The 242,498-nt window shown below is 39.3% G+C and overlaps 7 protein-coding genes and 1 long non-coding RNA gene across 15 annotated transcripts; 4 read left to right on the top strand and 4 right to left on the bottom strand.

The window, feature by feature from the left end:
- Positions 1-10,926: 10,926 nt before the first annotated feature.
- SF3B1 (splicing factor 3b subunit 1) lies at positions 10,927-75,359 on the bottom strand. Its single transcript, XM_032637806.1, is given in 28 exon segments — positions 10,927-13,367; positions 13,647-13,863; positions 15,280-15,552; positions 16,719-16,850; positions 17,171-17,291; positions 18,772-18,883; positions 18,971-19,153; positions 19,440-19,661; positions 20,120-20,245; positions 20,386-20,532; positions 20,641-20,786; positions 21,077-21,347; positions 21,708-21,794; positions 22,463-22,642; positions 24,151-24,252; positions 24,345-24,542; positions 26,240-26,361; positions 26,617-26,718; positions 26,721-26,828; positions 27,953-28,141; positions 28,144-28,189; positions 32,342-32,512; positions 33,484-33,563; positions 35,399-35,513; positions 35,886-35,990; positions 37,328-37,494; positions 49,009-49,185; positions 75,238-75,359. Coding segments are annotated over 27 exon segments (3,909 nt in total). The 5' UTR covers positions 49,037-49,185; positions 75,238-75,359; the 3' UTR covers positions 10,927-13,208.
- Positions 75,360-75,534: 175 nt separating this feature from the next.
- COQ10B (coenzyme Q10B) lies at positions 75,535-93,674 on the top strand. 3 transcript variants are annotated; one of them, XM_032637808.1, is made up of 5 exons: positions 75,535-75,834; positions 80,823-80,972; positions 85,751-85,943; positions 90,590-90,691; positions 92,572-93,674. In XM_032637808.1, exons 1-5 carry the CDS (start codon positions 75,713-75,715, stop codon positions 92,737-92,739), a joined length of 735 nt encoding a protein of 244 aa, XP_032493699.1. In that variant the 5' UTR covers positions 75,535-75,712; the 3' UTR covers positions 92,740-93,674. The 3 variants fall into 3 exon arrangements, with proteins under 3 accessions (XP_032493699.1, XP_032493698.1, XP_032493700.1); XM_032637807.1 differs by having other exon boundaries at positions 91,839-93,674; XM_032637809.1 differs by lacking the exon at positions 80,823-80,972 and having other exon boundaries at positions 75,649-75,834.
- LOC116756827 lies at positions 81,762-94,109 on the bottom strand. Its single transcript, XR_004350762.1, has 2 exons — positions 94,066-94,109; positions 81,762-82,148 (listed from the first exon to the last, which is right to left on the bottom strand). It is a non-coding gene; the product is annotated as an uncharacterized LOC116756827 (long non-coding RNA).
- A 6,018-nt stretch (positions 94,110-100,127) lies between these two features.
- On the bottom strand, positions 100,128-125,452 carry HSPD1 (heat shock protein family D (Hsp60) member 1). Of its 3 annotated transcripts, XM_032636769.1 has the most exons (13): positions 125,266-125,452; positions 117,588-117,747; positions 110,262-110,437; positions 108,967-109,219; positions 108,247-108,329; positions 107,329-107,424; positions 106,833-106,926; positions 105,571-105,739; positions 103,928-104,027; positions 103,108-103,353; positions 102,545-102,719; positions 102,121-102,299; positions 100,128-101,736 (listed from the first exon to the last, which is right to left on the bottom strand). In XM_032636769.1, the coding sequence occupies exons 2-13, from the start codon at positions 117,631-117,633 to the stop codon at positions 101,584-101,586; spliced, it is 1,770 nt and encodes a 589-aa protein (XP_032492660.1). In that variant the 5' UTR covers positions 117,634-117,747; positions 125,266-125,452; the 3' UTR covers positions 100,128-101,583. The 3 variants fall into 3 exon arrangements, with proteins under 3 accessions (XP_032492660.1, XP_032492662.1, XP_032492661.1); XM_032636771.1 differs by lacking the exons at positions 117,588-117,747; positions 125,266-125,452 and adding an exon at positions 111,750-111,908; XM_032636770.1 differs by lacking the exons at positions 117,588-117,747; positions 125,266-125,452 and adding an exon at positions 111,368-111,476.
- On the top strand, positions 111,705-159,776 carry LOC116756443 (MOB-like protein phocein). 4 transcript variants are annotated; one of them, XM_032636776.1, is made up of 9 exons: positions 111,905-112,036; positions 112,631-112,795; positions 129,132-129,194; positions 138,295-138,395; positions 142,115-142,157; positions 142,345-142,431; positions 147,682-147,761; positions 149,124-149,235; positions 149,366-159,776. In XM_032636776.1, exons 1-9 carry the CDS (start codon positions 112,034-112,036, stop codon positions 149,495-149,497), a joined length of 786 nt encoding a protein of 261 aa, XP_032492667.1. In that variant the 5' UTR covers positions 111,905-112,033; the 3' UTR covers positions 149,498-159,776. The 4 variants fall into 4 exon arrangements, with proteins under 4 accessions (XP_032492666.1, XP_032492667.1, XP_032492664.1 ...); XM_032636773.1 differs by lacking the exons at positions 111,905-112,036; positions 112,631-112,795 and adding an exon at positions 125,566-125,670 and having other exon boundaries at positions 149,366-152,924; XM_032636774.1 differs by lacking the exons at positions 111,905-112,036; positions 112,631-112,795; positions 129,132-129,194 and adding an exon at positions 125,579-125,670.
- Positions 159,777-163,073: 3,297 nt separating this feature from the next.
- On the bottom strand, positions 163,074-224,454 carry RFTN2 (raftlin family member 2). The gene is made up of 9 exons (XM_032638449.1): positions 223,867-224,454; positions 210,961-211,144; positions 209,276-209,390; positions 205,295-205,574; positions 202,102-202,305; positions 193,270-193,391; positions 191,148-191,251; positions 177,395-177,473; positions 163,074-164,547 (listed from the first exon to the last, which is right to left on the bottom strand). Exons 1-9 carry the CDS (start codon positions 224,003-224,005, stop codon positions 164,275-164,277), a joined length of 1,500 nt encoding a protein of 499 aa, XP_032494340.1. The 5' UTR covers positions 224,006-224,454; the 3' UTR covers positions 163,074-164,274.
- On the top strand, positions 165,314-166,161 carry LOC116757104 (40S ribosomal protein S3a-like). The gene is given in 2 exon segments (XM_032638450.1): positions 165,314-165,498; positions 165,501-166,161. Coding segments are annotated over 2 exon segments (795 nt in total). The 5' UTR covers positions 165,314-165,332; the 3' UTR covers positions 166,130-166,161.
- Positions 224,455-234,500: 10,046 nt separating the features above from the next.
- MARS2 (methionyl-tRNA synthetase 2, mitochondrial) lies at positions 234,501-236,779 on the top strand. Its single transcript, XM_032638448.1, has one exon. It carries the CDS (start codon positions 234,531-234,533, stop codon positions 236,310-236,312), a length of 1,782 nt encoding a protein of 593 aa, XP_032494339.1. The 5' UTR covers positions 234,501-234,530; the 3' UTR covers positions 236,313-236,779.
- Positions 236,780-242,498: the final 5,719 nt, after the last annotated feature.

Raw genomic sequence — 242,498 nt, 5'->3', positions numbered from 1 at the left:
ACACTGTCTACTGCTTCCATGGCTGGGCCACCCCATGATCCCCATCATAGCAGTCTACCATGTACTGAAGACAGCACTGAGCCAGACACTGTGCTAAACCTGAATACGCATGCCCTCCCTTAATCCCATGTTTCAGGATCTCCCCTGTCCCATCACTAAACTAGGCCCCACTGATGAATGAGCATGATGAGCTGTTCCAGGGGAGGCTGGATGAGATGATTCTCATCCAGGTTCTGCCAGTAATAATCTAGGTGACCAACAGGACCAGGATTTCCCCTCTCTGAGTCTCATCTAACTCTTCTAGTAGGAGAGGTTTCCTAATACCTGTCCTGTCCCTTAAGAGAATGGCTGTCTTCTACAAACATGAAAGCCAATGTAAAAGCCTCTGAGTTATTATGAAAAGAAATGGCCAGGCAGGCTTCCCTGGTGGCGCAGTGGTTGAGAGTCTGCCTGCCGATGCAGGGGACACGGGTTCGTGCTCCTGTCTGGGAGGATCCCACATGCCGCGGAGCGGCTGGGCCCGTGAGCCATGGCCGCTGAGCCTGCGCGTCCGGAGCCTGTGCTCCACAGCGGGAGAGGCCACAACAGTGAGAGGCCCGCATACCATAAAAAAAAAAAAAAAAAGGCCAGGCTCTTATTACTTGCCAAGAGCCCAGCTTTCAAATCTGCCTCCAAGAAGTACAAACAGAACTTAGCAGACAGGGATGGGGAAGAGGTCTAACTACCAACATAATAAAAAATTGGGAAGCTCCAATTAACAAAGGTACTACAGCAATGCTGGAAAGAGGGACATGAGGGAATTAGAGCTGAACTACCCAGGATTTCTAGACTAAAAGGGAGAAGGACAGCACAGAACCTTAGGGTACACGGCCAATTTCTTTTGTGTTCCTAGTTTCAAGCTGACCATGTGGACTGAGCATCAACTTTCTGACAACCAGACCCAGCCCACCTCCATGTTTCTTACCTGTGCACACCCATCTGGCAACCACATGGAATCTCGCTCCTTTTATTTCCCCCACTCTGCTTTTCATGATTTTAAATAACAGAACATTAACAGAGTCCCTGAATTTAGACCTAGGGTGATCACGTTTCTGAATGCAAATTCCTCACCTTGTGTATTTATGGGACAACTAGATGTGAGATACAACTCAAAAACTCCCCTGGAGAACTTACATGTGATCAGGCCAGAGATGCTTGTTCAGTTCCACACGTTTGCTGGGCAACTGCCTGGCCCTGTACTGGGCACTAGACATAAAAAGGCCCTGTACCGGGCACTAGACTTAAAAAGTACGTGAGGCATGAGACTGGCCCCCATGCCATGATGGGTGGGGGAGGGATGATTTAGGCTCCGGCTATTTGCTTTAGTTATTACTTCAATTGCTTTCATTGTTTGTTTTCTTCTTTACTTTATGTCTTTTTTTCCCAAGGCAGGGAAAGGGAAGGTAACCCCAGCATCTGGTAATAATTTGCAAATCTTGACACTCTCCCTAAGACCAACTGGAAATATCTCATGCTCTAGCATCATTTTACAAGTCACTAGCAAAAAATAAGCACCTATCTTTTTAAAAATTTTGTAATTATGAAATAATAGAAAATAAATATATTGACCTTTGCCCCCAGATCCTGACACAGAATCCTAAATCTCTTGGAATTTCCTGGGTGAAAGAAGGCAAAGCTTGGAGGGCTCCTGGATGGGTGATGGTCACACCAGAAAAGTCAGCCATGGTTAGAAGCTTGGAAATTTCAGCTGCATCCCTCTCTAGGAATGGGAGAGAGACTAGAAATGCAGTTAATGGTTGATCATGCCTGTGTGATGGAACCTCCATAAAAATCCCAAATGTAAGTGGGGTTTGGGAAGCTTCCAGGCTGGTGACACATGGTGTTAGGAGAGTGGTGCACTCAGAGGGAGCATGGTAGCTCTGCATCTCTTCCACCTGGATGTTCATCTAGATCCTCTATCATACCCTTTTATAACAAACCAGTAAATGTAATTGTTTCCCTGAATTCTGTGAGCCATTCTACCAAATTATCAAACCCAAGGAGGGGGTCATGGGAACAAAAATTTATAGCCAGTCGGTCAGAAATACAGGTGACAACATGGGACTTGAGATTGGCACCTGAAGTTGGGAGCATGCCATCAGTCTTGTGGGGACTGAGCTCTTAATCTCCAGGTAGACAGCGTCAGCATTGAATTTATAGGACACCCAGCTGGTGTCAGAGAATTGCTTGGGGGGAGGGAAAAAAACGCACACACATTTGGTGACCAAAAGTATCAGAAGTGAAGTGCTCTGTGTGAGTGGTAAAAGGGAAACACATGAGGAAGAGAGTTTTTCCTACTCAGTAATAAAACGAGGGAGATGATTATTTGCATTAAAAATAAATTATTTTTTCTTTTAAAAAAAAACCCTGTACGGCTTCCCTGGTGGCGCAGTGGTTGGGAGTCCGCCTGCCGATGCAGGGCACGCGGGTTCGTGCCCCGGTCCGGGAGGATCCCACATGCCGCGGAGCGTCTGGGCCCATGAGCCATGGCCACTGAGCCTGCGCGTCCGGTTGCCGCAGCGGTGAGAGGCCCGAGTACAGCCTAAAGAAAAAAAAAACCTGTAAATTATTTATATTGCCTTCAAGGAATATTATTAATAAAAGCCAGTCTTTACCTTAAAGTGTTTATTCCACAGTGAGGTTTGTCCGCTATCATGGGCTAGTTCCTGCTGAAAGTTGTTAAAAGGTCTGGCTCCAAAATTTTGTAAGCTACCAGTTGAAGGGCCAACCTTTGTTTTCATGGTCTCTGCTGCCCCCTATCAGAAGCTAAGGATGTTACAGGAAATAGAATTTTTTGAACAAAGGTTTTCTCAATCACATGATAAAATATGATATGCCCTTGCCTTGTGAATTAAGACCAAAGAATTATTTGCTTTAAAATGCACCTGCTTGCTTTGCTGTCTAGAAGTTCTTGCACAACAGTAATAATAATCACAGCAGTAATAATCTGTCTGAAATAATTTGGGGTGGCTGTCACTAATGGAGTCCCTCAGCCTGTGGGCACTGAGTAGCAGACAGGTGCTGGGCCCAGTCCACAGGCTCATGCCTTTCACAGACCACTGGGGAAGACACACGAGTGAATGGACAACTTCAACACGGAGTGAGGAGAGGTGTGTGGGTACCAGGTGCTGAGGAAGCACACCGAGGCAGCACCTTAGCCAGTGAGTTCCAAACAAAGTAAAAGGACCCATTCTCAAAGAAAGAGCAGGAGCCAGCCAAGAGAAGAAGAAAGCAAAGGGCTTTTCCAGATAGTGGCAACTGTGTCTGCCAGGGCAGGGAAGCCTAGAAGAGGGTGGCGAGTTCAGGCCATAGCAAGAAAGGAACTGAATTATGTGATGAGCTTACTCCCAGCAGCCCAGCTGTCACTCCTCTGCCTGATGACTGCTGGCTGCGAAGCCACTTTATCTCATTGCCTCAGAGTATGGCTGGGTCAGAGCTCAAGACAAAGGAGAGCAAGAGGGATTCCCAAGGAGGTCAGTTGAGCAGGATATCCAACCAGCATCTGCCTTGTGTTCTGCATGCGTTTGATTTACATCCACAAGAGGTGAAATATTCTGTTAGCTAGCTAAGGACAGTCTCAAGACCTGAGTCGGGAAAGGAAGCCATTAAATTGTCAATAAAGACTTGCACATGATCAGAGATACTGTTCGCAAGACAACCGAAAGCAAAACCAAGGGAAAAAAAAAAAAACAGTGATCATCTATGGGATTTGAAAACAACCTATGGGAGACACTTACAATTTAATGCTCATTTCCGCTATTTCCTTTCAGTGCTGGGCATATTGCTTCACCTCGTGAAAGCAGTTTTGTCTTTGTCAGAATACACACGTACCAAGGCATTAATCATTTACAGTTTTCCATTATTTTTCTCATTTCCATTTAGTGCATCATCTTTCAGTGAGTCATATGTTTTCCCTTTGAGAAGTCTTTTGGCAAAATTTTTCCATTATTCTTTCCTTCTCCTTTAGTTTACTCTCTATCAAATATTAAATATACATTTATTTCTATACTCTTTAATGATGTTTTCCATTCTCCTGGTCTTCTAGTGACTTATTTGACTTTATTGGTCCTAAAGGATTTTGGTGAAAAAAATGATACCCTTCCAAAAAAAAAATGTATTTCTCATTAGTCTAAAAGAACAGGGTCAAAAACTAATTTCAATAGTTAAAATCATTAAAAATAACACTGAATGGGAATGTAAAATGTAAAACAGCATGGACGTTTCTAAAAATAGAAATACCATATGACCCCACAATTCCACTCCTGGGTATATATCGGAAAAATAACAAAAACACTAATTCAAAAAGATAAATGCACCCCAATGTTCATAGCAGCATTATTTACAATAGCCAAGACATAGAAGCAACCTAAGTGTCCAACAACAAATGAATGGATAAAGATGTGAGATGTACACACACGCACACGTGCACATAAACACACAGTGGAATACTATTCAGCTATAAAAAATAACAAAATTTTGCCATTAGCAGCAACATGGATGGACTTAGAGGGCATTATGCTAAGTGAAGTAAGTCAAACAGAGAAAGACAAATACTGTTTGATATCACTTATATGTGGAATCTAAAAAATACAACAAACTAGTGAATATAACAAAAAAGAAGCAGACTCACAGATATAGAGAACCAACTAGTGGTTACCAGTGGTGGGTGGAGAGAAGAAATATAGGGGTGGGGGAGTGGGAGGTACAAACTATTGGGTGTTAGATAGGCTCAAGGATGTACTGCACAACACGGGGAATACAGCCAATAACTGTATTTAAAATTTTTAAATTAAAAAGAAAACAAACACTGAATACATGCACCAGTGGAGAGAGCACTGGCTTGGGGTCAGACCAGCCATGGTTCAAATGATAGCACTACCACTAAACCTCTCTGACCTTTAATTTTCTCCTCTGAACAACTGGCATAATAAATACCTACTTCATAAGGCTGTTGTGAGAAACAAATGAAGAAACTGATGCTAAAGCACTTTGGAAATTATGAAATATTAATCAAATGTAAGGCTTGTATAATTGTTTATTCAATAAATGCAGGTTTCATAATTTTTCCTTTGAACACCAAGGTTCTAATCATGACAACATTCTTTATTTACCCATATCTCACTGTTTTAGAACCTTGCCAAGATCAGGAATGATTTCCTTCTCTCTTCTAGGCCCCAGTTAATTAATTCTTGTTAAAACTAGCACAACAAAAATTTCAGCACATAAGAAAACAGCATTGCATTCAAAAAGGATTTTCCTTCATGTTTTATTTAATCCAAAGTAATATTAAGTAGTAATTACTATCCATCCCTTTTCAGGCCACTTTTTTGTTTTGCAGAAGTCCAAATTGTTTGGGACTCTTTAAGACAGATAACTCTGGTAGGCCATGGCAAACATCCATGGACTAGACTCAGTAACTGCAATAAAGGGATTAAGTAGCTTGATCCCCTTTAATAACATTTCTTGGGCAGAGATGACTGATACCATTAACAGCTAATTACAAACTTATTTTTCTTATTAGAGCAAGAAGAGGCTATTTTTTTCCTCTAAGAAAAATACTAAAAAGTAGGATCCATGTATAATTTCAAGGTGGAGACAGAGAAATATTAAAATTTGCAGAGCATTAACTGCTTCTGTTTCCTTACCCTGTTATGACATGTGTACATGATCTTGTGGGGTGGCTGGCTAGAGCACCTCAGTGCCCCGCTCCAGGAATAACAGTGACAGCTCATCAATCCCAACTCTCCTGTGGAAAATGTCCAGGAAGCCGCTCAACATGCAAGTCAAATTAGCCACAGTCTTTCGGAAGGTTCACTATTAATCCTTTCTGCCTGAAAGATACAGAATATTCTAGATATTTTGTGGTATAAAAAAATCATTTTTCTAACACCCTCCAGACCCCTAAAGATTGGACATCTAGAGAAAGTAGCAAGCAAGTAAGCAACTGAAAAACATGAAACCAGCTTGTATCAATTCCTTCCACAACCGGCCAATTTCTTCTGCTGTGGTTGGCTAGCGATGAGACAGCGACCTGCAGGGCCACAGTGTCACAGTAAAGGAGGTGGGAGAAAGGTGTTGGGTGGGGTCTTTGATTTAATCAGTCTAAGTGTCTTCATTGAACTAACTCTGCCCTGAGAATGTTTCTTGGACAAACTCTTTATATACATCTATGCTGTAGATCCAGGAAGTGAACCAGGAATATCGATCTTCCTGCAGCAGAGTTCAAATTTATGCCATTTCCCTACATGAAAACCTTCAGTAAATATTTGTTGAATAAATGAATGTTGAATAGTCAGTTGTTACCCACTGCCTATAAAGTTTAAAGAACGGCCTTGGAAGTTCTCCCTAAACTGAAATAAAATTCACCTCATTCATTCATCTGTTCAATAAATATGTACTGGGTACCTGGTAAGGAAGGAACTATACTTGGTGCTGCAGACATTATCAGATACTGGCCCAAACCTCTTGGGGCTACATCTGATCTTCCACTATTTCGTATCACTAGAGCCGTCCAATGGCCCACACTTTCTTCAACACAACCCAGACTTCCACTACTTTGTTAAACCTTTTCATCCTTCCTTCCAACACCATATGTGCAATTCTAACTTCTCCTCAAATTTAAGGTCAAGCACTCCTCTCTCTCCCACATGAAGGAAGCTCTGTCCTCTGAACCCACTGAGAACTTGATGGGCAGCTTTGTTTTGGCATTATCTTCTCTATTACCATTATATCAATATTTTCTTCACCATCTTTAAGGGAAGGACCTTTTCAACTAGAGCAGCTGGCCTTGTAATAGTTGGCACTTAGTAAATGTTTGTCAAATGAATGAATGAATGAATGAACTCGTGACTTAAGTTACAGATACTTCTTTTACACCGCTGAGAATACATTTCTCAAATCCCCTTAAATCCATGCTTTCATAAACTTAAAAACCAAATAGGTCATTTGTTCAAGGTTATTTAATGCAATGAATATATAAAAATGCCCATCAGAAAATGAAAACGTATTGCACTGCATATCTCATCAGTTAAGTATCTGAGGCAGAAGCATGTCACCGTCTCCAAAGAATTAAAATTTGATAAGTGGAGTGTGATTCTAACCACTGAGTGACACCAGTTCCTTCTAAAATGATTTGAAGATTTGAACAGTAAACCTATGCTTTCAGGTCTTCAACTGCACTCAGGCCAATACCCTAATCCTCTCGCTTTTTCTGCCGCACCTGAGATCAATCCAACCAAATACCTTCGCCATCCACCTGGGCTGTTGAGCAATGCTAGAGAACATTCTGCAATTCCGTGGGACTATCAGTTAAATCCTAAAGGTCTCCATTCTCCCTCAAGTGTTCTCCAAAGTCTTCTCCTCAAGACACCTACCAATCTCCATCCCCTCCAATTTTAGCAATGACAAAAGAGGTCTCCTCCCTCGTGATAATAAAAATAATAAATTATATCAACATCAACAGCTGTTACATTTATTAAGCACTATGCTTAGGCATTTTACCTTAAAGGCATTATCTCAGTTAATTTTCACAAAGTCCACCACTTATTGAACAGGTACTATTATCATCCCCTTTCTACAAATTAGGAAACTGAATTTGGGAAACTGAAGCATAGAGAGGTCAAATAACTTGCCCAAAGTCATAGAGCCACTAAGTATCATATCCAGGTTATAAATCCAAGTCCCAGTATAAACTCCAGAGCCAACTGTAAATCTGTACTATGTTGATCCCCTGTTCTACTTTTCCCATAGAATATGGTAAAGGTAGCAAGAGGATTCTCAACAGGCTGTCTGGCTCTTGTGCCAGTCCAGCTCATATGGGCCTCTAGAGAGTGAGCCTCCATCTCTTCAGGTCAAGATTCTCCTACAATGTCAACCAGAAAGTAGGAGAAGCAATATGGGTATACACCTATTACATTGACCTAACCGGCTTGTCTTAGTCAGTTTATGTCGTTCTAGCAGAATATCATAGACTGGGTGGCTTAAACAACCAACATTTGTTCCTCACAGTTCTAGAGACTAGGAAGTTCAAGATCAAGGTGCGAGCAAGGTTCAGTGTCTGGTGAGGGCATGCCTGCTTCCTGGTTTACAGATAACCATTTTCTCATTGCATCCTGACAAGACAGAGAGAGGGTCAGCTCTCATATCCCTTATTTTTTATTTTTTAATTTATTTTATTGAAGTAGTTTATTTACAATGTTAATTTCTACCGTACAGCAAAGTGATTCAGATATATATATACCCATACACACATATTCTTTTCCATTACAGTTTATCACAGGATATTGAATATAGTTCCCTGTGCTACACAGTAGGACCTTGTTGTTTATCCATTTTGTATATAATAGTTTGCATCTGCTAAACCCAAACTCCCAATCCATCCCTCCCCGCCTCCTCCCGCTTGGCAAGAAGTCTGTTGTCTGTGTCTGTAAGTCTGTCTCTGTTTCGTAGATAAGTTCATTTGTGTCATCATATCCCTTCTTATAAGAACACTAATCCCATTGATGAGGGCTCCACCCTCATGACCTACTTACCTCCCAAAGGCCCATCTTCTAATACCATCACATTAGGGATCAGGGTTTTAACACATGAATTTGGGGGGACACATTCAGTCCATAGCACAGCCTTATTAGAAAAAGCAATTCTCTACCATAAAAAACAAACATTTCTCCTTCTTTCTTTCCCTCCCTTTTGATTTCACCCACGTTTCAGCAAGGTACCATCGTGGGGTTGTTCTGACCACCTCTTGGCTATCTGTGTCTATAGGCCAACTTGCTTTCATACCTATAATAGGAACTTTGGCCCTTATTTCCATATCATTACCACATCAGGAATGGAGTGGTACCCTAGACTATGGCTTCTCAAACTTTAATGTACATGTAAGTCACCTCAGGATCTTACTAAAATGCAGATCCTTTCAGGAGGTCTGGGGTAGAGTCTGTATTTCTAAAAAACTCCAAGGGACACTGATACTTCTGATCTCCAGACTACAATTTCAGTAGCAATGACCTAGACATCTGGCATCCGAAGTCTTCCCTTGGTGACCATATTGGAGCTGATTTTCTTCCCAAGTGTGTAGATTATGCTTCGGTGATCAAAAACTATACAGAGCATCCAGTTGCATATTACACAGTATACACATTATATACTACAGACACCAGTTGTTAAACTTCACCAGGTTTTAAAATTTGGGGGGCTTTGAATTTTTTGTAAGTCTGATTTTCCTTACTATGTCTACTTGTTTCTAAAATAGCAGTAAAACTTCTTCTATATTTCAATGCTCTCTGATACGCCATGGACAAACTTTTCATGCCTACATCCCACCACATCGCTGTCTTCCTTATGGACTCAGGGAAAGATGTTTCTCTTCCTGTCCAAGAAAATTCCTCCATCTGTGCTCTGACTTCCAACTCATCAGAAACTCATTCAGTTACCTGTTTTCTTTTGCCAACCAGCCTCCTTTTTATCTGGTCCCAAATTTCTCTGCAGTAATACTGACAGAAAATTGTTTCATGAAATTACATTACTTAAAAAAGGAGAGCAAATGCAGCAAAATTTTAACTACTGAATTTACATGGATATACAGGTGTTCATTGTACTATTCTTTCAACTTTTCTCAATACTTGAAAATTTTTAAGCTTGGCAGGGAGTTAGATACAGGAACAATTAACAATTTCTCCTATTTGTTTTTTCCTAGCACAAAGATACTCCACGATAACACAAATTCCCTCCAGAGCCTGTTGCCCGTTAAAAATTTCCTTCCACAAAAAAACAAAAAAATTTCCTTCCAAAAAAATTTAACAAGTCTATTGTCTAACCTGACATGCAAGCTGTCCTTTTATGATCTTTTTGTATTATAAAATGATAAAACCATTAAGAATAAATTTTTAAAACTTAGCTTTTCTAGCACGAACACTAGAAATGTCATTGACCTACTCTCTCGCATTTACTAAATCTTCATGACCGCACTGCAAATCTAAGTTCACCATGCGTCACCTTACATTCCACAGCTTCCTATCCATTTTCTTAACAAGCAGAGCCAAGGGTCTCCGTTTCCTGCCTGCCCTCCTCCTCCAGCCATACCACACACCCCACCTCTCACAGGTGATAACCAGTGCGCTGAACAACTGCATTCAAAGTAGAGCACCGAGAAGCTGACGCTCATGCCCCAGTGCTGTGCGCCTGGCTCCAACTCAGCCACAAGATGCTCTGAGGATCAGAAAGCAGTCAACATTTTACATGTTTTCAGCTCCTTGGTCCCAGGTCTGATGCGGAGATTTGCCCAAGGTAGGTGTTTAAGTATTTGTGAAATACTAAATCTAGTTCCTTCCTAGGTAACTGCTGCCGAAAATGAAACACCTTTTACATTATGCTTTGTTGTTTACCAGACATATTTGAGTCCTGCTTAAACAAATTTCAAAATGGTTTTCAAGCTAGGGAGATTTTGTCCTCCCAGAGTACATGAGACAATATCTGGAGGCATTTTGGGTCATCACTACTGGGGTGGGAGTGCTATTAGCATCTACTGGGTAGTCAGGGATGCTACTCAACATCCTACAATGCCCAGGACAGTGACCCACGATGAAGATGTGTCTGGCCCAAAATGTCAATAATGCCAAGGTTGAAAAACCCTGTGACAGCTGTAGTTCCTGCTTTATGTAACCTTGTGGGATTTAAAAAGCACTGAACACCAAAGAACCCAACAACTGAGCCTACATGACTGCAATTGTCTTTTTCAGTTTCTTTTAAAGTTCTTCGGTTTTTCCATACTAAGTTCCCATATTTGGAAAACAACCCAAAGAGCTCAATATTATTAAAATGGCACAACCACAACAGAGTGTAGTACAGGAACAATACAAAGTCAACTAAGATTAAAAACTGCTCTAAGACTTTAGATATAAGAAGTTTTATTCATCTGGTGGTACTTGATGCTCACAGGGCACCATACAACAAATTTAAAAAATACAATAAGAAAAAAATTGAACAGCCAAAGAGATCATTTCCATTAGAGGGCCCACAGAAAAACCAGCAAAAGCCCACAGAAAGACCCACCTACTGTCCCCTTAAGAACATGAATTTCTTCCTGCTTAAGTTTGGCTTTAAGAAACACCAAAGGAAAGTGCGAAAGAAAAAGTCTTTGAAAGATAGTTAAAACTTCACATAGCGTCTTTCACATGAGTATCTCACAAAATGCTTTCCTTATTCAAATAAGTATGTAAAATAATCCAAACATTTGTGAGCCTCGATTTGGTCCCAACTTTCAAGATCGTAGGCCTCAGTATTTGCCTCACCTCTCTGTCCTCAAATTTGTATCAGTAAAAAGTCACTTACAGGTAAAGCCTCCTTTGCTCCACACTGCCACTACAAAGCACAGATGTTTTACATAAAGAGCAAGGGCCCAAGCAAATTCAAGTTATACAAGTACCTGAAGCGAAAATGTAACTAAATTTCCCCAAGACTGGTTTAAAACCAAATTTTCCCTTTGAAATCCATTGTATTCAATTTTCATGATTAGTAATTACTGAAGGTCATCTGACATCGGATACAGAGAAAAGCAAGATTTAAAGTTGTATGGGGGCTATTATTACAAAAACTTCTAAAAAGATAATTTTGGAAATTTAGTACACATTACCATGTTGTCACAAAGTTATGTCACACAAGAAACGAGTTACAAATTCTGCCTGGAGGGTCAGCTAACGCTCAACATCAATTCTGTACAAGTCAGCCAATTATAAGCTGTTTCTCAAGTAAGCCTCCACAACAGGGAGCCCTAAGTATTAACAGTTCAATCAATAAACCTCCTAGTCTCAGTATATTGGTTTTACTTACTGTGGCAGTCATCCTATGCTCAGGCTGCTGCAGAAGCTCATTTCCCATTAGACTGCACAGAAGTATTCAATACTATTACAAAAGGAGACAAAATAAAATAGCTATGGGAAGTGAAGGACTAAAAAATTTTTAGTGAAGGACTAAGAAATTTTTGACCAGAAAATTAGGGAAAACTGAAGATATACTTTATTATATATAAAAAATTACTGCCTTAATGCTCGGTTCCTCTAGATTTAAATGGCATTTCAGTTTATGCTTGACACCTACAGATCAATTCATTATCTGATTACTAAATGCAAAACTAAGCAAACCTAGACATTTCAGCTACTACCACTGTATAATATCAGTACATAACTAATCTGTAACTAGATGTCTCCCCTTTTCCATTATACTGCATTTCTTAAGGGCAAGGGGCATGTCAAAAGCACCTTTGCATCCCTACAACTAGGCACAGTGGCTGGTATACAGTAGGTGCTTAACAGGTATTTACTAAATATATTGTTGAATAGTGGCTTATGACATGGGAAAAGAGCCCAAAGATTGTCTTATTCTAACTAGCATTACTTAGGTAGTAGCCTCACTCCCAATAGGTACAAGGCAGTTTTAAAGTAAAGACACTTTCCCCACGTTCTACACAGAATCGTCAAGAGTTGGATATGACTTGAATCACTTCCCTTAAGCATGTTCATAAAGCATTTTGAGAAATCAAGAGATGAAAGGCGCTATGTAAGTGCAAAATAATATTATTCAAGACAGTTCAGCAAAGATGCTATAGTTTCTATGGTAATGGAAGGGTTGTGCTAGTTTGAGGTGAACACCCCCAAAGCTACTCTTCTCAATGTCATTATCAACAGAACAATGGAATTTTGACAAAGATGCCATCACTTTATATCACTTGTATTCTGCTACTTTCTATAAACCAGGTGACAGAAAATGATATAAAGCCACGTATTCTACACAAACCAGTACTTTATCAAAGTTCCGTATTTTACAAGTCATGTTCAAAAAACACACACAAGTTAGCATTTTGTACACAAATGTTTATTTCTCAATTAAACATTCCCTTTAAACACAAGGAATGAATTCTAAATCTTCATAAAGATGAATTAAAAATGAAAGTCCTCCAGAATAGTGTGTGCAATCACTGTGTTCTTGGTCACTACTGGCGTTTACTGTTTAACATCAAAAACAAAGACAGGTTATTTAAAAATCATGCTACTGGATTTCTAGCTCTTCCTCTATGACCAGTTCTATGCTGATCTGCAATGTTTAAAAGTTTACATCACCAAATCGAAGCAAGTTTAAGGTGTGAAACAGCTGTGCATTAAACACAAACAATAAAGTTACAAGATATAGTCAAGTTCATAACGAATATAGGTGTTCTTATCATCATTGTAGATTCTTGGGTAATGTGCTATGAGAGCATCCTGTGAACCAATGTAGATGGAGTTGTAAATTTTCCAATACACATCTCTGACTTTCCGGGCTGGGTGAAACAAACCCTAGAATAATTAAAAGGCTACATTACTTCAAGAAATACACAACCTTAACACAACTAACAAACCATAAAGAAATGGTTGCAAGCATTTCCCTTTGAGAGAGAAAACAAGATGGCAATTGCACAAAACTGCAGTGGGCAAAGACAAAATCTAATCCTCCCTCCCCTCACAACTGTTCTCCCATATGGCACAAATACACCCTACTGATAATTAGGAACAGTGACTTAATTCAACTAAAATTACTTTTTTCAATGAGTACTCTTTTAAAAATCTTTGACCTACCTGTAAACAATACTGCAGCATTCTACATGGTCCAATAGCAACTCTCAGACCCTCCAGGGCCCCCATAACTGCCTGAATTACATGGGGAGATGTCTCAAACACATTGGGCCATACATAGTTCAACAAGTGATTCAGTGAATCTTCACAACCAAATCCATAAACCCCAAGTGACATGTGTTGCACCACTGCACTAGCCGTCTGTCTGTGTACAAGGTCCCTGTAACAGAGGGAGAGAAAGCTCTTTGTTAAGATACAATCTTAGTTTCACAGAAGATACGTGCCTGCCCGTTAGAAACTAAATCACAAATTCAGTGCATGGAATGGATGCAGAGTCATCCCCACACCTTATGTATCTGATTCAGAATGCTTTTAGAGTGACTAATGATTCTACTTGAGAACTTTGCTTTAACGACTCAAACCTCACTCTGGCTCAAAAATAAACCATATTTTTCTTTGAAAGTAATATAAGCAAGAAAGCCGAGCACAGTGTACATTTTATATGCTACTAAAAATGAGAGAGAATACATGATTCTTACATACGAATGATTAACAGTAATATCTCATTTTAAACTCTGTAAACTTAAAACCTTTGAAAGTAATTCAATACAATAGATAACTAAATTGAGACTAAATCTCTTCCCTTGTCAATTTTTTTTAAAGGTTCATTCAAGAACTCAATTTAGGGAAAGGAAGAGAAGGACCAATAATTTTTTCAAACCCAGAAATAAGAACTCTTATCACCTCCCATGTTTTAAATGAACTTATGTTTATGACAAGTCATTATTTATTCCACAATTATTCAACTGACTACAAGCATCAGATAACGTGTCTATGAAGGGTATAAAAACAAGTTCACACTCTTTACCCTCAAAGGCAGGAAGAGTACCTTAAAGGTATAAGAGAAAAAAAATCTGAACTTAGTTACTAGCATCCTTATTTCTCTTATTTATTGTAATAATCTATTAGGCATAGACTGAAGTGAAGCTGTATTCCCCCTTAGTAAATTTCCCAACTAAAGTAATGTTTCTTGGTATCAGGACTCTATCAATCACTTCAAGCAGTACTTTATCGGTGGTCACCACCTGAATAACTGGGGGCCTGCAGTGGGAACAGTGTGCCTCTGGCAGGCTATGTTCAGTAGTTCAAAAGCCTTACAGAAACCTCTGCTTCATCTGCCATAACAACAAGCTAAAAAGATCAGGTCTCTTTGCCATACCGATAAGCTCATGCTCAACATTTCCTCTAATTATATTTGACTTTAATTTTTAAAACAAAAGTTGATCAGGAATTCCCTGGTGGTCCAGGGGTTAGGACTCAGCACTTTCACTGCCGGGGCCCGGGTTCAATCCCTGGTCAGGGAACTAAGATCCTGTGAGCCGCGCGCATGGCCAAAAGGCGGGGGGCTGTTAAAACAGGGAGGGGGCACTTGGAAAAAAAATTGGGGGAACCACTATAGCATCTATCTTATTTAGAGATAATAGTCATATTTATTTATAGTTTCATAAAAATCCAGGCTAGTAGTCCCTTCTTTAACTACATCACAACAAATAGGTCATGTAATAATTACTTCCATAAGTTCTAAAATAAAAGAAGAATTATAACTATTTTCTTGCATTTAGTTCAAGTCACTTACCTATCCATTAAAGCATCTTCAAGGAGTGGTGTTACAGCATAAATGTAGTCCTTTCCCATCTCACCAATATATTCAAACAAGAAGGAAAGTGATTTTAACACTCCATTTTGAACATTCAGTTCAGGAACTCTGTATTCATTCATTAAGGCAGGTAGTACTGTGAAGGGTGAACATGTTTCAGCGACAATAGCTATTGCTACAGTGGTACAAACTCTGTTCTGCCTTTCCTGAACTTTGAGGTTGTTTAAAAGTGTAGCCAATACATCATGAGGGCTGGAAAAAAATAAATGTGTCAGCAAACTGTTAGTTTACAAGTCAAATTTTTTTTGGAGGGAAGAAAAATAAAGGAATGGAACTTCATGCTAAGTAATTACTGGAAACTTAGTAATTTTATGCTAAAATGCAATACTTTCAAGTCACTGGCATTACGGTTTCTACTTAAGAACTTCATTTAAATTAAAGTGTTCATTTTAATGAAAAAATTCAAACGGCTTCATTTTCAAATATAATTTACAGTCTTTAGTATATTTCCTGAAACAAAAAGAAATTTCATTAAATGTTTAGACTGAATAATTCTTTGAGTGGTCAGAACATGGCCACCAGAGCAGGCAACCTTACAGTAGTATATAAACTGTGGTCTCCCATGCCACAACACACAAAATCTGTTTTCCAAAATCTTCCCTCCCACACACCTTTACCACATTTATTCTCCTTCTTTAAGCATTTATTCTACCACAAATTTAAAGGGACACAGGAACTAAAAAGTTAACAACAGCTATTCATTGCCAACTTCTTAACTACATCACAGATGAAAAAATATTATTGCTACCAAAAGGCAGGTGGGGAGACTCTAATTAAATAATCCAACTTTTGTTATGTTTTATTGCTTGAAAATATTTAGTTATTAAGCCACATATACATAAGTATCTCATTTTCTACAACGACTGTTTCTTCTAGTTTGGTTCTGGTGGAGCAGAAGCAAATAACCATAGGTTATCTAATAAAATAGCTATCATTTAGTTGTCTGTGGATTAATTTTAGAAAAATATGTTTAAAACACATAAAGCATTAACATGAAAACTGAATTATGTTAATTGTTTTACTAAGAACTGGCCTTAATATTTTAAGCAATATCCTAAAAGGACCAACAAAATTTGAAATTATTCTGAAATGGTACTGTTTCCCTCTTCTGAAAATAGTGAAGTGTGACTAAATGAAATTTTAAACTGTTCCATCTATTTTAATTCAATTTAACATTTAAGAAAACATTTCAAAAATTGAAGGTCAGTGGTTGAAGTCTATTCTAAAAAACATAAGTCTATTCTAACTGCATTACTCATACCTTGCCTTAAAAGAGATTCTACAGAAATAGAAGCACCTTTTAACACTACAATGGGTCTATTACAAAGTAAAAAAAAAAAACACAGAATAATACTCACCCAATGGCCTTTGCAATATAACCAAATGTGTTGACTGTGGCTCTACGAATAGCTTTTTTGTGAGCTTTTAAGAGCTCTAAAAGCTCAAAGCAAATCCTCATCCATTCTCTTGCAGACACATATTCAGCTCCCCTAGTTTAAAAAAAAAAAGTTAAATTTTTTGTAACAATAAGTTTTAAAAGGTAAATCTGCAAATTCAGTTCTCAAAACATGATTACCAATTCATTTTAAGCATTAAATAAAATTATTATTACTGCTCAGAAAGGATGGTTTAGTTTTAAAAATATACTGCCACTCCCTCATTACCATTCAAATTTGAAAATATTACTGAAATATTAGCCTGACCATATATACTTACATTAGAAACAATAAGCTAATTTGCAAAGTGAATAAAAAGTGGTTAAATGTGAAAAACAATACTGCTTATTAAATTGTTTAGGTAATCTGCTTACCTATCAGCAATACGTCCAACAAGATCAATACAATTCTCTTGTACTTTTTCATGCCTATTCTTTAAGATGGGGGTGAGTCTAGGCAGTAGATCTTTAATTGGTGGAGTCATCTTATGCATACCTATTTAACAGAAGTCAAACACACTATCAATTAACACATGAACTGCAACCTTTGTTCATTTTACCCTTTTATTTAACAATGTAATATACGTGACTAGGCATAAATACAAACTTACAGCTGCCTATGAAAGAAAAAGCCCCAGCTTCAGATCAAACGCAGAATTTTTAATTTTATTAACGACTTCTGATTATGCATAAAAATGAAAGAAATTAGTGAAGTGATTTAAAGAATGATGGATACTCAACAACAAAAAAAAGTTTTATTCGGTTCTGAAATGTATTTGTACACTGACATTTAAATATGGGGACAGCTTATGTTCCGGCCATACACAACAATATAAGCCAGAGGTAGACATGTAAATTAAAGCAAAATTTTCCAGAAAGGGCCCCCTTACCCTTTAACTGCAAAACAAACAGATCTCCAGTCTCCCTGCAATGCAGGGCATACTTGGATGGTATTTACACCTATGAAGAGAGAAAAAAGGAGGCAGCTGGCAGGGGCTCTTGCTCTAACTAGAACTGCTTGCTCTGATTCTCTCTCCATTGCTTTTCCCATGTTTCTCTGACCAACAATATGGTTTACAATTCCCTGCAAACCAAAGCCCCACAAGTGGCCAAGTAACTGATTTTTGGCAAGTATCTCCAAGTAGAGAGAGAGGAAAGGGCTGAGCTGGGGATTATATGTAAATGCGATGGTTTGAAGACCTCCTATACTGTATAAAAACCCCTTACTAAAATGAGAAAAATAGTGGCTATCACAGCCAGCTATTTCAACTCTTGATAGGTTATTTCTGTCCCTCTAAACTCTGTAAAAGTTACTTTTGCAATAGTCACATTCACTTATAATGAAGGATAATACAGGAGACCATTTGTTTGTTCCATCATAATGCCCTTAAAGAGGAAAAGCTTTGTTCTCCACACCCAAGAGTGTTTGTAATACACCTCTGTTTTAACTTTGGATAAAGAACTGAAAGGATAGTTTAAAAGAATTGGATTTAAATAAAAATGAGGTCACTTGATCAATTCACTTTTCTCTCTGGTTATTGTTCCTTGAACTTAATAGCAAGCAGGAAAACCTAACATAACCATTTACTAATTCAAGGTTGAATAAATATATAATATAAAACTTTAGAGTCCTCTCCACCCACCACCTCCTCTCCCATGTATTTCAGGTGACACACAATTTTTTTAGGGCCCTCTATCCCATGACTTCAAAGTTTTTTGAGTGTGACTACTTCCTCCTCTCTTGCAGGTCCTAAACTTGCCCTCTTTCTCTCTTTTAAAGTAAAATATAAATAGATTTTGGGAGATAAGATTCTTGTGACATCCCAACTTAACTGTAATTTTCAGTGGTTAAAAAAAAAAGTATCAGACATTCATTAGTCAACTCCTAAATAGGATTCTCTATTTTACTTTCAAAATACCAAAGAAACTTTAAAATACAAACCAAAAAATTCTTACATGACCAACAAATTCCATACCTATTACATTTACAATGGCCTTCAGTGCTCCAAGAATGCTGCCCAATACTTCAGGGTACTCTTCGCCCAAATACTCATACAAAACAACACCCAAGTGCCCCATCAATTTTTCCTGTAATAAAAAAATAATGATGATGAAATGTTACTGTTTACATTACTCCTTTTGGTGAAGAAATAAGAATCTGATATAAAAGTTTACCTCTTGACAAGTCTTCATGACAACAGCCGTTCGAGAGATCAAGTCAGCTGCCTGTTGCCTAACTTTTGCTGATTTGTTATTTAAACGCCACAAAACTGTACCGCAGATCTGAGGCAAGTACGGTTTGACTCGTTTGCCAAGAGCATTGACCACTGTGCCAAAGCCGTTCAACATTACTGAGTCCTTAAAAAAAAAAAAAAAAAGCCAAGTTAAATTTAAAACCTACATTCAATGTGAACAAGAATTTAGTTTGTGACTAAACAGTTGAAATATACTTATATTCCGTTTCCAAAAATCTAACCTAAAAATTTGAGGTAGAAGAGTATTTCTTTGTAGCCAACTGCATGAGAACATGAGCATTTAAAAATTATTTCAAATTTAATTACTCTTTGGTGATAATATTTACTTGAAAATATGTTTTACAAATATGAAAGTCAGTGGCAACTTGCCTAATAATTAGTATCATTACCTCTGTAGTCTGTTCTTGAAAAGCATAAAGAATACCATCAATCAGTTGTTCTTCAAGTTTATGATCAATGTCTGCTGCTCCCAAGTTGCCCATAATTTTCTCAATTGTCTCCATCACCATTTTTCTGTACTGTTCAGCTTCATCTTTCAGATCATCCACAATCCTGGATATAATTTCTGCTGCACCTACTTTGTTTGCCAACTCCACAGTAGTATCAACTAACTAAAAAGAGGAGGAAAAATCATTTAATTTACTGCTTTTCCAAGGAAATAAAGAGACATCATGAAAATGGAATATTCTAAAGATACTATTTAGCTAGTAAGCATGCTGAGGAGAGATGGCTCCTACTATTAAAACTTTAAGAAAAAGGTGGCCAAAAACATTTAAATATGAGTCTAAGTCAAGGAGATTTAAGGTTAAGATTGTATTCATGCTTCACCTAGCCAGATTAAGCAGTTCATTTACTAGACAAAAATGTCAGTTCATAGTTGGCTATCTATCCTAGAATACAAAAGCAAAATGGAAGTTAACTGGCTAACTAAAATGCATCTCCTTTCACAATCAAACACAAACAACCTATGAGGTTCTCAAGGCAAAAAATAACTTATGTAATATGCATTCAAACTGACTAAAGGATCAGTTGAAAGAATTTCTGAAACTATTTTATGATAAAAGCTTACCTGCCGGTAATTTCTTCTATCCAAAGCCATTCTGTGTTGCCAGAAGTGTTTAAAAAAAGGAGGAAGGATCTCTGTTTTAATGTAGTTTGCTTCTACACCATCTGTTCCACAACACTGCTTTACCACCTAAAATGTTAAAAAATAATAATAGTAATCACAGTCCTGGTTTAATACACAAATTTTTTTAAATGATATAAAATTCTCTTTGAACCATGAAACACATTTAGATTAACAAATCTGGAACAGCAACAATTTGGAACAATTACCTTCAGCACAATTTTCTTCATTTCTTCATCAGGAGATTGGAATTCTCGAATAAGAATTAGCATCACTTCTCTAGTATAGTAGTTGGCATATTCTGCATCCATGAGAGGAATAAGATACCCAATAGCCTTTAAGAAAGCAGCCAGGCCCTATTTTAAAATAAAAAATATATATATACTTAGTAAATTAGCTTTAAGTCACTTGAACTTCAATGAGTAGAAATAAAAAGAAAAATGAAATCAAACTGGTAAATCTACCTTTCCTCTGTGTTGGCGGATACCCTTCCATAGAGGCTTTAACACAGAATCAAAAGATTCGATACCATAAGGAGTTGCTGCTTCAGCCAAGGCAGCAATGGCCAAAGCACTAATGGTCCGAACTTTCTGCTGCTCATCCACAAGACCTATAAAAAACCAAACACAGGTTTCAACTAAGCAACATTACCTAACTTCCATAGCATCATGCAGATTCTAGAAACATATCTAACCATTTAGTCAAATTGCAGAATCTGTTCCCATTAGACAAAATTAGGCAAAAGCCAGTATGAACCACAGCCTATTAGCAGCTAATATTACAAATCCAATCATAAACTATATGGTGTTTATGTAGTTTACCTTCCATTTCTCTCTCCAAAAATCAGTAGCCTAAATTTCAGGAAACTGTCTTACAAAAGACAGTTATACTACAACTTACCATGTTCAATGATTTCAACTAAACTTCTGAGATGTGGCAAGATGGCACAGCCCATGAGAATAGCTATTTGCTGTACAATTTTTATACCAGTGTGTCTTGCTTGCCAGGACTTCTTGCTTTTGCACACAGCTTTTAAGAAAGGCAATAATGAAGGAATGCCCAGGGCAGAGGCTACAACAGCAAAAGCTCTAGCTGTTGTGTTACGGACATACTCATCCATGTTATCTATATCAGGTCTCATGGTAGAGATCATAGTAGCCAGACCAGCAGCCTAAAAGTTTAAGAAAAAAGCAACAGTCATGAGTTGATAACATTAACCCTCAATCATTCTATTCTAAAATCAAATAATCCGGGCTTCCCTGGTGGCGCAGTGGTTGGGAGTCTGCCTGCCGATGCAGGGGACACAGGTTCGTGCCCCAGTCCAGGAGGATCCCACATGCCGCGGAGCGGCTGGGCCCGTGGGCCATGGCCGCTGGGCCTGCGCGTCCGGAGCCTGTGCTCCGCAGCGAGAGAGGCCGCAGCGCTGAGAGGCCCGCGTACCGCAAAAAAAAATAATAAATTAAAAAAAAATAATAAAATCAAATAATCCTATCAACATATATAAAACTTTCTTCTCCAGAAACATAAATACCTTTGCCAAATTAGAAATAATCTCTCGGCCTTCCACTCTAGCATAGTAATCCTCATCAATCAACAATGGTTCAATGACCACTAGGATCTGAAAAAAGAAGGAGCTACATTTTCACAGCAATTACTGATGCAATGCTCAAGTAACAGTACATGTAAGGGAATTTATAATTACCAGGACTTTGTTAATCAAGGGACAAATTAAGAATTTTAATCACACAAGTTTAAACCCCACATAAAGATGAGTATTTGGGAGCACTGTTAACTAAACAGACTATAAAATACACACAACACACACACACACACACGCCCATCTGCATTTTATAATTCTAAACCATAATTACCATCAGCAAAAAGATGCTTCTTAGTAGTAAATGGCATGGTATAGAAACATACATTTTCTCATTCTAGTATCAGTAAAAGCAAATTTTAAAATATGAATAATATGAACCCACTATATAAGATGGCAAAAAGTTACATCTATTTACACATGTATTTGTGTATGTATGCTTGTGCAAAGAAAAAGGTCTGGGAGGGCATGTAAATTTAACATTGGTTAACTGAATATCTTTAAAGGGGTTGAAATTTCCCTTTTTAGAATGTGTAACATCAGCTGTTACTTTTTTAGAATTTTTAAATTTCACAAATACACCTAATATAAGCTGGTCAAAAAAATCCACTAACTCCTTTTATTTAAAAAATATCAAACCAAAAAAACAAATAAAATCAAACCATTAGAAACACAAATTGAGAACAAACCTTGTGTACATATGGTCGAACTAAGTCATCAAGTTTGTATAATATTCTATCAATAACTTTTACAAGTAAATGACGCTCTTGATCCTCAAGTGTAGGCGACATCAGCAGAGGAAGAATTTGATTAAACAAAGGACCAGCTCCAAATTCACGAGCTTTATCAGTAATCTGACGCAATGCAGCCTGGAAGAAAAAAGAGCAATAGGCATATTTCTTTATTATAAGCATGAGCCAATTAATTACTCCACGGTTTTCTGTAACTGAATATTTTAGTGTAAACTTCAGATACCTTACAGAGAATAGCATGAGTTCATTCCCATCAGAATTACTCTGAAGTCTGAACTCTTGCGATAAAGGCTCAATGTTTTCAGTTAATTCAAAAAGGGTAACTGAATGCTGGAGAGGGTGTGGAGAAAAGAGAACCCTCCTACACTGTTGGTGGGAATGTAAGTTGGTGCAGCCACTGTGGAAAACAGTATGGAGGTTCCTCAGAAAAGTAAAAATAGAGTTACCACATGACCTAGCAATCCCACTCCTGGGCATGTATCTGGACAAAAATATAATTCAAAAAGATACATGCACCCCTCCCCATGTTCATGGCAGCACTATTTACAATAGCCAAGATATGGAAAACACCTAAATGACCATCGAGAGATGAATGGATAAAGAAGATGTGGTGCATATATACAACAGAATACTACTCATCCATAAACAAGAATAAAATACAGTAAGTCCTCTACATACAAACCTTCAAGTTGTGAACTTTCAAAGATGCAAACATGCCCCTGTATGCCAGGTATTGTACTGTACTACTGTACTTTTCAAGGTACTATACTGTAAGATTGAAACTGCTTTATTTTTTGTTTTTTATGTATTATTTGTGTGAAAAGTATTATAAACCTATTACAGTACAGTACTATATAACTAGCCAATTGTGTTAGTTGGGTTACCTAGGCTAACTCTGTTGGACTTAAGAACAAACTGGACTTATGAATACACCCTCAGAACGGAACTCATTAGTATGTAGGGGACTTACTGTAATGCCATTTGCAGCAACATGGATGCAACTAGAGATTATCATACTAAGTGAAGTCAGAAAGAGAAAGACAAATATCATATGATATCACTTGCATGTGGAATCTAAAATATGACACAAATGAACCTATATATGAAACAGAAACAGAATCAGGGACATAGAGAATAGACTGGTGGTTGCCAATGGGGAGAGGGGTGGGAGAGGGTTGAACTGGGAGTCTGGGATTAGCAGATGCAAACCGGTATATATAGAGCGGATAAACAACAAGGTCCTACTGTATAGCACAGGGAACTATATTCAATATCCTGTGATAAACCATAATGGAAAAGAATATGAAAAAGAATGTATATATATGTATAACTGAGTCACTTTGCTGTACAGCAGTAATTAACACAACATTGTAAGTCAACTATACTTCAATAAAAAATTTTAAAAAAGGGTAATTTAATAGAAAGAGTCACAGAGTATAATATAAAACTCCTTAACTTCTCCTAAAGGATCAACCATCTTCAAGCCACATATGATACTAATACAATACCCCACATAATTCCACTAATTGCATTAGAATCTTCAGCATATTTTAAAGGCTCTGATGATTAAATGGAGAATCTCTAAAATTATAATGAACATGATGATTTAATAAACTGGTACTTACTTTTCTCATTGGAGGTGTCCCATTCTTAATTTTTAAAAGCAACTTCATTATTTTTCTCTCTTTTTGCTCTTCTGGACTAAGTGTTGATTCATCAACATCAACCTAACAGTAAAAAGTAAAAAGTTTAAAGGTTAGTGGAGATACTGTAACTTCTAAATAAAAAGTAATACTTTATTTCTGGTACTATCACTTACCAAAAGTTTATCAAAGTACTGAATATCATCAGGTTTTAAAAATGGAAGATTTCCAGATGGTTGGTCATTAACACTTTTCATAGTTCTATCTTCAGTTTGCATGTGGAAACCTGTCATACCACCCAAAGGTGTTGGAGTTGCTGTCAGCTTTCGAGCTGGAGTTCGAATAGGAACATATCCAGCTGGAGGGGGAAGTACCTAATACAGTTAAAAGACAGTTTAGGATTTTCTTAACTTTACATAGTAAATAAAAACAAAAATGAATAATATTTGCAGTTAAGATTCTTTTTGCTTAGAGGCAAGAATTAACAATCCCATTTTTCTATCTTATTTATAAGTTTAAAATATACAAGCATTACTATTTCTCATCAAATTTAAATTAAGTGTATTACAAGTGTGGGGAAATGAGGATACACGAAGTGGGCTTACAAATTCTGATCACTTTCAAACATTAGTCTATATAAACATGTTGGTGAATCAATGTCATATAAATGGAAATAAGCTCAAAGTGCACATAATGTATAAAATATTATATTTTAGTAATAAATTAAAAATTCATGTAAATCTCTACAAAAACAAATCTTAATATTTAAGTCGTTCTACAAAAATGAGTGACTGCATAAAAACAAAACAAAAAAACAAAAACCAAATATTCACCAAAGCCCTGTAAATACACAACATTTGACTAAACCCAAAAAATTCACTCAAGAGTCACAAAGGAGGGCTTCCCTGGTGGCGCAGTGGTTGGAATCCACCTGCCACTGCAGGGGACATGGGTTCGAGCCCTGGTCTGGGAAGATCCCACATGCCGCGGAGCAGCTGGGCCCCTGCGCCACGGCTGCTGAGCCTGTGCTCTAGGGCCCGCGAGCCACAGCTGCTGAGCCCACGTGCTGCAGCTGCTGAAGCCTGCGTACCTGGGGCCCATGCTCCGCAACAGGAGAAGCCACTGCAGTGAGAGGCCCACATGCTGCAACGAAGAGTGGCCCCTGCTCCCGCAACTAGAGAAAGCCCACGCGCAGCAATGAAGACCCAATGCAGCCAAAAATAAATAAATTTTAAAAAGAAAAAAGATGTAATGACTATCCTCTTAGGAAAAAAAAAGAAAAAAACTTGTATTAGAAAAAAAAAAGATTCACAAGGAGGATTTTCCCCCTCCTATTGATACACCAATCAATGAATGTAATTGTGACAGACACTTAGCCAGTCAATAGTAGGCTGGAGAGTGACTATACCCACAGCATTACACGGAGGGTACGAGAAGTTATAAAGCAGTAAGGTCATGCATACTTGAAACAAATACTCTAATACAAACCTAATGAGGGGTAGGGGGAAATACATACATAAAAACTGTTAAAAAAGCAACAGGCATTGCAGAAAAGGCTCTGTAAAGGCCATCAAAATGACTTAGGTTCCAGCCCTGGTTATAACATCAGCTATATGACCACTTTTAGACCAGCAAAAGGTCCTTGAATAACAGGTACCTAGAAGATTTTATAGTTCAAAATGAACTTCAAGTTGCTATGGTAAGAGAGAACATAACATTCTTCGTGTCCACTGGCAACCCATGAACTAAATACACAAGATTTTGTGAGACACCAAGTAAAATAACCATGATCTAATTGGAAATGAAATATACCTGGAAACAGCTAAAGAATGAAACGGCAGTAGTAAATCTGAGCAAGGCCAATGCAAACTTGACCAGTTAGTATTTTCAAAGAATATTTAAAATAAAATCCAGGGAATTCCCTGGCAGTCTAGTGGTTAGGACTCGGAAATTTCACTGCCGGGGCCCGGGTTCGATCCCTGGTTGGTGAACTCAGATCCTGCAAGCCACGCAGCGTGGCCAAAAAAAAATCCCTATCCTAAAAACCACCACACTCATTCACTGTTTTTACCTTATATCCTTCTGGGAACATAGCATCTAATTCTTCATCAGACAATGGGCGATTTCTCTCATCAATTTCTCTCTCCCACCGCCAAGCCTGAAGCTGTTCAGGAGTCATACTCATTATGTGACCTACCAAAAAAGCAAATTTCTATAACAATCTATGTAGTGCAAGACTTTTATCATTACACAGATCCTTGGGATATAAGATAGTTAAAATCCATTCTAACATTTAATTGTTTACATTATAAACTCAAACCAAGACTTCTTTTTACATCCTGTTATTCTTGCTAAAAATATGCATTAATGGCACACAAAAAAACCACAAAGAAAAAATTCAAAATACTAACAAGGGGAAAAAATTATTTCCAATGATAAAGTTTCTACCTGGAGTAGGGGTAGCCATGTTCATGGCTGGCGTGCCAATTGGTGTCTTTCCAGGAGTCAGAACAGGAGTGCTTCCACCCATCTGACTAGCTGGTGTTTCATCCAACGTGACTTTCTTTTACTGGCTCCAGGAGTTGGTGTTTCACCAATGGAATCTCCACCTCGATCTGTTCGAGGAGTCTCAGCCCATCCACTTCCATGTCCAGGAGTATCTTTAAAGAAAAGGAGTGAATAAGCCTAAAATTTTAACCACTGTCAAAAAATGACTATTTTCAGACAACTAATATACTTAAACTGATCAACTTCAGAAACAACAGGATATTCCTAAAGTGGAGACCCATTTAAGTTTTAATGTTTCATTTCATATTTATTCTCCTTGACTGTATCTTTCCCACGGATTACAAAAACAATAAATGATAACCATCGAGGAACAGGAAAACAGAGCAAAGGATTTTTCAACTACCCACAACATCACAAGCCATAGACAGCCACTTTATGTATCTTGGGCCACCTTTCATTTCTCCATGGAGTGAGATTACTCTGCATGTACAATTCTATACTGCCTCTCTCATCCATTGTATTTTTTTCCGGGTTTTTTTGGGCTGTGCCGTGCAGCCTGTGGGATCTTAGTTTTAGTTCCCCGACCAGGGATGGAACCCAGGCCCCTTCAGTGAAAGCACCGAGTCCTAACCACTGGACCATCAGGGAATTCCCTACATTACATGTTAAGCACTCTGCCCAATCATCAAAAATTCTTTATAAAATTTTAATATAGCAGATGTAATGTTAAATCTTAACTTCCCAACGCTAATCTCATGAACAGTTAATGAAATACAGCTTTAGAGAGTTTACACAAAAACAAGGTATTTAAGCAAATTTACACAGACAGAAAGTAAATGAGAGGTAACCAAAGGCTGGAGAAGTAAGAATGGAAAGTTATTGCTTAATGGGTACAGTTTTTGTTTGGGATGATAACAAAGTTCTAGAAATGAATAAAGGTAATGGTTGCACAACACTGTGAATATACTTAATGCCACTGAATTGTACACTTATAATCGTTAAAATGGTAAATTTTATGTTATATATATTATACTACAATAAAAAAGAGGTTATGGCCTACAAACTTTACTTTCTTCTAATGTTCTTCCTAAAATAAATCTTAAACCTCTTCAAGAAGGAAAAGAATTAGGTATCATCTGCTCAGTTCTTTACCTGTCCCAAAAGCACCTGTTTATCTGTCTTCCTAGGACCAGAGAGAACAGATTTTGGCCATAAACATACCACTCATCAAATCAACATTTTACCCAAGCACACACCCAAACTCCACTAGAAGTACCTCTTTCTGTTTTGGGGGTCTCATCCCATCTGTTTTTACGAGCACTGGAAGTTGCACCTCCATGGCCTGGTGTCGCGTGGCCTGGTGTATCGCCTCGTCCAGGGGTAGCAGCTCCCGCAGGTGTGTGACTAGGTGTAGGATCCCATATTTTTGAGCCTGGGGTTGCTCCAGGAGTCTCACTTCCTTTGCACGACCTGGTGTCTCATCCCATCTTAAGGAAGGGGTATGTCCAGGGGTCTTAACAGAGCAAAAAAAAATTTATTTCATACACCCACATAAAAATTAGAAAACCTGCTAAGCAAACAAAAAAAATGTTTTAGTTCATGATTAAGAGAATAGATTATCCTTCTGCTTAAAAGATACCTACTTTCTAGCAAATATGTTTATGACAAAAAATAACTTAAAGATTTAATTTGGAGCAATGAAAAAAGCCCTAATTTAAAAAACAATGTATTTTGGTTATGCCACTAATAGCTCCGTAACTTTGGGAAAACATTAAGGTTTCTCTGTCAAGATCTCAAGAATTTCACCTTTAATTATACCAGCACATCTCAAAACTGGGCTTAGAGACAGAGACTCATGAGTTCCCACTAAGAATATTTTTGTTTTTGTTCAATTTTGTGTGTGTTTAATTAATTTAAGCATGTTTTGGATCACCTAGGTAATTATAACTAGATACTGCGACATTATTTCAAATCCCTGAGAAGAGGTTATATTTATAATCACATCTATAATACTCTTGCTCTGATGCTGGCAAGATTAGTGAAAAAAGATTAGAAGTTGACTTAAATGACTGAAGGTTCCATGGTAGTTGAATAGAGACAAGTAGTGAGCAATGTAGGACATCAGACAGTATGAAAGCAAAAGAACCTGCCGAGTGCAGATAATATCATATGAAAAACAGCAGGTGAATTAGTGAAGCAAAACAAAATCTGTATTTAAATAATTCTGTAAGTTTTGTAGTATACTTTTACATATTTCTTTTAAAGTTAGATGCTCTATCCAACCCAAGAGTTCTATTTCGCTTTATGTTTGCAAATAAGACTCAGTATTTTTTCCTTTCAAAAGATTCTATATAGGGCTTCCTTGGTGGCACAGTGGTTGAAAGTCCGTCTGCCGATGCAGGGGACACGGGTTCGTGCCCCGGTCCGGGAAGATCCCACGTGCGGCGGAGCGGGGCCCGTGAGCCATGGCCACTGAGCCTGCGCGTCCGGAGCCTGTGCTCCGCAACGGGAGAGGCCACAACAGTGAGAGGTCTGCGTACCGCAAAAGAAAAAAAAAAAAAAAAAGATTCTATATATTACCCAGGGTTGAGAAATTCTCAATTAGATGAGTAAAGAACATAAATTGTTCAAAAGTCTCATTTTCAGCAACTGCTCTTCCTGCTCAATCAGGGAGGAAAAGATGCTTCCTAGTATCCGCTGTAATTCCCACAATCATAATTAAGATGGAGTTGTGTTAAATGAGAAGTGTGAAAGAAAACATGGTCTGAATCTCTACAGCTTTTATGAGATAGACATCAACTCTTGGGTCTCCTTTTCAGTTAAACAGATACCAAAAGGACAAGTTTCTCTTTCTCTATTTTTAAAATTTGCACTGAATGTCAGTTTTTAAAATTTGCACTGAATGTCAACCACAGAATTTAAGTTAGTAATAACATATTATACAGAACCAAATCCTCTCATATATCAGCAAGCAAATGGAGAGTCCTCAAGATCTAAAACTAAACTGTTTGGAAATTATGTGCTAGGTTTAGTGTATCTCAAGTCTGGGTTTGGGAAAACAATGCCATGGCCTGACACATTTTTCCTTATTTGTAAATAAATCTGCAGTAGCCTATGCTAGAGTCAACAGTGACTTAGACTAGGGTGGTGGGGTCATGAAAAGTGGGTAGATCCTGAATATATTTAAAGGTCGGGCCAACAAAATGCATTTGTGGATAGGATGCCAGGGAAGAGAATAAGAGGAGTATAGGATGATCCTGAAATGATTTCTAAGGGTTTGGTTTGAGCCAATAGACATGGGAGCAGGCTGGAGGGAGTGAGTACAGAAAATCAATTATAAATACTGATTCTGAAATGCCTATCAAATACACATCAAAGTAAATGTGTCAGGTCTGAGGAACAGAGAAGTATGGATGGATTTGTAAATTTGGGAGTTGTCTTATAAAGATAGTATGTAAAGATATGAGTGAGAACCTAGGGAGTTGGTTTAGATGCAAAAGAGACCTGAGGACTTAGCATTAGAGTACCCCAAATTTTAGGAAGCTGAGAAAGATCCAGCAAACAAGACTAAAAAGTAGCAGTCACTGAGGTGAGTATTACAAGAATCAAGAGAGACTGAAGCTCAGAGGCTAGGAAAGAAAAGGGTACCAAGGGACTTCCCTGGTGGTCCAGTGGTTAAGACTGTACTTTCAAAGCAGGGGGCGTGGGTTCAATCCCTGGTTGGGAAACTAAGATCCCACATGCCATGAGGCGCGGCCAATAAATAAATAAATAAATAATTTTTTTTTTTTTTTGGGTTTAAGAGGGTATCAAAGAATGTCGAATGCTACTGATATGCTGCGTAATATGAGGGTTGAGACTTATCTTTGGATTTATCAACGAGGAGGCTAAGTCATCTTGACAAAAGAGGATTTGGTGGAGCAGTGCAGGCAAAAGCAACAGAGCACAAGTACAGATACACAACTCATTCAAAGCATTCTGTGGTAAAAAGAGCAAGAAATGGGATGGTAGCTGGAAGGGGAAATTATGGTCAAGAGATTTCTTGTGGTATTTTGTTTTTAAAGATGAAGATCAGTAAAATGTGTTTGCTCATGATAATAACCTAGAGTACAGAGAAAAAAACTGATGTTACATGAGAGTCCTTGAGTAATAAGAGATGGGAAATGGCACATAAGCAGATGGGTTAGCTTTAGATGGTCAACCTGTACCAATAGTTCACATTATAAGAGAAGGAAAAGCAAAGATGAGAATATAATACAGGCATACCAGTAGATTTCACAGTGGGAATATGTATACTTTTTTCCTTTTAATTGTTCTTACTTGGGGTAAGAGGGAAAGAGAGAGCAAAGTCATAAACTAAAAAAGAAGCAGCTGGGCTTCCCTGGTGGCGTAGTGGTTGAGAGTCCGCCTGCCGATGCAGAGGACACGGCTTTGTGCCCTGGTCCAGGAGGATCCCACATGCCGCGGAGCGGCTGTGCCCGTGAGCCATGGCCGCTGAGCCTGCGCGTCCGGAGCCTGTGCTCCACAACAGGAGAGGCCACAACTGTGAGAGGCCCGCGAACCACCCCACCCCACACCCCCCAAAAAAGCAGCAGCTAAGGAGGTACTACAGGTTTTACAGAGAAAAGCATAAAAAAGTCATCTGAAGGGGAGGGGGACAGAGTTATTGCTTAATGATCACAGAGTTTCCTTGAAGTGATGAAAAAGTTTTGAAAATAAATCATGGTGGTAGTTGACACACACTGTCATCAATACCACCGAATTGTACACTTAAAAATGGTTAAAAATGGTAAATTTTTGGGCTTCCCTGGTGGCGCAGTGGTTGAGAGTCCGCCTGCCGATGCAGGGGACACGGGTTCGTGCCCCGGTCTGGGAGGATCCCACATGCCGCGGAGCGGCTGGGCCCGTGAGCCATGGCCGCTGAGCCTGCGCGTCCGGAGCCTGTCCTCCGCAACGGGAGAGGCCACAACAGTGAGAGGCCCGCGTAACGCATAAAAAAAAAAAAAAAAAAAAAAAAAAAATGGTAAATTTTATATACATTTTACCACCAAAAAAAAAGTTTCTAGGAAAATCAACTGACGAAGGAAACGTGGTAGCATTATGTATCTGACACCTGTGGTCAGAGACTTAACTAATCCATCTAAAAAATGAGGAAGACCACTGTTATACTCAACCTCCACATAACGTGACATACTTACATATGTATAATTAATATTCCAAAAGGAACATTCCTTTACCCCATGTTATGAACTAAACTATGTCTCCACCAAAAGTCATGTCGAAGCCCTTATCCTCACTGTAAGTGTACTTGGAGATTGGACCTTTAGTGAGGTAATGAGGCTAAATGAGGTCACAAGGTTGGACATGAATCTGATAGGACTGGTGTCCTTATAGGAAAAGAGACACCAGAGCTCCCTCGCTCTTTCCACGTGTGCAAAGGCCTCTTGAGGACACAGCAAGAAGGCAGATGTGTGCAAGCCGGAAAGAGAGCTCTCACCAGACACTAACCCTGTTGGCACCTTGATCCAGAACTGTGAGAAAATGTCTTCTGTTTAAGCTACCCAGTCTGTGGTTATCTTGTTGTGTCAACAAAAGCAGACTAATATATTCCATGAGAAAAATAAATTTAAAATAGTAATAATAAAAAATAAAAAAAAGAAATTACCTCTGCTTGATCCCAACTTGATAGCTTTTTTGGAGTGGCACCAGGAGTCTGATCAGCTGTTTGATCCCAACGCCGTTTTCGTTTTGAGGGAGGCTGGGATGCTGCTGCTCCATTGACGACTTTTAGTTCTCCAGCTTTAGCTTTTTCTGCTAGCTGTTGCCTAATTTCTCTCTGAAAAATATTTGAATAAACAGTGAGCATCTTTAAAACATTTTCAATATATTCTTATATCATTAGCAGAGTCATTTCTATATAATGCCATTTTATTTTTCACTCATTCTCCTTTCTATGCTACTGGTGGACCCATTCCTTATTTTCCCTCTCTTTCCTGTATTTTCAAGTTTTATATACTGTCTTTCCGCACAATAGATGAGCAAATACAGAATTTATTACGTAGAGCGCACTGCTTTATATACAGTTAATGAAGTTAAAATCTTCAGTCAATGGTCGTGAACCAAAATGCTTCCAGTGAAAAACAGTTTTACATAAAACTCATATAAATAGTAATTAAGACTATGTAATAAGTTAGAAAAGTAATAAAAGTGAAATTTTCAAAATTTTGTTATAAGTATGAAATATTATATATAAAATATAGTCACAAAAAATACACATTTATTTAGCCTATGATTTTAAAGTAGGGTTCCATTACCGCATTTAATTCATCCAACAAACAAATCTATTATATATTTATAATAAAGTTATGAAAATTAACTATTAAAACAAAACACCGCAATCTCTGCAGGCCAGCAGGAATTCGTTAGAATTCTCCACCCATATTCAAACTAAATTTTATGGAAGAATTACAGGCTTTTCAAAAAATGATTTTACTCTTTGACTTTTCCCTTACACACTGACTTCAGGCACACACCATCAATCCACCCCCAGATATATCCACTGTAAGATATATATGCATATACATGTGGCCAAGGGGCCAGGCACTAGAAAAGGATAGTATAGAAACATGAAAAGCTTAATTTGGGAGGTGTTAGAATTTTGAATAAGGTTCTTTCTCAACTTAATTTTTATTAATAATGTTAAAATATTACTTGTGCAGCAAATAAAAAGGAAACATGAAAGTCTCTTAATCTCAACTTTCTTTACATACTTTCAAGACCATTAAAATAAAAAGCAGGTTCACAGACCTCTTCTTTAGTTAAATGTTGTTCTCGCATTACATCCATGTAAGTCCTAGCATTCATTTTAGGATCAGGGGTCTTCCCTCCTGCAGAAAAGAACAGCAACAGGACAAGAGTACAATAAATAAAAGATAATTAGGTTCAACTGATTTATCTGCCCTGCTCTAATATTACATTATTCCATAATCATTTAATTTATATTTTGATGGAAAACTTTAATAATTACACATCTTACTTTTTATTGAGTTTGCTGATCAATTTAACCTGTTTGAACACAAACATATCTACAGCAGTTTAAAACAAATATTTTAATGCATATAAAAACAAAATGACAGCACAGTTTAGAGTCTTCAGAAGTGATGGGTTCCTGGGTTGCTAATCCGGAATACGTACACTTTCGTGCCTTTGTCTCCATCAGCAGTTCTGACTTCAAGCAGCAGAATAGAAGCCTAGAAAATTATCTCTTTACCATTAGTAACACTTTGGAAAGATATTTATATTCAAAACATTACCTGTTGCAAGCTGTTAAAATCCTGACTACAAGTAACTATGACTAGATAGTTCTTCATACAATGTTCTAAACAGTTATAGTTTAGAAAATCTGATTTTTAAAAATATACCTCTAATCTTATTCTGATGTCATGTTACTAAAAAGGGCTTCATGATTTTTACTTTTGTTGACCCAGAAACATATTTTTATTTTCTTAGAAAGTATAAATAACAACTGGAAACATATTACTTGAAATATATTACTTCTACCAGTTATTATGATGCATACAGAAAAAAAGTGGTGTACAAAGAGATGTGTTAGTCTCTTGGCTAAAGTTTCAGTATTTGCTTTTCAAACTTCAAAATATCTTAAAGAAGCCCAAACAATATATAACAAGATTCACAGAGGCACACTACGTTTTAGAAATGTGATAATTAGCTATACAAGTAGTATAGCATCACAATTTAGGAAAAACTAATAAAGGTCTAAGACATTTCCTATGCTGAAGATCATGCCCAATTGGTAGTGTCATTCTTTCTGACACTATCTCTGATAAGACTTCCTTTGGAATACTTTTTCACCATAATCTAGAGAGGATGTGTTGAACTGCACCCTTAAGAATGCAGACAGGACTGGCATATAGCAGTACTGCTGTAGGAAAGAAATTAAGGACAGTTAGTATGGGCCTGTGAATTCTGACATACATGTTTAAATCAATTACAATTATGCAAGTAAAAAAAAGAATATCCCTAATAATTCATGCAGGCTGAAAGTCTAATTTGTAAACCTGCAGCAGAATCTAATTTTAAGAAACAGGCACCTAACTTTGATCTTGAAACTCACTCACCTGAGGAAAGCTTCCATCAGGCTCACTATGCCCCTTGTGCTGACCTGCACACTAAAATTAGCAAAACAGACTCCAACTATTAAAAATATCAAAGTCTTTGTATACATACTTTTGTTTTAACTTTAAGTATGCTTAGAGCAAAGTAGGTGCATTTACTAAACTATATTTAGAGCAATATGAGGGGAGCTCTAATGTGGAAACAGTTTCTCAAAAGTAACAATCCTAAAAATCTAAGACTTGGAATGAAAACTTTCAATAATTTGAAAGTATTTTGAGCAGAAAAACACATTTGTTCAAAGTAAAGAAAGCGTACCCAAAACAAAAGTAAAAGAAAAACCTTTAACCCTTTGCGTTTCTATGGCATTGGCTCATTAGTTTCTTGTCCTTCTACCTGGAAAGAAAACTGGCATTATAAAGATGAAGAATATGGCATCTGTGACTTCAACCAAATCTATACAAATCTATAAGGGGGATTTTTAAAAAGAAAAGCAAATTCATAAGCATGCCAAAAAAAATCAAAGGGCTAAAGACAACTTAACACAAATAAATTTCTGAATACTTATAGAAAAGTGGGAAAGAATTACCATCTGCAAAAGGATCAAGACGCTCTGGGGAAATTATCATGGTCCGCCTGTGCTTTTTGTATTCATCTTCCCGATCTGCAATCTTCGGAGGTCGGTGCTCAGCAAATGGATCATACTGAAAAGAGTATGTCTCACTTAACACTCACTTATTAAATAACCAAAGAGAATGTCACAAACAAAAATCAGAACATTATAAAACATGTAAAAATGTTTAATAAATACCTAATATTATGTATCATTTTTCAGATAAATGCTAATGTGAAAAAATAAGGCATATGGAAATGAGACAATTTCCATAGTTCAATCCTTCATGAAATGATCACCTTTTTGAAATAAACTACTATTTCTAATTCTCCCAAATCAACTCTCCTCAGACACTGTAATAACTTGATTCCTAAAATATGTGACTTTCCATTGGAATTGAGACGTTCAGTTTTCTTTAGCTGAATAAACTTTGGTTTTAACTTAAAAAAGAAAAAAAAGTCACCTGTTCTGTTGACTGTGGTATATCATTAAGCAATGCCACAGGGGCATGATATCCTGGCTTCTTCTGACCAAGCAAACTTGTAGATGATGAGTAGTCATCGTCATCCTGCAACGAATGCCCCCAGAAAGCCACAAACAAAAACGTCAGAACTTAAAAACTAGAAAGAACACACAAAGATTCAATATGAAATCAAAAGACAACGTGATGAAACTTGTTAACACTTAGGGTTTTTTTTCAACTCAAAAAGTTAATAAAGAAATTTAGTTCTCTATATTCTTTTAAAAATACAAAACAAGGAATCCTTTCTGTAAATAAAGTAGGTATGGACTAGAAAAACCTGAGCATTTCATCTTCTCACAGAGCGCATGATGAAATTTGTTTTCAAATTTGGAAAATACAAACAGCTTATTTAGAACTCTCCAGTTTCCTTGTCTTTTTAACTCTTTTTTAAAAAACATGATTTAACCACAGAAACAAGTAAAATGTAATTAATTGTAAACGTATTTATTTCCCTAATAGTAGGTTTAAACAGAACAATGTTATACTATTATTTTACTAAGGTAAGAAGTACAACAATGGATGGATCTCAAGAAGATCTTAACACCTCATTAATTTTATTCAAAAATGAAATGACAACTTCCCGCTCAGCGTCTAGAACACAGAGCCATCACTGCCTCTTACCATTAAGGTACGATAATGCAAATATAAGACTGATCAGCTTCTAGAAATTTTGCCTTTGGAACTTTAAAATTTTTCTTAAAAAAAAAGTTCTAACCATAAAATTAAATATGGCTTGAATTTCATAAAAATAACAAGTTTCATAATCTATGTACATAGATTACTGAACCACACGAAAATGATCAGCTATTTCACCAAATTTGGATGTTTGAAAATGGTGTGACAAAGTATAAGCTATGTGGAATATATGAAAACACTTTAAGAGATGTATTTCAAAATGAGAGGCAAGTCCCCCTTCAGAGTAACTAAACTAGGCATGAAAAGCCCATTAATATGAGTAACAAGAAACAGTCCACTCATGTTAAGATGTCAAGGGGGGAAAAAACAGCACCAAGTTTTTTGGAAACAAGTCAGAAATCAAAAGTCACAAGCACAGACGGTTGTTTAAAATGAAGTCACTTCTCACTGGGCTACTCTAGATAGAGCTCAGTAGGTAACAATAAGGATTTACTTTACAATGGTTAATGATTTCCAGGTGTTTTGCTGGATAAACTAGTTTTAATAAAGATTCAGAACTGAGCACTTCCAGAAGTTTCTTAGAAGAGAAGGACGCTTTCGACAGTTTTATCCTCCCAAAGGAAGATCTCCCAATCTCCAAGATGTCTCCCCAGATTAAACCAGATGACTCAAAACGGAAGATTCCTTTATATTTCTTGCTCTCCTTCAAAATAATGCTTGGACTGTTTATATACTTTGTAACTTACATCTTCAAGTTCAGTTGCAGCAATAGATGTCACGTATCCAGCAAACCTGCTATCACTTCCACCATAAATTTCCTGGTCATAATAACCTGTAGAATCAAGGCCCACTCCTTGAGCTTCATCAAGAGCTGCCTTCTTTCCTTGAATTTCTCGAATCTGTGCTTCAATATCTATAACAAAATTAATAAAATCTTCTTAATCTCATTTTCCAAAGAGCACTCAACACAATGCATTTTTCTACTGAGTATTATCAAAACTCTTCTAAACACAGAAACTTCAAAATAATCATTCCATAAGGGGTTAGAGTAACTATACAAAGTATTGATTTTTAATAAATTTAATACATCTCCACCCAACAGACAATACTTATGCACACAGAGGAGATGCTTACTACTTCACCAACTACAAGTTACTCTCACCTTAAGAATGGGTTACCAAAGTTCATTATACTACCGCTGAATTCTAAGCTTTTCCTGCTTGAAAAAATAATACTGTTAATGTTGATTAAGGGACCAAGTACAACACTCAAGATTATTTAAACTCAACACTACCAGAAAGGTAAAAACAGTACTGTGGAGAGTGGTTCGCAAACTTAAACGGGCAACAAATCATCTACACGTTCTGATTTTGTTAGAATGCAGTAGGCCTATATCATATCAGACCCAAGTTTCTGCATTCCTAACAAGCTCCTAGGTGATGTCCTAAACATCTTCAACAGCAAAACAATAAAGGATAAAATCTAAATTCTTAAACACGTAATACAGAGCCCTACACAGTTTGGCTGCAACCACCATCACATTAGATTTATGATTAAGAGTCTGAGCTTTAGACTCAAAATGTATGCCTTCAAAGGCTCTTTCTCTGCTAATTAATACGTTATTTAACCTATGTATCTCAGTTTCCTACAACATAAAGTTTTGTTTTAAGGACTGAAGGACATAATGAGCATGAAACACTTAAGCATTCAATGAATGAATTAACTCTTGCCATGTCTCACTCCCCAAACACCGTGTCTAGCCATAGGTCTGACATTCAGAAGATGCACGTGGTTGACTTCCCTGGTGGCGCAGTGGTTAAGAATCCGCCTGCAATGCAGGGGACACGGGTTCGACCTCTGGTTTGGGAAGATCCCACATGCCGTGGAGCAACTAAGCCCATGAGCCATGACTGCTGAGCCTGAGCTCTGGAGCCCGGGAGCCACAACTACTGAGCCCATGTGCTACAACTACTGAAGCCCACACGCCTAGAGCCCATGTGCTGCAATGAGAAGCCACCCCAACGAGAAGCCTGCGCACTGCAACAAAGAATAAGCCCCGCTCGCCGCAACTAGAGAAAGCCCATGCACAGCAATGAAGACCCAAAGCAGCCAAAAAAAAAAAAAAAAGATGCAAATGTGGTGAATGAAGTATCAACTCTTTTCAACTGCTTTTTTAATTTTTCAAGACTGAAAAAAATTAAAGCAGTACAATGAACACCCACTCTCTTCACTTACATTCATCAACTGTTTATGTATATAAGACATAAAACAAATAACGTGTGTACATGCAACTTTTCTAAACCATTTAAAACCCCTAATATTTCAGCATGTATTTCCAGATCTAGAACATTCTCCTACATAACCACAATAGTATTAACAGCTCAAGAAATTAAACCTAGATATGACATCATCTAAAATACAATCCAGTTTCATATCTCCCCAATGGTCCTAGTAACATCCTTCATAGATGGTCCCTTCTTTGATCCATGATCCTATCAAGAACCACACATTGCATTTAGTTGTCATGTCTCTTCAGTCTCCTTTGAATACTGACTAGTCTTCCAACCTTTTTTTAAGTCTTTCCAGACAACAGATACTTTAAATTACAAACTAACGTTTCATTTAATAATATGAATAACATATACATGTGTAAAGAAAAGTTTCTACTGCCAGTGATCTGTGCCTAACAAATCGATGTTTCAATTTGTGCTAGCTTGCGCTAGCTCATTACCTTCAACTGAATTAAGTCATTTAAAAAGCTTTTAAAAGCTCATTTACTAGTTTGCAAGGACCAAAAGGAAAAATTCAAGTGGCACAAATGCCCAACCCCCTCCCCCAGCTAAGGGAGAAAACCTTCTCTAGTTCCTCAAGATGGGGTGTGGTTTAAAGTAGAAAATGTAATAACATTATCTAGTCGGAGCACAGCTTGTGGGAGCAAGTCTCAGAAACTCAATATAATGCAATAGGGTTAACACTGAAATTAGCAGTCCCAGTTTGTAAACACATCTCAAAATTTTATACTGTGTCACAGCACTGCCAGCACCACGCATTTTTCCTGCATTTCTCCCTTCAAAACTGTTACAGCAGCACAGGCAGCCAGGGACCTCCACCACGATTAATCACAAACAGAAATATCCTCACTTGAGCTGGCTGATTCCATTTTACTATTCTCTCTACTGTTGCTTCTGTTTTAAGTATTTATACAATATATATATATGTAAGTTTTAACCCGTATTTGCTCCCTTCCCTCACCCCCCTAGGAACACTTTTTCCCCGGTATAATACAAGGAAACCTCTCAGGGATTAGTAGATTGGCTAAAGGGTGAGTGGAGATCTACCCTTCATTTTTTCCTTTTTTTGAGCATTTCCATTTCAGCAATGTATGAAGCTTTTTTTTTTTTTTCCAACCACTAGGTACATGTATCACTTTTAAGTAAATAGGTTCTTTTTAAGAACCACAAATGCTACCGCCATCAGGATCCAGGCAAGAAACATAAACGGGTCAATCAGGCCAGCCAAATAGTATGCCATCTCCCCTCTACAGCATCAGTGTGGTCTACTGACCACTTACATCGAAATCACCTGGGGCACCTGTTACAAGGACAGACTCCTAAGCCTCAGACACACTAAATCAGAACCTCCAATGTATGAGCCCAGGCTTCCACATTATTAATAAACGCCCAGGAAACTCATACCTAGCCCATCATCCTCCATTTCCAGCCCCAGCCCACTCTCACCAGAATCACCAATTTTATACTTTCTTCTAGGTCACATACAACTAAAAAACCAGGAAGGGGAACTGTTTCATAAAAACTGCATCACACCACACCTATCATTGTGCAGTGTTCTGCCCCACCAACACATCACAGTTTTATTTTCCTTCTAAAGAACTTTTCCATTATAAGTTTTCAATAGCTATTATCCTTTCTTGGATAATATATTTATTCAGAACTACTTTCATCTACTGAATTTTACCTACTGATTTTATGTCCTTACTGATTAGCAACAGTTTTCTTACAAAGGTACACAAATATTGAATTAGCATTTGTATAAAGCCTGTATGAATTGTGACTGGATACTTATTGAATCAATGGGGCTAGGCAGCTGTTCATGGTTAAATTCTGAGGGCGAGGTTCATTACTAAATTTCAACAGGTTATGTATATGGTTCAACCAGTTACTATTTCTGTATCTTTATCTGTATGGATTAAAGTCCAAAAAGTTAGTGGATTTTGTTTTGCATTGTAAACTGCAGCACATTTACAAAAATCTTGTTATCCACAAAATTACAATAGATTCCACAAAACTCAGCAGTTACACAAGTGACAGAATTAAAAACTAGAAAACCCTGTAATTATTTCTTAATAAAACTTGTGCCAAAATACCAAACATAATACAATCAAATATTTATGAGCAAACAAATGTATCAATATGTTCATAAATAAGGTAACTTTGTTTTGTTTCCAAAATAAATTAAAATTTGTGGAATACAGCAAAATATTAAGGAATTGGTAAAGCTGGGCAATGGGTTACACTATGTTCACAACATTTTTTCCTACACTTCCCTGTATTATATGTCATAATAAAAATGTAACTTTCAATCTGTAGAAGTCCATTAAAAGTAATTTTTCTGGGCTTCCTTGGTGGCACAGTGGTTGAAAGTCCACCTGCCGATGCAGGGGACATGGGTTCGTGCCCCGGTCCAGGAGGGTCCCACATGCCGCGGAGCGGCTGGGCCCATGAGCCATGGCCGCTGAGCCTGTGCGTCCGGAGCCTGTGCTCCGCGGCGGGAGGGGTCCCAGCAGTGAGAGGCCCGCGTGCCGCAAAAAAAAAAAAAAAAAGTAAATTTTCTAATTTTTCTCCCAGCAAGGGTTTATAAAAAACTGGGAAAGAGAAAAAAGTTGTCTTTAACTCCTTACTTTCAAAGCTAAACACTAAATTACAGCTACTGATATGCAGGTATTCCTGTACTTTCTTAAAATACGAACTAAAAATAATCAAATAGATAATTTCTGACAGCAAACGATGAACGCATAAGACTTGATACCAAGTATGAAAAAAAAATGAGGTGGAATATATTCAAAAGAATAACCAGAGGTCTAAGATATTAAATTAAAAACTTGGACTTCCCTGGTGGCACAGTGGTTAAGAATCCCCTGCCAGTGCAAGGGACACGGGTTCGAGCCCTGGTCCGGGAAGATCCCACATGCCACGGAGCAACTAAGCCCATGCGCCACAACTACTGAGCCTGCACTCTAAAGCCTGCAAGCCACAACTACTGAACCCAAGTGCCACAACTACTGAAGCTCGAGTGCCTAGAGCCCGTGCTCCACAACAAACAGAAGCCACCACAACGAAGAGCAGCCCCCACTCCCACTCGCTGCAACTAGAGAAAGCCCGCACAAAGCAAGAAGACCCAACACAGCCAAAGGAAAAAAAAAATTTAAATAAAAGACTTGAGGAGGCAAACAAAGAAGGAAATGTTTATGCTAATCTGTTCCCACCTAATCCCTTTCCAATTTAGCATCTCTGTAATTCAAGACATTCAGATGTGAAAATAAAAAAAATGGACAGTCTGCTAGACACCATAGACTAGGACCTCCTAGTGGCCACACATATGATTGCCAAGAGCTGGCACTGTAATCCACCCAAACCCATAAATATTCCAGGCTTCATGTTGTGCACATCAAGTTTGTGCTTTTTATTACCAAGTAGCATTCCATTGTACTACAGTGTGTTTACCCCATTCTCTATGGGGCATTCAAGTTGTTTGAGTTTGTAGAGGCTGCTGTAAACATCAGTGTACAGGTTTTTGTGTGAACACAGTTTTTAATACCACTTGGGTAATACCTATGAGCAGGATTGCCGGGTCTTATAACAAGTATTTGTTTCATTTATCACAAACTCTTGTTTACTTAAGCAAGTTTAAGGACAGAGGAGAACTGAATTATTCTGTACAACAGAAGAATTTTGAGAAATGAAATGGAGAAGAGGAATTAAGAGAACAAGTAAAATGAAGAAAAGCTGGGTAAGTGAAATTATAAAATTCCACAGTTTTATGGTGTTAAAGAAAGGGTAACAGAAGGTAGAAACATCTAATACGGATTTCTAAATTATCTGATTATCTGAATGAAAGCCTCACTTCTGTTCTCCACCCAACCCTACCCCCATCTTCAGTAAAGTCCACTGAGGGGGAAGGAGGCTTCTATAGTAGGACTCTTGGTTACTAATGCTGAACACTTAAAAAGAAAGCAGGGATTCCTTATCTTAACAGCAGACTTGGAATCCTAAAATTAAAATTATGCATAGTCCTTCAAATACCCAGAGTTGAAGTGGTTAAAAAAAAAAAGCCTTAGACAAGAAATCAAGTACTAGTTAAGTATTAGACTTGTATTTACCAAAGAGCCTGAAAGAGCCTCACTAAAGGAGGATCCTTGAGGGTAAACGGTCAAGGGGTTTTGACCGGGGTCAAAACGGGGTTTTTCTTAAGTTGGTATTCGTATTTTAAGGCATGTCTATCACTGGGAGTCCAGAAAAAAATGACACACACACAAAAACTATTTCAGGTAGCAGGTAAGCTTATTAGAAAATTTTGAGATTATATTCATTGCCATTAAAATTATAGTGGGACGGGCACCTGAGTTTCCAAGTCCTTTGTTAGAGCTCCTTGCCATGGCTAGTCCAACCTAAAGCTGAAGTATGATTTCAGAACTGTGCTCACTTCAAAACCCAATAATATTCTTGGAGCTTCCCTTGCTTGTGGGCCTACTGACACCTTGACTGCAGCAGTAGTGGTGGGAGAGTCTAAGAGAAAGTTGTGTTTTTTATTGCCATCTTCTCTTTTCCCTCTAGACTGTGGGAAACTCTACAGGACAAAGATACTGCAACAAATTAATGGCAAGAAAAAGAGATGGAGGAACAAAGATTTTAAGACTAATCACAATGTATGAACTTTATTTGGAACTTGATTCCCAACACTGATGGATATTTTATTATATTAATTTTAGGTGCAATAATGGTTTTTTTTTTCTTATTTGGCCACGCCACACAGCTTGTGGGATCTCAGTTCCCGACCAGAGACTGAACCTGGGCCACAGCAGTGAAAGCACAGAATTTTAACCACTAGACCACCAGGGAACTCCCAACAATGGTATTTTTTAAAGTTGTTACATTTTAGAGATACACACTGAAAAATGTATGGATAAAATGATACATCTTGGATTTGCTTCAAAATAATGGGAAAGGTGGAAAAGACCAGTGAAGAGATTAAACAAAAGTGGCCTTGCCTTTACAACTGTTCAAGCAAGATGATTAGATGATGGGCACAACGTGGGGATTTATTTTATTATTCTATTTTTGTATATGTTTTCAATTTTCAATAAAAAGTTAAAATTTTTTAAAAGCATAGTTTTAAGTTTCTCCCTTTTTCCTCATTCTTGGTTCTCCTTTCTTCTAACCCTTTGAAACCACACCCTCTGACCCCATGCAACAGAAAATAAAAGCTCTCTCTTCTCTGAAATGGAGTCCTCTGCTACACATAAACAGAGTTTTTTTAAGTTCTTTTACGTAATAACTTTAATCTTAAAAGTTCCAATTCTTGGGCTTCCCTGGTGGCGCAGTGGTTGGGAGTCCGCCTGCCGATGCAGGGGACACGGGTTCGTGCCCGGTCCAGGAAGATCCCACATGCCGCGGAGCAGCTGGGCCTGTGAGCCATGGCCGCTGAGCCTGCGCGTCCGGAGCCTGTGCTCCGCAACGGGAGAGGCCACGACAGTGAGAGGCCTGCGTACCAAAAAAAGAAAAAAAAAAAAAAAAAAAACTCTGACAAAAGTTCCAATTCTTTTTCTTTGTCATTGCCTTTCTTTCCAGCCTTACTGATCTTGCAAATGATGGTAACGTAAAATCTTCTAAATGTTAATATATATTTTAAAAACTAAATTTGCTCCAATGATCTACAAAAAATAAATGTCATTATTCAATTGAAACCCCTCTTTTGGAGAGGAATTCTGATCCTAGGAATATTTTCAACTATCAGAGAACAAATCCTTCCCTAGGAGATAAAAATTAATTGTGAATTAATGAATAAATTTATGAACTGCCCATTTGAAATCTCAATTCATTCAATAAATAAATTTCCATTTTTCATTTACTTAAAAATTACTGTATTACTTTTATAATCCAAAAAATGTGATAACTTAAAATTTTAAATTATAGACATTTTTCTGACATAAATACATCAAATGTTTTATCTGGGAACTGAGTTTGACATCAAAAGACAGTACTGCTGGAACTAGGGGTCTTTTAAAAGATGGGCAACATCTAACCTACTGTTTGTATTTTAAACTAAGACCTAAATATCAAACTCTGAGATAAACCACCACTGGTCACATCTTATACACCTGTTTAACTGCTCCCCACCAATTCCATTCTACTGGTTTCCCTTTCTGTGCCTTTTCTTTCTTCTATGTCTCACACATTGCTAAGTCCAGCTTGCAGCACTTCCTCCTCCTTGATACATCTTTATTCCTCATTTTTAATCTGTATTATTTGCAACGTTCTAATTACTGTTCATTATGTGTTACACAGACACAGCCTTTGGATGTTAATCACTCACTGACACCTTTCAGTCTGGCCCGTAAGTGACATCTAATCTCCACCAATCAGAAGCAGGTGGTGAGCAAGGATTTCTCAAATATGAGACTTCCAAAAGACATCCAGAAAAATAGAAAGTATATTCTGTATACCAACACTCAATCTTTTCCTTCAACAAAACCCCACTAGGACAACTAACTATACGGTAAATTATTTTACTAAACACTACAGATAACAGTTCCTAAATGATTAATTCCTAACTAATATCAATGAAATTAATTCTTAAATAATTCTACAGGAAAAATTTTTTTCAAAATCTTTAAGCAATTTCTTTTCCTTTTATTTTGACTAGCAACATTCATCCTGAATATCTACAAAACCAAAACAGTAACTATTCTGGACACAGGAAAATAAAAATCTCAGAAGATTCAGAGTAACAAAATGATTATTCCAAGCCATTCTGCAAGCAAGAGACTAAGGGAGAAAACTTTTTCAGCCTTGTGATGCCCCCCAAAATCCATTCAAGGGATAGAGTGGCAAAACAGCCAATATATGGGATTTTTGGATAATCCATCTATTTTCCTTTCCGAACAGAAAACTGTGTATTCTCTCATGGGCCAAAATCACCAACAGCTGAAGAACTGCTGAATGGCAAGATTATGCACATTAATAACTATATACACTTGACACAATTTAACATGCAGAAAGGGATTATATTCGACTTGAATAAGTCCAGCTCTTTTTATATTTCAACACTGGAAAGCATAAGCCACACTGACCCAGGATAAAAAAATAATTGGGTTGGTTAAAGAGGATGTTCAGGCTTGATCTTAACAGAAATATTTGAAAGGAACATGACAACACGAAAAAAAAAGTTATCAGTTTGGTTCAATGATGGGAAGTAATAGTCTGTGAAAAGAACCACATTGGAAGGTACAACAATAACCTACTGCAGTTTGAAGACAATATTACTTACTTCACAAGACTCAATTACAAAGTACTGATGCAGCCATTAATTTAACAATAAATTATAAGGTACAACAGAGCAATGTCTTTACCAGCAACATTATTTAGAAAAGATTATATAATCTTTATTTAAAAAGGCAACATGATAGACAACTCTAAGACAAAAATTAAACAAGTATTACACATTGTAAAAAGTTTCTCCAGGGAGTTCTCCAGCAGTCCAGTGGTTAGGACTCGGCACTTTTACTGACGTGGCCCGTGTTCAACCTCTGGTGCAATAACTAAGATCCCGCAAGTTGAGCAGCACAGCCCAAAAAAAAAAAAAAAAGTTGCTCCACTGAGGTTCACATTCAAGACCTCCTCTCAACTGCTTCAATAACCTAAAAAGTTGCCCTTACTCCCTTTAGGTCATCCTTCACTCTGCAACCAATGACTTTCCTAAATCACGTAAGTAATCTGTTACCTGGGAGGATGAGGAGAGCACTTTATCCTGTAGATATCCGAAGGCCAAAGCGAAACCTAGCTCAGCGTCCAAAGCCTTCCCTAATCTGATGTTAACCTAACATTTCCTCCTCTGAGCTCAGGAGGTTCCCAAAATATAAGTCCTACTTCCCACCTATCTTAGCCAAACAGATGTATCCAAACCTACCCAATCGTTCAAGTTTGTGTCCCCTTTCTGTGACACCCTTAATACTTACGGTATAAATTAATCTCTCAATAGTGTTGATAAAATATTCAGCACTCATCACGCACGAGGTACTGTCGATACCAAAGTACACTTTCTGTACACAGCTTCAAAGTGGAAGAGAAAACCTTAACACAATAGAATATTCTAAGTAATAACGATTTATAGAGTGCTGCAGTAGCAGCACAAAAAACAAACACCAAGAAACTAATTCTGCTCCAGGTTATCAGAGATGGCTTAACAAGTGAAAACAGAGATGGACCTTGAAGGACTAGCATTCTCCAGGAAAATGTCATGAGGAAGGAGCAAGAAACTATGTAACATTCATCACTAACATTCATCCCACTGTATTATACTCCTAAGTGATGGACAATATCTTGTATACAGACGGTATTCAGATGTGAAACTGAACGCTCCAATACTTTCTTTATGGCCTCAGCTAATTCATATTGATAGGAAGCATAATCCCAAATAAGAGAGCAATTTTGGTAAATGAATTGCAATCTTCCGTAGACCAAAACTTTCAATTGGGTTTCTAAAACGCAGGAAAACTAATCGTAACTTTGATTTTCCTATCCAAAAGTATCTTATGATAAAGATACCAATAAACAAGTAATCAAAGACACAAAATGCCCCAAATAAATAATCTACTCCTGAATAAACAAGAATAGCCAACATCCTTACTTTTTCTAATTATTTTGCAAAAAGTATGTTTGAGATAGTCTAAAGACAGAAATGCCTAAAAAACACTTCAGGGTTAAAACAGTGTTTAAATCCCAAATACCTAACAAGAATAATAAAAATATTGAAGTTATTGCCACTTCATTAGCCTGTTTCTTAAGTTGCAGAAAGCTAGACTTCAGTTCCCATAGGTGATACAATTATTAATAGCCCCAACCAACATTTCCAGATGCATCTACTTTTTCCCTCCTTGCACTCTCTTTTCCTGCTACAGCCAACCACTCAAACACATCTTTCACGACTCACTGCCTAGGTACAAGATGGTCTCTCGGGCTCAAATGTCCTCCCCTAATTTAAAACCGATTGATCCTTTTAGACCAGGGACACCTCACCTCCTCTATGAAACAGCCCTAAGTATAAATTAATTACTCCGTTCGTTACCCAGGTTCCCAGAACATGTTGCTTATACTTTTTTTAAGCATTCATTTGCCTCATATAATAATGAAGATGTATACATATCTGTTTCCCCACTAGGCTGTAAAACTTGATGGCCTTAGTCTTTATTACCTCTCACAGACTAACCCCGAGCCAGGAACCTAGAAACGATGTGTGAAATAGTGACTCTTGGAAGCTCGTGTTTGATGAAAATTTCAGATTCCAAGTCAGAAATCAAGGAATGCAGCTCCAACTTCCCATGCCTCATCTTTTCTCAACAGTGACCCTACTTCCTGTCATTTCTGGATACTCCCTGACGGGGGACTCCAGCCTATTCCCAACATTTTCCTAATGCATACTCTGTATTCCACAAAACGACCAACTACTTCAAATGCTTTGGCCATTAATGTGCCTTTCTCTCTTCCACCAATAATATGGTGGGAAGAAAAAGACCTTTGCTTTCTTTGGAGGAAGAAAACGACCCATATTACACTAAAAGTGATCCAGGGAGGGAAAAACTACCAGATTTTATTCCCAAATTATTTCGAACAACAACAACAAAAAACCTAGATAAGTATCTTGGACGCATGAAGTCATGCAGATTAACCAAGGTTAAGAGTAATGGGCCTCAGTCTGACTAAACTCGACTGAAGGCTGCCCGGAAAGCGGCTGCCGTATTTCAGTGCTTTTCTGGCTCTCCCATGCACAAACTATGCCAACGGCAGTTCCGAGAGGCGAGGAAGACTTTGTTCCCACGCGCTCTTCCCCGCTCCCTTGCCCAAGAATCTTCCTCAGAGGGCCGTTTAACGAGGCCCCCGGGTCAGAGAAGAATGCAACGCTGAAGCAGCAGCTCCCGAACACTGAACAAAGCGCCTGTCGGGGGTGTACGAGTACGACGCCATTACGCGGGGCAGTGGCCTGCGCCGCTGGCGCCGAGTAGACGACGCGGGCCCTGAAGAGCGGGTTCGGGCCCCCAGAAAAGGAACCACAGGAAGAGGCAAAAACCTAGGAAGCCAAAGTCTTAGCAGGTTGGGCAGCGGAGAACCTACGTAACAAGGAAAAGACCGCTTACCTTCGTGGGTTTTCGCGATCTTCGCCATTTTGTCCACTCGAACACACAGACGGAACTGGCGCTCCCAAGAACTTCCGCTCGTCGCCGCTGCCACGGAGAAAAACAGCTGGGGGCCGCTCTCCACGCAAGCGCCAAGCGGGAGCGCGCTCCGTCGATGACACGTGACAGAACAGCCACCTAGATAGAACAGAGAGGTGCATTGTGGGTGGAGGGAGGAGCCAGGGTGGGGCCCGGAGGCGGTTTTCCCGGTAAACCAGAAAAGGGCTAGGTGAGCCTTGGTGCCTTAAAGTGGGTATACTCTGCCCTGGAGTAAAGTGGATTACACCAGAGTATACCAGGGCAGTTAAAAACAGTCACTGAAAGAAACATTACGGTTTCAGGGCTGGGAGAAACCTCAGGCCTCAATCCCCTTCCTCCAAATTCACCGGACCGGCGTTCTGGAGCCAAACAAAAGCTTTCTTTAGCATGTCTCAGATGTTGCAGTGCTTAGTTGCAGAAACAGTTACAACAGTCTCATCCCTCGCGCTGTAATTCAAGGTCATTTTTCTTTCTTTCTAAATACCATTTGGATAGGAGTTTCGTCTACAATATACGTTCCCAAACACTACTGTAATTCACATAAAGTTGGTAAATTGTTGCTAATCCCATAAATCCCATAAAGTGGAAAACTGTGGCTAATCCCATTTAAGAAATGAGAGAAAAAACTGGGGCGGGGGGTATATATAAATTGTGCAATATCACACAGTTATTAAGTTACACAGCAGGAACTCTGCCAGTCTTTTAAAGCCTTTTTAAACTTTCTGAGTTCTTAGAAAAGCCCTGATCGTCAGCATTAACACTAATGAAATGCCTCTCTTAATCCTAAACGTCATTCCTAAATCAGGAATTTTTAAAAGATAAAAATACAGCGGTGGGGTGGATAGGGAGGGTGGGAGGGGGACACAAGAGGGAGGAGATACGGGGATATATGTATTTGTATAGCTGATTCACTTTCTTATGAAGCAGAAACTAACACCATTGTAAAGCAATTATACTCCAATAAAGATGTGAAAAATAAATAAATAAAATATATGCTAAAAAAAATACAGTGGTCTTTTTTCTTCTAAGCATCAGCTATACGAGCAGAGCAAAAGCTTGTATTGTCACACTGGCCTTGGACTCTGAAGAACAAAAGAACTTAAGAGGGAAGTTGGTACTGGAAGCAACCTTGTAAAGCAGGTAAGGGTCAGGTTATAGCTATCACAAAGAAAACAGTTTACCTTGCTGTGTGACTGATTCAATACAAATATGTAGTAGAAACTTTAGTAACAAAAAAGTGAGATTTTTTTATTAGCATCAACGAAAAAATCAATTTGATGGGTTAAAGTTTTCATTTGTTTGATTTAATTGTTTTAATTTAGGTTAACAGTAGCCGGAGGAAGAAGTGGGATGAGATAAGAGAGGAACATGTAGATTATGCCTATTGTTGATAAGTTCTACTTCTTGGATTGTCAGAGGGTCCACAGACATTCCTTAAATGGTTTATAACCTACACATAGATTACGTATATTCTTTATAGATACAAAATAGCATATTTTAAATAATAAAAGAAAATGAATAAGAAATAATGAATTAGAAAAGGGTGTTATATGTCCATCAATAACCAACAAGCTAAAAGAATTCATCCATGTTGGCAAAAGATTGCAGGTATGTTGCATTTCTTGATTCATGATTTTTTATCTTAAATTTCGTTTATACAAGACAATCACAGTCATGTAAAAATATACGAAAAGGAAATTCACCAAAATGTTAATAGTGGATATTTGTGAATGATGGAATTTTTGAGTGTTTTTTTCTTTATATTTTTAGTATTTCCAGATACTCTGCTATGAGCATGTACTATCTTTATGAACAGAAAAAAATAAATGAAATGAAAAGCATTGTAACACTATGTTTGTCACATGTCCTTTGTCTTTCCAAGATAAAAGCTGGGCCTGCTGGCCACTTTGTATTATGTGCATATTTCTCTAGGTTCCTAGTATTAAGTTACTTTTGTAGGGCAAGGACATATATTGGGTAGTGAGGTATGAGAGACTTTGCCAAGATCAAGTGAACTCCCTTCTCTTAATCTTCTAAAAGATGAATTGTCTTTAATAAAAGAATGATTTGGATTTTTACACAGTAAGAAACAAGAGTTTTTTAATAAGTACCCTTTACTTTCCATTCCCAAAATTAATAAATAATAATCAGATATTATTTAAAATGGATTTCCTACCCTTTTCTGGTGAGGTTTCTTAATTTCAAAGTCAGAAGGGGTGATCTCTCCCTCCCTTTTATAACCTAAACCATTGAGAGTGATGACACCCCAATTAAAAGGAAAGTCCCATTCCTTTTCTTATCAAGGACACTTGGAGGCTTGCTTTTCCTAATCTTCAAAAAAATATTGGACTTCCCTAGTGGCACAGTGGTTAAGGATACACCTGCCGGGCTTCCCTGGTGGCGCAGTAGTTGAAGAGTCCGCCTGCCAATGCAGGGGACACAGGTTCGTGCCCCGGTCTGGGAGGATCCCACATGCCCGCGGAGTGGCTGGGCCCGTGAGCCATGGCCGCTGAGCCTGCGTGTCCGGAGCCTATGCTCCGCAATGGGAGAGGCCACAACAGTGAGAGACCCCGCGAACCCACAAAAAAAAAAAAAAAAAGAATCCACCTGCCAATGCAGGGGACATGGGTTCAATCCCTGGCCTGGGAAGATCCCCACATGCCACGGAGCAACTAACCCCATGCGCCACAACTACTGAGCCTGGGCTCTAGAGCCCACGAGCCACAACTACTGAAGCCTGCGCGTCTAACAGCCCCTGCTCCTCAACAAAGAGAAGCCTGCGCACTGCATCAAAGATAGCCCCTGCTCGCCACAACTAGAGAAAGCCCGTGCACAGCAACAAAGACCCAACACAGCCAAAAATAAATAAATTTATTTTTTAAAAATATTGCAAAGGTAAAAAAAAAAAAAAAAAAAAAAATATTGCAAAAGTAGCAAGTATACATAAATTTTTCTGGACAAAAACCAAGATATAATAATTTTTTTCAGAATGTTTAAACTGCTAGCTGTAACTGCACAAATTACCTTTGGTAGATAAGCTATAAAGGCCTGAAGCGCCATGCTATTGGAAAACCAGTGACAATTTATCAAGCCCATCTTTTCAGAGATAAAGGGACTGTCACAGGATAAATGGACCACAATCTTGATGTGTAATGTTGAACTTTCCAGAAATCTATATCAGAGGGACATCAGTCTCTACCTACCCCAGGCCAAAACTCTACTTCCATTTGCCTTTCTGTTATGTCTAAACTTCCAAAACTATAGTTTTATTTCTGAATATGCCAAATTCTGAATATACCAGTCAATGTGCCTGTCATGCCTGACTTTCCCTTCTAGCTTCAACTGACCTGACCAAACTCTCTATTTAGGGAACAGCACTGGGTTGTTCTGGAAGAGACAGGCACCTGGCCAGCTACCTAGAACCTGGCCTGGAATACAGTGTGTACACCCTGTCCATAAACAAAGGAAATTATTGGCTAAGCCAAGATTCCTTCTCCTGGAAACTTTAACTTGAAGTATGAAATGAACTTGCTAGTTGCTATTGAAACAGAAAGAATCAGAGGAAATTGTCACTTCCTCTGAAGAATCATGAACTCCTGTTGCTTGAGTCCCCACCACTACCTTGAATCCAGAGATCACCTCCAGCTCCAAGCTTCCAAAGGCTCATTCTTTAAATAATACTGCTCTTCTTGAACTAGCTTGGGTGATTTCTCTTCCTTTCAGCTATACCAGGCCTAACTAGAACAGAAGAGCATATATTAATATATGTGTGCCAACCTCCTAGAGAAATAGAAATAAAACAAAAATAAACAAATGGGACCTAATGAAACTTCAAAGCTTTTGCACAGCAAAGGAAACCATAAACAAGACAAAAGACAACCCTCAGAATGGGAGAAAATATTTGCAAATGAAGCAACTGACAAAGGATTAATCTCCAAAATTTATAAGCAGCTCATGCAGCTTAATAAAAAAACAAACAACCAAATCCAAAAATGGGCAGAAGACCTAAATAGACATTTCTCCAAAGAAGATATACAGACTGCCAACAAACTCATGAAAGAATGCTCAATATGGGCTTCCCTGGTGGTGCAGTGGTTGAGAGTTCCGCCTGCCAATGCAGGCGACACGGGTTCGTGCCCCAGTCCGGGAAGATCCCACATGCCGCATAGCGGCTGTGCCTGTGGGCCGTGGCCACTGAGCCTGCGCGTCCTGAGCCTGTTGCTCCGCAACGGGAGAGGCCACAACAGTGAGAGGCCCGCATACCACAAAAAAAAAAAAAAGAATGCTCAACATCACTAATCATTAGAGAAATGCAAATCAAAACTACAATGAGATACCATTCACACCAGTCAGAATGGCCATCATCAAAAAATCTAGAAACAATAAATGCTGAGGAGGATGTGGAGAAAAGGGAACCCTCTTGCACTGTTGGTGGGAATGTAAATTGATACAGCCACTGTGGAGAACAGTATGGAGGTTCCTTAAAAAAACTACAAATAGAACTACCATATGACCCAGCAATCCCACTACTGGGCATATACCCTGAGAAAACCATAATTCAAAAAGAGTCATGTACCAAAATGTTCATTGCAGCTCTATTTACAATAGCCCGGAGATGGAAACAACCTAAGTGTCCATCATCGGATGAATGGATAAAGAAGATGTGGCACATATATACAATGGAATATTACTCAGCCATAAAAAGAAACGAAATTGAGCTATTTGTAATGAGGTGGATAGACCTAGAGTCTGTCATACAGAGTGAAGTAAGTCCAAAAAGAGAGAGACAAATACCATATGCTAACACATATATATGGAATTTAAGAAAAAAAAAATGTCATGAAGAACCTAGGGGTAAGACAGGAATAAAGACACAGACCTACTAGAGAACGGACTTGAGGATATGGGGAGGGGGAAGGGTAAGCTGTGATAAAGCGAGAGAGAGGCATGGACATATATACACTACCAAACGTAAGGTATATAGCTAGTGGGAAGCAGCCACATAGCACAGGGAGATCAGCTCGGTTTTTGTGACCGCCTGCAGGGTGGGATAGGGAGGGTGGGAGGGAGGGAGACGCAAGAGGGAAGAGATAGGGGAACATATGTATATATGTAACTGATTCATTTTGTTGTAAAGCAGAAACTAACACACCATTGTAAAGCAATTATACTCCAATAAAGATGTTTTTTTAAAAAAAGCAAAAAAACCCCAAAAAATATGTGTGAATTCATTAACTAGCTTCTGTTTCTAGCTAAAAGTCAGCTGAGAGCTGTCTTTGATTCATAGTAGTGAAATACCTAGATTCAGAGCACACATAAGTCAAGTATGTGTTCCAGATAGCTAAGAGGATTGTGTCTCAGAAGCATCAGATACCTAGAATGCTGTGATGGTCTTCTAATGTGTCAACTTGACTAAGCTACAGTCCCGTTATTCATACAGATACTAACATAGGTGTTGCTATGAAGGCCTTGTGGGTATGCTTTAAGTCCATAATAACTGACTTTAAGTAAAGGAGATTGTCCTAGATAATCTGGGTGGGTCCTAATTCAATCGGTTGAAAGGTCTGAGAGCAGAAACTGAGGTTTCCCTGAATAAGAAATTCCATCCGTGGATGGCAACTTCAGCCTATGCCAGAGAGTTCCAGCCTGCCCTTACTGATGGCCTGCCCTATAGATTTTGGACTTATTAGCCAGTGCCCACAATTGTGTAAACCAATTCCTTGCAATAAATGTCTTAATATGTATCTCCTACTGGTCTGTTTATCCAGTTGAACCCTCATTAAAACAAATGCTAAAGGTAAATTTCACCATTCATTCATTCAAAAAATATTTGAAGACCTATCAATAAATATTCAGCAAGAACCCATCATATATCAGACATTACTTTAGATGCTGGGAATACAATGTTGAACAAGATACTGTCCTCACTGGGACTTCCCTGGCGCTCCAGTGGTTAAGACTCCACACTTCCAGTGCTTCCACTGTAGAGGGCGCGGGTTCCATCCCTAGTGGGGGACTAGGATCCCACACGCCACACAGCACAGCTAAATAAATAAATAAATAAAAAGATACTCTCCTCACGGAGATCAGATTCTTTGAGGGAGAGGGATTAAAAATCTATGTGTGAATTATATAATTTCAGATACTATCAAGTGCTATGAAGAAAAATAAGGGCAAAGTAATGGGGGAGTGGGCAGGGTGGGCAGGATAGACAGGAAAGGCAAGATGTCTGTGAGGATGACATCCGAGCAGATACCTAAATGAAGTATGGGAATGAGTATGCCAGACATAGCAAGTGCCAATGTTCCAAGGTGAGAGTGAACTTGGGTGTTCCAAGAACAGCAAGAAGGCTGGTGTGTCTAGAGTGGTGTAAGGGGGAGAAGAGTAGCATGAGATGAGGCCAGGTACCTGTGGTACCTGGCAGTACTACATTGCTGAATGGTTAAATTAATATTGAATGAAGGAATCTGCCAAACTTTCCTGTTCTGTACTGTCTCTGCTAGCTTACAAAGAGACCTGCTGCATAATTTTTGCTACTGGATTCTCAATGATAGATGTACCATACAAGGGCAGGAAACACTGTCACTAATGACTCAGCTTAGGATGGCTGTTTTCACTAGCTGAACTAAGAAACTGGCTGAGGTGGGAGGTCAGGACCAGAGAAACAGGATTTGTTTAAGAGGGTAAGGGATGTTGGACAGACTAGGGTCCTTAGGTCAATGACAGGTGATCTGCTGTAGGCAGGTACCAGAGTCAACCTAGATATGTTGGCAGTAATAACAACAATAGTAGTACAAAGCTGGCAGGTTTTGATGTCACCCCAAACCCAAAGAGACCTACTAGGCAGAGTATTCTTTCCTAATGATGGGAGGTACAAGATGCAATCGTTTGTCCTTTACTTTGGAGGGGATGTCCAGGGATGCCCCAGACCACTATGCCCCTAACACAGTGGTTCTCAACTGGGAGTGATTTTGTCTTCCAGGGATACTTGTCAATGTCTTCAGATATTTTGGTTGTCACAACCTAATCCTCTTTTCCTAGAAGGTCCTCCTTCCTATTCCCACCCCCATCTCCTGTACTCTCTTTCACCTGGCTTACTCCTCATCCCATAAAACTGACCAGTGTCGCCCCACCCAGGAAATCTCACCCGAGGAGTGAGATATAGATAGCATGCTTTGATACTGCCCTCCTCCTTAAATACCACAAACATCTCTAACTACTCTAGCCATTTTGTATTATAATTGTTTCTATGTGTCTTTCTTCCCTGAACTGGCTTGTAACACCTAAAGCAACGTAAAGTGAGCAATTACTGGCATCTAGAGCAGAGGATACTGCTCAGTATCATAAGTTCCACAGGAAAGCTCCCCACAACAGAAGTTTCTGGCTCAGAATGTCAATAGTGCCACCCTGGGAAATCCTGCCCTAAAAATATCACTAACGAAGCAGACCTAATTTTCACTGGGTTTATCTCCTACCCTCTGGAATATATATGTCTTTCCAAGGCCTCCAATGTACCTACCATTTCCTGGTCATTTAGTCTGATTAACATGATTAACACAATGCCATCCATATGACGGACTGATATGACGTTCTGCTGTCCAGGTCCTTTAAGACTATATTATGATAGGGACTTCCCTGGTGGTCCGGTGGTTAAGACTCTGTGCTCCCAATGCAGGGGGCCTGGGTTCGATCCCTGTCAGGGAACTAGATCCAGCATGCCACAGCTAAAAGATCCCACATGCCACAACTAAAGATCCCACATGCAGCGACTAAATATCCCGCATGCTGCAACTAAAACCCCACATGCTGCAACTAAAGATCCCGCAATCAACAACTAAATATCTCGCATATGGCAATGAAGATCCCGCGTGCTGCAACTAAGACCCGGCACAGCCAAATAAATAAATTAATATCTTTTAAAAAAAGAAAAACTTTTAAAAAAAGGACTATATTATAATAGAGTTATTATGATAGACCATATTATGGGAGAGTTAACATAATCCAGGAGTAAAACTTAAAATGTATACTCCTGTGCAGTTCAAGAAAATGATACTGTTATAAATCCTTATTGTTAGGGATGGAAAACAACTCTTTCATCAAATCAGTACCTGCTTACCATGTACTTGAAGTCACATTAATCTGCTCTAGCTACCACCTCTAGCACAGCAGCTGCAACTGAGGCTACTACTTGGCTGAATTTGTGATACTTTACTGCCATCCTCCAGGGTCTGTGCAGCCTTTGTAAGGGCCAGACTTCAGTTTAGACATGATGAGGACCACGACCCTTGCATTCTGCAGGTCTTTAAGGCACTGATCTCTGCCATACTTCCTAGAGTAATGACAATGTTTTCTATCTACTATCATGGCAGAGTGTGAGGGAAGCTGTTCACTAGCCTTCCCTACTATGTTCTTATTCCAGGAACCAATACGACAGTTTAGCCAACTTCTAACTATATTCATTCCAATTAAACATTGGGAACTTGGGAAATGACACTTGGCACTATGAACCAAACCTGGGCCCGGACTCCATTTATAACCCTAGATTCCCACTCTAACAGGGACTATTATGACTCTTTGGGTATCAATGTCAACTTGTACAGGGTCCAACAGCACTCAAACATTTAGTGATTCCACTTTTCCCAATGAACAGTTACCAGAGCAAATGATAGGTGCCTTTGGAGAAGTACAAGGGGATTCATTAACACATCCTTACCATAGTGTTACATGGTCCTGCTTCCTGCGGACCTAGCTTCTCTTTCAATCAAATGGTCTAAAATCAGAGTTCTACATCTGAAAAACTAGCTCAGGCATGGAAAACTATTAAGGATCAGTTTTTGAAAAATTTTTACTGGAATAGCTGCCTCCAGCCTCCTGAACATCCAACCTTGATTTCTCTTGGTTGTATAGATTGAGCAACATCGTTGTGGGGCTGCCCATCAATCTTGCCTCTAAGGACACCTGTTGCATTAACAATCTCTGTATCTTTCTCCAGGTCAGGACACCCGACGCAGCCATTTCGACCTTGTGCTAATTATAATTGTACCCCACCTTGCTTCTGAGGATGAAGCATCAACCACTTGGCCTCTATTTTGGGATCCCATCATCCCCACTGCTTTCATGGAGCCAAGTTATGTAACTTTTTCTGCTACTATCACCTGGGGCCTGTAAAGGACAGTCACCATGAGTAACAGTGCTGTGCTGAGCCATGTTGCAGTCTGAGGCAGAAGGAAAAATCAGTAATATTGATCCTGTCTTTAAAATTTTGACATTTGTTCATCATGGACTTTTCTGCATTAGTATTATTGTTTAAATACCATATTAAAATATTATTTATCTTGGTTACTGAGATTTTTGGCAACCCCCTTAAATTCTGAACCTGAGGCCTCAGTCCTGTTCAGTGATGCTGGTGCCTGCCCCTTTCACATTTCTTATTGCTTTAGGAAAAGAGTATCCTCTGAGCCTTCCCATGGAGTACAGTCACCTCCTAAGTTTTCTAGCCTTAGTGTAGAATACCTACTCTAGCATACCCACCTCTCTGAGCCTTTTGATCCCTTCTTCCACAATCTTCCACAGTAGTTATGCCATTTCTACACCACTTAATGTGAGCCATCCCAGTAGAGTGTTAGCACTGCCTCCCCTGATCCTTGTCAGCATATTCCATATAATGGGATAGTACTCCCATATTGATAAATCCTCCCTTTTCATTACCTTCTGCTACCCAGCCCTACCCCTTGATCTGAGACCCTCAGAAGTTAGTTCCTTATGTCATCCTCCAGCTCCTGCTGGTACATATTAGCTAGGTCCTTTGACTCCTTTGAGGTGTCCCTCTCCTCCCTTAGCAGGCCCAGCATTTCTTTGGCCAGGTGATGTGTGACTTAACCGCAGTTATTGGTCTGTTGTCCAGGAAGGAAAATTCTTGAGTGGAGCACCTGTCTTCTAGTAAGTCAAGGCTTCTGTATCTTCTTCAAGCAAAGAGGGAGCACTAGCTTTTTCACAGAGAGGATTAGGCCACATCTGTAGGCCCAGAGGATTCAGGGGAACCTAGGATTTCAAGTTGCCTGGGTGCACTGACCCCGATGCCCTGATCCTATTTCTCCTGATTGAAATCCTTCCCAATCAGTGCCCTCACTTTGTATAAAAGGAATGCTGAGGCTGAAAATTTTGTCCACTTTTGGAGCTCTGCTTTTTTTAAAATTATTATTAGTTTGCAGAAATGGCTGAGTTTTTCTCTTTTTCTTTTAATATTTATTTATTGGTTGCGCTGGGTCTTACTTGCTGCATGCAGCCTCCTTAGTTGTGGCATGTGAACTCTTAGTTGCAGCATACATGTGGGATCTAGTTCCCTGACCAGGGATTAAACCCAGGCCCCCTGCACTGGGAGCGTGGAGTCTTATCCACTGCGCCACCAAGGAAGTTCCTGGAGTTCTGCCACTCTTTTTTTTTTTAATAAATTTATTTATTTTAAAAATTTATTTATTACTTTTGGCTGTGTTGTGTCTTCATTGCCGCATGCAGGCTTTCTCTAGTTGTGGCGAGCGAGAGCTACTCTTCATTGTGGTGCTCGGGCTTCTCATTGCGGTGGCTTCTCTTGTTGAGGAGCACAGGCTCTAGGCACATGGGCTTCAGTAGTTCCAACATGTGGGCTGCAGTAGTTGTGTCTTGCGGGCTCTAGAGTGCAGGCTCAGTAGTTGTGGCACATGGGCTCAGTTGCTCCGCGGCATGTGGGAATCTTCCCAGACCAGGGCTCGAACCCATGTCCCCTACATTGGCAGGTGGATTCTTAACCACTGCGTCACCAGGGAAGTCCTGCCACTCTTAAGTCCTGGATCTGACCATCAGCCTTTTTTGCTCCCTGGCTGGAGACAGAGACAATGAGACTCTCCTTATATACTACCAATGATGCCCTCCAGCTTTAACACTTAACAATTTCTTAGTGATTAATCACTCTCAGCCTTTCAGTGTCTGTCTCCCAATATCTCAATAGGAGCTATTAGCGCTTCACCTACCACCAGTAAGAGGGTCCTCAATGCCAGCCAGACTGCAGGTGATCCAGATCTAAAAAATCCCATTTTAGAGTCTCCTTTCTTGGATCACAGGTTGGGTTCCTATGAAGCAGAACTCTGAGATGGAGATTTGCATGCAGAGGGAATCAGAATCGAGCAGAAGCAGCAGCTGAACTGCCACTCAGTTGCAACAAAGACCTCAATTCTATGGGGAACTCTGTAGATGTTTTGGCCCTTTAGAGTTGTCCCAAATTGGGGCAAGGGAGTTGAGGCTTTATACTCCCATATCAACATGATTTTGGATGTGAGCTTCCCCGGGCAGAGGGCATGACCTTGGGAGAGGCAGCTTTCTTTTAACTACGAGCAATACCCAGAGAGGGATGCATCAGAGGGCTGTCACCCAAAGAACTTCCAACAGCTCTAGTTATGAGAGGAGAGAGAAAGGAATCTGGGCAGCCTATAGCATCCACTACAAGTAAAACAAACGTGTCTTCCATGAGATGACAATGATGCAGCCAGATAGAGGATGACACTATCCCCTAAGGATATGAACCTCAAAGAAGCTTGGGCTTTCACAAAAAGTGGATAAATAATAGTCTGAAAGCAGTAGTGAGAAGTGATGGACACAAGGGTCCTGCTCTCTTGAACTTGAGGTACACAGGTAGTGCACAGGTAGTAGATGGTTGGCAAATGCCCCTTCCCAAAGTTCTCAAAAACCATTTTCTTTCTTGGAATGGTGATTAATTGAAAATAATTTTTAAAATCATTTTTCTTTCTTCATGGCAATTTATCAAGTTATGCCTCTCCAGGAGTCTCTACATGTGGAAATTGGAGGAGTGAGAACATGCACGTGCTCTCAGTTCTGAAACCTTCTTTCTCTCCCACTAATGCAGTGATTCTCAAACTCTAAGAGCACTCAAGTCCCTGAGGAGTTTCTTTTTTAAAAAAATATTTATTTGGCTGCACTGGGTCTTAGTTGCAGCACACACCATCTCTGTTGGGGCATGCGAGATCTTTAGTTGCAAGCACATGGACTTCTTAGTTGCGGCATGTGGACTTTTAGTTGAGGCATGTGGACTTCTTAGTTGGGGCGTGCATGCAGGATCTAGTTCCCTAGCCAAGGATCAAACGCGGCCCCCTTGCATTGGGAGCTTGGAGTCTTACCCACTGGACCACCAGGGAAGTCCCCCTGAGGAGCTTCTTAAAAGTGTAGGTTATAAACCAAAATTCCAGAGAGTGATTCAGTGAGTTTGAGATGAAGCCCAAGAGTTGATCAGCTTTACAGGTGGCCTACTACCATGCATTGAGAAACACTGCATATCAAAGCCTCTTTTCTCATCTATATCTGAATTCTGGGTGAAGGCAGACAGATCTCCCATGTTCCATGGTCAGAAAGAGAAATAAATGTACCCAGTGTTCAGCAGCCACCCACCCCACCCACTTTTAGATAAAATGTGCCTTTGGGTGAGAAAGAATGAGCAGCATCGATATGAGAGAAAAAGCACAGAAGAGCTTTACAGGGAGCCAAACTTCAGCCAATGCAATTGTTCTCAACGCCACAGGGTGCAACACCTCCTTTATTCTCCTGAAATAAAAATCATAGAGAATATAACCTGATCATTCTGAAATATCAATACCCTAACTGAAATATAAATAAAAGAAAAATGCTTATGATAAAAAGATATATTGAGGAGTAGGAGATTTTATGAATCACAGGTTAGAGTTTCCAGAGGCATAAAGGAAAGGTTTAAGAGTGAAAATCAGGAACGAGGAAGCACTCAATTGTATAATAATGAGGCTAAAGGAGAGAATGACTATTAGAGGGACTCTTAACTTAGACATTGAGCAAGGATAACAAGCAGAGGTATCTTGCTATTAGATTGTCAACATAAATGGTCCTGGGAATCCTCAGGTGGGTGGAGCTAAAGCAGGGTTAAACGGACTTTCATGCCACAATCTTCTATGGCAACGGACAGCAAACTCTGGCCCATCAGCCATATTTGGCTGCCATCTTTATTTTTATATTTGGTGGTAAAATATATATAACATAAAATATACCATTTTAATCATTTTTAAGTATACCATTCAGTGCATTAAGTACATTCAATGCATTTCTACATTAAGTACAAACTATTGTACAACTATCACAACTATATATATCCAAACTTTTTTATCACCCCAAGCAGAAACTCTGTAACTATTAAGCAACAATTTCCTATTCCCCCTTCCCCTGAGTCCCTGGCAATGTCTAATCTTTCTGTCTATACAAACTTGCCTTTTCAAGATATTTCATGTAAAGTGGAACCATACAATATTTGTCCTTTTGTGTCTGGCTTATTTCACTTAGCATATTTTCAAGGTTCATCCATGTTGTAGCATATGTCAGAACTTTTTTTTTAATAGACCGTTATTGGAGTATAATTGCTTCACAATACTGTGTTAGTTTCTGTTGCACAACAAAGTGAATCATCCATATGCATACACCTGTCCCCATACCCTCTCTCTCTTAAGCCTCCCTCCCATCCTCCCTATCCCAGCCCTCTAGGGCATCGCAAAGCACCAAGACGATCTCCCTGTTCTATGTTGCTGCTTCCCACCATCCAACTATCTTACATTTGGTAGTGTGTATATGTTGATGCTACTATCACTTCGCCCCAGCTTCCCCCTCCCACTTCATGTCCTCAAGTCCATTCTCTATGTCTACCTCTTTATTCCTGCCCTGAAACTAGGTTCATCAGTACCTTTTTTTTTTTTTTTTAGATTCCATATATATGCGTTAGCATACGGTATTTGTTTTCCTCCTTCTGACTTACTTCACTCTGTATGACAGACTCTGCCTCACTACAAATAACTCAATTTTGTTCCTTTTTATGGCTGAGTAATATTCCATTGTATATATGTGCCACATCTTCTTTATCCATTCATTTATGGATGGACATTTAAGTTGGTTCCATGTCTGGCTATTGTAAATAGTGCTGCAATGAAATTGTGGTACATGACTCTTTTTGAATTATGGTTTTTTCAGGGTATATGCCCAGTAGTGGGATTGCTGGGTCATATGGTAGTTCTATTTTTTAGTTTTTTAAGGAACCTCCATACTGTTTTCCATAGTGGTTGTATCAATTTACATTCCCACCAACTGTGCAGGAGGGTTCCCTTTCACCACACCCTTTCCAGCGTTTATCGTTTCTAGATTTTTTGATAATGGCCATTCTAACCAGTGTGAGGTGATACCTCACTGTAGTTTTGATTTGCATTTCTCTAATAATTAGTGATGTTGAGCATCTTTTCATGTGCCTCTTGGCCATCTGTATGTCTTCCTTGGTGAAATGTCTATTTAGGTCTTCCACCCATTCTTTAACTGGATTGTTTGTTTTTTTGATATTGAGCTGTTTGTATATTTTGGAGATTAATCCTTTGTCTGTTGTTTCATTTGCAAATATTTTCTCTCTCTGAGGGTTGTCTTTTTGTCTTGTTTATGGTTTCCTTTGCTGTGCAAAAGCTTTTAATTTAATTAAGTCCCATTTGTTTATTTTTGTTTTTATTTACATTACTCTAGGAGGTGGGTCAAAAAAGATTTTGCTATGGTTTATGTCAAAGAGTGTTTTTCCTGTGTTTTCCTCTAAGAGTTTTATAGTGTCTGGTCTTACATTTAAGTCTTTAATCCATTTGGAGTTTATTTTTGTGTATGGTGTTAGGTAGTGTTCCAATTTCATTCTTTTACACATAGCTGTCCAGTTTTCCCAGTACCATTTATTGAAGAGGCTGTCTTTTCTCCATTGTATGTTCTTGCCTCCTTTGTCGTAAATTAGGTGCCCATATGTGCGTGGGTTTATCTCTTGGCATTCTAACCTGTACCATTGATCTATATTTCTGTTTTTGTGCCAGTACCATACTGTCTTGATTACTGTAGCTTTGTGGTATAGTTTGAAGTTGGGGAGCCTGATTCCTCCAACTCCATTTTTCTTTCTCAAGATTGCTTTGGCTATTTGGGATCTTTTGTGTTTCCATATGAATTGTAAAATTTTTTGTTCTAATTCTGTGAAGAATCCCATTTGTAGTTTGATAGGGATTGCATTGAACCTGTAGATTGCTTTGGGTAGTATAGTCATTTTCACAACATTGATTCTTCCAATTCAAGAACATGGAGAACTTCATTCTTTTTAAGGCTGAGAAATGTTTCATTTTATATATATATAAATGTCACATTTTGTTTATCCATTCTTCTCATTCTTCTATTGATCGACATGGGTTATTTCCACCTTTCGGCTATCATAAATAATGCTGCAATGAACACTGTTGTACAAATACCTGCTGAGTCTTTGTTTTCAATTCTTTTGGGTGTATATATACCTGGGAATTGAATTGCTGAGTCATAATTCTATGTTTAGTTTTTTGAGGAACTACCAAACTGTTTTCCAAAGCAGCTACACCATTTTACATTCCCACTAGCAATGCATGAAGAATCCAATTTCTCCACATCCTCACTAACACTTTTTTTTTATAGCTATTCTAATAGGTGTGAAGTGGTATTTCATTGTAGTTTTTATTTTATTTTATTTTTTTTTGTGGTACGCGGGCCTCTCACTGTTGTGGCCTCTCCCGTTGCGGAGCACAGGCTCCGGACGTGCAGGCTCAGCGGCCATGGCTCATGGGCCCAGCCGCTCCGCGGCATGTGGGATCTTCCCGGACCAGGGCACGAACCCATGTCCCCTGCATTGGCAGGTGGACTCGCAACCACTACGCCACCAGGGAAGCCCCTCATTGTAGTTTTAATTTGCATTTGCCTATTGGCTAAGGATGTTTAGCATCTTTTCATATGCTTATTGGCCACGTGTGTATCTCCTTTGGAGAAATGTCTATTCAAGTCTTTCGCCCATTTATTAATTGAGTTGGGTTTGGGTTTTTTTGTGTGTGTGTGGTTATTGCTAACCACAGATACATATATATATATATATATATATATATATATATATATATATATATATATATATATATATAAATCTGCCTCCAGTTCCTAGCACAGAGCTTCTAAAACCCCTGAACCACTGTAAAACCCTGAGTGATAAAAGCACTAGGAGCATCTCCTGTTCAAATATTTGGTCTTTGAGTGTCCTTGAAACAGAACTACTAAAACCTTTAGTGAATTCCTAAGGGAGAAGAGCACTAGGAGCATCTTTTATTCTATTGAGGCAACTCTGAGTGGGCTCCTGGATGGCTACTAGATTGGGGTTTGTCACCAGAAAGACCAAGTCATAATTAGAAGCTTGGAATTTCCAGTCATCCACTCCTCACTTCTCCAAAGAGGCGGGGCTGGAAATGGAGTAAATAATTGATCATGTCTATGTGATGAAGCCTCCATAAAATTCCAATAGTATGGGGTTCAGAGAGCTTCCAGGTTGGCAAACACATGCATGCTGGGAAGGTGACACACACCAACTCCATGAGGACAGAATCTCCTGCACTCAGGACCCTCCAGGACCTCACCCTATGTATCTCTTCATCTGGCTGTTCATCTGTATCCTTTATCACATCTTTAATAAACTAGTTAACATAAGTGTTTTCCTGAGTTCTGTGAGCCTCTCAAAAAAATTAATCAAACTTGGACTTCCCTGGTGGTCCACTGGTTAAGACTCCATGCTTCCAATGCAGGGGGCAAGGGTTTGCTCCCTGGTCAGGGAAGTTCTACATGCCATGGGATGTGGCCGAAAATAAAGAAAATAATTTTAAAAAATTAATTGAACCTGAGTAGAGGGTTATGGGAACCTCTGATATGTAGCCAAACCAGACAGAAGTTGTGGGTAACCTGGGAACCTACTACTTGTGATTGGCATATGAAGTAGGGCGGGTGCAGTCATGTGGGACTAAGCCCTTAGCCTGTGAGATCTGACACTATCTCCGGGTACACAGTGTTAGAATTGAGTTAAACTGTAAGACACCCAGCTGGTGTCAAAGAGAATTACTTGGTGTGGGACAAACCTCCACACATTTGGTGACAAAAAGTGAATTGTTTTGTATGAGTAGCAAAGGAGACACACAGGAGAAATACATAGGTGGGAAACTGAGGTTTTCTAATTCACTATGTGTTGACTTTCACCCTGTTGACAGTGTCTTTTGATTCTCCACCTTTTAATTTTGATGAAGTCCAACTTATCTTTTTTTTTCTTCTGTTGCTTGAGCATTTGGTGTCATATCCAAGAAATCATTGCCAAATCCAATGTCATGAATAATTTAGTTTTGATTCCAAAAAACAATGTACATTATAAATTATTCAAATAGTACCCCCAAAAAATATATAAAATTAAAAGTAAAAGCCTTACCTCACATGTCTCATTCCCCAATGGTTAAGTGTATTTTATGTATTCATTAATTAATGTTATACATATACAAACACATTCAGTATATATATTATTTAATTTTTACACCAGATTCTTAAAAGGAAGACTGTTTAAGAAGGGGGATGTTGGCAGAAATTACATACTATAAAATCACAAATTATTCCAAAAAGGAAAGAGTTCAAACACAAAGATGCTAGTATGAATAAATAAGAAGCATCTTGATAAAATCAGACTTTAAAAAAGGTCAAAAGATGATAGGAGGCCTACATAAGAAAAATAATCAGTAGCTTCTGGGTCAGTGAATACATGGAGATTGGGGAGAGTGGCACACTCAGAGATGGAAGCTTAGGGCTTCCCTGGTGGCACATTGGTTAGGAATCTGCCTGCCAATGCAGGGGACATGGGTTCAAGCCCTGGTCTGGGAAGATCCCACATTCCGTGGAGCAACTAAGCCTGTGCACCACAACTACTGTGCCTGCGCTCTAGAGGCCGCGAGCCACAACTACTGAGCCCGTGTACCACAGTTACTGAAGCCCGCGCGCCTAGAGCCTGTGCTCTGCAACAAGAGAAGCCACCACAATGAGAAGCCTGTGCACTGCCAACGAAGAGTAGCCCCTGCTCGCCACACTAGATAAAGCCCGTGCGCAGCAACAAAGACCCAATGCAGGCATAAATAAATAAATATATATATATATATAAAAAGAGATGGACGCTTCAAGTCCTTCCCACATAACCTTGCCCTAAGCATTTCTTCCATCTGACTCCATATTCCTGAGTAATATTCTTCTATAATCAACTGGTAATCTAAGGATATACTGAGTAAAGATGCAGGGGAATGTGGAATATGCCTTGAAGACCTGTAGCAGAGAGATACTATAGCACAACTGCCTTGTCTATGCATATATCATAAAGGCTGCATCAGTGAATGGTTTGAAGTACAGTTGATCCTTGAACAACATGAGTTTGAACTGCAAGGGTCTGCTTACAGGTGCGTTTTTTTCTTTCTTTTTTTTTAAATAAACATTTATTTATTTATGGCTGCTTTGGGTCTTCGTTGCTGCGTGCGGGCTTTCTCTAGTTGCGGTGAGCGGGGGCTCCTCTTCGTTGCGGTGCGCGGGCTGCTCATTGCAGTGTCTTCTCTTGTTGCAGAGCACAGGCTCTAGGCGCACGGGCTTCAGTAGTTGTGGCACGTGGGCTCAGTAGTTGTGGCTCGCAGGCTCTAGAGCACAGGCTCAGTAGTCGTGGCACATGGGCTTAGTTGCTCCGCGGCATGTGGGATCTTCCCGGACCAGGGCTCGAACCTGTGTCCCCTGCATTGGCAGGCAGATTCTTAACCGCTGTGCCACCAGGGAAGCCCTGGGTTTTTTTCAATAGTAAATACTACAGTGCTACACAATCCACATCCACAGTTGCTCGAACCTCAGGATGCAGAAGCATGGATATAGAGGAGCCAAGTGTAGGGAGGGCCGACTGTAAGTTATACTCGGAGTTTAGACTATGAGGGTCAGCACCCCTAACCCCCGAGGTGTTCAAGGGTCAAGAGTCAATAGATCTTGGCCTGAGCACCCTTCAGATTAAGCATCAGATTCCTGTCTTATAGGTTTTCTTGTCTTTTGAAGGTGCTTGAAAAACAGAGAGGATGTGAAGATCTGTCTCTGGTAAAACAAAAACAAAAATGAAGACATACTCAGCCAGAAATCTGAGTTCTCTGAGACTCAAGAACATGGAGACAAACAATCATACAGGAAAAAATATATTGCTGAAAAGAGTACAATTACCACAGAACTCAGTGTAACAAACTTGCATATAAAGGACACACAGGGATTTTGAAAATGCTGCATATCTCTTAAAAGTCATCTATATAGGGCTTCCCTGGTGGCGCAGTGGTTGAGAGTCCGCCTGCCGATGCAGGGGACGCGGGTTCGTGCCCCGGTCCGGGAAGATCCCACATGCCGCGAAGCGGCTAGGCCCGTGAGCCATGGCCGCTGAGCCTGCGCGTCCGGAGCCTGTGCTCCGCAACGGGAGAGGCCACAGCAGTGAGAGGCCCGCGTACCTCAAAAAAAAGAGGCCCGCGTACCGCAAAAAAAAAAAAAAAAAAAAAAAAAAAAAGTCATCTATATAGGTAATACTGATAAACATTTTGCATTCAGATGTCAGAGTTAACTGATTTAAAAGTTGATTTACTATTAAATTCTCAGAGCTGTGCAACTAGTTGTGTTTTTTTAGTTTGGGATCTCTATTTTTCCCAACATGATGTTTCTGCATTCATCTATTCTTAAGTTGAAGACTACATAATTTACTTCTTATAAATAAGTCTTAAATGTGAACCAAGAAATGTAATCAAGCAGTAAAACATTCTCTGAATGTATACCATGATCTCAATTCTTCTATTTTCCTCCCAAGAGTGGAAAATAGACTTCTACATAAGAAAGCTAAAAGATATTAATAGTTTTAAAGTTTTAACAATATCAGGATGCAGTCCAAAGAGTAAATCAAGTGCATAATTACATTTTAATTAATCAAATCTAGGATTGTCTACTGAATTGCAATTTATTAAATCTATTGTGTCCTCTTAAATAAAACTTCTAAACAGTTAATCAACAATGAATCATCGTGTAGCTATGTAACTTTTCTTTTAAGCTATGCACTTAAAAAAAAATACCAATTACCAATTTTAAGTGCTGCTACCTACAGCAACTTTAACAGGTATTTTCATTTATTCTTTTCATGTAATTATTTTACTGTGCTTTGCATCTCCAGGCAGTTTTCCCATACTTGGGTAAAATGTTTAGCAGGTTATAAACTTAGTAACTTATAAAGAGGATAAAATAAAATTTTCTTGAGTGGAAAAAAAAGAAACTTAGAAGTGTCAGAAACCTATAACAGGGCTTCCCTCGTGGCGCAGTGGCTGAGAGTCTGCCTGCCGATGCAGGGGACACCGGTTCATGCCCGGTCTGGGAAGATCCCACATGCCGCGGAGCGGCTAGGCCCGTGAGCCATAGCCGCTGAGCCTGCACGTCCGGAGCTTGTGCTCCGCAATGGGAGAGGCCACAACAGTGAGAGGCCCGTGTACCGCAAAAAAAAAAAAAGAAAAACACCTATAACAATAGTGTAAGAAAGGCTAAAACTCTCAGTGAGCTGAGGCTTATAATGAAATACTAAGATAAATAAAAAAGCTCTTGTTTGGAGCAAGAATAATAAAACCAATTCTGAGGTGGATGGTTCAATCTAACAGAAGACAAAGTGAACTCCCCAATTCATTTGTTTCTTTGTTTTCTATTAAGAAAAATAATCCCAAAACTAAAAGGAAAAAAATATGAGTAAAACAGAAATGGGCTTAATTTAAATGAGGCAAGGTAACAGTAAGAGAGTACCTGACAGCTTTAAGTGAGGGCAGGTGTCCTGGCCTCAACCAACCACATCCCACATCCCAAAAGAACTTCCTGACGTACCAAAAGCACTTTTAAAAGCAATCTCAACAAAATGTATTATTTGTGATGGAGGACACAAGATATGAAAGATCTGAAACCCACATTAGGCAAACTGACTAAAGAAATAATGTTTCACACCAAAAAGAGGAGACAGGAGAATAGACATTATGTCTCAGATTTTTAAAATGGTAATCCTAATATAAAATATTTATTCTATTGGCTTCATGTATTATAGAAACGCCATAGAAACCCCAGTATTTCAGTTGCTTTGTAGTCCAGTGCACATAGACACAATTATAATTCTAACTGTAATTAATTACAATTCTAATTGTATTAGAAACAATTCTAATACAAAATGGTTAGAGTAGTTAGATACGTTTGTGGTATTTTAGGAGGATAGTACAGAAATATCAAACCATGCTATCTATAGATGTATCTAATTCCTAAGGTGAGGCTTCCTAGGTGGGGTGACACTGGGTCAGTCTCACAGGATGAAAAGGAGTAAGCCAGATGAAAGGGAATAGAGGAGATGGGGTGGGAATAGGAAGGAGGACCTTTAGGAAAAGAGGGCAGTGTAGGCAAAAACACACCACCGTGTCTGTAGAGGATCTAGAAGCAGTTCTATGTGGCTAGATGCTACAGTATGTGGCAGGGAGCAGCAAAAGGGGAATTTTAGGGTCAGATCAGAAGGTTGGTCATATAACCAGGAAGAAACTGCTTTCTTGATAAACTCTGAATGCCCTGAACTAAAACTTTCTGGATCTGGAAAGCTGAGAAGAGCCCCTAAACTAGGCTGTCACCCTTTGTGGCCCCCCCGGTTGTCAATTATCCTCTTTTCTCTTGCTCAAATTTCTAGCTTTGACTCAGTCTAATTCACCTGTTTTAAAAAACAGTTCTATGGGAATTCCTTGGCGGTCCAGTGGTTAGGACTCCACACTTCCACTGCAGGAGGCATAGGTTCAATCCCTGGTCATGGAACTAAGATCCTGCAACCTGCACGGAGCGACCAAAACAAACAGATCTAAAATTTTAGTATTACAAGGTTGTTGCTACATCTTTCACAAAGTCATGCAGGATAAAACAGCTCTCTGACTCAAGTCAAAGACAAGGGTTTACTTGCTGGCTATGCTGCTTTCTAGTGTGTGCAAGTTACTTAACATCCCTAAACCTGTTTCCTAAGGTCTTAGTCAATGTGCTGAAGGACTGGATCAAAAAGGCCTCATTGCACCAACACAGATACACCAATATCAACTAGTGCTTCCTCCTCAGAGATCTGAGTCCTAGTTCGTGGGGTTTGGGAGTAGCGAGTGTGTCTCCTTTATGCTTCTTAGGCACTGGCACCAGCCAAGCAGTGCCTTCCCCCTTAGAGATTGGGGTTCCTGCATTTTGGTACCCCTCCACCAAGTTTCTAAGTTCTAATAACACCAACTTCTTCCTTGTTCCCCCAGCCCTAGAGCAGCAAAGAGTCAGGCCTGCCTGCTATCCTTTGAAAGACCTGCCTACAAGGCTGGCCCTTCACTGGCATTTGGGAACTTGGATTTCAGGTGAGTTTCCAACATTCCCAGAAATGATCAGGCTGTCTCACTGTGCCTAAACTGTGCAAGCAATATGGCTTATGCCAAACAACAGCTTTCCTTGGAGAGTCTGAAATTTAGCACCCAGGTAGAGGGTACCTATGTGATCAGCCCCCAGTAAAAACCCTGGTACTGCACTGAGTCTCTTTTTATTTTTTAATCTAAGATGGTCTTTTTTTTTTTTTGGCTGCACTCGGTCTTCGTTGCTTGTGTGCAGGCTTTCTCTAGTTGCAGTGAACAGGGGCTACTCTTCATGGCGGTGTGCTGGCTTATTGTGGTGGCTTCTCTTGCTGCACAGCACGGGCTCTAGGCGCACGGGCTTCAGTAGTTGTGGCACACTGGCTCTAGAGCACAGGCACAGTAGTCGTGGCGCACGGACTTAGCTGCTCCATGGCATGTGGGATCTTCTGGACCAGGGATCGAACCCGTGTCCCCTGCGTTAGCAGGCAGATTCTTAACCACTGTGCCACCAGGGACGTCCCTGCACAGAATCTCTTGATTCTCAGCTTCTCTGGCTGGCAACATTTCACACATGTTGTCAGAATTTGTGTCAGAAGACTTAAGCATGTCACCTTAGTTCTCCAATCACTATTTAACAATGTCTTTATATTAAATTTTGTTTAAAATAACTGGTATAATTTCCCTGATCGGTCCCTAACTGACACAGCCAATCAGTAAGGACAAACTGTCTAGTTAATACCCTTTGATAGCTGATTCTTATTAGAAACTAACATCTGTAATTACAATAATCTCTCGTAATTCAGTTCCTGATTCAGTCAAGGAAGGTGTTCTTTCAACCAAACACTTCACAAAGATAATCCCTGTAAGAGATCGTTGAGCATGCTGGGAAGATTATTCTATTGATCAAAAAGGTGCCAGTAATGAGATTATGTTAACTTTGAAAGCTTGCTTTATTTCAGGAGAGAAATATAAGTGATGTTTAAAGGTCTAATTCTGTGGTTAAAATTCATCCTATACTTGTTTTTACCAGAGGCTTGATTAAAAGCTGTATTAATACAAAGTCATAGCCATCTCTATTTACCTGAAGACTTTCTGGTTCTGTTCAGTCTGTATTCAGGGTTCCGAAGTGAGCAAAAGGTCAAAGCATATTTCTACGTGGAAGTCAATCAGGAAAATTTCATTTGTAAAGATCACATGAAAGGCAGAAATTAAATATACACATTATATATATGTGTATATATACACATAGATAGAAGAAATATATATATAGATTTCAAACATCCACAAAAATAAGATACAATACTATTATAAACTCCCAATTATCCATATCCAGTTCAGTAATTATCAACAAATGATCAATTTTGTTTCATACACTCTATTCCTCTACCCCCACTGGATCATTTTAAAGTAAATCACAAACATATTTCACCTGTAATCTTCAGTACAAATCTTTACTGAAGTAAAGATTTCAGTTGAATTTCCCAGTCTTGTATATGTCTTTTAACATTTGGTTTGTTCAAAACAAAATCTAAACAATGCCTCCTAAATCTTATAAATCTACAACAATCCCCCCCACCCCCAATCCTCCTTCTCTACTTGACATTTATTTGTTGAAGAAATTGGATCATTTGTCCTACAGAATTTCCCATATTCTGTATTTGGCAGATTATATCCCCTTGGTGTCATTTAACATGCTCTTCTATCTCCTGTTTAAACTGGCATACCTAAAAGCTTGACTAGATTCAGATTCAATTATTTTGGCAAGAATATTTAATAGGTGGCATTGTGTCAGATATATTTTTGGAGCATAACTGGTCTGGACTCTAAGGTACTGCTTCCCACAGGTCTCTGCTGAATTTTAATTTACTACCAATCTTTTCCTATTATATAAACAGATTTTTAGCCCACAATTTATGGAAGCACTGTCATCTACTAAAACTGAACCAGAATTTATCACTTTTAAGCTTCTGACATATTACTCTTTGCTGAGAAGTCCAGTGAGTACCATACATTGTCATCTACTGCAAAGATGCCTTTATCTGCCTTAAAAAATTTTCTTTTAGTGGGGGGGAACTATTCAATTGGGTGACCCAATTCAGTAGATATTTTCTTATGTCTTGGAAGAGTTCAATAAGAAAATGTTTGGTAAATTTAATAAAAGAAGGCCTTCTATTAAGTTCACAAGTACATCATGTATTGTATTGAAAAATATGTTTAACAGGCTTTCTAGTTAACAATACCAATAGTTTGAAATAGAACTTCGTAGTTTGTGGAAGTGTAATGCCTATATTTTGTAGGCAACTTGTAACCACTGTGATGTTGAGTGGGGGAGTAATATAGTAAAAATGTGTTTTAAAGGAAGATATTACTGGTAATATTTAAGCTTTAAGGCAAGAAAAGCAGGGATTGTGTATTTGAAGGTAATCTGATATAGAATTGTCTGGATGCAGCTACAGAACGACCTCAATCAACAAGTACATCCTGTGTTGTATTAAAAAGTGCTTTACAGGGTTTCCCTGGTGGTGCAGTGGTTAAGAATCCACCTGCCAATGCAGGGGACACGGGTTCGAGCCCTGGTCCGGGAGGATCCCACATGCCATGAAGCAACTAAGCCCATGTGCCACAACTACTGAAGCCCGCCCGCCTAGAGCCCGTGCTCCGCAACAAGCCCATGCACCACAACGGAGAGTAGCCCCTGCTCTCTGCAACTAGAGAAAGCCCGCGCGCAGCAACGAAGACCCAAGGCAGCCAAAAATAAATAAATAAATACATAACTGTATTTAAAAAAAAAAAGTGCTTGACGTTCTTTGTAGCTGGTGGTTTCAACTCACTCCACAAAGCATCTAGTAAGGGATGACTGCAATGAACAAAGCAAGAGTAGAAAATAATAATCATACATACACACAGAAGCTAGAATATTTATGTAAATGTAAATCAGATCAAGTCACCTCAATGACTTCCCTTCACACATAGAGTAAAATCCAAAGTTGGTACCACGGCCTCCCAAGTACTTATGAAAAAGCCCTCACTACCTCTGATCTCATTTCCTACCACTCTCTTCACTCACTGTGATCCAAAGGCCTTGCTCCTCATAAAACAAGGCAAGAATGTTTCTGTCTGGGGCCTTTGCACTTGCTGTTCCCTCCACCTGAAGATACTTTCCCCCTCAAACAGTCATATCGTTCACCTCCTCACTTCATTTAGGCCTCTGTTCATTATCACTTCCTCAGAGGCCCATCTGACCACCTTGTATAAAACAGCACCCCACCTTACCCCTCTCCATCTCCTTTCCCTGCTTTACTTTTTTCTACAGCATACAATTATCTGACATTGTATTATATTAATTGATTTCCCCCACTCTAGAATATAAGCTCTATGATAGTAAAGACTTTTGGTCACTTATCCAGCACCTAAAACAGCGAACAGTGAGTGCTCCATAAATATTTGTTGACTACATTTAAGCAGCAGAATGCAGAAAGCAGTATTGCTATTCTCACTTTACGGTTTACAGGAAACTATGACATATAAAGATTAAATAAGTACCTGGGAACAAACAAAGGGAAAAAAAAGGTCAAGACTTGATGAATGATTCCTGAAATGGGTAAATCGAAGCAAAGTCTGGTTTGTATGGAGAAAGGGAAACCCAAACCATACACGGACACCAATTAAAATGTTGGCCACACAGGAAGAAGGCAAATAGAACCGAGTCTCTTCCCTAAGGCCGTGACCATATGGTGCCCTCACAACAACCTCACAGGGTAAGCACGTCAGGTAGTCATTAACAGCAAGACTGACGGCTAGACTTCGCAGCCGGCAAGCATGGCGAGTCCCGCCCAGCACTCACCGGTTTGGACAGTTACATAATCAACAGCCAGAACCTCGGGCTTCCTCCCGCCCCGGGGCTGGCATCACGGGGCAGGCCTCGCGACCGGAAGCCGCACCCAAGAGAACCGCGGCAGTTGGCGAATCCGGGGAAGAGTTCCAGCGCGGGAGGTGAGGTGAGAGGTCACGGTGGTTCTTACGTAAGGGGCCAGAGCGCGCGGCGGGAACTGGAGACCCGCCGGCGGAGAGGGGTGCGTCTAGGCGGCCCTGCGCTCCCTTTGATTGGCCGGCAGGATGACGAACGCATTTACAGTCGGCCCTGCGGTAGTGGGAGCGTGCGTCAGCTTTGCACAATCGGGGAAAGAGAAGGGGCGTGTCTGACCGCTCAGGGGGCCCGCCGATTGGCTGGATGGCGGCGGCGCCGGGTGGCCAGGGCCGCCGGAGGAGGGCGGTGCCGTGGGCCTGGTCCCGGCTTACTGGCGACCGGTGTTAGTCAGATGATAATGGCAGCTCGGACCGGTCAGAGGGCCCTAAAAAAGGTGATCTCGCGATGCCGTCCGAAGTCGGCGGCAGCGGCCGGAGCCCCGGTTCCTGCGCAGGGGCCTGCGCGGAACGTCAGGTAATGAACAACTGGGGCGCAGCGGCGAGGGTAGTTTTCAGCCCAGGCCTGCTGAGCAAGGGGACTGGGGGCATTTGGGGTGAGGCAGGCGGACCGGATGCGTTTCCGCGTCTCTGGAGAGAAAGGGTCTCCTGCCTTCTCAGGGCCGCGCGTTTCCCCCCACCCCCTTGGCCGGAGGCTCGCCGGCCTGTCACGGGCTCCCAGTCTTGTGTTTGTGATTCGCTGCCCCCGCGAGAGGCGGTGAATCATCCGCTGAGCGACTTTGAAGCAGCTGATAAAGCAACTCGGTGGGGGTGCCTTTGGCTCTTCCGGCCTCCTCCCCATGGCCTACGGCTGCTGCTCTCGGAAAGTGATAACTTGGCGGCGCAGGATTTGCGGATTGATGGGCGTGTGGGAGTTTGTGGCCTGGCAGTAAGGCCCCCTTTGTTCCCCCAGCGTATCCGATGGCCAGACGTGCTTTCCCAGTTTTTGGTAGCGGTCTTTGCCCCCGCCCTTTGGTGCTTGCTAAACTAAACCGAAGCCGGGGACTTGGATTTTTTTCCATGCCATTGTAACTTAGAAGTCCTGTAACCTTGAACCAGAGTCTGCCTTCGATTTTCCTGGTTGGTTCTTTTTCGGTAGGTGATGGAGGTGGAGACACGAAAGATTCCATACTTCTATCACTTAGTCTCCTTTTATTACTGCCATTTTAATAAACTATGCTCGAAAATTAAAGTTAACGTTTAAAATTAATTTAGTTGTAAACTACGGGGTGGAGGGAGAAAGCACAAATCTGGTTGAGCTCCAGGACATTTAGATTCAGTGAAGAATTTTTTTAAATACCAACAACCCAACCAACTCCAAATCCTTTTAGACATTTATTGGTTGAAAAAGTTTTAAGCAGAACATACTGTATCATGCTTTAGATCTGCTTGTATTATTCTTATAAAATGCTGGCTTGCAAATAAACAAAACTAAAAATTGCTTTAGTGATCAAATTAAGGCTTAAATTCCAGGATAAAATATTTACTGTTTATGATAATGAAGAGGGAGAGAGTTTACGAGTTCATTGCAAGGCTGAAGCATTAACATAGATTCTGGGCTTTATTGTAGTAGAGTATTTGGGATGTAGTATTGGAAGATTAGTGACCAAAAAACTGTCCTTCATCTGGTCCAGTTTTTATTTCATGGTTTAACCATATATACGATTGTATGGTTCTCGTATTGCAGTTGAAGATATATTGTTCTTGATAATATGTGAAAATAGATGGGCAGTCCAGGGCATTGTAACCATAGTATGCAGACCGATCAGAAAACGCCTGTTAACTTGCTTTAAACACAGGCATTTCCCTTATGATTGTACTCAGATTGTGTGTTTCTTTTTCGGGGGATAGGGGGACCGTATTACATGAACCTGGTACAAAATTCAAAACCATATACAGTGAAAAGTAAGTTTCCAAAACACCCAGTTTATCTCTTCAGAAGCAAGGGTCTTTTTTTTTTTAATAAATGTTTATCTCAGATGCTGCTTTTTCTGGTCTGATTTATCAGAAAATTGTTCATAATTGTGCATAGTATCTGCCACGTAAGTGGCTTCCAATAATAGATAAGAAGGTATCTATACGAAAAGTAAGCGAAATAGAGAAAACTGTTAAAACAGTTAAAGACATCTAAAGAATGTCTTAGAAGGGAAATGGGTGATTAGGCATTTTGAACACCAAGCTTGGTTTTTATAATCTGTGTGGCTACCAGAGATTCTAAATTATATTTTGTGTCCTTTTTTTTTTAAGGGGGAAGCTAAATTAACTGCCTAATTATTATTATTAATTTTTAAATTTTATTTATTTTTGGCTGTGTTGCGTCTTCATTGCTGCGCGCGGGCTTTCTCTAGTTGCGGCGAGCGGGGGCTACTCATCGTTGTGGTGTGTGGGCTTCTCCTTGTGGTGGCTTCTCTTGTTGTGGAGCACGGGCTCTAGGCGTGCGGACTTCAGTAGTTGTGGCACATGGGCTCAGTAGTTGTGGCAGTCGGGCTGTAGAGCGCAGGCTCAGTAGTTGTGGCGCACAGGCTTAGTTGCTCCACGGCATGTGGGATCATCCTGGACCAGGGCTCGAACCCGTGTCCCTTGCACTGGCAGGGGGATTATTATTATTTTTTTTTTTGCGGTACGCGGGCCTCTCACTGTTGTGGCCTCTCCTGTTGCGGAGCACAGGCTCCGGACGCGTAGGCTCAGTGGTCATGGCTCACGGGCTCAGCCATTCCGCGGCATGTGGGATCTTCCTGAACCAGGGCACGAACCCATGTCCCCTGCATCGGCAGGCGGACTCTCAGACACTGCGCCACCAGGGAAGCCCGGCAGGGGGATTCTTAACTACTGCGCCACCAGGGAAGTCCCTGCCTACCTATTTTATTTCCACTGTTTTGCTTCATTCAGCAGAATAACTGTCAGTCACTTTTATTGGCATAATTCCACTTTAAAGCAAACTTTATAGCTTTACTCAAAAAAATTACAGTAGGCTTTTAAAAATATTATCACTGCCTTTAAAATTCACATAACATCATATTTTTAAAGATCTTTAGGAACACATGACACGCTTATTCTCTCTAGGAGATGAATCTATCTTAAAAGAGACTTAAGTTCATTCATACAGTTCATATGCTTGATTCTTTTCCATAGTCATGAAGCATTTAGCTTAACTATTTTCATTGACCTTTCTTTCATTACCTTTGGAATGAGTCTACCCAATTTTTATAAACAGCTTTAATTGTTCAAAAGTTTTTTCTTGTATTTTTGGAGCCATAGTCTCAAGTATCACCTCTTATCTTCTGGCTGAATATCGCCAATTTCTTCAATCATTCTTTAACTCGATTTTCTCTTCCAGCCAAACTGTAGGGTCTCAGTGTCCTTAAAGAAATTTTATTTATATGTAAATCATATCTTATATAAATCAAATTTCATATATGATAAATGAGATTTCACCAGGCCACTCCATTACACTTTTAAAAAGTAACATGAAGATGCAATTTAATGAAATGTTGCTCTCTTACTTGGAACACTTCAAGAACATCTCAATGAGAATAAATTCCAAATTGCTTTATCCTCACCAATAATCCCCAGTATGATCCAGCTCCAACCTGTCTCTCTAACATTATTTCATGGTGCTCTCCCCCGGCTTGCTATAGTGCTGTTACACTGTTAGTCTTTTTTAGTGTCTGGATGCTGCCACGCTCTTCCCCTAGTACCTGAAATGCTCTGTATCTACCTCTCCTCCCACGTACATACACACATGTATGTGTGAGAGAGATTTTATATATATGTGCACACGTATTTATTATGTACATACATATCTATTAGCATGGCTAATGACTCCTTATCCATTATTTCTCAGATGAAATACAACCTCAGAGGACTTCCTGGACCACCCTGTCTAAAGAAGGTCCTAATTACATCTCCCCACACCCATTTCTATTTTAGTGATTTTTTTTTGAATCCCCAACTAGAATGTAATCTTCATGTTTGTTTTATTCACCATTATATCCCTAGTGCCTAGCTCAGAATAGGCGCTCAATAAGTATGTGAACTAATAATGCACGAATAGTAGTGTAAAACAGTTATGCAATAATCTTATTAGAATAAAGGCTGAAAACATTTAGGTGAACAGAAGCATATCAGGCATCTGTATTACAAAGCACCCAAACAGTTAACATGCTAGTTACCTTGACATATGTTTTCACATATACACATGGAAATGGAGATTGGAAGGTAAAAGATAACTGAGCAGCAGGTCTGACAGGGCCACCAGATATCCAGTGGGAGAGCAAGACCTAATTTCAAATCTCATAGAGCAGATCAGAAATTAAGGAAACCCCTGTGGATCCAGCTGGGAAAACAAGCTGAGTAGATGAGTTGAAAAATGGATGATGAATATCCTAGAAAGCCTAGGGTAAGAATACGTTGTAAAACATGACTGCAGACTAAAAGCCAACTTCTGGGAGAGATACCTTTTCTGTTAGAAGCTTCTAACCATAACTGTAAGATGGTATTTTTAGTTTCTTTTTTTTAAATAAAATTTATTTATTTTATTTATTTTTGGCTGCGTTGGGTCTTAGTTGCAGCGCGTGGGCTTCCTCTAGTTGCAGCAAGAGGGGGCTACTCTTCGTTGAGGTGTGTGGACTTCTCATGGCGGTGGCTTCTCTTGTTGTGGAGCACAGGCTCTAGGCGCATGGGCTTCAGTAGTTGTGGCATGTGGGCTCAGTAGTTGTAGCTCACGGGCTCTAGAGTGCAGGCTCAGTAGTTGTGGTGCACAGACTTAGTTGCTTCACAGCATGTGGGATCTTCCCGGACCAAGGCTTAAACCCATGTCCCCTGCATTGGCAGGCAGATTCTTTTTTTATTAACATCTTCATTGGAGTATAATTGCTTTACAATGGTGTGTTAGTTTCTGCTGTATAACAGTGAATCAGCTATATGTATACATATGTCCCCATATCCCCTCCCTCTTGTATCTCCCTCCCTCCCACACTCCCTATCCCACCCTTCTAGCTGGTCACAAAGCACTGAGCTGATCTCCCTGTGCTATGCGGCTGCTTCTCACTAGCTATCTATTTTACATTTGGTACTGTATATATATGTCTGTGCCACTCTCTCACTTCGACCCAGCTTACCCTCCCCCTTCCCCCTGTCCTCAAGTCCATTCTCTACTGCGTCTTTATTCCTGTCCTGCCCCTAGGTTCTTCAGAACTTTTTTTTTTTTTTTAGATTCCATATATATGGCAGGCAGATTCTTAACCACTGCGCCACCAGGGAAGTCCCTTTTTAGTTTCTTTATGGTGCTTTAGAAGCTTTCGTGTGTGTGTGTGTGTGTGTGTGTGTGTGTGTGTGTGTATTTTTTCAGGACTATTCTAAGGTTGCACAGTCTTCTAAAGTATGATTGTTATTTTACAATCTCTATAGTTTGTGTTTTCTCTTAATTGTCAGTGTTACTCAATCAGGTACTTTTTGTCTTTTTAGATATTTAGCTTCCTGTGGTATACTGATGAGCAGAACTCTTCCACTACATACCTCAGTTTTGCCTAAGGAGATATATGCAAGAACTTTCTTCAGAATTGCTGCACCATTAATAAACAAAAGAAAAGAATATTCAGAGAGGAGAATTATAGGGTTTGTATAAAATAATAGTTGTACTAAAAGAGCGTGTTCACAATTTTCTATGGAACATCATGCCTCTTTTTTTCTAGATTCTCTTCTTACAGACTAAGCTCTAATTTTCTAGCCCTTGCCGTTTTATAAATATTTGTTGAATGTAGTCATGTGGTAACTCTATAGGATAGATTTAAATCTTGACATTTAAAGGAAATAATTAGACTGTTTATGACCTGCATTTTTTGTACACTGTTCTTTTTTATAGTGGCAACATTACTGATATGTTGAGCCAGATATGTCTGTATAGCTCCCTCACATACACACATACCTAGGTAAGTACATATAAACATGCTAAGAGGCCCCTACCATCTAGAGCAGAGGTTGGCAAGCTTTTCTGTAAAGGGCCAGTTAGTAAATAGGTTTGTGGACCATACTGTCTCTGTTGCAACTACTCAACTCTGTCACTGTACCCCAAAAATAGCGATAGACAATATGTAATAAATGGGCCTGGCTGTGTTTTAATAAAATTTTATTTACAGAGCCATGCAGCAGGCCAGGTTTGGCCCCTCCTCTAGGGGTATATACAGCAGAGTATAGAGAGTCTGCAGATCTGCTAAACCAGAAATCAAGCAGTCCTTCATATGGGAATTTCTACAAGGGGGTCTTAATTCCCAACAGGCCATTAAATATTACATGAATTCTTCTAAAAGTACTTTTCATTCATTTTATTTAGTTGCTTTTTCCCTTCTAATTTTTCTGCAGTAAAGAACTTTGGGCATACTCATAACTTTTGTCACATAATTGACCGTTATTAGTGGATAGTCACTGTATTAGTTAAGGTAATGCTAGCAACCATACAGGTAAAACCCAAAAGTTTATTTCTTTCTCATGTAAAGTTGAAGTGCGTATTCCCAATCTATGGGCAGCAATCCTCGAGTAGTGATTCAGGAAGCCAGGCTCCATCCAACTTGTGACTTTTGTAATTCCTTAGTCTTCAGAGTCTCTTAAAAAGATACACGTGGTTCTTAATCATATTGGTCTGGAAGTGACACCCAGTGCTTACTCTCAGATATTATTCGCAAGAACTAGTCATGTTACAGCTATGTAATTGTAGCCTCCAGGTGGCCAGCAGTTATGCCACATAAAGCAAGTGTAAATACTTGGATAGGTAGACATCTTTGCATCAGCTGGTATCTGTTGAAAAGAGACATGGCAACAAAAGGATGAGAAATCAAATAGTGAATTGGTCTGCTTTCCTTTTGAATCAGAAATATAACATCTTCCTTTTACTGTGTACTTGCCATTTGACAGGCACTGCTGGGGGCTCTATATTTATTGTTTCATTTAATTCTCACAATAGCCATGTGAACTAGGTATTATTCCCATTTTAGAGATGAGGAAACTGAAGCTCAGAGAGATTATGTTGTGTCATGACTCCTAAGCTTATTTTTCCCACCATATTTACTTATTCTTTCTTGCTTCCTTATTCTTTCTCGTGTTAAAATTCTTTTTATTACAAATTGGTCTTATCTAATGATCTCTGTCTTCCCCCATATTTGACATAAACACATAATAGCTACCATTTATTAAGTGCCTAGTAAGCATTGTGCATTATGCTAAAACTATTTCACTTAACCCTTAAAAGAACCCTGTAGGGACTTCCCTGGTGGTCCAGTGGTAAATAATCCACCTTCCAATGTAGGGGATATGGGTTCGATCCCTGGTCAGGGAACTAAGATCCTACATGTGGCAGGGCAATTAAGCCCGCCACCACAACTACTGAGCTCGCGCGCCTCAACCACAAACTACAGAGCCCACACACTCTGGAGTCCGCACCACAACTAGAGAAGAGAAAACCCATATGCCACAGTAGAGAGAAACCCGCACGCCACAAGGGAGCACCGCAGTGAAAGATCCTGCATGCCGCAATGAAGATTGGACAGCGAAATAAATATTAAAAAAAAAAAAAAACCACCTGTACAGGTATTTTTCAATTATGAATGAAGAAAATGAAGTTGAGAGGTTAAGCAGCCTAGCCAGGGTCACATGACTTACTATGTTTTAGAGTTGATATTTGAACACAGTACTTTCTGACTACAAAGTCCATCCCCTTGACTGCTATGCTATACTGCTTTCTTAGTCAGTGCAGACTACTTTTATGACAATTAGCTTCCAGGCTACCAGGTTTCATACTTCATGGGACTTATTTTGGCATTTATTTCCAAATGTCTGAAAACATGGGGAGGGTAGGTTTATTTCCCCCCCTCTGCTGTGGGCCTCATTTCATGATCATAAAGATTAAATATGTATAAACACTCATTCTGTCATATTCCAAAAATACCCTTTTAAACTTTAGAATGTGGTTGTTTACTATATCATTTTGAGGTGAATTATGTTTTAACAGTATGAGTCTTTATAACCAAGAATTATATGTGTCTGGTTCTCATTCAGTTGTCTTTTACTTGTATCCACAATGTTTTTGTTGTTTGGTTTTTCATTTAAACCCTGATGGTTTTTTGTTGTATTTCTATGTATTTTGCATTTCTATGCTACTGTTTTCTACTTGTTAGTATAGGAACGATATTAATTTTTATATATTTCTCAACAGGCTACATAACTAAATTCTGAATTGACTAGCTTCTGATTTGATAGTCATATCACCTGCCAATTTATAATTTTGCCTAATTCTTTTCCACACATGTGCCTCATATTTCATGCTCTGATTTAATTATTTTGACATACTTTCAGAAAAATGTCAGATAACAATGAAGATATACAGCACCTTTGTCTTATTTCTAACTCTAATAGGAATGCTTCTGGTATTTAACTATCTATGGAGGGAATCATATAATATTTTTGTTTTGACTAATTAATATGGTTATAATAATATAATTCTTAGTATTAAACCATCCAAACATCCTTAAATGAGTTGCATTTGATTGTTGTATTTTTTAAAAAATATATTGCTCTATTATATCTGCTGATATGTAGAAGTTTTGCCACAGGTGATGAGGGTTTATAGATTTTGGTTTTTATTGCTTTGTGAGGCTTGGGTTCGCAGATGTTATGCTGGCTCATAAAAAGAATGAGAGGTTTCCTTTTTTTGTGGTATAGAATAGATGCTTTTCTTAATTACAAAATCATCACATACTTGTATAAAAACTTAACAATTTAGAAATATGTATACTAAAAGACTTAGTCTATTTTTACTCCTACTTCTTTTTCCTGAATTAACAACTGGTAATTGTTTAATCTGTATCCTTCTAGGACTTTTTCAATGTGTTTTCATTACAGACAGTCTATTAACATAATTATTTTCAGGAAAAAAATCCCGAATGTTTAAAATTGAGGAAATATAGTATACACTTAAAATATTTCTCAAATAGATAATAGAATCATATATATCCTGTCTGCTTTAGTGTGCCTTTTTTCACATAGCAATATATTGTAAACCTCTTTGCTCTAAAGTATACGGTTGACCCTTGAAAAGTGGGGTGTTTAGGGGGTGCAGACCCCCACACAGTAAAAAAAATCTGCATACTGCTATTTCTGTCTCCAAACGAGGAATTGTTAAATGACTCACCCAAAGGCAGGAAGCTGATGAAACAGTTTGGATAAAATCAAGACTCAAAAAATAAAATAAAGGGCTTCCCTGGTGGCGCAGTGGTTGAGAATCTGCCTGCCAATGCAGGGGACACGGGTTCAAGCCCTGGTCTGGGAAGATCCCACATGCCGTGGAGCAACTGGGCCCATGAGCCACAACTACTGAGCCTGTGCGTCTGGAGCCTGTGCTCCACAACGAGAGGCCACGATAGTGAGAGGCCTGCGCACCGCGATGAAGAGTGGCCCCTGCTCGCCGCAACTAGAGAAAGCCCTCACACAGAAATGAAGACCCAACACAGCCAAAAATAAATAAATAAATAAATAAATTTATTAAAAAAAAATAAAATAAAATAAAATAAAATCAAGACTCAAACCCTAGTTTTTTTGATTCCACATATTGTGATCTCTAATTGAACACAAACTTTCCCTCACATTTAATTTAAAGATCGGCAAAATGAAAATACAGGTACTAAATTTACTGAAAAAACTTTGTGTATAAGTGGACCCACACAATTCAAACCTGTGTTGCTCAAGGGTCAACTGTACATCTGATCTTAATCCCTTTAGATAACTGATAGAGTCCCACAGTATGAGTGTACCATAATTCATCAACCATTTATTATTAAGCAATTATTAATGTTTATCAACCAAATAAACATTTAGGTTGCTTCTAGTTTTTTTCTCTCAAAGTCTCAGTTTTTAAATGCTGGTTACTAATTAAAATTTTAAAAACCATATCTGCAAGCCAGATTCAACCTGTGGTCTGCCACATTGTAAGCTCTGCCATAGACATATGTTTAGCTCCCTTTTTTTTTTTTTGCGGTACGCGGGCCTCTCACTGTTGTGGCCTCTCCCATTGTGGGGCACAGGCTCCAGACGCACAGGCTCAGCGGCCATGGCTCACGGGCCCAGCCGCTCCGCGGCATGTGGGATCTTCCCTGACCGGGGCACGAACCTGCGTCCCCTGCATTGGCAGGCAGACGCTCAACCACTGCGCCACCAGGGAAGCCCTAGCTCCCTTTTATCCTTTTATTTTCTGTGTTTTAAAGACATTCATCCCAGAGTGTGGTTCTATGAGTGTGTGCCAAATGATTTATTGCCTCATACATAGTAAACCTTATTCATATTCAACTTAAAGTGTACATATACCATATAAATAGATGCAGTTAACACCTCTCCTTTTTTTTTTAAAGATATTCTATGCAGGAAATGTATGATGTAGTATCAGGAATGGAGGATTACAAGCATTTTGTTCCTTGGTGCAAAAAATCAGATGTAATATCAAGGAGATCTGGATACTGCAAAACACGATTAGAAATTGGGTTTCCACCTGTATTGGAGCGCTATACATCAGTGGTAACCTTGGTGAAACCACATTTGGTAAAGGTAATGGTTTTGTTTTTTGTTGTTTTTAAATATTCCTCAAATATTATGTTAAATGGGTTAAAGTATAATAGCATTAAGAAGACCTCCCTAAACTAATAGGAGGAGGGAAAAAACAAACTATTATATCTCTTAAGTCATGTTATTTTACACAATATTAGCATTATTCTTTCCAAATAGAAATTTAACTAGAACATGGAAATTAGAAGCTTTTTCTTTTGTCCTTCTGTTGAGGACTATTGACCCACAGGAAGGATTTGGCCGCACAAGTGAGAAATGTTTTAATACTTGCACTACTTTTTCTTAAGTTAAGGAAGGGAAAGTGGTGAGAGGATGCAGAAAGGTAGAAAAGATATAAATGTGGAGAACGTAAACATTATTGAAGTCATCCTGCCATGTACCAGGTACTGAAATGCCAAGTGTTGTTGCCTGCATATATTAAGCATCTTACTCTTCTCAGAGGAGGGTACACATTTAGAAAAGAATTCCATAGAGTAATGCCCATTTCTTTTGAATTTCTAGATGTGATGACCAAAGACTTTCAAAGCTGAATTGTTTTGTGCTCACAGGATTTAGTGGTGGTATCATTTCTTGGTAATTGGCCAGAGCTAAATTCCTTCGTCACCTCTTTGTCAGGCATTGAGGAGGAGCAACTCTCATACCAGAAACAGTATACTGTCCAGTGAAGCTAAGACCTTGGAGTCCATCCTAGTCGCAATCTCAAAACTTCAACTCCACTTAAAAGACTGTGCCCCACTGTGGGACTCTGTCGTTATTACGACTGTTTTCACCTGTTTGCCTCATAGTTTTGGAGTTTTCACCTACTATGCTACACTTAAAATAGCTAACATATTGAGCTCTTTATAGTGCTTTACTTGAATTACTCTTCACAACAGCCCTTTGAGATGCAAATTATATTCTTCATCTTATAGTTGAGTACACTAAGGCCTAGAAGAGTTAGATGAGGTTACACAGCCAAGACTCTAGTCTGTCTGACAGCAGCAAATATCTCTGTAATCTTAAAATTGAGTCCCCTGACCTCAGTCTCTTACCATTCATACTCTCATAACTTAGATCTTAACATATCCTGCATCTAACTAAAAGAACTCTAAAGTCTCATTTTCTCCTCCTGGCTTTCTTCCCTTCCCTGGCTTCCATGAATGAACCATATAGTGCTTATTCCACAGCCCTGTGCCTTTGCATATTGTTCCCTCTTTTACCTATAATGGAAATTCCTTGCCTGTTAATCTTTCAAATTCCAACCTGCTTTCTCCCTTTCCTTTCATATAGATGACTAGTTCTACCTCGGTGATTCCTCTGGGCTTTGCACGTGCTTTATTTATTTCTCTTATCACTCTGTAGTGTAATTTCTTTCTTCATTTGTATTTCTGCTTGACAAAATCGAGCTACTTGAGAGAATGGGAGATCCTCTTTTTCATCTCTGTATCCTCAGCACCAGTACTACAATGACAGGAGTCATGAGGCCTCTTTGTTTATGAAGTTCTCACTACTGTGTTCTTGGGTTATTGTAGATCCACAGATGTTCATAATAATTTCAGTAACTTTTAACACTGCCAAGGAGGGAGGAAACTATTTTTTTTTATTATAATAATATGTATTAGATAGTCATTGCTATCTCAATTTTATGAGGCTTAGGGAAATTAAGAGCCCTACACAAATTCATACTGTGTGTGTCTGATTCCAAAACTATTTTTCCATTAAAATAAGCTGTCTCACTTAGTGTGCTAGTTTATTGTTTAAAGACATATTTGAGAATAACACACAACTCTCTATGTTCAGCTTTCAATTTTCCCTGGGTTCAGGTTCTGGATTTTAATACCTGATACACATATGTGACATATAATAAAAATTATTATAACTGAGGAAGCAGCAGAAGCCATGTGACATTTTCTGTGAATTATTAGCTGCCCCAAATGTGCCTGTGACTTAACATGTCAGTGATTCTAGTCTACCTGAATCTGTAATGGCCAGAAACCTTCTTACTATGTTCAGTATCTCTGTTAGGAATGAGATCTTTGGCAGTATTGTCCCTATCAAAACGTACCAATAGTCTGGGAGGATCCCACATGCCGCGGAGCAACTAGGCCCGTTAGCCACAACTGCTGAGCCTGCGCATCTGGAGCCTGTGCTCCGCAATGTGAGAGGCCCGCGCACCGCAATGAAGAGTGGCCCCCGCTTGCCACAACTAGAGAAAGCCCTCGCACAGAAACGAAGACCCAACACAGCAAAAATAAATAAATTAATTAATAAACTCCTACCCCCAACATCAAAAAAAACCAGTAAAAATCCATGGGTCCTTGAGCTGGATTATTGATATGAGTATAGCACTGCCACATTTTGTGAAAAAGTGGTCAGAGGAAGGTGCTATATTATAGTGATTATTCCTAACAGCTGTTTCTCCTTCACTATTAAATTTCCTATAAGCTGCTTATGTGGTTGTAAAGAAAGGTGGAATGCATTATCTTACAGTTGGGTAATTTAAAAAGTTTAAAAAAATTAAAAATAAAAGTAAATAAACAGGGGCTTCCCTGGTGGTCCAATGGTTAAGACTCCAGGCTTCCACCGCAGGGGGCATGGGTTTGATCCCTGGTTGGGGAACTAAGATCTCACAAGCTGTGAGGCATGGCCAAAAACAAAAAAAGTAAATAAACGAAGTTGGATAACTGAAACAATACGGTTTTATTATAGACTTTTGATGGTTTTAAAAATTGGATGGCCATTATTGAACTATATATAAAGCCAAAGTCTTTGAAGAAAATTTTTACTTCTCCCCAGTGACTTAGCATATCAGCTATTAAAGTAGTATTTTAATGACTTATTTTATCGTGTCTAAATAAGTTTTAAAACATTCACTGGTTTCCATATTAAAAATTAAAATAATATGTTCTTTTTATAAATGTGTAAATAGAGCATATCTTTTTAAACGCATTTTAGTATGGATGCAGTTTATAATGATTCTACCGTGTTACCATCTGATAATTAATTCAAAAGGGTTTAGATGAAGAGGAAGTGAGGAATAAACTGCAAATGGATTTTTAGCTCTTTAGCCCCCAGTTTGAACCATCTTTAGAGACATCCAGATATAGTCAGAGAAATAATCCTATATTCTGTGTTTAGGTAGGCTATAGCTATGGGAGAAAAAATGACTGTTTACTTGGGGGAAACAGAGTTTACCTACGCAGGTCCTTATTTTGCAATATATTTTGTAGTGTATAGCCTCAGGAGAGGGACAGTCTAAATTCTTGAGGGGGATAACTTACCCAAAAGAAAGGGGGTAGAGGGGCTTGATCATTTATCGGCCCCAGGATTTGCCAGAATTGCTGAAAACTTAAGGCTTAATTGAGGAGGGGAGTGTAGACTGAAACAAGAATTTGAAAAAACAGCCTGCTTCTGAGGGAAGGTGATAGATATTCTTGAGGTCAATTGTCTACTAGTATAATAAGGCCCAGATGGCATCTTAGGATAGTAAATAAAGAAACTGAACTTCTTTAAAGTTTTTTTGTTTGTTTGTTTTGCGGTATGCGGGCCTCTCACTGTGTGGCCTCTCCCGTTGCGGAGCACTGGCTCCGGACGTGCAGGCTCAGCGGCCATGGCTCACGGGCCCAACCGCTCCGCAGCGTGTGGGATCTTCCCAGACCGGGGCACGAACTCGTGTCCCCTGCATCGGCAGGCGGACTCTCAACCACCGCGCCACCAGGGAAGCCCTGAAACTGAACTTCATTCAAGGTCATAACATGTTCTAACAATGGACTAGTAACTATGGTTCTGGCCACCGTTTTTCACACTGCAGGAGGCAACTCTTTAATGGGTCTCAACCAACATTTTTTAATGATATAGAATGGGAAATGTCAGGATGCACTGCACACAGTATTACTGTGTATTATGTTTCAGTGTGTACACACACATGTAAAATAAACATGAGCACAGAAGAGAGGTCAGAAAGCAGTGGGTCAGGGACAAGGGTCAGGGCCACACTTTCAGGAAAACTGGAACCATAGAGGCCTCTAGAAATAAAGAATAATGAGTTAGGGAAAGACTGAATGTGATTGATAGAAAATCTTTGAGTTGCAAAGAAGAATTATAGAATTGTTCTAGGGATCTGTGCCAAATGCCTTACAAATGTTAAATTTAGCCATCTCGTACTGATGGTATAAGACAGGCATTATACTCATTTTACAGATTAAGGAAATACAGTACAGGGAATTAACTTGTTCAGGATCACTTATAAGTGGCAGAGCTGGAAATAAACTTCCAGGTAGTCACTCCCTGTTTTGTTGTGGGAGGAGAACTCTAAGTAGCACAGTGGGTGACAGCAGTGGAAGAGAACAAGTGGCAATCTTGGGGATCCCAGGAGAAAGGAAAATGGCTTATATTGGCCAGAGATCACTTCCTAGTACCAAGCTAACAATGAGATGTACCAAGTGGCAATCTTGGGGATCCCAGGAGAAAGGAAAATGGCTTATATTGGCCAGAGATCACTTCCTAGTACCAAGCTAACAATGAGACCACACCTGTGGTCTGACCTATAAAAATATTTACTTCTCAAAGAAATCATCTTCAGTTGTAGATTCTGGACACAATCCAAATGGTATTTTAACTGTGGTTTTATTTTTTTCATTTTGTTCTAGGCATCCTGTACTGATGGGAAGCTCTTCAATCATTTGGAGACTGTATGGCGTTTTAGCCCAGGTCTTCCTGGCTACCCAAGAACTTGTACTTTGGATTTTTCAGTAAGTCTCTCATAAAGCCCTCTATTTGTTCCAAACATCAGGTGAAGTTGGTAAAGAAGGAGTAATCCATTTTTATTAGAACCCAGATGTCATAATTAATAACCTACGTGCATAGCAATTACTGAAAGACATTTTTTAAAAAATCTCAAATTCCTGAGTATTGAATACCTTTTTCTGCACTTTTTTTTTTTTTTGCACTAATTTTTTTTTTTTTTTTTTTTTTTTTTTTTTTTTTTTTTTTTATGCGTTACGCGGGCCTCTCACTGTTGTGGCCTCTCCCGTTGCGGAGGACAGGCTCCGGACGCGCAGGCTCAGCGGCCATGGCTCACGGGCCCAGCCGCTCCGCGGCATGTGGGATCCTCCCAGACCGGGGCACGAACCCGTGTCCCCTGCATCGGCAGGCGGACTCTCAACCACTGCGCCACCAGGGAAGCCCTGCACTAATTTTATAAGAAAAAATGCTAGGGGAATTCCCTAGCAGTCCAGTAGTTAGGACTCTGTGCTTCTACTGCAGGGAACACAGGCTCGATCCCTGGTTGGGGAACTGAGATCCTTCATGCTGTGCGACGTGGCCAAAAAAAAGAAAAGAATGCTAATGACCCTTTCTCTTTTTCTATTTCATTCCTTGAAACCTTGAATAGTCATCCCTTCTCTATTTTCTAATTTTTACAAGTCCATAGATTATAAGACACACGCAACTAAGGGTTCACGTGCCACAACTAACGAGCCTGCAAGCCTCAGCTAACACCCAGCACAACCAACCAACCAAATAAATATTTTAAGAAGAAATGGTTATAATTTTGAGTAAATTACTGTATGCTATTCTCAGCTCTTAAGTTGCTTTCATTGCAAAATTGAAAATGCGACAGTTGGGGAAATTTGAATGAAACCTCTCTAGATTAGATAATAGCATTATTATCTAGTAATATTAACTCCCTCTGTTAATTTCTTGGTTTTAATTGTACTGTGATTATATAAGACATTGGAATAGGAGAATCTGGGTGATGGGTGTATGAGAAATCTTAGTACTGTTTTTGCAACTTTTTTATAAATCAAATTATTTTAAAATTAAAACATTCAGAAGTTAATGGATATTTAAGGTCCTTAAGATATTATTTCTTTTTTTTTTTTTTTTTTTTTTTTGTAGTACGCGGGCCTCTCACTGTCGTGGCCTCTCCCGTCGCGGAGCACAGGCTCCGGACGCGCAGGCTCGGCGGCCATGGCTCACGGGCCCAGCCGCTCCGCGGCATGTGGGATCTTCCCGGACCGGGGCACGAACCCGTGTCCCCTGCATCGGCAGGCGGACTCTCAACCACTGCGCCACCAGGGGAGCCCAAGATATTATTTCTTAAACTGGGTTGCCTTGAATTCTGTCTTGAGGGGATATAAAGTTAGTTCTAAATCATTGTCTACTTTAAGATTGAACCACCTTCACCATCTATTTTGTGGGTTAATCTCATCTTTCTGCTACTACTTCTCATGGGAATACCATATCAAAAGGATCACTTCCCTTATTTACTTTTGGGAAGTAAGGTAGCTCGAAAAGGGGCATATTAATAAGAAGGCAAAGTGATAAACATGGTATTTAGCAAAGCTTTCTTCCAGGTTTTTTTAACTTAATAAAAGCAGACTCTTTGCCCCAAAATGAGATTCATTGGCCTTGTTTACTTAAGCTTATTGTTTAGCCGTTGTTGTGCTTACTGCAGTAAACAAATCTCCCTCTTCTGAGGGATGTTAAAATCTCATCTAGATAGACCCATAGAGCTCTGCCTTAGGTACTGGGCCAAGTAACACATTTCACAGTGTGAACACCATTACCCTAAGTGGAGATTTAGTAAAAGAAAGATCTTTCTAAAATAATTATTAACATTTTCCTACAGATTTCTTTTGAATTTCGCTCACTTCTACACTCTCAGCTTGCCACATTGTTTTTCGATGAAGTTGTAAAGCAGATGGTAGCTGCCTTTGAAAGAAGAGCATGTAAGCTGTATGGTCCAGAAACAAATATACCTCGGGAATTAATGCTTCATGAAGTTCATCACACGTAAAGAGAAAAAGGAAATGGTCACCTACTTGTAACTAGTTTATTCACTTTTAGGAAGTACTTTCATCATTTGCTTTCAGAAGTCAGAAAGCAGTTGTCAAACCGGCTTTGATTATAAACCCGTACCACTGAAAATTTGCACTTGGAATATGGAACCACGTGTACATAGAATTCAATCAAGTGTAATTCAGAGTAATATGTATATTAGCATATTTACAGTAATGGGATGTCATCACTATTGCTAGAATACTGACATCACTCTTCTGAACAGAAATTGAAACTGTAAATTTAAACCTTTTAGTTATCACCTCACCTGAAAGAGGTTGGTTGAGATACTCATGCAGTGTGTATTATATTAACCATATCACTTTTAAGTTATTAAATTCAGACTATTTATAACTTATTGTCTTAGGGTCTGCCTCATGGCTTAGAATATTTGAGTAATCATCAGATGTTTAAAGTAAAAACTTTGACTTAAAAATACTGTTAATGAAGGTTCCCTGGCACTTTTCTTATTTTTAAATTGTTCTTGTGGGTAGTAGTAGATAATTCGCTGTTATACTGAGGTTAGCTTCCAGATAGTGATTTTTTTTTTTTTTTTGGTGAGTGGTCCAGAGTTTTAAGCTACTTTTCTCATAGTTTGCAGCCCTCTCCTCGGTACTTCTACTGCTCTTTCAAAAATGCTGTTTGCGTGTCAAATTTTGTCTACAGCAGTGGGCAGTACATGAGGATAATAAGTTGGTGTCCAATTTTGTCTACAGCAGTGGGCAGTAGATGAAGATAAGTTGGTTGAGATGTCTCCAGCACCATGCATCCTTATTTTCTATTTATTGTGTGTACTCACTTTCAGTAATGCATTTCAAACTGATATTTTTGTAAACAAATCAATGTAAGGACTGAAGTGGTAACTTAATAAAGTTAATTTGTTTATTTTTTGTACAGTTATTTTGGTTATTGAAATGTCTTAAAATACTTTCACAGAAAAAAATCTGGGCAAAATTCAGTCTTCCTTTAATCAATATTGATTCCCTTCCCTTCCTTCATTCCATACCCAACAACCCTCTGGCATTAATTACCCTTCCCTTGTTTCCTCAGATCAGCAAGGGAACTTACTAGTTCGTTCCCTACACGAATGCGTGTTTGCATCAATTTGTTCAGTAAATCTGTTGTGAGTAGCTGCTCTCTGCCACATGGTGGGTATACAGTGGTGAAGGATTCTTACAGTCTACTCACATGGAGCTTGATTATGCCTTCACACAGGTAAAGTATTTTTCCACGTATAAATGAGGTATCTTCCCAGAGCATAAGTAGTTTGTATATAATTATGTACCTTTGGGGACTTCCCTGGCGGTCCAGTGGTTGAGACTCCGCGCTTCCACTGCAAGGGGGCGTGGGTTTGGTCCCCGGTCAGGGAATTAAGATCCCGTGTGCTGAGCGGCACAGCCAAAAAAAGAAAAAAAAAATTATGCACCTTTTAAAAAACAAAGTTTTTTTTTTAAGTGGCAAAGATAAGACCCCAGATATTTTCTCTTTTTCCCTGTACAGTATTACTACACTTTTAATGGAAATAAGAATTTGTACTTTACCACTATTCTTAAAGTGCCATAAGTAGACTTAGGTTTAGAATCTAACTTAGTGGTTGGGTGTAACTGGACTGGTATGATAGTATGTACATGGTATTTTTGGTTAGGGAACCCAGGAATGCCCAAATATTGCCTTGACCTAGCCATCCCTTTGACCCATGAGGTTCCCCAAGTATTGTCAGAACACAAGTCTTGGTAAGTGGTAGAGACAAACCCATGCATTCTGGCTCAAATATGTATGCCCTTGTGTTTGCTCTGAAGTCTGTGACCTGTGGACTTAAAATTTGGCATCTGTGCTTTCCATATCTTAAGAGGGAAAACACCACCACCTTTATAAACCTCTTGAATTGGCATCTGGTCAGTGAAATCTGAGGGGAAGACTGATGGGATAGGACTTGATAGATAAGATTTTTATCTCTGTGGAAAGAAACTTGGAAGAGAAACTTCTCTTCCTTGGTTTTTGCCTGGTTGCGTGAGGATGTGAAGTTTGCAGCTACATCTGCCATCTTTTCACAAAAAGGGAAGAGGCAATGATTCCAGAAAAGCCAATTCAGAACCCTAACATCAAGGGTTGAATGAACCAACCTTGTAGTGGGCACTTCTGGTTACATGAGATAACAGACCTCGAGTGTCTAAGTCACTTAGAGTTAGGTATTCAGTTACTTGCAGCCGCCCTTTCATCCTTCTCCAATCTGAACTGGTTGCTCTCCACGCTGTTGCTTTTGTGCAAGTGTAATTCCCTAATCATCCTAGGATTTCCCTTCACCTCTCTCTTCTTGGGGTTCCTATTTCCTGGATCTTTGGCTTCCTTTTTATTTTTTAACTCTCAAAATGCTGAGGAAATCCTCTAGTGGCTTCCTAAGAAAGGGCGAATGGGAGCTAAATTTTTAGAATCCCTGAGTATCTGAAGATGTCATTGTTTTATATTCACACTTGATTGAGTATAGAACGCCACATTAAAAATAATCCCTCCCATCCCCCATAATTTGAAAATCTGACTTCATTGTATTCTGGCATCTGGTGCTGCTCTTGAGAAGTCTGATGCCATTCTTATAACCAGTACTTCGTTTTAGCATCCTTTTTTTGGTCTCTAGAAGCTTTTAAAATCTACTCTTTAACTTGGGTAGTCTGGAAATGCATGCTGATCAGTCGTGTTGCCCTGTCTTTTATTAATTGTCCAGGGCAACTTACAGATCCTTTCAGTCACAGGCTCATTTCTTTGAGTCCTGGGGAATTTCCTTCAATTATTTGTTTGATAATTTCCTCCTATCCATATTCTCTGGTTCTTTAATTCAGGAATTCCTGAGTATTTAGACATTTTATTTCTTGTATTAAATCTGTATCTTCTTTCCTCCTATTTTCCATCTGTTTTTCTTCTGCCTTTTAGATTTCTTCAATTCTGTCTTTCAGACCTTTCAGTTAATTTTATATTTGCCATAGTTTTAATTTCCAAGATTTTTTTGGTTTGTTTTCTAATTGTTCCTTTATTTCATAGCTTTCTTCTTTTAAGGAAACAAGCTCTCATCTTTCTTAAGATACTAAGTTTCCCTTAGGCCCCTTCTGGGTTTTGCTATTCTCACATTGAAGGCTTCCTCAACTGTCTAATGGTTCTTGTTTGTCCGTTAATATTTGAAGGCAAGTTACTATACGGTTTACTGGAATTAAGAGGGGGCATATTGACTGGTGAGTTTCACTGTGAGGTGACCGGGTGAGCCAGCCTTTTCACTGGCAGACTCCCCAGATGACAGAATCTAGAGGTCTTTTTTCAGTTTTCCTACATAAGGATTCTATCTCTTGCCCTAGAGAAATATGGGGCTGGGAATAGGAAGAGGGACAGATGGAGTAGAAATAATGCCTGGCTGTTGGCATTCTGAAAGTTTAGTAAGGGACTGAGGGTCTCACAGTTTGGAATGTAGGCTTTCCCTTAATCTTTTAGGTCCCTCTCTTACCCCAGCTCTCTGCTCTTTCTGGTGTCCCAGGCTGAGGTTCATTCCTATTCAATTTCCACAGAGAATTAACTGTAGGCAATAGTTACCTGGTGGTGTGGGAAACGGGAGGAGACCTAGGAGTCCAATATCTCAGTAATCCTTCAGCTAATTTCACCCTCGTTTCCACTCCCACACTTGGCCTTACCTGATTCCCTAGACTCCCAGTATCCAATGAGTCCAAATGCTAAATCTCTGGGGAAGTTCTGTGGTACTAAGTACCTTGTTTCTTGTATTCCTTCTTCAGGTTCTTAGGTTATAATTATATCAACTCTAAGTCACATCACTTTTCCATCAACTTTCTAACTTCCTATAGATCCACTGATATCCCTCATCTACTCCTTCCCCTCAGTTGCCCTGGAATTCCTTACGTGTTGGTAAGGACCATTCTTTGAGTTTGTTGTTTTTTTAAATGTCAGAGGGGCTTTGCAGCAAGGGGTAAAATACTTTTATTTGTACCTTGTTTAATGTCTAATTTATTAATCTATGAATTTATTAATGAAATTTCTTTTAAAATTAAACAGATATTCACATACTGCTTACATAACTGATCAATCTGAGTGTATGAAATTAAAATAAATTTCCCTGAACATTTAAATATTATAGATTCAAAGACTTCTAATTAATTAAAATTGCATTTAATTAAAATTGCAAATTCAATATATCAGATTCTCTTGAATGTCTTAAACGTGTTGAGACAGAAAACCCCACAGTTATAATGATATAGTAATAATATTTACACATAAATGATATGAGTGTTACTATTTCAGCTTCTTATATTTATTATTTCTATTTCTCCTGAGGTTGCCTGTTTGAGAGTTTTTTATATCCTTCTGGACATTCAGTATATTAGACTCAAGAAGACACCATCTTAGACCAGCTGAGGTTGCAGGATGTTGGTAACCGACTGTTAGATTCTTGGTGGGGATGTGTAACCTGGCAGCACAGGCCAATGTGATTCTGAGCCTTGAATCTTAGGGTGAGTCCCTTCTTTTTTTGTTTGTTTTTTGGCTGTGCCACGTGGCTTGTGGGATCTTAGCTCCCCAACCAGGGATGGAACCCTGGCCCTCGGCAGTGAAAGCAAGGTGTCCTAACCACTGGACCACCAGGGAATTCTGGTTTTTTTTTAATTGAAGTATAGTTGATTTACAATGCTGTGTTAATTACTGCTGTACAGCAAAAGTGATTCAGTTATATATATATATATATATACACACACACATATATACATACACATTCTTTTTTTTAATGTTCTTTTACATTATGGCGTAATCATAAGATATTGAATATAGTTCTGTGTGCTATACAATAGGACCTTGTTGTTTATCCTTTTTGTATCAAAACTTGTTACATCATGAGGTTCTTACATCCTTTGTGTTTCAGAGACTTTAATGCTTAGAAACTTGGTATCTTTCCTGGAAATGAAGTACTCTTCAAGTTTTGTGTGGTTGTCAGTACCTAACTTGTGTTGTGATATTTTGACCCGATTTGTCAGTATAAATAGAAAATGTTTCATGAATGTATCAACATTCATGAGGTTCTTGAGTTCAGCTCCAATGTTTCATTCTTTGGGAGGTTAACTTCAAATTTTAAATTCTGGGGAATTTGGAAAATTTATTATCTTAAAACCCATTTTTGGATGTTCTTTCATTTGATTATTCATGACCAGTGCTAGTTGGTTACTGGACTCCCCTTCTACTGATTATGATATGAGACTACCAATACCGCTCGTTCTTCCTACCCTTGGTTCAGTTCCTACTTTCTTTCTTTGGTTCTCTCACTATTATTTTACTCCTTCCTGTCTTTACTTGTATAGAAACACGAATATAATCTATACTTTATAAGCAGGTACATACTTATATATTCTGGCTTCGTAACATCAGTAGGGCATTAAACATACAATATTCACTAGTTTATATTGGAAGTATCTTTTTCTAGTCTTCACATTCACTTCCTTCTTTTGAATATCATCATGAACTCCTGGCTTTGTTCTAATTCACTATCATTATTTGTTATTACTGACACTCAAAATGTCCTAACTTGGCCAGTGGAAACCCTTTGGGTTAGTTTAAAAACAAAAAAAAACTGCCCTGGATATTTTTGAAAGTATTCTTGCTGTCAGGCAGCGACAGGGTGTTCCAGATTCATCCTGATTTTTTTTCTGTCCCAAGGCATGGACTCCACTGCTATTCAAAGAATCCTATTCCCGTTTGGTGGAAACCAGTATTAGAGACAAAAATCAGGTGCTATGGATATGCCCAGGAATTGGTGATGGGCACCAATGCTGTCAATGATATCGTTAGGCCATTTTTTGGTGACAAAGATAGAGATCTTTTTTCTTTGGCTGCGTGTTGCGGCTTGCAGGATCTTAGTTCCCCGACCAGGAATTGAACCAGGCCCCTGCAGTGAAAGCGCTGAGTCCTAACCACTGGACCACCAGGGAATTCCTCAAAGATAGAGATCTTTGAAGGCTACTAAATTCACCATGATTATCTTCAATTCGGTAGTTACTATACTCCATTTTTCTTAAAATTTTTGGTTTCATCAACCACTTACTCCAATATAGACAGTCCCTTATATTTAACCCAGTTCGAGAATCAGTTCAGAGATGCTCTTGTTTGCAAGGACCGGAGAGATACCTCTAGTCATGTGCCCCAAGACGTGTTTTAGGTTTGAGATTCTCTTAACACTTAAGCCTACCTGGAACTGCCCAGATTGCAGTCGAAAAAATCTATTTTCTCAACTCTTTTCCTGAAATAGCACGATCTGACTTCATAGTGGCATTCCTTTTTCCTTGATTACTCCTTTATCCATTTTTAAAGCAGATCCGGCTGTCTTTATAAAAGTTAACCTCCATGGTCAGGGCTAAATATTGGGTGTGTTTGTGTCCCCTTCATGCCCCTTTTCTCTCTCAGGCTCATAGATTTGTAACACACTCCTGCAAAAGTTTTGCCTTGAAAAGACTGTGCTGTTCAAATAAATACTTCTTGCTTTCACAGCAAGGCAACTGGGGCCTGGACATTATATTGTTATTTTGTGTGGTTTCCCAAGGGATTTCCATGAGTGCAGGTTTCCTGAGATCTACCATTCCTGCTTCCTCACCTAGTCACTAGCATCTTTAGTCTTGACCAAATTGTATTTGAAGGAACCATCTTGACCCTTGATATTCTTGCTCCTCTCTATCATCTCTCCAAAACTGCCATCACCTTGTGCAGTTATTCTAGTCAAAGGGAAAAGGGAATTGCCCCATTTATCTGTATTGATTTCTCTGGCTGCAGCTTTCGGGTTTTTTTAAATTGCCTAGATCCTGGCTTAGGGGTTCATTCCAGGCTTGTTCTTTGGTTTAAGCTCTTCAATTAAACCCTGGTTCAAATCTGGGGTCTACCACTTAATAGCTCTGAGACTTTGTGTCAATTACTTAACCATTCAGAGCCTCAGTTTACTAACTGTAGCATAGGCTTGATAAGTAATTCCTAATCCAATTTTGTTCTAAGGGTTAAAATAATCCAAGGACTTAGCCCAGGGCCTAGCACATAACACCTAGTAAATTTTCCTCTCCTGTTGATCTCTTTAGGCTCTAGTCATTCTCTCTGATCAAACAGCAACCAGGAAAAAAAAAAGCACCTAGAAATCTTTCAAGTCCCAGTGTTTCTCATTTCTTACACCTATTCTTCTACTCACTTCGTTTGGCTTTTAAAATACAAACTATATAAAACCATTCCCCATGGTTTCTCTTTTCCTCCAACCCTTGATACCACTAGCTAGGTTGCCTTTTGCCACTTGAATAACCGTAAGTACAGTCTAGACAAGTTTTGTTTAAAATGCCTTTTATTCGTTCAGTCAGTCCCCTCTCATCTCTTGTCATTTTTTCTAACCCAACCAAGTTAACAAAGCGAAGGTATTTCTAGGTACAGGATTTCAAGTGATTTTGACTTTTGATCTGTCATGGACTTTATTTTTCCTTCTATTCCTGTCCAAACTATTCATACTAGATAAGGAAAGTAGAAACATTTGCCTCAGTTTCTACCTTATACCAGACCTCTTAGCAGCAACCCCAGGGCCAAACTGAGCAACAGACTGGAGTTCCTTACCACCGAGCAGATCGATTCTATAGCTCCAAGATAAGACTACATTCTTGACACAGGTTAAAGTAAAAAAACTATGTTCTTGTTGCATAAGATCTTGTGCTTTAAAGTAGGAAGCAACGTTCTATCTTGCAAATCAGTATCTGTCCCCAACACACACACACACACGGATGCACACACAGCTGTTTTAAAAGCCATACTTCTATACTGTTTTATCTAATAAAGACCAAGTGCATTGAGACTGAAACCCATTTCAAGTTCTTATAAAGGTGATCACACTGGGCTGTGCATTATCAAGTTGTGGATGCCCTTCCCTGCTATTCATTATGCTTGAATGGCACACCTCTCCTTTCCACTGAAGTGCACTCACACTGTAAAGCCTGCCCTCCTCACTTGTGGGTACCTAGCAGGGAACCCACTGCTTATCTGTGATGCTGAGACTCCGGAACAGTAACCATAACCCTTCAAAGAAACAAGCTGCCCTTTTCTTTATGGCCAAACCTCAACACATACAACATTCAGAGTTGTCACCTTTCAAAATTTCCCCCATTACCAATGTAATAATATAATCCAGTCTGCAGCAAAGATAAACAGAGAAACATAAGGAAACTATAGGGAGAATAACATTTTAACACTTGGGTCAAACCTTACCTTACCCTTCCCTCTTCAATTGGCTTTCTTTCATTCCTCATATCCTCTAGATCATAGAAAGGCTAACACAATTAACTTTAAACAATTTTTATTACACAAAGGTTGTCACATAATTGGATATTGCTCTACTCTGTACACAATTATTCTTACTCTCCACAGAAAGGCTGCTTCTTAACTTCTCATCTGTTGATGGCAATCACTAAAATCCTGATTTTAACAGAATAGTAGTAAAAATGCCTCAGTGATTTAAGTTGAAAGCAGTACATTGGTGCATGGCTCTTATACTCATTTACCAGGAATGTACAAATGTCTTTATTCAAAAATACAAAATAAATTATCTGTAGGCATGGACAATGACAGCAGTAAACCATTCTATGTTGTCAACTGAAACCAGTAACTGATGGTTATAGTGATTTTCTTAAACATCAGCCAGCCTTTTCTTCAGTCATCTCCTTCAACTGACCTCTCAAAGTTATTGGTGAGGAACGCTGCCTTGAGCTTCCTCTCACAGCTCATTAATGATGGTAAAGCCCTATTCTAGGAATTAGAACATGCCACCTCCCATCCCACCTCCCATCCCACCCATTCCACCCATTCCAGGATCCTTCTCTTCTTTAGGAATTTCTGTGACTACAACTTCTGCTGTAGTTAACAGAGAGGCCACTCCAGCAGCATCCAGTAATGCAGTTCTTACAACCTAGGAAAAAAGTTTTGATAAAATATTACTTTTCCTTAGTAAAAAATTAACAAGACTTGGGACTTCCCTGGTGGTCCAATGGTTAAGAATCTGCCTTCCAATGCAGGGGACGCAGGTTCGATCCCTGGTCGGGGAACTAAGATCCCACATGCCACAGGGCAACTAAGCCCACGCGCCGCAACTACTCAGTCTGCATGCTCTGGAGCCCATATGCCACAAGAGAGAAGCCTGTGCTCAACAAAGAGCCTGCGCACTGCACCGCAAGATCCCGTGTGCCAAAATTAAGACCCGACGCAACCAAATAAATTAATTAAAAAGAAACAAATTAACAAGACTTAATGAAGAGTCCTTGAAAGTATTTTTAGACACTGGTGAACTATTTACCTTAGTTGGATCAATGATTCCTTTTTCCACCATATTCACAAAATCTCCAAGCATAGCATCATAACCAACTTCTGAAGAACTTTGCAAAATTTTCTCAACTATCAATGATCCTTCAACACCTGCATTCTTAGCAATGGTCATTGCAGGAATTTTGAGTGCTTTTTTAATAATTTCTATACCTATAAAGAAAATAAATTTTTAGCAAATTTAGTTCTTTCCTTTGTAATTATTATAGCACAATTCTACTTGTGAGAGTACAGATTCCCCCTGAAAGATCTCTGACATCAGTGCTATTCTACTTTTGTTATTCTGGAAATTGCTTTATGACTTCTTATTCCATCTAGTGGCAGCAACAATATAATTCTAACAACAGAAAGACTAAAATCAGGCTACAAGTAAACTCATTACTAAGGTAACTTTTTACCAATTTTTTGATCTTCATTAGCTGGAGTTATTGAATCCAAGGCTGGAAGGCACCTAAGCAGGGCACAGCCCCCTCCCAAAACAATGCCTTCTTCAACAGCAGCTCGTGTAGCATTAAGGGCATCTGTAACTCTGTCTTTCTTTTCATTCACTTCAACATCACTTGTCCCACCAACCTAAAGATTAAGAAAGAATTCCAGTTAGCATGGCTTCTCCCATTCAAGAAGCTGACTGCCAAAAGGGTCATTAAAAAGCACCTAGTTTACTTAAAAAGCAATTTTAAAAAGGTTGCCTATTTGTTACAAGTAACTATGTGATTAAACAGCTAATAGTGTCTCACAAATCAGACTCTAGACTGATTATTAACAAAACATCTGTTCCCACACAACTCACCCACTACAAGTTCAATTCTGGCTTTAAGGAAGGAATGTTTCAGTAAAGAAATTTTATATAATAAATATCTCCACAAGGAAGTTGATTCCCTAAATATTTTGGTTACATACCACAGAAATAGTCATCTTGGGCTTAGAACCCAAGAAGCTTATTTATAACAATGCATCTTACCTTTAGCACAGCAACACCATCTGAGAGTTTTGCCAGACGTTCATTCAGTTTTTCCTTTTCATATTCACTAGTTGTAATATCTAACTGCTCGATGATTTCTTGAATACGCTTTTCAATTTGAGCCTTGTCACCTTTTCCTTTCAAGAGCATGGCATCATCTTTGGTCACAATGACCTCTCCAACTTTTCCTAAGTCATGAGGCTGAACATCTTCAAGATTTAGAGTTAGTCCTTCTTCTCCAAATACCTACAAAAACATTTTAAAGAATGAACAAATTACAGATTACAGCTTTTTTCATTACACCAAATTCATTGGTAATATATCCTACAGGTGTTTTGATAAAAGAAACATCTTGCAATACTGTGTTTCTTTGAAATGTGAGGTTTCGAGACCAAAGCTAGACTAAACAAAGTCTGAATATAGTCTTTCATGACATTTCCAGCTTCTCACTTAATTCTCAATTATTAACTTTGAGAAAACTGTGAACTCAGAAAACTCACCTAAGGCCATACTTTTGGTGCAACCAAAACTAGACCCTAGGCCTAACTCTTAGATCCCATCCATGTCTTTTCTACTACATTCTTGAAAACAGGTTAGTCAATAAGCCCATTCTTGGGCCAGACTCTTGGCGAGTTAAAGAAAGGGACCTTATCACTATTTAACCCAATCTCTACCTCCCAAACATCTAATAAAAACACAGATTAAGTAAATATTTCAGATGGTAGTATCTGACTATGAAAATGTGAATTCTGCCTATAAATTTCAGACTAGGATGTATAAATAACATTCAGTAAACCAACATCACATTTATTTTACTTACTGCACCACCAGTAGCAATAGCCATGTCTTTAAGCTGGTTCTTTCTATTGTCACCAAAACCTGGAGCTTTGACTGCTACAACCTGAAGACCAACTTTCAGCCTGTTAAGAAGTTATTAATAAGATTTAAATTTTAGAAAAATGTCTGTCTACTTCAAGTTCTGACAACTAAGGTTACTTAGGAAACTGCACTTTAAAAAGATTTTTTTTTTTTGCTCCCTAGCAACTTTTGGTCAAGTTGAGACAGGAAAGGGCAATTTTCCATTTATCCATATTTGCCAGTATCTGCTTACCTTCTTAATAAACTGTTAACCTTACATGCTGACCTTTCCAGTTGAAAACATGTAAATAGTGATAACTATTTTATAGTTTGTGAAAATCAGAATTACTATATATTAAATTTGGAGATCATCTAATCGGCATTTACCCTTAACCCACGGGTTCCATTTAGTATTAGATTAAGTTGCTAGTAAAGTCAAGATTGAGCAGTTTCTTCTTTTTTATTGAAGTATAGTTGATTTACAATACTATATATTTCACACAGTGACTCACAATTTTTAAAGTTACATACTCCATTTATAGTTATATAATACTGGCTATATTCCGAGCAAGCAGTATTTTTAATTCAGTTCATTTATAAATGTAAATATTGCTGAGAATATCATTAAGCTTACCTACATTTTAATCAGGTAATGAATACTCAGAATATACAATTTTAAAAATGCCCATTTGAGACCAGACTGAAATGGAAGGAATGTACAAACTAAGAACTGGTCAATTTTATTAAGGAGCCAAATAAAAATCAGAGGGTTACTTAACCTCTGATGATATGCGAAGTAAACTAGAGATACAACTTTACAGCTACCAGTAAAATGGCTCAATGAAAACTCTTCAGGCCTACTGTTTTTCTATTTCGGCTTCAAATCCCACAATCTCTAGGGCTCTTTCATAATCCCCAAAGCATATCCAGTCTACAAACATTCCAGGATAAGTAAACTCACTTAGGTCAAAGTACTCAATTCTCTAATATATACCTGCTATTTCATTTGTGCATTTCCATTACAATGAAAATTGGAGACTCATTTCTAATGTACTTCAGTTCTAAGATTAGGAATAATATGTATTTTAACAATGCCCTAAAATTCTGTTTATAGCGTTAACACTATCTAAAAGTAAAAAGTAATACATTAAACTATAGATTAAAAAAATTAAAAGAATAGACCTCAACTTACTTTAGGTTGAGTACCAATTTCTCTATTTCAGACTACTCATTAACTAAATTTTCCTTTTAACAGATTATTCAGAATGGTAGTTGTTTACCTCTTCCCATGAAAAATTGTAATTGTGAAAATATTTTTTTCCAGAAGTCTTTTTGTAAAAAAAAAGAATAAAACTCAAGTCATTTATCTTCAAAACAACTGTAAACACTTAGGCTATCTTATGAGAAAGTTGCACAAAACATTAAGGACTCTGGGACCCCATTCAAAAAAGACGGAATCATAACTGGACTAAGGGTTCATGATTCACACTAATATTATACAAACACAAGTAGTTCAATGTGAAGGTACATAACGGAGATTTCAAACATCAATACAAATAACTGCCTTCCACACAGAAACGTAAACCAAATACCACTGCCTATTACCTATTCAAAACGAGTGTACTTAGAGCTTCTCCATCCACGTCTTCAGCAATTATGACCAAGGGCTTACGGTGAGCATTGGCAATTTCAAGAGCAGGAACAATGGACTGGACACTAGAAATTTTCTTTTCACTTAACAGAACATAGGCATCTTGGAATTCACATTTCTGACCTGCAAAAGCAAAGAACATTTCTAACCAACTTTAGAACATTATCCTGAAAATGACTGCAATTTAGAAAAACCTCTAAACCAAAGCTCCAGTACACTTTAAAAGTGATTGATGAGTTCATGTTTTTCCTTTCATTTCTCATATACATGAACTTTCTTTTATTTATTTATTCACTGTTATTCATCACTGACTGGGTGCCAGTGCCAGGCACTGTTCTAGACTCTCGAGGTAGATCAGTGGGAAAAAAAGTGAAAATAAAACTCTGCTCTTTAGAAGTTTTCATTCAAGTAGGAGAAGAGAGTAATAAATAAGAAATATATAACTATTATAAATAATACATAAGTGAATTTGCCATTACTGCCTCAGTCCCCTGATGAGCTCTCAGTCTGCTTCTAAAGGTGTTGGATCACAACCTTTTCCATTGTGTCTGATGATGCTTTCTTCCAATTTGCATTTTTCTCCTCATCCCTGTTCAGATGCAATGGATGTGTGGTGGTCTAGTTTAAGGGCACCAGCTCCTTTCTGCTTAATGGTAAGTTGTTCCAAGTAGATAACTTATTCCAGAATCATCTTGTCGTAATTATTCTACATCAAACTTCTATTTCTCTGCTCACCCTCAAAACCTGTCTAACTTCTTGCTCACGCCAGTCCACACTGGTGCAGCCGTGCAGCATTTTCCAGTGTGTTCCATATTACTCTTAGTCCAAGAGCCAGACCATGTGAAAAGTGTTCTGTAATCAAATAAGTTTAAGAAAATCCACATTCTACATCACCTAGTTGGAAACTCACATTATATATGATCATTTTTAAGCCTCTAGAAGTCTCACAGTCAGAAACTGTTTAACTCTGTTCACTCAGCATGTCCAACACTTACTTTACCATAAAATAGAAACTTGCTCACATTCTACAGAACTAGTGTTTCAGAGCTCGACTTGGGGAAAATGCTGAGTGGTCGACAGCATAAGCAAGAAATCCATAGAAATGTGAGGAACATATGAATTTACTTTTGAGGTCTGACACTGACTAATGCCCTCAGGTTGTCACATAGCAAACTATGTTAAAAAAAAAAAAACTTAGTTACTGATTTGCTCTTACCTTTTGATGTATTAATAAAGTATGGAGAGATATACCCTCTATCAAACTTCATGCCTTCAATAATTTCTAATTCATCATTCAGTGTTTTTCCATCCTATGAAAAGTCAAAGAATTCGTTATGTGAATTTCATTAAAGAAACAAAAACTGTATAGACCAATTAACAGTCCCCACTTCTCATAAGGAATCCAGATAGGAATATGCAAATGTCCCAGGGCATCCAACTCCACTTCTGCAAGAATACATGTATGCATTTGAACTAATTTTTACAGCTAGAAGGCAGTATCATCTAAGTTAGGACTGATTTACTCCCGAAGGCAAAGTTTAATAATTCACACAGAACACAGAAAGCACTCTATTCTATACAGGTGCCAATATTACACATGAAAAAATTATACGGAATATACTTTTGGAAACACATATAGATCAAATTTTTATATTTATAAAACTCAGATTATCAGACACCTCATTCCTATGTGTCATTAAAAACACACTTGCCTTTACTGTGATAACGCCCTTTCTTCCAACCTTTTTCATCGCATCAGAAATGATGCTGCCGATTTCTTTGTCTCCATTTGCAGAAATCGTAGCAACCTGAAACAATCAAATTACTCTTCCAAATTGAAAGGTAAGGCTACTGTCCGCAATCAACTCCCCTCCCTTTTCTCAGTAACTTCCAAATTGATAGATCCTTGGTGGGAAGCTAGAGGGAGGGTGATGGTGGCAGTGAGAAAGAGGGAGGGGATTTTATGGCATAATAATTGTAATGAAGTATTGATCCTGTTTTCAATTTTTTAAAAAATCCAGTATTTGGCCACATTATTTTTGAAAGATATGAAATAAACACACAATTATTCTTTTAAACAAAAACAGAAAAGAGGAAATTCCTGGTGGTCCTGTGGTTAGGACTTGGCGCTTTCACTGCAGGGACCCGGGTTCAATCCTTGGTCCGGGAACTAATGTCCCACAAGCTACGTGGTGTGGCCAAAAAAACAAAAAAAGAAAAAGAGAAAAGAAGGAAGCTGACCCTGTTACTTTCTTCCCCTTGGCAAACGTGGCAATATTAGGACATGACAAAATTATGCACCTTTGATAAATGGCCAAAGAACATTTTCTACACATACAAATGAGTTTTTACTCAGTCATGCAGAACTAAAACGAGAACTCATTAAGAGTCAAATTATGGGGACTTCCCTGGTGGTCCACTGGTTAAGACTCTGCACTTCCACTAAATGGGACACGGCTTCCATCCCTGGTCGGGGAAATTTCCAAATGCATTAGCAGTAAGAAAAATGCTTCCAATGTTGGTGACTGGGTAATGTTGCTATTCTGATACTGTCGTGTAATTCTGGGATAAAATCACGTTACTAAAAAAAAATTCTAACTTTATCATAAAATGTTATAAAAAATCCATACCTGGGCGATCTCTTCCGGGGTTGTCACAGGTTTAGACTGCTTCTTAAGTTCAGCAATTACAGCATCAACAGCTAACATCACACCTGGTTCAAGAATAAATATTATTCTTGAATTATATGCTTATTCTCGAATTATATGCTTATTCTCTTGTGGCTCCACATCAACTAAAAATTCTGATTCATGTTAAGTGTTTCAATGCCTTAACGCTTATGCACTGCTTCTGTACCAGTACTTTTCCTAATCACATGGGAGTTGGATGGCATGCACTGAAACAGAAACTTTAAAAACTGTTTTTAAAAACCCCATCTGACATCCTGGGTGACTTGGTTCCTCGTTTAGCCCTACTTTCTAAATAACTAAAGTAAAACATCAAAACTGTATCATCTCTCTCTGCTCTAATCCCCATTAAACTTATTACTTTCAAGGTGAATGGTACATGCTGTAACTTCCAGTAAACCTGGTTTGTGGGAGAAGCGGACCAGGGGACAAAGACACAGGGATGGATGACTGTGGACAACAGGCAATGTCTTAGTCAGATTTTCCTCTTTGCCACCCAGCACAGTGCCCACCACATAGGAATTCGATCACTACTGATTTTTTTTTTTAAGATATTAAAAGATTTTTTTTTAGGAGAGAGGAGAAACAAGAAAGAGTCAACTTTCTAATACAATTTAACAGATAGTTCAAAACACTGTGGTGACAATGAAGAGATATTCCTACCTCTCCTGATTTCCACTGGATTAGCACCTTTGCTAATCTTCTCAAAGCCTTCCTTAGCAATGGAGCGTGCCAGTACAGTCGCAGTAGTGGTGCCATCCCCAGCCTCTTCGTTTGTGTTATTGGCAACATCTTGAACAAGTTTCGCGCCAATATTTTTATATTTATCTTTTAAGTCAATGGACTTTGCAACAGTCACACCATCTTTTGTCACTTTGGGACTTCCCCAACTCTGTTCAATAATCACCGTCCTTCCCTATTGCACAGAAAACAGAGTCACACACTGTAAGTACTATTTAGCCTACAATACAGCAGTTTTCACAATAGGCAATTACTTCAAAGCCTTAATGCAACATCTGACAATTTTTATCAGATCTACAGCATGAATCTAAAGGGCAAGTTCATCAATGTTCTTAGTTCAGACAAAATGACCTTTGTTGCTAAGTGCATAACCTTGGATGATAACAATTTTAGAGACTTAAAAGATGTCTTCTTATACAATGATACAAGATGAACCAATACCACTTTGGTAGATTATAATGAAATTCCAGAGCAGACTTCACAAAATTCATACTTAAGTTTTGTCCAGTACCTGCTGTAATAATAATATGAAAACTTACTTTTAAACTTGTTTTAAAATTTAGTTTCTAAAATACTAACAAGTACAATACACACTTTCAGAGTTGTTCAACATTAAATCTTAAACATGGTGCAAATAGTATTGGCAGCTGTTGAATTTGAACCAAAGCTGCTTCTTGTGAGGCATTCATATGCTATATTTTATATAGTTTGTATCACTGATATTTGTACTGGTTTCAACCTGAAATGAAGCATCACTTCACCATGCACGACCCTCAAAAAGGTCTCCTCAAATTACTAATTACCCCTCACTCATCAATCTCTTGCTAAGTGAGACTTAAAATTTTAAATGTGCTTTGGAACCAAGGGACAGTAGAAAAACATTAGGTTAAACTAGCACCTACCAGCACATACTTAAGGTATTGTGGACGTTGTATTTTTCCCTCTATGCCTGGTACTAACTACTGGGAAAGGATCCAAAATTTAACTCAAGCAGGCAAACGAGATTAATTCCACCTCGAGTTTACCAATCCGTCTTGAGCTAGGAGTTACCACTGGATTACACCACACATTGTACAAAATAAAATTCTTTCTGCTTTGGCAGAAGCAGTTTACGAATACCAAAGCACTGTTCAAAAGCTTGCCGTGACTCTCACCATCAACAAAAATATTACTCCTTAACAATACTCTAAATTACAACAAAGTAAGAATACTGATACCTTTGGCCCCATAGTAACGGCTACAGCATCAGCTAAAAGGTCTACACCTTGAAGCATTAAGGCTCGGGCATCTGCACCAAATTTTACATCTTTGGCATAAGCCCGAGTGAGATGAGGAGCCAGTGCCCTGGACACTGGCCTAATCTGGCGAAGGACTGCGGGCAATCGAAGCATTTCTGGGGGAGAAACAAGCAGATCATCAGTACAATACTAGCGCTACCCGTGGTGTGTTACAACACAAACATAACACCCGCGCATCAGAACAAGAAATGTTAGAAGCGAGCTGGGCTGACCTCTGCCAGCCACTACAGCTGGGCCTCGAAACTCGCCACCGTCCCAAAACACCAGCTGCTAGCGCAAGCCTTAAGTGGGCGCCCCACGCCTGACCTATAGCACTAGCAAAAAGCACACCGTTCTTCCCCATGGCCACCTACCCATGATGCTAAAAACGAGTTAATCTTTCAGCGCTAAAATGGCCTTGGGGGCAAATCAGCTCCAAATGTCCCCTGAAAAACCAAGCCTACAAGAAAGGGACAATTTACAAACCCACGTGACCAGGGGAATGAAAATATGCCTAACGGTGCAAAAATCCGCTTACTAAAATGTCTTCATGTATCCACTCGGGGCTACTGCATCAGTGCAGTAGGCAAGGCCGCGAAGCTGGGGGCGGCGGCTCTGCCCACTCCGGGCGGCCCCACGCGTCTTTCCATCAGGATGCCCCAGCAAGGTCAAGGGTAGATGCGCCGTACCCGATCTGTTCGCGGGGCCAAAAGCCGTTCCCACACGCTGCGACCACCCCGCCCCCACCCCGCGGCACCCTACACCCGGCCAAAGTGGCTTCCATCGGAGGGACCATGTGAATACACTTCCCCGACTCCACACCCCACCCCGGGCAAGCCCTCCCAGCTGCGCCCTGCCCGGGCGAGCGATCCACGCCGCACGTGATGGGCCCCTGCATGCACCCACGGGGCCTGGCTCAGCGAGCCCAGGCCTGCGGCGCCTTGGGGAAGCTCTGGCTCTCGCCGGCCAGCCCGCTCAGAGCAGCGGGGGAAGGCCGGCTCCGGGGTCCAAGGCGCATGGATGAGACGGCGCGTGCGGCCGCGTACCTGGGGCAGCGGCACGGCTAGTGGGCGACGAGACAGGCCGTCGGCGGCGAGTGAGGGACAGAGCGCAGGTCGCACACCGCAATGAGCCCGTGTCCCCTCCCTCCGCCGCTCCCCCCGCCCCTCCGCAGCGCGCGCGCGCGCAGGCAGCTCCCACCCCCGTCCCGTCCGCCCGGGCCCTGCAATCTGCACGCGCCGCGCGCCAGGCCCGCCCCTCCCCACTGCGCTGGGCCAGGCCAGCTGAATTAGCCCTCTCCGGCCGGTTTAGGCTAGTTCCCGGGCGGCGCGCCGTTCCAGAACTTTCCGGGAGGCGCCGGGCTCTGTGTGGGTCAAGGGTCAAATCACGTCATTTCCGGGATGGGAGGTGAAGGGTAAGTACTCTCACCTCGGCTCGCGGCCTAGAAAAGCCTAGAAAAGCCTAGAAAGAGCTCCTCTTTCCTTCCGCCTACCGGTCCGCGCGTCAGTGGCCTGCGCAGAGCCCAGGAAACGAATCGTGGCGCGCGCAGGTGCGGCCGCCCCTTTTCGCGGGGAGGGGCCGGGGGCGAGGGCGAGCGCGCCTGCGCGCTAGGAGGTTTTTTTTCGAGTTCACGTGGCAGGGGGTCGGACTACGGATTTCTCTTTTGCGGCGGCGGCCAGAGACCGAGAGTACGAAGTGTTGCAACCCGAGTCATGGTGAGTCCCGCGTGGGCTGGAGGCCGGCGGGGCCGGGTTGGCCTGGGGCGCACGGCGAGTCCGGACGATTCCCTTTGGGCCTGGAGGGAGGGGTAGGGGCCACTCAGAGACCCGCGCCCGCCCGAACCCTGGAGAGGCGAGGGCCCCCCCCCCCGACCCTTTCCACCTCGGAGGGTTCTTTGCACGCGTGTGTGAGGCAGCGTGTGTGTCAGGGGATGGGAATCCGGACGCACGCGCAGTGGCCGACCCTTGCGGGACATTAATGGGTGTGTAATCGCTTTGAAAAAAGCACGGCTCCAGGCAGAGGGACTTCAATGTTTGCTGACAATTTACAGAAAAATCCGACGAAGGAGAATACTTGACCTTGGGAGATACTAAGGTTGTCCTGGAAGCTCGTCTGGCTGCTGACCAAAGGAGCAACAGTGATCCCTAACACACATAGGGAATGAGAAATTAAACTCGGAATTTAGAGCTGAACGTTCAGAGGTGTTTCCTTTGAATGAAAAAATCTGAGTTTTGTCGTTATCTTTGAAAGCCATTTGTGGCCTGTTGAGAATACATTGTGTTTCAAATCTAACGTTTTTCTCTCTACAGGCAGGACAGGCATTTAGAAAGTTTCTTCCCCTCTTTGACCGAGTATTAGTTGAAAGAAGTGCAGCCGAGACTGTAACCAAGGGAGGCATTATGCTTCCAGAAAAATCACAAGGAAAAGTATTGCAAGCAACGGTAGTAGCTGTTGGATCAGGCTCTAAAGGAAAGGTAAATGGGGACTGAAATGGAACTAATTTTTTATGTGAAGGAGAGGGGGGGAAAAAAACTGGTTATTGTTAAAAGTAGCCTTTTAGGTAGCTTGTTATTTTAAAGATCAGTCCCTAGTGGGTTCGCACCTCATCTTTCAGCAAAAATGATTGTGAAAAAAAAATCGCTTATTTTATATGATTGAGAGTTCCACAGTATTAAAATCAGACGGCATAAATTTGAACTCTTGGTCTAACCTCTAACACACTGAAATTGCCATGATCCTTTTAATCACTTTCGGCCTTGGTTAGCATATAACAGGAGCTGGCTGGGCTATTGTAGTCATTCTCCAATTAAGGGTTAGACCTCAGACCTCTGAAAGTGTCAACTAGAATATGCAATAAATGCCCTTGGGGGTCAAATATGTTAATTGCATTGTTCCAGTTGCCTCTAAGAAAAGCCTAGCGAGGAGCTATCCTGGAGTTAGGAATAGGAAGGCTTTGGGCGCTCTGCCTCAGTCCCTCTCCCCAAATCTGCTTTGGAGGAACAGAAGTTGAATCTCAAAAGAAGTGTATGTTCCAAAGTCAGAAAGAAGACTCAAGTTTTTGTGTGTTGAAAGAAGTTAAACATGACCATTGTACATGTAGTTTTAAAAACTGGTTTACTTCGTATACTTGAGAGGTTATGTTAATATTTAACGATCAAAAAGCTTACAGTTAGTTTTCCCAGTATAACTCTTTGAACCTTTACACTGAAATCAGGTTTTAGTTTAAGCTACTGCATGTGCATTATTTCAAAGTGTAACTCTACAGTGATACGTTTGAGTGAAGAACTATGGTTGTATAAATTATATCATTTGGCCACAAAGTCCTTTTTTAACATTTGATTTGAATGAGCACAGTTGATTAATAAAAGTGTAAATATTTGGTCAACTAGATGTCTTTACTAATAAACATCTTTATTTTCTTAAGGGTGGAGAGATTCAACCAGTTAGTGTGAAAGTTGGAGATAAAGTTCTTCTCCCAGAATATGGAGGCACCAAAGTAGTTATAGATGACAAGGTGTGTAAACTTCATATTATTAAGGAGAGGCTAAGTATTTGCTGTTAGTTTTCTTAACTAACCGTTTCTCTGTTTGCAGGATTATTTCTTATTTAGAGATGGTGACATTCTTGGAAAATACGTCGACTAAAATAAGTCACTGTTGAAATGGCATCACGTGAAGCTGCCACTGAAGTTCTGAAATCTTTCATCATGTAAATAATTTCCGTGTTTCTTTTATAATAAAGTAATGATATCCAAACTAATGATATTCAGTGTCTCTGAAATTTAGTTTCTCTGTATTGATTTAAACATCCCCAAATAAAAGTATATAAATGAATGGTTTATCTTTATTTAGTGATTTAAAGATGGTTTTTAGTTTATGGGGCTTTTTTTTTTTTTTAGAAATAACCTGCAGAGAATTCAGGGAAACAGGTTTTCAGTTTTCAAGTTGGCTTTTTACATATATAGTTGATGCTGATAGAAAGCCATAGATTTACACTTACTTAACATTTTAAGAAGGTAAAGACAAATAGCAACATTCTGACCTCATTTATATCAAACATTTCAGTGTAGTTTGTTTATGAAATCTAGTCTCATGTCTTATTTCTTAAGTTATATTTTGAAAAACTTAACACTTCCAGTTTTTAAAACAACACTACTACATAATTTACTTAGCAAAAACTCGAAGGCAGGGTATAATAGCTCACACTGGCTGGGTGCCTTCTATATGCCAGGCATAGCTAACTTTTTTTTTTTTTCTTCTTCGGTACGCGGGCCTCTCACCGCTGTGGCCTCTCACCGCTGTGGCCTCTACCGTCGCGGAGCACAGGGTCCGGATGTGCAGGCTCCGCAGCCATGGCCTCCTTTTTTTGTTTGTTTTAATTATTTTATCTTTGGCTGCATTGGTTCTTCATTGCTGCGTGCGGGCTTGTCTCTAGTTGAGGTGAGCGGGCTACTCCTTGTGGCTTCTCTTGTGGAGCACGGGTCTCTAGGCACACGGGCTGACTTCGCCGCATGTGGGATCTTCCCGGACCAGGGCTCAAACCCATGTCCCCTGCACTGGCAGACGGATTCTTAACCACTGCACCACAGGGGAAGTCCCCATAGCTAACTCTTAAGCATTTTCCAGGTACTGGCCTCCATTGTAGGTACTTTCATATAGTGGATGGTTTAATCTTTTAACAGCATATGAGCCAGGTACTGTTCTTGTCTTGCAGATAAGTAAGGTGGGGCACAGAGGGGTTAAGTAATAACCAGGGACACTGTAGGAAGTGGCAAAGCCAGTATTGGACATAGGTAGTCCACATTCAGATGCTGTCTAAAACTTCATCCTTTATGGCCTCTGCTACTTTGTCAGCCAATCCTAAGTACTTAATACACATTTCAGTCCTGGTGATAATGACCATGGAAAAGGGGAGGGGTTATCTAAAAGTGTCTGGCAATTGGTAAGTATCTAGTTTACAATTTATTGAGTTTAACAAATAGGAAACTGACAGAACTGGATAAATAGCTTGATTTAGCTATAGCAGCCAGGGAGAATTAAGATTTGAACCCAAACAATCCTACAACAAAGTTGATTACCAACCCCTAAACATGACTGCCTCTCAGCTACCAGCTCTTTCTGCCTTGCAGTCAAATTTGTTGCCTAGTTTTGGTTGCTTATAAACTAGTCTATAATCATGTCTTTTAAAAGTTGTGTTCCATATTTTTCTTGTGTAATTAAAGTCTAGATGAAGTTTTAAGTGACATGGAATAATGGTCTCAACTTTTGATCACGTCCCCATCAGTAAAGTATTACATATGTGTATTTACATTAATGTATGCGTTAGTGCCATTTGATATATAAGGCTTTCGTCATATTTGGGTAAAAAGATTAGAAACTCTTGGTCTTCCCTGGTGGCACAGTGGTTAAGAATCCACCTGCTTTCCTTAAAAACTAAAAATACAATTACCATATGACCCAGCAATCCCACTACTGGGCATATACCCAGAGAAAACCATAATTCAAAAAAGACACATGCACCCCAATGTTCATTGCAGCACTATTTACAATAGCCAGGTCATGGAAGCAACCTAAATGCCCATCGACAGACAAATGGATAAAGAAGATGTGGTATGTATATACAATAGAATATTACTCAGCCATAAAAAGGAACAAAATTGGGTCATTTGTTGAGATGTGGATGGACCTAGAGACTGTCATACAGAGTGAAATAATTCAAAACCAAATATCGTGTATTAACACATATATGTGGAATCTAGAAAAATGGTACAGATGAACTGGTCTGCAAGGCAGAAATAGAGACGCAGATGTAGAGAACAAACGTATGGACACCAAGGGGGGAAGTGGGGGTGGGCAATGGGATGAATTGGGAGATTGGGACTGACATATGTACACTAATATGTATAAAATAGATAACTAATAAGAACCTGTAAAAAATAAATTTTAAAAAAGTTTAAAAACAAAAATCCACCTGCCAGTGCAGGGGACACAGGTTCAAGCCCTGGTCTAGGAAGATCCCACATGCCACGGAGCAACTAAGCCTGTGCACCACAACTACTGAGCCTGCGTGTCATAACTACCGAAGTCCACGCGCCTAGAGTCCATGCTCCACAATGAGAAGCCACTGCAATGAGAAGCCCACGCACCACAACGAAGAGTAGCCCCCGCTCACCACAACCAGAGAAGAGCCCATGTGAAGCAATGAAGACTCAACGCAGCCATAAATAAACAAACAAAAAGAATCTATTTTTACAGAACCCAAGTGGCTCATCAATTTCCTGCTGTGCCCGAGGCACAGCTAATAGGCTTTGGAGGTCATAACCTTGTAAGCACATATTTCCCTCTGATTTACCAATGAGAAAACTGATGGAGGGGAAGAGGAAACTTGTTCAAGGCCATGTAGCTGGTAAATTGCAATTAGGAATCCAGTCAAAGGCTATGGCTTCCCCATTATTAAAGATTTTTTTCCCAAGACCCAAGCAAATAAGTTTTGAGATCTAAGATGAGTTTCCAAACCTTGGTTCATCCTTCGAGTTGCCTGCTATACCTAAATTTTCAGGGCTCCTTCCATAACCTACTAAACCAGAAGGACGGGAGAATTCTTTTTGTACCACGGAAATTGTCCCTGTCTAGCAGAACTGCTAAAGAAATAACTTTAGATTGTGAGATTATATTGGGAATTAATAGGGAAAAGGATTTTGGCATGAGAAATTTGGGCCAAAAATATGGGTATTGGGGATGTGGACCCATGTGTTTCAGAAAAGCATGTTGGGACTTCCCTGGTGGCTCAGTGGTTAAGAATCCACCTGCCAATGCAGGGAACACGGGTTAGATCCCTGGTCCGGGGAGATCCCACATGCCGTGGAGTAACTAAGCCCGTGCGTCACAACTACTGAGCCTGCGCTCTAGAGGCTGCGTGCCACAACTACTGAGCCCATGTGCCACAACTACCAAAGCCCACGTGCCTAGAGCCCATGCTCCGCAACAAGAGAAGCCACCGCAATGAGAATCCCACACACTGCAACGAAGAGCAACCCCCACTCGCCACAACCAGAAAGCCTGGGCGCAGCAATGAAGACCCAACGCAGCCAAAAACAAATTAAAAAAAAAAAAGCATGCTGTCACTTACCTTTTGTTCAACAGAAAAATATCAATTGTAAGGAGAACGGTAAAATAGGTAAAATTCTGACTGGAGTTTTCATAACATTACCATTTTTTACCTCTTGCCAGGCACTGTTCTAGGCACTTAACGTATAATCTTGCTTACCTGTGTAATCATAGTAACTCTGTGAGGCAGATGTTCTTTGCCTCATAGGTGAAGGATGCAGAGAGAGGTAGAGAAACTTGCTCAAGGTGAAATATATTTTAAGTCATAGGCTGGAATTGAACTCAGGTTTGTCTGACTTCAAAGTCTGCCTTCCACAATTCTATACAAAAACAAATGAAAAATTGAGAATAAAATTAAAGTTACCAGGGAGCTATTCTGTTGTGAAAGTATTACCATTATCAAGATTATGATTTTTTTCCTCTATTGCTCCAGAAACTGTATGCTTTACAAAAAGTTCTTATTTTTAAAACTCGGGATTACAAAATTTTTTTTCATTTTTATTGTGGTAAGAACACTTAGCATGAGATATACCTTCTTAACAGATTTTTAAGTGTACATCATGATATTGTTAACTATAGGCACAATGTTGTACAGTCGATCTCTAGAACTTTTGCATCTTACTTAACTGAAACTTTATGCCTGTTGATTAGCAACTCCCCATTTTCCCCGCCCCCTAGTCCCTGGCAACCACCATTCTACTCTCTGCTTATATGAGTTTGACTATTTTAGATACTTCATGTAAGTGGAATGCAGTATTTTGTCCTTCTATGATTGGCTTATTTGACTTAGCTTAATGTCCTCAAGGTTCACTCCATGTCGTCAAATGTTGCAGAATTGCCTTCTTCTTTAAGGCTGAATAGTATTCCAATGTATGTATATACTACATTTTCTCTATTCATTCATCCAGCAGATGAACATTTAGGCTTCCGCATCTTGGCTGTTGTAAATAGTGCTACAGTTAACATGGAAGTGCTAATATCTCTTTGAGATTCTGATTTCAGTTATTTTAGATAAATACTCAGAAGTGGGATTCCTGAATAGAAGTAGGGTAGTTCTATTTTTAACTTTTTGAGGATCCTCTACACCATTTCCCGTAGTGGCCACACCATTCCGCTTTCCCACCAACATGGATCATAAGGTTTTATATAATAGAGGTGTGAACTTGTCACATTTGTTTCCTAATTTGGTGTGCAGTTTTGTTTCTAGCTAGTCAAATCTCATTCTTCTCGTACATTTTTCTTTTGGAAATGTAAGTAATTAATTGATCCATAATTTTAGTGTATAGTATATGTGTCTGACTTTTTTTTTAACCAATGATTATCTTGTCTCAACTTTATTGGATTATCCATTCTTTCCCACCACCACTCCCCTGCCCCCAAATTTGAAATGTGACCTTTATCATACATTAAAGTTTTAAATAAACATATTCCTGGATTTGATAGTCTGTTTCATTGATCTCTCTTTTCCATCACAGTGTTTTCAATATAAATATAAACTGTTATATTTAAGTTTGATATCTGATACAGCAATTTACTCTCAACAATACTTACCTAGCTGTGAGCATTTTTAAGCTTCTCAGCAAGGACTGCCAGATTGTTCTCCAGCATGATACTAAGACATGCCTCATCCAGAAAGCTAATTGCTGTTTTCTCTGTACCCACACAGAAATGGAGTTTTGAGCTTTTTAGTTACTTATGTGAAGACTATTTAAATGTTTTCTTTACCCTTAAGCAATCTGTATGAGAGAGCTCATTAAAACCTAGGCTCTGGATCCCGTGTTACTTACATACTAGTTAAGTGACATTTGACAAATCATCTAACCCCTCTTAGTTTAAGAATTAACTGTAAAAGGAGGGCACAAGATGTCACTTAACATTTTGAGTCAAGCCTGTTATTTTTTGTTTTGTTTTGTTTTTTGCGGTACGCGGGCCTGTCACTGTTGTGGCCTCTCCCGTTGCGGAGCATAGGCTCCGGACGCGCAAGCTCAGCGGCCATGGCTCACGGGCCCAGCCACTCCGCGGCACGTGGGATCTTCCCGGACCGGGGCACGAACCCGTGTCCCCTGCACCGGCAGGCGGACTCTCAACCACTGCGCCACCAGGGAAGCCCAAGCCTGTTATTTTTTTTTCCTTAAACTTTAATTTTTTTAAAACTAGATAATATGCATGTAAGAGTCCTTCCCATCCCTGTGCCCTAGCCACAAAGTTCCATTCCTGGAAGCACTAGTGTTACAGTTTATATTCTTCCTGTCAGGGGTGTTTTATGTATACATATGTATATGTGTGTGTATAAACATATGTATCTTGTGCATATGAAATATATATACATATATATTCATTTTCCTTTTGAAAAATAAAATATTCCATACACACCATTTGGCACCTTGTTTTTTTCTGTATTAACAATTTGTCTTTGGAATTAATCTATAAAGTACATAAAAGTTTCATTCTCTTTATAGCTATATGATATTTCATTATTTGGATGGACCAAAATTTATTTAAGCATTTCCTATTGATGGACATTTAAATTCTAAACTTATGCTATTAGAAACAGTTCTGCAAAAAATAAAATTTCTGCATAAATTTCATATCTGTAAGATAAATTGCTAGGCATGTAATTGCTATGTCAAAGGGTATGTGGACTTTAATCATATATGTGTACACACACACACACACACACACACACACACACACACCCCTTCAAGTTGCCCTTCACAGAAGTTCTATCAATTAATAGTCCTACCAGCAATGTATGAGACTGCTGATTTCTCCCCACTCTCAATAATACAAGATGTTATAAAGTTTATGTTTTGCCAAACTGATAATTTTAATTTATCATTATGAATGATGGTGAGGATCTCATGTGTTTAAGAGCCATCTCTATTTCCTTTACGGTTAACTGACAGTCCCTGTTGACGGTTAATATCTTCTGCTCATTTTTCTACTGGGTGACTAGCCTTTTATGATTTGATATCTTTATCTATCAGGGGAATTGTTTCTTTGTGACAAATTTTTTTCCCTCCAGTTTATCAATTTGGCTTTGATTTTGTTTATGCTTTGAATTTGCAGGAAGTCATTTTGGTATAGTTGAATAAATGTTTTCCATTATAGCTTCTGGTTATTATTTCAAACTCTGAAAAGTCTTCTCCGATATAAATTTCTTCCATTGGTTTCTTTAGGTATTTTTATAGTTTTTGGTTTTATAGTTTATGGGTGTTTTTCTTTTTCAATCTTGGCTTATATGGAGATTTTCCTGTTATAAGAGATAAGGAATAGATCCAAACCCTCTTTCTTCTTACAGATAAGCCTAGTTCTTTAAGACATGTTAAAATTTAGCCAAACTCTTACAAAATGCTCTTTCAGTCTCATTTAGCCTGTAGACTTGACTTGGAAAAAACATCAATGGGTACTCACTTATCTGGCTTGTCATTTCAAAAGGTTTATTATAGTATTTTTAAGTAATTCATTGTTTTTTGAACATGTGTCAGGCACTGACTTAGGCACTGGAGATACAGGGATGAATAAAATGGGGGAGGCAGAAGTAAACAACTAAAGTAATAGCATAATTTTAGATAGAGATTGCTGTCATCTAGAAAATAAAGGTAGGGACTTCCCTGGTGGTCCAGTGGCTAAGACTCCGTGCTACCAATGCAGGGGTCCAGGTTCAATCCCTGGTCAGGGAACTAGATCCCACATGCCACAACTAAGAGTTTGCATGCTGCAACTAAAGATCCTGCACACAGCAACTAAGACCCAGCGCAGCCAAATAAATGCATAAGTATTAAGAAAAAAAAAAGAAAATAAAGGTAGAAAATGCCGTTAACTTCATGAAAGACATGAGGTCCCCTGTTAAAAAGAGGAAATGATAACAGTCTGTTGTGACTTGTCTCTTCTGATCACATCTTCCTGAAAATTCAGGAACTACTGTATTAGATATCTATTGCTGCGTAACAAATCACCCCAAACTTAGTGGCTTAAAACAACAATGAATATCTCACACAGTATCTGTATGTCAGAAATCTGGAAGCAGCTTATTTGGGTGGTCCTAGTTTGGGGTCTTTCATGAGGCTGCCATCATCCAAAGGTTTGACTGGAGCTGGAAGTTATACTTCCAAGATGGTCACTTATGCTGGCAAGTCGATGCTTGCTTTTGGTGGGAGCTTCAGTTCCACACCATGCAGATCCCTCATAGGCTACTTGAGGGTCCTCACACATGACAGCTTTCTCACCCAGGGCAGGTGAGCTAAGAGAGCAAGGCACAATGTCTTTTATCACCTAACATCAGGAGTCACACAACATCATTTTCACAGAATCTATTGGTTAAACAGGTCAGCCCTATTCAGCATGAGAGAGAACCACACAAAGGTGTAAATACCAAGAGATAATAATCACTGGGGGCCATCTTGGCATCTGGCTACCACAATCACTAATTGGTCAAATATTCTAGAGAGAAAAATGAAGTGCAGTGGGAGTTCAGTCTCTCACTCATTTGTAGTCAAAGTTGTCTAAGTTTGAACTTTATAAATTTAAAAAATTTTGTCTATAACAATTTTTATAAAGAGAAATTAATTTTCAAATAATACATTGAAAATGTATAAAGCTACACATACAACTAATTTGTTCAGCTATGAACATACAGCTCCATACTTCGCTGCTGCTTCACCTTTACTTGGTCCACAATGAAATCTCCTGCAACTCCACAGATAAATGTTACTTTATAGCACATTTCAACTACTTCATGCGTCATTCACTGCATCAGCTTTGCTCTTAGGCTGGCTTCCTTCAAGCCAAGACGGTTGATGCAGCCTCAGACTTAACAAGGTTCACTGGCAGAAAAAAGGGACCATCTCTTTTATTATCTCGTCAAGATTAAGAAAACCCTTCCCTAAAATGCTCCATCAGATATCTTTTCATATCTCTTCAGGCTAAAATGGAGTCACATGCTCACCCTTTAACTAAACATTGGCTTAGTCCAATGAGGATTTATCCCGCAGCTAGAGATGGGTTTACCTTTCTCTGCTCAAATTCGGAGAGATGGATACTGAGCAAGATCAAAGTCTGTCTGCAAAGAACATGAGTGAACGGGTACAGATAGCAAGTAGGCAACCATCAGGGGCTGCTTAACACTTAAGACATATTGCTTTGTAGTACAGTAATTTACATATCCTCCTTTCCCATTCATTTTTAAGCTTTTTGAGGATAGATTATACATCTTATTGATGTTTCTTAGCACTTGCTCAGTGCCTTACACACAATGGGCATTCACTATTTTACTTGGATTTTAAAACTCCCCAAAGAGAATTTCGTATTGGATAGATGGTTTTGAAATTACTTATGATTCTTTGGATTTACAAAATATTTTCTTCTAAAACTTTAAGAGACTTCCAGGAGTATTTACTTTTATACTTTCATACTCTATGAGGCAGAAGGAAAGAACTGCTGTGCACTAGTTTCATTACCAAAAAAAAAACAAAAAAAAACAAAAAAAACCCAACCCTTTTATTTGATATTTTTAAAAGTCTTACAGTCAACAAGCAAGAGAATTTAGATTTCTTGAATCTCAGTCTAAAGTTATTTTCATTTGTCCATATTGCTTTTAAAAAGACTACTCCTTCTTTAACCAAAATATTCAAGTAACCCATTATTACATGTAACTGTTATGGTACTGATCACGCTTTTTTTTCTTCTTCTTCTTCCCCCATCCCCTAAATTAATCATGGTTACAAAACTTTTTGCTTGGAGGTCATAATCTGCAGACTGATAGAGGAATCAAAATGTGAAGGTTATGAGCTAGAAACATTTCAACCTTAAAGAAAAAGGTTCTTCCTGTGAACAAGGCCAGAAGTGACATCACAATGTAACTTGATTAGACTTTTCAAAGAGATGAATACGTATTTTGTTCCTTAATTTAACACCTACGTATTCACTTTTTCTTTTGTTCTTTTCAGATGGGCTGAAACAGTATTACTTAAGTATTATTAAATCTGGACTTAGGAGAACATTAAGATGAGCCCCTTCAACTATAGGTAACTGATATTTACAGCTCGGGGACTACCACACAATCTGGGAAATGTTAACTGAATCCTTGGAGTAAATGAGGCGAGGTTGTCAGACCTAAAGACTCTGCTCTCTACAGACCCACCCTTATCTCTCTTAGGGAGGCAATATTTAGGTGCCGCTTGCCTTAGATCCTCACTATATTTAGTAAGAGAATTGGTGATTTGCACGGCTGTCTCCATTGCTAGACTCTAGGCAACTTATGGTTAAGGATGCCGCCTTTACATACTTTTACCTCAGTGCCAAACACGTACTGGGGCTTAATAAATACTCGTTGAATGAAGAAATTTTTTGCTGTCTATGAGGTAGTGATGGAATTGTCCTTGCTCTTGAAAAGTTACCAGTCTTGGGGCTTCCCTGGTGGCGCAGTGGTTAAGAATCCTCCTGGACTTCCCTGGTGGCGCAGTGGTTGAGAGTCCGCCTGCCGATGCAGGGGACACGGGTTCGTGCCCCGGTCTGCGAGGATCTCACGTGCCGCGGTGCGGCTGGGCCCGTGAGCCATGGCCACTGAGCCTGCGCGTCCGGAGCCTGTGCTCCGCAGCGGGAGAGGCCGCAGCAGGGAGAGGGCCGCGTACCGCAAAACAAACGAACAAAAAAAGAATCCTCCTGCCAATGCTGGGGACACGGGTTCAAGCCCTGGTCCGGGAAGATCCCACATGCCGCGGAGCGACTAAGCCCGTGCACCACAACTACTGAGCCTGTGCTCTAGAGCCTGCAAGCCACAAATACTGAGCCCAGGTGCCACAACTACTGAAGCCCAAGCACCCAGAGCCTGTGCTCCGCAACAAGAAAAGCCACTGCAATGAGAAGCCAGCGCACCACAACAAAGAGTAGCCTCTGCTCGCTGCAACTAGAGAAAGCCCGCGCACAGCAATGAAGACCAAACGCAGGCCAAAAAAAAAAAAAAAGTTACCAGTTTCTACATCTTCCCGATACAAAGAATCTTACTCAAAGGCAAACAGACTTCCCGTTGTTAAATGCTTTTGAACAAAATTCCAAGTCATGAGTTATTCAGCTTTGCACTCACTCATTTTAACCAACCTCTCCTCCACTCCTCCCTTCCATCTTTGGAGCCTCTGCTACATCTCTCAGCATTCTCAATACACCTTTATGTGTACTTGATGGGATACCTGATGTTTTCCTCTCTTGGAAATCACCCTACTGTATATACACTGTTTACTCTTTTAACTGTCTTCGCATCTGGTAACCTATGGCCTCCCTCATCCCAGATCAAAGATTTAAGGTTTCCAAGCAGGAACAAAAAAAAAGTTTGCCAATGCTACTGTGATTTCATGACTTAAGAGAACACTTAAAACTTGCAACAAAGGAAATCTGAAATCCTGTAAGATGCACAACTGCCACTGTCTGTCAAGGGGCATTCATTTTCTCCTGCTTCTGACTTGCAAAATTTACAAGCTAATTTTGTTTGCTTGACACACAATACCAGAGGTCCACTCTATCGCAGATAACTGGCATCTGGGTCTCTTATCTACACAAACTTGTTACTGAAAAGCCCTTGGTTTTGAAGTTAGTGGATAGCGGAAATATCATTTCACACTCTAAGCCCGAGTCTGATTTGAAATTGGGTCGATTTCATGCAGGGTCTGTGGAATTCTCCCAGACTGCTGGCTTCCCACTTTGCACGCCTAGGCAGATTTCGGGACAGAATTACGCTTCTCTAGGTATTTGCTTGCACAAGAGTTTACTGAAACGGTCGCCATTGCGCAAACTCTGTCTTTCCAACGTTAACCAACGTTAAAGTTAAGCCCAAGGAGATGCACCAACGCGTTACGCCGAACTTGCGCATTCCCGCAGCGGCTCTCTGCGATGGCCTGCGAACTCCCTCGCAGCCACTCCCGGCCTCCGCGGCGTGGTCCTTCCCTCCCGCCACATTGCCGCCAGTGAGTCGTCGGATATTCCTTCTCCAGTGCCCCTCCTTCCGCCCGCCGGTCCTTCCCCGGCCTCCTCGGGTTCCTCCCAACCTGCCCCGCGCAGGCTGCGGCTCTGCCGTCAGCCGTCGCCCCTCCCCCTCTCCCGGACCTAGAGCGCCGCTCCGCCCCGCCCCCCGCGCAGGCAGCCGTCCCCTACATCCGGGTACCGACTCCAGCCGCCCAGACTCTGGCACTATGGTCATGGCGGAGGGGACGGCAGTGCTGAGGCGGAACAGGCCGGGCACCAAGGCCCAGGTACTATCTCTGCACCTCTGGTGGAGGGGAGAGGGGACTCTTGGTGCCGAGCTGCGCCGCACCTGGAAGGTGGATGCTTCTGCGAGGAGGTTGGGCCGCGGCGACAGGCGGGCGGTCAGGGGCACTGGTGCCCGGCCTGCTCTTCCGGAGCCTCAGCCCCTCGGTTTGGCTGAGGCGGCGGCGGCCCACGAGGCCTGCGGAGCTCCGATTGGACGGTGGGCGTGAGGGGCGCGTGGGGGCCGCTGAGGCCCGGGACTGGGAGCCTGTCAGCATTGACTGCTTGTCCTTGCTTCTCCCCTGATCCCCAGTGACCAGCTTCGGGGAGGGGCGCGGCCGGCCGGGTGGAGACCCCCGGGGTTCCGTTAGGGTCGGGGCTGCCAGGGTGGGAGGGGTGTAAACAACAGCCTACCTCGTCCTGGTTTCCATTTCCTACCTGGCCTGTGACGTGCCCGACTTCTGCCGTCCAGCTTGTCTAGCCGGATCCGGGAGTCGGTAATTTACTTTATCCTCCTCCTCCTGCTGTTTGCCATTGACCACTTCTTTCCGTAGCTGTTCCCTGGTCCAGCAAGTTTTCATCATCAGGCTGGGACTTGTTAGATGCCATTCCTTGTGAATTTCCTTGTTACTATATGTGAAGCATAGGGAAAGAACTTATTATAATTTTATCACCTTTTAGTAGGGTAGTACTTGGGGTGAATTGGTGCTTATTTCAGTATTGATTCTTGGGATTTGCCAAAGACGGGATGCTTCACATTCTTAAAAAAATCAAATAGACCTCATCTGATTAATCTGCCAGGTAAAATGCCTTGCGATTGAGTACAGACTCCAAAATCGGAAGAGATGTGTTAAAAATGTAATTTTAAAGAGAAAGAGACGGAGGGGGAGGAAACCAGAAACAACCGTAGAGCTATGACAGTATGCCAGAGAATACATTTTAATATCTTGCACAGAATTTTGGAAAGGGAGTTCTTTCAAAGGGAACTTTTAGATACAGACAGCTTCCTAGATGCATGTTACAGAAAAGGGAACTGAAGCCCAGAGATTAGACTGCATTTGCTCAAGGTTGCAGTCTCCAGATTCGATTCTTAGTTCATTAATGACCTTTTCTTTTTAACAAGTTGCTTCTAGTTACTTGAATTTTAGAGTTTAATTGGGAAGCCTTTTTTTATAAAGTCACATGTGTCAGTTCTACTGGCAATTTTGTGGTCATACTACATGGAATTTATATATTATTTATGCTTTTACTGTTTCTAAACTTTCTTTATAAATGATCTTTTCTCAGATACCTTTAATTCTTTTTCTGTGGCAGCATTATTTCTGATTCTTTTAAGTGATCAACTTTTATGTTTTTAAATTCAGAAATGGACTTTTGTACTCACATTCTGAGAATCATCCATTTTTACTTATTCAAAAGTTCTTAATTTTGAAAGGTTAGAGAATCATAGATTTTAACTCAATATTGTAACACACCTGTTTGCTGTGTTGTTATGAGTAAGTCACCTATAAGAAAACTCCTTTGCTTTTTTCCAGATGGTCATAGATCAAGGATGTTAAATAAAATGTATTAGAAAAGGTTAAGATTTTTTTTAAAAAGGACTATTTAAGCAGGATTCTGTCATATCCCTTGTCTATCACACTGATTTCCTTCAGTGAAAGGGGTCTATTCTAAAATGATTTATTTAGAACTATAATAGAGTAGGTAGAGTATCTTCCTCCTTTTTTTTTTTTAATTGGTTAGATTGGGTTATAAGCACAAAGTTGGTTTTCAGTAAACGTTTAACTGAATTAGATGAGAATGTTCATTAGGCTGGATTTTTGTCTCCTGTTTTTTTTTTTTTTTTAGAATATTTATTTGGTTGTGCCAGGTGTTAGTTGTGGCAGGCAAGCTCCTTAGTTGTGGCTCACTGGCTCCTTAGTTGTGGCATGTGAATTCTTAGTTACGGCATGCATGTGGGATCTAGTTCCCTGACCAGGGACTGAACCCAGGCCCCCTGCACTGGGAGCATGGAGTCTTAACCAGTGTGCCACCAGGGAAGTCCCTTGGCTCCTCTTTTAAGTGTTTAAAGTATATCACAATTATGATGAGGCAAAGCATTTAATTTCCAATTAACTTTTTTACATCTTTTCTGTGTACCACTATATGTGTTTTCTAATATTTTAAAAACAAAATATTCTACAAACTATCTTTTCTTTTTCTTTAAAACGAAAGAATAGGCAAAGCGTATTGATAGAAACAGTTTTCACTACAAATCAGAAAGGAAGAATTTAAAAACTACTTTCTGGTGATATGTAGATGATGTCTAGGAAAAGACATCCTAGAACAATTTCCAGAAAGTTGTTTTTATTTCTTGACATTTTAAAATAAAGTTCATTTTCATTCAGATAAGGCAACTATTTAAAAAAAGATATGAAATGCTTAAGACACTTAAAAAGGTGTACCATACCCATCACCTACTCTAAGAACTAGGACATTACTAATATAGTTAAATCCCTTTGTATTGTGATATTCTGTCTTCTGCCCACTCCCAGCCAGTAATGGTGATTATCATTCCTTTTTTTTCCTTTATACTTTTATTATATATGCATTATATTCATAAGTATGTTTTGCACTTTCTTAAACTTTTATTCATGTGGTATCATGCACTGTATTCTGCAGCTTGCTCCAATTTTTGCTCATGGCCTTTGGAGACTTAATCCATGTTGATCGATACAGGGTTATGGATTGTTGGTTTACTACTACCTTTTCTCAGACATTTATTGAGTACCTACAATGCATTGGACAATGTGCATCTACAAGGGATATATTTCAGCAGTCAAATGGAAAGGTTCTTAACCACTTAGGGGAACGTCTATGAACTGAACTATCTATAGAGAAATTCAGAACCAGTGCAAAGTGATCCACAGAAATATTCCCCTTAAGAGAAGGTTGTTCTGTTTAGATGACTGCTTTTTGATGGAGCTCATATTTTGATTTAGAAATTTAAAACACCATTTGGAATTGGAATTATAATTTATAATGTCTGTCTTAAATAATATTTATGGAGTAGTAACTACTACTAACTCTAGCTATTCTCTTTGGGTAAAAACTGATTCAGTTTTTTACTGCCTGGAGATTGTTTTTTTTCAGTATAACATTTAGAAAAATATTTAACTATCAAACAAAAAAGTGATAGGCTTATCAATTACATAATACATGAAAGGTTTATGGGAGCCATATTTGAGGGATTTGTGACTGAAAAAAGTATAGCTTATAGTTCAATTAAATAAAATCTTGGTGTTCATTTAAAACATTGAATAAAATTCCTTTAACTTATTCACTAATAATCACATTGTTTACCGTATGAGGGCTTTTCTTCTCTGGTATAACTTCGGATCTTTATTAAGAATTGAAATTAATCATAATAGTATTGCATCTTCTTTGTAACTTTGTACGTGCTTTAATCATGAAATTTTTTTTATAGGATTTCTATAATTGGCCTGATGAATCCTTTGATGAAATGGACAGTACACTAGCTGTTCAGCAGGTAATAACAATAGCTGCTTTTGCAACTCTAATAACCTAAGCATTTTATTTCCTTTGGCATAGTTAAATATTTCTGTAACTTTTAGCACAAACCAGAATCCATGGAATTAATGGGATACCTGTTTGAAACTTTTATCAAACCTCATTTTAAGATGGCATATTAGGGCTTCCCTGGTGGCACAGTGGTTAAGAATCTGCCTGCCAATGCAGGGGACAAGGGTTCAAGTCCTGGTCTGGGCAGATCCCACATGCCACAGAGCAACTAAGCCTGTGCGCCACAACTACTGAGCCTGCACTGTACAGCCCGCAAGCCACAACTACTGAAGTCCACATGCCTAGAGCCAGTGCCCCACAACACAAGAAGCCACTGCAACGAGAAGCCTGCGCACTGCATCAAAGAGTAGCCCCCACTCACTGCAACTAGAGGAAGCCCGTGCACAGCAATGAAGACCCAAGACAGCCATAAATAAATAAATAAATAAATTTATTTTAAAAAAGAATGTATTGTTCAATCAGCAAATATTTAATGGGCTAGCAAAGAGATAGGCCTTGTGGAGGATACAGAAATATAAACCTGGAGCTCTATGCCTGGAAATTGGCAAAAATTAAGAGGAAAAATGTGCACATATTTTTCCCTTTAAAAGTAGAGTTTTGTCCTGATACTTCGTTGAATTTGTTTATTAGTCCTAACTATTTTTTTGTGTAATCTTTTGGGTTTTCTACATATGAGATTATTTCATGTGCAAACAACTAAATTTACTTCTTTTCCAGTCTGGATGCCTTTATTTCTTTTCTTGCCTAATTGCTCTGGCTGGAATTTGCAGTAGTATTTGGAATAGACATGGCAACAGCAGGAATCCTTATCTTGTGCCTGATCTTAGCAGAAAGCTTTCAGTCTTCCATGTTGAGTATGATGTTTGCTGTAGGTTTTTCATATTTGGCCTTTATTATGTTGAGTTAATTTCTTCTTATTTCTGGTTTATCGAGTGTTTTTATCATAAAAAGGTGTTGAATTTTGTCAAATGCTTTTTCTGCACCAATTGAGATAATTGTATATTTTTTTTCCCTTCATTCTGTTAACATGGTATATTATATTGATCAATTTTTGTATGTTGAACCATCCTTGCATTCTAGGAATAAATCCCATTTGGTCATGGTATATAATTTTAATTTGCTGCTGAATTTGGTTTGCTAGGATTTTTGCATCAGTGTTCATAAGGGATATTGGTTTCTGGTTTTCTTAGAGTATCTTTGTCTGGCTTTCGTATTAGGAATGCTGCTGTAGTGGAGTTAGGAAGTATTCCCTTCTCTTCAATTTTTTGGAAGAGTTTGAGAAGGATTGATGTTAGTTCTTTAAATATTTAGTAAAATTCACCAGTGAAGCCGTCAGGTCCAGGGCTTTTCTTTGGTTGCACAACATTGTGAATGCAAGTAAGCCACAGAACCATACACTTAAAAATGGTTAAAATGACTAACCTTTCCACATTGGATGGTTTTGGTACCCTTGTCAAAAGTCATTGGACTGTATATGTGAGAGTTTATTTCTAGTTCCTCTATTCAGTTCCATTGGTTTATATGTGTATCCTTGTCAGTACCACACTGTTTTGTTGTTGTTGTTGTTTTTTGGCCACACAGCATGGGGGAATCTTAGTTCCCCAAACCAGGAATTGAACCCGTGCCCCCTGCAGTGGAAGCTCAGAGTCCTAACCACTGGACCACCAACGAATTCCCAGTACCCCACTATTTCGACTACTATAGCTTTGTAGTAAGTCTTGAAATTGGTAGATCTGTATCCTCCAACTTATGTTTTCTTCTTTTTTTTTTAAATTTATTTATTTTTAGCTGCGTTGGGTCTTTGTTGTTGCGCTTGGGCTTTCTCTAGATGCAGTGAGCAGGGGCTACTCTTCCTTGCAGTGCACAGTCTTCTCATTGCAGTGGCTTCTCTTCTTGCAGAGCACGGGCTCTAGGTGCGCAGGCTTCAGTAGTTGTGGCTCCTGGTTCTAGAGTGCAGGCTCAGTAGATGTGGTGCATGGGCTTAGTTGCTCCACGGCATTTGGGATCTTCCCGGACCAGGGATTGAACCCTTGTCCCCTGCATTGGCAGGCCGATTCTCAACCACTGCGCCACCAGGGAAGCCCCCAATTTGTGTTTTCTTTTCAAGATTATTTTGGCTATTTGGTGCCCGTTGCAATTACATATAAATGTGAGAATCAGCTTTTCCATTTCTACAAAAAAGACTGTTGGAATTTTGATAGAGATTGCACAGAATATGTAGATTGCTTTAGGTTATGCAAGTTTTGAAGTTTTCAGTATGCAAGTATTTAATCTCCTGATTTAAACTTACTCCTAGGTATTTTATTCTTTCAGATACTGTTGTAGATGGAGTTGCTTTCTTTTTTTTTCTAATTTTTATTATCATTTTTTATTGAAGTAGAGTTGATTTGCAATGTTTCAGGTGTACAGCAAGGTGATTTAGTTGTATTTAGATGTAGATATATCAATATACAGGAGTTCCTTTCTTAATTTTCTTTTTGAATTGTTCATTGAAGGTGTATAGAAACACAACTGATTTTTGTATTTTGATCTTGTATCCTACTACTTCACTGAATTCATGTCTTTGCTTTATGAGCTTTCCTGTGGATTCTTTGGGATTTCTCTGTATAGGATCATGTCATCTGTGCCTTTTATTCATTTATTTACTGTTTAATTGTTCTCGCTGGAATTTCAGTATTGAATAGCATGAAAACAGGCATCCTTGTCTCATTTACGATTTTTTTTTGGCTGCGGGGCCATGCTGTGTGGCTTGCAGGATCTTAGTTCCCCGACCAAGGATTGAACCCAGGCCGTTGGCAGTGAAAGCACAGAGTCCTAACCATTGGGCCATCAGGGAATTCCCTTATTTCTGATTTTTTTTTTTTTTTTGTGGTACGCGGGCCTCTCACTGCTGTGGCCTCTCCCGTTGCGGAGCACAGGCTCCAGACGCGCAGGCTCAGCGGCCATGGCTCACGGGCCCAGCCGCTCCACGGCATGTGGGATCTTCCCGGACCCGGGCACGAACCAGTGTCCCCTGCATCGGCAGGCAGACTCTTGACCACTGCGCCACCAGGGAAGCCCCCTTATTTCTGATTTTAGAGGGAAACCTTTCAGTTTTTCACCATTGAGTATGAGTAACATCATACCTGTGGGTTTGTCAAAATGCCCTTCATCATATTGAGGAAGTTCTCTCATATACCTAGTTTTCTGTTTTTGTCGTGAAGGGTGTTGGATTTTGTCAGATGACTTTTCTGCATTAATTGATATGCTTGTGTTTTTTCCTCTGTATATTAATGTAGTGTATTACATTGGTTAATTTTTTTTTTTTTTAATGTTGAACTACCTTTCATTCCTTGCAGCTTTCTTTTGATTCGTGTTTGTATGGTATATATTTTTTTCCATCCTTTTACTTTTTTTTTTTTTCTGATGCAGTTCCTTTATTATCAGGAAACAGTGTCATTATCAAATTTATCCTTTTACTTTTAACCTACTTATATCATTATATTTGAAGTAAGTTTCTCATAAACAGTATAGTTGGGTCATATTTCTTTGGTCTTTCTGACAGTCCTTGTCTTTTAACTGGTATATTTAGGCCATTTAATGTGAATATGGTTATTGATAGATATGTTTAGATTTAGAATTACCATTTTATTACTTGTTTTTAGTTTCCTCTTCTTTTTTCTGTTTCCTTTTTCTGCCTTTTTAAGGGTTATTTGAGCATTTTAGTATTCTATTTTAATTTATTCTAATTTTGATTGTATCTCATATAATTTTTTTGATGATTGCTCTAGAGATTACTAAGTTCATGCTTAACCCTTCAGTCTATTTAGAGTCAGTATTTTACTGCTTCAATTGAAATGTAGAAACTGTCATCATTTGGACCATTTTACTCTCCTCCTTTATGCTTTAGTTATGTATATTACATCTACATACATTGAAGACCCCCACCAGACAATATTATATTTTTTGCTTTCATCTGCCAATCATATTTTAAAGATCAAGAGAAGAATGGTCTAATATATATTTATACCCAGATATTAATATAATTGCTGTTGCTCCTGATAGTCTAAGTTTCTTTCTGGTATTATTTTTTTCCTTCTAACTAAAGAGCTTCCTTTAGTAGTTCTTTTAGAGCCGTCTGCTGGCTAGGAATTCTCCTTAGCTTTAATTTTTTAATTTAATTTTATTTATTTTTTTGTACAGCAGATTCTTATTAGTTATCTATTTTATACATATTAGTGTTATATGTCAATCCCAATCTCCCAATTCATCCCACCACAATGAACCCCCTGCCACTTTCCCCCCTTGGTGTCCATACGTTTGTTCTCTACATCTGTGTCTCTGATTCTGCCCTGCATACTGGTTCATCTGTACCATTTTTCTAGGTTCCACATATATGCGTTAATATACGACATTTGTTTTTCTCTTTCTGATTTACTTCACTCTGTATGACAGTCTCTAGATCCATCCACATCTCTACAAATGACCAAATTTCATTCCTTTTTATGGCTGAGTAATATTCCATTGTATATATATATCATATCTTCTTTATCCATTTGTCTGTCGACGGGCATTTAGGTTCCTTCCATGACCTGGCTATTGTAAATAGTGCTGCAATGAATATTGGGGTGCATGTGTCTTTGAATTATGGTTTTCTCTGGGTATATGCCCAGTAGTGGGATTGCTGGATCATATGATAATTCTGTTTTTAGTTTTTTAAGGAACCTCCATACTGTTCTCCATAGTGGCTGTATCAATTTACATTCCCACCAGCAGTGCAAGAGAGTTCTCTTTTCTCCACACCCTCTGCAGCATTTGTTGTTTGTAGATTTTCTGATGGTGCCCATTCTAACTGGTGTGAGGTGATACCTCATTGTAGCTTTGATTTGTATTTCTCTAATGATTAGTGATATTGAGCAGCTTTTCATGTGCTTCTTGGCCATCTGCATGTCTTGTTTGGAGAAATGTCTATTAGGTCTTCTGCCCATTTTTTTTGATTGGGTTGTTTGTTTTTTAATGTTGAGCTGCATGAGCTGTTTATATATTTTGGAGATTAATCCTTTGTCCATTGATTCATTTGCAAATATTTTTCCCCCTTCTGAGGGTTGTTTTTTTGTCTTGTTTGTAGTATACTTTGCTTTGCAAAAGCTTTTAAGTTTCATTAGGTCTCTTTTTTTTTTTTTTGTCTCATTTGTTTTTGTTTTTATTTCCATTACTCTAGGAGGTGGATCAAAAAAGATCTTGCTGTGATATATGTCAGTGTGCTTCCTATGTTTTCCTCTAAGAGTTTTATAGTGTCCGGTCTTACATTTAGGTTTCTAATCCATTTTGATTTTATTTTTGTGTATGGTGTTAGGGAGTGTTCTGATTTCATTCTTTTACATGTAGCCGTCCAGTTTTCCCAGCACCACTTATTGAAGAGACTGTCTTTTCTCCATTGTATATCCTTGCCTCCTTTGTCATAGATTAGTTGACCATAGGTGCGTGGGTTTATCTCTGGGCTTTCAATCCTGTTCCATTGATCTATATTTCTGTTTTTGTGCCAGTATCATATTGTCTTGATTACTGTAGCTTTGTAGTATAATCTGAAGTCACAGAGACTGATACATCCAGCTCAGTTTTTTTCTCTCAAGACCACTTTGGCTATTCGGGGTCTTTTGTGTCTCTATACAAATTTTAAGATTTTATGTTCTAGCTGTGTAAAAAATTCCATTGGTAATTTGATAGGGATTGCTTTGAATCTGTAGATTGCTTTGGGTAGTATAGTCATTTTCACAATATTGATTCTTCCAATCCAAGAACATGGTATATCTCTCCATCTGTTTGTGTCATCTTTGATTTCTTTCATCAGTGTCTTATAGTTTTCTGAGTGTAGGTCTTTTACCTCCTTATGTAGGTTTTATTCCTACATATTGTATTCTTTTTGTTGCAATGGTGAATGGGATTGTTGCCTTAATTTCTCTTTCTGATATTTCATTGTTAGTGTATAGGAATGTAAGAGATTTCTGTGTATTAATTTTGTATCCTGCAACTTTACCAAATTCATTGATTAGCTCTAGTAGTTTTCTCGTGACATCTTTAGGATTCTCTATGTATAGTATCATGTGATCAGCAAACAGTGACAGTTTTACTTCTTCTTTTCCAGCTTGTATTCCTTTTATTTCTTTTAATTCTCTGATTGCCATGGCTTGGACTTCAAAAACTGTGTTGAATAATAGTGGCAAGAGTGGACATCCTTGTCTTGTTCCTGATCGTAGAAGAAATGCTTTCAGTTTTTCACCATTGAGAATGATGTTTGCTGTGGGTCTGTCATATATGGCCTTTATTATGTTGAGGTATGTTCCCTCTATGCCCATTTTCTGGAGAGTTTTTATCATAAATGGGTGTTGAATTTTGTCAAAAGCTTTTTCTGCATCTATTGAGATGATCATATGGTTTTTATTCTTCATGGTGTATCATACTAATTGATTTGCGTATACTGAAGAATCCTTGCATCCCTGGGATAAATCCCACTCGTGGTGTATGATCCTTTTCAAGTGTTGTTGGATTCTGTTTGCTAGTATTTAGTTGAGGATTTTTGCATCTATATTCATCAGTGATATTGGTCTGTAATTTTCTTTTTTTGTAGTGTCTTTGTCTGGTTTTGGTATCAGGGTGATGATGGCCTCATAGAATGAGTTTGAGAGTTTTCCTTCCTCTGCAATTTTTTGGAAGAGTTTGAGAAGGATGGGTGTTAGCTCTTCTCTAAATGTTTGATAGAGTTCACCTGTGAAGCCATCTGGTCCTGGACTTTTGTTTGTTGGAAGATTTTTAAGCACAGTTTCAATTTCATTACTTGTGATTGGTCTGTTTATATTTTCTGTTTCTTCCTGGTTCAGTCTTGGAAGGTTATACCTTTCTAAAAATTTGTCCATTCCTTCCAGGTTGTCCATTTAATTGGCATAGAGTTGCTTGTAGTAGTCTCTTAGGATGCTTTGTATTTCTGTGGTGTCTGTTGTAACTTGTCCTTTTTCATTTCTAATTTTATTGATTTGAGTCCTCTCCCTCTTATTCTTGATGAGTCTTGCTAAAGGTTTATCAATTTTGTTTATCATCTCAAGGAACCAGTTTTTAGTTTTATTGATCTTTGCTATTGTTTTCTTTGTTTCTATTTCATTTATTTCTACTCTGATCTTTGTGATTTCTTTCCTTCTACGAACTTTGGGTTTTGTTTGTTCTTCTTTCTCTAGTTCCTTTAGGTGTAAGGTTAGATTGTTTGTTTGAGATTTTTCTTGTTTCTTGAGGTAGGCTTGTATTGCTATAAACTTCCCTCTTAGAACTGCTTTTACTGCATCCCATAGGTTTTGGATTGTCGTGTTTTCATTGTAATTTGTCTCTAGGTATTTTCTGATTTCCTCTTTGATTTGTTCAGTGATCTCTTGGTTATTTAGTAACGTATTGTTTAGCCTCCATGTATTGAGTTTTTAAAGTTTTTTTCCCTGTAATTGATTTCTAATCTCATAGCGTTGTGGTTGGAAAAGATGCTTGATATGATTTGAATTTTCTTAAATTTACCGAGGCTTGATTTGTGACCCAAGATGTGATCTGTTCTGGAGAATGTTCTGTGTACACTTGAGAAGAAAATGTAATCTGCTGTTTTTGGATGGAATGTCCTATAAATATCAGTTAAATCTGGTGTATTGTATCACTTACAGCTTGTGTTTCCATATTAATTTCCTGTTTGCATGATCTGTCCATTGGTGTAAGTAAGGTGTTAAAGTTCCCAGCTATTATTGTGTTACTGTCGATTTCCTCTTTTATGGCTGTTAGCAGTTGCCTTATGTATTGAGGTGCTCCTATGTTGGGTGCATATATGTTTATAACTGTTATATCTTCTTCTAAAGTTGATCCCTTGATCATTATATAGTGTCCTTCCTTGTCTCTTGTAACATTCTTTATTTTAAAGTCTATCTTATCTGATATGAGTATTGCTATTCCAGCTTTGTTTGATTTCTATTTGCATGGAATATTTTTTTCCATTCCTTCACTTTCAGTCTGTATGTGTCCCTAGGTCTGAAGTGGGTCTCTTGTAGACATCATATATATGGGTCTTTTTTCTGTATCCATTCAGTGAGCCTGTGTCTTTTGGTTAGATCATTTAATCCATTCACGTTTAAGGTAATTATCGATATGTATGTTCCTGCACCATTTTCTTAATTGTTATGGGTTTGTTTTTGTAGGTCCTTTTCTTCTCTTGCATTTCCCACTTAGAGAAGTTCCTTTAGCATTTGTTGTAGAGCTGGTTTGTTGGTGCTGAATTCTCTTAGCTTTTGCTTGTCTGTAAAGCTTTTCATTTCTCCATTGAATCTGAATGAGATCCTTGCTGGGTAGAGTAATCTTGGTTGTAGTTGCTTCCCTTTCATCACTTTAAATATATCACTTAAATATATGTAAGCTTCCTAATGGCGGGTACTGGTGGTGGGTAGAGTTGGTTGTTGCTCTGGTGGGCAGAGCTCAGTAAACCTCCGTAGTTTTCTTTCATCTGAAAATATCTTTATCTTCATTCCTAAAGGGTATTTTTGCTAGATACAGAGGTTGACATTTCTTTTCTTTCAGCACTTTAAACGTGTTCTGCCATTTCCTCCTGTCATCTGTGTTTTCTGGTGAGAAAGCTGCACTCATTTGAATCCTTTTTCTATAGGTCATTTGTCTCTTTTCGCTGGATTCTTTACACACACACACACACACACACACACACACACACCCACTGGCTTCTTTATCTTTAGTTTTTGTCAGTTTGATTACCTCTGGGCATGGATTTCTTTGGATTTTCTTGTTCGGTGTTTACTCTGCTTTTTCTTATTGTGGTAAAATATATATAACATAAATTTATCATTTTTGCCATTTTTAAGTGTACGATTCTGTGGCATTAAGTACATTCACATTGTTGTGCAACCATTACCACCTCCATCTCCAGAACTTTTTCATCTTCCCCAACTGAAACTCTGTACCCATTAAACAATAATAACTCTCATAAGATTTACCATGTAGTATATTTTAATTAACTGTAAGAACTTCTTTGTTTGTAGTATATTCAACAGAACATAAGAGCAGATTGTTCCAATATTGACAAAATTCTTGAACCACCTGAAGGCCAAGATGAAGGTGTATGGAAGTATGAACATTTAAGGTAGGTCTTTATTATGTATCAAAATAGTAATAGTACTCCTAGTAGTAAAAAATAACCTTGGGCTTCCCTGGTGGCGCAGTGGTTGAGAGTCCGCCTGCCAATGCAGGGGACATGGGTTCGTGCCCCAGTCCGGGAAGATCCCACATGCCGCGGAGCGGCTGGGCCCGTGAGCCATGGCCGCTGGGGCTGCGCATCCGGGGCCTGTGCTCCGCAACGGGAGAGGCCACAACAGTAAGAGGCCCGCGTACCGCAAAAAAAAAAAAAAAAAAAAAAAAAAATAACCTTTAATATTAATGATGATTATGAATCATAAATTAGTTAACTACAGACCAAAAAGCAAAGTTCTAAAGCTTTTACGTTTTTAAGTTATAAAGTTTTCAACATTGTTATTTACTCATTGTTTTCTATATTTATGGATTTGGGCCTTATTATCTTTTTACATGGTTTTCCTTAATTACATCATTTAATCACAGATGCATTATTTCCATGTGCTTACTCATTTCTACTACCTACTATTCATCTACTTTATTTCTCTCTAGAGGTCCTAGTCTAGACTTGGTAGCTGACGAGTTACCTGGTAACTAGTGTGAACTTCCAGTCTTTTGTTTGGTAAATGGAGATTAATTATAATCCTGAAGTAAGAAGTTTAGAGCTTTTCATAATATCCTTTGAATGAGAAAATTGATTTCTAATGAATCATGAGTTAACTTTAGAAGCACTTGTATTCTGAAGCTACTAGGTTATTTCTTGAAGTTATAAACTTTCCATTGTAAATGGGAGCTAGGATGAGTTGATACATTAAAAATAGAGGGTGTTGTATGAGATACGTGTTCATCAGAGTTTGTTACTTTGAGTTGATTTTTAGATAATAAGGTGGAGTAGAGATATGACTTTTCCTGAATAAATTAGACCACATTTCCTGTGATGAGTGCCTCAATTTGTAGACAAGGTACTTTTTCTGTTGTTTTTGTTTTGATGCTATAGGCTTGTCTAGATATTGTTAAGACAGTGTCTTGTCATAACCTTTCAGCAGTTTCAGGATGCTGAGACTTCTTTGTAATCTGCCATTTTCTTGGGCAAGTCACTTGACTACTTGATCGAGTTTTTTTTTTTTTTAATACATCTCGATGTATGATAATTGAAAGCATGAGTATGTAGATGTTATGCCATTCTTATAAATATAGAGAGCACTTTAGTATAATATATCCTCTGTCTTTTTTAAATCAGCTTTGAAAATAACTACTTCCTTACCTATGGGATTAATGATGAAAATAAGCAAGTGTGTTTTTTTCACTGTAAGCATAATTCCTAAAAAGTGAGGGTTCGTTTTATTTATTTATTTATTTATTTATTGCGTTACGTGGGCCTCTCACTGTTGTGGCCTCTCCCATTGCGGAGCACAGGCTCCGGACGTGCAGACTCAGCAGCCATGGCTCACGGACCTAGCCGCTCCGCGGCATGTGGGATCCTTCCGGACCGGGGCACGAACCCGTGTCGCCTGCATCAGCAGGTGGACTCTCAACCACCGTGCCACCAGGGAAGCCCAATTTTAATTTACAAGGTTTTTATTTCAGATCTAAGAAAGACATTTTCCTCCCTATTTAACTTAGACTATGAAATATGCATTATACAAAACTTGTAAAATCTTTCTTATTCATATTCCATTTGTCCTGGTGCTATTGTTATTACTTTTGGGTTTTTTGATATTAACCCACTTTTTTATTTTGTAAATTTATGTATTATATATGACATATATATTCTTTTGTCTCTTTATTATAGTGTATACATCTTTATAGTTGACCAAGAAGAGTTTTAAAAGCAGTTTGATTTTTTTTTGCATGTGCTTAATGTTACTGATTTGAGGCTTAATACTTGCTGTTACTGATTAATGCAGTTGATTATATTATGATGTTAATGGGAATTGAATCATGACCTCAGTCAAATCTCCCACTACTCCCTACTGAATATTTGTAATTAGGAAAAGATGCCCCTTCCTCTGAGTGGCTGTAATCCCATGCTAGTATGCATGGCTTAGTGACTAGAGTGTAGACTAGATTTCAGCTCTGGCTTGTCTTTTCAGCTGCATAACTATGTGTGTTAGTCCTATACTGAATTAACTTGAAGCTGTTAGGTTTGCACTATTTGCCACAGATTGTACCTATAGCACTGCCAAATCAGTTAGCTTAATTTTCCTGTTGGCCATAAGTAGGTTGGACTAGATGAGAAACTTGTTTATCACCACCTGTCTTTATTACCACTTAGTAGAAAACAACTCAGAAACACATAACATGCAACTTACAGATATGGGGCAGTAGAGGACTATGTGGTGATTCAGAAATAGTGTTATTTGTATAATCTAAGAACAGCATTATTAGGCATCTGGAAAGGAAGTACAGTTATAGACAACTGAAAATTTGACCCTTGTTTTTACTTCGCTTTCTTCTATTTTAATGTATGTTTATAAATAAATAAATAAATAAATATAGTTTTCCTTTCACATATGTGCAGTGTTTTGGGTTTTTTATTTTTCTTTGGAACTCTCTTTTATCTTCTAATTATAGGTTTTAGCCTTGCATATTTGTGGAACCAAAGCGTATTCATTTGTTTGATGGGGAACATAGTGATTAATTTGATAGATTTTTAGAGGGGAACACATTCAGTACTTTGACAACATAAAGTATCTTTATGACATAAAGGATTAATTGTCTTTTCATATCAAATAGCAAGTCTGTATAAAAATGATCTAAATGTCATATAATTTGCTTCATTTTCATTTATTCAAAAATATTTCTTGAGCACTTAACTATTGTAGGAACAATCCAAGCATTATTCTAGGCTTTATAATTCTCAGTTTGGCAATTTTAGAGGGAAAGTAAGTCATGAAAAAATGCCCAAGATCTATTAAGTGATGAAAAAGCAAGTTATGAAATTGTGTATGATATGATTCCAATATATTTTAATCTATCCAGAGAAAATCAGATTTGCATGTAAACAATAACTATCTTTTGGGAAGAGGTCATGGAAGTACGGAGGACTTTCCTGTTTTATATTTTGTATTTGGTCCTGTTTGGAGTTTTTAGAAGGAGCATGTTGTTTGTAATCAGAATAAAACCTGTATAATGTATAGGAATATAAAATGTCTAGTCTTTCTTCTGATTATCTGTATACAGATATGTACACACACATGAATTTTTACATAACTGGAATCTTACTGTGATATAAGTATATATCCTTTGTATGTTTATGTAATACCAACATTTCACTACTCTCCAATTGCTAATCATTTATAATGTTTCAAAGAAATTTTTTATGTATATAGTTTCAGTGAACATCTTTATACATATGTCTGCATTGCAGTTCTGATTATTTCATTAGAATAGATTCTTAGGAGAATGACTTAGTTAAAAATATATATACTTTGTAAGAGTCTTGGTAAATATTTTCAAAGTATTTCTCAAAAAAATTGTACCAGTTTCCAGTGTGTAACAGTAATCAACTCACTGAACTCTGATATTGAACATTACTGTTAGGGTTGTTAGTTTTGGGTTTCGTTTACTAATCTGTATGTCTTTGTAAGGAATGTGCCATGTAAGTTCAGGCGGTGTTGATAATGATGATGATGGAGGAAGAATGGTACTGATGGGATTCTGTTTTTTACAATAATATTCTAAAAATAATATGGAGGATAAGACTTTTCATTTATATATTTACATTTTTAGGCAATTCTGTCTTGAGCTAAATGGACTTGCTGTCAAACTTCAGGTAATATTTTAAGTTAAAGCTATAATTGAAAAGTTCTGATTTTTTTTCTGTTTTTGTAAATTAATGTGCTTACAAAGACTTACCCAAATTTTTAATTATTCTAGAATTTTACATGAAATGTAGCAACTCAGATGATAAACTTTTTCATTATTATTTTACATATTAATAAATGTAACTATTTTAACAGAGTGAATGCCATCCAGATACATGCACTCAGATGACAGCAACTGAACAATGGATTTTTCTTTGTGCAGCTCATAAAACGCCAAAAGAGGTGAGAATTTATGAAATAGAATGACTAATAAAATCATCATAACCTAAATCTCTTTAAGATGGTGGTAGACAAATTTTTTGAGTTTTTAGGTCACTGTTTATTTTGCCCTTTGATTTAGAGTTCTTTGCTGCAAGGTCGTTGGTACAGTGCTACTTTAGGGTTTCTTGTGATTAGTATCTTTTTAAAAATTTTTAATTGAAATTATCATTGACCTACACTGTGTTAGTTTCAGGTGTATGACATAGTGATTCGATATTTCTGTACATTGCAAAATGGTCACCATGATAAGTTTAGTTACCATCTGTCACCATACAAAATTATTACAATAGTATTGAGAGTATTCTTCATGTTGTACATTTCATCCGTGTGACTCATTCATTTTGTAATTGGAAGTTTATACCTCTTAATCTTCCTTACCTATTTCACTCCTCCTACCTTCCCTCTGGCAACCACCTTTGTTCTCTATGTCTATGACTCTGCTTCTGTTTTGTTGTTTGTTCATTTGTCTTGTTTTTTAGATTCCACGTATAAGTGAAATCATATGGTATTTGTCTTTCTCTGTCTGACTTATTTCACTTAGCTTAGTAGCCTCTAGGTCCATCCATGTTGTCACAAATGGCAAAATTTCATTCTTTTTTATGCTAGTGTGTATACATACCACATATTCCTTATCTTTTCATCTAATCAGTGGACACTTAAGTTGCTTCCATATCTTGGCTACTGTAAGTAATGCTGCAGTGAACATGGGAGTGCATATATCTGTTCGAATTAGTGTTTTTGTTTTCTTTGGAAAAATACCCAGGAGTGAATTGCTGGCTCATATGGCAGTTCCATTTTTAATGTTTTGAGGAACTGCCATCCTGTTTTCCATAGTGGTATCAATTTACATTCCCTCCAACAGTGCGTGAGGGTTCCCATTTCTCCTCATCAGTACTAATTTGTTGTCTTTTTTTTTAAGTCTTTTTTTTTTAACTTTTTATTTTATATTGGAGTATAGCCAATTGTGTCTTTTTGATAATAGTCATCTTTTTAAAAAATTATTTATTTATTTATGGCTGCATTGGGTCTTCGTTGCTGCGTGCGGGCTTTCTCCAGTTGCGGCAAGTGGGAGCTACTCTTTGTTGCATTGTGTGGGCTTCTCATTGTGGTGGCTTCTCTTGTTGCAGAGCACGGGCTCTAGGCACACAGGCTTCAGTAGTTGTGGCACATGGGCTCAGTAGTTGTGGCCTCACAGGCTCCAGAGTGCAGGCTCAGTAGTGTGGTACATGGGCTTAGTTGCCTCCACGGCATGCGGGATCTTCCAGACCAGGGCTGGAACCCATGTCCCCTGCGTTGGCAGGTGGATTCTTAACCACTGCTCCACCAGGGAAGCCTGATAATAGTCTTTTTTTTAAAATATTTATTTACTTATTTATTTTTTGGCTGCATCGGGTCTTAGTTGTGGCAAGTAGGATCATTTGTTGTGGCGCGTGGGCTCTTTGTTGCTGTGTGTGGGCTTCTCTCTAGTTGTGGTGCACAGGCTCCAGAGTGTGTAGGCTCAGTAGTTGCAGCATGCGGGCTCTCTAGTTGTGGCACGCGGGCTCCAGAGCGCACAAGCTCTGTAGCTGTGGTGTGTGGGCTTCAGAGCACATGGACTCTGTAGTTGTGGTGGCAGGCTTAGTTGCCCCACGGCATGTGGGATCTTAGTTCCCCAACCAGGGATTGAACCAGCATCCCCTGCATTGCAAGATGGATTCTCAACCACTGGACCACCAGGGAAGTCCCCAATAATAGTCTTTTTGGCAAGTGTGAGTTGTTATCTCATTGTGGTTTGATTTGCATTTCCCTGATGATTAGTGATGTTGAGCATCTTTTCCTGTGTCTGTTGGCTATCTGTATGTCTTCTTTGGGAAAATGTCTATTCAGATCTTCTGCCCATTTTTTAATCTGGTTGTCAAAGAGTGTATTGCCTATGTTTTCTTCTAGGAGTTTTATGGTTTCCCACCTCACATTTAAGTCTTAAATACAGTTTGAGTTTAGTTTTGTATATGGTGTGAGAAAGTCATCCAGTTTGACTCTTTTGCATGTAGCTGTCCAGTTTTCCCAGCACCATTTATTGAAGAGGCTCTCTTTTCCCCATTATGTATTGCCTCTTTTGTAATAGATAATTGACCATGTAAGTGTGGGCTCTCTATTCTGTTCCATTGATCTATATGTCTATTTTTGTGCCTGTACCATAGTGTTTTGATTACTGTAGATTTGTAATATAGATTCAAATCAGGGCACCTGATATCTCCAGCTTTGTTGTTCTTTCTTAAGATCGTTTTAGCTATTTGGGGTCTTTTGTGTTTCCATACAAATTTTAACATTATTTGTTTTAGTTCTGTGAAAAATGCCATAGGTATTTTGATAAGGATTACTTTGAATATGTAGATTGCCTTTGGTAGTACAGTCATTTTAACAGTAATAATTCTTACAATCCATGAACACAGTGTATCTTTCCATTTGTGTAGTATCATTTTTCATAATTGGACAATTGAATGGGCTAGAACTTATGATTCACTGGCTATGACAGAATAACACCTGCCATATGGTGTGACACCTGTCATATGGTGTGTAATGGATGAGATGCACTAGTTCAGATTTTTGGTTTAGTCTTAATGTCTTTTGATAGGAATAACTGTTGGTGAGTACTAGTTGATTCTTAGTCTGTCAAGTAGAAATGTTACTTTTGAACTTTATAGGTCAATATTTTTTCTCTACATTTCATTAATATTTCTTACTACTTATTTGAAACCTACCATAATGATTTTCCTCTCCATAATTGGTCTTACCTTGAAAAACTTATTCATGTTATTTTCTCCTTATTTAGTTTTTGTCAAGGCGAGAGTATAGGAAGTAGCAATTTTTAGAGAACATTTTTTGTTTTAAATAATTCCTTCATGTTATCTAACACCTAGTACACATTCAGTTTTCCTTAGTTGTCTCAAAAGTGTCGTTTACAACTGGTTTGTTTAAACTATGCATTGCATTTCTATTGATCTGCATTCCCTTTTAATCTGTAGTAATTAGTTTTTGCTTGACATTGACTCATTGAAAATAGTTAAGTTAGGCCTGTGCCGTAGGATTATAGACCTTTAGGTGATCATTATATTGACAGACCTCTAAGGCTTAAAGACAGGTAATTCTCTAGTTGAAAAATCAATATTTTATGTTCTTTTGTTTGAAAAGGCAAATTCTCCAAAATAAGAAATATCTGATACCTAAGCTAGTAGTACTTATTTTTTAAGACTGACTTCACTCATGGTGTTACTTTTTTTGAGTTAATAAATTGAAGCAGTGTTAAGGTTGTGTATCATTTTACGTCTGGGAAAATCATAGCAGTTTCATTGATAATTCACTGAAATTGGCTACATAGTATAGTAAATGATGTGATAATTCCAATTAGGAAACTGAATCCAAAAAGCTAGTTTCATTTTGGCAAATAGTAAAGATGCATTATTCTCACTTTATTTATTTTTTAATATATTTATTTATTTAATTTATTTTTGGTTGTGTTGGGTCTTCGTTGCTGTGCGCGGGCTTTCTCTAGTTGCAGCGAGCAGGGGCTCCTCTTCATCGCGGTGCACAGGCTTCTCATTGCGGTAGCTTCTCTTGTTGTGGATCGTGGGCTCTAGGTGCGCAGGCTTCAGTAGTTGTGGCACTTGGGCTTAGTTGCTCCGTGGCATGTGGGATCTTCCCAGACCTGGGCTCGAACCCGTGTCTCCTGCATTGACAGGTGGATTCTTAACCACTGCGCCACCAGGGAAGTCCCTAGAAATTTTTAAATTAAATATGTAGCTTCCATGCTGACTTAAAGGTTGTAAAAGTGTCCCATGGTACACCCAAATGACCAATATGAATGAGAAACACAGTGACTTGGGATATTTGTTTTTGACCAAGTCACCTGTAATCATATATATGGAGAAAGATACTTTTTTCAGTAAATACTGCTCATGTTCCTATTTTAGGCAGTGAGTCTACTAGCTATAAATTCCTGTGGATGTATAGTTAGAAAAATACTTTTTTTTTGGTTTAGATAATCTTTATGTATTTGCCATGTTCTATACTAAGCCATATTTAGTAGTTACTGCATTTTTAAACACCAGTTTCATTCCCAACAGTTGAAAAATATTCTAATTACTAGGTAGAACTAGAGTCATTTTTATTTCTTTCTCTAGTTTATTTTTTCCTTCTTCGTTCCCTGGTTCATTCTCAGTCTTCCTTTCTTTTGATGCTTCTCCCTCTCTGCCTTCAGAAGAACTGAAAGAGAATTACTTTATAGTTTTATTTTTCCTTTAATAGGTTTGCTGATTTGCCATGAGACAAATAGGTTTCATTGTTTCTGATAAATGAAATAGTACTAAGACAGGTTTATTAAAATATAAAGGAACTTCAGATTTCGTATTAAATTGCAAAGGAAGAAAATTTTTGAGAGAGCTGCTAGATTGGTAACAGGGTACCAGCAACATAATAAGGCATGCTTTTTAAGATGTAAGGAGGCAGTGATCTCTGGAGGTATTTGTGAAGTGAAAGAGGCTGCTGGGCCACTTGGTAAAGTATAAATCAGTGGACTAGGAATCGGGGTATCTGGGTTATGGTTTTTAAGTCCTTCTTCCTAACTGTATCATCTTGCATAAGTCATTGACCAATAGTCAAGGGTAGTCCCTGTTGCTGTGCATCATTCTTCAGGGGTTCTCCCTGTCATGCTTCAGAGTTGGGATATTTGCATGCTTGCTTACTTGAATCTCTGTCGTTACAGAGTCAGCCTCCTCTTAGACAGCATGCCTAAAAAGCAGACTTTCCTAAGTTGGACTGCTTGTTTTTTGAAGTATTCCTTACCTTTGCCTATAGACTTCTAAGATCTGGCAAGAAACCTGTGCATATTCTGCAAACTGATCAGCCTCAGTTTCCTCATAGCCAGAGGGTTAGATTAGATAATCAGGTGTTCTTCCCAGCTCTAAGCATTGTTTTCTTCTAGGTACAATATTGAGAGTGAGAAATTGGGGGACTGATTCACTTATTTTCTAGAAGCCAGGTATTATAGTTGAAGGGGATAATAAAGCCTTATTTATTGACATAACATTGAATTTTACAGTCATTCTGATATTGTAAGGAACTTTTTCTTAGACTATGCTCAGGGTTTTTGGAATAAGACGCGTAAGTAATAATATATCTAATTTTAGAGGTAGAGCTCTTTGTTGATGCATTTTTATATCCTTTCTTTTATAGTGTCCTGCTATAGACTATACTAGACACACACTTGATGGTGCTGCATGTCTTCTGAATAGCAATAAATATTTTCCCAGCAGGTAAACAAAACTTAAACATGGTGCTAAACTTTTTGGATTTAATTTTAAAGATTGCTGTTTTTAAAACTAAAACTAGTTTGCTTGTTAATACATTGTATTCTTTAAACTGTTTTTTTTAACCTATTATATTTTTGACTTGTTCAGAATTATTCAAGTTTTGAAATTAAGATTGTGATTAAACTAAAGGCATCAGGACTCAGCTCCTGAATCTCACAGGCCAGTTCAGTTCCTGCTGCTGTGCGTCATTTTCCAGGGCTCTCCCTTCATGCTTTAGAGTTGGGAGTTTTACACACTTGCTTACTTGAATCTCTGTGGTAGGGAGAGGCATCCTCTTAGCATGCCTAAAGAGCAGATTTTCCTAAGTTGGACTGCTTATATATTTTTTTCTAAGTATGTTCTATGTATTTCTAGAGTATTTTTTAATTGTATAGTTGATTTACAATGTTGTATTAATTACTGCTGTATAGCAAAGTGACTCAGTTATACATATATATACATTCTTTTTCATATTCTTTTCCATTATGGTTTATCACAGGATATTGAATATAGTTCCCTGTGCTATAGAGTAGGACCTTGTTGTTTATCCATTCTATATATACCAGTTTGCATCTGCTAATCCCAAACTCCCAATCCATCCCTCTCCTAATCTCCTCCCCCTTGGCAACCACCAGTCTCTTCTCTGTTGGGACTGCTTATTTTTGAAGGAGTCCTTATCCTTGCCTTCAGATTTTTAAGATCTGAGAGGAAGTGTGTGCATACTGTAATATATTATTGGTGAGGTTTGTGACTGGCCTTTTATTCTATTAAGATATTTATTACCAGGTGGATAGATTTGGAGACTTTTCCCCAATATCACTGACTTTAAAGAGTTCATATAAAATAGGTAAAAAATAACAGTTTTTGCCTTGGTATCCTATGTACATTTTTTTAAAAATCAGAAATACGTAGGTAGTTTTTATTTCTCACACACACACGAAAAAGAATTGAATTCTGTAGAATAAAACAATAATTCTTTCAGTAGTTTTAATTAGCTCTAGTGGACAGAGTGTTAATGTCATAAACATATATTTTAGTAAGTTTTGTTTTATCAGGATTTGTTTTAATTGCATTAAACTTTAACAAAGTTTCAGAGCTATAATACTGAATTTCTTGGGCAGTGTGGTTAGGTAGAAAGAGCACTGCCCCAGGAGTGAAGAACAGGGGTTTTAGTCCTGCCCTTGCCACTTACTAGTGCTGTGACCTGGACTGGTCACTTACTTTCCCTGGTGTCAGTTTCTGCACTTGTGAATTGAGAAGATTGGACTATACTGTTCCTAAGATCTGTCCAGCTCTATAAATCTATGATTTCTTATCTATTTCTAGGGTTAGCATAAAGGAATCATCTGTAGCAAAACTAGGATCAGTATGCCGTAGGATTTACAGAATATTTTCACATGCTTATTTTCATCACCGGCAGATATTTGATGAATATGAAGTAAGTATATTTCACTAATTGTCCTGATACGTTCTTATCAGAATGACAATAATAAATGTTGATATTATGTCTCATTTATTTGGTTTTGAGTAGTAAATTGAAATGACATATTTTTTTTCCCTCTCTACAGAATGAAACATTTTTGTGTCATCGGTTTACTAAATTTGTGATGAAATATAATTTGATGTCCAAGGATAACCTGATTGTACCAATTTTAGAAGAAGAAGTTCAGAATTCAGTTTCTGGGGAAAGCGAAGCATGAAGGGAATCATATAGAAAAAAATGTACTGATCACATAATTAACATTAATTATGTACTGTATATATATCATTTTAGACACATCAATCACGTATCCATATTATAGCTTCTTTGTTTAGTATAGGTTTTTGTATGCTGAGTGTTGCCTTTTAAAATGGGAAATACTTTTTAAGTTATTCATGAGCTGTATATTCACTGGTGTGGCACTCATCGTTTTTAAATAAGATTAGTATTATCTGTTTATAATGCCCGTTAATAAAAGAATTTACAGTTTGGTAAAATTGCTGCTAAACAATCATTGGATCACAATCCTCATCAAATAAACACATCTATGAAAAAGATGAGTGAGCTTGAGGTTTCACACAAGCCATTTACTAAAGAGATAGTAATGTTTTCCTTTGGTTTTATACCTGAGTTTTGATATTCTAGAAAATTCTGTAGCACATAGTTCAGTCTTAACTGTTAAGTTTTCCAAAGTGAGATAAAAGTGTTTTTAAATTCTGTTTATACTTTTTGATATATATATATGATTATGTGTATGTCCAAATATAAATGCAAATGAAGCATTAGTAATACTTAAATAATCTTACTATGCTACATAAAGTATATTCTAGACCAGCATACTTGGAAAGGATTTATCTTTCTGTTCAGTGGACTGTTACATACAAGATGATAACGATAAAAGCGTGTAATTGATGTTTCCACTGGAAACCTGCCCTGTCCTTCCCTTCTCTTCATTTCCCTTAACTCTCTCCCCAAAGTACATTAGCTGAGAAGCTTTTCACCAGACTGTGATTTAGTGGTGGCTTATACCTATTTATATTTGTATTAATTGCCTACAGATTATACCTCATATTAGCAATTACACTACAGGAAAAAATGTACTGGCATAGGCTCGTGCTTATCTTTGCTTTGTGAAATTGTTCTAACTACTTGGAGAACAGTCTTTAAAATAGTTTGACTCTTACTATTAGTAATATTAATCTTTTCTTCTAACCATCTAGGCAGCACTTAAATAGAGTTGAAAAATATTGTAGTATTTATTTTATACCCCTTCCCCACAAAGTTTATGTTTGAATTATATGCACATGTAAGATTTTTTGCAATAATTCACAGGTTCCAAAGGTATTGCTGAACGCTCATACGTTTTTTGGATTTTGTTATAATTCAGCGTCTTAAGAAGGCTTCAACTGTAGATTTTACAGTCTTACCTACTGAATGCAATTTTTTACAAAAGCACTGGAGGTCTTAATTGCTAAACTGGTTGTAACAAGGCACTAAGGGTAAAAAAAAAAATTGTACATGTAGTGAAGAAAATATTTAAATCCATCTTTTGAACAGAATTAACAAAGGAACTTCTTTTTCATTTGAGTGGGTTATTTTCAAATGAAGATTAAAATGTAGTCATCTTGATTTTTTTTTCAAATTGGAGGAAATAATTTATACCATATTATGAGACAAGTATGTACAGCAAAAATGTGGAAAACAGTACCGTCCTGAGAGTTTGTATATATATTTATGCCTTCCAATCCTGCCAGTATATTTGGCTTTGAACAATGCTATCCCAGCAGCCAGTCATTACCCCAACCCATAACTAACTTTGAAGAAGTTTTATGTTCACAGTGAAAAGAATATTGACTTTGAAATGATGCATTTATATTAATGTTACTATGAACCAGTGGGAATAGTAATTTTCACACAAACTTGCTAAATATTGGGAGACTAAACTACTAAGTTAATAAATTATATATAGTATAATGTAGCTGTTCTCTCTAGACAAAGTCTCACAATGGATTTCTGTTGCTTGACTATTTTCTTAGTGAACATTTGAACTAAGGCAGTGGCTGGGATTGGTGATCTGGCTAAATACTTTGAAACATATTTTGAATAATATAACTCGGTGTTACTAGGGGAATAAAATATGATTTTTTTCTTACTCATTCCATCTTCCCTGTACTGTGTGTTTGGAATTGATCATAAAAAAAAATCCCCCAAAGAAAGCATCAGTTTGTAGTCTTGCTTTTGTATTCATACTGATATCTCATTCATACTCTTGCACTGTAAAGTTGACTCACTTCATTAGGTAAGACCTAAATGAAACAGTTACTGTTTTTCCTTAATACTGATTACAGAATTTTGAAAATATACATGTATGTACTTAGGTGGTATTAAAAAAACCGATTAGCCTGGCAGACCTTTGATTTATGAAGTAAGTGTTCTAAGAAGGGGGGAATAGAAAACTCACAGTTCTGTGCAATAAGGAAGTTAGGCTCCACTTTTTGTTTGGATTACCCAGTATAGATCCAGAAGTTAAAATTTTCTTTTTATAAAATTATTTTGATTCATATAGTTGACTCATTCTTTTTCCCCTACCATATCTGGGAAAGTAGCTGATTTTTAATAATTTATGTTCCCATGGGTATTACAATTCTTTTGTGTGTGTACATTTTCTTTTCTCTGACTTGAGGTGTTAAATTTGTATTTCTAGAAACAAGTTTCTCAGTTATATATATATATTTGTGGATTTTTTTGTTTTTTGTTTTTGGCTGTTCCACCCAGCCTGTGGGATCCTAGTTCCCCAACCTGGGACTGAACCCGGGCCCTTGGCAGTGAAAGTGCAGAGTCCCAGCCACTGGACTGTCAGGGAGTTCCCTAAATTTTTAACGCGTTCCCTAAAATTTTAACTTAATATCAGCATAAAATTTAAAGTCTATGATTAATTGCATTGTTAGCAAGAACTGTATTACGGTCTCAAACACATTTACTGACTGATGTCAAATTCATTGTAATAGAACTAATTAACTTTCCCCTGGGTACTCTGCCCTAGTTTTTCCTACAGGCTTCCTATAATTTTATTGCACAGTTAAATGCTACATTTTGTATACTTCATTTTTTAGCTACTTCTTGAATGTACTAAAGGTTTCTTGGTATAGTTCTTCCATGCTAGGCATGAAAGATTTTCATTTTTTGAATGCAGCTAATTGTTCACTAAGCAGAACTATGGATGTATCGGTACAACATGTTTAGCAATTTATTTGAGGTTGTCAAAACATCCAAATTTTTTTTCTGAAAAAATATGCATTATTAGTGCAGGGTACACTATAAAACCAGATAACTACCAAGTGAATTCACTAGTGGGTTAGATTACTCATCTAAAAGGTTTAATTAGGAGCCTCACTTCTAACATTTGGGGATGCATGGATATTTTCTCTGGGCTAAGAATCTAATTACAATACTTCATTTATTTGATTTTTTTCTGCTATTTACATTTCTTTTTATAGTACGCAACGCTTTATATCAAGTGTGAGAACCTATTGTAATTAAGCAAAGAGATTACTGAGTTTTCATAATAACCCAAATTTCCAAAAGAGAAATACAGCTGACATCCTGAACTTGTATCTATGAAGATAGTATGTCAAATGTTAATGTCAGATAGAGTCCATGATTAATTACAGCATCACCATTCAAAAATTAGTAAAATATTTATTCATTTTTAAATGAAATCAGCATTTTATCCTGATCTGGACTTCTGCTATAAACCTTGGTAAAAGTAGTTTATAATTCCATAAATAGTGTATTTGCCACTTTATTTTGAGTGGACCTTATGAAAGCCATCTGTATCTTATATAAAAATTGTAAATCTTCACTTAAAAATTGTAGTTTGGGGCTTCCCTGGTGGTGCAGTGGTTGAGAGTCTGCCTGCCGATGCAGGGGACGCGGTTCGTGCCCCGGTCCGGGAGGATCCCACATGCCGCGGAGCGGCTGGGCCCGTGAGCCATGGCTGCTGAGCCTGCGAGTCCGGAGCCTGTGCTTGGCAACGGGAGAGACCACAACAGTGAGAGGCCCGCGCACCGCAAAAAAAACAAAACAAAAAAAAATGTAGTTTGTCACAGATAATAGGATTTTCTCTGGCTTTTTTTGTAACAATGTCAAAGAAACATTCTCATTTAATATGATACTTTATGTAAAAGAATTTTCTACATCTTTGTAAGCATTTGCTGATCTTAATATTTTTGGTTTTACTTATTAGTGTCTAGAAGAAAATGTTAGTTTCTGTAAAAACAACAAAAATGCTTTATACCTTGTTCTAAAAGGGGTTAAATGAAGTAGGAATGATAGGATTTTGTGCTCCTATTTCCCCTACCTCCCTCAGAGATAGATTGAGGGGAGTCCAAGGAACAAGACAACCCCGGAGAAGAGGAAACATTGGGTATGGTCGTTATTGCACTAGCAATGAGATAGCCCCTTCACCCAATTCCAGAAATTCAAAAGAATCTTTTTTGAGGGTAAATCCTTATTTAACTCCCCTAAAAAATGTCATCATGGGGCTTCCCTGGTGGCGCAGTGGTTGAGAGTACACCTGCCGATGCAGGGGACACGGGTTCGTGCCCCAGTCCGGGAAGATCCCACATGCCGCGGAGCGGCTGGGCCCGTGAGCCATGGCCGCTGAGCCTGCGCGTCCGGAGCCTGTGCTCGGCAACGGGAGAGGCCACAACAGTGAGGCCCATGTACCACAAAAAAAAAAAAAAAAAAGTCATCATGTTTTAAAACCTGGTGTATATTTATAGAGAGAAATTGTTCTTGCCTTGATTTCGATTAGTATTTAAATCACTTAAAAAATATTTGGTGCTTTTATATTTTTAAACATTTTACAGGGACTTCCCTGCTGGTCCAGCGGTTAAGACTGTGCTCCCAATGCAGGGGGCCCGGGTTCGATCCCTGGTCAGGAAACTAGATCCCACATGCTGCAATTAAGACCCAGTGCAGACAAATACATAAATATTTTTTTAAAAAAGAAAAAACACTTTACAAAAAAATGCAGATCTTGGATTCTGATTATTGAGAACCATATTATTGATGATATTAGTTTTCAGTGTCTGCTCTAGTAAATTACCACAGACTTAGCGACTTCAAGCAATACAGCTTTATTCTCTTACAGTTCTTGAGGTCAGAAGCTCAAAATAAGTTTTACTGGGCTAAAATTAAGTTCCCATCTCTTTCTGGAGGCTCCAGGGGAAATGTGTTCCTTGCCTCTTTTAGTTGCTGGTGGCTGCTGGTATTATTTGACTTGTGGCCCCATCATTCCAGTCTCTACTTCCATAATCTTATTGCCTTCTCTTCTGTAGTGCTAGCTCTCTCCACCTCTCTAATTAGGGATGCTTGTGATTGCATCATTATGCCCACCTGGATAATCCAGGCTAATTTCCCCATCTCAAGATCATTTATCAGGGGCTTCCCTGGTGGACCAATGATTAAAACTCCACACTCCCAAAGCAGGGGGGCCGGGTTCTATCCCTAGACCGGGAACTAGATTCCACATGCTGCAACTAAGACCTAGTGCAGCCAAATAAATAAATATTAAAAAAATAAAATCATTAATCATATTTGCAAAGTCCCTTTTGCCATATAAAGTAGCATATTTGTCTTAGGGGGCCTTTATTCAGCCTACCACAGCAGTCTTCTTGAATTCATATTGTTAATGTCAAAAAGTTCTGCATGCTATGGACTTAATTTTTACTCTGATGGTGGTTCTTTTTATTTCCTGCATGTTATCTACTTCTTTATGCCTCCCAGTCACACATGCTTGATTTAAGTCTCTGATTGAAAAAGTTGAACTTGAAATCATTTTCTGTAGCTTACCATTAACTACATCCTTGTATTGATCCATTGATAGCTAAATTTTTGGCATGATCTTTTAGTTGACTCATAGAACTGATCATTCTGTGGTTCAGAAACCTTGCTTACCAGTTTGTGAAAGGCAGAGTAGAAGAGATGGAAGATGAAACATTTTAAGGAGTATGATTTTGGATGCAAATTAGAAAATAAACTTTAGGTAACAGCTTTCTAGAAGAGCTGTTAGAGCACTGTTCATGAGACTACTGGAGAAGGAAAATGTGATGTTTGTGACCTTAAAAGGAGAGGAATTAGCTTTAGAAAAGTACATCTTTAACTATAGATTTTCAATTTCTTCCTAACTAAATTTGGAATATCTTACAATTTTTAGTTCTTCAATTCTACATTTTAGTGTTAACTTTGTGAAAACTGTCTCTAAAAAGTTAAAAAATTTTCACTGGATAACATATAAATTGTGTTTTATAATAATGGCTTATATTAATGTCATATCTAGTTAGAGAAGCTGTTAAGTCTTGGCAACAACATCTGTGAACACATCCGTTTTGCTTATTCACATTAATAAGTTTTTTCTAAGCTATATTCACAACCTGTCTATTTAGTAATTAATGAAGGTTTTTGTTTAGTGCTGTATTTATGTGTAGTTATTTTGATTATCTGAACATAGTTAAATGTGTTAATACAAAAGGATTTAAAATAACTTGGTGATGATTTGCAGGCATTAGGAGGAGAGGGTTTTTTCAAGCATTGCTTGGGGCAGGGGAAATGTTATGGTGCATGGCAAAATGAGCTTAGTTGTTGGTGAGGGTATTATGGCTGGAATGAGTGGGGTTTGCTATTTCTGAATAAGATGCCAACTTTTAGGGCAAGGGTAGAGACTAAGTCCTTGTTATTTTAATTAAATACCAGTTCCCAGATATAGAGCAATCACTATGGGAAGAATCCATCAGTACAGAGTGGGAAGCTCAGATTTAGCAGGATAATACCAATTAAAATGTGACCATATTGATTGGTGTCACATTTCTGGGGTGTTAGGAGAGGCCACAGTCTATGAAGTGAGGTCTTAAGTGTCAGAAGGAGAGGCCTCTCAAATGTGTCTTTCTGGCTGTCAAAGCCCTGCAAACCCAAGATATCATTTCCTCTGTACTCTGCAGACTCCACTCATGTGTAAGATTCAAGGGCTCATATACTCACTGAGAATTAAAAATCATTACTCGTGTAGAATCAGAATGGAGTGCGAAAAGGGGCCAAGATGTGACCTAGAAAGGCAGTGATGATGGTGAAAGGGAGGCCAGGTGGAGAGCGACAGATAGGATAGATTTCTCCTGATGCAGATGTTCTCTCGACCTACAGAAGAAGAATTTTTCATCTTTGAGTTCCCTATTTCCTACTCTCTCCCAATGCCTGTGACACCCTAGATCTACTGGTAAGAGCCCATCTGTACCCCCAATCTCACTCAGGTCCTGGCACACCATTTGCTGCTCTGCAAGGTTTGAGGTTTGAGATGCTTTGCCCCGAGCTTCCCAAGACCTTAAAACCAGACAATTTTCAGACCTTTGTGGGCAGTAGAGTCCACCCCCACATAAGACCAAATATATTAAAATGTATCCCCATTTCACATTAAATATTATTTGTATATTAAAAAATATAAATTTGAACAGCTTTTTGTAATTGATTTTAAGAATTTGTCTCGCCATTGGTCACTTAGTTTACAATTGGCTGTGTTTCTCATCCATCATCACATATGCCTTGGAAGTGAGAAAAGTTAATCTACAAGTTACGTTCAAAGTTAATGAGATTTTTATGAATATGAAGGGAAATAACGTTTTTATATATATTACGTTTATTACAGCTATTTAAATATTTCAGTTTGGCAGTTTTCATATTTTGGAGCCAATGTATTTTTTATTTATTTTTTTTGTTTGTCTGTTTGTTTTTTGCGGTACGGGGGCCTCTCACTGTTGTGGCCTCTCCCGTTGCGGAGCACAGGTTCCGGACGCGCAGGCTCAGCGGCCATGGCTCACGGGCCCAGCCGCTCCGCGGCATGTGGGATCTTCCTGGACCGGGGCACAAACCCGTGTCCCCTGCATCGGCAGGCGGACTCTCAACCACTGCGCCACCAAGGAAGCCCCAATGTATTTTTTAACAGGTCTCAAATATTTTGGGGCACCCCTGAGAAGTTCATAGGTCCTAAAGTTTAAAATGATCTGCTTATGGGACTTCCCTGGTGGTCCAGTGGGTAGGACTGCACTCCCAATGTGGGGGACCCGGTTCGATCCCTGGTCAGGGAACTAGGTCCTACATGCATGCCGCAACTAAGAAGTCCGCATGCTGCAGTGAAGATTCCGCGTGCCAAAACTAAGACCCGGAGCAGCCTAAATAAGTGTTTTTAAAAAATTCACTAAAATGATCTGTTTATAATTTTATAACACAAACACAATCTATTACTAGAATATTATTATTTATCAAATATCATTTGCTCAGGGAAGCCTTCCCTGACCTTGAATATATTAGGTTCATCTGTTATATGCCCTCCTAGCAAACTTTGCTTCCTATGAGTATTTACATCAACTATAATTACATAATTATTTCTATTACTGTTCATGCACTATCTTTCTCCTCCGTTAGCTTATTGATTCCATAAGTGCAAGACTGACCAAGAGTTAAGAAATATTTGTTAAAGGAACGAATGGGTGAGAGAGTGAACCTGTGTCTTCTCACAGGGAATCTGTTTCAGGAGGAGGGTTTCATCACTGACAAGAGACTGAACGCTGAAAACTAAAAAGCATTCTTAAAATATATCCTCCCTCCTCTGCCTTTTATTTGGGATATCTGCCTTTAACATGATCTGTACCTGTAGAGGTAGCAGCATGGTCTTCCGTAGACATAATGGCTGCTTAGCATCCGGTCTTGGGTCTCTGGCTCTTCTGGAGACCCTGTGAACTACCTAATGTACTTGGCAAAGTAGTGGTGAATCTTTTGATTTACCACGTAGACATATATTTAAATCTTTAGCTGTTATATTCATATTTAAAAGATGCCCTGTATTTGTTCTGGAGTTTCCCCAAACAGGATTGTTCACCTCACTAAAAAGAACTTTGCGAACTTAAAACTGGACCTTGTGAAAAAAAATAATGGTTTCAGTTTCTTGAGCACCTAACCAGGTGTCAGGAACTGTGGTACATTTCCCACATAATTGCACTAAATCCTCATACGATTCAATTTGTTTGTTTCTATCCCCATTTTACACATAAGTAAACTGAGCTTCAAAGTAGCTGTTCAGTGTCCACAGGAACAAGTAGCAGGGCCAGGGTCTGCACTCAGTCCTGGCTCCAAAGCTCAGGCTTCTCTGTTTTGATCTGCTATTTCATATGTTTCTGAACATTGCCTGCTACCTATGCTTGGGAGACTTCTTTAATTCTTATGTTGAGTAGGGTTGTGTTAGGCAGCATGTGTTGGAATGGAATGGCTTAACCAAATAAGGTTTTGCTTTTCTTTGTAACAAGGCCAGAGGTCAGCAGTCCTGGGCTTGTGCAGTGGCTCCAGGGTCCTTCATTGGTGTCCCAGGCTCTTCCTGACTTTCCATCCCACCATCCTTGGGGCATGGCCACCTTCCTCACGGCTATTTCTTGGTTATAAGAAGGCTGCTCTCCTCCGGGCTGCACACACTGGCCCACATTGGGTATTAGCAATCTTTTGAAAACTGCTAACCCAATTTAAAACAAAAAAAAGGCATTTTCTTTTTTTGTTGTTTTGCAATTTTTTATTAGTGAGTTTAAACCAGGGCATGTTTATTGGTTGTTTATGTTTCTTTTTAAAATAAGCTACTTGGGAATTCCCTGGCGGTCCATTGGTTAGGACTCTGCGCTCTCACTGCTGAGGGCCTGGGTTCAATCCCTGGTTGGGGAACTAAGATCCTGTAAGCCGTGCGGGGTGGCCAAAAAAAAAAAAAAAAAAAGACTTTTAAATAAACTACCTATTTGTGTCATTTGCAATTTTTTCTACTAGGTTGTACATCTGTTTTTTATTAACATCCTTTGTATACTTAGAATATTAGCCCTTTGTTATTTGATCATTTCTTGATTACAATTTTTTGTTTACCTTTTGATGATGTTAATGGAGTGTTTTTCTGTGTGCAGGTTTTAAATGTGTAGTCTTAGTATTTACACAGTCTTTTCCTTTATGGCTTCTGGGTTTTGAATTATGCTCTAAATATTTGCTCATATATTATTACAGTATTTTTATAGTTTTGTTTTTTATATTTAACTTTTAATTCATCTGTAAGATATTTTGGAATAAGGTATGAATCCCATTCATTTTAACTCAAGTCCGTGGCAGTAGCTCTTTACATGAAGAGGTGGGAAAAAAGGGAGAAACATACGTAAAATGTCAGTCTGCAGCTATACCATAAAGCTGGAAGTTTTAAAAAATGGACTCTTAACTAATACTTTTGGAGGGGGTTAGACAAGGAGAAAAATCTTGAGTCACATGGTTTCCCAAAAGAACAAATTCAGAAGAATGACATGTGGCTAAGGAACTAATGTTTACAGGAAAAAATATTGAAATGTTAAAACCCACTTTTTGTGTGTGCTGTATAAACATTCAACTATGCCTATAGTCTGAGAAAGAATAAAGGAAATGTAAGTAAAATATCCAAATTTGGTGTGTCTCAGTTTTCTATTAATTTACTGAAATTAGAAGACATGCTATATTCTCTTGTGTTAAATAAAAAGTCATTTTACTAACCACATCTATTACAATGATGTGAGTGGTTCTACTTTTGAAACTTTAACATGTTGGAAACGACTCTGTCCCTGAGGATTAGTATCCCCATTAAGACACAAAGGAGTTGAAATGTATTTAACAGTTTTTCTGCATAACCAACCAAAGAAATTCTTACATTGGAAAGCCTGGACTTCAGATTTCCCAGGTGTCCGTGTGGGTGGTTCTTGGCTAGTCCGCCCAGAGTCAGGTCTCCTGGTGGCTCAGACAGCAGTGATTAACTGGGAGGAGAGAGTGAACACTTGATTGAAACATGGAGGGTCAATTCAAACTTTTTTCCATGTAGGCAAATCTCCTAATTCCCCCAGCTGTTTTATTTAGTGATTACATTTTTGATGAGAAGATAAGAATAACTTGATTTCCATTTCTTATTGGTTTGCTTCACTGACCTTTTATGCCTTAGTGTACACTTTGGAACTTCATTTTCAACAATTGAGATACTGTTTTGCAGGGAAATGACTCAACAGGTAAAGGAAGTTAAAGAAAAAAAATGTTACCATTTTACCAGAACTGATTTTCCTTTGAAGCTGCTGTCTAGGTATACAACAACGACGGATGGGGGTGAAGTCCAGACTTCTTACATGACCTCCACTAACTCTGTGCAGTGAGGTGGGGAGCCTCTGACTGGCCCGCGGGGATGAAATCCCCAGTTCCCTACTGTTTTTCTCTGACACCACCCTGGCCGCGGTGTTGGGCCCCTTTGGTATAGCCCTGTGAGGGTGGAAATCTAGGCTTTCCACTCAGTCTGTGCTGGTGTAGGTCTAGGTGAGGTCACAGGTTTTTCTGTGGTGGTGTTTGGCTGGAGTAGAACAGTTATTGTCTAAATATGTGCTGTCTTGCTAGGCTTTTCTTAGGGTTTTCTTGGTCTGCAACATTGGCATTTCCTGATTGCTGGTTTCTTCAGCTTCCAAGTCTGAGATACATGAGGCAAAAATAAAACCAAGAAACTCACCACTGGTCATCTTATGTTTATGTATAATCATTTGTCAGAACTGGCTCTATAAACTTCGGGCTATTGCACAAGTAAAACTCGCTCTCAAGGTATGATAAATTGCTATAATTAATATTATTTAAATGGTTCTGATGGTTTGCATTTAGCTGGTTTGCATTTAGCTGGTTTTCCTACATACCCACCAGTGTATTTTGAATTAAAATGCTTAGTTATAGACTCTCCCCATTGCTAGCACCACTCCATTTCAGTGCTCACTTGAAATTTAGTCTTTCCATACAGGCGACTGCTGGGGCCATGAGGAGTTGAGAGAAGGAAATCCTTTTTAGTCTTAACGCTGAAAGAGCCACAGTCCTTCTAGCCTAGAGGGAATGGTAGCGAGGAGTTAAGGTAGTGAGGAAAGGCTGGGAAAAGAGACAGTTCCTTAGCTGTTCCAGAATGAAAGAAATGAAAATGCAACTGGTATATTTACAGTCAAATATACAAACACCTGCTCCTGATAAAACAAATGATTTGGAGATGATAGTTGTGATTTGGACTCACCACAGCCCTGCCTCCTGCTTCTATAGGTGTCTGAAGGCTCCTGGAAGCCCTCAAGTCTCTTAAAAAGAGTGATATTTCTGTTGTCTTTAAGTGACATCGATAGAGCTGCTCCCCAGCTCAGTGGCAATTTCTCTGGTAATTAGGTGCTAAATGCTGTCCATGGAGATAACAGGTGACATTCAACCCAAATGGGATGGAACTAACAGGTGGTTATGGAAACCTAAGACAGAAGTGCCATAGATGCTGTACCAAGGGGAATGGCAGAACCTCACACCCACATCTATGATCTGCATATTTTTTCATCATCATAATTTATAGGTATTAAAAATTCACATGCCAGAGCCCCTAAGGAATTACACAGCGTTATGAAAAGAACTGAATGTACAACTGGTAGATAATGATAAGGTTACTCACATTTAACTTCTTAGGCATACAGAGTCCAAGTTTTGTTACTTTTTGTTTTTTAAAAGAGACTCAGAGTTACTTATATATAATTAAAATGCTCTAGAACCATTTGGTCATTATTTATTCACTATCATACAAATTTGCCACATAACTTAAGGGTAACTGTTGGAGTAACTGTTTATAAAATAGGTTTTAAGGGTATGACTGCTAAGTTTATTCTAATCAAAAGATTTTTTTTAATAAGAAGAAATAACAGATTAGAAACAAATTGTGAAAAGAAAGTATTCTTATACAAATTTTTAAAAAATTAAAAGAGATTTCTGAGTTTTCCTTTAGTCGATATAAATTTCTCTCTTTTTTTTTTTTTTTTTTTTTGTGGGGGGGGTACGCGGGCCTCTCACTGCTGTGGCCTCTCTCATTGTGGAGCACAGTCTCCAGATGCGCAGGCCCAGCGGCTCACGGGCCCAGCCGCTCTGCAGCATGTGGGATCCTCCCCGACCGGAGCACGAACCCACGTCCCCTGAATCGGCAGGCGGACTCTCAACCACTGCGCCACCAGGGAAGCCTCTTCTTTCTCTGTTTTTAATACTTCAAATCCCTTCTTTACACTAACAGAATATACCAGAATCTCTGCCTGTTGTAGACCCTGGCATTGGGAAAAACTGTCTGATCTTTCTGAGTTCATTACCTGTGTTTCATAACTCATGGCATTTTGTGGGCTCCAGAAGTAGTATTTTATTTCTACCAAAAATTCACCAACTCATGAATATGGAACTCAGGTTCATCTAAAAATCAAAACCAAAAGCACTTCTGCAAATACTGTTAATAGCTATTTCCATAGAATAATACTGAGCAGAATATTCTTCAGTTCCTTTATACCTATAAAGGTAATGCTTATGCATGGTAGAAGTAGAATAATTCCACGTCAATCTTACCAACAATTCATGGAGATCAACATAGTTTAGTTACACCATACATTTTTTTTTGAAGTATGGTTGATTTACATGTCAACCATATGGTTGATTTACATTTACATAACAGATTGACATAAAAACTTATTTATTTTTTTGGCCACACTGTGCGGCATGCAGGTTCTTAGTTCTCCAGCCGGGGATTGAACCCGTGCCCCCTGCATCGGGAGTGCAGAGTCTTAACCACTGGACCACCAGGGAAGTCCCTAGTTACACTATATATTTGATAACATGTAATACATATCTGTCATATGTGTAAAACATTATGAGCATTTGTGTTCAATAAAACAATAGCCCAATTACAAATGACATTTTATTATTCAAATGACTTTATAATGTCAACACCAATGCTAATAAAAATATATAATAGGCTGAACTCATCAATGGCACAGTTGTAATTCATTTGAAGCAAACCACATTTCAAAGTAAGCCTTTCATAGATAAATGAAAATCCTCTATTTTGTAAAATTTTAATCTTTACCTGTTAAAGGCTGGGCAAGGCAAAGGCATCCCTACTAGCAGAGCAAGAAAAGCAGAGATGGAACAGATAAGTCACTGTACACATTGCATGTGCTATGAGCACCTTTTACTCCTGCAGGACTGAAAATTCTGGGTTTCCACATTCTTCATGCTTTAGCAATCAAAATAAAAGCGTAATTCATATCTAGGCCGATAAAAGACTTGTTTCCATTTAAAGTTGATGTTTCCCTTTTCAGACTATTTACAATTTAAAAGAAAAAATTAATTCTGTCTATTACGGTTTTTAAATATTGAGATTGTGGATTCTTCTCATATTGAATTTTAAGGGATGGTGCTTTGCTGTGTTTCTAGGCTATCAGACACAAGAAAGTTTAAGCTCAATGAATTAGTACGAGGTTGGTAACATGGTGACCCTTTAAAACCAAAGACATACAAAAAGGATTTTTTTTCAAAGAATATTTTAACAAATAAGGGTTTGCTTTGTACATACCTGCCATAGTTAAAGACAAAATTTAGATTAATTGTTATATTCAGGAAATAGGTACTTTATTAATTAGCCCTTTGTGTGTGTGTGTGTGTGTGTGTGTGTGTGTGTGTGTATGTGAAAGAGAGAGAGAGAGAGAGGGGAAGAATTTTCAGCTTAAGTAAGGCTCTAACTTCCTGAGAATTTTCTAATTAAGTGAAAATACTGGTTGAGATATTTAGTTGTCTTACCAGGAATTGTAAGAAAAGTATACCTTACACGTTCATGAGACACTGAAGTACATTGGTTAATAACCTCATAAGACATCTGCTTAAACAGATGTTTTAGTTGAGAAAACTGTAAACATGATTCTAAATTTACAAATATGTTGGTTATTCTTCCTTGCCTGGAAGGTTGAGCCAAAGTTTACGTAGATTAGAGGAAAGCCTGAGTCTGGAAAAATTCAAAGTATTCCATAAATGCAGATAAAGCAATACAATAAAGTAACTTGGCAATTATTTTAATAATTATTTACAAGGCCTCTGTTCCTTCTTTGCTCACATACAAGTGACCTGAGTTACTCCATCTTCCTGGTCAAACTGTCCATCATCTATTTCCCGCAGGACACTGTCACTGTTGCTGAACCCGGAGAAGCTGCTGTGCTGGGCCAGCCTCTTCTCCTTCATCCAGCATTCTCGAGAAGGAGCGAGGAGGCGCGCCTCGGGCGGGCTCCAGCCCTCGGCAGGGTGTGACAGGGCCGTGTCCAATCCGACGCTCCTACTCGTGACTTTGCTCCTGTCTTCACCTTTCACGTGCCGGCTGCCTTTCCTCTGAAACACAAGAGATTGGCAACCAGGAGTTAACAGAATGGGCGCCGTCTTGTCCCGCTGGCCTAGTTCCCTGCCCGCTTCTCTTCAAGGGCCAGCTCGGGCCGCCCTTCACGTTCCCTCCTCCCCGCCCTCCAAGCGAAGGTGCGCTCCCCTCTCTGTTCACACCACTTGGTGGCTTCCTGGCCCATCGTTCTCCTCATTGGCGGGCGGGCTGCGTGCCCCTGTCTGGGTCCTCAATGACACCTCTGAGGAGAGGGACCTGCTGAGATCTTACTTGGGGGAGCAAAGCAGGGAGAGAGATGTGCTAAAACCCCCATTTTCCTTCTAGGTGTTTGTCGGGATCTGAGCAGCAGAAAAAGTGCCCCAGAGGCTACCTCTCCCCCATTTCTACAGGAATAGACTGCACAGGTGATTCAGACTGAGATCACATTGGAATAAGGGGCCCCTTTCTAGGAGGAGCAGACCCCTCTCCTTGCCCTGCTACAAGCCGCTTCTGCCTGACACAGTGGGATTGCTCAGCAGCGGGACCAGCTCCTTCTGCAGACTGTCAGAGAAGCTGCGGCTATTTTCACTATGAAATGTTGCTGAGGCCTGACCTCATCCTTAATGCGGTTCGCAGTAGAAAGACGTGGTCTCTGTCTGCCAAGGTAACTTAAGTCAAACTAAGATATCTAAGTCAACAGAAGGAGAGCTCAGGGAGAGAATTGTGGATCTTCAGACTCCTGATGAGACTACAGGGGCTTCTTTAATACTGATAACATCCTTTTGGCTCTCGGAGCAGCGCCATGGCGGTCGGAAAGAACAAGCGCCTTACGAAAGGCGGTAAAAAGGGAGCCAAGAAGGAAGTGGCTGACCCATTTTCTAAGAAAGATTGGTATGATGTGAAAGCGCCAGCTATGTTCAATATAAGAAATATTGGGAAAACACTAGTCACGAGAACTCAAGGAACCAAATCGCATCTGGTGGCCTCAGGGGGCGTGTGTTTGAAGCGAGCCTTGCTGATCTGCAGAATGATGAAGAAGTCGCATTTAGAAAATTCAAGCTTATTACTGAGGACGTTCAGGGCAAAAACTGCCTGACTGATTTCCATGGCGTGGATCTTACCCGTGACAAAATGCGCTTCATGGTCAAAAAATGGCAGACCGTGACTGAAGCTCACGTTGATGTCAAGACTACCGATGGTCATTTGCTTCGTCTCTTCTGTGTGGGTTTGACTAAAAAACGCACCACTCAGATTCGGAAGACCTCTTATGCCCAGCACCAGCAGGTCCGCCAGATCCGCAAGGAGATGATGGAAATCATGACCCGAGAGGTGCAGACAAATGACTCGAAAGGGGTGGTCAATAAACTGATTCCAGACAGCACTGGAAAAGACATAGAGAAGGCCTGCCGATCTATTTATCCACTCCATGCTGTCTTTGTTAGAAAAGCAAAAATGCTGAAGAAGCCCAGGTTTGAATTGGGAAAACTCATGGAGCTACTTGGTGAAGGTAGTAGTTCTGGAAAAGCTACTGGGGACGAGACAGGTGCTAAAGTTGAACGAGCTGATGGACATGAGCCACCAGTCCAGGAATCTGTTTAAAAATCAGACTTTTAATGGTGACAAATAAAGACCTCATTTGTGATTTTAAAAAAAATACTGATAACATGACAGATGTTAGATCATGATCATATACTCAGGCACAAAAGCTGAGTAAGGATAAATAAGATAAAGATAAAATTTTAAAAACATTTAAAAAGCCCAGTAATTTCCCAGATTACAAAGAGTTTATTTCCTTAAAGCTCATTTTATATGTTAGTTGGGAACTAGGATTACATTTTCTCAAATGTGAGAACTAAATTTACTCAAAAAAAACTCAGAAAAATATATAGAAGTCAGATGCCTAGGCTAGTCTTACGAAAGTTTGTTAATCCATAGGTTTCTTGAACTATAGTGTATAAAATAGAAATGCATGGACTTCCCTGGCGGTCCAGTGGTTAAGACTCCATGCTTCCACGGCAGTGGGCGCGGCTTTGATCTCTGGTCGGGGAGCTAAGATCCCGCATGCCGTGCGGTGGGGCAAAAAATTAAAAAAAAATAAAAGTAAAAGGATTTCATACTGGCTTTCATGGCAAATATACCATGCAAACAGCTGTATTAAACTGAATTTTGCGGGCTACTGTGGAATGTAACCACAGTTGATGGCACTGTTTGTATAGGAAGATGCAGGCCTCAGTGTGTTGCTTTGAAAGGAGTGTGTTGGCAGCTCATCTTTTTCTTGGCTGAGTTACTGGAGTCCTTGGACAAGTTGAAAGGAACAAGTCTGCAGTGGGTCCTGCCTCAATAAAGGCCCACTCTCACAGCGCAAGTCAGACATAGCTTGATGGTAGGGACATTTTCATTTGCATTCATCAAGTGCAAGTCTCAGATCTCAAATCTTTTCCCTTTTTATTCCCATTCACCAAATGTACTGAATTTAATACAAGCAGTGGAACCTGACAGACTTACTCTCAGGGTAGAGGATTTGAGAATGTCTCATTCTCCCTGGCATTGGGACCCTGGTCAGTGAGGATATAGCCTTTTGGCTGCAGTCAGGGCTGACCGGTACTGCTCCTTTCTCAAGCCTAGATACTGGCTCCTTTCCCACAGGCACAAAGGATGCATTCACTCCTGAATGACCTCTCCTGTTGACTGAATGAAATGGGAAGGAGGGGGAGCCTGGGAGCACTTGGCAGCCTGGATCTTTCCTTTTTCACCAGCCCCAGGGCCAAAGGTGAATTTTGCAATAAATTCCTTCTTGTACATCAGCCAATAGAGGCCAGCTCTCACATACTCAATGAGAATTTTCTTAATAAAAATTGGGTATTATTCAGAATAATAAGATAGTGACAGTAATTCACTTCTAAATAAGTATTAATAAGTAAACAGCCACCAAAATTTAAATATTAGAAGATGACAAAATACCTAACTCTATAAAAGATTTCAGAACAAACTCTTTTCTTTTTTTAACCAAGTGACTTTTAATAAATACATGTTCAGCAATGATGTCGCCTCCCTCACTCTACATGAAATAATAGCTTTTCCAACAAATCAAATTGCAATGTTCTTATAACTTAGAGTGTAGGAGACTGAAGCCTGACCAAGTCCTTGGAGATCATCTACTTTACTCCCTCATTGTACAGAGGTAAGACCCAGAAGGAAGATGGTATTTGTCCCACGGTCAGGAGTAGCTGGCTTTGAACTGGAGCCGGAGTGTCTTACCTTATTTTTTTCACATTATCTGCTCTGCAAAAATATGAGTAGATTTGTGGTCAAAGATTTGTATGTTTCTCAAATAAAAGTTTCCAATTACAAAAATAGTACATGTTCAGTGTAGAAAACCAGGCAAAAATAAAGAAAAAAGCAAAACCCACCCCACATCCCATCTCACAGAGATACCACTGTTTAAATTGGCATGTTTTACTATGTATTTGCATATGCACACATGGATGTGTACAGCTAGCTCACTTTTTGCACTTAAAACTCACTATATTTTGAGTATTTCACTATGTCAGTGAAGAAGATTTTTCATGCAACATTGCCAGACTTATTCATATAGGTTCTCACTTTCTTCTGATATTTTTCAACTGTAGAATGAGAGCAGATTCTACCAAGAGTTGCATGCAGATCTAATGCTACCCTTCGATAAAATCACAATCAACTTCTGAGAATCATCCTCATTTACTAAAAATGAATGACCCATTTCAAATACACGAGACTCAGTGACAAACCAGTTTCAGTTAGGCTGTCCTACCAATGTATCTTTCATTTTCCACTGTTGACATCTTAAAAAGTAAGAGAACAAAGGCAGAATTGCACCAGCAATCATAAGACTTTGCATTGTCTTGGACAGTGTTATGATGGATAGAGTGGAAGAGTAGCTAAAAAATAAGGTTTATAAAGTAATAACAACATGGAGTGGACATTCAGGATTTCTCTTCCTTGTGTGTCTCAGGGTTGAAAGAGGAATAGGAAGCCACTGTAAGACTAAGTGTGAATCCAGTACCAGTTAGAAGAGTCTGAGCTTTTGAATCATGCTGAGAAACCCCAACCCTTCTTGCTCACAGAATATGTTCCTGAGTCATCCAAGCTTGGGGCTGTCAAAATCATTCAAACCTGGGAAGGGAAAAAGGTGTCGTGGACAACCATCTTTCCAGCTAGCTTTCCTATCCACCTTCCTCTCTACTGCAGTGTGGGCACGTGACCCAATCAGATCCAATCAGAGTCCTTCCCTGGGATTGCTATATTGACTCTAGGATAAAGAAGTTCTTTCTAAAAATTAAAGTATAATTGATTTACAATATTATATTAGTTTCAGGTGTACAACAGTGATTCAATATTTTTATAGATTATACTCCATTTAAAGGCATTATAAAATATTGGCTATATTCCCTGTGCTGTACAATATATCCTTGTAGCTTATTTATTTTATACATAGTAGTTTGTACCTCTTAACCCCCTACCCCTATCCTGCCCCTCCCCCTCCTTTCCTCTCCCCTCTGGTAACCTCTGGTTTGTTCTTTATATCTGTGAGTGTGCTTCTTTTTGTTATATTCATTTGTTTGTTTTATTTTTTAGATTCCACATATAAGTGATAACATACAGTATTTGTCTTTCTCTGTCTGAGTTATTTCAAGAAGTTCTTTCTTTTTGATGAGGTGGCCATACTCACCTCATAAGAAGCCCTCTGCACATACATACGTAGAAGCTGAAACAAACAGAACATCCTGGGGCTGTTGAATCTCTGGAATCAGTCCCTGAGGCACTGTTTTTGGTAGCTGTCTTTTTGATATTATGAGCTATGCCAGAATCCTTCCCACCTAGAAGCCAATAAATTCCCTTATGGACATAGGCTAATCTGAGCAGGGTTTCTGTCCCTTACACCCCAAGGGACACCAATAAGTCATGTGGAAACAAGTGTGGGTGGCCCAGAAGAGGGCTGCTCTCCAGCCTGAACACTGCCCTATGGCTGCAGTTGATCCCTCGTCCCTTCTGCCCACACCAGTAAGAAGCCCATTTGCTTTGAGTGAAAAGCATTCCCTAGATGAAGGACTTCATTAATGATAAAAGCAAAATGCTTTCATTTTTATCTATACATGATGCTCTTTGAGGTACCTGACATCTTCTATTTATACTGGCACCAAATTAGATTTCACTTGAGGATACTAACGGCTAGTGAATGAAATATGACCCTATGACTTTCCAATAATTTCAAATGACTGGAAAAGTAAGAACAAAGTTTGATTAAATAATTATCTTACCGTGCAGTAAGGAAAGAAATTAATGTATATGTTAAATATTTCTTAGTATTCATGTGATTTTATTTTTTTATTATTATTATCTTAATTTATGAATTTATTTATCTTTGGCTGCGTTGGGTCTTTGTTGCTGCACACAGGCCTTCTGGAGCTGTGTCTGGGGGGGGCTACTCTTTGTTGCGGTGAGCGGGCCCCTCACTGCAGTGACTTCTCCTGTTTCAGAGCACAGGTTCTAGGCACACAAGCTTCAGTAGCTGTGGCACATGGGCTCAGTAGTTGTTGCTCGCGGGCTCTAGAGCACAGGCTCAGCAGTTGTGGCGTACGGGCTTAGTTGCTCTGCGGCATGTGGGATCTTCCCGGACCAGGGCTCGAACCCAGGTCCCCTGCATTGGCAGGCAGTCTCTTAACCACTGTGCCACCAGGGAAGTCCCCATGTGATTTTATTTATAGTTACCTGCAAAAGATCTAATTCAGAACATTTCTGTGACTGCAGCTCCTTCACTTCTGGGTTTGTATTAGAGAAATTATTCAGTAGATGTGCCCAAGAAGTCTTTACCACTTGAAATCATTCGTTTTGAGATACATTTTAAAGATAAGAAAATAATTTGAATGCAAAGCTTCTCTAAAGGAGAAAAAACAAATGTAAATTGGAACCATTTAAATTTAACTCCTGTCTTCCAGGGTCTATTCTCCCTTTTAATAACAGAACTCTGCACCCCCTCACCACCAATGCCTTGCAATTTTTAGCTGGGCATGTAGTATTTCACTATGGTACCAGCACATTGTTGCCCCAATTACATTTCCCAGCCTCCCTTGCAGATGCTTGTGGTGACATAAAGTTCAGGCCAATGGGATGTGAGAAGAAATATGTCTGTGACTTGGGGGTCAGTGCCTTAGAAGCATGCCTGGAATTTCCTACTTCTTGCTGGCTGGACACAGCAATGAGTGAAGAAGCAGTCCTGGGTCCAGAGGTAGAAGCCAAATGTTGAGGGTGGCAGAGCTGACCAGTCATGAGGCAGAGCTTTGCCCACCCTGGATTGCCTGCCCATCTTTAGATAATTATGAGAGAGACTCTTCTGTTGTATTTAAATCATTCTAATCGGTCTTTTTGGCATAGCATCTTAGTAACTAATTACTTACCACTTAATAACTAACAGAAAAAAAATTTTGGCAACTAATGCTTTTTAGCTTAATTTTTCCCAACTTTCCAATTATGAAAAATTTCAAATATACAGAAAGTTTAAAGGATACTACAATGTACCTAGTTCAAAACTTGTTAATATTTTGCCATATTTGCTTTATATATATATAAATATGAACATATATATGTTCATGTGTGTTTTTTTGAACGTCAAAAAGCATCAATGGGCTTCCCTGGTGGCGCAGTGGTTCAGAGTCCGCCTGCCGATGCAGGGGACACGGGTTCGTGCCCCGGTCCGGGAGGATCCCACGTGCCGCGGAGCGGCTGGGCCCGTGAGCCACGGCCGCTGAGCCTGCGCCTCCGGAGCCTGTGCTCCGCAACGGGAGAGGCCGCACCGGTGAGAGGCCCTCGTACCGCAAAAAAAAAAAAAAAAAAGCATCAATGCACTACATTCCTACATATTAGCTGAAGGTATTTTTTTAGCTGGAGAAATGGAAGGTCATTAGGAGTTTCTGGATTTTTTCTTCAGTTTCCTCCTCCCAACCCTGTGGTAGGTACTAACATTGTCCATTTTACAGATGAGGACACGGAGGCTTGGACAGCCTGGCAGAAGCTGTTTGTACACACACACACACACACACACACACACACACACACACATACACACACACACATACATACATACACACACACACACACCCATCCCCTGGAATCCCTTTCATGGTTTGTTGTCACCTAAGAACACCACTGGATGGAAACCCTACTCTGAGTCAGTGGAAACTAAATACTTTTAAATGACCTGTTGTTTCTTATAAATAATTATCAAAGGGAAATGGGCTGAAGAATTTAACTGAAATAAAGATTTTTAGGTAATAGAAAAGTCTGATGAGTTTTTTACTTGAGTCTTCAAAGAAACAGAAAAGTTAAGAAAGAAGATCTTGGAAGAAAAATTGAGAACATTTAATAGATGGAGGTAAAATCCTGGTCAGAGTCTCTTACCCTGCTTAGCGTAGCTATCACTTCCTTGAGTCTATCAAGAGCCCTCCCCTCAAAATAAAGAAAAAAATTTTTAAATAGATAAAAAGAAGAGCAAGATAAAAAGAACCTTGCTTTCGGGGCTTCCCTGGTGGTGCAGTGGTTGAGAGTCCGCCTGCCGATGCAGGGGACACGAGTTCGTGCCCCGGTCTGGGAAGATCCCATATGCCGCGGAACGGCTGGGTCCGGAGCCTGTGCTCCGCAACAGGAGAGGCCACAACAGTGAGAGGCCCCCCGCCCCCCAAAAAAGAACCTTGCTTTATTTATACTACAGAGCCTCATGTAGAGGAAATGGAGGTTAACAATCTCATTATACTTCATAAAAATTCCATTATCCAAGGAGAGTTTTTACTGAAGGACAAAGGTATAAAAAATATAGCCTATGTGATTTATAAAGCATGCAATCTTTCATAACATTTTTATTTTATTTTTAAATTAAAAAAATAAAATTATAAAGCATACAGTCTTTTAAATTTTAAATTTAAAAGTAAATATGTAAAAGTTTAAAGTTCTATGAATTTTAATACACGTATATAAATTTGTGTACAAATCACAATCAGGACACAGAACAGTTCTATTATCCCGCTCAAAACCCCCCATGCTATCCCTTTATCACACCCTTCCCCAAACCCCAAATCCCTGGCAAGCCATGATCTGTTATCCACAGTACAGTTCTGTCTTTCTGAGGATGTCATATAAATAGAATAGCACAGGGACTTCCCTAGTGGTGCAGTGGTTGAGAGTCTGCCTGCCAATACAGGGGACATTGGATTCGATCCCTGGTTTTGGAAGATCCCACATGCCTCGGAGCAACTAAGCCCATGCGCCACAACTACTGAGCCTGTTCTCCAGAGCCCACGAGCCACAACTACTGAGCCCACACTCCGCAACTACTGAAGTCCATGCGCTCTAGGTCCCAAGTGCTGCAACTACTGAACCCGCGTGCTGCAACTACTGAAGCCCAAGCTCCTAGAGCCCGTGCTCTGCAACAAGAGAAACCACTGCAATGAGAAGCCCACGCACCACAATGAAGAGTAGCCCCTGCTCGCCACAACTAGAGAAAGCCCGCATGCAGCAACAAAGACCCAATGCAGCCAAAAATAAATAAATAAATAAATTAAAAAAAAAAAGAATAGTACAGTCTATAACCTTTTGAGACTGGCTTTTTTTTTTTTGGCTGCGCCATGCAGCTTGCAGGATTTTAGCTCCCCAACCAGGAATTGAACCCAGGCCCCGTCAGTGAAAGTGCCAAGACCTAACCACTGGACCACCAGGGAACTCCCTGAGACTGGTTTCTTTTAATCAGCAGCTTTTTGAGATTAATCCACGCCATTGTACATATGAGGAGTGCATTTGTTTTTATTTCTGAGTAGTATTTCATTGTATGGAAGTACCACAGCCGTTTATCCATACACCTGCTGAACACATTTGGATTTTTTCCAGTTTTTGGAGATTATGAATAGAACATATAAACATTTATGTGTAGCTTTTTGTGTGAACAAAAATTTTTATTTCTCTAGGGTAAATGCCCAAGAGTGGGATCGGTGGTCGTATGTAAGTGTATGTTTAGCCCCATAAGAAGCTGCCAAACTCTTTTCCAGAGCGGGTGCACCATTTTGCATCCCCACCAGCAGCGTGTGATAGTTCTGATTGCTCCTCATCCTTGCTAGTTCTTAGTATTGTCAATATTTTTTAATCTTAGTCATTCTAGTAGATGTATGGTAGTGCCTCATCATGGTTTTCATTTGCATTTCCCTTAATGACTAATGATTTAAATGTTTTTTTTATGTGCTTATTTCTCATCTACATATCCTCATTGGTTAGATGTCCAAGACTTTTAACTATTTTTTACCTGCGTTGTTTATTTATTTTTTAAGTTTTGAGAGTTCTTGATACCTTCTGGATACAAGTCCTTTGTCATACACGTGATTTGCAAAGTTCTTTTTTCCTCCCAGTCTGTGGCTTTTCTATTATTTTCTTAGTGTTATTCACAGAGCAAAAGTTTTAAATTTTGATAAGGTCTAATTTATCAATTTTTTAAAATGAATTATGCTTTTGGTGTCATGTCTAAGAACTCTTTGCTTAGCTCCAGTTCAGAAGATTTTCTCCTATTAATTTTTTTCTAAAATTTTTCTAATTTTCCTAAAACAAACTATCTTTCAATAGCTTAAAGAAAATTGAGGCAGTAATTGGGAGTATAAATATTTTGAATTGATATTTTCCGTATTTAAAAAAATTCTCAAGCTATCTAGAATATTGTATAAAAACATATTTGTGGACTATAAACAAATTCCAAACGTAAAGGTCTTTATAACTTCAGAAGAAAGAATTCCAACAATATGCTTTCTTCATCATGTGATTCTCAATTCCCTCCCCTATACAGAGTCATGAAATGGCTTTGCTTAACATAAAAGTACTGTTCTATGTTGAGTGCAACTGACTACAAAAAGTCTTTTATATCTTGACATTAATCTCAGTAAAAGAGAGAACTTTTTTTTTCAAGGGTTAAACCCTAGATCAGTTTCTACCGGCCCGTGAAATTTATCATTTTACTGAAAACTCATTAACGATCCTAGGGCAATGTTTGTAATTGTCTCAAATTTCCACCAACTGGGTTTTAGAACTAAACACCTTTGGGCTTCCCTGGTGGCACAGTGGTTAGGCATCTGTCTGCTAATGCAGGGGACACGAGTTCGATCCCTGGCCCAGGAAGATCCCACATTCCGCGGAGCAACTAAGCCCGTGCGCCACAACTACTGAGCCTGCGCTCTAGAGCCCATGAGCCACAACTACTGAAACCCACGCGCCTAAAACCTGTACTCCGCAACAAGAGAAGCCCCCACTCGCCACAACCAGAGAAAAACCTGCACGCCCAACGCAACCAAAAATAAAATAAAATAATTTATGTTTTTAAAAAAGAACTAGGGACTTCCCGGTGGCGCAGTGGATAAGACTCCACGCTCCCAATGCAGGGGGCCCAGGTTCGATCCCTGGTCAGGGAACTGGATCCCGCATGCATGCCGCAACTAAGAGTTCAACTAAGGAGCAACTAAGCAGCCCACCTGCCGCCTAAGAGCCGGTTCAGCCAAATAAATAAATCTTTAAATAAATAAATAATAAAAAAAATAAAAAAGAACTAAACACCTTTGAAATAATTCTTTGAAAACCTTTTTAAATGAAGCAATACCCTTATCAGCCCCTCCCAAACAACAACTGATTTCAAGGTACAAGCAAAGAATAGTGCCATTACAGACCTACAATACACAAAAATTTTTTTCAAGGCATGTTATAAATGTATAACTTTCACAAAATATGTATGAGATAGCTAAATTAACTCTATGGCAATACTGATAGTCTACTACCTTCTCGAGATAAAATAACAAATTGTTTCCACTAGAGAGAATTAAAAGAATTTACAAATTGGTTTTCTATTATAGCTATTACATACTTCAGCTCCAGACTGAACCACCTACATGTTCTGCCTTGAAATAATCTCAATATCCTGAGATTTCCTGCTAGGAAAATTAAAGATTTATCAAAGGAAGAAATAGTAAATCCGTTTAGAAGTAGAATTCTAAGCTATAAAATATATTACTCCTGGGCTTCTCATTGATGAAAACTGACCATTTATGTACTTCCTTACTATTATATAAATGAGCCCGAAATTTTATATTACAATGGATATAAATATAAAGATTACCCAAAGAAAAGCTACCACTAGACTACTGAATGGTATTTAAAGTTAAACAAAAAAAGCTCAAATATTTTCAGGGAATCAGAGAACTGATATCTAACCCTAAGAAAGGAGACCATGAAGCAGCTGAATTTGGGTCTTATATCTTCACAAACACCAATTCCAGGGCCCTCAGTTAGTCAAAATCCCATGAGGCTGTGAATTCTGTTGATCTTTCTCAAAAATGATGGCTGTGTGCAGAATGTTTAAAAAAAGAAAAAAAAAAGAAAGAAAAAAGAAAAGGCTGTAGCATGGTGAGAAGTTGCTTTGGGGAAGGAGAAAGAAGAATGAAAACCTTTTCTGGCCATTCTTTACATAGATCCACCTTGCTTCTTCTTAACCGAATATTTCTTAATGAACTCGTGAACTTGAGCCACTCTCACCGGGGTTGGGAGGCCCTGCTCACCTGTGGGCTCTAATCCAGTCTTTCTAAAATCTGTGTACTTGATCACTCTGCTCTCCTCCCGTGGGAGGAATATCCTATCCACCTTTCCACCTCTCTACCTGCTTACCTATGGAGCCAGCTAGAGTCTTTCCAAAATTAATGTGAGACAACGTAGCATGGCTGCATTATATACACTGTCAGTCTAGCTTTGCTAGTTTAGAAAACTTTAAAGTTTTCTAAAACAGTATTTTCTTGATATACAGAAAAAGAATCACTTCAAATAATTTTCTGGTCTATTTGCAAACTTCCTGTTTTGAAGGTTATGCTTTAATTAATTAATGCACAGATTGCTTCATTCAATGATACTATTCTAGGTGTGCATCTAGTAGGGGTCTATTAAGGATAAGGTGACTTGAGGCTCAGTATAGCCCTTCAGCAAAGGGCTGAAAGATTATGACCTTGAGGAGACAATACAAAAGTGCTGTCAGAAGTCAAGATAGACAAGATCACACAGATATCACGCACATTCACTTATAAGGCTTATAACTGTGGAGAGGAAAAAACTTTTCCTCTATCATCTTATGTTCAGTCTCTCAGACCAGCAAATTAAACTAAAAAAAAAGATTAATAGGAGAAAAGGTTTGTTTTGGATGCACATGGGGGCTGCACAGAGAAGTGAAAACCCAAACAGGCAGTTAGACCGGGAGATTATATATCATTTTACAAGGGGTGATAAATTGTGGTGAAGCGACTAGACAAAGGAAAAGGGGTTTGGGCTTCTAGGGGCAGTAGATTGTGGGGAGGCAAGTATTTGGGGAAACTAAGGGAAAAGAAGGCTTTAGTAAGGTTTGTTTGTGGGGACTACAGTCTGTGTTGTTTCCAGTGATAAGAGTCATCTCTGGTACAGGAGAGGGAGGCAACTTTACAAATGGAAATTTCTGTCACCTTTTAAAAGGGAAATTTATGCTCTGCTTTTGTCAGAAAGGGAGAGGATAGAGAGGTCCTCCTGTGTCTGCTGTTTTTTAATTGCCTTTAGCTCAAAATAGTAACCCTTATGCCCAAGTGGCATATTTTAGAGTAATATTCTGATCCCCTTCAGAACTGTCTCACATGCCTGTTTGCTGGCACATTTCCCTTGTTATATGCTGGTTCAGAAGACTGTTTCCTTATCAACTCCACACTTCCTCATCTGTTCACCATTTAGAATTACAAAGAGAGTTTAAGAATTAAATGCTTCAGTGTAACGTTTAGTTCATAAAGCATCAATTTTACTCACTTCCGGTGTTTGAGTGGCTGAATTCCACATAACTGGTCTCTGAAGGAACACAACCTGCTTTGTAGCCAAATTCCCTTCACTGCAAATTAAAACAATAGCATTAGTATTTGTAAATTAGTAATTCTCTCTATATTTCACACTTGGCTAGAATGTTCCCCATGTGTCCTTTGTAGAATAATCTTCTGATCCAACAATAATTAGGAAATATGATTCTATATAAGTTGCAGCAGATAAAACAGGGGGGGAAAATCCCTAAAAACTAAATATGGTCGTTACAAAAGAAATTTTTTTTTTTTTTTTTTTTTTTTTTTTTGGGGCACGCGGGCCTCTCACTGTTGTGGCCTCTCCCGTTGCGGAGCACGGGCTCCGGACGCGCAGGCTCAGCGCCCCCTGCATCGGCAGGCGGACTCCCAACCACTGCGCCACCAGGGAAGCCCCACAAAAGAAAATTTTAATGTTTAAAACTTGTCATCTCACTGTGCTAACATACTTAGTTTCATCTCTTTGTGTCACCTACTCTTTATCAACATGTGTATTTCTGCATGTCTATAACTTCTGCGTATTTGCATTCTGTATTCTATGCTTATCCTTTTTCTTGTTTGTACAGTAGGATATTCTTAATAGCTGCATGATATCCCAAAGAATTAAGATACCAAAATGTATTAAGCCTTTCCTTTATTATTGTAAAATTAGGCTGTTTCCAGTTTTCTGCTAATTATAAATAATGCTGTTATAAAAATATGTACAGTCTTCCTTATTCTTTATGACTTATTTCCTTGAGATAAATTCTCAGGAGTGGGATTATTAGGCCAAAAGGGTATGATTTAGGCTCCTTGGTATGCACTGTCAAATTTGTCTCATAAAAAGAAGAGACCAGTGTGGGCTGCCACGTGTGAGAAATTTTATATACACTTTCCATTGAGGGACTTCAGCCACAGCTATTTTCATTTTCAGATGCTTCTTTGTAGTCAGCTACTCAATATTCTCCTTATTTAACTACCATCATGGCAAATTACCCCTTGCCAAAGACTACTTGGGGTTTGGATTTCTCTGAAATGCTTTTCACAGAGTCTCCATGGATTTATGGGGAGGAGTGTCTGTAGTTAATGTTGCTCAGTTACGACTTTTATTATGCAAAAAACCCAAACAAAACCTCACTATTAGCTGCATTTTATGCTGAGCTCCTTTTCTGGAAAACAAATGCAACATTGAAACTCTGGCCCTAGTGGTCAACCCCACACAATTTGAAAACCCCAAACTTACTGATACTATTGAATTTTGAGAAACCGCAGATCTTCCCACAAAGTGGTAATGAGAGACTGCTTCTTTTGTATCTTTATTTTTAAAAGACTGCTTCTAGTCTAATCTTATTTTAGTTTGACTCAATCTCTGATTAGAAGAAAAGACGTGTTATGAAATATATCCTAACTTTTGGGAACAACTTGAATCATCAGGAGACATCAGTTATGACACAGGTAGGGACTAGCGGTATATAGAACAGGCTGGTTTATTTGGGAGGCTGGGAGGATACTTGAAAGGGCAGTGGCTTTGGAACCAGATGAGCCCTGGGTTCAAGTCTCAACTCTACTGTAAAACAAAGAATGTTGCCCACCACCCAGTTCTACAAGAATCAAGTCATTAGCCACTGCAGCCACTAACCTACAATTCACCGTGAAAGGAATTCCGGTGAAGGCACTCGGTGCTCTGGAAAAACAAGCCCTTACATAGCTAGAAATATTTCAGGAGAAATTTTTTTATGAACCTGGATTCTTACATCTTCCCATACTTAGAAAAGATCTAACGTCATTAACTGAGATACCTGCTCCTCATGACTAACCTTCTACCTGATGTGTGCCTGATTGCACGTGACCCTTCTCCAAAACCACAAATATATACTGACCTGCCCGTCTCACCTCTTGGGAGCAGTTCCTCAGAGCTCTTTGAGAGACTGTATCCTGGGCTAGAGTCCTTAGTAAGTCCCCAAATAAAACTGAAACTCACAGCTCTCATGTCATGTTGGGGTTTTTTTTCCAGTTGACACTACAATAGCCGACGATACCACCTCATAGCTGGTGACTTTGGCAAAGTTTCAAAATTCTCTTACATTTCCTAACAGGGCCTTTGTGATGGTTACATAAGTCAGTGTGTATGAAGAGCCTCTACCGTGCCTGTCACTGGAAGGAGCACAGCAAATGGGATTTTCCTCCAGTTCCTCCATTCGTTTAATGAAATGTGGGGTGGGTTAAGTGGGAGGAAAATATCTCAGAATTAAGAATATCTTCCAGAGAAAATAGTCAAGGGAAAGGGGACACAAGAATAGAGATGACAAAAGGCTTCCTAGGTCTCTTTACCTCTGCGAAGCTCATTGACACTCAGTATGAATCTTTTAAGATTTAGCTCTTCCTTCTCCTCACGAAACGTATTTCTCAGGCATATCAGCCTATAACAACTCTAGCTTACAGAATTTTATGTTAATTAAAAAAAATTAAAATGTCCCATGTTATGCCCAAATTTAAAAGCAATTCACTCCTTGCCTCCCCTCATTGCTTCAGTGAAGGGAGAGATTTCTTAAACAATACACCAAAAAGGGTAAAAATTGATATATTTGCATATTTTAAAATTAAAAACTTCTGCTAATCGAAAGACATCATAAAGAGTAAAAAGACAAGCCACAGAATCAGAGGGATCATTGCAACACACGTAGCAAATAAATTAAGTTTCATCCAACATCTATTTAAAAACTCCTATAAGTACAATTTTAAATGTGGGCAAAAGATTTAAACAGGTACTTGACAAAAGAAAAATCTCAGTGGTCAATAGACATATGAAAATGCGCTCAATTTTAGTAGCAATTTGGTAAATACAAACTAAAACCACCCTGAGATCATACTATCTATACAGTTACCAGAATGACAAAATTTAAAAGTATGACCAATTTTTTGTTGGAGCAATAGGAACTTTCACATCCTGCTGGTGGGAGAGTAAGCTGCAATATTCAACTTGGAAAGAGTCTGGCATTTATATCTAATAAAGCTAAAGAAGTGCCCTGTGAGCCAGCAATTCCACTTCCTGGTCTACACCCTTGAGAAACTCATACCTACACACAACATGGATAAATCTTACAATGCTTTTTTTTTTAATTTAATTTAAAAATTTTTATTAATTGAAGTATAGTTGATTATATGACAATATTATGTTAGTTTCAGGTGTACAACATAGCAATTCAATATTTTTATAGGTTGTACTCCATTTAAAGTTACTACAAAATAGTGGCTATATTTCCCTGTGCTGCACAATATATCCCTGTTGCTTATTTATTTTATACATAGTTGTTTGTAATCTTACAATGTTAAGTGAAAGAGGCAACATGTGGAAGAATATATATAATTCCATTTTTAAAAATTCAAAATAGGCAAAACTAAATCGTACTGTTTAGGGATTCAAAGGTGAGTGGTAAGACTATTAGGCAAAATAAGGAAGTGATTATCTTAAAAGTTGGGGTAATATTGCCTCTGCGTGAAGGGAGTGGGTGTGATAGGGAAACACATGGGGTACTTCTAGGGTGCCAGCAATATTCTCTGTCTTGCCCAGTGGTAATTACACAAGGGTTTGTATAATTATGCACATTTGTGTTTTATGCACTTTCTATATGTGTGTTTTATTAACAAAATTGTTTTAAGAGTATATGTAATGCTGATATGTAGGAGAATGGTTGTGGATTTATACATGATAAAAATTCTCCCTCCCCTTTTACATTTATTGTTTTGGTAAAATCTGTCTTGAATTCTATTTTTTTAAAAATTGAGGTATAGTTGATGTACAATATTATATAAGTTTCAGGTGTACAACATAGTGATTCACAGTTTTTAAAGGCTATACTCCATTTATAGTTATTATAAAATAACTTGGTTATATTCCTTGTGCTGTACAATATATCCTTGCAACTTATTTATTTTATACGTCGTAGCTGTACCTCTTAATCCCCTACCTCTATCTTGCCCCTCCCCCTCCCCTTCCCCCTCGCCCTCCCCTCTCCCTACTGGTATCCACTAGTTCTCTGTATCTGTGTGAGTCTGTTTCTTTTTTGTTAGACCTATGAGTTTTAAATTAGGAGAGGTCTTTAAGAATTCATTCACCTGTACCTACTTTTCCTTGAATATATCCTGCACTTTGCTGACTCTGCTATGTGCTTATGGTTGCCAGAAAGAGGAGATACTTTGTGGTATTCATACTTCCACTTTACATCTTCTGTGCTCATAGCAGACATCATTAACTGATCACATTCTTTTCTGCTGATCCTGGTTTTAGAATCCTTGTTTTTATGGTGTTTAGGCAGCCACTACCCACAGACCAGTGCTACTGTGTGAGATGACACCTATTTATTGTTCCTGGTTAGCCCTATCTGCCACCAGAAATATTCTCTCTAAAACTACTTTTGGAAGCTCTATTCTTTCTTAACGGTGCCTGCACCTCAGACTTCTCAGCCTCCACAGACCTCCTCTCCTCTTTCACTAATGTCCTCTACCATATTCACCTGCCTTACACTCAACTTTTTTCATTATTGCTTCCCCAAGGAGCCTTTTTATACATTTTCTCCCGAATTCCTTCCCCTTGCCCCATAAGATTTTAATAACAAAGATATGCCATGTATCTGTCTATGTACTGTGACCTTTTGGAGAGCCACAAACCTTTGTAATATCTAAGATTTTTTCACCTCCCCCATAACCAGTTTTCACCCCCTTGTGGTAATGTCACCTCTATTGAGAATATATGCTCTAGACCACTGTTCCACATTCGTTATTTGTGACTGCATTGTCTCTCCAAGTAGATTATGAGTTCCTGGAAGCCAGGGTCTGCCTCTTGAGCGGGTAAAATATTGCCTTACCAGGCACTCAATAAATATTTGAGTTGAACTGAAAGAACTTTGTTTAAAATAAAATGCAAGAATGTGAGTCGGTTTGAATACAAACTGAGCTGGTTTCAAATGAGTGGCTTATTTGCAAGTGCTTAGTCACTTGTGAAATAAAAATCTTATAAATAGATTCCATTTATGGCTTCAAAATCCATTAGACTAGAGAAAACAAAATTGTTAGGTTAATTTGTATTTTCTGATTAGTTTTGCATCATCTTATACATTAATTAATTGCCATGGTTTAAAACTGAGTTCCCTTACTGAGTTTATGATTAATTTATCTACCCAAAACTTCATTCGTTTTCTTGTCCCAACCCTGTTCCCCTCAGGATTGAGGCATATCAAGGAAAGGGGCAGGGGGGCTTCCCTGGTGGCGCAGTGGTTAAGAATCCTCCTGCCAATGCAGGGGACGCAGCTTCGAGCCCTGCTCCGGGAAGATCGCACATGCCACAGAGCAACTAAGCCTGTGCGCCACAACTACTGAGCCTGTGCTCTAGAGCCCGCGAGTCACAACTGCTGAAGCCCACGTGCCACAACTACTGAAGCCCACGTGCCGCAACTACTGAAGCCCACGCACCTAGCGCCCGTGCTCTGCAACAAGAGAAGCCACCGCAATGAGAAGCGCGCGCACCACAACAAAGAGTAGCCCCCGTTTGCCCCAACTAGAGAAAGTCCGAGCCCAGCAATGAAGACCCAACGCAGCCAAAAAACAAACAAATAAATAAATAAATAAAATCTGTAAAAAAAAAAAGAAAAAGGGGGTTGAAACCAAGTAGGACCCTGTGGGGCCTTCTCAGGTACAAAAGCCCCTCTGTGTCCCCTGTTTCTTGTTTGTAGAACAAAAGGCTTCAGTTTTCTAGGTCTTTCCTGAGTTCTAAAGATCAGACACAAGCAGTTAAAGATTAGGACAAGAGGCACAGGACTCTTAGTTCCTCCAGAAGGGATATCTGATGCATATCTTTAAGTTGTTCCGTAGAAATTAAGACCCCCCACCCAGGTGGAGGGTGGTGGCCACATGTTGACCACAAGCAGGGAGACCCCAGACTGGTTGGAACCAGAAGGTTGAGATTCCCAAAACACCGCCCTGTTACCTCACCACCAACCAATCAGAAGGTCCACGAGCTGATCATGCACCCTACAGTCCTCTCTCCTAACGCAAAACCCTTGCTTGTGGGCTTCCCTGGTGGTGCAGTGGTTGAGAGTCCGTCTGCCAATGCAGAGGACACGGGTTCGTGCCCGGGTCTGGGAAGATCCCACATGCTGCGGAGCGGCTGGGCCCGTGAGCCATGGCCGCTGAGCCTGCGCGTCCGGAGCCTGTGCTCTGCAACGGGAGAGGCCACAACAGTGAGAGGCCCGCGTACCGCAAAAACAAAACAAAACAAAACACTTGCCTGAAAGCCATCGGGGAGTTCGGGTCTTTGGAGCATGTTCTCCTTGCTTAGCACCCTGCAAATAAACTCTTACTTTGCTGCAAACATCCGCTGTTAGTTTGGCTTTCGCACCATGGGCACATGAGCCCTTGGCTCGGTAACACAACTCAGAAATAAATGAATAAAATCCTGCTTTTAAAATATGAAGTAGGGCTTCCCTGGTGGTGCAGTGGTTAGGAGTCCGCCTGCCACTGCAGGGGACACGGGTTCGAGTCCTGGTCTGGGAAGATCCCACATGCTGCAGAGCAACTAAGCCAGTGTGCCACCAACTACTGAGCCTGTGCTCTAGAGCCCGTGAGCCACAACTACTGAAGCTGATGCGCCTAGAGCCCGTGCTCCACAACAAGAGAGGCCGTGATAGTGAGAAGCCCGCGCACCGCAACGAAGAGTAGCCCCCGCTCGCTGCAACTAGAGAAAGCCCACAAATAGCAACGAAGACCCAATGCAGCCAAAAATTAAAAATAAATTTATTTTAAAAATATGAAATAAACTTTACTTTTTAAAAGTAGAATTATAAAATTAAATTTTAGCTTGTACCTTTGTAAGCTAGTCCTTAGTCACAAAGTTCCTTTGCCTTATGACCTTCATTTGTTTCTCAGGTATCAGTGCACGTGTTAAAGACAAAAAAAGGCACTTCCACAATTTAGCTCCTCCCAACCCCTCCTCCTGACAAAATGTTAGAAATTTAAGTTCAGATAAAGAAGCGTGGTAACTAGAAGTATATGTAATAGACAAATTGACTATTTCTTAAAAAATGCGGGCCTTATAAAAATGCTGCTCACTGCAAGATTGCTACAAGCTGAACTCACAATGGAATTACATAATACTGTGTCCACAGAAGTTAAATTAGAAAGGGAAGAGACTGTCTTGAAAATGGACCAAACGTGAAACCCTCGACTCTCCCTCTACTTTATATAAATAAGCAATTCCTGCCTTGGCTGCCACTTGGGACTTAGAGGAACTTATTTGTGCACTTAAGTGTCTCAAATAACTGCAAAGACTTCTAGTGCTTCTGAGCTGTGGTGACCACAGAGCTGTGGAGCCTTTTCCCTCAGGGGCTGCAGAAAATGGAAGGCGGGCGGGGCGCCTGACACCACAGTGGGCAGAGGATTTTCTCTTTTTGTTGTTCACATCGTGTCCTTTATGACTAGAATTTTTTTTTTTTTTTGGCTGTGTTGGGTCTTCGTTTCTGTGCGAGGGCTTTCTCTGGTTGCGGCAAGCGGGGGCCACTCTTCATCGCGGTGCGTGGGCCTCTCACTATCACGGCCTCTCTTGTTATGGAGCACAGGCTCCAGACGCGCAGGCTCAGTAGTTGTGCCTCACGGGCCCAGTTGTTCTGCGGCATGTGGGATCCTCCCAGACCGGGGCTCGAACCTGTGTCCCCTGCATTGGCAGGCAGATTCTCAACCACTGCGCCATCAAGGAAGCCCTATGACTAGACTATTTGATATTTTCTGTACAGTATAACTTGATTTATTGTACCAAAAGCCCCCACCTTTAAATTCTGTCTTCTGAGATATAAACGAGGGTGTACACTTTTCTTCTATCTTGTGTTCTAAAATGCTTTCTCTTTCAATGCTAGGTTATAATTCCATATTTCTGCACGTGCATCAGAAGCACCTTGTATTCTTGTTAAAATGCACATTCCCCCTTCCCTGCCCACCCCAGGTTATTACTGGGGAGAGGGCACTTGATCTGAGGTGGCCAAACAGAGGGAACTTTGGCTTCTCCTTCCATTTTCTTCTGGAGATTATTTTAAGGTCAGCAATATTAGCTGCTTGTTCAGCTAATTTGATCCTCTACCAGATTTGCCCTGAAGAATTTAATGTAAATTTTCACCTTGATTTTTTTGAAAAGGATTGGGCCTATTTGTATAGTTAATTATATAGTGATAAGGATTAAAAAGGGATTCTGGCAAGTTTTCAGGGCGGATAACAATAACCCTTGAATAAGGTAGTGGTATCAGATTACCACATCTTGATGTTGCCACGGTAACACAGCTTTAAACCTCAGTGGTATGATCTTGCCTAAGGTAATGGAGCCAACAACCTTAACCTAAAGGACACTCTGGGAAAACAACTTTCTGCAGTCTGATAACAGGATGTATTTGTTTGTTTTTATTGAAGTCTAGTTGCTTTATAATACTGTATTAGTTTCAGGTGTACAGACAGTGATTTAGTGTTTTTGTGGATTATATTCCACTATAGGTTATTACAAAATAATGAGTATGTGAGCAGATAGGGTGGTTGGGGGGGTCCCCAGAAAAAGAGAACCAGGCACAACTTTCTTGACATAAGAGAGGCCATTTTGTGATCTAAGCCTGGCCGCAATGCTTGCCCTTGAACAGGTCTCAGCAAATAATGACCTTAAGGGAAAAAAGGAATGCAGGAACAAATGAAAAGCATTCATGAAACAAGAGTTCAGCAACAAAACAGTCCTAGGTCCTCCTCAAGGGATGTCCATAACAATCTTATAGAGATCTTTGAGTTCTGCAGGAACTAAGGCCCCACCCAGGTGGATTATGGTAACTACAGGCTATGACCTCAGCCTGGTCAGAACATAAGGAATGATGACATGGACCTTTTCTGACTCTTGTGACGTCAATCAACTAAAGCTTAGACTCTGGTTAACCTTCCCCCCAATTCTATGCAGAATTCTCCTCTGCTCCAGCCCCTTCATGAACACACATGTACCCTTAGCTTGAAACTCCCCTAGTTTTGCTGTTCGGGGGAACACTGCTTTGGGAAAGATCCCCCATGTTCTCCTTACTTGCTGCAAGTAATAAATCCTTCCTTCTCCTGATCTTGGCTTGGTTGTATATTTTGGCTTGACACCTACCAGGAGGCGAACCCAGTTTTCGGGTAACAGGTATAATTCCCTGTGCTATACAGTATATCCCTGTTGCTTATCTATTTTAAATGTAGCAGTTTGTATCTGTTAATCCCATAAGCCTAATTTGTTCCTCCCTCTTTCCCTCTTCCCTTTGGTAACCACAAGTTTGTTTTCTATATCTAACAGGATACATTTGCGTAAGGAAAGAAATGAGAGGAAAATACATTACGTAGAGACCATTCAAGTTATAGCTTAGGTGAAAGAAGAGTAGAAAAAATTGAAATGACTTAAGACATCATTGTTTCATATGAGTCAAAAATATTTAAGGAAGAAAGTTTTCACTGGCAGTAGTTCTAAGTTATGTTTTAAGACATGTGGGCCCAAAAAGAAAGATGATAACATTAGTTTCTCTGGGTATGAGCATAACGTGTAAGCATGTATCTTTATAGCGTCATTATTTATTTCTGTCCCTTTTATTGGCTTGTAATACTCAGTGATGATTTTGTATACAGTGAACTACAGTATTGACATTTTCTGAAATATCCTGATTTAGGACAGGCCAAGCCATCATGCTTTTACAATTGGCTTCAACTTCTTAGGGATTCTGGTTCTGCGAAAGGATTAAATCCTGTCTAATAGCTCTAATTTATTAGCCTAGTATGCACAGGCCCTGCATTATCTTGCTTAATCATCAAGATAATCCAGTGAAGTTGATATTGTATCATTTTCCAGATGAGGAAATTGAGACTCAAAGAGGTTCCCAAAATCATATGGCTGGTAAATGGTGAAGGTGTAATTCAAATGAGATCTGCTTAGCTCAAAGCCTGGACCATTCTTCTAGTTTCAGAAACTAAAAACTTTCAGGCAATATCCCCCACCTGGACCAAGATGAACTGCACATAATTTTTTTTTTTTTTTTTTTTTTGTGGTACGTGGGCCTCTCACCGTTGTGGCCTCTCCCGTTGCGGAGCACAGGCTCCGGAGGCGCAGGCTCAGCGGCCATGGCTCACGGGCCCAGCCGCTCCGCGGCATGTGGGATCTTCCCGGACCAGGGCACGAACCCATGCCCCCTGCATCGGCAGGCGGACTCTCAACCACTGCGCCACCAGGGAAGCCCACACGTAATATTTTTATTTACATTTAAAGATGACCTGGCTCATGAAAGAATGCTGGTTGTGGTCCATGAACTCACAGAAATGATAAACCATCTTTGAGGAAGGAATCAGTCCATCTGAAGAGTGTATTAAAGGGAAAAATAAGACAAATAAAGACATGGAGCTGCAGCAAGGGGACAAAATGGGTGAAGAGGAAAAAGAGAAGAAAACCATGTCTCAAACCCCAAATTCCGCCAGACAGGACTATGGTGCAAAAAAGGGTTTACTAGAAGTTGCCCTCGGTGTTCCTTTTTACCTGATATCATCTGCATGAAAAAGTTGTGGTGGAAAGTATTGTGGTACCTGCCCTATAGCCCTGCATCCCTGAGGGGTCCCCTGGCAGCACTCTTGCAGTTTACCAGAAAAATGTTCCATAGTTCACAGTATCAGGGTCAGTTCTTCTGGATGCTGGCTCTTAAGAATTCACAACCTTCTAGATTAGAGAAGAGTCTGGAAAAATATGTATCAGCCTTTTATCATTGGTTATTTTATAGTTATTATATATAGTGGTATTAAATGTTGAGAAATGCTTACTTTCCATGTTAAAAAAAAAAAAGATGACGTGGCTGAAGGTGATTACTATCCTGTGTGTACTGGAGCAGCTAAGACCAGCATATGACTGTCATAGGGTCAGCATATTTGGAAAGAATAAAAAGGCCTTGCCTTGTGTGGAGGCTTCTGCCAGACACTGGTGGGTGGGGCTGGGTGACGAGGCTGCTAGCTGCAGGGCCTTGGAGGGTCCTGGTAACCCCTTTGTTAATTTTTTTTTTCTTTTTTGGCTGTGCCCCGCACGGCTTTTGGGACCCTAGTTCCCTGACCAGGGATTGAACCTGGGCCACTACAGTGAAAGCGCTGAGTCCTAACCACTGGACGGCCAGGAAATTCCTGCCCCTTTGCTATTTTAATTGCACATAAGATGAGCCTTCACAAGGAGGGCCTGAAAGGTCCACTCTGCCTCCACGGTGTCTTGGTGGATACCAGGGGTACTGAAGAAGTTGGGAATGGTGGTGAGGCAGTGGTGCTACCTCTGCTCCAAGGATAACATACAGCCACTCCTCACTCCAGTGAGCCTCCTAATCACTTGGTCCAGCCTGTGACCTTATGCAGTTTGACACGCAGGACAAGGTGGTCAAGCCAAGCATGGCTCCAGGCTCCACCACCCTTCCCCATCACAGTATACTTGAGACCTCTTCCTTCCCACCTTTGGTCTCAGTCTTGTTCTCATTCCCAAACCAAGCAGGAGATGCTCAAGGAGTGCCAGCCCGTGTTCTATGGCTCAGCATCCAGCCTGTTAGTCTTGCTGTCTAACCTAGTGCCTAGTGAGTCATTCACGTCACTTTAGGAAATATTTAGACTCATGGGAACAGAAGTCCTTAGTGAATAGGAGGGAGGAATGAAAAATATAGTTTTCATTGGGGAAAAAGGAACATGAAATGTTCAGAACTCAGAGCACTTTTAGGAACGGTTAACTATAAAGGGCCAATGAAACCCTAAGTGTACACCTAGGAGAACCACCGAAAAGAGGTGAGGAGGCCAAATACACAAGTTATTCTGAGGGAGGGTAAGGAGTGGGATAGACCAGTGGCTTGGCAGATGGAAGATGAGGGGTGGCAGCGAAGTGGGATTTCTTTCTCTCTCTCCTGCAAAGATCCTCAAATGTTGATGAGCTTCTGAAGCTTGTGAAAATGGAGATTCATGGACCCTACCCTCAAAGCTTCTGACTGTCCCATTGGGATGAACCTCTGGCATGGGTGTGTTCCTAGGTACTCCAGAGCATTCATATAGCTTGGTCTGAAGACCAGATCTTGAGAATTACTGCTGTACTGTGATCTGACAGGTATGTCACAGATTTTTAAAAGTTGGGTAATAATTCAGAGAGTTGTCACTCACAGTTTGAGAACAGTTATCAATAAATCTCTGAGAAGAAAAGCAGATTAATTGCTTTGCTTACTTCTAACCCCTCCTTTTAAAGCTTGAGTGTCTTTACTCTGTATCCATTCTTATCCCTCTCTCCACCTGAAGAAGGTGTGGCTTTATTATACAGCCATGTCCATCAAATGTTTTTAAAGTCTGTGGGGATGTAGGGTTACTGGCCAGGGGTAAAGTTGCTAAACTAAAGGGTGGATGAGACTGAGGAAAGGGGAGCTGCTTCCCTTAGCTATACGTGACAATCAATGTTAAACCGTGGTCGACTCTGCTTAAAGGGAAGGCCCTTTATTGTCCTCTACTATACTGTCCTCTGCAGGTAGTACCAGCCAGGCAGGGCAGCCTTGGCAGTCAGTCATTTTCTGGATGTTGCAGAGGGAACATTGCAGGGATGTTGCAGAGGGCAGAGGGAACATTTCTGAGCCCAAGGCATAGCAAAGCACTTTATACAGAGGGCTTAATTGGTCTCTCTCTCTTTCCAGACAAAAAGACAAAAAATAACAACTCAGTCTTTTCCTTTCTCAGGAAAAGGAGAAAAGAAAAAGCCGGTATTTGTGAAGTGTTGGCATTTTGGTTCTAATGTAGGTATTTATTTTAGTGGAAATAGCTGACAAGTCCATGCTTCAGGGGAAAGCTAACCCCCCACACTGGAGGGGAGGAATGGAAGCGGAAGCACTGACGCCCCTCCATGCCACGCTCTGGGCCTTGCTGCATCCCTAACCCCAGCTGCGTGCTGTCCTGAAGACAGTTTCACACAGGCAGGGCAGAAGAGAAGGACAAAGGGTCCTACAGAGGGGGCTGCATTTTCTGTTTGCAGATTCATATCGGCCCAATCTTCACGCTAGGGAAGAATCGGAATCTCAAGTTGGAAAAAAGAAGGTATAGTAGTACAGTCTTTGAGGGGAGAGGCAGCCTTCTGAGTGCTGGAAGCAGCACTGAGTTGGGAGTTGGTCTACCTTGCCCCTGCTCTGGCTCTGTCCTCATGAACTCATATGCCTTTGGGAAGGAGATGCAATTAATAGCTTGTACATACACAGTCAGCCCTCTGTATCTGCAGTTCAGATTCAGCCAACTGCTGATGGAAAATATTTGAGAAAACAGTTCCAGAAAGTTCCAAAAAGCAAAACTTGACTTTTCCAGCAACTATGTACATAGCATTTACATTGTGTAGGTATTATAAGTAATCTAGAGATGATTGAAAGTATACGGGAGGATGTGTGCAGGTTATATGCAAATACTATGCCACTTTATATAAGGGACTTGAGCGTCCCGGATTTTGGTATCCATGGGGGTCCTGGAACAAATCCCTCATGAATACTGAGGGATGTATATAACTCGAGGGCGTTAGATTTGCTGATCTCCAAGGCACATGAAATCAGATTAGAAGTTCAGTGAAATGCTTTTTGTAGGCATTAAATGAGCATTGTTAGGTTGAATTATCTAACAGATGAACTCTATTTTACAAGGAGATGAGTGTGTCAGGATACTTTTGGCATTACCTGTCATGTCTCAGTATAGGTGTAGGCAACACGCTTGTCAGGAGCCATCCAAACTCAGCCAGAGTGTGCAGGAGAGGGCCATAATCCGTTTTGATTTCACAGCCCTGTGTGAATAAGCACAGAGTTCATAGTCTAATGACAAAGATAACCAGCTACACAAGTGATGACAATGAGGGTGAGAAGTGTTAGGATAAGGGGAGTTCACGCTCCATTAAGTGCAATTTCACCGGCTGCAGTCTTCCTGGGCTTCTTTTCTGCTCCCTCTGCCTTCAAACCATTCAACCAAGTTAGAAACACTGGGGATCAGAGCGGAGAGAGGTTTCCATGTGGTTCTCTAAGGTTGGGGCCTACCTTCCCTCGGTCTTGCTTGGGCATCAAACTTTAATATATGGGGGGCTCTGGGAATCTGCATTTTAAAAAGCTCCCTGGGTGATTTGGATCCAAGTAGAGTCCATACACTTTCAGAAACACTGGTGTAGGGGCTGGGAGTGAGGACAGGAATAGAGAGTGAGCATTGGGGAGTGAAAGGTGAGAGGAGCAGAGAATCTTCACTGCTTTTTACTCACTTGGAATTGATTCTTACTTGGAGCTTTATCTCTTACCCCAAATCCTTTTTTCCCCCTCAATGGGATTTCCAGTTTCTTTTTCTTTTTTTTTTTTAAATAATTAATTTTATTTTTGGCTCTGTTGGGTCTTCATTGCTGTGCGCGGGCTTTCTCTGGTTGTGGTGAGCGGGGGCTACTCTTTGTTGCGGTGCGTGGTCTTCTCATTGTGGTGGCTTCTCTTGTTGCGGAGCATGGGCTCTAGGCACGCAGGCTTCGTTAATTGTGGCTTGCGGGCTCTAGAGCTCAGGCTCAGTAGTTGTGGCGCACAGGCTTAGTTGCTCCGTGGCATGTGAGATCTTCCCAGACAAGGGTTTGAACCTGCATCCTCTGCATTGGCAGGCGGATTCTTAACCACTGCACCACCAGGGAACCCCGGATTTCCAATTTCTTTGAAAATGACCTATGTCTCTCTAACCTTTGCAAGGCCAGAAAGGGCAAAAGTGTCCTTGAGAGAGGCTGTCAGTGAGGGCCTCGTGCACACAGCACAGTATACCTGAATTCAGTCTGTACACCTCAACGGCAGTCCATTCGGTGACATCTGAATTCAGAGTGCATGACAACAGCAGCAATGTCATCTCTGATTAGGAAGGACAATGCTGTGTGTACATATTTGGCCTGGTGAGAGAAAGAACAACTTTGGATATTTTTGCCTTTGAAAGTCAATTCACATGGTTAAAAAAGTCAGTCACAGGGCTTCCCTGGTGGCGCAGTGGTTGAGAGTCCGCCTGTTGATGCAGGGGACACGGGTTCGTGCCCCGGTCCGGGAAGATACCACATGCCGCAGAGCGGCTGGGCCCGTGAGCCATGGCTGCTGAGCCTGCGTGTCCGGAGCCTGTGCTCCGCAACGGGAGAGGCCACAACAGTGAGAGGCCCGCGTACCGCCAAAAAAAAAAAAAAAGTCAGTCACATTGGTTGCTTGGGTATAAAATTGACTGATTTTTTTTTTTTTTTCAGTTTCAGCTAGTTGTCATGGCATTGTGTAAAGAGAATCTCAGTGCCAGGGGAATTTGTTTAGGACTAGAATGCTAAATCTTTGGGAATCTACTGTTATTTATGTATAGATAATTATTTTGCTATCTTTTTTTTTTTTTTTTTTTTTTTTTTTTTTTTTTTTAATGCGTTACGCGGGCCTCTCACTGCTGTGGCCTCCCCCGCCGCGGAGGACAGGCTCCGGACGCGCAGGCTCAGCGGCCACGGCTCACGGGCCCAGCCGCTCCGCGGCACGTGGGATCCTCCCAGACCGGGGCACGAACCCGCGTCCCCTGCATCGGCAGGCGGACTCTCAACCACTGCGCCACCAGGGAAGCCCTATTTTGCTATCTTTTAACAAAGCTGAACATTGAGTAAAACAAACCACCTTTAAACAAATTTGAAAGTTGGTGATGCATTCTGATGAAATTCTGAACATTGAATAAAAATGTGTTTGAAGAATACTGTATGTGTTAGGCAATGAAAACCTTTAACATGTAAAACTAAATGCAATAGTAAAGCCAAATTGTCAGAAAACTTCAGTTTACCTCAATAACTGTCCATTGTTCTACTACGATGGCATCATTTCCTTTCCTGCTGAATCCTGGAACTCCAGAGCCTTCTTCTTCATAGATAAAGAATCCTTCCAAAGATTTCGGCAAATGGTCCCCTGTGAGGAAAAACATACAATTAAGAAGAGTTGTAAATGCTCAGAGTCTCTTGGGATCATCTAAAACCTTAAATAACCCTTGTAGGAAGCTGAAGGAAAAACATATCACTTTGTAAACGCTTGTTTTAGGGGACTTCCCTGGCGGTCCAATGGCTGGGACTTCGCCTTCCAATGCAGGCAGGGGGTGCGGGTTCAATCCCTGGTCCGGGAGCTGGGATCCCATATGACTTGCAGCCAAAAAACCGAAACATGAAAAAAACCAGAAGCAATATCGTAACAAATTCAATAAAGACTTTGAAAATTGTCCATATCAAAAAAAAAAAAATCTTAGAAAACCCCCCACTTGTTTTAGGTGAATCTATGACATCTCCCTTGAAGGTAATTTTTTTTTCAAAGATCAAGACAGTTTGTTTATTTAATATTTATTTACTTATTTTATTTTTAGCTGCGTCGGGTCTTAGATGCGGGCTGTCTAGTTGTGGCTTGAGTGCTCAGTAGTTGTGGCAGGTGGGCTTAGTTGCCCCGTGGCATGTGGGATCTTAGCTCTCCGACCAGGGATCAAACCTGCGTCCCCCTGCATTGGAAGGCAGATTCTTAACCACTGGACCACTAAGGAAGTCCTTCAAAGGTCAAGACAGTTTTATACTTAACTGAATTAAAATTAAACTGTAAACATGAAGACTACAATAACAAAAACAAGATAAAATAATATCATACAGTGAGAAGCAAGTGGATTTCCTAAGCTTAAAAGGCATCTGGAAATGACCTTCACCTTGAAATCAAATTTTGCTTTCTGTTCTATATGCTGTATGTGTATTAATTATACTATTAAGAGAAACAACATCAAAAATCTTAATCCTTGGAATTACAGGTGTGATATTAAAACCAAGGTGACGTAAGATTACTTAAAAAACTATAAACACAGAACAATTCTTTGCTTCAATGATGCTTAAAAAAAAAAAAAAAAAAAGAATGGTAACAGGAATATCCTAAACAGAAGTCATTGTCAAAAGAATTCCTGCTGGGAAGGAAGTTTTAAGGGAGGGCCTCTCTGACATTTTTTTGAATAGCTGACAAAAACCAGCTGGCCAAAACTAAACTGATTTTATGGAAGTTCTTTTGTCTCCTATTTTGCAATAGGAGACAATTTCCCATGGTCATGTGCTGGTTAAGCATTCTGGTTTCATACAGCATAAGGTCACATCAAAGTTTCCCTTGTTGACAGTTATCTAAATAATAACCTACAAAGTTTTCAAAAGATCTATTAAGCTTAAAGATAAAAAAGACAAAAGTAATTTAAATGTAATTTTTAGTTTTCATTTTTATTAATGGGCTATAGACTTTAAGAGAAAATCACTCTTATTAGTATTTTTACATCAGTTACAGTTAGGGCAGAATAGCATGAAGAATTTACATTATTCAGAGTGGTCCCCAACAATCCAGTAAAGTTTAATTGGCTTATTGGAATTGTTTTTCTAATTACAGTATATGTTCCACTTCCTTTAATATACTTGTCTACTGTCATACCAAAGTGACCAGTGGAACTAAATCTGTTTTAGATTGTAAGTTTAGAGCATCACAAGACCATCTTTAAAATTGTATATTTGGGGCTTCCTTGGTGGTGGTTAAGAATCTGCCTGCCAGTGCAGGTTTGATCCCTGGTCCAGGAAGATCCCACATGCTGCGGAGAGCAACTTAGCCCGAGAGCCACAACTACTGAGCCTGCCTGCCACAACTACTGAAGCCCGTGCACTTTAGGGTCCACGTGCCGCAACTACTGAGCCCGCGTGCTGCAACTACTGAAGCCCACAAGCCTAGAGCCCGTGCTCCACAACAGAGAAGCCACTGCAATGAGAAGCCCACGCATCACAAGGAAGAGTAGCCCCCACTCTTCTGCAACTAAAAGAAAGCCTGTGGGCAGCAATGATGACCCAACGCAGCCAAAAATAAATAAATAAATTTATTTTAAAAAATGTATATTTGCCTCAAGTCCTTTTTTAGAATGGGGGTATGAACTTTAAAAATAATTATATACTGTGATAATTATGTAGTTAATTGTAATCTGCTTCTTATTCACTTTAGGATTATATAATTGGAGAACTATGGGTTTTGTGGCTTTGTGTTTTTCTTGTTCTTGGTATTGAGAGTCCCTAGTACTTCTAAACTTCTTTTGGTTTAAAAGAATAAAAGTATAGTAGACTCATACACTGCAATACTACCAAGAATAAAAAAGAAAGACTCACCGGTATGCAACATGGATGAATTTCAGAGATTTTATGTTGAGCAAAAGAAGTGAGATGAGAAAGAATACATACTGTATATTTCAACTTACATGAAGTTCAAAAACAGGCAAAATTAATCTATGGTGCTGGAATTCAGAATAATGCTTATCTCTGTGTGGGAGGGTATTGATTGGGAAGGGCCATGAGGAGGCCTTCTGGGATTTTGGAAATGTTCTGTATCTTTTTTTTTTTTTTCTCATTTTTTTCAGTTTTTTTGAGATATAATTGACATATAAGGAAATGTTCTTATCTTGAACATTTGTGTTCTATTCTGCGGTACACATAAGATTAATGCACATTACTATATGTATCTTATACTTCAGTTAAAAACAAAAGATCTGCCTTCTCACTTTATAGCTCCCCAGGTTCCCTGGCTAGCTTTCTTAGGGACCATGCCAGTCCTTAGAGCCAGAGAAGAATGATACTTCCACAGGAGAGAGTATTTCTCTCTTGAGAAATTCTCCCTAACAGAAGTGGCAGCTAAGGAGGGTGGCAGGCAAGGCCTCATGGGGGCTGGGGGGGGGGGGTGACCATTTGGGTGTTTGATGTGTTAAATCTTCCAGGTATTGGGGTGAGGTGATAATTCTGAACAATTACTTAATAACTGTCCAGAACTAAGTCATCTCTTTCTTTTTTTAAGATTTATTTATTTATATTTGGCTGCCTTGGGTCTCTGTTACTGTGCTGGCTTTCTCTAGTTGTGGCGAGTGGGGGCTTCTCATTGCGGTGACTTCTCTTGTTGCGGAGAATGGGCTCTAGGCGTGCGGGCTTCAGTAGTTGTGGCACTTGGGCTCAGTAGTTGTGGCTCACGGGCTCTAGAGCGCAGGCTTAGTAGTTGTGGCGCACGGGCTTAGTTGCTCCGTGGCATGTGGTATCCTCTTGGACCAGGGCTCGAACCCATGTCCCCTGCACTGGCAGGCGGATTCTTAACCACTGTGCCACCAGGGAAGTCCCGTGAACTGAGTCATCTCTTAACATCACTTATCTCAGAGCTTCCCACCTTGTGTGCCTTGGCCCATTGGTGTACTTAGAAGGTGTACAGGTGTGCTAAGGCACAGGGCACCCCCTCCTGCCCAGAGCAGCCTTTCCGCTTATACCCATGTGCCCTGCAATTTTACCATTTGCTATGTATGCATAATATGAAAAAGTTACAAAGCATTGGTCTGACCCACTGCTTCTCAAATTTTTTTTTGTTGACCAAATACCATCAATAGCAAAGGAAAGTACCCTTGTATCACTGAAGGATGGTCTCCAGGTACAGTTTGAAGTGACTTGGGGCAAAGCATAAGCTTTCTTTAAAGTCTAATGTTATATCTTAAAAACCCATGCAAATTTTGCATTCTATTCAAATATGTTCATATGACGTGAAAAAGCAATATTTTCTCTTCTGCTTTCTCCTACCCCCAATCTTAAAGGAATATTGACACTCTAGGAAGAGGTTTATCCTGTGAAGTTGTGTACTCCCTGGCACATAGCTGCATACCCCTAGGGTACTTTGACCCTGGTTTGCAAAGCACAAGTTTAAAGAATTTCCAGGGAATGGTTTACTTGTCTGGAAATGTGATCTTACACATTCATTTCAGCTAGATGTGACATTGACATTTCTGTAAATGTGAGGAAATGTAACATCCCATTTTAGTATTTGGGGCCAAGTGTCATTTTTGACATTAAACTGCCCAGAGGGTGAGCCTGGGACCACGTCTGAGAAGTGGAGGGCAGGCACATATGGGAACTCTCATTCTGTATCTCTTTTATGAGCATTCTGTCTCCAGAATGCATCTCAGCCTGTTTACTGCTGCCCATCCACCATCATCTCTCTGGATCACTGCAACAGCCTCTTAGCAGCCTCCCCACTTCCATGCTTGCCCTCCATGATCCGTTTCCAAAAGTGAGGCCAAGTAAGTTATTTTTTAAATGTAGGTCAGGTCATAACTCCCTCCTTAAATTTTCAACAAATGACTTGGAATAAAAATCCTGACAGTATGGCAAGTTGGTTAAGAGCACACACTCCACCTACCTCCTACCCCTTCTAGCTGCTTGAACATGAGTCCATTATTTAAAATCCCTGTGCCTCAGTTTCTTCATCTGTAGAAGGGGAACAATCATACCTACCCCATAGGGTTGCTGCGGGGATTAAATGAGTGAATAACTGTGAAGTGCTTAGAACAATGCTGGCATAGAGTAAGCACAAATATGTGTCAGTGCCTGTTGCGTCATTTATATTGTTAAGATCTAGGTGGCGTGGCTACTGCTCACCTCTCCTACTTTGTCGGGAGCCATTCTCTCTTGTACACCCTGCACCAGCGACACAGACCCTTTCCCAGTTCCTCTCTCGCATCCTAGGTTTTTGTACATTTGGGGGCGTTTCCTCTGGTTCCTGAACACCAGCCCTCTCCAGGCTTCCAGTCTCAGTGTGACTGTTACCCTGTCAGAAGGGACCTCGTGACCACCCATCTAAGCTGGTTCTTCCCAGTTACTCTCATTACAATATCCTGCTGGGTAACGTCACACACTATTCTCAATTTTGAAATTAGGTATATATGTTTTGATGCCCATTACAGCCTGATGCCATGTGACTTTTTTTTTTTTTGGCCTTGCCCTGCGCTACCTGCAGGATCTTAGTTCCCCAACCAGGGACCAAACCCATACTCTCTGCAGAGGAAGCGTGGAGTCTTAACCATTGGGCTGCCAGGGAAGTCCCGTGGCTAGCTTTTTGAGAGGAGGGAAGATGTCCATTTTGCTCATCAGTGTAAACCCCTCATGCCTGGCCTAGGACCTGGCATATACATATGTGTGAAATGAAAACATACATGTTCCAGTTCTAACCGCTCATTCTGATACATCTCCCCCGCCAACTCCACACAAGCATTTTTATAGGAGTGAAGAGATTGAAATGCATATCAATTGAAGTCTGAAAAGAATTCACAAAAAATGAAAATGTAGCCTTCAGATGTGGGTATACTAAAGGTGGGAAGAGGCTGTGCTCTGAGGGTGATGGGGGCATTGGTAGGCCAGTGAAGTGTGAGAACCTCAAGTGTTGTGTGTGTATGTGTGTGTGTGTGTTTTGTATCACCTGGCAAAGTTGCGTATCTCATCCCTGTCAGCTGCCCCCCCGGATCTCTATATGTTCTGGTAGAATAAAGTGTTTTGTCTCTGTTGGCTCAATTGGGTAAGCCTCTTGCAGCCTCCCTTGTGTTCATTTGGAGCTTTTTGTAAGTGTGCAGAGAATTCAGCTGCAGACCAGTTTGGTGAAGGCTGGGCAGTGCTGGAGAAGGTCAGGAACAGGAGGCCACTGCAGTGAGAACCCTCAGGCCATACGAACAGCAAAAGGGTCCCTGGGTGCCTCTGCCTGTGGGACTTTTCAAAGCAGAAAAGGCTTTGAAAGTGGGTGGGAAAGGGCACTGAAGAGGAATTTCACAAACCTTACAACTTTTCCACCACGACTTTCCTGAAGGAGAAAACTTTTAAAAGTTTTTTCCCCCTCTGTCTCCAGAGAATTTTATAAAGTGAGATTTATAGAATGAGATTTGTGGAGTAATATATTTAAATTTCTGAGCAACGTTTGGTTTTTTACTTCTATTCCTCATGGTGGGTTGACTTCTGACAATATTTTGGAAGAGGATGGAAGCAAGACAAAACAAAATATGCATTGTCCCCTATGTGCTTTAGATGTCAGGCATCAGATATCCCAGAACAAAGCGACCAATTCAGCCCTGCTTCCTCTGACTTGCTTCTCACAGTGACACAGGCATTGGTCACAATTTCCCCTCCACAGCTTCCCTGTATACTCCCAGGAAAGTCCCGAGTGACACACCCAATTGCCAGACCTTACAGACCGTGGCTCGTGTCTTGTTAGGGCTTGGCAAGGCCTGCAAAACGTCTAATGAGACATTCCAGAGCTGCTGAGAGGGAAAGACTTTCCCCCGGGCTCTCTAAATAGCTTCTGAGGCTTTAAGAACAAAAGCCCTACAGAGCCTCTGGCTGGCAACTGCTGTGGCTAATTTTATTTTCATCATCAGGCAAGGCCCAAGGCAGGGATGCCTGAAAGACACTGTGAAAGGAGGATTTTTTTGTCTTTCCTTCAGCAGTTAGTCACAATCCAAAATTTGGAATGGATGCTTTTTTTTCTGCCATGCCTTGAAGCTTGTGAGATCCTAATTCCCTTACCAGGGATTGAACCTGGGCCCACTGGCAGTGAAAGTGCGGAGTCTTAAGCACTGGACCGCCAGGAAATCACCGCCCCTCTCTGTTTGTTTTTTTTTTTTTTTTTTTTCTCTCTTTGTTTTGAACGGCTCTAACTTAGACTATTTGGAGTGAAGAGAAAGAGATGGGGCGGGAGGGGATATATGAAGCATAAACTGACCTTCAAAGAGATGATTCATACTAAAAGTACTGTAGGGACTTCCCTGGTGGCTCAGTGGTTAAGAATCTGCCTGCCAATACAGGGGACACAGTTTCGAACCCTGGTCTGGGAAGATCCCACATGCCTTGGAGCAACTAAGCCTGTGTGCCACAACTACTGTGTGCTGCAACTATTGAAGCCCGCATGCCTAGGGCCTATGCTCCACAACAAGAGAAGCCGCTGCAATAAGAAGTCTGAGCACTGCAACAAAGAGTAGCCCCCGCTCTCTGCAACTAGAGAAGGCCTGCGTGCAGCAATGAAGACCCAACATAGCCAAAAATTAATTAATTAAAAAAAAAAAGGAAAACCTGCTGGAAAAAAAAAAAAAAGTACTGTAAGTGCATCTAGCAAGTGGCAGGAGAAAAGATCAACCCCAGAAAATGAACTCTGACAGTGGGCAAGGCACGTGGGAGTTACTTTGTACGTACTATATATCTTATTAAATTCTCACAACAGTTAGTAGGAGTGTTTTTATCCCCCTTTTAGGAAACTGAGACTCAATGAGCTCAACTAACTTCCCCAGGTCACACAGCTCTAAGTAGAGGACACAGGATTTAAACCCTGGTCTGTCTGATGCTGAAGTCCATGCGCTTCATATCAGGTCTGGCTATTTCCATAAAAGATCAACTTGGAAGGAGTTTCCAGTAACCAAAAATACTAATAAATATTTACTGAGCACTTGCTAAGTGCCAAGCACTATGCAAGGTGATGTTTTTTGGGGTGTTTCATGGGGTGCTCCAATGAGCTAGATCCTTACTCTTGGTTGCTACTTAAAGGGACCTATTGGAACATGACTCGATAATTTTAAATAATCATCCAAAGTCTTTAGTTGTATTAGTTAAGGTATCACTAGGCTGATTTAATAATAATAGGGTTTATTGAGATCTCATTTTATTTTCTTTTTCATTCCTTCCTCTAACCTCGAGTCATGGTCCCTAACTATCCTGATTTTCATAACCTCCATCCTTCCTAATGCATTTTTCCAGTCTCTTTACTATCTTTGTTCTTTTTTTTTTTTTAGCACTAATCTCTTTTATTTTTTAAAAATAAATTTATTTATTTATTTATTTTTGGCTGCGTTGGGTCTTCCTTGCTGTGCGCAGGCTTTCTCTAGTTGCGGAGAGCAGGGGCTATTCTTCATTGAGGTGTGTGGGCTTCTCATTGCGGTAGCTTCTCTTGTTGCGGAGCACAGGCTCTAGGTACGTGGGCTTCAGTAGTTGTGGCACGCAGGCTCAGTAGTTGTGGCACACAGGCTTAGTTGCTCTGCAGCTTGTGGGATCTTCCCGGACCAGGGCTCGAACCTGTGTCCCCTGCATTGGCAGGTGGATTCTTAACCACTGCGCCACCAGGGAAGTCCCAGCACTAATCTCTTTTAAAAAACACTTTCTTTAGAAATAATTTTTGGAAAGATTTGTTTGTTTTTATGATAGACATGAATGATTACATATCCCATTGTAACTAAAAGAAGAAGGTTAGATAAAGATGAAAGATAAGGGGAAGGCATAAATAAATATAGATCAATATAATTTTCTGAACCAAAGTTTATTTTTCTATACGAATTTTAGAAGAAGTCAGGTTTAGACTGGAGGACATGGTAGGTAGTCTCCAAAATTGGGCTAGTGTAATAAATTTGGATAGTAATTGTCAAATGTCATCATAAACTTCCTGATTGGGCTGCTGTAGTACATCTTATTTGGAAAATCCTACTAATTAATCACACAGTGGTTTGTCCATTTCTGATAGTCACAACCCAACAGCAAATATCACATTATAATAGTACCACATAGGATGGTTAAGCTTCTAAATTAAAGCTACAGAGTTGTGTAATAATTCGAATCTATTTTCTTAGGAATAATATCTGTCCTTTTAACTTGCTGTATAAGAAATAAATAAGTAAATAAAATAAAATTCAAAAAAATAATATCTGTCCTTTTAGCCATTGAACTTGAGAGGCAAAAACATTTCCACCAACCCTGACGCAAGGTCAAATTCTTTAGATATCAACATATCATAATATAAAACTTACCTTTAGATGTTTCCCAGCATACAAAAGAATCGATTAAAGACAAGCCTTGTTTATAATAAAATGTAGTTAACTCCAGCCAATCGGCATCGAGTGTACTAACAACAGAGCCTTTTCTCGTTACTTTCATTGACAAGATGCCTTCCTGATAGGTCCAGCAGGTTGATTCATCCTCAAAATCATTGAAGACTGTATACAACTTGTTATCTGAGGATAGGTGTTCAGAAGGAAGAAAAAAGGGGAAAACTATAATTTTATTGAAAAGATTCCTAAAATAGTTTTTTTTGTTTGTTTGTTTTTTGTTTTTTTTTGCGGTACGCGGGCCTCTCACTGTTGTGGCCTCTCCTGTTGCGGAGCACAGGCTCCGGATGTGCAGGCCCAGCGGCCATGGCTCACGGGCCCAGCCGCTCTGCGGCATGTGGGATCTTCCCGGACGGGGACATGAACCTGTGTCCCCTGCATCGGCAGGCGGACTCTCAACCGCTGTGCCACCAGGGAAGCCCTAAAATTTTTTTTTTTTAATTAATCATGAGCTATTTCAAGCACACAAACAAGCATACAGAATAATAAAATTAGCCACCATTCAGCTTTACCAAATGTTAACATTGGGCCAGGTTTGCTTCAGATTTTTTTCAAGGAAATGAGAAATGGATGTACTTGAGGCTCAAGATGTATCTCCCCTAATCCTATTCTCCAGAAATAGCTACTGTAATGAATTTTGTGTTTATTATTCTCATGCAAGTTCTTTTATTCTTTTAATACACATTTCTTTACACATAAATGATGTTTTGCTGTTTAAAAACAATGTTTTTCAGTTTAAAAAGTTCTTAAAAAATGGTATTATACTGTATGTATCAATCTATAAGTTGATTTTCTTGTTCAACATTATGCTTTTGAAGTGTAATTAATACATATAGATCTTATTCATTTAGTTTAACTGCTATATAGCATTCCAGTTTACTTTTCTCCTGTTGATGGAAATATACATTATTTCTGAATTTTTGTTATTACAAACATTATTCATTCCTTGGACACATATGTGAGAGTGACTCTAGAATGCATACTTAGACATGGAACTGCTGGATCATATACTTTACAAGTTAGCAAATTCTTAACTTGGGGGTCTATGGACCCACATTTATGGTTGTGTTTTAGGAAGTCTAACACCACTTGTATCACAGAGTATTAGGGGTATGTGTGTTATGTGTGTTTTTCTGGGTGAGTCTCCATGGATTTCACCAGACTCTCCAAGAGGTCTTTTGTTGGTCTCCCCCCAGCCCCCATCGCTATTGCTCTCACTCCTACCCCCCAGCACCAAAAGTTAAGAACCAACCACTGCCATAGAAAAGTTATCAAAAAATATAGGGTTTTAAAATAAATAGAAAGCAGAATCTAAAGACTGATAATTAAATTAAGTAGCATACTGGATTTGAAACTTAAAAAACTTGGAACAGACACCTGATCTAATCAAAGTTAGGATGGGAACCAGCAGGAGTTTATAGGTAGCTGTGGGTGGAATATAGTGGGTAGCTCTCTGGCCACAACTCCAACAACACTTACACTCCTAAATTTACATTCCTAAATTTTGCACTCTGCAGGAAAATCAGGGTGGTTGTTAGCTAGGGAACTGGTAGAAAAATGAGAGGGTGTTGGTGGTGGTGAGGTGGTGTGATGATGAGTTGGGAAATGCTCTGGGTCCTTTCTTTTTTTTTTTTGCGGTCCGCGGGCCTCTCACTGTTGTGGCCTCTCCCATTGCAGAGCACAGGCTCCGGACGCGCAGGCTCAGCAGCCATGGCTCACGGGCCCAGTCGCTCCGTGGCATGTGAGATCTTCCCGGACCGGGGCACGAAGCCGTGTCCCCTGCATCGGCAGGCGGACTCTCAACCACCGCGCCACCAGGGAATTCCTGGGTCCTTTCTTAAGGAGGCTGTGTTGACCGTGGTCCAGTGGGTCTCTGCCATGCACGAATACTGAGCAATCTCATCACAACCCAGAAAGCCGATGCCACCAGTGTGTGTGGCCTTAGCACCAACACTGATCAAAGGATCAGTTAATAGCAGCTAACTTAATAGTCTATTCTGTGCCAGGCACTGGGCTAAGCACTTTGTAGACATCTCATGTCTACTCACAACAACACCCTTTCTATTAAAGACACTGAGGCAGTCTGGCTGCAGACTCTTAACTCTAAGGTGTACATAGTCTTTGATTTTCTTTATTAGTGCTTTTTAAAGCGTGCCCGTAAATGTATCAGAAAACTTAGAACAGTCCGAAATACATTAAAAAATACTCTCAACTTCTTGGAAGCCTTGCTAGCTGCAAAGAAGAATAAAACTATTGTTTAAAGTTATTTAAGAGTGCAGGCACGGGCTTCCCTGGTGGCACATTGGTTAAGAATCTACCTGTCAATATGGGGGACATGGGGTTCGAGCCCTGGTCCGGGATGATCCCATGTGCCGCAGAGCGACTAGGCCCGTGAGCCACAACTACTGAGCCTGTGCTCTAGAGCCCACAAGCCACAGCTACTGAAGCCTGCATGGCTAGAGCCCGTGCTCTGCAACGGGAGAAGCCACTGCAATGAGAGGCCCGCGCGCCGCAGCGAGGAGTGGCCCCTTCTCGCCGCAATTGGAGAAGGCTCCCGTGCAGCAGCAAAGACCCAGTGCAGCCAAAAATAATTTAAAAAAAAGAAGAAGAATGCAGGCACTATTGTTATATTAGTTGTTTCATCATGATGTGCATTTTAATATTCTAACTGGTGATCAAATAAAGCCAATTAACTTCAAAGGTGAAAAGTACCCATGAAATGGGAAAGGCCATAACTAAAATTCTCACACACTGTTTATAGGGAGAAACATAAATCAGAGCAGCTTTCTTTACAGAATCACTTTTTTGGTATACATGCACAGCCTCCATTTTACAGAGGAGTTGGTGTATGACTAAATGGGAACCAGTTTTCAACACAAAGTTTCGTTATGTGGATGGTGTTGTATGACCATGCTAGGGATAACTGTTCGGAAAACTGCCCTACCTTATTCCAGGTGCAATAATTAAAAAAAATCAAGACAAGTTTATACTAGTTTTTTCATCTTTATAATCATTAGAGATTTAATTTGCCTCATATTTGTTAAAAAAACCCTTAAAAACATATTTTTGCTAAATTTAAACTAATATTTCTATTTCTACTCATCTTGTCTGTTACCTTCTCCCTTTCTTGATTTAGAGAAACTGGGGCTGCCATCTCGTTCCATTTGACACTGTCCACTTTCATGATGTAGTTCTTCCTCAATTCCACTTTCAGATGATTGCCCACTTAATGTTCCTTCATTCCAAATTTTACAGTTTTCCTCTGAACTGTGTCTCACATGTAGTGCTGATTCTGTATCTCCATCATGGTTGGTTCCATTGCAGAATTTAAGTGGTGGACAGTGCTGTGATATGAATCCAACAAATTTCATTCCTCTTTTAGCACCTCCATTAATCTGAAGTTTAAAAAGACACGGTAGAACAAAATGTAAACTTCATTTGCATTGATTGCTTTATCAATTAACCTTCAGGCTTATTAAGGAAATCCATTAGAAAAGGAGTAAATGGACCAGTAAAGACCCATTCATAAACAAATTAATGACCTCTAATATAGCAAGAATCCTAAGACCCTGTCACACTATGTTGGTGGTTTCTTCAAACAGAACTGATACATTTTAGAAACTGTGAAAACAAGAATTATATTTTCGGGACTTCTCTGGTGGTCCAGTAGTGAAGACTCTGCACTACCAATGCAGGTTTGATCCCTGGTTGGGGAACTAAGATCCCACATACTGCAGCTAAGCCCGCGCATGCGGCAACTAGAGAAGCCTGCGCCGCAATGAAGAGCCCGCGTGCCTCAACCAAGACCCAGCACAGCCAAAATAAATAAATAAACGAACAAACAAATAAGTAAATTAATTAATTAATTTTAAAATTATATTTTCTCCAAGAGGTTACTATTTGGGAAGAACTGATAATTCCATAGCATGATTTTTGCAGCCCTGTTAACAATGGTTTCTCTAGTTGAAGCAAAATTCAAAACTATCCCAAGAAATCCTCAAAAATAACATTACTGACTGCTTCCTATTCCCCAGGGAGAGGGGCAGAGTTCTTGAGGCGCTAGGCTACTGTGTTCCCTCTTTGCCTGGTGAAGAAATAAGGCCACTCTTTCTTTCTCCTCCATTAAAAAAAAAACAAAAAACAAATACATCTTAATAATAAAGAAGAGACATTAATTTAAAAGCAGAAAACATACAGCTTTGCTTGCTTGTGTGTAAAGAAAACTGTTAAAAGACTAATTCTTGACAAATGCATACATATAATGCATAAGCCCAATTCATACTACCACTCTTAAGAAGTTTCTGATTTGCTTATATCTTGGTACTATTATCTCCTTTCTGGGCCAAATACGCATGATTAGATTCAGTCCTATCAGTTAAAGAATAGGGTTCGGAAGCACATGAAATAATGCCAGTGAAATAATTTGAGACCCTAAGAGTGATTACTTTCATGCTCAACACTTTTCTCTTTCTCTGCTTTTGCATCATTTCTTTGTTCTTTTTGTGTCCACGTCTTTCTCCTGTGTTAAGCTGACCATTCTTTTGAGGGCAGGCACTATCTTACTCACTTTTGTGTTGCAATGTTTTGTACCTACAGGTGCTCTATAAGTACTCGTTAAATAAGTTAAAATGAAGAAATAGCAACATCTTTTATACGGCCACTGTTTTAAACATTTTAAATGTTTTAAATTCACCTGGGAGGCGAAGAAAGAGTTATGATGGAGGTTGCAAGTGCAAACGTCTATAGTCAGAAATAAAATGGAATGAAAAAGGCCAGGAAGAAGCAGGGTGAAACCAGACAGCAATGGAGGCTGCTGTAACTTAGCTGAGACAGACAGAGGGTGTGGGTGTATGGAGCTTGGACAAACACTGCTGGCACAATATCATTTACTCCTATAAATTAACACATTAAGACTGTGACACTGCAAGAAGCCTTAAAAATAACCATAAATTGTCCTTTATTTCAGGTTTCCCGGGAGAGGAGAAGGGGGTGGTGAGGAGGAAGGTAAAAACCGGTAAATTTAATGTCAGTGCTTTCTCTAGGTCTTATTTGTTGATTTGGGGGGAAAATTGCAGAAGGCTTTCTCTATTACTAAAAAGTTTTATCTGGAAAAGCTGGTATGATACAGAGTATTACTGTCTTTTCCGTTTTTTAAGTTGCAAGATTGATGTTTTTCATGTGATTTTTATTTAAAAATCCTGGGGAAAACACTTGTAAATCTAAATTAAAAAAAAGAGCAAACATTGACATAATGTTAAAATGACTTAAAATCTAGCTGTTTAACAATCAACTCTTTATATCAGGCAGCCGTTCAAAAATAATATTTGGCACTCATCTATTGTTCTTGCTCATACACGGGGCAATGTTCAAATATTTCATGTGCTATTTTTCCTGAAGCTTTTCTTTTCATAAAATAACCCCATTACTCTAATTGCTGAAATAACAGTACTTTCCTGTTTAAATAGATCTTTGTGTCCAGGAAGTCAAATACAAAACGAATGCTCTCATGATGATCTATTGAGACTAAATTAGCAGTTAGATTTTTGTTTCTGGAGTGGATTTATTCCCAGAAAAAAAAATTTTTTTTCCCAGAATAGTAGTAGTAAATAGTATGTGTACCTTGTTTATAAAAATCTAGTTTCAAAGACTGTTCCTGAAAAACCCTATTAAATGGTGACTTTATATCTAAATGGGAAGTATCATTGGCAGCTCTAACTGGCTAAACACAAACCACAGATAATCTTACACACACGGTCATTTAAAGCTTGGGAAAAATAGAAACAGCGAACAAATTTCACAGTTTCTTATTTGACAGGAAATGCCTTAGGTTTTTGGCAGTATGCATTTAAATAAAAGCTAAACCTTACACATATGACAATGCAACTAAAATTAAAAAAAAAAACCCAAACTTTCACCATCAAATCCTGTCAGTTTAGAATACTTATGAATGTACAATTCTTTTTTTTTGGTTTTAATCAATATACATATAGTGTTCAATTTTTCATTTAAGGTTCAATTAAGTTCCATTGAATAGACTTTTTTCTCTCAGCAGTTAAGATAGTTGTCATGTTCAATGCCCATAAAATAGTCTATCATATTGATAGACCAATGCTTCCTTCTCAGTTTTCCACTTGTTGAGAATTTGGCCCCTATTCACTGTTGATTAAAATATCTTTGTATAAACATGATTTTTCCCTTTTCAATTAATTTCTTGGAATGGACTCCTAAAGAGGAAATTACTGGGTCACAAAATAAAACAAGATTTATGGCTTTTATTACCAAACTGGTATTCAGAAACTCTGTACTAATTTATTACAATGCCAATTGCATTGTATATGAATGTTTTCTTAAAGGTCTTTCCAACATTGAATTTAATATTTTCAATTTAATTTCTCAGTTAATACTGCTAAGTTATTACTTCTCAGTAGTTATTTACATTAAAAATTATTAGTTAGGTTGAACCCTTTGCCAAATGTCTCTTTGTTATTTGTGTTTCCTTTCTGTCCATGGATTCTGTCTGTCCATTCAAGACTGAATATACTTTCATGCGCTTGTATTCATTTCATATATATTCAGAAGATGAAGCTTCTATAAGACACATTTGCTGCAGATTCCCCCCGATTCTTTTTTTCCTAGTATATAACTTATATTTATATATTCAAACTCAAATTACTCAATCTATTCATAATTAAATATGTCCACTCTTCCATTTTCTTTCAGATTTTTTGCACTTGAAAAAAATTACCTCTTTAACTCATGTGAAATGTGTGGAGTCTATTTTCTATAGAACAATTGCCCATTTTCCCAGCAGCACTTACGCAGTAATGGTTGTTCCCCCATTTTTATTTCATCAGGTTTGTTATGAAACTTCTTATATATGTATAAATCTATTTCTGGCATTTCCATTCTGTTTCACTGGCCTGTATTTCTGTTTTTAACTCTACAATTTGGTACCTGTGCTTCAATTTGTTTTAAATTCTGGTGGACTAAGTCACCTATCATTTTCCCGTTCTTTTTAAAGTAGGAAAGGAAATTGATGAAGAAGAAATATGAAATATTTCTCAATATCCCATGAAAAAATGTATACTTTTAGTACCTTTTCTATCAGTTCTTTTGCTACGTCATTTGTTTGTGTCTCAAAAGTTAGAGGACATTCCTCAATCACAAGCCTTGGGCGTCTTTGTCCACTGGGTGCTGTCGAATGCTTCGTGCTGTAACAGAGAATATGTTTATGGTTGGAAGCCAATTGCTGATTTTCAGCTAATATGCTCATGTGAAAATGAGCGAGTAACTCACAAGTAAGCTCAAGGCAATCCTTTTTCTTTGTTATTTCGACTCTAATGGCTGTCTTCTTATGTAAAAATATTGGAAAAACACAATAACTTCTATTAATTTAGATTTCCTTAATTAAAACCTCTATTAATTTAATTTCTAATTTAACATGAAAGAAAAGCTCCGCGTCTGTTGTTTTGATAAGTTATGAGAAATGATTTTAGATCACTGTTATACCTCATTATTGTACAAAAGCACAAGTAACAATCCTATTTAAGTGCAGATAAATATTGTCCTGTCATTTTCCTTTTTCTTCTTTTCTGATCTTCACCCCTTGATTATTCTTAGCCCTGGCAGGGCACTGCTAAATCTATTTGAAGTAATGCGAAAAGAGAAAAATAATTTATCCTTGGTTTGTAAGATTTGTAATTAGGACATAAGTGTTGCTATGGTGTGGTAAATGGCATATTTCCTTAGTAATGCTTGAACTAGTAAATATCTGATGAGGTGCCCTGTCATGGTGAAAGCTGCTTGTGTACACGCCCTCTCAGACATGTGTAAGTGGGCAGTTAGTTACTCAGTAGCAGACAGTGTCCCTAAAAAGCACATCTGGGATTTTAAAAAGCCTCTTCTTTTTTTCCCAATTTTCCTGTTTTCTCTCTTTTTCTCTTATTTCATTTTCCCTTCTCAGCTTAGCCCTTTCATAGTTAAAGTCGCTATAAAGAGAAAACACAGTTTTTACCCTGGTCTTTGAGATGATTTTGATACAGTTGGAGAGTTGTGTAAAAAAAATTTAATGTGTTAATCAAAGACATTGGTCTGGTTATTTTCATTCTTCACTGGAAGGAGTAACGGTATTTTGAATATTATGAAACATACAAGCTTGGTTGGCAAAAACGTTTGTAGTATTGTTTGGAAAAACAGCTATTAAAAAAGTTAAAAAAGAACCTAAAATGGATGGCTTTCTGGCTTTCCCATCCTATTTTTTGGAAAAAGCTGATAAGAGATCTATCCAGTTTGTGAGAACTTGGCATGTAGGCCTTTTTGCTGTAAAAGTTTTGGAAGTTAGAGATAGTTTCTGTTGCCACTATTAATAAAACAATACAGGACAGTTCAAAAAAAATGCTCAGTGAAAGTGGACTTGTTCAGTCAGCTCTTTTAGCCCAGAGATAGGATATAGCTAATTGATACCCCCTCATCTGATGAAGTTGCTATATCAGCTTTCAGGTGTTTCTTGAGTCTATTTTCCTTTCCCATTTTTCATTGACATCCTTACCTAGGACCTGTTTGTCTGCAAGGGGCTAAATCTATGAGAAGTTTTAAGGAAGGAGATTTAAGTTTCCTTCTCCCAATCGAGGTTCAACTGCTGGAAAATGTGCCTTAAGCCAAAACCCTGAATTATCCTTTATTCTCCATCACTTTGTTCAAACTTGCTTTGCTTTTAGCCAAAGAAAACTGTCTCTCTCAACAGCTTCTTAGTATGACAGTTTTCTGGAGCGTCAGGCTTACCTTAATTTCAAGCGTGATAGCACCACCCTGTATAGGTAACTTGCAGGCAGGTGTTTTTGCTGCCCAACAGGTTGTATAACAGGATGAATAGCCCCAACAATATATCCTTTAAGATAGTAGTCTTCCACTTTTGTTACTATATCCAGAATTGAATTTATCTTGATTACTTCTGGGTTTGGCGAAGCTGAAACATCAAATGCAAAGAGAGATTTGCACATTCATAAAGTTGAATTACATATTATTTCTATCTATGTATGATAATACTAATGAATAGGAAACGTATCCATATGATTTAATCTCAAATAAAGTTATGCTAACAGGTATTATATATTTTCTAATTTAATTTCAGAAAAAGCAAAAGTACTCTTAGCAGCTGGCAGATATTTAGTATTACCAATATGTCTTAAAGTAGAAATACAATGCCCTATATATATATTTCAAATAAGGCAGTTTTATTTAATTTATTTATTTAAAGACACATTTTTAAAAAAATTTATTTATTTTTGGCTCTGTTGGGTCTTCGTTGCTGCACGATGGGCTTTCTCTAGTTGTGGTGAGCAGGGCTACTTTTCGTTGTAGTGCACAGGCTTCTCATTGTGGTGGCTTCTCTTGCTGTGGAGCACGGGCTCTAGGTGTGTGGGCTTCAGTAGTTGCAGCACGTGGGCTCAGTAGTTGTGGCATGCAGGCTCTAGGGCACGCAGGCTCAGTAGTTGTGGCTCGCGGGCTTAGTTGCTCTGCAGCATGTGGGATCTTCCTGGACCAGGGATTGAACCCATGTCCCCTGCACTGGCAGGTGGATTCTTAACCACTGCGCCACCAAGGATCAAAAAAATCGTGTTTTAAGTTTTTCTGGGAAACTAAAAATACAGTTTCTTACGGCACTTATATAAATACTTGAGTAAAGAAATTGAAAAAGTAAAGGCAACCAGAAGTTCTTCTTAATAAGTAAGAATTCTAAATACACAGGAAATTTAAACGCAACATTGATATGCAGTTGAAACATTCCTTTGAAGCAGGGCAAATCTGTAGAAACTATAGAATAGTACAATCTGTATAGTTTTTAGTAAAAGGAAAAGGGTGTGTTATATGGGAAGATGAATGTTCTAGCAGTATTAATTTTAAAAGCAACTTCATTTTCTGTGACAATATTTCTCATTTTCTGGAAAACAACCAAGACTTAATAACTAGAAATGGAGCTGCAGTTTGGCTATCTCTTGAATAACAAAACATATGAAATGAACGCCAGGTAGGGGCAGTGCTGGCTGTTGGCCTTCTGTCAGTGTGGTCAGTGCTGTCCAGAAAATAGCTGCTGTTAATTGCCCAAACACAGGAAGTAGGTTGAGAAGCAGACAAGGAAGAAGGGTCAGAGGAAATCCCTACCTCCTCTTACATTAATATCCACGTGATGGAACAGAAATCCACCACTTGGATTCACGTGGGTTCATGCCAACTTCTCAAATGAAAATAAAGCACTCAAAGAAAAGTTATATAAACCAGCATGAATCCATTTACTCAAATTTTCATCCTCTTCTGGATTTAAGCTAATCTACAATATATTTTCATCATTATGAATAGGAATAAAAACAAAGAGACTGATCCTGGTTTTGGAAGAAACAGCTGGATTTCATTGCAAAATGACCCAGTTCCGCATGGTTGTGTGGCAATCACTCTGTGATTCATTTGGTCTTACTTTTTTAGTATTTTAACTATCAACCCTGATTTCCAAACAAAGGAACTAAAAAACTATAAACCAGAATAAACTGTTAAGACTAAGGAATGAAACATAGCCTAAACTTATTTTTAGAACTATATACTAATCCTACAAAAATTTAAAGAAAATTTCCATCTTTTAATGGATCTCATTGCTTATAGTAGAAAATGGAAATGCTTAGCATGATACGAGAGAATCTTCATAGTCTGGCCTCTGTCTACTTATTCAGCTTTCACTCTTGTCATCCTTTTCCTTGTACATCTTGCTTTGGCAGGACTGAACTACGGGAGCTCCTGAGCCTGGCACACTGTTTCATGTTGCCAGAACTTCGTTTCCTTTCCTGCTCCCCAAGTTGAGTTAATCATTCCTTCCTCTGTGCTGTGCATTCTACTAGTTCCCTTATCAATCTGTATTATAGATACTTGTTTATGTGTTTGTCTCTGCTGTTAGACTGAGAATTCCTTAAAGGCATAAAACCAGAATCACTTACCATAAGTAGAAAATTACCTACAAATAAATACAACAAAAAGAAAATACTTATCAAATTCTAGCTGGATACTGTTATCTGCCAAGGACTGAGCCACAGCCCTGCTCTCTCTTTGTTGAAAGGGAGAATTAGCCATTAGGGAGGTGTTAAAGACGTAGTAACTCCAACCTGATTGGAAGGCTTAAAAAGAACTGAAAAGGGCACAGCTTTCTGACTATGAGATTCAATGTTATTAATTCTGTGTTTGTGTGTACAACTTAAAAGCATCTCAGGTCTAGTGCTAAGTCTTTTGGTGGAGGCTTGGAACCCCTACTGGGATGGAAGTAGCAAGGACACAGTGATGGCAGCAAGGGGGACAGATGACATCAGAGGGAATAAAACGAATTATAAAACTAGATAAAAGAACTGTAAAAACTTTACAGCCTGAGGTCTCTTAAAGGACTTTCTACACTTCATTGGCCCGATTGATAATGATAATGAAATCATTCCCTCCGTTCTATTGTTTCAGAACAAGGTTTTCAAAGGCAGAATTTTGTAACACATTAAATAGAATCACAAGAAGATAGCTATAACAGAAGGACTTTGGTGCTTAAAGAGGTTCCTGTTCAGGTAGAGAATGTATTTCTAAGGAACACCTTGTTCTCTGGCGATGTCAGAGAAATTTTGTGTCAGTGGAACAAATCCAGCTTTTCTAGTCTAATCTACATCCTCTTGCACTTTCGATAAAGTAAGGTTATTGTCTTGAGTTCAATGCAAAAGAAATGTTAATGCCTGAAACACAAGGACACACACACAGAAGTTTTGAGAAGAATTACAAACTGAGAAATCCAGTAAAGTTACAAAGGGAGAAAAAAAATTGTACATCAGTACTAATAAGCATATCTTACACATAAGTTTTTGTAAAGATCATGTCATTTTGGGCCCAGTGCTTTACATTAATTATTCAACTGTCTCAAATGTGCATGTTCTTCTATTTGGAGGTCTGTGTCTTTTGATAAATAGCACTCGGCATAGACATGACAATTATGATAAGTGCTTGAGAAACACTTGTTAAAGGACCAACTGAATGAAAAATTGGTTGTAACATTAACATATTCAGTGAACAGAGCTCCAGGGTGCTCATGGAGCAGTAGTTTAGAAAATAGACTCTAGGGGGACTTCCCTGGTGGTCCAGTGGTTAGGACTCCTCGCTTTCACTGCTGAGGGCCGGGGTTCAATCCCGGTGGGGGAACTAAGATCCCACAAGCCCCCCCCCGCCCAAAAAAAAAGACCTTAGGACCAGACTGCCTGGATACAAATCTCAGCTCTGCCACTTACTAGCCTGGCAAGCTACTTTGCACCCACGTGCCTCAGTTTCCTCATCTTCAAGGTAAGAATAATAATAGAGTCTACTCTATAGGGTTGCTAGGATTAAATAAGTTTATATGTGTTCCTAGAAAGTATCTGGCATGTAGCATGTGCTATACAACTATTGGTTGCTTTGTTAAATGAAGTCCTCCCCTGTGGAACGAGAGGCAGCACACTATCCTAAGAGCATTAGGATCTGGAAGCAAATCACCTGGGCTCAGCTCATGCCATTTACTAGATCTGGAACCAGTTAATTTGCCTGTCTGAGACAGGCGATGACAGGGACAAACAATGGTATTAACTTCATAGAGTTGCTTTCATAGTAATTGTAAAACATGAGCCCAGGGCCTGGTACAAAGTAAACACTCAAATATCAGTGATGTGCCTGTCTGCTGGTGGCCCAGCTTAGAAAGATAGTTTCGAATGAAGTTGCCCTCCGAGACGTCATTGTTGGTTTAAAAACATCTCCAGGAAGATCATTGTAGAGATCTGGATTTATTCCAAAAGCCCAGCCTGGCTCACCATCTGTAGAATTCTGTATCAGAGGCCCCTAACTCATGCTGTAGATCTCAGGTCCCTAACTCACCCTATAGATTAGGTGTCCCCCCTGCCAACTCACTCCAAATAACAGTCCCTAACTCACGCTGATCTGCTCCATTGAGTCTCAGACTCAAATGTCCAAAGGTATCAGCCTGATAAAACAAGGAAAGAGGCTGTGCTGAAGGAGGGACCTGGGGAAGACTTAATACCTTATCCAAGAGTGCAGCAGCCCTGGTCCAGTGCTGCCATGTGGTCATGTCGGCCCAGTGTTGCTGGATCTTCTATTTTTTTAAGAAAACCCCCAAATCCAGATTCTTATGTAATATCTCCCAACTTTAAAAAGTGACAGTTAATTCAAATATCTTAACACTATACACACCAAGCGAGACCTGTCTAAAGGCTGAATATGGCCCATGTCTTGCTGGTTTGCAGCTTCTCCTCTGGGTCGCCCCAGGGATTCTGCAGACCAGAGCCTGCCCAGGTCCAGGCCAGGCCACCCGGACCATCTTAGACAGTGTTCAGCATCCTAGGACACAGAAAGTGATCCAAATCTTCATTAGTGGGGACAGGAGGGTGATGGTGATAGGAGGGCTGGGGTTCATTCTGTTAACAAATTGCCCTTCTTATCCTACATTGTGATTTATTTTAAACATGCCAGTGTCATTCAAGAAAGGTAAACCTAGGAGCAAGGAAAGGTGAAATAAATCTGGGAATTTTGTTGAGAACTTCCCTTCAGGTAATCCCCTCGATTCTTAATAATGTTTTAAACTGTGCTGAAAAGAGACTGGCAGCCTGACTCAGCTTAGAGATGTGAGGAAGGGGCAAGCTGTGCACACAGAGTGAGGCATTTTCATCAGTGCTCACCAGAGAGAATAATTATGTCTCCAAGATAGGCTTGGTGTTTGAAGCCAAGCCTTTGATTTGATGTCCTTACACTGGGGCAGTAATATCAGAGACTCTATTACTTTTTAAACACAGGAAATTAGGGGGGAGGTGTGGTTGTTTTGGCTAGAACTGAACAGCACAGGCAGTTAGCAGCAGCTGCAAGCCATCTTGCTCTTCTTAGCTCCCCAACCGCTGCGAGTTCCTTGGGAGAAGGAACAAATGGTGTTGTTGACAGCATTAATGGGTGGGGTTGGTTGCCGTTCAATCAATGCTACACGATTTGTAAAAGCTTTATTACACCTTACAAGGCTATTGTGAAGAACTGGTGAAGGAAAGTATTTTGTAGTTGCTTTGAAAACTATATACATGCAGAGTGGACTTTTCTGATTAAAACTGAAACGTGCTGAAGGTTAAGCAAGTCTATCATTTATCCTCATAGTTTCCAAAATAAAATATCAGTAGAGTATTTTTATGGTCCTTTGCTTAAAAGCTTTATAGACAAAGATCAAATTTTAAAAATACAAAAAAGTCACATTCTAGTAAAAAGCTAAGAACTTGTTCAATGTCAAAAGGTTTGCTCTGATGATGTAACTGTATGAAACCAGTCCAAGACATATATATGTTCTTTCTACCAATTTACTTCTGAAGATTGGTATGTATTTTTGAAATATTTATGAAACATTGTTCCTCAGATAAAAGCACGATGTACAAACACTGGCAAGCAATTCTACCATATTTTCAAAAGGTGAACAGACTGTCAAACCCCATGTTATATCTAGCAATTATAGTAAAAAATAATAAGTAACATGTACCAAGTACATATTTTGTGCCAGGCATTATGCAAAGTGCTTTACATGCCTAATCTTAATTAGCCCTTACAAAAACTCCACAAGGCAGATATTATCATTATTCTTCAGATGAGGAAACTCAGGAAGAGAGAGATTGATAACTTGCCCAAATTATTAAGTGAGCGGTAAGGCTGTAATTGAACCAGACAGAATGACTCCAGAGCCAGTACATCTGAGCACCGACAGGAAAGTAAAGCTTCATTGATTTGCATCACTGCTAATTCAGAATTTGTGAAGATTCAGACATGAGCTGAGCTAAAGCTTTCGACTACTATAAATTGTTAATCAATCTAATGTACAGATATTAAAAGGAGTATCCAGTTTACTTATCAAAATGTTTTAAGTTACTTAGAAAGATAAACTACTATATAAATAACGTCCAAATTACATAACATTGTATGTTCTCAATAAAGGTGCCATCTTTGTAGTCACTCATTAATATATTTAATTGAAGTAATACAACTGTGGTTTTGAAATGCACTCAAACTCCAAGGGACAACAGAGCTCATAATTACAGGCAGATATGCAAAAGATTGCATTATGACCATGAAAACTCCTGCAGCCTTGTGTTTCACCGCTGTCTCCTGCATGTGCTGCACTCTGCCTGTTCGGTTTTACTTGTAGTTCCCAGACAAACCATGAGATTTTCTCTCGTTTCTGAGTCTGTACAGCTTGTCTTTCAGCCTTGTTTGGCCTTACCCCACTTCTTACTCAGCCTTTTTTTTAACCTTTAAACATCTTGTGTGGGGGTAGAAATGTAACGTACAAACGGGGTGCACAAAACATACTTAAAACTGCCAGCATTTGGTAACCACCATCCATTCAAAAATCAGAAAATGTGGGCACGCCAGAAGCCTCACTTCCTGCCCGTTTCAATCACAATCCCCCTCTCCTGCTCTGTGCTACCTTGACTTTTTTTTTTTTTTTTTAACCTTGACTTTTGTGGTCCTCACTCCTTGCTCTTTTTAGTTTACTATGCAAGAATGCAAGCAAACACTACAGCTCAGTTTTGCCAATTTTGTGAGCTTTATATAAATGGAATCATACAGTATTTTGTGTCTATTTTCTTTCACTGAACATTAAGGTCGTGAGATTAATCTTGGGCAGCTTGTGTAGTTGTAGTTTGTTCGGTTCATTGCAGTATAGTAGAGGACAGCAAGTACTGCCTACGGCCTGTTTTGTTGCATATGGTATGTTGGCACTTCACTGGCCGAGCTGAGTAGCTGTGACAGAGACCACACGGCTTCACAAAGCCTAAAATATTTCTATCTGGCCCTTTTCAGAATAAGTTGGCTCACTTCTGTGGGGCAGTGTTGCATTGTATGAGTTTACCACAATTTATTTTTCCAGTCTCTTGTTCGTGGATTTCTGAGTTGTTCACACTTTTGGGGTTATTACAAATAGCACTTCTATCAACATTCTTGTATGTGCTGCATGGTGCATGCGTGTGCACGCTTCCACTGGGTATATGTATCTTCGCTAACTAGGTAATGACAAAGCATTTTTTGTTTTTTCAAAATGGTTGTACCAATTTACCAATACCTGGTATTAGCTTGACATTTTAGCCATTTTGGATGATTTGTAGTGGTTTCTCACTGTGGTTTTAACATGAATTTTTCCTGATTACTAATGAGGTTGAGCACGGTTTCATATGTCTACTGACCATTTAGATTTCCTGTTTCATCAGCCACCTGTCCAAGTTCCTTGTCCATTTTTCTATTGGGTTGTCTTTTCCTTTTTTGATTTTCAGTTGTATTTTGTATATTCTGGACATAAATCTTTGTCTAAGTCTCACTCATTCTTTAGATCAGATGAGGTGGCACTTCTTTTAAGGAGTCTTTCTGGATCCCACCAATCGGGTGGAGGTGCTCTTCTTTCTGCTTCTATAACTCTCAGACTTCTAGCAAAGTTTGTATCACAGCATAGAGTGTAAGCACTGTAAACAGATGGTTATTCCTCAGGGCTCCTCAGCAGGAAGCTCACTAGGATGCAGGTTCACAGAAGTCAAGGACTAGGCTTTATTCCTCACTCGGAGCTCAGTAGGTGCTCAGTAAGTGTTAGTTCAAAAAATAAATAGACGAATTGGGAGACTGGGGTTGACATATATACACTATTGACACTATGTATAAGACAGATAACTAATGAGAACCTACTGTATAGCACAGGGAACTCTACTCAATGCTCTGTGCTGACCTAAATGGGAAGGAAATCCAAAAAAAGAGGGGCTATATGTATATGTGTAGCTGATTCACTTTGCTGTACAGTAGAAACTAACACAACATTGTAAAGCAACTATACTCCAATAAAAATTTTAAAAAAGAATAAATAAATGTCCGCCCAGATGTAAGAAAAACCCCCAATATAACGTAGATTGCCAGTAGAAATGTATTTTCTCCCAACATCAATATTTATTTAAGTGGGTCAACTGTTTGCTATTTTCAGAGATTCCCTATCCCCCAGGTCAGAATGGGATCTTTCTTTCCCCCAACAGTCCAAAATTGTGAAGTTTTTTTTTTTGCCACAACTACTGAGCCTGTGCTCTAGAGCCCGAGAGCCACAACTACTGAGTCCATGTGCCACAACTACTGAAGCCTGCTCGCCTAGAGCCCATGCTCTAGAGAAGCCACTGCAATGAGAAGCCCGCACACTGCAACTGAAGAGTAGCCTCCGCTTGCCACAACTAGAGAAAGCCCTCATGCAGCAACAAAGACCCAACACAGCCAAAAATAAATAAAATAAATAAATAAATAAAAAATAAAGGAAAGTCCTTATGCGGTTTTTTTTATCTGACAGAGATTATGTTGATGCTTGAGTAAATTTAGTCATCTTTATTATAAATTTCTTTTTACATAGCACTTTACATTTGAAAATCTTTTGACTGCTTGAGGAAATACTCAAGAACTTATTAGATTCAGACAGACATAGAAAATTTAGCTGGACTGACCTTCTTTCCTTCCTTCCCTCGTTTCTGATACTTTATTCATCTCTTGTTGATTTTTAAATGCATTCTCTTCAGTGCTGCATCTTCATTATTCTTGAAAGTTCTCTAGTATTTACGATTACTGACCATTTCTTGCTTTTTGAAACCCTCCTTTTCCTTGTGTTCTCTGGTGCTATACAGTCGCAATTGTCCTCATTCTATTTCATTTTTGTTGAGTTGTCCTAAATATGGCTAAATATGCCTGATGATTCAGCCCAAGACACTTATGCTCTGCCCATATTCTCCTCTTTAAGACTTTATCTACTTCAATTCCTCCTGGAAGTCATCATCTCTGCCGTGCACCTGTAACTCTCTCTGCCAGGATGTTCCACTGCCACCTCACATGCAACGTGCCTGGAATGGAATTGCTGTTTCACCAACTGACTCCCTGTGGGGCGCCCCTCCTACTGTAAGAGGCATCATTATTTCCACAGTTTCTCAGGCTCAGAACAGGGAAGTCATCTTGGATTCCTCATTCTTTCTGTCCCTTCATATCCAGCCAGCCACAGGCTAAGTCCCTCTTGGTAATGTCTCTTACAGGGACGCCCCCTCACTTCTCCTTTCAATAGCCCTTGAAAGTACCTCAAACTCTTAATCTTTTTCTGATAATATAAACCCTATTTTTTTCTTCAGGTTCAGTTAAAGTTCTAATTTGAATTCCAACTTATCCTATTCAAAATTGATTTTTCCTTTTCCTGATACCTCTTGTATCTCGTATTGCAATTTTTCATTCATTACTTCAACACAACTTATTGGCCACTGGTCATGTGCCAAACACCGTGCAAAACACAGCAGTGCAAAGGTGGATGTGGCATAGTTCCTGACCTTGAGGAGTTCATGAGCTTGTCCAGTTTGACCAATCAGAATATAAAATATTGGAGGGCAGAAACTATGTCTTATTCCTTTTTGTGTTTTCACTACTTATCAGCATCTTCTACAGAATCCATACATCAATGTATTTACTACTGTTACAGTGATGGTAAAAGACAATGAGAGTTTCTTGTTCTCATAATAAGAAAGCAAGCTAGGGGCCAGGAAAATTTTACTCAATGTGTTTTACATGATTCTATTAGAAAGTCAAATAAGGAAGTTACCATCTGTCCTTCTGTTGGGTTTTTAATACTGTAGAAATTTGTTTTTAATCATAAAGCTATACATGCTCTAAAAATCCTTAAGGCCATGGTTATTCAGATTGTTTTCTGGGATTGCACAAGAAGGTAAACCAACCCTTCTGGATTATTTGCAGAGTTAATTTAACTTTTCACCAAGAAACTCTATGATGTACTCATATATATACTGACACACTCTCATACATACACATGTATAGATTACTATACAATAATCCAGAAAATTTATCACAAAAATTGTGCTGAAATCTCACTAGTGCGGTTAGTAGATCTGGCACAAAGCCAGGAGGGATAGTTAACTTTTATTAAGTGCCAGGTACTTTTTCAAGGAGATTATTTTGTATAATCTCCTTTAATCTTTAAAATAACTCTATTATGCAAGCACCATCAGAACCCCCATTTTATAGATGAGGAAACTGAGATACAGCAAAGTTTATAAACTTGCCAAGTTAATGAGTGAAAGAGCCTAGATTCAGAACCCAGGAACTTGACTCCAGAGCCTTATGCACTTAATGATTAGGCTATTATTTCTCCCATAGAGATATATAAGTAATGGCTCAAAGTACCCCCCACCAAAAAAAAAAAAAAAAAGTGTGGGAAAGGCACACACACACACACACACACGCACACAGAGAATGGAACTAAATGGAAAATCAATAAATTTTTCAAGATAACTATAGCCACCATAACACAGGGCACTGGAAATTTCAAAGGGTCTCCTCTTGCCCCACTGGGACTTGACTCTCTGTCCCATGTCCTCTGTTTGGAGAAACAGAGGAAAACAAGGTAACAAGGTGCTCTTCATGAGCACACACAGCTGTCACTAGACCAACTTGTTTCCTGAAAGGTTGCTCACTGCACGTGGTCTCTGAGAGGCAGGAGATGCCACTATTTAGTAGTCCTCACGGCAACCCCAGGTCAGAATGGCCAGGACTATACGAAGAAGGCTGGCATATTTTAACCCCCATGTGACTCACTTCTCTACACACTGGAGGAATAGGTGGGCGTCAGAGACAACAGAAGAGAGGAAGGTGGTTTGTGGAGCTGGGCTGATACAGAGTCTTGGCTTCTGAGGCAGAGGCAAAGGCAAAGGCAAAGGCAAAGACGAAAACAAAACAGAACAAGAAACATGTGGAAGAATTGTAGAGAAAAGGGACACCAGGAGACTGGGCCCCTGGACCAAATAGGAACCAGGTGCAACTTTAAAATATGTGCCTACTTACTGAGTTAACATATGCAAACTATGCCCATACTTACACTTTATAGTGTAATACTCTAATAGAGTATTAGTGTAATACTCTATAGTGTAATACTCCTCCACACACCTAGAGTGGAAGGTAGAAATTTTACTCCTTTCACAGAGAGAAGGGCTTCTGATAATAATAAAACCAAAATGACTTCTGAAGAAAGTTGTAGATCTTTCTGATCCAAGGATGGCTGCATTTATACAAATTTGTTTGAGATTGCTAACATGGTTGGGTGGAAATAAATCCAAAAAAAAAAAATTCAAGTTACTTTAAAACCTATGGGGGTTGTGCAGCAAATCTTAAAGCACAGATCAAAATGGCTCTGGCCTAAACTTTATGAATAGACAAGGTTTTGAGGTTAAGGAAAATATGTGTTTGCATCCTGTGGATTTACAAAAACTTGTCCTAAAAGATAATCGACAAGGACAATCAATGGAGAAAACGTAGGACCACATCACAAATATTTTCTCAAATGATGTTTTTTGAAAAAGTATAGAAAAAATTCATTTGCATGGTTACTTCTCTGATTGTCACCATTATCTTAATCTACTTTTTAAAAAAAATCTGCTTTTAACTTCCATAATTAAAAAGAAAATTAAGAATATTGACATTTTCCCCTTTGGTAGCCTTAGCCTTAGGTAAAAATGGAAATGTAAATATGTTAAAAGTATATGTACAGACTTTGTGTATGTCTCTGGAAGGGAGTTTGCTTGCTGGCTAGCTCAGTTTTTGACAAAGAAAAATGGGCTACTCTTGCTTCTTGCACAAAGATGCACTGTTCACAGAGCAAACCAAAAAAAATGGAGAATTTGTGTTTAAGTTGAAAAGAAATTAATATACAACATGATAATCTACTTAGTATAAATTTTCTATTAACTGATAAAACGTGCGGCTTATTAGAATTAAGAGCATAACTTTGTAATAAGAACTTAAAATACTGATATCTGGAAATTCTAACAGCAAGCAGGATACTCAATTTCATTTTTAATACCCTGTAATTAAAGATATAGTTCTGCTTTTTAAAAACTCAGTTTTATCAATGCGATTGTACAGTAAAGTTTCCAAAAGAAGTGAGGTAAAGTATTTGTGAAGTTGAGCTGCCTCTGTTCCTTACACAGGGCTGCCATCTGGGCTTGTTTATTTGTGTTTCCAACTTTCTGGAACAGGGAGTTTCTCTGTTAGGGACAGGGCAAGCAAAGGAAGTATCTTACAGAAGACTATCTTTTTTTCTGTATTTTCAAACTTCAAATTTAGTTTGGTCAAAAATATCAAATGACTACCACAATCACAACATTAACGCAGTTGGAAACCTCAGAATTGTCTTAGCAAATACTCTTCCACATGATGCAAGTAATATTTCCTACATGCTACCTTCTTGTGCCTTTCAGATCTTTTTCAAAACACAAACTGTCATTAAGGCTAGACCTATTTGGCTGGAAAGCGAACATTTTTCATGTGTCCTTCTACAAATAAGCATTTGATTTAAAAATGAAAGGACTATTTCCAAGCAGTTTTTCTAATTTTATAAAGTACATATGAGCCAAATTTACAAAAACCAAACAGACCAAAAATCTTTCAGAGTGTAATTAAGAAACAAAGCATTATTGTTAGATTGATTGTACAATCTGATTATGAGGAACAGTTTAAAAATCCACAAACCAACGCTTAAAAAAACTAGAAGTCCCTTATCTCTGAAATCTTTCATTTTACAAATAAAATAGAAGCAAAAAGTACCTTGTAAAGTAAAATCCAGCAATACATATTCGTAAGCAAATTCTGTCTTTGTTTCCACTTGCGGTCTCTTCAGGGTAGAAAATATTTTTCCAGGGCTGCTATCATCAGGGTCTTCCAGCTTTCTAAGTCCGCACCCCATGGCAAAATCTGTAAGGAATTAAATTGCAGGATAGGGGAGGGAGACCAGCAAATTCTGTTGTTTAAGCTGCAAAAAGAAAGTTACAGACTTAACTGCTTTGATTTTTTCAGCTAAACCATAGATACTCAAAAAGAAAACATTTGAGTCCAAAGAAAGGAGCTGAAGACTTTTTCTATCCATTTTTCTGTAAAGTCGTTGAACCCATGATGATTAAGCTACAGCTCCGGGAGGCTGGGCTTGATCTTAGGAGAAACATGCAAGCTGCTACAACTTAGCGGAGAATTTCCATGCCACGTCAATTTACAGCCAGCCCCCTACCAGAGTTCTGTCGCTCAGGGCACCAACAGTGCTTTGTCTATCCCAGTTAGCTGGATGATAAAGGAGGTGTCCAAAAATGGAAATAAAAAGGCAAAAGTGCAAATCAGATGGAATTATCTACAAGTAGAGGCTATATTCAGACATAGTGGTGTGCAATTCTTTTTCTGTTTTCTCTTTTCCCTTTTTCCTGTGCCCACTGCCCCCCCCTTCCTCCCTGCTATTACCAAGGAAGCAAGAGGAGAGAGAGAGAGAGAGAGAGAGAGAGAGAAAATGGAAAAAAAAAAAAAAAAAAAAGGATTCTCAATATGGTTGGAAACAAAAATCATTTCCAGAAAGGAAGTCAGGAAACTGTTTCTGGAGTCTAAAAGGAGAAAAGTTAAAGTTAAAAAAACAACAACCCACTTTTAGTCTTTAGATAGCACTTTTGAGGATTTCTTTCCAAATGAAGGGTTTTTTTTGGCTGGAAAAATCATGTACTAGTTAAACTGCCGCATATAAAATGTTTATATTTAAATATCATAATAAAAAGACTTTATTTAATTGCAAAGAAGAGACAGTAATGTGGATAATTAGTTTCCCTAACATTTATAAAGTTTAAAAAACTCTACCATTAGAAGGCTTATGATAATAACTAGTAACACTTCCACAGGTCCCAGAGTATCATTAATTAAAAACAACAACAATAACAACAGCAAAACTGACAACTTGATTCACTCAGTCTTATAAATTGCTATTTACCTGAAGTCAAGAACAATTTCTAATGGAACAATTGTAATGAGTGTTTATTGTATTTTACTATTTACGCATCATGTGGTGTGGTGTACCCATCAAAACTGTGAGCCCTGGAATCATACCGCCTGGGTTCAAATACTGCTTCTAATGCCTACTAGAGACGTGATCTTGGGCAACTTACTGGACCTCTTCAAGTTTCAATTTCCGCCCCTATTAAATGGAGTTAATAATAATACTTACCTCATAGGCTTGTTATGAAGGTTAAATGAGATAATCTTATCTCATATCTTAACATTATGCCTGGCAAATAGCAAAAATTTGTTAATGTGCTTACATTATAAAACAGCGTTGAGAATAGTAGTAGAAGGGAAGTGATTCTGCCACCATTCCCATTATTTACAAAATAAATCTCACATTTCAGATTTTATAGAACACAAGCCTGAAATTATTTTTCAATTACATTGAAGAGTGCACATGAAAACTCTCAAAAGGGTATGGATTATTTAGTTTGTATATCACTATGACCTCTTGTCTCTTCCTTCCACCTCCTTGTTTTTAACAATTTACTTTTCAGAAGTGTTTTTTAACAGAGGAAAATTCCATAGTCCTTCATTCTCAAGGGTGAGCATGGTTGGCGGTAGCAATTTCTGGGTAAATTTGGCTAAAAAGACAGCAGACTCTGACCTAGTGTGACTCATTTGACTATTCCCAGTGCTTCCATGCCTGTCATTTTTCATGTCCTCTTTTGCTGTGAGCTCCTGGATGGCAGAAATAGAATATTTGAAGTTCACTAGTTCCTATTGCAGAGCCTGGAGTATTATTTATGAAACATTCATTATATTTATTAAGCGCCTGCTATATTCCAGGCACTAAATTAGATGCTGTTTGGGTACACAAGTTGACTAAACATGGCCTCTGCCCTAAAGAAACTTAAGGCTTAATGGGGAAGAAGACAGACTTATAAACAGGTAATTTCAATTTGATTTGGTAGCTGCTAAGATAGAAGTATGCATAGGTTGCTATAGAAACCCTAGAAGGGGGTCTCTAACTCAGCTTGGAGGATGATATCTGAGCTGTCTTGAAGGATGAATATGCATAACATAGATAAAGAAATGTGGGGAGCATGTGCCAGGAAAAGGGAAAGGCATGAGCAATGTTATGGAATCATGAAACAGTATGGCATGAACTTGAAGGAACATGAAGCAGTTGAGAATTACTAGAACATAAAGAAGTAACATAATTACTAGAACACGTCTAGTAACATAATTACTAGAACACGTCTCTAGTAGTCTTCTTTGAAAGAAGACTAAGCTCTAAGGGAGGTAAGAGCCAGTTGTAATGGGTTTTATATGCTGCATAAAAGGAATTTTGACTTTATTTTGTAGGCAGCAAATGAGAATCAAATAATCCAATGGAAAATTCAAACGAGGAGCTTGAAATAGGCAAGTGACATAAGTTTGTGTTTTTGATGGGTTACTATGGCTGCTTTGAGGAAGATGGTCTTAATAGGAGCAAGAATGGGGGGAGACTAGTCATTCAGGAGAGTATTGCAGTAGTCCAGTTGAGTTGATGACTGAACAAATGAATGAATAGGATGCATTATTATGTCCTTAAAGAATTTCTTTTATCTCTAGTGAAAGGAACTGCACTTCCTTTTGTTCACAACTAAGCCATCACTTAATCATTTTTCTCTCCAAAAATCCAACAAAATAAAATTTTATTTGACCCTTAATGATGTCTCAAAACACATTTCCATGTCCATATGGCACACATTCCCTCTATTTTAACAATTATATGGGATTTCATTGTATTAATATTATGTTTAACAAGCAGCATTTTGGCTATTTTCAAAGTTTCATGGTAAAGAATTTTATAAAGATTACTTTTTTCTCCACATTGGATTATTTCCTGAACACTTAGATTTTACTTCATAAATGGTCAAAGGAAAGAGTTTACATACAAGGAAATCAGTTAGAAAGTAATAAGCAGAGAAAATGTATTCTAACGGGTAAATAATTCATTTACATTACTTACATAAATATGTGGTTGGCCATAAACTGTTTAAGATATTAACCTTATTATTATTATTTTTTTCTTTTGTCCACACTCTGCAGCAGGTGGGATTCTTAGTTCCTTGACCAGGGATTGAACACGTGCCCCCTACACTGGAAGCATGGAGTCTTAATACTGGACCTTCAGGAAAGTCCCAGATTTTTTTTTTCCTTTAAAACTGTATTTTGGGCAGTAAGATTTTGTTGGTTATCACATGTATTTGCTCCATGCCTCTTTAATGCTTGTACATTTTTAGACAAACACTTTTAGTCAAAAAATTTTCTGCATCTCCAGAAATATGTACATTTCTTCAATAACATATTTCTCCATTTGAAACAAATGTCTGTTTTTTGTTTTTTTATTTTGTTTTTTAAATAAATAAGCTTGATATTTTAGAATAATATTAGGTTCACAGCAAAACTGAGCAGAAAGTACAGAAAGTTCCCACATACCCCCTTATCCCTACTCATGCACAACCTTCCACTAATATCCAGCACCATTGTGGTGCATTTGTTACAATCAATGAACCTTCACTGACACATCATTATTACCCAGGGTCCATAGTTTACATTAGGGTTCATTCCTGGTGTTGTACTGTCTATGGGTTTTGACAAACATATATTGACATACACCCACCATTATAGAATCATACAGAATAGTTTTCACTGTCATCACACCCTTACTTCTTGCTTAACTCTGATGTATCTGGCAATTGTACTACACACGATAAGATGTGGATCTAAGTCTGTTCTCCGCACCCCCGCACACTGATATCCAGCTGTCACAACTACATTTGTTTTCATAGAAAATCTTTTATTAATCGTGTGTCCCCAGGCTTGTCGTATATTGAGTACTTACAGTAATTAGGATAAATTTTTGGAATAAATGTTTTCTAACATTGGTCATTATTTCAGTATTGATTTACATTTGCTGCCAATTGTAGATTTCAGGGACAGCTTTTAGTTCTGTATTGTAAAGGGGGTTTCCCCAAGTGCAGACTCTTATGTGGCTGGATATGATGGAGATATAGTACCAGTTCTTATCTGTGTTCTAGTATGAGCTCACTTAGTCCTTGAATGAATGAATGAACCTTATGAAAACATTCTCTATAACTGGTAGCATATTATTCTCATAGTAACTACTCAAGTTTGGAACACTTGAGTTTACCAAAGTCTTAAAGCTTTTAAGAAATAATATGGGGCTTCCCTGGTGGCGCAGTGGTTGAGAATCTGCCTGCTAATGCAGGAGACACGGGCTCGAGCCCTGGTCTGGGAAGATCCCACATGCCGCGGAGCAAATAGACCCGTGAGCCACAACTACTGAGCCTGCGCGTCTGGAGCCTGTGCTCCGCAAGAAGAAAGGCCGCGATAGTGAGAGGCCCGCGCACTGCGATGAAGAGTGGCCCCCGCTTGCCACAACTAGAGAAAGCCCTCGCACAGAAACGAAGACCCAACACAGCAAAAGTAAATAAATAAATAAATAAATAAATAAACTCCCACCCCCAACATCTTCTTAAAAAAAAGAGAAAAAAAAAAGAGATAATATGTATCATTCAACCCATTCCCTACAGAAAAAAGTTTTTGCATAATAGTAATTTTTAAATCCAATCTATTTTATGTGGCTCTGATCCAAAAAAATAAATTAAACAGTGTTATGGAGTGCCTACTATATAGTAAGGCACTACATGGACACAAAGATGAAAAAGCCAGTTTATCCTCTCCAGAATTAACAAGCTAGCAAACCAGCATTGAGTTTTAGCTATTTAAAGTACTATTAGTTTCATAATGTAGTCAAACTTCCTAAGTAATGACTTATTGAAAGCACTACTTATTGAAAGGGCCATTCTTTCTTTAATAATTAGAAATCCTACACTCATCACATACGTAATAGTTATATAGACTAAGAATTATATATATATTTTTTATTTTTTAAATTTTTTTTAAGAATTATATTTTGACTTTTCATTTTGTTCTATAGTTGGGCTTCTCAGCATTACATATTAAAATTTTTTTATGGCTTTATAATCTTTCAATGTCCAGCAGTTGACAATATTATTATTCTTTAAAACATGTTGACTATTCTTAACTATTTATTCTTCTAGATCAGAAGTTTTGAAACTATGTATGACAGAGCCTTCTGATTCCAAAGAGGTGCCACCTTTGGTGAAGAGAGCAGGCTTTGATCACGTGGGGAGGCCGAGCAGGCAGGGCTCTGGGTCCCCCTGCCACTCTTTCTTCAAACAGAATATCTTAAGATTTTATCAGTTTCATATACCAGTAACAGACAATTAAGAAAATTATAATTTTCAGAAAAGGACACCATTTACATTATTGATAAACTATGCTGTTTCTAGGAATAAATCTACCAAAATATAAGCCAGACTTGCACTTAGAAAATTATAAAACTATAACAGCATTAAAGGAGTCTTAAGCGTATGGAGCGATATGCATAGTTATTTTTAGGAACACTTAATACTCTAAGTTTAGGGCCTCCCTGGTGGCGCAGTGGTTGAGAATCTGCCTGCCAATGCAGGGGACACGGGTTCGTGCCCTGGTCTGGGAGGATCCCACATGCCGCGGAGCAACTAGGCCCGTGAGCCACAACTACTGAGCCTGCGTGTCTAGAGCCTGTGCTCCACAACAAGAGAGGCCACGATAGTGAGAGGCCCGTGCACCGCGATGAAGAGTGGCCCCCGCTTGCCACAACTAGAGAAAGCCCTCGCACAGAAATGAAGACTCAACACAGCAAAAATAAATAAATAAATTAATAAACTCCTACCCCCAACAACAACAGCAAAAAATACTGTAAGTATATCTCCCTCTCAGCTCTTAACACCTGTCACTGAGCTATAGATTTAATACAATGGTGACCTTAACCCCAACAGGCTTTTTTTTTTCTTGCATGGAATCTGTCAAGTTGATTTTAATATTTATGTGGAAGATAAAAGGGCCAAGAAAGTCCAAGATACTTCTGAAGAAGAATGAGGAGAGATTAGTTCTCTATATATTAAGACTTATTATAAAGCCATAGTAATTAAAGCTATTTTTAGCAAGGCATAGACAAATTAACCAATCCAATAGCATAAAGAGCCTAGAAACGGGAACATACATATGTGGAAATTTAACATATGATGGAGGTGGCATGGTAGATGGTGGGGAAATGGTGCTGGGACAATCGGCTATCTATATGGAGAAGAAATTGGATCCCCATCTCATATCATATATAAAAATTTTAATTCTACAGAAACAACTTGAACATCAAAAGCAAAACTGTTATACTTTTATATGAAAATATGAATATTTATTGACATCAGAGTACTAAGAGTATTTTTAAGGCAAAAAGATAATCATAAAAGAGTCCTAAATGATTAATTGTAAGGTGACAACCATAAGATATATGTTGATAAATTCTATATTAAAATTAAGAACTTCTATTCATTAAGCCTCTTTAATGTGAAAAGACAAGATACAAAATGGTAGATGATATTTGTCAACCATTGAAGGAACAATATCAAGAATATGTAAAGAACTCCTGCAAATAAATAAAAAGACAAGCCAATATAAAAATAGACACAAAATATAAATAGGCACTTCACCGGCAAAGAAACATATGTAGTTAATAAATATATGAAGAGATCCTCAACTTTACTTCTATTTAGGGAAATGCAAATCAAGACCAAAGTGAGATAACATTTTATTGCAGTAAAATTCAAGTAAAAAATTTACCATTTTAACTATTTTAAAGTGTACAGTGAGTTAAGTACAGTTAACCATTGAACAACATGGGGGTTAGGGACACAGACCCTCCATATGATGGAAAATTTGAGTATAACTTTATAGTCAGCCCTCTGTATCCCCTCTGTATCAGTCGTTCTGCATCTGTGAATTCAACCAACAGTGGATTGTGTAGTATGTATGTATTTATTTATTTTTTTAAAGATAATTTTAAAAAATTAATTAATTAATTAATCTTTGGCTGCGTTGGGTCTTCGTTGCTGCGCGCGGGCTTTCTCTAGTTGCAGCGAGTGGGGTATACTCTTTGTTGCGGTGCACATGCTTCTCATTGCGGTGGCTTCTCTTGTTGTGGAGCACCAGCTCTAGGTGTGCAGGCTCAGCAGTTGTGGCACTCAGGCTCAGTAGTTGTGGTGCACGGACTTAGCCACACCGTGGCATGTGGGATCTTCCTGGACCAGGGCTCGAACCTGTGTCCCCTGTATCGGCAGGCAGATTCTTAACCACTGCGCCACCAGGGAAGTCCCCAGTAGTATGTATTTATTGAAAAAAATCTGCATACAAGTGGATAAACCCATGCTGTTCAAGAGTCAACCGTACATTCACAGTGTTTTACAATGATCATCATTATCTAGCTCTAGAACTTTTTTATTACCCCCAAAAGAAAACTCATATCCTTTAAACATTCACTCTCTATTCCAACCTTCCTCCAGCACCTGACAACCACTAATATTCTTTGTGTTTCTGTGCATTTGTCTATTCTGAATATTTCATATAAATGGAATCTAAAACATATGGTCTTTTGTGTCTGGTTATTTTCAAAGATTTATCTAGGGACTTCCCTGGTGGCACAGTGGTTAAGAATCCACCTGCCAATGCAGGGAACATGGGTTCGAGCCCTGGTCCGGGAAGATCCCGCATGCCGCGGAACAACTAAGCCCGTGCTCCACAACTACTGAGCCTCCGCTCTAGTGCCCGTGAGCCACAACTACTGAGCCGACGTTCCACAACTACTGAAGCCCACGCGCCTAGAGCCTGTGCTCCGCAACGAGAAGCCACCGCAATGAGAAGCCTGCACACCACATTGAAGAGTAGCCCTCACTCACTGCAAATAGAGAAAGCCCACGTGCAGCAACACAGCCAAAAATAAAATAAATAAATTAAAAAAATAAAGATTTACCTATGTGGTGGCATTTATCAGTACTTCATTCGGTACTTTGTATGGCTGAATAATATTCCACTGCATGGTTATATTCAATACCACATTTGTTTATCTAGTTATAAGATGATGTTTGGGTTGTTTCTGTCTTTTGGTTATTGAGACTAGTGTTTCTATGAATATTAGCGAGATAACTCATTTTATACTTAGTTGAGCTGACAAAAAATTAAGAAGTAGATGATATCAAGAATTAGGGAGACCTCTTTAAGGGTATGTCGCTGATGGGAATGTAAATTTGTTTAATCATGTTGGAAAATAGCATTATCTTGTGAAACTGAACTTTCACATCCTCTACGATCAAGCAATAGCATTCCTAGGTATACACCCATGAGAAACTTTAGCATATAAGTACCAGGAGATATATGTAGATGAGAAAATTAATAGCAGTACGATTTCTAAGAGCAAAAAACTTGAACCACTCAAGTGTGCATTACCAGCCATTTCTTTTAAGAAGCTCTGCTATAAAGGAGAGGAAAGAAATGCAGCAGTAGTGGAGATTGAGAATTTTTTTCTTTTTAAGATGGGAGAAAAAATAGCATGTTTGTACATTGAAGAATTGATTCCATGGACAAGGGTGAAAAAAAGAATTGGGGGAGAAAAAAAAATTTCTGGAGAAACTGATTTCTCAGATACTTAAACTGGGTTTGTCTCGTAGTTCTGGAGGGTACCATACATACCCTCCAGTTTTAAGTTTTACCTATCCTTCTCTTGCCCTTCTTAAACTGCTGGATCAAATAGCACATTAACTAAGTAGCCAAAGGATATTTGTTGTATCTATTGTAAATCCTAAAGAGCATTTGATTGGTCTACTTTCTATATCACCACGGAAATCAGATCCAACTTACCATATGTCTCAATTCATAAATTATTATGCAGCAGTCAAAATGAATTAACTAGTTACTGGCAAAAACATGAATACACTATACGTGGTATGGTATCTTTTTTTGTTTTTTGGCTGTACCGTGTGGCTTCTGCGATCTTAGTTCCCGGACCAGGGATTGAACCCCAGCTACTGCAGCCACTGCCAAGTCCTAACCACTGGACCACCAGGGAATTCCCATGATATCCTTTTTTAGAATGTTTCATACAAGCAAAATTAAACAATATGTTGCTTAGACATACTTTATATGTAATAACATAAATGCAAAAGTACAAAATTCAGGACAATGATTACCTCTGGGAGGAAGACAGGAAGACAAGGAGAAACAGAGCACATAGATCTAAATCACTGGTAATCTCCTAGTTCAGTGGTTCTCAAACTTTGGTGTGCATCAGAATCACCTAGAAAACTCATTAAAACCTAGACTGCTGGGTACCACCCCCAGAGTTTTTGATTCAGGAGGGGAGTGTGGGGCCTAAGAATATGCATTTCTAACAAGGTTCCAGGTGCTGCTAATGCTGTTCTTTTGGGACCACATTTAGAGAACCACTTCTAGTTCTTAGGTTGGCTTGTGGGGTCACAGGTGTTCCATTCCATTTTATTATTAAATTTTATTATTAAATTAATCAAATAAAATTATTTTATTACTAAATTATTATTATTTTAATTATTAAGTTAAATGGGGGAAAAAAAGATAGACCAAAGATGAGAGTATGTCAAGAAGCAAGGATTAATATTAATCCAATTCTGGGCTCCCGAGTCATCCTTTTCGAAAAGAGCTAGGGTTCCCTTACTAAAGCAAACTTGAAAAACACTGCTCTAGAAGAACTTCAAAACGATTTAAAAAGAATATTACTAACAACAACATTGAGAAATAAATTTGAAGACTGCTTTTTCCTTAGGTGCAGAGTGACAACGTACTGCATTCCAGCTTTCTGGATCTCAGTAATCTTTGCAAAGACTGGGAACATCACAAGCCTACCTCTTTTGTTGATTCAACAAAAACTGCGTTTAGAGAAAGGATTTCTCTTACTTTTTCAGTTCTTATCCTTCACTCAAGTGCTTTAGGTCATTGTTTTTCTTCCTTCCCTTCCCCCCCCCCTTTTGGATTTATTGTGCCCACTAGGCTCTGAGAGGAAATGTATATGATATTTCAGATCCCTACGTTTACCAGAGCCTACGTAGAGGGCACACTCCTGCAATGTGCCAGCCACTGGCTGGTGTTTCAGAAATGCCTGAATACAAAATTCTTGCCCACAAGCAACTCAGTCTAGAGAAAAAAACCAGATTCATAAATATAAAATTACAAAGCAGGACACGCAGTATGATATAGAAAGATAAAGATTTATCTGCTTCATAACCTCTCCTTCAGCCAGTTCCTCTAAGCTATCGTTCTTGCTCGCTCCCGCAATTCACAACCGCTGTAACCGAGGCCCACGGAGGGGGAGAGCGGGCGGAGCGGCGGAGGGCCGGCGCTCGGGGCCGGACTTCATTGGCTCTCTGGACGGAAGCGGCGGTGCGGCTCGGCTGCGCATGCGCCCCTCACACGTGCTTCCAGAACGCCCCCACCGCCGCTTCAGCTCCGCAGGCATCATGCTGCGGATTTCTGCCTTTCGGCTGCTAGGACGCACGGGGGCGAGTAGGCTCTCGCTCCTGGAGGACTTTAGCTTACGCCACTACAGTTCGGACCCTCTCGGTGTCCGGGACGATACCCGCGACGCGCGCGCCTATTTCACCACACCCATCTTCTACGTGAACGCGGCGCCGCACATCGGGCACCTGTACTCGGCGCTACTGGCTGACGCCCTGTGCCGACACCATCGCCTCCGAGTTCCCAGCGCCGCCACCACGCGATTCTCCACTGGTACCGATGAGCACGGCCTCAAGATTCAGCAGGCAGCAGCCGCTGCGGGCCTGGCTCCGTCCGAGCTGTGCGACAGAGTCTCTGCCCAGTTCCAGCAGCTTTTCCGGGAGGCTGACATCTCCTCCACCGACTTCATCCGCACCACTGAGGCCCGGCATCGGATGGCTGTGCAGCATTTCTGGGGGGTGCTGAAGGCTCGGGGTCTTCTCTACAAGGGGCTCTATGAAGGTTGGTATTGCGCCTCCGACGAGTGCTTCCTGCCTGAAGCCAAGGTCACCAGGCAGCCCGGCCCGTCGGGGGATTTGTGTCCTGTATCTCTGGAGAGCGGGCATCCCGTCTCCTGGACCAAGGAAGAAAACTACATTTTCAGGCTTTCCCAGTTCCGGGAGCCGCTCCAGCGGTGGCTGCGGGGCGACCCTCAGGCCATCACCCCGGAGCCATTCCATCACGCAGTCCTTCAGTGGCTGGAAGAGGAGCTGCCTGACCTATCCGTCTCTCGAAGGAGTAGCCACTTGCACTGGGGCATTCCGGTGCCGGGGGACGATTCGCAGACCATCTACGTATGGCTGGATGCCTTGGTCAACTACCTTACTGTAATTGGCTACCCAAACGCTGAGTTCAAATCTTGGTGGCCCACCACCTCTCATATCATAGGCAAGGACATTCTCAAATTCCATGCTATCTATTGGCCTGCCCTCCTCTTAGGGGCCGGCATGAGCCCACCACACCGCATCTATGTTCACTCCCACTGGACAGTCTGTGGTCAAAAGATGTCTAAGAGCTTGGGCAACGTGGTGGATCCCAGGACATGCCTTGACCGCTATACTGTGGATGGCTTCCGCTACTTTCTCCTTCGTCAGGGCGTCCCCAACTGGGACTGTGATTACTATGGTGAAAAGGTGGTTAAGTTGTTGGATTCCGAGCTGGCATTTGCTTTGGGAGGTCTCTTGAACCGATGCACTGCCAACAGAATAAATCCTTCTGGGACCTATCCGGCTTTTTGCACTACCTGTTTTCCCAGTGAGCCAGGGCTGGTGGGGCCATCAGGTCGTGCTCAGGCAGAGGACTATGCTCTGGTGAGCGCAGTGGCCACTTTGCCCAAGCAGGTGGCAGACCACTATGATAACTTTCAGATCTATAAGGCCCTGGAGGCAGTATCCAGCTGTGTCCGGCAAACTAATGGCTTTGTCCAAAGGCATGCACCATGGAAGTTGAACTGGGAGAGCCCAGTGGATGCTCCCTGGCTGGGTACTGTGCTTCATGTGGCCTTGGAATGTTTGCGAGTCTTTGGAACTTTGCTCCAGCCTGTCACCCCAAGCCTAGCTGACAAGCTGCTGTCTAGGTTGGGGGTCTCTGCCACAGAGAGGGGCCTTGGAGAGCTCCATTTCTTGCCTCGATTCTATGGACATCCATGCCCTTTTGAAGGGAGGAGGCTGGGACCTGAAACTGGGGTCTTGTTTCCAAGACTGGACCAGTCCAGGGCCTGGCTGGTAAAAACCCATAAGACCTAGAAACTCAGTTCTTATTAGCTGTGGTAAAAAAGCAAACATCTTATTTTCTTATTCTTCATTTTCAGGAAAGTTATACTAATGCTTTCTGAAGTGTTGCATCAAATGAGCACATAAGTAATGTCCCTGTGAAAAGAGGTTTGTAGCCTTTCAGGAGCCTACTCCCTACTCTTCAGTTCTCTGTGTCCATTAACCACTGTCCTTTGCACCCCAGTGTCTCTAAGATGTCTCCAGGGGAAAGGTGGTAAGAGACAACTTGGCTGATACTACTCCTTCTCATTGTGCCTCTGTCCAAACCACAGTTATTTGCCCAGACTACCTCTCATGGTTTGTTTTTCACTGGCCTGGCCTCTGCTGGGCAAATTAGTGCGTGTGGAGGTTGGAGACCCCCTCCCTCAGCTTTTACTTTGTTATATATGTTGGGTCTCCGGTTAAAAAGAGGTTGTTTCATTAAACCTTTAAAAACCAGTGTCCTAGACTAGATGATTTTTGCCTATGTTTATATTCTCAATTCTTAACAACCATGACTCCCTGCTTTGCTAGTTAATAATCCAGTAGTTGTGCTTTGTAACATTACACTTTAACCAGTAGATGGCTCTAGTCTCACACATTTAATTACTTAACATTGAGGTTTCAGAATATTTAGAATAGGTTTTCTGCTTCCTAATTTTGCAAAATTTAAATTTAAAGAAAAAATTTTATTGCTTTCCTTAAAATAAGGATAACTGCAACCACTGCTGTTTTATAGTAAGCAATAGAAAGATCAGAATCCTTAGTTTTTTTCAGACTACTGAAAAAGGACATTTACTCTGTTAAATGTTTAGTAAGCTAATAAGTAAAGGTATCACATTTGTTTGGACTATGATGAATTATAAAGCTCTTTTTTTTTTTTTTTTTTTTTTTTTTTTTAATGGTACGCGGGCCTCTTACTGTTGCGGCCTCTCCTGTTGCGGAGCACAGGCTCTGGACGCGCAGGCTCAGCGGCCATGGCTCATGGGCCTAGCCGCTCCGCGGCATGTGGGATCTTCCCGGACCGGGGCACGAACCCATGTCCCCTGCATTGGCAGGCGGACTCTCAATCACTGCGCCACCAGGAAAGCCCCTATTAAGCTCTTTTGAGGTACTTGGTATGTTAAAAATTTTTTAAACTTTAATAACATTAGGTTTATAGGTATGATTTTAAAAATCTGTAGATAGTTCAAAAGGGCAATATTTTCTTTATATTTTTTGGTCTTAATTTTGTTATCCACATACATAATTTACCTTATATGATTTCTTTTGGTCAATCAGGATCTATAATACAATATAGAAATTGTGGAATAGCTAATATAAATGTTAATACATTTACTTTCAAGTAGTTTTTACTAATTTCCCTTTGCTCCTTTAACTTATTAAAGTTTAAAAGTTTCTGAGTACCTTATCCAGATCTCTTCTGTTGCATTTGTTGAAGGTGATGGTGAAGGGAGGAAATGATCAATGCTCCAGGAATCTCAAACTGGATTTAGGGATCTCTCCAAGGCTCCATAAGAGAACATCACAGAGAAGATGTTAAGGTATCAACTTATACAATGACTACAACATAGTAAGCCAGCATTATATCTCATAGGTGATTGGACAGCTAGGGCAAAGTTTAAAATGAGAACTTGCCTTGAGATATCCATTCTAAGCATGGTAGCAAGCAGAGAGGGCTCACCATGAAGTAAACTGTGCTGGTAGTTCCCCCAGATTTATTCTGGGTGCTACTGTTCAGCTCCAATTTCTGTTTATTAGTTGGTGTGGCGAAAGATTTCTGGTTACTTGGAAACATTGCTTAGAAAAGAATGCTTGAAGGCATTCTAAAGGTGGAAGGACCATTTCTACCAGTTCCTTTAGATCCTCCTTATTCTTCATAATGGAATCCTGGGCTTTCCACATGACATATTCCAGTTACCTGCTGAGATTACTAGGGTAGATTACTGGGACCTAGGATGGAGTGTAATGTCTCAGGACTGGACAGCAGAGTAGTGAAAGAGATGGGATGTGTTTACATGGATGAAGGAAAACAGACTTGGAAAACCAGCATTGATAACTTCTGCCTTCGAAGTGCCATTATGTCTTACAGTTCCTATCATGAACGGAGGGACAGTGTCTTCCACTGGAATGATCTTACCTATGGCCTAATGCTGGTCAGTACACTGGACATTGGCTTGCTGGGTGTTAATAGAGTTCCTTTTGTGCAGTCTGTCATTTGTGTAGGCACTTAACTTCTACCAGAGTATTTGTGGTACTGGAGGACACAGGAAAACAGGGAAACCAAAGAGGAGAGGGCATAATTTTTACAGAAGACAGGATATTTTGAGTGAAGAAGTGTGGTAAGTTGGATATGACTTATTCTGTGGTGATATGGAAGATGAACCAGTTGGATTCTCTGTAGGAGGCAAAACAGGTAAAGCAAATACCCTTTGGGTACCGAGGTGATGTGTTATTTAATCCAGCAGTTTAAGAGTGGCAAGTGGAGGATAGGCGAGACTTAAAACTGGCAGGGATGCACTTCCAAGAGAGGACATCCTAACCACTTGTGGGAGAAGATGATGATAAACTTGTAGACATCTAAGAAGTCCCCTATTCCAGAATTGCTAACACCTTATCTGGCATCTTGTGGGTTCCTTGACCAGAAAGGAAGTTTCTCCCAAGTACTACCCTAAGGCTGTCAACTATTCATTTTCGAGTATTCTTGGAGGCAGTGTTGCATGAGTGATAGAGCACTGTTCAGGTGTTCATGGAATGTCACATTAAAGTAATAATAAGCTGTCAACCCAGTAGACTACAGTCTACTATGAAGTCATGCAAGAAGTTGTGGGCAGTGTATATGTGTGGCACCATTGTATATTAGAGGGCTATTCCACAAGTGAACTCGTAGATTAGGCACCTCAGAAGTCAGAAGACCTATGGTTATGTGGAGGTCAAGAATAGGCAGGAACAAGAAATAGTTACAGTCTCATTTCATTGAAATCTCACACTTACTCTGGAAGTAGGCCTCATTATTTTTCTTAAGCACCTGTGTGACTATAAGGGCTGAGAAGAGCCTGATAAATTGAATTTTAAGTTGATGTGCTCAAGAAGGCACAGGCTGAGACATGGGCTCTGAGGCACAGGCCTTTTTTCTTTTTCCCCTATACCTGTATCTATGATTGGCACATAACTCTTTAGATCTGGGAAGTTCCGAAATTGAAGTAAAGTTGGTCAGGTTGTGGGCCTCCGACTAGGAAGACTTACAATCATGAAGTAGCTTGGGTAGCAGGTGGCAGTACCAACCATTCAACAGATTACTCCTTGGGCATTATGGTAGGGATGGTTTCCTGGCTGGCTGTTTCACCCCTAAGTGAGTGTGTAGTTGCAGTGTTGGCCTGCATTAGTGTAACCTTGAGTTACAGTGGGGAAGCAGCCATGCCTCTTGACTAAAACTTGGTCTATAAAGCTGCTGTCTGAGAATCTATAATTGCCTCCTAGAGGCAGTTCCCCGCTATCCATAGTTCTACCAGATGGAGAACAACTGTTCTTGCTGGTAAGGTCTGGGACGCTGTAAACCTTGATGGGTCCTTGCCCTCATCTTTTGCCAGAATGAGTAATATCAGTGGATCTGAAAAGGTATGGACCTACTGGCAGTTGTGTGTCTATTTTTGCTGAGAAAGTTACCTAGTTCAGAGAGCCTGGGGGGAGCTAGGGCACAGGGTGAGGTAGCCAAGAGTACAAGTTAGGGGGTTCAGTTCTAGAACAAAGCCTTGGAGCCCCTTGCAAAACTAAGACAGTATGAAATATGTCATTTCAGCACAACACAGCTGGCCCTGCCCCTTCTTGTAGGAGCTTTGGATAGGACTGGTTAACTTCTATCAATAGGAACACACTAAATTTGGAGGTTAACATTGCTGGAAGGGCCAGAATAGTAACAACCAAGTTAATTAAGGTTAATTAGTGGGGATTTTAGCCTTTCAAGAAGAGGGTCTTACTTCTTTTTTGAGATAGAGGATAGGAGAAGCCCAGCCTAAGCTGCTTTCTTCTATCATCAAGAACTACTTTGAGCTGAGAAGAAGGGACTAACCAGTGTTGGCCTGCATTAGTGTAACCTTAGAGGTGAAACTGACTTATTTTTTAGGTAGTCCTGGGTTACCCAGTATAGATCCTCTGAATTAAGGGGAACCATCTAACGGAATAGTTGACCATATGTAAAATACCTTGCTTAAGATTATATCACATTAATCAGTTTCTACTTGAATTTCCATGATGAGTAAAGGAGATTGGGAAGAGAGGTACACACCAAGAGGATCTTCCTATGGCCTTGACAACTACAAACAATAAACTCTCTACTGTGCCTCTTCTCATGAATAGCTATTGGGAGCTTCAGCCTTACTTGGATCTTCACCAAAGTAAGGTGAGACTATATTATAGAAGTTCCATCCTTGGTTATGAACTATTTCATTCCCATTTGGTTTATGACACAGTTTACTCACCATAGATTTTCAAGTCCACACAGCTCCTCACTTAAGAACAGTATGGTATGAGATGTCAGAATGTTTCAGGAAACCAAATGTATGATCTGCAAGAAGAAAATAACTCCAAGGAGAGATGAGCTCTGCCTTCAATTCATTAAGGATTTTTGGATGAAACATCTGCAGAGGGCCTGGAAGATTCACTGGGTAAGCTGGAGGGACAGCTCTAGGAATAACTGTGGAAATGGATGTTGCTAATTTTCTTAGTGTATGGTAGGGGTAAAATGGTACCAGCCTCCCTATGCTACCACTCTTAAGGCCATGCCTTGTACATATACCCCCTCATTGGTTGACAGTCACTGGTTTGTGGGATTGAACAGGAAGATGAACCTTCAAAAATTAGTTTATGGTTGACTGTTACAGATTGGAATCATTGTTCTATTCTCTTAATTTAATACATTCAATAAAAATATGATTCATTACACATTTTTTCCTGATTAAAATACTTTTAAAAGGGTAATAACCTTTACTCTGGAACACATTAAATATGATAGTTTCAGTAATCTGACTTCCTTTGAACTAATCTAGAAATGTCTACTGGTTAAAAGCCTGTAAATATTAAATAATAAATATTAAATAATTAAATATTAATTGTGTAAATATTACACAATTTAGTTAATCATTAAAATAATACAACTAGAATGTATTTCTTCTTAGCCAGATGAAATGTTTAAAAAAACTCAGTCCAGGGCTTCCCTGGTGGCGCAGTGGTTGGGAGTCCGCCTGCCGATGCAGGGGACATGGGTTCGTGCCCCGGTCTGGGAGGATCCCACGTGCCGCGGAGCGGCTGGGCCCGTGAGCCATGGCCGCTGAGTCTGTGCTCCGCAATGGGAGAGGCCACAGCAGTGAGAGGCCCGCATACCGCAAAAAAAAAAAAAAAAAAACTCAGTCCAACAGAAGACAGGAAGGTGAAAAAAAGGGCAAAGAAAAATGAAAAATATGGTAAAAGAAAACCCATAATAAGATGGCAGAAATGCATATAAATATATCAGTAATTATAATAAAACAAAATATCATAGGATGGACTTTCTGTCAAAAGACAGCAATATTCAAGCTTAAAGTTAGCTATATGTAGTTAAAAGGTATATACTTAAACATAACAAAATAAGACATGAAGAAACACTAGGCATGTTAACCAAAAGAAAGCTGGTATCATAATATTAATAGTAGACAATCTATTTTGAGGGGAAAACCATTACTAAAGATGAAGTGAGACTTAATATAAAAGGAATAATGTACCGATAAGTTATAACAATTAAACTTGTATAATCTAACAACAGCCTCAAAATATAAAAAGTTAAAACTGAAAATGACAAGAAATGTTCAAATTTGGAAAGAAATGAGACTGCCATTTGTGAGTTCAGAGAAACCAGGCAATGAGAAAGTAAAAATTAATAACTTACACTAGACATTAGCATTTCAATCTTTAATGCTCACTACCCAAGTGTATCATCACTGTGTAGAAAAAAATGAAAAATTTATAGCAGGTAAGGTTTTGTGACTCTAAAACCTTATCTTTTCCATGCATGCTTCTGCGAAAATAATAACTTGCTTTTTGAATAGAAATGTCAGCAAATATACGTGTTCAGTGAATCCTCTCTGGATTGTTAAAAGGGGAGGATCCCATGGCCATAATTCTGCCAGATTTTCTAATTGAAGAAAT

The sequence above is a fragment of the Phocoena sinus genome, chromosome 7, assembly GCF_008692025.1.
Source record: "Phocoena sinus isolate mPhoSin1 chromosome 7, mPhoSin1.pri, whole genome shotgun sequence".
Taxonomy (NCBI): Eukaryota; Metazoa; Chordata; class Mammalia; order Artiodactyla; family Phocoenidae; genus Phocoena; species Phocoena sinus.
Note: the sequence above shows the minus strand (reverse complement) of the source record. Positions and strands in the feature narration are given on the sequence as shown.

Bases quoted from the DNA above. Each gene is read 5' to 3' on its own strand.
- RFTN2 (XM_032638449.1), bottom strand. From the start codon at position 224,005: ATGGGGTGCGGACTTAGAAAGCTGGAAGACCCTGATGATAGCAGCCCT. The intron at 211,145-223,866 runs GTACTTTTTGCT...TTGATGTTTCAG, and splicing joins GCTGGATTTTACTTTACAAG to CTTCGCCAAACCCAGAAGTA. The intron at 191,252-193,269 runs GTAAACTGAAGT...TTATTCACACAG, and splicing joins AACAATGGACAGTTATTGAG to GGCTGTGAAATCAAAACGGA.
- COQ10B (XM_032637807.1), top strand. From the start codon at position 75,713: ATGATAATGGCAGCTCGGACCGGTCAGAGGGCCCTAAAAAAGGTGATC. The intron at 85,944-90,589 runs GTAATGGTTTTG...ATTTTGTTCTAG, and splicing joins TGAAACCACATTTGGTAAAG to GCATCCTGTACTGATGGGAA. The intron at 90,692-91,838 runs GTAAGTCTCTCA...TTTTTTTTGTAG, and splicing joins CTTGTACTTTGGATTTTTCA to TACGCGGGCCTCTCACTGTC.
- HSPD1 (XM_032636769.1), bottom strand. From the start codon at position 117,633: ATGAGGCAAAGAACATCTGCCTCACAGAGTTACTATGATTACACAG. The intron at 105,740-106,832 runs GTAAGAGCAAAT...TTGCTTTTGCAG, and splicing joins CTTTATTAATACATCAAAAG to GTCAGAAATGTGAATTCCAA. The intron at 102,720-103,107 runs GTAAGATGCATT...CTTAATCTTTAG, and splicing joins ATGGTGTTGCTGTGCTAAAG to GTTGGTGGGACAAGTGATGT.
- LOC116756443 (XM_032636776.1), top strand. The intron at 129,195-138,294 runs GTAATAACAATA...CTTTGTTTGTAG, and splicing joins GTACACTAGCTGTTCAGCAG to TATATTCAACAGAACATAAG. The intron at 147,762-149,123 runs GTAAACAAAACT...ATCTATTTCTAG, and splicing joins AATAAATATTTTCCCAGCAG to GGTTAGCATAAAGGAATCAT.
- MARS2 (XM_032638448.1), top strand. From the start codon at position 234,531: ATGCTGCGGATTTCTGCCTTTCGGCTGCTAGGACGCACGGGGGCGAGT.